This window comes from Schistocerca nitens, chromosome 3, assembly GCF_023898315.1.
Source record: "Schistocerca nitens isolate TAMUIC-IGC-003100 chromosome 3, iqSchNite1.1, whole genome shotgun sequence".
NCBI lineage: Eukaryota > Metazoa > Arthropoda > Insecta > Orthoptera > Acrididae > Schistocerca > Schistocerca nitens.
In genome coordinates, this window is record NC_064616.1 from 467,796,404 (window position 1) to 468,084,761 (window position 288,358).

The following is a 288,358-nucleotide window of genomic DNA, read 5'->3' on the forward strand; positions in this document are numbered from 1 at the left end:
ATACTTGAAGTGTATATCAATATAACACCAAAACTTTGGCGCATTCATGATCATATTCTACATGTACCATTAGTGTTGCCCTGTTTGTACTTTGGGTAACTCCCTTTATTACTATGTCTCTCAAATAGACCATCAAACACTAGTTGAAGACAATGTAAAGTCCAGGATCGATTAATAATAATATTATGAAAAGGACAGATTGCTACTCACCAAATAGAGATGGTGCTGAGTTGCAGACAGACACAATGAAAATGCTGCTAAATATTTAAGTTTCTGTAAAAAAAATGCTTCTTCAGAAATATTATAAAAATATTATGAAAAGGATAGATTCCTATTCACCACATAGAGGAGGTGTGAGTTGTAGACAGACTGCAAAACATTTTAGCTTTCAAGCAAGAAATTGCTTCTTCAGAAATAGACAAAACACACACACACACACACACACAGAGAGAGAGAGAGAGAGAGAGAGAGAGAGAGAGAGAGAGTCACACAATCACAAGTCACACACACATGACCTTGTCTCTCGCTGCTGTGGCTTGACTGTGGAAATCAACTCTGGCTGCTGCAAGCAGCCATATGGGGTTCGTTGAGGTAAGGAGGAAGAATGGGGTGGGGGGAGGGATAGCAAGGTAAGGGTGTGGGAAGATGATGTGCTGCCTGTGACACTGTGCTGGGATGTGGTGGGGACAGTATAGAGGTGCAGGTTACTAGGTGCTGAGTTGGAAGCCTGTGGTAGGTGGAAAATGGGAGATGGGAGAGGAGAGAAACAGGGGTGGAGAATAGACTGTAAGTGTGCTGGTGGAATAAAAAGCATATGTAGTGCTGGAGTGGGAGCATAGAAGGACAAGGATTAGTGAAGACTGGGGCCAAGGGGGTTACAGGAATGAAGGATTTGTTATAGGGAGAGTTTGAACCTGCATAATTCAAAAAAGTTTGTGTTGGTAGGAAAATTCTAGATTGCACAGACTGAAGCAGTCATTAAAGTGAAGCACATCGTGTTGGGTGGCGTGCTCAGCAGCAACATGGTCCAGCTGTCTCTTGGCCACAGATTGGTGGTGACCATTAGTGGGGTCAGACAGGTTGTTGGTTGTCATGCCTACCTTGAAAGCATCACAGTGGTTGCAGCTTACTTTGTAGATCACATAGCTGTCCTTTGACAGGATAGGAGATGCCTGTGACAGGACTTGAGTAGGTGGTAGTGGGAAGATGTATGGGACAGGTCCTGCATTTAGGTCTATTGCAGGATGTGAGCCTTGAGGCAGAGGGTTGGGAGTAGGGGTGGAATAGGGATGCACAAGAGTATTACATAGGTTTGGTGGGTGGTAGAACACTGTGGCATATTTGGAGAGAGATAGCTGATTTCTCATTTCACATGATGACAAGAGATGGCTGAAACCCTAATGGAGAATGTGATTCAGTTGGTCTACTCCTTGGTGGTACTGAGTCATAAGAGAAGTCATCCTTTGTGGCCAGACAGTGGGTATGTGGGAGGTGTTAGATGACTGGAGAGAGAAGGCATGGGAGATCTGTTTCTGAACAAGGCTGGTAGGGTAATTTCAGTTTGTGGAGGCCTCAGTGAGACCATTGTCATATTTAGAATTGGAGATGTGACAACCACAGATGGCTAAGCTGTATGGAAGGGACTTCTTGGTATGGAGTGAGTGACAGCTGTGGCAGTATTGTTAGGTAGGTCTGATGTGGACAGAGGTACCAATATAGCCAGCCTTGAGGTGGAGGTCAACAACAAGGAAAATGGCTTGTTGGGTTGAAGAGGACCAGGTGGAGTGAATGGGGCAGAATGTGGATGGGGTGCCCTCACCCTCAATCCAGATCATGAAAATGCCATCAGTGATTTTTTTGTAACTTATGCCTTCAAGGAGAAGTAATTGTGGGTGATGATTTATTTGGTCAGTGTAACCAAGAAGGAGGTTGGAGTCAGTTGGATGTTGGGAGAGGCAGTGTTCAGTAGTAGCAAGGCCATGGGCATTGTGGATATTAGTGTATAGGGGGCTGACAATGATGATGAGCATGGAGCCAGGTAGTAAAGGAACAGGAACTGTGGAGATTCGGTAGAGGAAATGGTTGGTGTTTTCTGTATAGGAGAATAAGAAGGTTGAAGGTACATTGACACCACTGTCTTCAGACTTCGACACTCCACATTGCCTGAATTATGCGTTTCTGGGCAGAGCAGTTTGCTGTCCCACACAACATACAATCAGTGTTTTCTTGACACAATATGTAATACTTTTCAGAAAAGTGATCCCTGGGATTTAACTTGTCTTCACAATTGTCTCACAAACTAATGGTCATAATCCCATCCACACATCTTTCCCATTTAAAAATATTAGAAATTTTGATTGCTTCATCATCATTTAATAAATGGAAATAACAGTTGAAAAAGTTATTTCTGATGAAGATCTTTAAGATTCAGGGTTTATAACAGTAGTCATGATACATCTCTTACATAATTTGGGGTACACATTTACATCTCACAGGCCTAAATTTTTTCAAGTATTTTCCACAGCTACACATATTTTACACTATTCTACTTACAATAACAGCTGTTGGCAGCATTGAAATATCCTGAAGCAACATACACTGCTATTGGATTACCTTTAGTAGACTTTTAATCACAAGAGAGTTTGTCCCAAATACTGGGAAGAATAAAGTAGATGTTGATTTATTTCCTATTATTTGTAATGTAAAACTATTTTCTGTAGCTCCAGTGACAAGAAAACTACTGCCAAAATTATTAAATTTGTTTGTATTTTAATGACTTTTCCAGTAAATGAAAAAATAAGCAAGGTAAGTTGCATACTGAAGAGTGATTATTATAGTTCTTTTATTTGCAGTTAATATTTATGAAGTCACATAACTGTTAAGTCTATAATATGCTCTTTCATTAGACTGGACATGCACATAATCAACTTCTTGACGTTAAGTGCTGATAATAAACCAATCTCACCAGATTCCCCATATTCACTAATATTTTATACTATGTGCAACGTTGTTATAACATGATACCTTAAAAAGACATCTGTATCCGTTAACATTCTTGGTACATTAACAGATTTCATCTGCTTTCATAAAATTTAGTTTAAAATCAGCCATTGCCATTCATTGTCCTAATACCACACTCTAAATTCTTCTGCAGCCTGTTGTGCTTATACACAAACATCGTTCTTCATAACATATGAATTGTGGAAGAAAGGAGAAGTGTCAGGGATAACGCTTTCTCGCTGGTGCTTGCAGAGTCTAAGTCCGTTATCAGTGCGTGACGTAACAAAGGTCACTCGTTCCCTATATAAGCGGGCAGTGCAGGCCAGCAGAATCATTCTGCTGTGAGCTCTATCTGCAACAGCATTGAAGCAGTATGCCTCATCGATGTGTGTATCGTCAACGCCGCCACCGCATGCCTGTCTACAAGCATATAATTAGCCTCGAAAATAAACTTTGTACAAATGGAACAGCACAAACTATTATATTGAATGGACCCATATTTTTCTGAGGATGTTGAGGCAAGAACAACAAATATTTCATCTGAACAGCAGTTCTGTGTATTTCAAGAATGAATCATTCACATTTTCTTGATCTCAAAACTGACACTACAGCTGTGTGTTTGCTGAGTGTATTTTTGTGATCAGAAATCAGATTAGTGTAAAATTACTACTCTTTGGCATGAACAGTTCCAAGTGTTTTCTTACATGTGTATTTCAGTTGCTTGTTATTGATTGTTGTTAGTGAAGAAGAGCAATATTTTCTAATGCATTCATTTCTGTGCCTACATTTATCCTACTTTGTGCTATACCTTCAAATAATTCAGAATTGTAAGGATTGTATCTGCAGTGACAAAATAAAATTTTATACTGGTGAGCAACTGAATAAGAGACACTCACCTGGCAGCATTTAGCAGCTCCTTTCATCCTAATGTCAGCAACGGCTCATCATATTTTGGACTCCACAAGACACAGGAACCATAGGGCACCTAAGTGCATTCATCAGCCATGCTTCTTCAAGACTGGTCCGAGTAGAATCCAAGCCTTTTTTGGCAGTTTATTGGATGTGACAAATAGGGCTGTGGCAGGGTAGCAACCACATAAAAACTTTGATGTAAAAACTATTACATGTGTGGATGATTCATTGAACTAAACTAACACAATGCAGAAAAAATGCCATGATGCTGTGCATTGCCGAATGAACATGTATGATGGAATGCCAATTGAAAATTAATGTGTAGTCCTGCTTGGTTTCTGATACTAGTCCCCTGTATCATTCACTCTGGAGGTAGGCAAACTCCCTATGGGGAGTCTACAATTAGCTTCAACTGTGTTATTTTGATAAGGTAGATACAGTTCCTTATCAGCCTCATTAGGTATTTATACCTTACTGTTGGTACATACCAGCATGTACTATAGTCTTTTAGCTGCTCCAAGCATTGGGTGGCATTGTTCCTGCAGCCAAAAGCACCCATACAATAGTTCCTAATGAAGGGAGAAGGGGGAGGGGGAAAGAGTTTGAATTTTGGAAGACAAATGGCATCTTGTAAATACCCATAAAAAGTTCCAATTCTGATCCTGTTAAAAACCTGCATGATGCTGACATTTAAATCCTTTTCTTGAAAGAAAAACACCTATCTCCATTATATTTTTTTCCTTGCCCTGAGAGCTTGGGAGGGGATGGAGGAGGGGGGTGTGCTCCCCACTTGCCCCTGGGTATGGGTGCCCTTGCCTGCAGGCATCCACCTCTAGTGATAAGCAGTCAGCATACATACTAATGTGAAATTATGATTCTGTACCCAAGACAATGAACTAGTTTCAAATGGCATGTTTGCTGTTTGTTATTCAAAAACGGTTCAAATGGCTCTGAGCACTATGGGATTCAACATCTGAGGTCATCAGTCCCCTAGAACTTTGAACTACTTAAACCTAACTAACCTAAGGACATCACACACATCCATGCCCGAGGCAGGATTCGAACCTGCGACTGTAGCAGCTGCGTGGTTCCGGACTGAAGCACCTAGAACTTCTTGGCCACCGCGGCCGGCGCTGTTTGTTATTGTGCAGCAATTAATTGGTAGGTAATGTGTAATACTATGCCCCATCTGTCAGCTGTTGTAAACTGGACAAACCAGCGGTAATCCCTCAATTGTACACAGTACTGATCATGACAGATGTCATTAGTGTTAGTGGTCTTGTTTGTTATACAGATCAGTGAATCATGGCAGACATTTGAAATGGTGGTCTTCTAAAAGTCCATTTGTTACAGTACTCCTAAAAGAGACTTCTCATGCAGCTTACTTCAGTGATGTGGCCACAATCAAATTCAGTGCAAGTGTCACTGAATTCGCATATGGGAGAACAGCAGTTGAAATCCCTGTCCAGTCAACAAGATATTGATTTTCTGTGTTCTCCCTACAGCATTTGAGGGGCATGCCAGAATGGTTCCTTTTAAAAGTAATTTGACCAATATCTTCCCCATATTATGCTTCATGTGTGTTAACTTAATCATAGATAGGACTTTAAACTCTAATCTTCCTTCCTCCTTCAAGACAGCCAGTACAGGAACACATGTAGAGGCGAATTACTCAGAAATTAAAATGTACTTTGTTGTGTAAACTATGTATAATACATAACTATCTTTCCAGATTGAACTTCCACTCTGTGGTGAAGTGCACACTAATTTGAAATTTTCAGAAGATCAAAACTGTGTGTCAGAATGGGACTTCATCTCAGACCTTTGTCTTTCACAGACATGTGGTCTACAAACTGAGCTATCCAAGCAAAATTCATGACCTGCCCTCACAGCTCAATTTATGCCTGTAACTCTTCACCTACTTTCCAGACTTTACAGGAATTCTCACGCATCCCTTGTTAGACTAGAACCTTTGGAAGAAAGGATAATGTAGAGAAATGGCTTAGCTGTGAAGTTGGGTCATGAGTCATGGTAGTATAGCTTGGGCAATAGAGTAATTGCAAAGCTCCCACCTTTGAGTCCCAATTTGGCACACAGTTGTAATCTGCCATGAAGTTTCTAAAAGATCTTATTTCTAAGTAACAGCGTAAACGCAAAAATTCTCTTAAGGAAACTATAACATTATGAAATAGAATTGCTTGCAAGTACTCACCTTCAAGAGAAATGTCAGCACTGCTGACAGATAGGTATAAAGGTGCATAAAATTCTATATTTCAGATCTAATACTTTCTTGTTTGGGGAAGGGAGAGGAGTAGATTTGGGGAGGTTGAAAATGAAGGGTAGATCACTCACACTCCAGGATGAGAGGGGGACACATTTAGTGAGAATGAAGGGAGACAAAGATGAAGAAAGGGGAGGTAGGTTGCATTAGATACAGGAAGAGGTCAAAGATTGTCCTCTACCAGCTTCAGTACAAAGCACATTTTCTAACAATTGAAAATCTGTTTCAGACTGGGAATTGAATCCAGATTTCCTGCTTTTTGTGAGCAGTGATTTTAATCTTTAAGCTGTCTGAGCACACCCCCAGGCCTAACTCAGTTTTTCATTCTCACTGATATTTACACCTATCGTTTCTATATAATACAACATTCATTAAAATGAATGTTTCAGTTGAATATTCTTGATGGCCTAATGGTTAAGGTCATATCTAGTGTAAGGCAGCAAATCCAAATTTGGGTATCAGTCTGGCAGACAGAAAAGGGCAGTGTGTGTTCATGGTTCTGATAAAAGTACTTAGTTGTGGCGATGGTGAAGTTCAGAAATTATTTGTCGGGGGAGTGAAAGTTATTGCAAATGCAAATGCTACAGAATGTGCGCAAGCAATTATGAGCGTAATACAGAAACTTGAAATTCGGTACAGAAATGTAGTTTCTATAACTTCAGATTCAGCCCATTATATGGGCAAGTGTATAAATGCAGTTAGGGTTTTAGTTTCATAAGGGTTAGTACACACAAAATGCTGGGCTCATAAATTAAATTTGGTTGGCAATGTGTGGGCTGTGGAACTTTGTGATTTGAACCATTGTGTTTTGCAGACGAAACACATCTTCCTTAGTACCCGAAAGAGAAAGCATGCATACATTCAGTTCTTAGCTCATAAATATATAGGTGTACCCACAAAAGCTAAACTTTTCCCTATTCCTGTCATCACCAGGTGGAACTCGTGGTTTGAAAGTGTCGAATACCTTGGAGAATATCTCTTCTTTCCCTGAAAGCAGAGTATGGACTTTTTGTGGAAGCTGCAGTGAAGGCTTTGTGGATCCCAGTCAGTAATGTTGATAGTGGGAGATCATTTTCTAGATATTGCAATATAATGTCTGACAGGAGAACAGATCTGACTCCCCGTAATATGAAAGTCATTGTATCCTTGTCTTTCTTGGACTGACTTGTGTGTTGTGTACATAGACTAGGACAGGATAAATGTTTTCCAAACTTTCATAATTCGGTATTTGTGTTTTAATAAGATTTATAATTTTTATGCTTTTTCAATTTATGTAAAAGATTTTTCGCTGCAAATGTGCCATAAATGTATTTCCTTTACCTTTTACTGCTGAAAAGTGGAAATAAAATTTAGTGAAAGTATTGGCAAAATGGAAAAAAAACTAGCGAAAAATATACCAAAATAACTTTTTAAAAATGACAAAATCGGCAAAAATGTTCACCACAAACAGGGTGCCTCTATGCATAAGACTAGGATGCTTACAAGCAGTTGCTTCATGCCAACATTTTGTGGTGCTCTCGATGGTCCACACAGAGGTATGTAAGGCCCTTTTCTTTTCATAGATACCCCCTCATACGTTCTTGCTCGGAGGAGTTGCTCACAAAGTTTGCTGTGGGTCAATTCCTCTCAAAAATCAACTTGGCCAAAGTACACCCTCAGATTCCTCTTGGTGAGGCATCAGAACAATTTTTGTGGTTAATATGCCTTTCCACCCCTATCAGTATTAATGGCTAATGTTTGGGGTCACTAGTGCACCTGCTATTTTTCAGCACTTATTAAAACAACTGATGACAGTTGTCCCTCACTCCATTAACTATCTTGATAATAGTGTGACAGATGCTACCATGGAGGATCACCTATGTAACCTCCTTTGTTTGTTTACTATTCTACAGGCCATGGGTCTTAAATGTAATCATGCTAAGTCTCAATTTTTCCAGTCTTCCATTGTTTATTTGGGTAATGAAATTTCCTAGCAGGGCATGCATGCGATGGAACAACATGTTGCCACCATTATGGCTTTGCCTAACGCAACCAGATTAAGATAGAGCTGGATCATTTAACTTCATTGGGAGTGATGAGACCTATTTTCGCAAATGAATGTTGCTTGGAAAAGTGGAGTACTATCACAAGTTTATTCCCAGAGTGGCTACTATTGCCTGCCCATTGAATCTGTTGCTTCAGAAAAGTGCTCCTTTTGTTTGGTCTGCAGCCTGTGAGCATGCCTTCATGCAGCTTAAGGCCAGTCTCTGCCCCCCACACCGTGTTTTGCAATGTTTCAAACTGGCAGTTATCTGGCCATGGCCACAATCATGTCCCAGACTGAGGTGGGGCTGGTCCTGGCCCATTGCCATTCAGATGGCTCTGAACAGCACATTTCCTTTGCATCAAAAACACTAAACTCAGCTCATCAGTATTACTCTCATGTGGAAGAAGAAGCTCTTGCTACTGTCTATGCCTTTAAAAAAATGTGTGTGTTCTCATATGGTGTAAAATTCACTTAATTGCCAAACATAAACCCTTGGTTTCTTTCTTTAGCTTGTCGGCATCTTTACTGGACAAACCCACATATTGTCTTCAGTGTTTGGTGCTGTTCTTATCCCAGTACGATTATGAGATCCATTTTTGTCCCACATTGCAACATGTAAATTTGGATGCTCTGTCTTTACTAGCCATGGGCCCTGACCCCACACTCGATCAGGAGGAACTGCTTTATTTTCAACTGGATGCAGAGGAAATGCATGCAATTCATGGCTTCCCATTACCAGTTGCCATACAGCCTCTGCTGTGGTGATGGATCCAGTGCTCTGGCAGTTCATACACATGACACAACATGGATGGCGGAAACATCAGACCCTCTTTGTGATTTTCATGTGTTCTACATCTACATCCACCTACATCCATACTCCACAAGCCACCTGATGGTGTGTGGTGGAGGGTACTTTGAGGACCTCTATTGGTTCTCCCTTCTATTCCCGTCTCGTATTGTTCGTGGAAAGAAAGATTGTTGGTATGCCTCTGTGTGGGCTCTAATCTCTCTGATTTTATCCTCATGGTCTCTTCGCGAGATATATGTAGGAGGGAGCAATATACTGTTTGACTCCTCGGTGAAGGTATGTTCTCGAAACTTCAACAAAAGCCTGTACCGAGCTACTGAGCATCTCTCCTGCAGAGTCTTCCACTGGAGTTTATCTATCATCTCTGTAACACTTTTGCGATTACTAAATGATCCTGTAATGAAGTGCACTGCTCTCTGTTGGATCTTCTCTATCTCTTCTATCAACCCTTTCTGGTGCGGATCCCACACTGGTGAGCAATATTCAAGCAGTGGGCGAACAAGTGTACTGTAACCTACTTGCTTTGTTTTCGGATTGCATTTCCTTAGGATTCTTCCAATGAATCTCAGTCTGGCATCCGCTTTACCAACGATCAACTTTATATGATCATTCCATTTTAAATCACTCCTAATACCTACTCCCAGATAATTCACAGAATTAACTGCTTCCAGTTGCTGACCTGCTATATTGTAGCTAAGTGATAAAGGATCTTTCTTTCTATGTATTCACAGCACATTACACTTGTCTACATTGAGATTCAATTGCCATTCCCTGCACCATGCGTCAATTCGTTGCGGATCCTCCTGCATTTCCGTACAATTTTCCATTGTTACAACCTCTCGATATACCACAGCATCATCTGCAAAAAGCCTCAGTGAACTTCTGATGTTATTCACAAGGTCGTTTATGTATATTGTGAATACCAACGGTTCTAGACACTCCCCTGTGGCACACCTGAAATCACTCTTACTTCAGAAGACTTCTCTCCATTGACAATGACATGCTGCATTCTGTTATCTAGGAACTCTTCAATCCAATCACACAATTGGTCTGATAGTCCATATGCTCTTACTTTGTTCATTAAAAAACTGTGGGGAACTGTATCGAACGCCTTGCGGAAGTCAAGAAACATGGCATCTACCTGGGAACCTGTGTCTATGGCCCTCTGAGTCTCGTGGACGAATAGCGCAAGCTGGGTTTTCACATGATCGTCAAAAAAGATTGTTGATCATCATCTTTCCCTCTTTGATGGCATTATTCTCCTGTTGATAGAAGTGTTTACTCCCCATGATATGGTTCCAATGGCTTTGCAGTGGGAGGTCCTCTGCTTATTACTTCAGTACCACTGGGGTATCTCTCTCCAAAACTGTTGGCGTACAGCCATGTCTTTTGGCTGAGCATCAATCAGGAGATGAAACACCTCGTCATGGTTTACCAAAATTGTTTGTGTTAGCAGACAGTGCCATGCACTGGTTCTACACCATGGCCAGCTCCTTGGGAAAGAGTCCACACTGATTTTACTGGTTCTTGATCCTTGCTGGCAGCTGATGCTTATTCTCATTTTTGGTATGTTGTTCATTGTCCATCTGTGATAGCAGACATGCCTGTCAAGTATCTGTTGAAGATATTCTCCATAGAAAGCTTACCTTACATCCTGGTTTCAAACAATGGTCTTCAGTTCATGGTGCAGTCTTTCAAGGGCTCTTTTTTTTTTAAACACAATGGCATTCACCACATCAAGGTGCCTGCCATCCATCCATAGTTGAACAGTGAGGCAGAACACCTTGTTTGAACATTTAACATGTAGATGCACAAGTATGTAGAAGATTTGTCAGGCAAGGAGGCTCTCACATATTTATAAAGGTCTTACAGAATGACGTCAAGAGACTGACAAGCTTCTGCACAACTGTCAGCCATGGATATTGTTCAGCCTCTTGTGTCTGGGCAGCTGTCCCCTGGGATCACCGGTTTTATCAATTTTCATGGCTGGCACATCAGTCTGGGCCACAGTATTTGGATGGCATCCTCATTGGATTCTGGCCATCATCCACAGAACCACAGTGGCTGCATCTTCATGGTTCACACTGAAGATTGACTTATGGCACACCATCAGAATTGATTATGTCCCAAGATGAGAGCAGTTCCCCATCCCCAGGCTGTGGGCCGAATGCCTCTGCTCAGAGCTTCATCATCAGCAATGGTGGGTTTGCTTCCTGTGACCCATGCCGGAACCTTGCACTCTGCTGAGCAGGTACCACTGTCAGCAGGGATGGAAGCCAGGTCTCCACTACCAGAGTCTCTCCTCTCCAGTCTACCATCATTGCTGCCCATGCCAATGCCCTGCATTATAGATCCAGACAACCAGATTTCTCCTGCCCTCCTGTTGCTGGTCATGTCCAGCAGTCACCCCGAGGTCAGTAGGCAGCAGGGGTACCCTCATTCCACTCACATTTATCTATATTTGCCAATACAGGTAGGTAGGGAACTTCTCGTAGCTGCCATGGACGTCTCTTCAGTTACACCATCATGTGCAGAGATGCCGTGTCATTCCCCATGTTAGGAAGAAGGTGTATAGAAACCTGTCAATTACTGCATAAACAGCCCACAGCAGATGTAAGTTGGGCCACAAGGTAACCATAGGATGCAGTGTCATTTAAACGGCATGCCCACAACAAACCAAGAAGGCTGACAGGATCACCAACCACCATCACCAGGTCTGCCATGCATGCACAGTGCTACACCTGATGTGGAGAGGACAAATTATTCAGACTGTAGAGATGGTATAGGTGTTGAAATATGTTTCACCTGAATGTCGTAGTCAGATTTATTTTGAAAATTTTGTACCTTGTCTTCTGAATTTCAGCAGTCATCTTCTTTAATCTTGTAGACAAATTTCTGCTCTTGTAGAGTAACTAATTTTCATGTCATGATTCAATAATCAAAACAGACTTGGTAGTATTAAACTATACAGAAAAATATAAGTAGTAAGATCACTATCTCATCATATTATTAATTCTTAGCCACTGCAGAATGCCAGAATTTAAATAAAATTTCAATATAATGATACCTATGGCCAGTAATGAAATATCCTCATAATGCTCTCCAACACAAGATGCTTGGGGAGCTATGGACAAATGCAACCAGATGGACCTAGAGACCCTAAGCTTATGAAAAACAGTTGGTTCAGTAGTATAGCTGATTGTTTACTGCAGAAAAATATTTTCTGTTGAAATATGAAGCTGTTAATGATTTAATATAATGCTGCAATACAAACAGAAGCCTCCTTTATATAATTCAAAGTAATTTGTAGAATATGTGTGTGATCACATTCAAGTAAACCATTAATAAAAACCTGAGATAATGAAACTGCAAGTGAGGAAATAATATATGTTGACAAATTAAATGCCACCAGAGAATGGCTATATTACATGTAACACAAGGAACAAGAGAAATGAAAATGCAAGGAAGCAGAGGTAGGAATATGCCATGAAAAATGAAAATTTGTGTCAGATTGGGATCATAACCTGTTTCCAGGAGTTGTTTTTGATGGGGTATTCTTGCACCCTCTTATGCTCTAAATTAAAAGAAAGTTAGATCCTCCATGCTAATATTTCTCTGTATCAGAACTCCCTATGCTCTTCCCTCACTACTTAAGACACCACAAAGTACTAGCCATTTAGAATGTCTCCATACGATGCACCAATCACCTCAGCACCCACATACATTTCTCACATGAACATCAAAGATACTTAAGAACTAACCACCACCCATCTTCAGCCAACACTTCCATCGCCATATTATTTACATCGAGCATCCCTGCATCTAATTATCCACCTGCAGCACTGAACTGGTAAGCTATCTATGAGTATATCAGCAGTTGCATCATTGATGTCAGAACATGGACCTACATAAACCTCAACACTCGAACAGATCATCGTTGCATTATTAACCCATATATTTGTGTAAATAACACAGTTACACCTATATCTAACATGTGTGTTTAATTGCATTTTAACCATTTCATTGTTCAATCTGTTTCTGAGATCTAGTTACTCCAGTTGTCAGCTTGATGGGAAACATTAATCAGTAGCTGGCTGTTCAGTGCACAACTGTCTCTTGAAACAGTTATAAATATGTGTGTAGAGGTATATGTAGGATGTGTAAGGTTGTGTGTTTTGTTTGTCACCATTGGCCTCATTTTACTTGAAAGAAAGAGTTTTTGCCTGGGCTAAATATTTGAATTTTAAATGAAGCTCATCCAATAGATTTCAGTTTGTTGAAAAAAAAAATTGTTTATCGACCAAGTAAAGTACTTTTGATCAAATTGGAAAAGTATAATATTATTTCAGCATATAGACTGGAAGCATTACTGATAAGTGTACAGTAGTAACACTATTGAAAGTTCAGGAATTTTCTTAACTATTTAGATTTCTTTTTCTAAACAACACTCTGTGGTATCCCTTGAAATATCACACTTGGCTGACTGGATGAGTGCTTTTCATTTCTGTCTAGTGAAATCATATTAATCTTTAAATTATTCATTGTGCATTAAAAGAAATTCTGCAGCCCACCATTGATTTTGTCTTTCTGGTTATGCTGCCCAACTTCCTCTATCACTGGTAACTAAATTCTGTTTAGGAAGAGAATCACATACACATTCTATTACTTTCCTATGGCCTGTTAGGATCTCAATGAGGTTGTGCAGTGGTTAAGGTATATGACTAATTCAGATGAATGGCAGGACAATTCCTAGCATGAGACATTGAACTCTAGTTAGTTTATTTCATATTCTGTGGATAATTTGCATGATTAATCATAACAATATATAATGAATCCTGTGACATTCACTTTACACGTTCATATGCAAATATGGCTACATGTTGATCATCTACTTTTTTAAGTACTGAAGTGAGTGAATAATTCCTATCCATCATCTTTTTACACACTGCAAAATTAGAAATTGATCTGTGAAATAGGAGGAGCTGCAAAAGAGAGAGTTTTTCAGTTTGTTTTCAAATTCAGCCTTGCTGTCTGTCAGATATTTTGTTTCACTGAGTAAGTGATCAAACATTTTGGTGTCAGCATTGTGCAACACTTTTTGTGCTTAAGCCAACCTCAGTGAGGAGTAATGAATGTCATTTTTCCTGTGGTGTTGTAATTATGTACATTATTGTTCCTTCTGGACTGCAGTGGATTATTCACAACAAACTTCAAGAGGGAATAAATGTAGTTAGAAGCAGTTAGTCAAAATGCCTAACTCGTTAAACAGATGTCTAGAAGATGATCACAAGTGAGTGCCACATATTATTCCTACAGTACATTTTTGAGAAATGCACACTTTTTTTCTTAAAGTAGTGTTACCACAAGACAATATTCCATGTGACATTATTGAATGAAAATACCCAAAATATGTCAGTTTGCTGATTTCCCCCTCTGCAAGATTTGCAATGGTTCGAAGTGCAAATGTGGTTGAACTAAGCGGTCTGAGGAGTTCAAAAATGTTTTTCCCAGTTTAAATTCTCATCAGTATGGACACCCAAAATTTTTATGTTACCACCATAGTTATTATTTCCTCACCATGTGTTAACACTTATCATTAGCGTAGCACCTATGCATGTACAGAACTCAATATGTTGTGTCATTTTGAAATTGAGAGTGAGATGATTCATGGAAAACCACTAAATAATACTTTTAAGAACATTATTTACCATTTCTTCTGTTGCTGTTACTGTTTGCTACTCTTTCATCCTTCCATTTGTTACTATTGACTTCAATGTTTACTTTTGTTGTTGTGAAGGACAATATAAGAATCTGCTTCGATTTGGTTATAATACTTTCACTCAATTACTTCTTGTGGGCAATTGGCAAATTCTTTTCTTTGTTTCTGGAAGAAAATTTTTCAACTTCTTAAACCTTCTCCAGAACATCTGTTGTCAATGATATTTTATGACTTAATGATGAATATTATATCGAATGTTCAGTTTAATATGTATTAATCGCAAGGAGGTACAAAGTCAGAATGACAGTCTTGTGTGATTTATATTCAGCCAAGCAAGGAGGCAGAAGATGAGAATAATAATCTGTGTGATTCCTATTTGTTTAGCTATGCAAACGGCTACTTACTAGCTGTCTACTGTATTGAGAGCTGTCCTTCACTTTGTTGTACACATAATAACTGGAATCAAACTCCACATAACACACATTATCCATGTTGGTGTTGATGTCCCTTTCTGTTAAAGTGGTGATATTTGTGGCACGTTTTTCTAGTTTAAGAATAATCTGACTATAAGTGTGCCACATGAGTAGGCATAAAAGCTAAAACACATTTTGTATTGTATGTGCAGCATGGCCGAGAGGAAAAGAAAGGTTGTTGAGAAAATTGTCAAAGATCATTGTTTGTAGACAAGGCACATAGTTATATCTTGGATGAACCTAATTTGTGTCAGAGTATTTGGGCTGGACAAAGAAGTTTCCCCGATAGCAAATCACTTGTACAGAAAGATGTGTGAGTGCAATGGGCAGATGACAGATAATCATTTCACTAGTGAGTACCTGCAGGTGAATTTGAGTGCTTATGTGGTTTTCATTAAAAGCCTAGAAATTGTGCTTCTCATTCTTCCTATGAAAGATTATATGCTTGGAAGATAACTGCTGCTGCTACTTGACATGTTGTGTTTGCATTATGCCATCCATAATGAACACTACAATTTCTAAATATTCTCATTACACTGAAACTAATTTGAAAATCAACACTAGTACTTCTATGCACATCCCGAAGTGCATACTGCAGACAGACACAAGAGACTGTCACTATTGGCAGTTATACTGAATGGTATTTCCTGAGGCAGTGAAATGGAAGACATAGTTTGTGACTAAATGACTTGCTCGATTATTAAATACACAGTCAACCACTTCGAAATATTTTCTAGTTTCTAACTATAATTCCTAACTCTAATGTTCTTCATGAAGAACATTCTTTCCATCTAAACAGTCATATTTGTACAACCTCTGAAATTGCTCTGACAGTAGTATTTTGTTTAAAAATTCCATATTTTCTCCAATCTTGTGGAAACTGTGCCAGAAACTTCCATTGAAATGCATGTAATTTGATGCTTATTTGTGTGGTGATGGTGACATGAGCTGTAGATCATTAAAGAGGAGATCTACAGAATTTTTAGATTTATAAATGAATGAGATAAGGCTCATTCCGTATGCTCAATGTGAGAAATGCTCCTTCAGCTAATGAGCTCTCATTTATTTTCTGAAGGCGCTGTTTTGAAGCTCTGTGAAGGAAGGGAAGGAAGATTGGGGTTTAACATTGATGATGAGGTCATTAGAGACAGAATCCAAGCTAGGATTGAGTGAAGGAAAAGGAGGGAACTAGATCAACTCTTCTTCAAAGGCATCACTCAGTATTATCATTAAGTGATTTAGGGAAACCACAAGAACATATATCTAGATGGCCAGATGGAGGTTTGAATGGCCATACATCTGAATGCAAGTCTAGTGTGCCATCTCACCTAGTCTGAAAATCTTTGTCAGTCCGAGCATTAAACATGATTATAATATCTATCTATTCTCCACAAAGGCTTTGCATTTTATTTTGAGAAGTCATGGCTTCTGTTCACGGTAAGCAGAAAACACTTTTCCACAAATAATTGTCAAATTTCAGGAATCCACTGCATTAGCTCTATGCTATGAGGCTGTTGCTATTTTGAACTGAAAACCTTGCCATTACTAACCCTTACTCTCTGTGAGGCCCATCTTCATGTGTAAATATGATTTTAACATTCCACTAACTACAAGACCATTGAAGGAAACTAGAAAACTGGCTGAGATGTGAACCATGTGCCTACCAATGACTATTTCAGAATCTCTTCGACATTGTACCACATTGATTGCTATGTAGTGCAGAAATGGCTTGGGTTTGTCCATAGTCACACTATTACATGTCAGGATGTTCATAAATTTGCAGTTTCTAACAGCCGTCAGGTGAACTATGATTCTTAGTTATCAGTGCAGCTGAGAAAATTCGTTTCACAAAAAGATGTGTTATATGACTCCCATTCTGAGTTGCCACCATTAAGTTTTCATTCACTTCGTATAAATGTTTATATCTAATTATAGTACAGGAAGGATTCTGATGAAAAAATACATAAAAATATCAAATGGAATGTTTCTTTGAAACAATAAATATTTGCCCAACTAATCAGAATAGTTTATTTACAAAATAATTACTTACAATAACAACAGGTCCCAGTCAACTTTAATATCAAGTTGTTTGATTATAAGAAAATCTGATCACAGGAACTGTCCTTTATTCAGTTTGAGAAATATGTTAGATATTGCCTTCTGTAGTGATAAACTTCTGTGAACCAACATTTTAAAATAAGCTCGACATTTAAATACAAATGATATCATGATATTTGCATAAATGGAGGCACTGATCATATATTTCAGATCACCATATCAGCTTAAAATTATAGTGGTAGATACAGAAATGATTAATGAATTGTAATTAACCATTATAAATAATTCCTCACTTACTAAACAAATTTCTTGATCCAAGTTGAACTTTAGAAGCTTCATGGGAAAAGGCCAATTGTTTCTTATTATCAAGCTGGCACAGCTGAGGTGATTTGCAAAAAATAAATTTCAAAGCAACTTCATGGGTTACTGTATTTTAGGGTAACACTTTCATTTTTGTGAGCTGTATCACATCAGTTAAAACAGTTTAAATTATATCTTCATTCAGAAAGAATTTGGTCATGTTGGAAATACAGTTTTGAAGCATATTTCAATGTGATCAACAGAAGTTTGGTCCATGAATTTAAAGTGCATTCACATAAAAAAAAAATTAATTTGTGTTACTCTAATATAAAGTCTTCTATATATACTTTCTGGCAAGAGCATGTCTCTTGCAGCAAAAACTGATGGCAATATTGTACAAAAATTTTTTTCTTCATAATATACATTTAATTTTGCCTACAAAATCATTTGCTTTCTTTTAATCTGGAAGACGTTACAGTATTTATCACAATTCTACAGAACATAGGAGTTCTGAAATATATTTCCATTATTACCTTCCACAGAAGCTGTTAACCAATTTTAGTACTATGGTATACAAGTATTTTCCACTTTTATTATAGTTTCATGTTACATATTTTTAACTGAAACTTCCTGCTATAGGTATCATCAGTTTTATCAATAACTAACCACATAAAGTCTAACATTCTTTGGTCTTGACGAGCATAATTTTATGAAAAACATAAATATGTACATGTAGTATTGTATGCACTCCAAAATGAATTTACACTGTATTTTAAACCGGTTATGATGATTTTGAATAACATTCTCATCTATTTATCTTTTTATTACATAGCTGTTTATTTACATGGATGCACTCTACAATCTGTACAGTTTTGAACAATGATGAATACAGGTATTCTTTGGGACTAGTACAGCCATTACTCATACCTTAATTACTTTCCTTATGATATAAAACTATTCACTGTTATTTGATACAATATGAAAAAATATTTAAACTTCCTTTTACACAAATGCCGTATCTGATAATTTTTTGTTGTTGTTGCAAGAACTAATTGAAACTTTTGCATTTTGTTGCATCTCAACTATAAAATGGGAAACCTGTTTTTATGTTAACAAGCATTTGTTAGAAACAACAATAAATTGTTTCAGATTTTCCTAGCATACTGTGTATGTCAATTGACTAATTGCATGTGAAGTTGACCTATATTTGGCTAAAATGAAAAACAATTACACTTTGACATTAATCATACTTAGTTTCACATGGAGGCCAATGACAAGTGATTTCTGTTTAACATAATGCCTACACAAAATGAATGTTTGACAACTGTGATCAGTACTTACACACCTTTCCAAGTGGCTGGAAGATCTGTATATGATTTCAGTATTTCTCTTCTGTTGAGACGTGCATGAAAGTAGCATACAATTCAGCAGTAATTATGTTTGAAATAATAATGAGAAAACCACACGTAAGAGTTTCATGATCCTATAGACATTATGTTCACTTCAATGTATCATTCTTTTTTATTTAGGTTCATATTGGCATCTTTAACATCAGTGGTAATGGAATATAAAATATACATAACAAAATATGAAATAACAATCACTCACTTTGTAATGGAGATGCTGAACAGGAGATAGGCACACAAGAATGATACGTAGAAGTGTACAAGTTCAATGGCTGATATATAAATTTCAGTTTCTTTTCCATGCTATCACTCTCTGCTCAACATATCCATCATACGATTGCTTCAGACTCATTTCATTAGTTTTATTCCATCAACAACTTTTAGTTACTGTAGAAAACACAAATATAATTTGAAAATAACAGAGAAATTTGAAATATGAGTACTAAACTGTGATAGATGCATTGAATGTGTTCTTTAAAATTATAGGGCTAAAACACTGAATGCTGAACTTTCAGAAGCAAATGTTTCTTTCATGTGAATCAGGCCAACAACACAGAAAAGTGATGAAAGAAATTGTACACTCAAGCCTAAGTTGCCAGATATTATGTCAAGAGGTTGAAATTAATATAAGAGAGTAATTAAGTATGTAACACGTGAAATTCAAAAGAAAAAGTACACATTCACAGGATGTTAGTACATCACAATGTAAGAATAAGCTAAAAACTGCAAATTAAGATCTTGTCTCTGGAACTCTACTGAACTGGGCTCCATTCAAGGTACCTCTTTTGACAAAGAGGTTTCTATTCTTTCTTTTTACATCTGTACCATTTTCCCCCTATTTTCACAGCCTCCTTTTAGCCATAGCTAAAAAATAACTTTCAGTTCTGAAAGCCCATTAATCAGTGTCAAGTTTCCACAGTGATGCTTGCACTATAATTCCTTCACATTTTAATGATGACTACTTCATATACTTCAAATATAAAGGCCAAAACAACTTCCAGAAAGGTGTGAAGATGTGATCCTGATAGACAGGCTTTTAAGTAATTTTCTAACAATATAATAATTTCATTAAATCTGAGATCTGTGTCTGAATACTTCACTGTAATTCCACAGTTTCTGGGAAAGTAAACAACTTATGACTGAGACATACAATATAGTTTATCTTCACAATAACTCACTACAACAGATTTCCAAGATACAGTCAACTAATTATTTTAATTGGCACACACACTTTCTTATCATTACAAAAATACATTTGAAGAAAATTTCATCTTTTGGGCCACTCAGTTGTAACCATTTTAAAAATGCTGATTACAGTGGAACACAGCATTGGATTTGAAGGTTCACACTTTGTTATTTTATAAGTAACAGTCATTGTAACTGAAAAGAGTTGCTCGTGTCCTCTAACAACCTTTCTGCCTCTTTAAGAAGAAACCTGCAGAGCTATTGATCACAGGCATGTTACCAAAGTTTTATCCGTAGTTTATCACACAATTTTCCAACGGCAAACGACAATATACACTACGCACACATCGGTTAGCCAGTATTAGGCAGCACTATTAAAAGTTTTGACTGCTTTGACCGTTTCTGCACAATTTCCACTATAAAATATCCCACCTCAGTCGAGGACCTCCGCTAATATCACAACCACAAGTTGACAGTTTGCAGAGAGATTGTGGTTTCGACACACTGAAATAGTTCCATTTCTTAGCTCAGACCAAACAGGTGTTTTTAAATTTCTTTTCTAAAGTATAAAAGAATTGAAAGTTATTCCAATGATACCTGTATTAACAGTCAGTTTCTTATACACCACCTTTTCACATTCTGAGGTACACTACCACAGTGCATAAGAATATTACTTCAAAGTTTCATTTAGTGAAGCGAATATTAGCACCGATATTTCAACAGGTGGCAAGACGTCTGCTACAATGGCGTCACACGACATATCTAGTAGTTCTGCAGGATCTGGCCAGTATTACGGATAGCTACCCGTACCTAGGCCGGAAGTATCTAGCGATAGATTCTTCCAGGGCCGTACCGGGGAGAAAAAATCTCGGCCAGTGCCGAGGATTCGGGCAGAGTGGGGTGACAGAAGACTGTCGTAAAAATAAGGAGCAAACAAGTTTCTCAGGATTAAGCATTAGATTGGTATCATTTGCTGAGCAAATAAGAGTCGAGGATGTGTACTTTTGCAGCCAGTTAATTAATTATGAGGGTTGCCCGTTGCTGTGTTTATGGATGATTAGTGATGCAGTGTACTATAGCGGCGGTAGTGGTGGAGGTGGTTGGAGGGGGGGGGTGTTGTAGGCAGGATGAGGTTCCTCTGAGCTGGCGACCCTGTATTGCAAAAAAAGTAATTTTTCAGGAGAATCATAAAGGAGACAAGAAGTGTGAGAGTGTGGGGAGCAGGCGTTTATACGGGGGGGGGGGGGGGGGAGTGGTGCAATCCGGCCATGGCATACCAGCCAGGCCCACGAGATCTCATCAGTACAGTCCTGCACTTTCCAAAATGTTACTCACATACAAAAATAGTGACAGTCTAAATGATAATTTCTTTTCCTTTTATAGGTGGTAAACAGCTTCAGTTACCGTAACCATCTTCTGTCCACAATTACGAAAATACAAACACGGATGACGGTTATGATAACCGAAACTGGTCACCAGGAAAGAGAAGTAAAAGAAATTGCGCTTTAGAATGTTACTATTCGTTCTCGCACAAATCAAAACTCACAGAAGCCGAAGCTTCTTATCGACGTACATTCGAGACGTAACGGAGAACCTCCGACGCCACACTCCGACGCTTTCCGCACGTCCACACCTGACGACAAAAATAAGATACTCCATTTAGCAGACGAAGGTGCACTGTGACGGTCACAGTTGGCAGTTGTGAGGAAACACGTCATCAGAGAGCAGTAGGGTACAGTGAGGATGGAAAATCGCACTCTCACTCGTCGGAAACCTGAAGTGTCGAATGGCGTGGCTCCTTCCTTCGCGCGGAGCGGTTCTGCGTTCCGTCTGGCGCACTAGCGAGATCTGGCCGCAAGTCGTCCCGTTCCCGACCGTCTGGGGCCGGAGGTGCGTCTCGGAAGAGGTGCGGCGCGTGAGAGGCGCCACCGTCAGCCGCGGAGTCGAGGCGCGCCGACGCCGGCGACGGGGCGGCCTCTCGCGGAGCGGCAGGGTCCTCACTGCCATTCCCGGGCAGCGTCAGTGCGACCGCCGGCGGCGGCTTCCGCGTCGCGCGCCAGTCAGCGGACGTACTCGTTGGCCAGCTGGTACTGCTGCGTGTCGACGATGACGCTGGTATAGCCGGGCTGTGCCAGCGCCGCCTGCTGCTGGTGGTGGTGGTGGTGGTGATGGTGGTGGTGGTGGTAGGGCTGGCCGGCGCCCTGCTGGCCGTCGCCGAAGCTGCAGGCGAGGCCGAACTGCGGCTGCTGGGGCGCGGCGGGCCCGTGCAGCGGCATGCAGAAGGCCGGCGGCTGCACGTCGCTCTCCGAGCTGCTGCAGCTGCTGGACGACGAGCTGAACGGCCGCTGCTGCGGCTGCACCAAGCCCAGCTGCGGGGGCGTGCCGGCCGCGGGGACGGAGGCGGGCGCCGCCGCCGGCTCGGCGTACGGGTAGAACAGCTCGGAGTAGAAGGCGGGCTCCTCGTAGCCGCCGGCCGCGGGGTACTGCGGGGGCGGCCCCACGTAATCGGCCGCGTAGCCGGCGAGCGCGCCGCTCGACGAGTCGCTGTAGTCGTCGTCGGGCGTGGGCGCAGCGGCCGGCGCCGCCAGCGGCCGGAACTTGGCCTGCCGCACGGGCGAGCGCGCCTTGGCCGGCGGGCCCTCCGACCCCAGCTCCTCGCGGCCCGCGATCTGCTCCACGTTCAGCACCAACTCCTTCGCCTCCTGCTCGCTGCAAACGACAACACACTGCAAGCTCTCCAAAGCGGGAGGCGCTCTTCTAACCGGGCGCAGCAATCTGAGTAGAAAGTTTCGAGAAACAACTTAACGCGACGGATCTAGCAATACACACTATCTGTTCAGAAGTAGCCGAGCGTCCTTATGTAACGCGGAATTGACCGAATGATGTTCAAATGGTTCAAATGGCTATGAGCACTATGGGACTTAACTTCTGAGGTCATCAGTCCCCTAGAATTTAGAGCTACTTAAACCTAACTAACCTAAGAACGTCACACACATCCATGCCCGAGGCAGGATTCGAACCTGCGACCGTAGCGGCCGGCGACCACATGATGTCAAGAGGGGCGGACTCTCTGCTATAAAAGTAGGCGGACAGTACTATTAATAGAGAAGCACTAGCAGCAGAAGACCCTACTGACTTCGAAGATGGACTAGTCATGGAAAGTCATCTGAGTAACAAACCCATCAAAGAAATTTCGACCCTTCTAAAGTTGCCTTAGTCGACTGTTAGTGATGTCATTGTGAAGTGGAAACGCGAAGGAACACCCACAACCGAACACAGACGAGGCAGACCTCGTGTACTGACGGAAAGGGACTGTCGAGCATTGCGAATGTGGCTCTAAAAAACTGCTCGAATCCAGAGGAAGGAATCACTCCCGAATTCCAAAGCTACCACGAGTCGAGCTACCACAATGGATGCGCGTGGGGAGTTAAAAAAAGGGATATAATGGTCGAGCAGCTTCTCACAAGTCGCACATTTGGGTAGTCAGTGTTAAGCGATGCTTGAGCTGGTGTAGACAGCAATGCCACTTAACAAAATGTTCAAATGTGTGTGAAATCTTATGGGACTTAACTGCTAAGGTCATCAGTCCCTAAGCTTACACACTACTTAATGTACATTATCCTAAGGACAAACACACACACCCATGCCCGAGGGAGGACTCGAACCTCCGCCGGGACCAGCCGCACAGTCCATGACTGCAGCGCCTCAGACCGCTCGGCTAATCCCGCGCGGCAATGCCACTTAACAGTGGATCACTGGAAACGACTGACTTGGAGTCATGAATTACACCATTCCCTGTGGCAATCCGATGGAACGATTTGGGTTTGACGAATGCCTGAAGAACGTTACATGCCATCAAGTAAATGCGGAACGATATACAGGGTGACAAATATTTAAACCGACAAACTCTTGCAGGTTGTTGGGGCATCAAAACAAATATTTTTCCCTAATGTCATTTTTTTCCTATGAGGATTATTTAAACCGGTGATGGCCGTATTACGCTCTTCAGTTGTTAGAGGCCGTATTACGATCTCCAGTTGTAGGCAACTGCTGTCCACCAGTGTAGTAGTGCATTGTCTCTGTTTACTAATCGAGCGATACACTGGAGTGAGTACACTGATATGGTTGGTGCGTACTACGTAGCGCACCACAACGGACGAGCTGCACAGCGGGTTTATCAACAACATTATCCTAATCGCCGTATCCCGCATCATACGACCTTTGCTGCTGTGTACCAACGTCTGCGTGAGACCGGGTCATTTAGCAGATTACCTGGACAGGGACGCCGTCGCACGGTAAGAACGCTGCAATTTGATGAAGCTGTCTTGCAACATGTGGAGCGGGATCCTTCAATCAGCACTCGTGCAATTGCACGTAACATTGGGACGAATCAGACGAATGTAAGAACAGTCCTTCGAGAGCAATTGTTACATCTATTTCACTTACAGTGTGTCCACAACCTGGAAGCAGTTGATTATCCACCCAGAGCACAGTTTTCGCAGTGGTACCTGGAACAGTGTGATATGCATACTACGATTCCATCCTCTGTGTTGTTTGGCGATGAAGCAAAGTTCGGGCGTGATGGAGTCTTCAAAATGCACAATTCGCATTTTTGGAGTGAGGATAACCCACATGCCACAGTTACTAGCGCTCATCAAGTGCGGATCTTCGTTAATGTGTGTGTCGGTGTTGGTGGGGACTGTTTAATTGAGCCGTATCTGCTACTTAGGCCATTAAATGGCAGGCACTATTACAATTTTCTCGCCAGAGCATTGCCAGAATTGCTGGAAGACGTCCCTCTCCCTACAAAACAACGCATGTGGTTCTAACATGACGGGGCGCCGGCACTTTTCAGTCGTCGTGTGCGTCGATTCCTGGACCGACGGTTCCCAGAAACGTGGATTGGTCCTGTACCATGGCCTGCTCGATCCCCAGATATGTCCCCTCTGGACTTTTTGTGTGGGGAGAGATGCGCAACCTTGTTTACGCAACTCCTGTTGCATCAGAAGAGGATCTGGTTGCCCGGATAGTAGCAGCAGCAGGAACAATTCAGGATACTCCTGGGGTTTTTGCCCGTGTCAGACAGAACATGATCCGACGGTGTAACCTTTGTTTACGTGTCAATGGAGGCATTTTTGAAAACCTACTGTAATTGAAATTGGGTTGTGTTAATGTGTTGTCTCTTGGTAATAAAAAATGGAAAAGTGTTTGTTGGTTTAATTAAGTTGCCGCCAGAGAAATCTTCCTCTACCGGTTTAAATACTCCTCATAGGAAAAAATGACATTAGGGAAAAATATTTGTTTTGATGTCCCCTACAACCTCCCAGAGTTTGTCGGTTTAAATACTTTTCATCCTGTATAAACACGTTTTACAGCATTGTGTTTTGCTTACACTAGGACAGTTCAGAGACGATGACTATTTGTATTAGCATGAAATGGCTCTGAGCACTATGGGACTAACAGCTATGGTCATCAGTCCCCTAGAACTTAGAACTACTTAAACCTAACTAACCTAAGGACAGCACACAACACCCAGCCATCACGAGGCAGAGTATTAGCATGACAATGCTGCATCTGTTAGGTAATGATCTGCAAGCAATAACATTCCTAAAATGGACTGGCCTGTGTGGGGTCCCAACCCGAACCTAATCGAACGCCTTTGGGATGAGTTCAAATGGTTCAAATGGCTCTGAGCACTATGGGACTTAACATCTGTGGTCATCAGTCCCCTAGAACTTAGAACTACTTAAACCTAACTAACCTAAGGACATCACACACATCCATGCCCGAGGCAGGATTCGAATCTGCGACCGTAGCAGTCTTGGGATGAGTTACAACGTCTATTTCGCTTCAGATTCCAGCGCCCAACATCACTAGCTTTCTGGTTTCGGCTCTTAAGAAAGAATGGGCTGCCATTCCTCCACAGATATTGCCTGAAAGTGTTCCCGACGGAGTTCAAGCCGTCATAATGGCGAAGAGTGGAAACACCTCACATTAATGTCCTCTAATAGGTGTCCGGATACTTTTGATGGGATTGTGTACTAAATACCTGTATGTGTCACTCCCATAAGGATCGCGCAGACAAGATTAGATTAATTACAGTGTGCTAAGAGGCATTTAGGCAATAAAATTCCACGCTTTCCTTACGTGACTAAAATAGGAATAAGCTGCAATAACTACTACGATGAGAAGTACTCTAGGCCATATGAACACCAGATGGGCTCAAATAACCTTTTAGGACTAACTGGAGGTACTTAAAAAATTCCGTTCCACCCTTACTTTCATTTAAGGACTCAACCATATTTGTATAAATAGCATCATAATTAATTATATTATCCTTAATTAATCCTTATCTTCTGGGAGATCAGGATGAGTTGGCACCAGCAAATCCTCTTATCACACTACTTCATATTCAGACTTTTATATTTTTACATATACCAGTTTCCAAATTTCCCAGCTAACTTTCCAAGAATAAAAATTATTATTACTGCCAATTATTACTTTTATTAATAATGGAAATAATTATTACTGAGCTTTATAGGTAATTACTAATCACTATAATTCTCGTTGCCTCCATTATTTTATCATCATCATTAGTATTACTGTCATTATAATTGCCAATAATTATTTTTTATTAATAGTACAAATTATTATTAATCTGATTGTTATGAAATATGTTTATGTGTTATTCCTGGTCAGATGTAAGAGACGGCATTAAGGTCCGAATCTGATGAGGCTAAATGAGGAATAAATAAAGTAGTGGGAAAACTAAGAGTCTCGAAAATGACAAGTAAGTCCAGAAATCGCAAGCTATGGTTAAATGTTTCTCAGATTTCTTGCCGCGTGAAATTTGTTCATTAACTCAAGCTTTCAGCGACTTCCACTCTCGTGTTTGTCAGGAGTTAATTGTCGTACCAATGGGCCACGAGGAACTTTAATGTCTGTCCATGACATACACTGAAGCGCCAAAGAAATTGGTACACGCATGCGTATTCAAATACGGAGATATGTAAGCAGGCAGAATATGGCGCTGCGATCAGCAACGCCCATATACGACAAGTGTCTGGCGCAGTTGTTAGAACGGTTACTGCTGCTGCAATGCAGGTTATCAAGATTTAATTGAGTTTGAACGTGGTGTATAGTCCGCGCTCGAGCAACGGGACACAGCATCTCCGAGCTAGCGATGAAGTGGGGATTTTCCCGTGCGACCATTTGACGAGTGTACCATGAATATCAGGAATTAGGTAAAACATAAAATTGCCGACATCGCTGCGGCCGCAAAAAGACCCTGTAAGAACCGGACCAACGACGACTCAAGAGAATCGTTTAACCTTTCCGCAAACTGCTGCAGATTTCGATGCTGAGCCATCAAGTGTCATCGTGCGAACCATTCAACGAAACATCATCGACGTGGGCTTTCGGAGCTCAAGGCCCACTCGTGTACCCTTGATGTGGTCCTTCGAAACATTTTCTTAGCTTAGGGAATGAAAGATGCTCAGAAAACTTCAAATTCGATATTCTCCAGCATTTTTTGAGTTGGATGAAATTTCTTTGTTGGACTAATGTTTGAGCTGTGATAGTCACGTATCATAAATATAAGAAATTACAAAACTCCGACTGTCGTGTGGTCTCCATGTTAGCCAAGCAATCAGTCTGGGCTTACATATCCATTTTCGAATTTCGAGCTACAGTCAAAACGGGTGTCAAAAATTACATGTACTAGTTATGCTCGGCTGCCACAGTACATAGGTATTATTGAACAGTACCTAACAGCGGTGGCCTTGTTAGTATAGTGGGCTATCAGACACGGGCGAGCACCGTCTCAGATGTGGCGCGGAAGAAGACGTATGGCACTTGGTGCTACAAGTTTTGTTTCTACGGGTCAACCCGAAACATATCGCACGCAGGTTTCTTCTTTTTCCGGATGAACTGTATTTCCCGCGCACCAGAACCAGCGCAGTCACGTTGGTCCGTGGGCACGCGGTGAAATATTTATTTCACCATGGTCCTAAAGATGTATTGGGCTTTTGGAACTACCAACAAGAACGTCATTGTAAGATTGTACGGAACCCGAAGTAAAGCCAATATTTTTCTAATTACTTAGGGAGTGCCCTACGCGACCCTCCACGCAGCTGGATCAACAGGTAGGAGGAGATACCCACTGACTGAGCTGACGACAACACGACCGGATACCGCTGGAATAACCTACGACATGCCTGAAGACATACCTTGATAATCAAGCGTAAGGAGAGTAGTGGCGCAACATGTACGAAGCACATTTTTCGTTTCCCCATATACATTACCTCGGCGCAGGAAAGTTCCGAGATTATTTGGCTGGCTCTGAGCACTATGGGACGTAACATCTGAGGTCATCAGACCCCTAGATCTTAGAACTACTTTAACCTAACTAACCTAAGGACATCACACACATCCATGCCCGAGGCAGGATTCGAACCTACGACCGTAGCGGTTTCGCTGTTCCAGACTGAAGCGCCTAGAACCGCTCGGCCACACAGGCCGGTTGAGATTATTTGTTACGTTTACTTACTTCACGATGCGGTGTCAGTTACAGCCATTTTAGGTGTGGTATAAAGGAAATAAAAATAAAAAATATAAAAAAATTATAAAAAGAATGTTCCCACTGTTTATTTCGCTCGCCTCACCACTCCTAATACACTGACTGCGTGGTTAGGCCTCGGATTACAACACCTCACACTCTGCGCTCCCCGTTCTCACTTCCATGCCCTCCTTCCTTGAATAAAAAAAAGAAAAAAGTGGGTACAGGAACAGACTCTGGCTCTGGAGGTCTCGGGTTCAGTCCCAGTTAAGGGCGGGTGTTTTTCCTCGTTCCAGTTCCTCCTGGTCAACTCATCTTGCTATCAAATGAGTACCGAGGATCTTTCCCAGGCGTGCAGGCCTCGATACCCAAGCGGTTCTAGGCGCTGCAGTCCGGAACCGCGCGACTGCTACGGTCGCAGGTTCGAATCCTGCCTCGGGTATGGATTTGTCTGATGGCCTTCGGTTACTTAGGTTTAAGTAGTTCTAAGTTCTAGGGGACTGATGACCTCCGATGTTAAGTCCCATAGTGCTGAACTCTCCCGGGCGTAAAAGGCGGCTTTGGTGATTGGTCCCCCACCCTCCCCATTCTAGTGTCGAAGCGAAGAAAAGCCGCACTCTACCTACCATCAGTCGAACAGCCATGTCACTGACTTGCGACACAGACGTAGCAGCGAGCAGGTGTCACAGAGATGAAAACAGTAACAATGTACTGCAGCTGCGCGTAGCTATTATTCATTATTATTTACGCTCATATTGATAGTAGCGCATGTCAACTCTCGAAAATGCTTATATAAAACGAAACTAGTTCTGTAACAAAAGAAGGGGCCTCAATAAATATTAGTCTGTGTGGAATAACTCACCTTCATTGAGTAAATTTACGGCTGTGGTTTAACTATAACGAAGAGGTCTCTATTGCCTAAAAATGAACTTTTGAACTGAAGTAAATGTCCTGAAATGAAATGAATATATCGACGAGGAAAAGATTAATATAGATGCAGTGACATGAAATGTTTAAACAGGAAAGGGGGAAATGGGGAAATATAGTAGTGCACCAAGTACTCTTTAGTACACCGTAAGGTGGCTTGCAGAGGGCCTCAAAGCGTTCAGTCACGAAAAATGAAGTAAAAACAGAATATAAACTGAGTGGTCAAAATTCAGAGGAAGGATTGCCCCATTTGAAGAAATGCTGTGTACGACGCACGAATATTACGGCTGCGTGCGGCATAAGACACGAGTGTAGAGACGCTGTCTGAGCAGTTACCGACAGATGCGTTGTGAACAAGGCAGCACATCGCGAGTTAACCAAATTTGGTCGTGGGACGATAAGTGGTGAAAGACCCTTAGGTCATAGGAAATTGGATATTACACAAGAATTCGGATTTCCGACTTCAACGGCGTCTAAGGTGGACTTTCAGTCTCGCAGAGACAATGTTTCCACAAGCGGAAACCGCTACTTAGGACGACCACAAGTGTTTGACGAACAGACTTGATGTCTCCTCTGCAGAGTTATATGGGAGATCGACGATCAACTCCGAGTCACGTAGCCGTCGATTTGAATATGGGGCGTCAGCAAACTATATGTACCAGGACTGCACGGAGACAAAAGCACCGCATAGACTTCAGAAGGCGACGACCGACATCAGATCCGGTTCTTTCCCACGAATTTTGGTAACGCAGTGTATGAAAGCTCCACCGGTCTGGGCTCAGGTTGGCCAGTCGGGACCGACCGACCGTCCTGTCATCCTCAGCCTATAGCGGTATGGCGGGGCGTGGGATCAGCACATTGTTCTCCCGGCGGTTTATAAGCTGAAGTCTGAAACAGGTGCAGCGTCAATGGCCGTAATCCACGCCTATATCTACGTATAAACTGCACACCACTGTGAAGTGCATGTTAGAGGGCGCTTCCCATAGAACCACGCATTAGGGTTACTTCCCATTGCATTGACGTATGGAGGGCGGGAAGAATGACTGTTTACATGCCTCTTTGCGCGCGGTAATTAGTTCAGTCTTGTCTTCCCAGTCTGTACGGCAACAACAGTTTTAGTGGGTTAGTTGGAGCTTGTAGTGGCGGGTACTTACCTGAGCACGTAGTTGACGCTAACGACGCAATGAGGCCGCGAGGATCGGCTATTGTGGACGATCGTGGCGTAGCTCTGCATCCACACCCAGCCACCATCCTTCGTCAGAAACCGGTAGTATTTCGTCGTTACTTGGCCCTTGAACAGAACTGTCAGAAAACACATTATTCGAATGCTAGTCGGTACCCACAAGGGATTACATATTTTAGTAATAAAAGGGCACGACTAAATTGGCAGTCATAAAATACAGTAGCGGTACGACTTCAGTCAATATTTCTGCTTCGTGGAAAGCTGCAGAACATCACTAAACAACGTTTTGCAACATAGCTGTACTCTGCAAAATGCTATTCATTCTTGAATATACAGGGTGTCCCAGAAATGTTGCGACAAACTGCAAGGGGTTGTAAAGGTTGTCTTGAGGAATAAATTGAGGATAGGAATCCGTGTCCGGAAACGTCATCCAACAACGCTACTGAGCGTCGAAGTTATAGGTGTCGGCGCTTGCCACTAGGCCATCCCCTTCGGCAGCTCAAATCAAATGTGTGTGAAATCTTATGGGACGTAACTGTTAAGGTCATCAGCCCGAGGGAGGACTCGAACCTCTGCCGGGACCAGCCGCACGGTCCATGACTGCAGCGCCTTAGATCTCTCGGCTAATCCCTCGCGACCCTTCGGCAGCAGACGTGACTTAGTACCCTGACAGACCGTAGACGGGACGTCTAGGAATCGCAACTGACCGGCACAATTGCCAGTCTAGAAGATAGAGCAAACTACCACGTAGACAAGCCTTGTCTCCTATGAATGCGATGTTCTGTTCTCTTGCTGGATGACGGTTTCCATCTGCAGTTTATTTTTCTCCCGGAAACCTCCAAAATCTCCACCGTTTTTCGGTATACTGAGGTAGAGTGAAATGCAGATGGAAGCCTGTGTCCGAAACCGTTATCAGACAAGTCAAATGTTTCCGGAAACGGGTTCTGTCCTCGATTTGTTCCTCAAGACACCCTCTACAACCTCTCGAAGTTCATAAGAGACTAGACCTTCCTACGCAGCAGCTAGCTCCATCTTATCCAGTGGCGATCGTGGGAATCAGTCGCAATCAGTGAATAACAAACAACATTGTGAGACGTTCTGCCTGCGGTCCGTCAACGTAGAAAATCGGGTTTGCTGCCGAAGGGATTATCTAGTGGCGGGTGCCGGCGTATTTAACTTCGACGCTCTGTAGCGTCGTTGGATAATGTTTCCGGGAACGGGTTCTGTCCTCGATTTATTCCTCAAGACACTCTCTACAGCCTCTCGAAGTTCGTCAAAACATTTCTGGGAATAACTGTATAGATAAATGTGAAGTAATACACATAACAGGCACAAGAAGCAAACAATCATCATGGATCCCAGGCAGTAAGTTCTCTCGTGCTTGAAAAATGAAAAATTAATAGTTAGTGGGAGCCTTTCTTCCAGCAGCCCAACAGTAGACTACAAAGCGAGATGTCGCAATGATTTAGAGCTGGATGGGCTACCGGTATTTACGTTCCTCCAAACCTCTTTGCTACGACTGGCTAGATAAGTACGTAAATGTCAAAACAGGCAGTAGGCAAACGGTTTCATCTTTTGTCGGATGTGATCAGTTTGTAAGTTGCCTCCTTTCGAAAGATTTGATTGCTTTCAAGTTATATGGTAGTATTTCGAGAAAGGAAGGGGGGTTTACTCTTTCTAGAAGGAGACAGGTGTCTACGAGGTGTATCACACCATTCAACGCAAAAGACGGTAGAGAGTACCACAGATATGATACACTAATTGAGGTGGCAGTCATTAAAACAAAAGGGTTTCCGCTACGGCAGGATCTTCTCATGACATTTCAGTCACTAGCTTTCTCCTCAGAGTGTGAAAACATTTTGTTGGCGCCCACCTACATAGGGAGAAAGGATCATCATAATAAAATAAGAGAAATCAGAGCTCGCACGGAAAGATTCAAGTGTTTGTTTTTCCCTCGCGCTATTCGAGTGTGGAATGGTAGAGAAGTAGCTTAAAGGTGGTTCGATAAATCCTCTGTCAAGCGCTTAATTGTGAATTACAGAGTAACCATGCAACTGTACAAGTCCTAAACTTCTACTGTGCAGACACATCTTTTCTGAGAAGCTTCCCCAGTTCTCTGTTGCTCGAAAGACCCAGTTTTTCGTAAGTTTTTATCCCTGGCTGTGCATTTCCAGTTGGCCTGTTTGTATAGTTTAATACGCAGCGTGCTAGCTTGCGCGACAAGGAGGTATGCCAGATCCGGATCGAAGGGGAAACTGTTACGGCGACCAGCCACAGATGGCTCTAGGCGTTCCGCTTCTAACGACCTATATGTCGACGGGACGTTTAATTCTGACGAGCCCTCCTTCCTTCGAACAGACAGCACGGCAAATTCGGCGCAATAATGGATGCGACTGCGTGCAAGTTCTTGCGAGTGGACAGGCGGCAGTATTAAATCATTAGCAGGATTCATTAAAGTTGCGCCTGGCCGCTATCGGGCGCGTGTTTGCTCAGGCGGCGGCGCCGTATTATGTCATTATCTGATTCACCGGAGGAGACATCCATAAATAGCTTAGTTACACATCCTTGCGCGTGCGCCGCGCCCCCGCCCCCATCCTCCCCTACTAGGGGCACTCTGCCTCTGGATTAACTACTCGTGCTACGACCGGGCTGTAAAAAGAAAATTAAATCACGAGCGCTGTTGGCTTAGGACTACCGTTGGGCCAGCAGCTAATATGGACGCCTGCGGAAGGGGCGACTCGTACCCCTGCCGACGAGACCCTGCCCTTACGAGCTGCCTTACTGTGTTGTATGGCGGAGGTGTGTGCTGTGGCATACCTGAGCAGGTCGGTACCAGCATTACGTAAATCACGTATTTCAAAGCTAACGTTTCCATGTAACCCGGGCAGAAATCGATAACGCTGCAACTAGAACCTCCAACAAGTTACTTAGTGAACACCAGGCGATTCGTAGAAGACGTGTGAGTGATGGTGAAGAAGAGTGAACTGGAGTATTCAATGAAAACAGCGGGAACAGTGACCTATTACGTACGCTTCACCTTACCAGAATACGACTAATGGTACTGAAAATACGTAAACTGTATGTCTCAATCATTAATGGTGTGCTTCCGGGTAATCAATCGAGCTGTCGTTCCATATTATACACAGTACTTCGACAGCCGACCCAGACGTTTTCTTCAGGTGCTGCTAGTTGTACTGTGCTCTTTCGTGTATTCGTTGCTTAGGCTTCAACTTGAATGCGAAGTATTAATTATCACGGACCGTTATTTACAGCCGAGTTCGACTCTTGATGCCCACAACGCTTTTTGATGCATTTTTCAGTCTGCAACTGAGACTCTAAGGGTATTTAAATTGAGACTATTTTTTGGTGTCATTTCTCTGATTCAGCACTGAACTAAGACGCTAAGTAGAATTTAAACAAAGTACATTAATGTTATTAATTTCCAAATACAATTTTCAATTTAGAAGAAATTTTTCTGTCTGATATCTGTATTTATATAGGTTTGGTGTAAGCAATGAACATGTTAAAATGCATTTTTTATAAAAACTAAACGAATTTTGTGACATAACTTGCGTGTATATCAGGAATGACGGCCCACTAATTGAACAGCGTGCGAGGTGACACAGTGGGAAGACGGCAGCTCAGATATCCGTCCAACCATCCAGATTGAGCTACTCCGTGATTTCCTAAAAGCGCTAAGGGCAAATGCCTGGTTGGTTCTTTAGAAAGGGCACGGACCATTTTCTTCCCAAGTCTGAGATTATGGCCCGTCTCCGTGACCTCGTCGTCAACGGGCGGTTAAACTAGAACGATCCTTCCTTCTAATAGAACAAATTTAAATATTAACCGTTTCTTGCTTCAAAACTAAAAATTTTTTAAAGTTAAACTCACTCTCTTCGATATGTTGGAAATCCGAGACGTAGAAAATACCGACAGTTTATATTCGATACAACATCAGCATCGATCGCACTCAGGTATTTCTCCAAAAGTCGATATATCGATACTTATGATAATTTTGCCAACTTTTCATTGGACCTCAGAATTAACTTTCCCAGCCTATTACCAGGGCTATTTTTTTCTCAGCCTCCTATCGGCCATGAAATGGAAACCACAGAGAAAATTAAAAATGTTTTACTTGCAACTACTTCTTTACACAGTTGCCGCACCGACTTAGACATTTGTCCTAGCGTGATAACAATTTTCCAATACTCTGATTTGAGCTCCGCAGTGCATGGCTAGGCTTGGTCCTGTTGAAGGTGGTATGCTGAGACCTTCGAACTAACTCACACAGCCAGGTGAACGTTTGGATTGATGATATGCGCCGCGCTGGATTAGCCGAGCGTGCTATTGCGCTGCAGTCATGGACTGTGCGGCTGGTCCCGGCGGAGGTTCGAGTCCTCCCTCGGGCGCGTGTGTGTGTGTGTGTGTGTGTGTGTGTGTGTGTGTGTGTGTGTGTGTGTGTGTTTGTCCTTAGGATAATTTAGGGACTGATGACCTTAGCTGTTAAGTCCCATAAGATTTCACACACATTTGAACATTTTTTTGATTGATGATATGCTTTCCCCCTGAACCATGGACCTTGACGAGGCAGGGAGGCTTGCTTGAGTCAACGATAGAGATAGTCGTACCGTAGGTGCCACTGCAACGGAGGGGTATCTGTAGAGAGGTCAGACTAACCAGTCGTTCCTGAAGAGCGGCATCAGCCTTTTCTGTATTTGCAGGGTCGATATACTGGATGATTGGCTGATTTGGCCTTGTAATTTTTCCTGAGGACATGCAGCTCCACTGTAGGAGAGCTGGATCAAACCAGTCTTCTGACTGAATACAACAGTAACAATAACATTACGCTTAACCAGCCGCTTTTTTTTTTATTTTTATTTCGGCCTCCAGATCTCCTCCTCTGGCTCTTAATTGGAGTCCTCCACTAGCTCCATGTACTGTACTGGTAAGTGGAAAAACATGTCTCTTACTTCTGGGACTAAAGAAACATCGGATGAATTCAAAGATGCGCTGCTTGGTTCGTTATGTAGATTCAGCTGATAGGGGAGCATAACAGTCACGCAAAGTACAGTAATCTTTGTGAGAATGGCATCGTTCTCACTTAACATTGTTTGGCTATCAAATTTTATTAGTCTTTTCCGTTTTAGGTGTGCTGTAATATAAGAATGTTTTATACCAAATGCGTTTCACTTTTATTTAAAAAACATTATTATTGGTCATTCTGCAAATATAGTATCCATAATACGATTCTACATTTTGGTACTTATGGAGTGAAAACAGCTTTTCCTTTACAGATTTGGTGTACGATTTACTTACGGTGTTTATTCCTCTTTTTTTACATGATTCAAAGTCGATAGCTTTTTCTCTCGTGTTAGCGGGGACTGAAGTGGGAAAAACCTTGGTTACAATTTCATCCTTCTCGATTTTTCGTCTCTTGTACAATCTGTTTTTTGAACTTCGATTTTTTTCAAAATTTCATAAAAGTTGTCTTCAAAGAAATATCACTGTGTTTCTTTTTTGCACTCATATTTACACCCATACACATTCTGCCTTTGTCTCTGTGTCTCTTTCTTTCTCTCTCTCTCTCTCTCTTTTTCACCGTCACTCACTCACTATCTACGTAAAACAATGCATTCACAAGACTGGCAGAACTCACAACCTACAGGATAAACAAACGAACACACAAAAACATAGTCCTGACTGTGTAACAGGTGAAACCACATTAATATAAGATAAATTTTGTGAAGTTTTGCAAACCTGATCTGCATAAACGTAAATACGGCAAAAGAAAAGGTAGTTTCTTAAAAGTTGAAAAATCGACAAGGGTGAAAGGGCAACAAAGGTTTTCTCGGGCTTCAACCTCCGCCAACAATGAGGAAAAACTTGCAACCCCAGAACATGCAAAAAAGAAGAATAAACGTCGTAGTTAAATTGTACGCCAAGTTTATTAAGGAAAATTGTTTTTATCTATGACTGGCTAAATGTAGAAGCATATTATGCGTACTATATTTACAGAATGACAACTGCGGATGCTTCGTAAAGAGAAGCGTGGTGCCAAACACTGCGGAAGATGGCCGTGCAAACAAACATATTATTGTTGGTAAATTTAGGAAACAGGTGTTCGAGGAAGATTTTGCGGCAGTTCTACTGCGTCCATCATATAAATTTTCACGTAGAGGCCATAAGAATAACATGAGGGATACAGGGTGACAATTCTTGAACTATATGAAATAAAATCGTCACGACTTCTGAACGGTGTGCGTTAGGACGTTCAAACTGCACGGTTGGCCGCGGGGCATTATGGGAATATGATTTCATCCTCATTATCCAAAGCGGCCCTGATTTGGACAAGATATGGTTCATGCAAGACGGGGCTCGGCCCCATCGAAGCAGGAGAGTGTTTGATGTCCTGGAAGAACACTTAGGAGACCGCATTCTGGCTCTGGGGTACCCAGAGGGCACTGGCGTGAACCTCGATTGGCCACCGTATTCTCCGGATCTGAACGCATGACACTTCTTTTTATGGGGCTATCTTAAAGAGACAGCAATAACTCCAAAACCATTGCTGAGCTGAAAACAGTCATTCAGGCGGTCATCAGCAGCATCAATTTTCTGACACTTCAGCCGGTCATGCAGAATTTCGCTCTTCGTCTGTGGCACATCAACGCCAATGGTGGCAGGCATATAGAACATGTCATAAACTAAATCCGAATATCTGTAGTGACGTTTACATGTTGAATAAAGTGTGTGCATGCAGTAGTTTGTAACTAATTTACTTTTTTTCATATAGTTCAATAATTGTCACCCTGTATCATAGTGCGTCACTGAGCATATAGTCACTCATTTCTGACTCGCTCCGTACACGAATCGAATAGGACAAATAACTGATAATATTGATACGAAATACGCTTCACTAGGTACTGTACAGTGGTTTGTGGAGTATACACACTGCTCTGTAAAACTTATGGAAAAGATGGATAAAGTAACGGATCCGTCCCACGGCTTATGGAGTAGGGCTGGTGTGCCGGCCAGAACCATGGTTCAAATGGTTCAAACGGCTCTGAGCACTATGGGACTTAACATCTGTGGTCATCAGTCCCCTAGAACTTAGAACTAATTAAACCTAACTAACCTAAGGACAGCACACACATCCATGCCCGAGGCAGGATTCGAACCTGCGACCGTAGCGGTCACGCGGTTCCAGACTGAAGTGCCTAGAATCGCACTGCCACACCGGCCGGCGCCAGAACCATGTCCTGCCTTTTGTAATATGCAGGGAAACGTCATAAATGGTGGTGACTTCAGTGTAATTATTACGTTTGATAAAAGTGTCATTTCTGTTCGTCCCACTGCGTATTTCCTTCAGTTTCCTTCTGTACTCTACTATAGAAGTTCTTTCTGTGTACAGTCCAAGTTTCATCGAGCTATATTACTTGGCAGTGGAAAAAGAAGGAAAACTAGATTTTAACTTCCCGTCGACGATGACGTTATGGCAACTGGAACACAAGCTCGGATGAGAGTAAGAAAGGAAGAGCTCAGTAGTGTTATTTTCAGAGGAACCGTTCTGGAATTAATTTCAAGCGATTTACGGGAATGGAATATCTAAATCACAATGGTTAGCCACGGATTTGGACCGCAGCCCTCCCGAATGCGAGTCAGGTGTCTTTATTACTGCAGTATCGTGCTCTTAGTGGTGTTCAACTGTTTAATAGCCATCTTTCTGCCATTTATAGGTTGTGGTAATAATTTATAACCACAGATTCGGCTGCCAGAAAATTCATCCGAGGACGACCAATCGCTGTGACGCCTACCGATGATACTGTTGCGCAATACCGCCACAACCCCACCTATTGTGTTCCAGTGGAAGACAGAAGCAGCCTCACAGATAAGAAATTCAGAAATGTTTAGTCAGCCACTACTAATTATACGTACTTACTGACTGACAGCATTAAACATCCCCTGTAAATCAGATCAATCAGTTCATGGGCACAGTTCCCATAGAAGTAAGGAGAGGAATGGCTCCAGAAGTTGAAAAACAAAAGCAAGAGACAGATTCCAGACACTCTATGTATGGACATATTTCTCAGCTGCTGAGACTGAAATCAAGAACGAGCTTTTTACTATCAACCAAATCTATTTTTTTATCACATAATAAAAGCCGAGTAGAACTACGACGAAACTCGTCTCCAATAGCCCATGGAAAACTCGAAAGAGGAGTTTTCTGGGGGGTTTCGAATTCACTTGTACGACTTGGAAAGCCCTTAATCGCGTAAGGACGGGTGTAAAGAAAATTTGAACAAATGGGGCTACATAGTACTTACGAACGGTGTAGATATGGTGAATTACAAGATCCATCGAACTTGCTAATCTGCAGAGCAATGCTTGAACTGTGCACCTTAGAAATCATGGTTACAGCAAAAAACAAGGTTATTCAGACTGATATTTTCTGGACTAATTTTGGAACTTGGACAACTGAAAACCTTGTTGGAGACGATTTTCATCACGGCATGACATGTTGTAGTATTATTTAACATATTTTAATGTGATGACTCGGTGATCTTAATTAAATTTGTTTTAATACTGTAAATTATAATTTTTCTCAAAAATTGTATTGTTCCTATTTCGTGATGTCTTGGACCAGAATGAAGTCAAAAATATCAGCATACAATAGAAGGAACCACGGAACGACGAACAGGACTTTTGAAATGCGAGATGCAAAGCGAGAGGCATGGAAGCGCTAGGTGCTGCGCACCGCTGCCGTTGACCCGCGCTCGTAGTCTGCTACCACACTTCAACTATCCGCGTCTCAGCAGCGTACCGACACGGAAAATCTCGTGCTTCGTCACGATATACTAGGGCTATTCGGAAAGCAAGGTCCGATCGGTCGCGAAATGGAAACGACATTGAAAATCAAAAATGTTTTATTTGCTACACTTTCCAGCTACTTCTCTACATAGTCGTCGCTCCGACTTACACATTTGTCGTAGCGGTGTACCAACTTTCCAATTCTCTCATCATAGAGGGCAGCCGCCTGTGCTTTCGGCCACTTGTCGACACCGGTCTGCAGTTCGTCGTGTCAAAAAAATGGTTCAAATGGCTCTGAGCACTATGGGACTCAACTGCTGAGGTCATTAGTCCCCTAGAACTTAGAACTAGTTAAACCTAACTAACCTAAGGACATCACAAACATCCATGCCCGAGGCAGGATTCGAACCTGCGACCGTAGCGGTCTTGCGGTTCCAGACTGCAGCGCCTTTAACCGCACGGCCACTTTCGGCCGGCTCGTCGTGTCAAAATGTTGTCTTCATAGTCAGCGGTTCGTGTGAGCAGAGATGAACATCAGAGGAAGCCAAGTCTGGGCTATATGGTGGTTGATCAAACACTTCCCATCGGAAACACTGCAAGTGTGCGACCGAGAATAGTCATGAAGAAGGAAATTCATAATAGTTACTTCGTGTGGGATGCATGAAATCAGGCGAAATCTCTCACAGGCGTTCATGCTTGGCGGGAGACACTATTTTCTAGGCAACTTTACGTGCTCACTGTACGTTCGGAACCGAAAAGAGGGATGTGACGCGATCGACAGGCATACTAGAGGCACTGCGCAACACACCTGTGCAAATCTTCATCGGATTTTCACTGTCGTTTTCACTTCGCGGCCTATCGGTCCTTACTTTTCGAATAGCCCTCGTAGTCCGTTGAAGTAACGTGCGGAACGAAGCTCTTTCTGAAATGGATCGTCCAGAAATGAAAATAAATAAGTGATTGTTATTAGATACAGGCGAGTACTTACGCGTATGGTGTGCGTATCGCATGTGCATCATGTCGCAGCCGTGGATATACTGGTACAGCGTCTTCTCGATCAGGTCCTGCGGTTCGTAGCCTGTCAGCTGCGCCACCCTGCAAAATGCACCAGGGTCCTCACTCAAATCCTTCTCCAAACAAATTCTTGCATATTTCTGCAATTGTTAGCTATCAATGCAAAACCTAAGGATGTTCTATATATGTCAATCTCCTAATGGTAACTAGCTTATTAATAGAGTAACGGAAAAAGAGGAAGTTCTGGGAGAAACTGGAACGTGGTTGGCGTGGCAAAAAATGGTTCAAATGGCTCTGAGCACTATGGGACTTAACAGCTGCGGTCATCAGTCCCCTACAACTTAGAACTAGTTAAACCTAACTAACCTAAGGACATCACACACATCCATGCCCGAGGCAGGATTCGAACCTGCGACCGTAGCAGTCTCGCGGTTCCGGACTAAGCGCCTAGAACCGCGAGACCACCGCGGCCGGCATAAGTGGTTGGCGTGAATGCGAGTTTAGTGATGTTATACATTCGCTATGCATAGCTTTCTACATTATATTTTTGGGTAGATTCGTAACGTCAAATACTGTCTAGCAAATTTAGAGAAACTGTGTACGAAGAACACTGCGACTTCTATGCTGCCACCAACGTATATCTTGCGTAGGGATAGTGACAAAAAGATAAGACCGATTAGGGCGCGTATAGAGGCATTTCGACACGTATTTTTCACTCACTCAATAGGCGAAAGGAAGAGGACAGAAAATTGGCAATATAGGTACGACGTACTGCAGACTATGTATGTAGATGTAGATGCAGAAGTACGCCACAGAGACCCCCAGCTAAAATTAGAAATTTCAAGCAGTACGTAAAACTCCGATCCAGCTGCGTGTCTTTTATTCCGCCGCAACCGGTCTCAGATCTAGAAATGTCCTTTCAAGTGGTGAGTAAAGAAAATAGAGAAGCGAAATGTCGCAGAAATAAGGTTATTATAACATCCAATTATCTAAAAACATCAGCGTACTTAGTTAAAATGAACTTTTTCACTACGTCGCGTCTTGCAGCTCCCAAACATTGCACAAAAAACTTTTAAAATGTTTAATGTCACAGCTGCTATTTATTTACTGGGTGATTAGTTTCGAGCCTTGCCCATTTTCACAAGCTACCTATTGGTTCAAATGTCTCTGAGCACTATGGGACTTAATTTCTGAGGTCATCAGTCCCGTAGAACTTAGAACTACTTAAACCTAACTAACCTAAGGACATCACACAATTCCATGCCCGAGACAGGATTCGAACCTGCGACCGTAGCGGTCGCGCTGTTCCAGACTGTAGCGGCTAGAACCGCTCGGCCACTCAGGCCGGCGGCACATCATCGCCAATAATAGCAGGCATATCGAACATGTCATAACCTAAATCCGAATATCTGAAGTGATACATGTTGAATAAAGCGTGTGCACACCGTAGTTTGTAACTAACTAACGTTTTTTTTTCTTCATATAGTTCAATAATTGTCACCCTGTATTAAAAGGCGCTGGCACCCGGAAACAGCTGCGAACATTATTTGTGCATATATGCAAACACCATGTCATTCTCATGATGATACATTCATGCCGCGCGACTGTGTGCTGCTGTTTCTAGGAAAAATGGACGCTATAATAACCTTATTTCTAATGCGTTTGGCTTGCGTATTCTCTTTAGGCACCGCTCGAAAATGTTCTTCATGGCCTGAGACCGATTGTGGTACGACAAAAGATGAGGAACTGAGGCGTTGTTTCACACATTGCTTTTACATTACGTGCCCGGGTTCCCGGGTTCGATTCCCGGCGGGGTCAGGGATTTTCTCTGCCTCGGGATGACTGGGTGTTGTGTGATGTCCTTAGGTTAGTTAGGTTTAAGTAGTTCTAAGGGACTGATGACCATAGATGTTAAGTCCCATAGTGCTCAGAGCCATTTGCTTTTACATTAGCGGTTGCGACTATCCAAAACGACGCACAAAACTGTAGATTCATAAAGTCGGCGACCCACCTCTGCATCTTCCAGGTGATATCCAGCGTTGCGGAACTATCATCTCATACATTGATCTGGCACTAAATATATTTGTATTAATTAACACAGCTCTTGTCCTAGCTAAGGTACTGTCGACAACAAATAGTGTATCTGACGTTGCACATGTTCGCTCCGTAACGTCTCCTTGTGCCACTTCTCTACGTTCAAACACGTAAGATTGTGGTGGTCTTTCTATATGATGTCATCACTTCGAACGTTGGACGAAATACCGCTGTACTTTACTAGCCATGCCTTTGTTGGAGGCGGCATGTCCTTGCCTTCCTCTGAAATAAGAAGTGTGTTACCAGTCACTCATACGGTGACCTAGAGTTTAATGTGGACTCCGAACCACGATTTAGCTTGCCTTTTCTCACATTCACAAATCATCACCAGAGCAATAAGTAACAGAAAACATACTGAAGGTGATTGAAGTGTAAGACCGAGAGCACTGGGTTTGCAAGTGACACTTACACACTAAGCGACCAAGCCACGTCATCATATGCGTATGGTGTCCTATTTCACATCTTAGCTGGCTATTTTATGATATTTAAATCTATGAAACGTAACTCAGCGTCGCAGTTTAGTGTCACAGTTCTATATGTTTGTACAGGATATTTCACGAGCAGCGGTAAATATTTTGTGAAATGGTAGTAGAGACTACTCCTATTCCGTCTGAACAGGACGCGAAAGGCCCAACGGTACCGACCGATCGCCGTGTCATCATCAGCCAAAAGCGCACTGAATGCGGATATGGAGGGGCATGTGGTCAGCACACCGCCCTCCTGGCCGTTGTGTGCTTTCGTGAAAGGAGCCGTTACTTATTAATCAAGCAGATCGTCAATTGGCCTCACAAGTGCTGATTGCAGCCCGCTTGCCAACAGCGCTCGGCAGACCTGAACGGTCTCCCATCCAATTGCTAGCCAAGCCCGACAGCGTTTAACTTCGGTCATCTGACGGCAGTCGGTGTTACTTCCCAACGCGGAAAGGCCTTAGGCTGGTATTACAGACTAATTTGAGTATAACATTCCATATAATATGTGTCCAATTTTTATTGGTTACAGAGGTACGGCTAATTACAGTTTTTATTTCACGTCTTGGTACTCCAGTTTTTATGGGTTTGTTTATCGACTATCAGTTTGTTTAAGGTCAGTTTGTAAAGTTGTTCTTGAATGTACATAACTGAATTTTTCAACCGTGGTTGTATTTTGTTGGTTAAGTAGATTGTATCGTTTAAACATCATATAACAGGGCCTCTTTATGTAGACGTTCTTGAAAAGGAGGTTCTGGCATTTTTGGAAATGTTTCCTTTGGCTACAAGGATGGGTAACTGCTTCCATCACGACAAGTCCCTTACACATTCTAGTCGTAATGTTACACAACATGTAAACCCAACAATCCGCGGAAGATGGATCCGCAGAAAAGGTCACATTTCTCGGCAACCATGGTCCTGGGACCTTTATCCTTTACAGTTTTATCTGTGGGGCTGATTTAAAGGTAAAGTCTACAAAGCAAAAGTAAACACAAGAGACGAAATGATCGTTGGAATTGTGAATACTGCCGCTCTTATGAAAGACCACCAAGACGACCTGGTGCTGTTAAGAGAATTCGAAAGTGCATCGAAAAGTCAGAGGTGGAATTTATGAAAATCAACTTTGCGGTTAATCATTTGCCTTTGCTCAACACCGTCTGTAAGTATTTGTTTGGGTTACATTCTAACAGCTGTATCTCTGTAACCAATAAAACTTTGACACATGTTATATGGAATGTTTTATTCGAATCAGCCTATACTGCCGCCTCCTAAAATAGTTAACATTGCTCCTGAAACACCCTGTACATGTTTACACTGATCTTCAGAGAAAACAATGACAAATTCAATATGTATGTCAGCTTCAAATTTGTCGAGTATTTACCTTCTGAATAACGAAGTGGTCGATATTCATTTCTAGTTTTTGTTATTTTCAAAAATTACTTATATTGTAGGGCGCCACCTTAGAGAAGGTATAATAAATAATTAGAGATTATTTTTCGTGCTTTATGGTAAGACCCAGGACTCTTATTGGAGAGGACGGCGGTTCAAATACCTGTTCGGCCATACAGATTGAGGTCTTCCGTGGCTTCCGTCAGATGGATTTCGTGATGGTTCCATTGAGAAGGACAGTGAAGGCTCCATTTCTCGTCCTTCCTCACTCCGAGCTTTAGCTCCGTCTCTAATGACCTAACCGTCGACAAGAGGTCAAACCCTCGTCTTCCTTTTATCATGTGTTAAGCGAATCTACACGAGGAAATTTTCCGTTCAACTTCGCGCATGCGCTTAGAATGGCACAAGGAAGCATAATGCATTTCGTCTACGTGTATTTAAATTTTAAAAATCAGTTATTTACAGCTTTATAGTGACTGAAAATGTCTCCAGCACTAGGACACAAAACTGTGTTGAATATTTCTGGAATTTTCAGAATAGGAGAAAGTGATTATCAGCAGAAAATCAAATGTAAAAGTATAAACATTTTAAAAACTTTCTGTGAAACTTCTTAAAACTTTCGAAAATTTTCTTTTTTGTCTCAATCGCATTTAAAATTAATTTTTTTATGAAGTAATGACCAGTTTCGGTAGCTTAACTAGCTACCAATTGCAGAGCTGAGCAAAGACAAACCAACAGAAAAGTGTCTTAATTAAGAAGTTATGTAAAAATTGCTATTGGACTATTTGAAAAATTTACAGGAAATTAACATACCACATTTAGTATTGTAAGTGCACTAGCAGTATACAACACCGTTGCATCGTCCATAAAATTCTTATTTTAAATCTTTGGATAAAAATCTATTATGTACAGCCTAAAACGAACGTAAGGGCAAATATATTACGTGCTGTCAAATCAATAAGAAGAAGAAATAATTATTTAGAAGAAAGACTACTTCATTGAACGTGCCACGCTGTCTGTGACAGCAACTGAAACAAAAAGCCTGTACAACGTCGTAAAATTTTTCTGTAAACAGAGATTTGCCTACAAAAAAGAAGAAGCAAGTAACAAATGTTTGCTTTTTGTTAACAGCGCATAAAAGTAATATAATGAATTAGCTTTTCTTCTAAATAATTATTTCTTATTCTTTTTTGTTACCCAGTGAATAACTGAGTATTAACAGAGTGTAACAGAGTACGTAAAGCAATTTTTCTTTTGATTTGCCTGTTCTCAGACCTGAAGATGGTAGTTAGCTACCGAAAGTGATCATCACTTGTAAAAAAAAAATTCTAATATTAAATGCGATTGAGGTAGTATGTAGACAATTCTTGAAAATTTTAAAAGTATTACAGACCCTTTTTTAAAATTTTATAATTTTACAGTTGACAAAACGTCATGTACAGAAACATGACACGGATCACAGTCTAATGCTCATAAGACGTAAATAACGTCCGTGGAAACTTTCACTGTATGTGTAAACTTTCTTCCGCGCGTTTTCTCATTTTAACGGCTTATGTGCATTATCCATGATGAACTACCACAAATCCAAGTGACTGCGATAAACCACCTAAGATCCAGCCGGGCCAGCTAGTGCAGCAGCAGCGGCCTCAGTCGGACTCGCCGCGCTGCCTCCTAAGCTAACGTTACCTAATCAGCACGTGCTTTTCAGAAATAGAGAAAACCAGGCAACGTGTTTATTGCGGCACGTGTGTACGGAGCGGTGCCACAGAGGCGGCAGGGAGCGCTGGTTGAACGACGTAAATCACACCGGAGGCTGAGCTACTTGTGGCGAGAGGGCTATTTGCGGGCTGTAGAATATCGAGTATCTTCCCAGGCGGGCCGAGCCCCCATGCGTAACCCAATCTTTATGTGCGCGCGAGATGACGCGGCTCCCGTTTCATGGAGGTGGGTGGCGGACCACCGCAAGTTCTCACACGACCCTCCGCCGCCCCATCACGGATTTCCGTTGTCTCTTCCACTGCCAATTCCCTCGATCAAAATCATTTCTAACCGATAATGACCGAGATCTCCTTTTTGAGACTACACTATCGTTGGAGGTCTGCGAGACATGCTACCCGCAAACGCAGGATCATTATGCTTCACCGCATCCAAGGACATTAAAATTTTCTCAACCAGTGAACCCGTCCTGTAGCCGAAGCTCTGATGGTAGCCTACATATTCGTCTGTTGATGGAAGAAACTGGTAATCTGAAATTCATTGAGTAAGAAAATTGAGGCCTATCGCGACCACATTTTAATATAACACAGCCTGACACATTCTTGATACTATTGGTAAGTTACAGCTTCCTGCCATAAGTACGTATATGGATTTTGTGAATTTTTCTGGGTAATATTTGCGCAACATTGAGAAATCAAATGAAGTATTTAAAGTTGTCATAAGTTGTTTCATACTGTAAAAAACTTCTATATTCTTCGTTTATCAAACATACATCAGTTCACCAGAAACTTAAACCACGTTAACGTGCTACACTTCTCAATGTAATAAGCATTGCGCTGAAATACATTGATTTTCTACTGAACGTTATTTATGTCGTATGTGACATACAGACATGAGTCAGTCCATGGAACGAAGATTCCAGTGGATCGAGTATCATAGAACAGCATGTCGTTTTGTGGCAACTTTCGGTTATGCCCTAACCTATCTCTGTTACTGTAAATGAAATTGGAGGTATGCAAGTCTGGTTTGATGGAAGCAGGACGTACGCGTAAGTGCGCGAAAACTAGTAAGAAGGGCGTAACCCCATCTTTCGCCCTTACATCATCTGCCCTTATCAGAACACGGTATTCGAAATAATACAGTGGCCCTCCGACTCGAATGATTAAGAATAGTGACTTAAAACAGTAATTACTGTAGTCGATCATATTTAATACAAATAGATGAAAATCGTAACACCCACACTGTCTTTTAAATTTTACTTGCAAAGTAATTACAACTGCGGATATCCGCAAATATATTGGCGGATATCTATCGGTGCAGGTTCTTATCTGCCAAAGAGTTATTCGATATCCGCGCGCAAGAGACTGGGAAGGGGGGGAGATGCTTGCGAAAGGGGTGAGAGTGGGTTGTAGTCTCTCCCGAACATTACCAAATGCTTACACTGAGCAAGCAATAAGAAAAGCCTAGGAGAAATTTGGAAAGCTAAAAGTTCAGGGAGAAGAAGGAAAACTTTTAAGGCTTGCTAAAGACATCGTAATTCTGTCAGAGATGGCAAAAGACTTGAAAGTGCAGGTGAACGGAATGTATAGTGTCTTGGAAAGAGAGCGTGTGATGAACATCGACAAAAGTAAAACAAGCGTAATGGCATGTAGTCAAATTAAACAAAATAATACTGAGGAAATTACCTTAAGAAAAGAGATACCAAAGGTAATCAATGATATCTGCTGTATGGGCAGCAAAATAACTGACAATGGTCGAAGCAGAGTGAACAAAACATGGAGACTGCAATAGTGAGAAAAGCGTTTCTGAAAAAAAGAATTTTGTTAACAAAAGTGAAAATTTAACAATTAAAAAGTCTTTTCTGAAGATATTTGTTTGGGGTGTAGCCTTGTACGGAACTGAAACGTGGACGATAAACAGTTCAGAAAAGAAGAGAATTGTAATGCCGTGTTAAAAAAGAATGTTGAAGATTAGAAGAGTGGATCGAATAATTAATGAGGTGGTACTAAATAGAACTAGTGGGGGAAAGAAATTAATGGCACAGCTTGAATAAATGGGTGTATTGGTTGGTAAGACGCGCCCGAAGACATCAAGGTGTCGTCAGTTTGGTAATGGAGGGAATTGTGGCGGGATTAAATGGTAGAGGGAGACATAGGCTTAACTATAGCAAGCAGGTTAAAATGGACGGCGGCTGCAGGAGTTACGCAGAAATGAAGAGTCTTCGTTGTTGTTATTTTTTCTTTATTTATGAAATATCCTCAGTAGTGATTTTTTTTTTTAAATCTGGGTATCACTTATGTATTCCCTGGAATTATGCCTTGTTCTTCTGCATACACCAGGATATCCGTTTTTCGGCGTTTTCAAGCATCTAAACACATCACGTTCGCTATGTGTTTTTTAGAAACGTGTAAAGTGTTTAGATGAGTTGTGTTCGCAAACCCCGAAAATCGTACCTCCTGATGTACGCAGAACAACGAGTCACAATTCCAGGTGGCACTTAGATGCGATAACAAGATTCCAAAAATTGCCACGGAGGACGCTTTTTAAATAAAAGCAAGCAAAACGCATGCTGCATAAAAGAAACAGCATTTTTTTTAGTTGCATGGACAGAGTACATTTCAAAGAAGATAAATACGATAATAATAATATGAAGAGGTTCTCTCAGAATAGAGGTGCATCAAAACAGCCTTGGGACTGAAAACAACAACAACAGCAAAATCCGCATCCGCGCAGAGCTCTAACCGTCCTAGGCGGTCGATAATATTTGCACCTGACGATATGAAGCGAAGGAATTGTTTTTCAAACTTGCCAGCAGATAAGTATTGATGATACTGGCCTAAACTAATACAATTTTCGTCATAATGGATTATGGAACACATTGATCGGACGCACGTTACTGGGTAGTTTGTTTCGTAGACGAATGACTCACATTTAGAGGAGATTCAGGAAGATTTAGAATTATGCACTGCTACAGCCAAAATTCTGCACACTTCAGATCTTGTACTACAGTTACGGAATGATTATAAGTAAGTGATACACGACCACAGGTAGTCAAGGCTTTAGTGACTAAGGAACCAATGAATAGAAAAACAAGTCAACTTAAAATCACATTACTTAAATGTTTACGTCCACAGTAAATGAGAATAAGATTCACTAAGACGTTGATGGAACAGCCGCATGTTACAAGACATATATTTTTCACGCTTTCACGGCTACCCACATGCGTCTAAAGTTTTCACTGTGTATTCTGTGTTGAACTACATCACTTCACAGAGATTCAGCAATGATACTGACTGCACTATTTTCTGTTTTATTGTGGGAGGAACTATGTTTATTTCTGCACAATGCATCCCTTTATTACTCACAAACAGCTTTGTGAAGATTAACTACAATTTTTTCAGTATTATCTTTGTAAACATTACTATTATTTAAAAAGATGATTGATAATTTAGGACAGGTTTAATTACCGAATGTATTATTGCGAAATATGGGAGAGAGTGTCACAGAAATGATACAGGCTTTGGGATGGACATCATTAAAAGAAAGGCGTTTTTCGTTACGACGGAATCTTCTTACGAAATTTCAATCAACAACTTTCTCCTCCGAATGCGAAAATATTGTGTTGATACCGACTTACATAGGGAGGAACGATCACAAAGATAAAATAAGGGAAATCAGAGCTCGTACGGAAAGCTATAGGTGTTCATTCTTCCCGCGCGGTATACGAGATTGGAATAATAGAGAATTGTGAAGGTGGTTCGATGAACCCACTGCCAGGCACTTAAATGTGATTTGCAGAGTATCCATGTAGATGTAGATGTAGAATGTACGTTTTCAACGGTATCGTTGAAACGTGCTTACTATTCATTGATGCCTCAGGATGTGCCATATCAACCGAATAATTTTTTTCAAAAATCTGTGCCATAAACTTCTTTTCTCTCCGATTCGATTTAGCACCTCTTCAGTATTTATCCGATTCACTCATCTATTTTTCGGAAAAGGTTTTCTTGATGTTCCAAGTCTGCATTTTAATCCACAATAATTCTGCCTTCCTCACTTATTTTGCTGCCCAAATAGAAAAACTCGTCTACTACTTTTTACTTCCAGACATAATTAGACTTAATTTCAATACCCTTGTTTTATTTTTACTGATGTAAATTTTATAACCTCTTTTCAAGAAACTATCCATTCCGTTCAAATGATCCTTCAAGTACTTTGCAGTTTCTGGCAAAATTACAATGTCGTCCGGAAAATCTTAAATGTTTTGTTTCTTCTCCCTGAAATTTATTTTTCTTTCCAAATTTCTCCTTTGTTTCCTTTACTGCTTCCTCAGAAAAGAAACTGAATAACGAACATATGCGAATCATGTGTATGTATGGGATCTGAGTAGTGTATCAACTAATCATTCGCACATTAAGCGCTAAACTGTGAAAGTGCTCTAAATAAGCATTTTGTATATCGCAATGCGAGAAATTACATTGTACAGTGTTGATGACTGTACCGGACTTTGCCGAAAATCGGTCGTGATTTAATGTCTACACTTTTCTTGAAAATCTAATCGTGGGTTATTGCAGACTTAATAATTATTTAGCTGAAAACGGCGTCAGAACTCATTACTAACCTAAATGGACAAATTTATTATATTTTTCTCTTCATGAGCTTAAAATAAAAAAAGGATTGAACGTGTTTCTTTCGTCTTTAAAGCAATTAACTACATTCACGAACATGAGAGATAGGACGCATAATGCAGGATGGCCAGAATGAAAATTACTGCAAAAGAGTTCCCTAGAAGTCGCGGCAACGTAATGTGAACAGCAAACAGGTGAGCAAGAATTAGCAAGATGGAGCAACCTTGCCACGAGCTCAAAAGGCGTTGGATGACGAAAGGACAGACAACATGGGCAGCAAACTATCCTGGCACCCAAAATTCCAAGATCGCATGATCTCTCGCCCTATATTTTTTTTTTTGGGGGGGGGGGGGAGAATCACGAGTTGTGAAATCATTCTTTATTCTTTCACATTGGATGAGATGCAGCGGAATACTGAAAATTCTGTTACTGCCATTTCCCAATCACAGCTGCTACGGTGTCTGATAGATTGACAAAACACGCACAGCACTGCATCGACATCAAGGGAGGCCATTACCAGCATATTCTGAAGAAAAGTGGTTCTCCTGTTCATTAGTCAGTGTAATTTATTTCATGTCAGGCTTGTAAACATTTTTCGGGCGAGTTTTATTTTGGCCAGCCTGTATTAAGTGCCTTGAGAATAAAATGGGGAATTAGGACAAATTCTAACCATTGCCATATTTAGAAATTTACGCTTAACCGTCGACTGGATATGACTGCTAACAGCCACGGAAAATACAACGAGGTAAAGTATAGATAATCACTTATCAATGTAACTGCACTTTCCTTTTATTATGTTAAATTCACAATTCCGTTGAGATAAACAATGGAAACAATAGAAAATCACTTTGATATGTTACGTTTATTAAGGAAAGAACTAAATTCCTTTCGACGCTGGGTTGAAACATTGCTGAGCAAAACCGCAACTTCAACCGCTATATATAGCTTCGCCAGAGAAACGTGAATACATTCCAAGCCAAAAATAGACTTCGCAGTCGTTTTCAGTAGGAATTCCGTTAGCTTTCATGAGGTTGCATTTTCGGTTTCTCACCATTTGTTACCGATAAGTTTTCAGAAACGAGTTACATTGCAACTTTTCCGGTTACTAAGAACTAACTTTAATGGGGCATTATTGTCTCACGGCGAAGCACTATAGAATCAGTGTTAAATCGAGTCATCACATCGATTTTCATGTGTTGTATTATTTCCCAGTTTTGGCTGTCTGTCACGTTCAGGAAACAATCAATTGCGTAAATAATGTTGCCAACCCACCTGTAAAAAGTTGATGAACTTATTTCTGGACAACAAAAATTCGATTCCTGGATCAGTCATGCTCACCGAGAAATTCAGAATGCAAAAGAAGATGTAAGATTAGGGTTTAACGTCCCGTCGACAACTAAGAGATTAGAGGCGGAGCAAAATCTCGTATTGATGAAGGACATCTGCCGTCTACTCTTCAAAATAATCACCTCGGCGTTTTTCTTCAGCAGTTCTAGGAAATGTACCGGTATATCTAGATGGGCAGACGGAACTTGAATCGATGTCCTCCCGAATCCCATTTCTTACCGCCGCATCACCTCCCCCGGTAATTCAGAGTAAATGAAGAAAGTATTTACATCTGATAAAAGAAATGCGAATTGTCTTTGAACTAAAATAAACACAGAGAAAGAATTTGATAGCATCCGAATACAACGTCAGAGGTGAATATCTGGAGCACGTCATAACGTTTAAATACTTAGTGGCAATACTAACAAGAGATATGAAACACGTAAAATCTGTGGTAGGGATGGCGCGTGGAAGACTTGAATTTGTTTTAATAGTTGTCAGTAAGTGCTACGAAATGACGAATTATTTTACAGGTACTGTGACCGATTTCAGTCATAATACTGCTCTCTCTCTCTCTCTCTCTCTCTCTGTGTGTGTGTGTGTGTGTGTGTGCGTGTGTGTGTGTGTGTGTGTGCCGGCCGGTGTGGCCGTGCGGTTCTAGGCGCTTCAGTCTGGAACCGCGTGACCGCTACGGCCGCAGGTTCGAATCCTGCCTCGGGCATGGATGTGTGTGTTGTCCTTAGGTTAGTTAGGTTTAAGTAGTTCTAAGTTCTAGGGGACTGATGACCACAGATGTTAAGTCCCATAGTGCTCAGAGCCATTTGAACCATTTCTCTCTCTCTCTCTCTCGCTCTCTCTCTCTCGCTCTCTCTCTGTGTGTGTGTGTGTGTGTGTGTGTGTGTGTGTCTGTGTGTGTGTGTGTGTGTGTGTGTGTGTGTGTGCGCGTGTGTGTGTGTGTGTGGTAGAATGGAGGGGACAGACAAGCATGTGTTCGAATACGTTTATTTTTATAAGTATCACATCTAAAAACAAAATATTATTAGTCCAGGGAAAAATCCACAGAACATGAAAGGGGAAACGCATCTGGAGCCACCATCGTGTTGCTCGCGTAGGGAGAATGAAAATCGATAAGCGATGTTAGAATGCATGCAGATGCATACAGACAACCATTTTCCCCTCGTTCCATACGCGAATGGAATAAGATGGAATATCGCTGAGGTTGGTACGAAATTCGCTCCACCACGGGTACACAGATACACTGCTGGCCAATAAAATTGTAACTCCAGGAAGAGTAGCATTAATGCAGTTTCACTTATTGCACGGATATAATACTGTAGGAAGAAAGTGATATGGGAGTGTATAGGGAGCGAAATTTTGTTCATAGAGCTGTCAGCTTTGGCGCAATGTCTCTAAAATTGGTGGAAATCGTGACGAACTGAACTTGCATGACAGACGTGGATACATCATTCAGTGCTGCTTCAGCTTTGTACAAAACTTCATCATCAGTCGTAATGTCTGGTGAGTGGGCGCGTGCCAGTCTCTTGGTTATCCTTGACCACACGTTTTCAGTGGGTGAGTGATCTGGAAACGTGGCTACCAGGGCAACGGCGGAGCAGCCTCTGTATCCAGGAACGTCAGGACAGCAAGGGCAACGCATGAACTTGCATTATCTTGTTAAAAGATAGCCGCGCGGGATTAGCCGAGCGGTCTGAGGCGCTGCAGTCATAGACAGTGCGGCTAGTCCCGGCGGAGGTTGGAGTCCTCCCTCGGGCATGGATGTGTGTGTTTGTCCTTAGGATAATTTAGGTTAAGTAGTGTGTAAGCTTAGGGACTGATGACCTTAGCAGTTAAGTCCCGTAAGATTTTACACACATTTGAACATTTTGTTAAAAGATAACTTTACGAGGCAGGGTACAGCCACCGGCCATAACATATAAATGTAGCGCTTGCTGTCCACAGTTGCTACCCCACTGTCTAGTGTTGTCGATCGCATCACTGCAGTGTATTCTACCGCTTCAGGAGAAGCGGGCTATTTCTTGACTCAAAGTACGCGACGTGGCTGTACGACTGGAAGGCTGAATGAACAATATGCCTTTCCTTTCGTGCGCTAGTCGTGTGGAACTAATGAGATTCTGCATAGTTTCGAGTACGAACCTCCTGAACCCATCACCCATCGATTCCGTATTCTCATGACAGTCTTGGGAACCTGGACAGCGCGTGTAGCAACATTGTGGAACTATAAGCCGCATTTTCCATAGGCTACGATCCTGCACTGTCGCATTCCGATACGTTCACGAGATCTCCTCAACCGACTATGCAATCTCCCCTTATACACTAGATGTAGACAGTGTGGTTGTGCTGGAAAGTTTATCATTTGATTTGCACAACAACAATGTAATACGAATCGTGCCAATTTGACGTCTATTGCATGCCGCCTTCACGGTGGCCAGCGATGTAGGTATAGATATACCTTAAACAAACAGTCGTCAGAAGAAAGCAGGGGAGGAAGCGCAGGAGCAGGGCGGCACGAACCTGGCGTCGAGGAAGATGAGCTTGAGGTCGAGGCTGGCGCGGAACATGAACATGTTGCAGTGCAGCTTGATCTCGGTGATGGCGCTGGGGGGCAGCGAGTGGCCCACCGCGACGAGCCCCACGTTCTGGTAGCAGCTGTCGTACGGGGAAGACTCCAGAGTGAACTGCTTCACCTTCAGGTAGCCCGAGCAGTGGATCACCTGCCACACACAACAAGTGGCTACATATAATAAATACTACTGGTACTAATGTTCATATGAGGAAAAGTAATCATAATAAAGGCAATGCCAGCAACAACCGTATTTTTTTTTCATTTCAACTTCATTCTTCTTCTTTTCTTTCATTTCTATATTTTTCTCTTAATATAGCTGTACAATGCAAAAAAGAAAATAATCTTAGGAAAAACTATCCGAGCTTTCCTTCCCCGAAAGCTTTATCTCGCAGTCTACAAACATCCAATCACAGTAAAATAAAACACTGTAATACACGGCGGTTATAATTAAACTTCCGTGCTTGAGAGGGCCCCCGTGAAAACCAGTGATCGTAGGACAATGAAACTTCGTGGAAACATTTGTAAGGATACGAGGAATAGAAATAACTGATAAAATATTAAAAGAAAAACATTTTAATTTACATATAAGAGGGGAACATTTGTTAATAGCGTACCATATTTACGTTCCACGATACTAACGTTGGTCAATGCGGCGACCGTCTGCATCCATAACAACCTGGAACCGCACTAGAGAGGGACATACTGCTACCCGAAACATCTCAGGTGGGATGTTGGCTACCTTCCTCGCTATGCTCCTCCTCAGCCTTCAACGTCTGTTACGGTCCCGTTGATAAATACTGTCCTTCAGGTAATCTCACAGCCAGAAATCATACGGGTTCAAATCTGGTGATCTTGTTGGGCAAGCAGTTTGGAACGATCGGCCGATGAACTTCGGAACCATATTCCTCAACGCCAGTGCGGAAAGAGGACCTCTCATATCCCTTTATTTCATCGACGCTCGGGAAGAGCAGCAGTACTACTGCCGTTTCTTTGATAAAACAGCTTCACGAGCAAAGCCCTGTTCAACTTGGCCAGACCGATGTTGACTGTCTGCAACTGTAGCGAAGGTTTAATTACAACCTCCCACTATCTTGGACTAACATTCGATCAGAAACTAACCTCGAGTCTCCACGAACTAGCCGTCCAAAAGAAAGCCTACAATAAATTGGAACTATTAAAATTGCTAAAAGGCCAAATCATTTTCCATATCTACAAGACCTCATCTGTCTCATGCTAACCTACGTCGCATAGACTACCGTTCTTCCAAAATTGTACGACTTCCTAAAAATCCTAGAGCGCTATGCACTCGACCTTTCCTTCCGTATCCATCTACCCTACGCCACCGATTTCCTTTAGCATTTAATACAATTTCCACATCACCTCCAACACTTTTAACTCCTAGGTCTCTCCCACATCTCCCATGAACACCCAATAGTCTCCCTCATCCTTAACAACTCTGGTTAGTTGCCTCGCCTCTATCAAGACGCCACCCAATTTCCCTCTCCATGCACTTCATATCCTCACCCAACGGAATTTCACTTGCCTTTCCGTACCAGACTGTCAACTCATACCCGAGATCTACCCCTCTTTCCAAGTATAACCTACCCTACCCATCTCACCACAAATTAACGCACCAACCCACTCTTTTCATGTGCAACTGACATGCTACTCCTATCTTAACACCTGCAACCCAGCTATTAGATCATTTTTACAAAGACATGGCTCATCTTTTTCCTAACAACATTCTCTCCAAGGCCTCCCACAACCCAGTCCCCAAGCAGAATTATCATGAGGACGTACCGCATCGCCCTATTTGAGACTTAGAATACATTAGATCACCATCATAATTTTCATAAACAACAGCACCCGTATTTTAACCTCAATAACTGTTTTATTTTACTCTGAACTATTTTTAAAAATCAATGGCTGAAGCGTGGATACAGGACCGTTGCCAACCCGCCCCATCTCATCGGGGAAATAGTTTTCCTAAGTGCTTTCTGAAATTCTAGAATTTAGCATACAGTTCCATTTACAACATTGGCTGTTGACCCTGGGCCGGTGTTGTATAAAATAGCACCAAGCGGAAATAGCTTTTATCTTGCTAGCGCAGGTCTTTCTTGTTGCTGCACATTACGACGAAACCTGGCACGGGAACTCCACTTGAAGGAGTTTACATAACAACAGCCGAGTCTGGCAGCTTTGCTTTCAGTTTTAGCACATTTCTCGGATACTTTTGAAAGAAGCTTCACCGCCAACATTAACAAGAGTTATATCACTTTACTTGTTATGCCTTAAAATGACGTAAACATCTTGAAAAAGTATGTATATTGTTCAATTAAAAAACCATACTTCCTTCAATATCTCGATCGATACAGCAGTTTAAAGTATTACCCATGTAACAAATTACGTACCCCTTTGCCAAATATCATTATCGTAATCATCGTTTCAGTATCTTCGACTATTCACGAATTAAAAGGGGTGCTAGTTTCAGATAATTCACCTTGTGTGGCTAAAGTGTTACATATTTATACAGGGTGAGTCACTAACTATTGCCACCTAGAATAACTCCGAAAGTATAACAGTAGCTGAAAAGTTTGTGGGACAAATTTTGCATGGGACAACGGGGGCCATGATATGACGTTGGTTTTTTGTTGCTAGCTGGGGTCGCGTCAGAGATATTTTTAATATATAGGCCCCTGTTTCATCGAAGGAAATCTTAATGGTAGGAAGTACACCACATTCCTGCAAGAAACATTAGGTCTGTTATTGGAAGAAATACCTGTAGGAACAAGGAACAGAATGTGGTATCGACACGATGGGTGTCAGGCACATTTTTCGCTGATGGCTAGAAATGAGTTGCAGATACAATCCCCAAATCGTTGGATTGGACGCGGAGGAGATGAGTCGTGGCCGGCTCGTTCGCCACACTTGACGCCTCTGGATTTTTTCTAGTGGGGATTCGCAAAAGACATTGTTTATAAAGACGTTCCAACTACACCTGAAAATATGCGAGAGAGAATTGTCGGAGCATGTGCTTCGGTAAGTGCTGAAGTGATAAGGAATACTACTCAATCCATGATAAGAAGATTGCAGCACTGCATTGATACTAATGGGCCGGCCGAAGTGGCCGTGCGGTTCTAGGCGCTACAGTCTGGAGCCGCGTGACCGCTACGGTCACAGGTTCGAATGCTGCCTCGGGCATGGATGTGTGTGATGTCCTTAGGTTAGTTAGGTTTAAGTAGTTCTAAGTTCTAGGGGACTGATGACCACAGTAGTTAACTCCCATAGTGCTCAGAGCCATTTGAACCATTTGATACTAATGGTCATCACTTCGGACACCTTCTGTAAATGGACGTTCATGCCACCTTTTTTACCTTCGTTGACCTTCAAAGATCTTAGTGTTACACATCATTGGATTCGTCTCGATAGCTACTATCAGAAAATAAGTTCCAAACTATAGCATCCCATTTAAAAAAGTTGACCTTCATATCTCTGAAGCTACCCCACCTAGCAATAAAGAACCAAAGACATATCATGTCCCCCGTTGTCCCATGCAACTTTTGTCCCACAAACTTTTCAGCTCCTATCATAGTTTTGAAGTTATTCTTAGCGGCAGTAGTTAGTGACTCGTCCTATATATATATATACACTCCTGGAAATTGAAATAAGAACACCGTGAATTCATTGTCCCAGGAAGGGGAAACTTTATTGACACATTCCTGGGGTCAGATACATCACATGATCACACTGACAGAACCACAGGCACATAGACACAGGCAACAGAGCATGCACTATGTCGGCACTAGTACAGTGTATATCCACCTTTCGCAGCAATGCAGGCTGCTATTCTCCCATGGAGACGATCGTAGAGATGCTGGATGTAGTCCTGTGGAACGGCTTGCCATGCCATTTCCACCTGGCGCCTCAGTTGGACCAGCGTTCGTGCTGGACGTGCAGACCGCGTGAGACGACGCTTCATCCAGTCCCAAACATGCTCAATGGGGGACAGATCCGGAGATCTTGCTGGCCAGGGTAGTTGACTTACACCTTCTAGAGCACGTTGGGTGGCACGGGATACATGCGGACGTGCATTGTCCTGTTGGAACAGCAAGTTCCCTTGCCGGTCTAGGAATGGTAGAACGATGGGTTCGATGACGGTTTGGATGTACCGTGCACTATTCAGTGTCCCCTCGACGATCACCAGTGGTGTACGGCCAGTGTAGGAGATCGCTCCCCACACCATGATGCCGGGTGTTGGCCCTGTGTGCCTCGGTCGTATGGAGTCCTGATTGTGGCGCTCACCTGCACGGCGCCAAACACGCATACGACCATCATTGGCACCAAGGCAGAAGCGACTCTCATCGCTGAAGACGACACGTCTCCATTCGTCCCTCCATTCACGCCTGTCGCGACACCACTGGAGGCGGGCTGCACGATGTTGGGGCGTGAGCGGAAGACGGCCTAACGGTGTGCGGGACCGTAGCCCAGCTGCATGGAGACGGTTGCGAATGGTCCTCGCCGATACCCCAGGAGCAACAGTGTCCCTAATTTTCTGGGAAGTGGCGGGGCGGTCCCCTACGGCACTGCGTAGGATCCTACGGTCTTGGCGTGCATCCGTGCGTCGCTGCGGTCCGGTCCCAGGTCGACGGGCACGTGCACCTTCCGCCGACCACTGGCGACAACATCGATGTACGGTGGAGACCTCACGCCCCACGTGTTGAGCAATTCGGCGGTACGTCCACCCGGCCTCCCGCATGCCCACTATACGCCCTCGCTCAAAGTCCGTCAACTGCACATACGGTTCACATCCACGCTGTCGCGGCATGCTACCAGTGTTAAAGACTGCGATGGAGCTCCGTATGCCACGGCAAACTGGCTGACACTGACGGCGGCGGTGCACAAATGCTGCGCAGCTAGCGCCATTCGACGGCCAACACCGCGGTTCCTGGTGTGTCCGCTGTGCCGTGCGTGTGATCATTGCTTGTACAGCCCTCTCGCAGTGTCCGGAGCAAGTATGGTGGGTCTGACACACCGGTGTCAATGTGTTCTTTTTTCCATTTCCAGGAGTATATATATATATATATATATATATATATATATATATATATATATATATATATATATATTACAGTCCCCCGCCGCGGTGTTCTGTTTGCATGTGAAAGGTAATCTCAGGAAATACTATACGGATTTTGATACAGTTTTCATTAATAGATTGACTGATTCACAAGGAAGGTTTGTATACATAATTTATTGCTACAAAGCGACACAAGTCTTCCGACTGTACAGAAGATGCTATCCATGCGAAGCCAGGGCTGGTCGCTCGTACATGTCAATTTGGTGTCTAGGAAATAGAACAGAGAAGGAACGTAGACATAGCAGCAAAGATGGCAGAAGGCAAAAGGCTTTCGACCAGAAGATACAGCTGCTAACATCCAAACATACCTTGAGACAAGAATATCACGGAGGACTATGCTTGCAGCAGAGCTCTGTAGGGGTGTGAAACATGGACAGTGCCAGCAAATAAGTGAAACGAAGCCTTTGAAATGTGATGTTACAGAAAACTGTTCAAGATCGGATGGGTTGACCAATTAAGGAATAAAAACTTCCTGTAGCGAGTCAACAAAGGAAAAATGCGTGATAAACAGCATAAAGTATCGAAAAGACAGAAATGTTAAGTGCAAATTACGAAATGAATCTTTACTGAAAACCTATGGTGGAAGGAAAGAGTAGCAGGAACACGTCTAGACAACAGTCTACAGGACAGATCGTTGATGAAGTAAAATGCAGCAGTTGTACTAAAACGGAGAGGATAGGAGGTCAGTGAAATGAAATGGAGAACTGCATCAAACCAGCTTTAGAACTGATGAGCGAAACAAAATCGTTCCTCATTCGTAAACGTTTACTTTAATTCCTATCTTAAAACACATCCCTTTCATGTTATAAGTCGCAAACTCCCATTAACTTACTACTAATTACCAGTAAATCCCCACCCCTATTCTTTAAACAGCCGAAATCCCTTGTACAAAACGTCATATATCCCGATGTGTCGTACAGTGATATAATTTTGCAGGTACATTCAGTGTTATATTCTGTCTGTGCGAACAGAGTTAATAGTAAGGAAACAAGAAATTAAAACGTCATAACTGATTCTGTAGCTTTACTGTATGAACAGCGAAAATGTAGTAAGCAACAAACTTTTATCCTTCCATCGTTTTGTGCGGGGTGTCAGTGAGGAAAAGTTTCGTGGAGGTTTGCAATGATGTGTCAAGTTCGTTGGAAGTCGCTAAGCGTGCTAGAAGAATATAATCTGTATAATTTGCGCGCCCTGAGCTACGCTGCGTCAACGCAGATACACAGTTTCTAACTGTAATGCTTGACTTATTGTGTTAAATCGTTAACATAAGATTATAGCTCTTAAGGAGCAAGTTACGACAGAGTTTTATATTTTTAAATTCTTTCAGTAACTGTATGAAATATTGAAAATGAAATCTTTGTTGCTCCTGGAAGCCGTTACATTGGCACACTACAACTGGGACTATGCGGCGCATTAGCCTCTTAGTTATGCAGATATGACTGCTGAAACGTCCTGACGTATTACATTTGTGTGCCAGGCCGGAACTCGAACCCAGAACCTTGCCATCCGTGGGAAATTCTGTTACGCAGTGAGCTACGTAGGCGCGATCGGAAAAGTAGTGACGTGGAAGTAAGTGTGTAGGAGTGCTGCCGCGGCAGGGGGTGGGGAGGCGGGGCAGTTTAAATGTCGGTTGGTGGGAAAGCAGTGCGGGGGCGTGTGGAGCCCTGCGCGCACCTGGGCCGTGCCGGCGAATGCCGCGGCGCGCTCAGCAGCCGCCATTGTGGCCGCGCGGATCTGAGCACGCATACATTGAGCCGCATTCCTGCCGCGCTCAATGAAATAGTACAAACACGCCGCTGCCGTGCCACGGTTACGATACGTCTCACCTGCCCACGGCTGGGGCACCGGGCCGCGGGGGTCCCCCTGTCTTCTCTCCTCCTCCGTTTGTCTTGTCACACTTACCGCAGTCCTCTTCTAATGCAGTACCGAACCTTCGACAATAGTACCGCTGAAGCGAAGATCCAGATACCTCGACTTCCGCGTTGTCTGTGGCATAGCGTTATGCAGAGTCCACCCGACCCTCTCAGACCCGATATTCGCCTTTGTAACACTGCAGTCAGCTGGTAAAGACAAAGCGTGGCAGCTATTTCCGATACTGTATCAGACAAGAGTGAAGCACTTGGGTTTAACTTTGGATAAGAACCTTCAGTAGGCATAAAATGCTGTCACCACGTGCAGGAAGACTTCCGCTTACCTGCGTGCCCTCCAGAAGTCTTGGAACATATTTTCACAGCACGTGAAACGTAAAGTTTGTCATCAGTCGTTATACCGCACCTTCATTATTGCCACGTAATCCAGCAAGGCACGACTAGTGAGGAATCAAAATGGCTCTGAGCACTATGGGACTTAACATCTGAGGTCATCAGCCCCCTAGAACTTAGAACTACTTAAACCTAACTAACCTAATGATATCACACACACCCATGCCCGAGGCAGGATTCGAACCTGCGACCGTAGCGGTCTCGCGGTTCCAGACTGACGCGCCTAGAACCGCCACACCGGCCGGCAGTGAGGAATCACCGGAAATACTTGTGTCTGATACATCTGCAACGTCAGACCATTTTTCTGGTTTTCATAAACCCGTAATGTTGGTTGCGGCCGGACAGCTTACTTGACTATAATACCCTACGTCTACCTCATCGGCTCCTCAGTACGCATGCACCGCACTACTTCGCATCAGATACTAAATGCCTGTTATCTCATCATAATCGAAACACAACGACTCATTTATTCTAGCAGTGCCCATCCACGAAACAAAAGTCCACAGCTAGTGGTCTAGTGGCTAGCGTTGCTGCCTCTGGATCACGGGGTCTCGGGTTCGATTCCCGGCCCGGTTGGGGATTTTCTCTGCCTGTGGACTTGGTGTTTGTGTTGTCCTCATCATATCATCAGCTTCATCATCATTCGTGCTGTAGCTAGATTGGACTGTGTACAAATTTGGACTGTGTAAACATTGGGACTTTGTACGGGCGCTGATGACCGCGCAGTTGAGCGCCCCACAAACCAAACATCATTATCCACAAAAGAAAAACATTGGCAAACTACTCTCTTGCTGCTGTCTTTGGAGCAAGCTACCCTGCAGTCTGCGCAAAATTCAGTTCCGCGTTGCTTTTAACAAGAAGGTGAAAGTAGTCCCTCTGTCAGCCTCATAACATTCTATGCTAATGTTACTTGTAACATGGTTGTTCTAACGATTGTAATACAATATGTAGAATGCCTGGTTAGATGTAAGATAGCCCTAATCATGATTTGTTAAATAAATCAACAAACTAAATAAAAAATACACTTCGCTCACCTTGTAGCCTCCCGTCGTGAGGCCGGCATTCCTCTTGGCCAGGACGCACTTCATTCGCAAAAAGAACGCTCGTTCGAGTTCGAATTCTGAAATAAGAGGAAAGGAAACATCTGTATATTGCTATGAGTTCCATGTAAATTGGAAATAACTACTGCGACGAGCATATACACTACAATAACAACTCGATTAAAATACATTTCAAGCAAGCCAGCGCCACGCAGACACAAAAAAGACTAACTGAAAAGGACCCGATTGGCATGGTCTATTTTTCCATTTGTTTTCTGTATTTGGAAACAAGTGCAGTTCAAAAAATGTTCAAATGTGTGTGAAATCTTATGGGACTTAACTGCTAAGGTCATCAGCCCCTAAGCTTACACACTACTTAACCTAAATTATCCTAAGGACAAACACACACACCTATGCCCGAGGGAGGACTCTAACCTCCGCCGGGACCAGCCCAAGTGCAGTTAATCATCTCATTTGCTTAGTATCTAACTTATTTAAAGTATATTCTCATAAGCTAAGTTTGGTGTTTTGCTTTCGGGTGAACACGATTTTTTTAAATTCACTGCGCAACATTCCAATATTTGCGCTTGTGCTTTACTGATGGTCATACTGTACGCTAGTTTTACCGGAAATGAGAGCCTTTTAAAGCCGAAGGGTAACCTAGTTGAAATGAGTGGAATTCGTAGTTTGAATACTGATTTGCCTTTTTCTTTTTCTGTTAATATTTTATCTTGTGTGAGTTTCTTCGTGCTTTTTTGCGAAGGCATGATTGAGAAAATGTAGAAATTCTGTTGAGAAGCTCAGGCGTTCGTCTTGAGTAATCGCTGATTTGTTTGTTGAACTAGGACGTCTTTATTTTTTGCAAAAATAGTCGCTCACACAACCGTTCGTTGTTATGTTTACATAGTTCCTCTATCTAAGCAGATACACTTTTTCGGTGAATTGTTCCACTGACTTTAGTCAGTCGTACAACTCATCGGTTAAGATACATAATTTTGCCAGAGTGCGGATCAATGCGATATGTGCCATTTAAAATTGTATTCTAGAATATTTGAGAATATAGAAAAAGCTTGAAAACATTACAGAGCAATTTCTAATTTTTCCCCTGAAAAATACACCAACGCAAAAGAGACAGAAGATGTCCTGGCGACCACCAAGAAGTGACGGCGACGGCTTAAAACACTCATATCTTTACAACCACAATAGTTATCATTGCACAACCAGTGCAATGGGAGATTATTTTGTCTTTCTTTTTTTTACGTTTTGATGGAAGTCGCCAGAACTCTTTTACAATCCTTTTACAACGCTGGTCTTCCCGGCGACGTACGCGTCTCTGAGCTTTCCGCGTTTTGTATGTGCATAGAACAATGTCCTTTGCAATGCGACCACAACTGTTGCTTGATTTACACGGACGAATACGTTTTTCTGTCAGTGTAGAGGACCGTTTCCGCAACAAACATTCTTGATTTTGGTGTATTAAATGGATCTGAGATTCCATCACCAGTAATGTGTGGACTCCTTTACAGTATTACATTTTTAAATACTTTAACCTGCGAGGAAGGTAACGAATTTTCTGTCGTTGCTTGGAAGAACGTGATAACAATATTAAGGAGGAAACACTTCCTAACGTTCTGCAACGTTTCTCAGAACGTTAGGACTTTACTAAGATTTATTTATTAGCGATATTATTGAGTTTTGTATATGACGGAAATTGGGAAGGGAGCACGGAAACGCCGAGGAATAAAGTCCATAAAACAGTAACAAACACCAAACAAGAAACAGAAAATATGCTTGGGCTTCCCAGTCATTTAGAAAGATATGGTCTCACGCACAGATCGCGTTTGAATTTATTGATCGTCGTTTAGCGATGACGTCCATTTCAGTATATGAATGCCGAAATCAAATAAAACAGTCCTTAACTCACTGAACATCTTTTGCCTAGACCCTGTAGAGCACTCTGGTTCAACACAGATTAATTTTTAGTTTAGAATCCGTACATTTTTTAAAATAAGAGACCATGGTAGTCACTGTGGTATTGGATTAATAATTAATCTGGCATGATATAGAAATTTGTACGGCCTTAATCTGAAGCGGATACGTGGTTCCAAAATGACTGTGCTGAAATCTGCGCTTCTTCTCGTCACTAGTCCTCTAATCTCTGTATTTGGCGGCGGTGATTCAGCCGTCATCTTTCTGATTCAACTCTTTTTTTTTTTTCTTGGAGAAAGGGAGCAAGAAAGATGACTACAAAATTTTATTAGGCAATGCTGACGCAAATACAGTTTATTGGCTAAACCGGTTTCGACTCTTCAGTCATTTTCAATAGCCCAATGAAACAGGAAACAATATACAAATCCAAACACGACAACTTTACATTAACAAAGCAAATAAACACACAACTACACTAAATAAATAAAAATCGATACCAGACTAAGTCTTTGGCGATGACCGCGTCAGACCGCAGCAGTAGTGAGTATCTCCTCAGGCCTCCTGAGTACAGCTAGCCAGTGGATGCCCTTATATAGCTAAACCTGTCTGTATAAGCTAACACAATCTGATTTTAGCGCATAATTAAAATTAAGTTAGCGCAAAGTAATACATGAGAGTTAAAAACTGTTATAAAACATACTTGTGGTGATGCTATTTAATAATGTTTATTTGCTACGGTACTTAATAACTTTTTAAAACAATTTTTAATACGTCACGACAGCTCCTTAATATTGTGAAACACTCTTATGCATTGTTTTACGCCAACTTAATTTTAATAACACACACGATTAAATTGTACTTCCACTGGCTAGCCCCACTGAATCCTCTAGTCGGAGATCTGAGGAGATGGTCACTCCTACTGCGTTCTGACACGGACACTGGCTATGAAGTAATATGGTACCACTTTTAATTTATATAGTGTAGTTTGGAGGTTATTTGATTTGTTAATGTAATGCTGACAAGTGTGTTTCTTGTATATTGCTTCTTTCTTAAACCATTTTAGCTAATAAACAATATTCATGTGCACGTTGACTAGTAACCTTTTTAGTTAAATTTCGTAAGCTCACGGACGTTCTAAGCCAACAACAAAGCAAATATGAACGAAGGAAGGAAGACTTGTGCATCACATCCGTTGACGAGAAGCTCATAGAGATGGGTCACCAGCTCTGAAGTAACGCAAAAAGGGAGGAAATCGGAGTCTCCTTTTTCCAAGGTTCCATTCCGGCATTTGCCTAAAGGGCTTTAGGGAAACCACGGAAAATGTAAATTTAGATGACCGAAAGAGGAAATGTGCCCCCTATCGTCCAGAATTCGAATCCTCTATTCTAGCCAGTTCACCATCTCATACTATTTAAGTCAGCATGCAACTATATGAGAATTAAAGCGAGGAGTACGGTAAGAAGGCACCATTATTTCACCCACGGTGGTTGGCAAACCCGTGGACAAGTTGTGTGAACGACTTTGACAGAGTCTCTTCAGTAAAAGGCACTACTTCAGCAATAATACCTTTAAACACTGTTTTAAAAGTTTGCGTATGTACTTTTTTTACAAAACATAGTTTTGTGTTTCTCTTATAGTTTGAGTTTTATTGCTCTACAGAATGTCGGAGTTGTATGTGCTGCACCGAACGTGAAAAAACGCCTTTACCCTGAAAGCGAAAGCACATCAGTACATGCAAATCAATTTGGAAGATTGTGAAGTGCAATGAGGGTCTTCTCAAGTAGTATAGCGAGCAGGTAGTAACTTATAAGTCAGGATGGGATGCAAGGTGATGAAAAGCTGAAGAGCTGAAGTTCCATCGACATTGACGTCATTAGATTCCGATCAGGACAAGGATGAAACAGGAAATGGAATGTGATAGTTTTGAAGGAACTGTGTCAGAATTTTCCTGGAGTGATTGTGAGGAAATTAAGGAAAATTAAAATTGAGACAACAAGATGTGGGTCTGAACTCCACTCTCGCTGAATAAGTTTTACAACTGCGTCACCTGGCACAATTACTGTGAATCTCATCAGAAAAATGCTGCGGAATTCCTCTAGCGACGATACAGCACATTTCATGTACGGCCCCTGTTCGGCAGATGTAATACATTGTTGCAGTCACCGCACTGTCAATGGAAAGTTAACATAAAAGGAAGTAGAAACAATATTAATTTGAGTGGGTGGTGATCCAGGGGCGTTAGTTTATACCGAATGGATGTAAGCTGCTCAAGAAATTTATGCGGCCTCCAGATGATCTTACAAGGAAACCTAACGGCCTGGCACTCTTCGATTTCCTCCATACTTGAAGGCGCCTGAAAATCAATTTTCAATTATCTAAAGCAGTACGACGCAAAAACTCAAAATTCGCCTTCGGAGGCTTGAATTTATCCACATGCTATTAAGTATAAAACGTGTTGAGGATTTTAATGGAGTTGCCGGTAGCTGAGTACGTGGTGTGTCATTCGTATGTTTGTGAATGTCCCTTGTTTAATTCGCGATCGTAGGAACTGCTATACATTCATTTTAATTCTATATTTATTACCAAATGTGGTCTCGTAAGCTGACATCGGCCAGAGGAGCGGTGTGCTGGGCAGATGGCCCTCAACATCCACAGCTAGTGACGCCAGTGGGCCTAGGATAATACGGCGGTCGGACGGTACCGCTGGGCCTTCGAGGCCTGTTCGAACGGAGTTCTATTTATTATCAAATCAAAATGTTAATTAATAAATATTGATAAAAATCTTTTATTTTTAGTCAATAATCTCATAAATAATACTAGTATTCACAATAAATTAAAATTTGGTTCTAAAATCATGCAACATCATCAGATAATAAAACACGTTTTTATTTCGAAAGGTTACATATTTATTTTTACATTTCGCGTACATACATCAAATTTTAATTTAATTTATTACTTAAAAATGTTATGATTTAATATTTGTTAATTAACAGCCCATTTAGTAATAAATATATAATTTAAATGAAAGTAAAGAAATGTTACAAACGAGAATCTAACTAGGGTCAATGAAAGACTCTACTCACTCAGCAGCCAGCGACTCTGTTGAATATGAGTTAATATTTTGTACCTATCAATCTTCTAACATTGAAAGGCAATTTTTCAATTTTTTTTTTAATTGCGTCGTACTGCTTTATAAAACCGATGTCCGAGCACTGACCTTAAATTTTTGTAAATATGAAGAAAACCGAAGACGACCAGTCCGAAATGCCAACTTGTTAGACATGCAATTACTTACGGCGTACTGAAAATCATCTTCCGTCTTTTGTTTTCTCTTTTTTTCCCCATGGTCTGCACAGCCACTGAATGAGCTCCATGGCTGTGCAGCCTGCAAGACGGGGAAGCCGTCCTCAGCAGTTCACGAACAATGGTCAGCTGAGCAAGTAATGCCTCCCGGCGCGATCTATACATTTGTAACGTGGTGGTAGGCTGCTCTAATCGCCACTGCTTTGTAATCGCTGTGGTTATCCAATTTTTTCCTGGAAGTTTTGAATTGAGTTTTTTTTTTTTTTTTTTTTTTTTTTTTCAGAGTTGGAAAGACGCACCAGAACTCGCTTCAGACTGCAGTCTTCTGGCTGACTGCGCATTAGGGTAACAACCAGAGTATTGTTCTCACACAGTTTTCGTTATTCATCAAATTCAACGATGAGTGTATCTTCAAGTTATTACGTTATCTACAAGTTATTATGAATTGAAGTTGTTGTGTTACGTACAAGGTGTGTCATACGTTGGGTACAAAATTATACACTTAGTAGCGGATCTTGAACCGACTACTTGGAGATAAGGAACGACTGGTCGAAAGTGATTATTTCAGGCTGTACGACGTTTTTTGAGCTTGAAAACTGGTTCTGTGCCTACATCTACGTTTGTGGTGATACGTTAAAAGAGAACCCACAATCGTCTGTGATGTCTTGACGGTGGATTTTTCTCCTTCGCGTTTACAGGAAGTGATTGGTGCACGGAAGCCCATTAGGAACTTCATAGGAACTGACTATTGGAGTATTAGCTACGTGTCTCATAGTACGACAGACAACAGGAATATCTGAGAGGGCGTGGAAAATTATTACGCGCCGGTGTAAACCATACACTGAAACAGTCATCACTTGGAATAGCATATATGAGCTCCAGTTGCTGTTACAAGGCTTTAGTTGTTCGTGTTAATAAAAACGTAAACATTCATATCCACCAGTTATGTCCTTATCTTAAAGTACTCGGTCCTCAACCACCTTATTTAATATTTACCCTAATTTTCGTTACCCTGCATAAGAAAGTAGCCAGAATTTTTTTACTTCTCAGTGGCTTTTTCGTTTCCAGTAGATATCGTGACATACATTTACGACCCACAATATTATGACCATCCCCCAAATAGCGTGTTGGTCCACCTTTGTAGCACGATATCATTCTGCGTGGCGGGGAATCCTACAGTCCTCGATGAGTTTCTAGACGTACGTGGCATCTACGCGCCGGTCACAAAATTACCCGTAAATTACGAGACGGTGGCTTTGGGCGCGAACATGAGCCCCAATAACGTCCATAATGTGTTACGTCGGATTCGGACCGGGCCAACTTGATGACTAGGATATCAACGTCGTTTCACTGTCATGCTGCTCCAGTCGCTCTAGCACGAGTGTGACAGCAATTGTTATTTTGCTGTAAGACGCTATCAGCGTCGGAGAAGGCATCAAGCGTGCGGGGATGCTGGAATGCCGCAGTAATGTTCACGTAGTTCATAGCTGTCATGGTACCTTTACTTACTGCCACATGTCCCGTAGAAGCCCAAGTGAAATGTGCCTCATAACATAATAGTACCTCCCCCGCCTGCGTTCGTGGCGCGGTGCATATTTCGAGCAGCAGTTCGCCTGGATGACGGCGTATCCGGACACCACCATCGAGCAGTCGTAACAAGAAACGCGTTTCATCCAACCAGGCGACACGTTTCCACCGATTCACGTCCAATCTCGATGATCCTATGACCACAACTATCGTAACTGACGATAGGGGTCGTCTGCTGTGGGGCCCCATGTGCAACAATGTGCGCTGAACGGTGTGATCCAAAACACATGTGCCTGCACAGGCGTTGTACTCTGTTGTCAGATCTGCCACATATCGCCGCCTATCCTGCACCAGAGAACGGGGAAGCCTCTGACCTCCACGTTCTGTGACGAGACGTGGCCGTCCAACACTTTGTGGCCGTCTCGTTCGTGGTTTTGCCGTCGTTCAACAACTTTCCTTGGATGCTGACGACAGTAGCACGTGAACAGCCGACCAGCTTCCCCGTTACCGACATGCTCGTTCACTTGCGCCGTGCCACAAAGATCTGCCCTGTGTCAAAATCGTGTATGTCAGGAAATTTCCCCATTTGCTGCCCATGTAGTCACGAGAATGATTCCCTATTCGTCTCAGCTACCGTTATATACTTTCCTTATCGCGTCAAATGCCCCGCAACGCCACCAGGTAGCTTTCTGTCTCGCAGTTCGCAATGCTCACAATGTTCAAATGTGTCTGAATTCCTAAGAGACCAAACTGCTGAGGTCGTCGGTCCCTAGCCATACACACTGCTTAAACTAACTTATGCTAAGAACAACACACACACACACACACACACACACACACACACACACACACACACACACACACACACACACACACACATGCCCGAGGGAGGACTCGAACCTCCGCCGGGAGGGGCTGCGCAATCCGTGACATGGTGCCTCTAGCCGCGCGGCAGCGGGCACAATGTTTTGGCCCTTCAGTGTATATGACTGCCAGTCCTTAACCGGCTAAGCTGTTTAGCTTGCGCAAGGGACGAGAAGGGAATCTGACCCACACCGATTCAGAACGCCATACTGAAGTCTGTTCGCGTTTTACATCTGTGATATCGTTGGTTGTACACACATATGTTGGCACTTGCCAGGATGGTTGAAAGACGTGGTACGCATCAATCTAGGCAAATGATACACTGTTTCGTATTTCCAGCTTACATACACTATTAATGAATACTGAGATACGAAAGCATACTGAACAGAGATTGTATAATTAGAAGTACATTCTTCCCTGATTAAGATTAATGTAACATTAGGGCTGTGGGAACAACTTTGCTCACAAAAGAAAATCTGAACGTAAAATCTTCTCGGTAAATTTAGAGGAGCGGTAAAAAGAGAGATTAGGGCGCTCACAGAGGCATATAAACAGTCATGTTGCCTCGCTCCATACGCAGATGGAACAGGTTAGAAAGTGAGTAACGCTCGTACGTTACACCCTCCTTCCTTCACCATCCTTTGGCTTGCAGAGTGCGTATTTATATTCTGAAGTTGTTCTGTAGGGTATTTTAGTCGCTGGAGGTTCAGTTATTATGTACTGTCCTGATCCGGTATGCGTTTTGCTGGCACGCTACGAGAGCGAGTAAATTGAAAGTGATTGATTCGTTCTGATCGGTCGCCGCTCAAAAGCAGCAACAACAACAAGCAGAGTGTGTGGAGGCTGCGACTTGAGCACGAGTGGTGCGCGTGTAGTAGTTAAACACCGCCAGCACATATAGCTCCTCGTTGAAACAACAAGCGCTAATGGCCTTTGTTCTTTATGCTTGTTTAGTTAATAATCACGCGACCAAAAATCTGTTAACCACTTTGTCCGATGTTGGAAAGGTAAACCTCCTGTTGTTAGTACGAGATCTGGACGAACTACCACACGCTCTCAGCCCCACCTAAGAACAGAAGCATGTCGTACAACCGACAGTTAAGAGAAATGAAGCTGCGCATCAACTTTTATACCGTACTTTCGCAGAATGTCAGTACTGCAGCTGGCTATTGCAGTCTGTGCAAGGTGACAGGATAGGATAGGATACAATATTATAGGGTAAGGATAGAATAAGGTAGGATAAGATAGGATAGTGCTAACCTGTGCCGGCCGCGGTGGTCTAGCGGTTCTAGGCACTCAGCCCGGAGCCGCGCGACTGCTACGGTCGCAGGTTCGAATCCTGCCTCGGGCATGGATGTGTGTGATGTCCTTAGGTAAGTTAGGTTTAAGTAGTTCTACGTTCTAGGGGACTGATGACCACAGATGTTAAGTCCCATAGTGCTCAGAGCCATTTGAACCATTTTTCTAACCTGTCATCATAAACACCAAGTGATACTGTCATAGGAGCATTGGCGGAGTGTTCTCTTGTATTGATCTGAGGGGAATACCGTACCCAGTTCATCTTATTAGCTCTCTGTAAGAATGATGCAGCACACTCTGCATATACCTATCAGAAGTTACGGTTTAGTGAAAAAATATTGGTCCAGCAAATCGTGTTGCACTAACTGTACATCACACTTATGTTTTCACATCATACAGAGACTCTTAGTGTTACTGATGAGAATATTCAGTACTCCAATATCGAATGTTCTGCGGGTTCGTGTCCTTAGATAAATACAGCAATGCTTCACCAGAAATAAAGTCACTTTGTCCGCATCTCGTGGTCGTGCGGTAGCGTTCTCGCTTCCCACGCCCGGGTTCCCGGGTTCGATTCCCGGCGGGGTCAGGGATTTTCTCTGCCTCGTGATGACTGGGTGTTGTGTGATGTCCTTAGGTTAGTTAGGTTTAAGTAGTTCTAAGTTCTAGGGGACTGATGACCATAGATGTTAAGTCCCATAGCGCTCAGAGCCATTTGAACCAATAAAGTCACTTTAGGAACAACCTCTCCATCATGCACTGACGTCGAACAAAACATCTGAATTGGTCAGTAGATGCATTACCATCGCTTTCTAGGGACACAGTTTGAATTAGAGCACAGATCTGTGAACATATACTGAAGTGCTAAATGGCGCGACGAGTTTCTCGGACTTCATTCCAGGGCCGCTAGTAATTCACCAAGTTTCTTCTTCTTCTTCTTCTATGCTAAAGCCCATACGCCAACTGCCACACAGACCGAGCAACCGGCTGGCGCGTCATGTAATAATCACGGTCGTCCTATGGAGGTACAGGTTCCTGCGACAGACCTTGCATCGTACGTGAAACAACTGTGTTATTACTCAGGGTAAATACAGAAAACACCGTCTCCGCTGTACTAAAGTACACTGTCTGCCAAAAAGAGTGAACCGCCCAGGAGACATGGTTGGATATCAATGTCGCTTTTTACACCGACACACAATCGGCTCGGCGAGTATTTAAATGATTAGAGATGCAATCCTCTGTGACAGGCAGTACGGCCAACAGGTGCATTAGCACTGTTCCTGTTTACTGTCGGTAACAGTCCTGGTTGGGTATGTAAGGGGCGTGAACGGCGTCAGATATTGAATGATGCCGGCCGGTGTGGTCGTGCGGTTCTAGGCGCTTCAGTCTGGAACCGCGTGGCCGCTACGGTCGCAGGTTCGAATCCTGCCACGGGCATGGATGTGTGTGATGTCCTTAGGTTAGCTAGGTTTAAGTAGTTCTAAGTTCTAGGAGACTGATGACTACGGCTGTTAAGTCCCATAGTGCTCAGAGCCATTTGAACCATTTTCGTTGAATGATCACTATGAAGGGCAAGGAGCCGGCCAGAGTGGACGAGCGGTTCTAGGCGCTTCAGTCTGGACCCGCGCGGCCGCTACGGTCGCAGGTTCGAATCCTGCCTCGGGCATGGATGTGTGTGATGTCCTTAGGCTAGTTAGGTTTAAGTAGTTCTAAGTTCTAGGGGACTGATGACCGCAGATGTTAAGTCCCATAGTGTTCAGAGCCATTTGAACCATTTAAGGGCAAGGAGATACCGCGTATCCTTATGGGACGTCAGTATCAGCACCTCACAGAGTTCGGAATGGGCCTTATTGTGGCTCCACATTAGGCCAGCTGGTTGAATCGTGCAATATCGATATTTATGGGGCATTAGGATGCGGCACTACCCAATGTTGGACAGCATGGGAATGTTAGGGCAAGCATACTCGTCGTCAGGGTTCCAATCAATCATGTCTGATCACCAGGAGCGCTGTATTGTGTAGTAAGAGCTTCATAAGCCACTTACATCTGCGTCTGCTATCCGAGAATATGAAATAGTCTGTCATCCCGCACCACTGATCAGAGTCTAGCACCAGCCGGATTACGGAATTACCGTCCCATACATAGGCTGCCGCTGACGCTACAATACAAATAAATGCGTTTGGAATGGTGTCGTACCTGGGAAGCATGGACTGCTGATCAACGTCGCCGCATTGCGTTCGTCGACGAATCACTGTTCTGAACTATCCCAGATGACTATAGTCGGAAAGTATGACGGTGGCCTGGGGAGGGGATCTCATTCTTCCATGGTTTTCAGTTGCATAGCGGTGTTTGTCCTGGCTTCATTGAGTGAGGACGCGTTGGATATGACTTTAGGTCACAGCTGGTAGTAACGTCACGAACATCCCGCTCCTAGTGAGTTACCTCTCATGCGACAGTATCGTGCCGGCCGAAGTGGCCGTGCGGTTAAAGGCGCTGCAGTCTGGAACCGCAAGACCGCTACGGTCGCAGGTTCGAATCCTGCCTCGGGCATGGATGTTTGTGATGTCCTTAGGTTAGTTAGGTTTAACTAGTTCTAAGTTCTAGGGGACTAATGACCTCAGCAGTTGAGTCCCATAGTGCTCAGAGCCATTTTTGACAGTATCGTGGCGCCATTTTTCAACAGGACAAGACTCGTATAAGCATGGAACGTGTATCTATGAAATGTCTGCATGATACTGAGGTACTCCAGTGGTCAGCATGATATCCAGATCTGTCCCCTATAGAACATGTGTGGGACCAACTCCGTATTCAACTGCGTCACAGTGTTAGTATCCAGGATTTAAAAATATAGTTACACCAGTTGTGGATAAGCTTGCCTCGGGAGAGGCTACAGCTGCTTTGTGACACCCTTCCCAATCGTTCAGTGCATGCATCCAGCCCACAGGCGTTCCAACACCATACTGATAGATGGTTTCATACTGCCAAGTTCTTTGTAAATTTGACTCGAATTTGTAATCACAGAAATAACATCGCATACTCTCTTTACCTGTGAAGTTTCATTTAGTTTCTTCCTCCCGTTCTGGATGTTTCTTTTCTTGTTGTCAGCTATTGTATTTAACAGTTTTTGCTTGAAACTTTTATCGCAATATGTCCATAGCACCGCAGCCGGTATGGTAGTACTGCTAGCTCCATGGACACAGCAGAGAGCTCTGTGAAGGAATCTGGTACTTCAGTGTACGCTCTTACGCTCGGTGCCTCTCTGCAGTTGAAGCTTCCGACATGATCGATGCATTAAAACTGTTTAGTGACGTTTCGTTTCCGCCAACGGGAAACATCCTCAGAGATAAATCAGCAACTGCAGTTCTGCAGTACAGCCCCATGCGTACCTATGTCCTATCGCAGTTCCAGATTTATCTCTGAAAATACCTCCCGTAGATGGGGACGAAACGTCAGTGAGTAGTTTTACATATGAACCACGGTTTCTCAGCCCCGAAGTTTAATCTGAAATCTGATTCTTCGTCACTTTCCGTGTGGATAACAGTGTTTGTCAGTACTTTTTTCTCCTGTGCTCCCTGTCTGCAGAGGCTGAGCCTCTGGTCAAAGCGTGAGTTGCCATATTCGTCATGGACCACTGCGTCATGACGAACCTCGTTTGCTGAGCCAATCTGAACCGTAGAAATTGCAGACCACTGCCCAGACAGGTTTTAGTCCAAACACTGTTATTATTTAAACAAATGTATATGTATATACAGGATCGTAGAGAGAAAATATGATCTACTGTATAACATTAAAGGACAGACCATGGTGCAGTACACATAAAAAAAAATTAATGTGTCGGGTCCATGACAAGATGCAACACAACTGTTATGAATGCTGCAGCAAGCTACTAGGTATGTGTACAACAAAAGGAAGGTTGTACATTTTATTCGTTATATCCACTGTGAGTGACGAACTGAAACTTTGATTTAATACGATTTATTATAATATTCACTAGGTTTTGAGCCTCTGCTTGCTCATGATCAGATAGCGGTAGTGAATGAACATTATTATTGCCTGGACCATGTGAGTTAGATTACAAGGCATTTTGGTGTCCACGAGAAATTAATTTCGATAATTTACATTTTAGTCAACTCACACACACACACACACACAATATTTAAGTATTCACTGCGTTTTACAGTAAACACACAAGGAATGAAAATATTTTACTACTGAACTAAGTACTCCTAAGTAATGTGTGTGTGTGTGTGTGTGTGTGTGTGTGTGTGTGTGTGTGTGTGTCAGCTGGCTAAAATGTACATTATCGGAACGAATTTTTCATTGACACCAAGATGTCACGTCATCAGTACATTGCATTACCATAGTCGTATTCCATGGATCCCTCGAAGTGTGATGTCTGGAAGTAAAAGAAAGTCAATGATGCATATTCAGTTTAATTTAAGTTCAATACAGTGAAATGAATTTACATTACTGCTAATTGTAATTATAAAACAACATAGAACATTAAGTGTTTCCCTGAAGCTATTCTTTGTACAGGATGTTCTGTAACTAACACCAGAAATAGTTCTTATAACACAAGTACGTATTCTGAAAATACTATCTTTTTAATCTGATTGTCCCAAGTGAACGTAAATACTCAGGCTGAACTACCTTCTTCATTTTTAAAACGCGTATACGAAAAAACGTATGCATCGCGGACATAACTGAACCGAAGACCCAGCATTAACTCTATAAAACGAATTTCCCAATTCTGATTTCATTTCTCCGAAATGCCAAAAACTTAATATCTTCTGCTTCTTGTATTTCCTTGTTTGAGAAATATATTTTTGTAGTTTGTGGAGTTGTATAAGAAGTACTGAATCACGACGACCATAGCATCTAGTTGTGCGTGCTACGGAAAGGAATGTTTCCTGTGCCGGCCGCTGTGGCCGAGCGGTTCTAGGCGCTTCAGTCCGGAACCGCGCTACTGTTACGGTCGTAGGTTCGAATCCTGCCTCGGGCATGGATGTGTGTGATGTCCTTCGGTTAGTTAGGTTTAAGTAGTTCTAAGTCTAGTGAACTGATGACCTTAGATGTTAAGTCCCATAGCACTAATAGCACTAAAAAAATAAAAAATAAAAAAAGAGGAGGTCCTGTAATACCTGCGTCTGATGACGAGTCTGCATTGGTCCAATAAAACGTATTGATTCAAAAAGCGACTAGCGCCTATCACACGTACAAAAACCGCCAGCTGTACTTTCTAGTGAGTGAGAAGGTGTGCTCACCGTGCACCAGCGGGTTATGCGTGAAGACGGGCTGCGCGCTGCTGAGGACGGAGGTCATCTCCTCGTGGTCTCCCGGGTGTATGTACTCGTAGATGCTGTTGCCCGTCAGCTCCACCTGCAGCATCGCGCACGCACACCATATATACTCCGATGTATATTGCGCTGCCAGATTATAATCAATGTCACTCGCGTAACACTTGTAACTACAACTAGAACTACAGCTACCAGTATTAGCTTTACTTCAATACCTAGATAAAAGCTTATCTCATCGGCAGTGATATCATATTTGCCTTGCAGGCACCAAATATTTATTCAAAAACACGATCCATGCGCCTACGCTGCAACTTACCCGTTTATTTCAAGCGCAGGACGTGTTTAGAACTTTGTGTGCATTTGAAATTTTTGCCTACATAAAAAAGTGAAGCACACATCAAAAAGGACCACAACATTGTTACAGGTGCAACCAAGGTGAACGAAGATGCGTCTGCATAAGCAAATATATGAATCACGTTACTTCAATTACATCAGTGTGCTATTTCATATACTTACGCGCCCTGCAATATAAAGCGGTGGGAATGTACGCCATCTGATTAAAAGTATCCAGACAGCCATTAGTGGACACTAAAATGGGGTGTGTCCACCATTCCCCTTCCTGACGGCTTGAACCCTGCAGGTAACACCTTCAGTGAGGCGCCTCAGTGTCTGTGTACGGATACCATCCCATTGTTACTTAAGAGCCGAAACCAGGGAAGGTAGTAATGTCAGACGCTGGGGTCTGAAGCGCAGTCGACGTTCCTACACAAAGTTGCTTCTCTGGCTTCACATCGGGACTCTCGGCAAGCCATTCCATTTCGGAAATGTTATTGTACACAGACCACTTATGACAGGGTGCAATGTCATACTGATACAAACATCGTCTACGAACTATTCCTGTACTATACGCTCTACACAATGCCGTAAAATGTGTTCATATTCTCCTTCATTTAGCGTTTACTTCCCGCAAAAGGAGACCATACACTAACTACGAAGAACACCCCTATACCATAACATCACCTCCTCCACACTTCACTGTTGGCACTACACATGACGGCAGGTTACTTTCCACGGGCATTCGTAAATCCCTTGAAGATCATACACGACCTGTACGTATCTATTCCGCGGCGTCAAGAAACTGTTTTGAATGTCAACGGGCTTCCTACATCGTATTATCCATGGTAATGTGTTTTCGTTGCTTCCATATTTTTGTTCAACCCTGTATTTGGCGGATGAAGGAAGTGGTTCCTGGTGTCAGCGTCCTTTGTGGCATCATACCTAGCTATTGGCGGGTGGATCGACAGTTTGTATGTCGTCCGGCGGAAGTGTAATGTGGTTCCTGTTACGAGCGCCGTCTATGTGGCGACTGATCGTAACTACATGGCACCACACTGGAGACTGCCTAGGTGTGCGCCTTCTCTGGGTATAACTGTGTACCGTATCTGACGGTGGGCACTGCAGCAGTAAGTCATCAAAATACTGCTTCATACTTTACATGCTTGTACCAGTGAAATTTAACGCAGCAAAACAACTGTAAATAGTGGGTTCTCTCTACAGTACATAACTACATGCTAAATGTGGTGTCTGTTCTTTCTGACCTGTCGCAAAGAACATTTCCATTTTCTTCCTGGAGCCACTACGAATCAAGACACAAAGGAATTAATGACTTTAGCTGCCAGTGGGCATTGATTTAAATCAATGAGGAAAGTTGAAAACTTTTTTGGATCGGGATTCGAACACGGGTCTCCTGCTTACTAGACAAATGCGCTGACCACTGAGACAAAGGACACAGTGGTCATCGCCGCTGCACACATTACCCTAACTCACCTCCTGTCAGACTCAAAGCCTCAATTTATCCAAAAACTACTGATGTAGCGCCCCTTGTCCATTATACGCATTACTCGTGGCATTTCGCTAATTCCTGGCACAAATTTTCAACTTTACACATTTATTTAAATCAAAACCCACTGACAGCTAATGTCATTTATTCCTTTGTATCTTGACGTAACAACTTGTGTAGATTGACGACAAACACTGCTACAGGCCATGAAGCTGACAAAGCTTTTTCAGTTCCTGAATCTAGGAATTCAGATAATTTGTAGAAAGACGAGCTAATGAGGTATGTTCATTTTCACGTTCGTCTCCTGGGTCGTTGAGTGTGATGAAATTAGTCTCCTTGCATCGATTTTCCACAGGGTATCGTCGTTTTTTACATGGCCTCAAGCGTCGCTTAGCATTGACTACAGAAATATGTGGCTTACCAGGAGCTAATCGACTATTGTACCCCATTCTTTTTAACTCCCCAGGCACAGTCACTGTGCTAGCTGGACTATTGTATTGGTAACCCTTTGGAACTCAAGAGTGATTCCTTCCACTGAGTGCCTGCAATAGTTTTATAGCCGCCCCCCCCCCCCCCCCAATAATGCTCGACAGTCCCTGTTCATCAGCACATGAGGTCTGCCTGCTCTTAGTTTAGCTGTGGTTATTCCTCCACATTTACACTTCACAATCACACCATGAACAGTCGACGAGAGCAGTTTTACAAGGGTTGAAATGTCCCTGATGAATTTGTTTCTCAGGTGACATTCACGTTCGCAGTCAATGAGCCCTCCTGACCTACCCATTGTGTTGTTACTGTTTCTCTCCTGGCAACAAAATGCGCTCCGCCTCCTTATATACTAGCGTGTCCACCTCTAGTGACGTCTAGTTGCCAGTTTCGCATTACAGATAGGAGTCCGAATACTTTTGATCTGTAGTGTGTAACGAGGGTTTCAATAGATGACTTCCCGTCATTTGCTAATCACTGTGGCCTTTCTGACAACAAATCTCGAATCACTTCTCACAATTGAGTCGGTACTCTACAGAGTGTTACAAAAAGGTACGGCCAAACTTTCAGGAAACATTCCTCACACACTTTCCATGTTAGAGCTCATTTTATTACTTCTCTTCAAATCACATTAATCATGGAATGGAAACACACAGCAACAGAACGTACCAGCGTGACTACAAAGACTTTGTTACAGGAAATGTTCAAAATGTCCTCCGTTAGCGAGGATACATGCATCCACCCTCCGTCGCATGGAATCCCTGATGCGCTGATGCAGCCCTGGAGAATGGCGTATTGTATCACAGCCGTCCACAATACGAGCACGAAGAGTCTCTACATTTGGTACCGGGGTTGCGTAGACAAGAGCTTTCAAATGCCCCCATAAATGAAAGTCAAGATGGTTGAGGTCAGGAGAGCGTGGAGGCCATGGAATTGGTCCGCCTCTACCAATCCATCGGTCACAGAATCTGTTGTTGAGAAGCGTACGAACACTTCGACTGAAATGTGCAGGAGCTCCATCGTGCATGAACCACATGTTGTGTCGTACTTGTAAAGGCACATGTTCTAGCAGCACAGGTAGAGTATCCCGTATGAAATCATGATAACGTGCTCCATTGAGCATAGGTGGAAGAACATACTGACGAAACTAAAATGAGCTCTAACATGGAAATTAAGCGTTTCCGGACACATGTCCACATAACATCTTTTCTTTATTTGTGTGTGAGGAATGTTTCCTGAAAGTTTGGCCGTACCTTTTTGTAACACCCTGTATAGGCACGCAATTTGATTAGAAGTTCCTTGTGTGGACAGCTGTCGAAAGGTTTATGGGAATCTAGAAATATGAATTCAAGTTGAGATTCCTTATCGATAGCATTTCTTCAGACGAAATGAAATTACTCTGTAACGAACCACTGGAGACACGAGTGTCTTGTAGCAAAATACTCAGAAAATATTGCAGAACAAGCTCCGAAATTTTATGAACTGTGTTCGGGTTCGCCCTATATATCGTGCAATGAAAAGTACCCCCCACCACGCACTTTAGAATACAGACGTTGGTGTAGAACACGGGAAGGCCGCAACGTGTCTTCCTTCAGGGAGTGCAGGTGGTAGATAAAGCCGGCCTGTGGCGCGCCCAGCCGAACACAGGAGCGCGTAATGAGCGGCTCATTAGTGCAGCTTTTACTCCAACCCTCAAGGCTGCCTTCCTCCTAGCCCCATGTGACTACAGCTCCATCTCTGGCTTGCTGCTCGACTTTAAGCTGACTTACCGAAGTATCTCACCTTTCATCCCAGAAAACGCATGTCCTTCTTTTCTTTTTCTTTTCTCGTCAGTTTTCCCAACTTAATGCGTATCTTACTTTGTCATTCCTTGCCACGTCGCACCGCTAGCAGGCCGTCACTGACGCATATGCAGATTGAAAATTATTTAAACCGACGTACACTGGGATGTTGCTCTGGAACCAAAGCAAACATTTTTCTCTCATAATTACCTGTGAGCATTTTTTAATCTGGTAGAGCGTGTAATCTCTCACAGCGCTCGTGCAATTTTGCAGAACAAGGGGACGAATCAGACGAATGTCAGACACGTCCTTCGTGAGCAATTGTTAATCCATTTCAGCTACAGCGCGTGCTCAACGTAGAGCCAGATGTACCTGGAACAGTGGCAAATGCATCCTACATTTCCGTCCTCTGTACTGTTTACATATGAAGCCACGTTCGGGGTGATGGTGTCCTCAACATCCACAAGTCGCATGTTTTGAGTGAGGTTAATTCACATGCTACATCTGCTCGCGGTCATCAATTGCCGTTCTACCTGAATATGTGGACAGATTTGTTGGTGACTGTTAATTGGGCCATATCTCCTGCCTAGGTCATTAAATGACAGCCATTATTACAATTTCTTCGCCAGAACTGCTGGATGACGTGCCACTCGCTACAAGACTACATATGGCTCCAGCATGACGGGGCACCGGCGCATTTCAGACGTCCTGTGCGTCGATTCTTGAACCGATTATTTCCAGAAAAGTGGATTGGCCGTAGTGGTCGTGTACCATGGCCTACTCGATTCCCTGCTTGACACCCCGGAATTTTTTTCTTTTTGGTATGACAGGAGATGGTACAGTCTTGTTCAAAAAACCTCTGTTGAATCAGAAGAGGATCTGGTTGCCCGGATAGTAGCAGTAGATGTAGAAATTACGGACACTCCTGCATGTCTGACCGCGTTAGACAGAAGATGACTCCCCGGTGTAACCTCTGTTTACAAGTAAATGTAGGCGTTTTTGAACCTCTACTGCAATTGAATTTATTGTGCTGTGTCATTGTTGTTGTCTCTTGGTAATGAAGGATTAAAACTTGTTTGTATTACTTTTTGTCTTCGCAGGAAAACACATCAGAAGAATTGTTTTCGTTGACCTATGCAACCTCCCAGTATCTGTTAGTTTAATTAATTTTCATCGGAAGAAAACTCCCTCTACTTGTTTAAAAAAAGCCCTGACAGAAAAATATGACATTCGAGAAAAATATTTAATTCGGTATCCTGTGCAACCTCTCAGGGTTCGTCGGGTAAATAATTTTCACTCTGTAGGTGTGCAATGCGGAATGTAATCAAGAACCATACTCACAGAACACCTCTTCATACAACAAGCTATCTTCCGTTTCGAGTATTATTCCGCATTATGCCTTTTTGAAGCCAGCTTCGTCAAATATTATTTAGCGGTTCTATACAAAACTGAGATAACGTAATTAAATAAACGTACACTTGGAAGGAAACGTTAGCTGACAACGAAGTCGTACTGTTGCTTATAAACAAATTGTTGCTTATAAACTAGTCGAAATAGGCGTAGATAGCACAGTCCGAGAAGCGCTCAGTGAATTCTAAAGCAACATCTTTCCTGCTGAGTTGCCAAAAACTCTAAAAAAGTTTTGGTCCTACATAAAAATCAGTCACCGGAACAAAGTCGTCTGTCCAACTGCTCGTTGCCCACGATGGCTCCATGACGTAAGATGCTAAAATGAAAGCCGAAATTCAAAACTTCGTGCCGGCCGGTTTGGCCGTGCGGTTCTAGGCGCTACAGTCTGGAACCACGCGATCGCTCCGGTCGCAGGTTCGAATCCTGCCTCGGGCATGGATGTGTGTGATGTCCTTAGATTAGTTAGGTTTAAGTAGTTCTAAGTTCTAGGGGACTGATGACCTCAGAAGTTAAGTCCCATAGTGCTCAGAGCCATTTGAACCATTTTCTAAACTTCGTCTTCCCAAGAAAATCACAGAACATATCTTACGTTCTGTTGTCGAAATGTTGGGAAAATGACGTGGAACTGAAAAACAGCTCAAATATCTGGATAGAGTAAAGATAACTGGGAATGACGGATGCCCTTTACATTTCTATATTGAATTTGTGGAAGAACTGTTCGCCCTCTTCCGTCTCTTGTATTAGTTTGCGTAGGTCGCTGGATGATCGCACTGGAAAATAGGTCGTTACAATTTAAATGAAGGGTGTTACGACTGACGCGCAGAACCGTAGACCTATTACACTGACGTCAATTTCTTGCAGAAGTGAATTCAGATATGACGACTTTTCTCGACACTGAACACCTACTAAGTGGCAATAAACCACCGCACTGGCACCTGCATATAAGGGCATTTTTAACAGTGAGCTGCCTATACGATGGATCAACTATGAGGGACGTACGAATATCGCGTTGCATCATTGGCCTCCAGGGCCGCCAGATCTCAAGGTATGTGATTTTTATTTTGTGGAGGTTTGTCAAAGACTTCGTCTACCTCCTTATCCTACATCTATGGCTGAACTGCGACGCTGCGTAACAACAGGAGTGATTGCAGTAACTGCAGACATGCTCGCGGAAGTATGGGACAAGTGTGACTAACGTCTGCATGTTTATCGTGTTTTATGGAGGGCACGCGGAACGACCGAAAGCTGTTGGACTTTATATTTATTCACAGAAAATCAGTTTAGATCAAGTTTCCGCCCCCGGTAGCTGAGTTGTCAGCGCGACAGAATGTCAATCCTAAAGGTCCGGGTTCAAAAATGGTTCAAATGGATCTGAGCACTACGGGACTTAACTACTGAGGTCATCAGTCCCCTAGAACTTAGAACTACTTAAACCTAACTAACCTAAGGACATCACACACATCCATGCCCGAGGCGGGATTCGAACCTGCGACCGTAGCGGTCGCGCGGTTCCAGACTGTAGCGCGTAGAACCGCTCGGCCACCCCGGCCGGCGGTCCGGGTTCGTTTCCCGGCTGGGTCGGAGATTTTCTGCGTTCAGGGACTGGATGTTGTGTTGTCCTAATCATCAGCATTTCATCCCCATCGACGTGCAAGTCACCGAAGTGGCGTCACATCGAAAGACTTGCACCCGGCTAACGGTCTACCCGACGGGAGGCCCTATTCACGCGGCATTTACATTTATTTATTTAGTTTATATCAAGTGACCATCCGCAAGCCACGAACTGACACTACGTTAAAGGAAGTTCCCTAGCTATCAAACGCATAATTGTTTTTAGGTGCAGCGTCTGTGACACACAGTTAATACACCGTTCAATTACTACGGCCTACGTTCGACGTCAACGTCACAGGCGGCACGTGATAACAATTGCGGTGGAGGGTATGTAAAGCGTGTCGGGGGGACGCCGAAGCGATTTATCTGCCGTCCGAAAAGGGCATGATCGTTGGCTTTCAGGCCGAGGGTGTAAGCATTTCAGAAATGGATAGTCTGTAAACTTTTCGTGTGCGCCCGTGGTTGAAGTATACCGTGCATGGCAAAATGGCGCCGAGGCAACAGTCGTGCGTCAGGCACCATAGATGACAGGGGCGAATGATGGCTGTGGAGATGTGTACGACAAATAAACGTGCAACTGTTGAGCAACTGACCACCTAGATGAACCGAGGCCCACCAACAGCGTCTGCTCAACGACCGTTTATCGAACGTTGCTGCGTATGAGTCTCTGGGGAACGCGCCTAGTTGACGCGCCCATGCTGACTGCTGTTCAGCGGCGACGATGGCTAGAACTTGCGAGCTAGAAACGCAGCCGGACGTCCCGTGAGCGGCGACGGTGGCGTTTTCAGATGAATCATGTTTTATGCTGCATCAGACAGATGGCCGTTGGCGTGTAACATCTGACAGCAAACAAGGAGGATGCGTTATGGTCTGGGGAATGTTTTCGTGGCATTCCCTGGCTGGTCTCGTCAATCTGAAAGGCTCACTGGATTAACACAAGTATGCATCTATCATTGGGGATCATGTCCACCCCTACATGCGGTTTGTTTTTCCTGGGCAAAATGACATCTACCAGCAGGACAATGTAACGTGTCGCAAAGCTGTCAGTGTACTTGCGTGGTTCGAAGAACACTACTATGAGTTTACCGTACTCCCCAGGCCACTAAACATCCCGGATTTAATATCAGTCGAAAATCTACGGGACCATCTCGATCGGGCTGTGTACGTCATGGATCCTCAACCTAGAAACAGAGCGGCGCAGGCCACAGCACTGGAGTCAGCATGGCTCCACATCCCTGTCGATGCCTTCGAGAGCCCCATGGGCTCTCTTCCTGTACGTCTCGCAGCGGTCAGAGTTGCTAAAGGTGGTTATTCGGGCTTTTGGCAGATCACATTAATGTGACTGGATAGATGCACGTGTGACAGGTGTTGTAACTAAAAACAGTCATGAATCTGACGCCAAGGAACTTTCCTTTAACTTGATGTAGTGTTAAACAGGAACTTGAAGACGGTCACTTGACCAACACCGGTTGCCTCTGAATGGATCCTTTATTGTACGATTATATGACAGCGGAACAAACACTGGTGGCAGTTACTTCTGTAAAATATCTGGGAGTATGCGTGGGAACGGTTTGAAGTGGAATGATCATATAAAATTAATTGTTGGTAAGGCGGGTGCCAGGTTGAGATTCATTGGGAGAGTCCTTAGAAAATGTAGTCCATCAACAAAGGAGGTGGCTTACAAAACACTCGTTCGACCTATACTTGAGTATTGCTCATCAGTGTGGGATCCGTACCAGGTCGGGTTGAGAGAGGAGATAGAGAAGATCCAAAGAAGAGCGGCGCGTTTCGTCACAGGGTTATTTGGTAAGCGTGATAGCGTTACGGAGATGTTTAGCAAACTCAAGTGGCAGACTCTGCAAGAGAGGCGCTCTGCATCGCGGTGTAACTTGCTGTCCAGGTTTCGAGAGGGTGCGTTTCTGGATGAGGTATCGAATATATTGCTTCCCTCTACTTATACCTCCCGAGGAGATCACGAATGTAAAATTAGAGAGATTCGAGCGTGCACGGAGGCTTTCCGGCAGTCGTTCTTCCCACGAACCATACGCGACTGGAACAGGAAAGGGAGGTAATGACAGTGGCACGTAAAGTGCCCTCCGCCACACACCGTTGGGTGGCTTATATAAATGTAAATGTAGATGTAAATGAATAAATACACGTGGTGTTTCAATGATTTGTTATTTAAATGCATTGAAGCTGTGCAGCGCTGTGTATAGAAATTTACGATTAGGATCAAAGGTTTCATTTCCTTTTCACAAATGTTCAATGTACCCTCCAAGGGACGGACGATAAACTTCCAGAAGTTAGCCACACTCCTTCCATACTTCTGCGAGCGTTCCTGCAATCACTGGCGTTGGTATACGTGTCCCGTTTCACCAATTGAATTTGAAAGAGGAGGCACATAGGTGCACTATTTCACAAATCCACACAAAAAAAATCACATACCGTGAGATTAGGCGGCCTTGGAGGCCGATGGATAATTTTGCGGTTTTGAATTTTACAAGATGATGTAGTGTTGTGGAGTGGGATGGCTCTTTTTGAAACAGCCCGTATTTGGGAGACTATTGGTTGAAGGGACAGCGTTACGAGAGAGCTGCTGTATCTGTGCAAACACAATGATGCCGAAGGCGGGCGCGCCACGGCGGCGGTGTCGGCGGGCGTTGACTTGGCGCGAGTCAGCAGCGGCGCTCTTGCTGTATCGACCGGCCCGCCGGCAAGATGGCCACTGGCGCGGATCTTCGCCGACGCGCTCAATACACTGTAGGCAGCACAGCAATTCCCTTCAAAAAGCGGCAAGCGGCAGGGAGAAACAGGAAACTGGCCTCGCAGCAAACGCTCTTATTCCGAACGAATCCTACGTCGATGGGCATCTCGCAGCGCGGCAGATACCCTGCAGCGTGGCTCGGAAGGCTTCCAACTTTGCGGATCTCTGTGTACGGAAATGGCAGACTAGCAAGAACTGTATCCAATTGTTAAAAGGATCTTTCAAGTTGTGGCAGTTGGTCCTTAACGTAAGTAAATGTAACGTAGTAGTAGGCAACAGATATTGGCACCCAAGTTGATACAGCACTCCTTGACTTTACAAATGAGTACAGTAGAGTTCTGCACTGTTGCCTAATGAACAAAATACATGCGCACAGGATATTAGCCAAGGTTTGTGACTGGATCGGGGAGTTCCTAGCAAACAGAACAGAGTATGTAATTCTTAACGCAGATAAATCTCCAGACGTAAAGGTAACTTCGGACGTGCCTCAACGGAATGTTACAGAACCACAACTACTCACTATATGTATATTGGGCGATCAAAAAGTCTCTGTTCGGGTACTGTGCAGTCCAGAATCGGTATTACAATCAGGCAAAATCAACGTGAGCATTGAGGCAATTATTGCACGGACGCACCAGGTTGAAGATACCCGTTTCGTGAAACACCGTGTCCTGCTGCGTGAAGAAGGACGTAACTGCCTGCTGAATAGCCTCACCCGACAGGAATCTTCGACCCTCCAAGGCCTTTTTTAAGCGACCAAAGGCGTGATAACAGTATGGAAAGAGATCAAGACTACAGGGCGGGTGCTCGAGTGTCTCCCACTTCATTTGGTGCAACTTCTGCTTAACAAGCTTTACAATATGGGGACGTGCGTTACCATTAAGCAGCAGCATCCCTTGGCGCAATATTCACAAACATTGGTTTTCGACAGACATTCTGCCCCAGACACATTCTTCATTCCACGATGGGTGTCTATCGGTGTTTGTCCTGAGCAGCCAATTAAATAATAACAGCACGTTGGCCCAGTTTGAACGCAATTGGTAATTACTTCGCCATAGTTCACGTCTCCACATTTACCGCAAGCACGTCGGAAAGACACGAATACTAAACTAATCCCTCGCCTACATGTCCGTGCTTATACAGGGTGATGTTTTCCACAGTGTACACACTAGGGATTGAGCGATGCCCATGAAAAAAATGTTCAAATGTGTGCGAAATCTTATGAGACTTAACTGCTAAGGTCATCAGTCCCTAAGCTTACATACTTAACCTAAATTATCCTAAGGACAAACACACACACCCATGCCCGAGGGAGGACTCGTACCTCCGCCGGGACCAGCCGCACAGTCCATGCCTGCAGCGCCCTAGACCGCTCGCCTAATCCTGCGCGGCATGCCTTTGAACTTGTGTCCGGAAATACGTGGTTTTTATCACAGAGACTATTTATTCAATTATACGTTGTTACAGAGACTTCTAACACTTGGTTTAAGAATCATGATAGAAGGTTGTATACATGGAAGAACCCTGGAGATACTAAAAGGTATCAGATAGATTATGTAATGGTAAGACAGAGATTTAGGAACCAGGTTTTAAATTGTAAGACATTTCCAGGGGCAGATGTGGACTCTGACCACAATCTATTGGTTATGACCTGTAGATTAAAACTGAAGAAACTGCAAAAAGGTGGGAATTTAAGGAGATGGGACCTGGATAAACTGAAAGAACCAGAGGCTGTGCAGAGTTTCAGGGAGAACATAAGGGAACAATTGACAGGAATGGGGGAAAGAAATACAGTAGAAGAAGAATGGGTAGCTTTGAGGGATGAAGTAGTGAAGGCAGCAGAGGATCAAGTAGGTAAAAAGACGAGGGCTAGTAGAAATCCTTGGGTAACAGAACAATATTGAATTTAATTGATGAAAGGAGAAAATATAAAAATGCAGTAAATGAAGCAGGCAAAAAGGAATACAAACGTCTCAAAAATGAGATCGACAGGAAGTGCAAAATGGCTAAGCAGGGATGGCTAGAGGACAAATGTAAGGATGTAGAAGCTTATCTCACTAGGGGTAAGATAGATACCGCCTACAGGAAAATTAAAGAGACCTTTGGTGATAAGAGAACCACTTGTATGAACATCAAGAGCTCAGATGGCAACCCAGTTCTAAGCAAAGAAGGGAAGTCAGAAAGGTGGAAGGAGTATATAGAGGGTCTATACAAGGGCGATGTACTTGAGGACAATATTATGGAAATGGAAGAGGATGTGGATGAAGATGAAATGGGAGATACGATACTGCGTGAAGAGTTTGACAGAGCACTGAAAGACCTGAGTCGAAACAAGGCCCCCGGAGTAGACAACATTCCATTGGAACTACTGACGGCCTTGGGAGAGCCAGTCCTGACAAAACTCTACCATCTGGTGAGCAAGATGTATGAAACAGGCGAAATACCCTCAGACTTCAAGAAGAATATAATAATTCCAATCCCAAAGAAAGCAGGTGTTGACAGATGTGAGGATTACCGAACAATCAGTTTAATAAAGAATTACCGAACAATCAGTTTAATAAAGAATTATCGAACAATCAGTTTAATAAGCCACAGCTGCAAAATACTAACACGAATTCTTTACAGACGAATGGAAAAGCTAGTAGAAGCCGACCTCGGGGAAGATCAGTTTGGATTCCATAGAAATACTGGTACACGTGAGGCAATACTGACCTTACGACTTATCTTAGAAGAAAGATTAAGGAAAGGCAAACCTACGTTTCTAGCATTTGTAGACTTAGAGAAAGCTTTTGACAATGTTGACTGGAATACTCTCTTTCAAATTCTAAAGGTGGCAGGGGTAAAATACAGGGAGCGAAAGGCTATTTGCAATTTGTACAGAAACCAGATGGCAGTTATAAGAGTCGAGGGACATGAAAGGGAAGCAGTGGTTGGGAAGGGAGTAAGACAGCGTTGTAGCCTCTCCCCGATGTTATTCAATCTGTATATTGAGCAAGCAGTAAAGGAAACAAAAGAAAAATTCGGAGTAGGTATTAAAATCCATGGAGAAGAAATAAAAACTTTGAGGTTCGCCGATGACATTGTAATTCTGTCAGAGACAGCAAAGGACTTGGAAGAGCAGTTGAACGGAATGGATGGTGTCTTGAAGGGAGGATATAAGATGAACATCAACAAAAGCAAAACGAGGATAATGGAATGTAGTCGAATTAAGTCGGGTGATGTTGAGGGTATTAGATTAGAAAATGAGACACTTAAAGTAGTAAAGGAGTTTTGCTATTTGGGGAGCAAAATAACTGATGATGGTCGAAGTAGAGAGGATATAAAATGTAGACTGGCAATGGCAAGGAAATCGTTTCTGAAGAAGAGAAATTTGTTAACATCGAGTATAGATTTAAGTGTCAGGAAGTCTTTTCTGAAAGTATTTGTATGGAGTGTAGCCATGTATGGAAGTGAAACATGGACGGTAAATAGTTTGGACAAGAAGAGAACAGAAGCTTTCGAAATGTGGTGCTACAGAAGAATGCTGAAGATTAGGTGGGTAGATCACATAACTAATGAGGAGGTACTGAGTAGGATTGGGGAGAAGAGGAGTTTGTGGCACAACTTGACCAGAAGAAGGGATCGGTTGGTAGGGCATGTTCTGAGGCATCAAGGGATCACCAATTTAGTATTGGAGGGCAGCGTGGAGGGTAAAAATCGTAGGGGGAGACCAAGAGATGAATACACTAAGCAGATTCAGAAGGATGTAGGTTGCAGTAGGTACAGGGAGATGAAGAAGCTTGCACAGGATAGAGTAGCATGGAGAGCTGCATCAAACCAGTCTCAGGACTGAAGACCACAACAACAACAACAGAGACTTCTGTCTAATGCTCGCTGTACCATCCAGCCATAGTTACAGTATGCATTGTTTCCTCCCAGAGGGTGGTACTGTTCCTCATACGTCATGACCTGGCGCCCCCTCCTGTCATTGTCATTGGTAATCTTGTGTCCGATTTACTTCTCCTGCTGATTCACCTTGTAGTGGATGTGATACAGCGTTGTACACAATGGTTCCGTATTCGAATCGAGAGCTCGCCGACATAGTGTTTACTTACGGAAAGGCAAATAGCAACGAGCGACGGGCATCAACATTGTATCAGGAGACCTATCCGCGCCGACAACAACTACAGCATTCAACGTCTGCAACAGTGTTGCGCCGTTTGTCTGAGAAAGGGTCGTTTCAGGAAGCAGGAAATCATTAAGGCCGTACCCCAAATGTTCGGACACCAGACTTGGAGGAAAATGTGATTAACACTGTAGAAGGCGACCGCCGTGTCAATACCAGGCAGTTGGCTCGCCAGTACAGGGTAATCCAGACGACCGTTTGGAACATTCTCCATGACAATTGTTACTACCCTTGTCACTTACAGAGTGTGCAGGTCTTACTAGCGACAGTCTTTTCAAATCGGGAGCAGTTTTGTCACTGGTTTTTTCACCAGGCAACCACGATTCCGGGATTTGTGTCATCCATCCTATTCACAGATGAAGCCACCTTTACGCGGAGTGGTATCTTCAACTTTCGTAACAGTCGTCTGTGGGATAGTATGCAGAACCCACATGGTGTGGTGACAACGAATCATCAGCATCGGTGCAGCAGAAATGTGTGGGCCGAGATAATTGCGGTTGTATTTTGAGACCAGTCTTCCTTCCACGTCGCCTAACAGGCCGGAACTATCGGCGTTTCTTGCCCGTGACTTTGCCTCCCCTGCTGGAAGAAGTGCCACTGATGATTCGAAAGGTTATGTGGCTGTTACAAGATGGTGCTCCGGTCCATTTCGCAGTTAACACCCGGACGTATCTCAATCATGTCTTCCCTGGTCAATGTTTCGGACGAGGGATCCAGTTGCATGGCCTGCTCGTTCACTGGATCTCAACCTGTGCTATTTCTGGTTATGGGACCATCTCAAAAGTATCGTGTATGCAGAGCCTATTCCAGATGTGGAGACACTGGAGCAACGTATTCATGCTACCATGAACACTGTTCTGATGCAGCCTGGCCGATGTGAACGTGTGAGACAGAACACGTTACGGTGCGTACACGCGTGGGTTGAGGCGTATGGAAACCATTTTCAGACCATACTGTACCTGTGGCTGCATGGTACAGCGCCTTTAGACTGCAGTCCTGTGTCAATAAACGGTCTTGGAAACCATGCAATTCCGGACATAACTTCATTAGACCTTTTTTGTTCCGAATCCTCTCATCGATCAATCCCTGGAGTTCACACACGGTGGAAAAAACCACACTGTGTTCCCGCATCGGAGTCGTGTTACGTTACATATACGCGCAGCAACGCCTTCAAACGGAGACCCTCCATGATGCTATTCGCGGATGACGCTGTAGTAAAATGGTTCAAATGGCTCTGAGCACTATGGGACTCAACATCTTAGGTCATAAGTCCCCTAGAACTTAGAACTACTTAAACCTAACTAACCTAAGGACATCACACACACCCATGCCCGAGGCAGGATTCGAACCTGCGACCGTAGCAGTCCCGCGGTTCCGGACTGCAGCGCCAGAACCGCAAGACCACCGCGGCCGGCGACGCTGTAGTATACAGTCACGTCTCAAGGGCAGAAAATGGACGAAGATATGGAAAGGATCTATGCTTGGTGCAAGAACTGGCAGTTGACCCTCAGCATAAACAAATGTAATGTACTGCTCATAAATAGGATCACTCGATTGTTGGAAAATCACAGGGAGCAGTCATATCCATGGAATATCTGGGCGTTAGGGCACGCAGCGATTTAAAGAGCGACGATCACAAAAAACTAACGGTAGGAGATGTAGTGTCAGACTTAGATTCATTAGAAGAGTCCTCAGGTTATTATAGCACACCCACTAACGCGGTAGCTCATAAAACCCATCTTCGGGCGATACTTGAGTACTGGTCGTCAATCTGCGACCGTTGCCGGATAGAATCGATTGAAGAAGTAATGAAGATCCAAAGAGCACGACGTTTCGGCACAGGCTCGTTTAGTACGCGCGAAAGCGCCAGTCAACTCCAATGGCAGATGTTACAAGAGGGATACTGGGCATCGCGGAGAGATTTACTATTAAAATCCTGTGAATGTACTTTCCTTGAACAGTCAACCAATATATTGCTTTCCTCTAAACATTCCTCATCAAAAGATAGTGAAGGCAAATTTAGATAAATGCAAGCTCACATGGAGGCTTACCACCAATCATCCACCCTCGTGCTATTCGTGACTGGAACAGGAGAATGGGGTAGTGGCAGTGGTGCACAAAGGACACAGTGCCAGACGCCGTAGTGTGGCTTTCGGATTATAGACGTCGATGTAGCAGTGGCTTACAAAACACATATTCAAGAAATTCTCGAGTATTATTCATCAGTGTGGGACCCTTAGCAATACAAAACACATATTCAAGAAATTCTCGAGTATTGTTCATCAGTGTGGGACCCTTAGCAATTTGGCTTAATCGAAGGGATGGAGAAGATCCAACTGAGAGTGGGGCGTTTCGTAGCGGGGTCGTTTAGTCGGCGAGAGAACGTTATGGAGGCGCTCAACAAACTCCAGGGCCAGACACAACAAGAGAGGCGTTGTGTATCACGGATATTTGGTATTGACGTTCCGAGAGCGTATCTTCCAAGAATATTTGACCAACATATTACCTCAGCCCACATACGTTTCGCGAATTGACCACGACGAGAAAATCGGAGAAATTAGAGCTCGTACGGAAATTTATCGACAGTCATTCTTTCCACACGGAATTCGCGAATGGAACACGAAAGAGAAAAAAATGACATTTGAGATGTAAACGTAGATTTAGTGTGACCACATTAAACAAATGACCAGACACGTAGCACAGTTTCAGCCAAGCGGATCACTGTGTGCTGGGAGTTTCGCTTTGATGACTTTTATGCGATGTCACACATCCAACGAAGGGCACCTGAATTGCCGCTCGGAGTGGCCGCGCGGTTTGAGGCGCCATGTCACGGACTGCATGGCCCCTCCCGCCAGACGTTCGAGCCATCCCTCGGGCATGGATGTGTGTGTGTGTTGTTCTTAGCATACGTTGTTTAAGTTAGATTAAGTAGTGTGTAAGTCTAGGAACCGATGATCTCAGCAGTTTGGTCCCTTAGGAATTCACACACATTTGAACATTTTTGAGCACCTGAATTATATCCTTAGTGACAATGGTTTTATGGGCATTAGGCCGTGAACTACGGCTTATTTTCGATCCTAACGTTTCGTCTCGTTTTGCTGGAGACTACCTCAAAGGCTACAAACACCCAGATTGCAAACTTTTAAAACGTAAACGTACAAAGCTAGCTGCAGCTACCGAGTTGTTTATTGGTGCGTAACGGGAATTGCGACGTCATCCTACACCTGTCAAAAATGGACCATTAAACCCACGTAACACAATAACCGGACTAGTGAACAATAGTCTCGACTATCTTCTGGTAAACCTTCCGGGATGTAAGGTCGTGGTACATGAAACTCTACAGCTCCTAAAGTTTCGTCCAGAGCTGCGCTGGACATCTTCAGAGGGGTGTTTCTCCACCGGTGAGTCTTGCCGATTGACGGGTCGGACGTCTGAGAGCGACTTATATATCGTAGAAAGTGGGCGTGACCAGAGTTACACGTGATATGCAGAGATAATCTTTGTCAGAGATAAAACTTAACTATCGATCGTAATCTCGTCACGGATAAAACTGTCTAGCAATTCTGTAGTGCTACTGTCCAAATATCACTAAGTTTCATGGTCTCTTCTTTCCGATTAAAATTATCCCTATGTTTATATATTTCAATTGCTTCTCTACAAAGCCGTGGGTCATAGTTCGTCGTCGTAGATAAAATTTTTGTTTCGGAAAACCTCACTTGATGATTTCCTGACTGAAAAGCGTGTTCTGCTACAGCCGATTTATCTGTTTTTCCTAATCGGCAAAGACTTCTGTGTTCTTTTAACCGTGTATTTACGCTTCTTTTTGTTGTTCCAATATAAACTTTTCCCCATGTACACGGAATTTTATATACGCCACTGGCTGATAGAGGAGCGCGTTTATATTTTACAGACCGGAGAACATGACAAATTTTCTTCGTTGGTCTAAAAACAGGTCTAATATCATGTTTACTTAAAATCTTTCCAATCTGATCCGTTACTTTCTTTATGAAAGGGAGAGAGACTGTATTCTTCCATCGTTTTTCGGTCTTGTCCTTAGGCTTTTTGTTGTTTGGGTGCAGAATTCTGCTTACTTCTTTCTTTGAGTAGCCATTTTTCTCAAAAGCGTGCTTCAGATGTTTTAATTCGACGTCTAGATACTCCGGCGTGCAAATCCGTCTGGCTCTGTCAACGAGACTCTTAGTCACACCTCTCTTTTGTTGTGGATGGTGGTTAGAGTTTTTATGTAAGTATCTGTCTGTGTGCGTTATTTTTCTAAAAATCTGTTGTTTCAATCTTCCATCTGTCTGTCTCATAACTAAAACATCCAAAAACGGTATTTTGTTATCATTTTCTCTCTCCATGGTAAACTGGATTCTTGGATTTATACTATTAAGGTAATCAAAAAATTTGTCTAAGGCTTCTCTACCATGTGGCCAGACCTCAAATGTATCGTCTACATACCGATACCAGCGAGATGGTTTCTTATCTGCTTTTTCCAAGGCTGACTGTTCGAATTTCTCCATGTAGAAATTAGCTACTGCAGGACCCAATGGGTTACCCATTGCTACGCCATTAAGTTGCTCATAAAATTCATTATTCCACTGGAACTGACTGGAAGTAAGACAATGTCTGAAAAGAGCAGTCAGATCTTCTGGAAAAATATGTGTTATAAAATCCATAACTTCGTTAACTGGAATCATAGTAAATAAAGACACTACATCAAAACTTACTAAAATATCTTCAGGAGTCAGAATTAAACCTTCAATTTTCTCTATAAAATGACGTGAGTCCTTTATATATGAGTCAGTTTTTCCAATATATGGATGTAAACGAGTTGCTAGATATCTTGCTATTTCATATGTAGGAGAATTGATAACACTAACAATCGGTCTTAGAGGAAGGTCCCTCTTATGTACCTTGTTTAGGCCATAGAGTCTAGGACACATAGCTTCAGTCTTCAATAAAGCTCTTTTTTCTTCTTTTTGAATAGAAGTGGCCGATTTTATCAGATTATTTGTTTTCCGTAGTACGCTGGCTGTAGGATCTTTCTTAAGTTTTTTGTATTGTCCTGACGTTAAAAGATTCAAAATTTTGCTTTGATAATCTTCTGTATTTAAAACGACAATAGCATTCCCTTTATCAGCAGGAACAATCACTATGTCTTCATCTGCATTTAAATCTCTCAGAGCCTTTCTTTCGCCATTGGTTACGGGGAGCAATTCTCAAAATCAGTCAGACGCCTGGAAATTTTACGTAAGAAGAGAGCGCATTTAATTTGTACTTTAACTTTCTTGTTGCGTTGTAGGGATTCGTCTACCATACCGAATTTTCTAAAGTTGAAGAGGATGTTCGAGACAGCCCGTGTTCATCGGATATTTGATTATACAGAAGTAGCACTACTTCGAGAGGGGATACATTATACAAGACGAGAGATGGATTCTGTTGACCGCAAGTTACTGCAGCTACATTTATTCCTTGCTAGTAAGATACAGATAGACCTATGGAATAAAATAGATTGCCTTACATTTCGATCTATGGAAACCATGATGGAAACGACTACTAGAAGGCATAAGAAGAAGTTCGAAAAGTTACAAACTTATGCAGAATCTACAAATAATACAGTGATGTCCGAAACTGTTATTAACAAGTCAGACAGAGTTTTATCTCAAGATGAAATTTCAGTTCTTGCAAAAGGAGTAAACTAGGCTATAACACCTCCAAAAGTTCCTGTTGAGGATATTATTGCAAATGTAGAAGCAGGTATACGTACTCTCCCCAAAGAAACTGCAAATGCAATCCGGATCGAAACCACCAGAGTATTATGCCGCAGTAAACCTCTGGAAAGTAATTTAACCAATGGCGAAAGAAAGGCTCTGAGAGATTTAAATGCAGATGAAGACATAGTGATTGTTCCTGCTGATAAAGGGAATTCTACTGTCGTTTTAAATACAGAAGATTATCAAAGCAAAATTTTGAATCTTTTAACGTCAGGACAATACAAAAAACTTAAGAAAGATCCTACAGCCAGCGTACTACGGAAAACAAATAATCTGATAAAATCTGCCACTTCTATTCAAAAAGAAGAAAAAAGAGCTTTATTGAAGACTGAAGCTATGTGTCCTAGACTCTATGGCCTACCCAAGGTGGCCGTGCCGTTCTAGGCGCTCCAGTCCGGAGCCGCGCTGCTGCTACGGTCGCAGGTTCGAATCCTGCCTCGGGCATGGGTGTGTGTGATGTCCTTAGGTTAGTTAGGTTTAAGTAGTTCTAAGTTCTAGGGGACTGATGACCACAGCAGTTGAGTCCCATAGTGCTCAGAGCCATTTGAACCATTTTTTTGAACCTACCCAAGGTACATAAGAGGGACCTTCCTCTAAGACCGATTGTTAGTGCTATCAATTCTCCTACGTATAAAATAGTAAGATATCTAGCAACTCGTTTACATCCATATATTGGAAAAACTGACTCATATATAAAGGACTCACGTCATTTTATAGAGAAAATTGAAGGTTTAATTCTGACTCCTGAAGATATTTTAGTAAGTTTTGATGTAGTGTCTTTATTTACTATGATTCCAGTTAACGAAGTTATGGATTTTATAACACATATTTTTCCAGAAGATCTGACTGCTCTTTTCAGACATTGTCTTACTTCCAGTCAGTTCCAGTGGAATAATGAATTTTATGAGCAACTTAATGGCGTAGCAATGGGTAACCCATTGGGTCCTGCAGTAGCTAATTTCTACATGGAGAAATTCGAACAGTCAGCCTTGGAAAAAGCAGATAAGAAACCATCTCGCTGGTATCGGTATGTAGACGATACATTTGAGGTCTGGCCACATGGTAGAGAAGCCTTAGACAAATTTTTTGATTACCTTAATAATATAAATCCAAGAATCCAGTTTACCATGGAGAGAGAAAATGATAACAAAATACCGTTTTTGGATGTTTTAGTTATGAGACAGACAGATGGAAGATTGAAACAACAGATTTTTAGAAAAATAACGCACACAGACAGATACTTACATAAAAACTCTAACCACCATCCACAACAAAAGAGAGGTGTGACTAAGAGTCTCGTTGACAGAGCCAGACGGATTTGCACGCCGGAGTATCTAGACGTCGAATTAAAACATCTGAAGCACGCTTTTGAGAAAAATGGCTACTCAAAGAAAGAAGTAAGCAGAATTCTGCACCCAAACAACAAAAAGCCTAAGGACAAGAACGAAAAACGATGGAAGAATACAGTCTCTCTCCCTTTCATAAAGAAAGTAACGGATCAGATTGGAAAGATTTTAAGTAAACATGATATTAGACCTGTTTTTAGACCAACGAAGAAAATTTGTCATGTTCTCCGGTCTGTAAAAGATAAGCGCGCTCCTCTATCAGCCAGTGGCGTATATGAAATTCCGTGTACATGGAGCAAAGTTTATATTGGAACAACAAAAAGAAGCGTACACACACGGTTAAAAGAACACAGAAGTCTTTGCCGATTAGGAAAAACAGATAAATCGGCTGTAGCAGAACACGCTTTTCAGTCAGGAAATCATCAAGTGAGGTTTTCCGAAACAAAAATTTTGTCTACGACGACGATCTATTACCCACGGCTTTGTAGAGAAGCAATTGAAATATATAAACATAGGGATAATTTTAATCGGAAAGAAGAGACCATGAAACTTAGTGATATTTGGACAGTAGCACTACAGAATTGCTAGACAGTTTTATCCGTGACGAGATTACGATCGATAGTTAAGTTTTATCTCTGACAAAGATTATCTCTGCATATCACGTGTAACTCTGGTCACGCCCACTTTCTACGATATATAAGTCGCTCTCAGACGTCCGACCCACACAGATCTCCGGCGGTAATCCGGAAGGATACCGCCCTTCGATTGGCCTTTCGGTTCTAATCCAAGCGTTAGGTGTATTGCAGGTGCCAGGCACCCTGCAGCGGTTCAGCCAGCAGCCAGCAGTCAGCAGCCAGAGGCGGTTCCTGCCAGCAGCCAGCAGCGGTTCCTGCCAGCAGCCTGCAGCCAGCGTCCTAGCAGCCAGCAGCGGTCCCTGCCAGCAGCCTGCGGCCAGCGTCTGGCGGCCAGCCGCGGTTCCTGCCAGCAGCCAGCGTCCAGCAGCGGTTCCTGCCAGCAGCCAGCAGCGGTTCTTCCCAGCAGCCAGCGTCCAGCTGCGGTCCCAGCCAGCGTTCAGCAGCAGCAGCAGCAGCAGCAGCACTAGCGTCCCCACCGGCCGGCCAGCCAGGTCGCCTCCCCCGCCAGCAGCAGCAGAGTGGGGCTTTGGCCCCAGTCTCCTACATAGTTTCTCCGTCCCTTCTACTCTGTGTTTCTCGTCGCCTTCTTTATCCTGTCCTGTGCTTTTCCCCTTCTCGTAATGTCGACCCCCACCACCGCCACTACTGCCACCACCACTGCCATCATATACACAGCCCCCTCCGCCGCCGCCACCACTATCACAAGGTGTGCCACATCACTCCCCCCTCAGTCCATCCCCCCACTCCTCACTCTCCCATCTCCTGCACTATTTGTCGCCCCATCCCCGGTTCCTCCCTCCCGTGCCTCCTCTGATCCCTTCCCTCCACTCCCTCCCTTTGCTCCTTCCGTTTCTGCGGCCCACGCTAGGGTGGTCGCCTGGAGGGTATGGCCCACGCTCCACTCTCCCCTTCGCTGTCATGGTCATCGTCATCGTCTTCACCGTCGCCTTCGCCATCGCCCTCATCATCTCTGGCGCCGCCTCCGGCACCGGGACCTGCCACTCCCCGCCACCTTCCAGTTGCTCCCATCCCCCACACCTCCTCCGTCGCCGTCAAGCGCCTCAGTGGCACCCCTGCCTCCTCTATTCCCAAAAAGGCTCAGCCTCGTCCCCCTTCCCCCACCCATGATGCCATGGATGTCTCCCCGCCTATCTCTGCCCCTTCCTCCTCCTCCTGTACCCCCTCCTCCTACCGCTACCTCATCTCCCGTCCTGATCCCTCCCTTCTTGAAGCCCGGAACCACACCCTCTTCCTTCGCCAGAATTTTCCTGGTGCCCCCATCTCCCCCCTCACTCCTCGCCGTGATTCGGTTCTCATCTCCTCCCCCAGCCCTACCCTCCACAAAGACCTCCTTTCCCGCATCCCTGTCACCCGCTTTGGCCCTAATGCCTCCCTCTCCCCTGCTCCTTCCCCACTTCTCTCCCGCCAACCCCAACCCCCGCGTCGCCCGCCGACCCTCTCCGCCGTGATCACTCGGCTTAGTCTGACGATCACGGAGGTGGAGGTGTTGGCGGAGCTTCAAGCACATCCCCATCTGGAGGTGTGTGCAGTTCGTCGCATACACAACGCTGCCGGCCCTACCCGCCTTATGCGGGTCTTTTCCGAGCACGCCCCCTCCACAGACTGTCTCTTGAAGGAGAGTGCCCTCCTTTTTAACCAACGTTATAAAGTTGACCCCTCCCGTTCCCCTCCTCAATCCCTCCGCTGCCAGCGGTGCTTGCGGTATAATGCACACCCGACATCTGAGTGCCGCGAGGCCCCCACCTGCCCGCACTGTAGGCAAGCCCACTTTTTACGGCAGTGCCCCAATCTCCAGTCCCCCCCTCCTGTAATACCTGTAACTTCCCTCATCCTACCTACTCCCAGAAATGTAAGGCCCGACCCGCTCCTACCACTCCTGAACTCACCGTTCCTGTCCGCCCTCTGGACGCCCCCACCCCTCCCGGCAATTCCCTTCGCCCACCCCCTATCGCTGAGGACATCATGTTTCCTCACCATCGTCCTTCAGAATGTTCATCCTTTTCAGCACCCGCACACCCTCCAACAGATCTCCCTCGCCGCCCGTTCCGTTTTCAAACTCAAAATGTACGCCACCTACTCCAACAACCAGGCCCATTTCACCTTCTCCCGTCTTGACACCCTCGTTTAAATCCCTGTCATGGCGCGACAGCACCGTATCCTTTTCAACAACATCCGCTCCCTTCCCGCCAACAAGAACCTCTTCCTGCACACCCTTGCCACCCACCACGTGGATGCCTTCCTCCTCAATGAAACCTTCCTCCAACCCCACCACACCGTCCACACATCGCCCTACCTCCTCCACCGCTCCGATAATCCCCTCCCGATTGCGTGTGACGGAGTTGCCATTGGTCACCACCGCCAGATCCCCGTTCGGCTCCAACCTCTCCTTCCCGACCCCACCGAACACCTGATCCTTATTCTCTTCTTCCCCGGCCTTACCATTACCTGCGCCACCATCTATGTCCGCCCTAACGCCCCTATTCCCTTCGAATTCCTCTCCCACATTGACCGTACCTTCTCCTCCTACGTGATCGCCGCCGACCTCAACATCCATAGTCGTTCTGCTGCCCAGTTACGGCGGTGGCATCGGTTCCTCTCCTCCCTTCAAGGCGACCTCATCCCCATCCCCCAGCACACCCGTCCCGAATCCACCTCCACTCCTGATGTTATCCTTTCCTCCCCCAACCTCCTTGGCCGCATAACGGTGGATGTCCTGGAGCCTATTGGTAGCGACCATCTCCCTGTCCTCCTTACCGTTTCAGACGGTCGTCGCCCCCGCCCTGACCCTCGTAATGACCCCCCCTGAGTACATCGATGACTATTCCCGTGCCAACTGGAATGCCTACCGGGATACCCTTTCCACCCAGGTCGATCGTCATCCCTTCACCTACCACCACCCTGACGATGTAACACATGCCGCCTCCTTTCTCCAGCAGACCTTGTCTGAGGCCGTGGAGGCCCACGTCCCTACTGTCGCCGTCCACCCCCACCGTCCTACCTTACCCCCACAGGCCGTCCTCCTCCTCTGTGAATCCCGCCGTCTCTACCGTGCCTTCCTCCACACGCGTGACCCGGACACACTACGACGCCACCGGCAACTCCAGCGACACATTCGTAATTTGCTCGCGGCTAAGAAACGCCGGGACTGGCGACAGACATGCACCTGTTTAAATGCTACCCTACCTATCAACTCGTCCAAGTTCTGGTCAGCCTTCCGTCGCCTTACCAGAACTAAACCCTCCCCCTACTATCCTCTTCTCTATGATGATCCCCCCTTCCCTGACTCACTTAGTAAGGCCAATCACTTTGCCTCTTACCTCTCCGATGTCTTTTCCATCCCCGATGATCCCCAGTTCGATTAATCCCTCTTCCCGGATGTCCGCGATTGAACTGACACCTCTGTCCCTCCCCTCGCTCCTGGTTTCCAGTACTTGGACAACATTGCACACACGGAACTCAATGCCCCTATCACTACACAGGATCTCATTGCCACACTCCGCACGAAACGCAACACTGCTCCTGGTCACGATCGTGTCACCTACTGTCACCTTCGTGAAGCTCCTGTCTCTTTCCTCTCCATCCTGGCCAGGCTCTACAATGTAGTCCTGTCCACCGTTTACTACCCTGACCTGTGGAAAACCTCTCGTATCCTGATGCTCCTTAAACCTGGCAGACCGCCGTCCGCCGTCTCCTCCTACCGTCCCATCAGCCTTACCTTGGTCTTCAGCAAGGTCCTGGAATCTATCCTCACCCGCCGTATCCACCAGCATCTCCGCCAGCACCGCCTCCTTCCCGTTACCCAGTGTGGCTTTCGGCCGTCCTTCTCTTCCGACGATCTTCTCCTTCACCTCACTCATCTCCTTTCCGACCTTTCCGACCAGCTTAATTCCCGTCGCTCCGCAATTTTCCCCTCCCTGGACCTCGAACGAGCTTATGACCGCGTATGGCATTCCGGTCTCCTCTTCAAGCTCCAAACCTTCGCCCTTCCCATTAACTACGTCCGTCGGATCGGCTCCTTTCTCTCCCACCGTCCTTCCTACGTCACCATCCGTAACACCGACCCCTACACCTTTTTCCCCTCCGCCGGTGTGCCCCAAGGCTCCGTCCTCTCCCCCCTTCTGTACCTTTTGTATACGGCGGACATGCCGCCGCCGTCACCCCCCGTCCACCTCCTCCAGTTTGCCGATGACACCGCCTTCCTTGCCCTTGCCCCCACCCTGCAGCGCTCCCAACACCTTCTCCAATCCCATCTTGACCGGTTCACCGCTTGGTGCAACCAGTGGTTGCTCAAGGTCAATCCCTCCAAAACCCAGGCTATCATTGTAGGCAAAACCATCCCTTCCTTCCGCCTCCTTGATTTCTATCTCACCATCTATGGCCGTCCTATCGCCCTCACTCCCACCCTTAAGTACCCTGGCGTCACCCTCGACCGTCGCCTCTCCTGGACTCCCCATCTCCGGAGAATCCAAGCCAAGGCACACTCCCGACTCCGTCTCCTCAAGCTCCTTTCCGGCCGTACGTGGGGTCTGGACCCCTCCACCATCCTCCACACCTATAAATCCCTCATCCGCCCTATCCTTTGTTACGCCCATCTGGCCTGGATCTCCGCCCCCCCCTACCTTTTATACATCCCTACAAATCCTTGAACGCCATGCTCTCCGCCTCGCCTATCGCATCCGTCTCCCCTCCCCCACGCGGATCCTGTGTGATCTCATCCCCTTCCCCCACCTCCTCCTCTTCCTTGAAACGATATGGATCCTGTACACCTCCCGCAAACTCGATCCTCCTCATCCGCTTGTCTCACCCATCCTCTCCCACCTCCGCCCGCTGCCGCACCTGTATTCCCACGTCCCACCCGGTCTCCATCTCTCCACCCTCCTCACCCTCTCCCAAGGTGGCTTCCGCCAGCTCCCCCTCCCTGATGATGTCCTCCTCCCCTCCATCTACCCCTCCTATCAACTTTGATCCTCCCCCCCCCCACTTCCTGTGTCCTTTCCTTTAGGCACCCTCCCTCCCTTCTCTTTCCTTTTCCGCAATCCCCTCCCTCCTTCCCTCTTCCCCCGGGCTTCCCCTCCACCTTCCTCCCTTCCCCCTATCTCCCCTGCCCGTGGCATCTGCTCTCCCCTCTCCCTATCCCACCCCCCCCTCCTCCTCACTTGGCAGGTCCCCGGACTCGTACACGGTTAGTGAACATTCGCGCGCCGGAGATCAACGCCTCGTGTTCTGTGTGTGCCGTCGTTTTGTGCTTAAGTGCTTCAGTGTTATTCGTTTTGTGCACCTACGTTCACGTGTGACAATTTTCGTCTCTGTCTGTGTCCAAGTGTATGAACAATTTTATCTTGGACTCTACGCCCGTGAACGGCACCTTGTATTTTAAAAAGAGTTTGTCTCCGTTCATTTGTCCACCATGTTTTTTCTCTAAATGTCTTCATTTGTATCTTTGTGTTTCTCTGCGGCCAAAGAGCGGCGTAGTATGCTGCTGCAGGCCTGCCTGTAATACAGGTTTCAAAATAACAGTAAAGAAAAAAAAATACGTCGGACCCGTCAGTCGGCAAGACTCACCGGAGGAGAAACACCCCTCTGAAGATGTCCAGCGCAGCTCTGGACGAAACGTTAGGGGCTGAAGAGTTTCATGGACCACGACCTTACATCCCGGAAGGTTTACCAGAAGATATGTCATCCGGTCGTGAAAGCCTTCATACTATGAATAGTCTCGACTCTAGACCATGTCTTTGTCCTCACTTGTGAGCTGAGCAATGGGAGCGCAAACTGTCAGGACGGTCTTCGCGTGTGTTGTTCATCTGAAACGCCAGATGTAGTAGCAAAACACTATCTACACGATAGTTCACTCACTAGTTCGTCCTGTAATGCTGTCTGTGTTCTCTCGTACCACTATGATGACGCGCTGTTCGAAGTGTTTAGGTTCCTATAAGGCAATCCAAAAAGAAGGCATAAATCAAGAGATCCTTATTACCTGAAAGTTGTTGGACGCTAACTTGGTGTGAATAAACTGATTAACAGAGAAGGGGCAATAGGTTTCTACGGACGTGTCAACAAACAGTTTATGCTTCCCGTTGCGGCGGGAAGTCGTGCATATTACATACTTCACAGGCGAACGCTACCTACATTCCGCCCGCCCAACAGAAGCGGATGCCGAGCATAGAGTGCCGCGTTGCATACGGGGGAAATTGAACTAGATATTCTTATACGCGTCCTAAATAGCGAAGAATATTAATATGCACCTCTTAAAGCCTGTATTATTCTCCTCTTCGAAAAAGAAGTAAAAATAGAAAAAGAAGCAATGATGGTATGAACGCACTGCACCTTAAGTGACTGTCCATTTCCTGATTGAAATAATGAGCTTGATTTCACTCTGTTAACACAAGGGGAGTCTTCTTCACATAGTTCCTAAACATTACTTAGAAGTAAAAGACTAATACAGGAAGTAATCGTATGGCGGCGGGCCAGTTACTTTGATTAATGTGCTCTTTCTGTATTAAAAAAAGTAACTGAGATTTCGTTAAAAATATAGTAAACAGGGATAATACACTTGACGAGTGTAATTTACCTCTGTGGCGTGTACAGGTAATAGAAATTCCGTACCTTTTACAGAAAACTGCCGTAAACCGAAATGACTGTCCTGCAAAACGCTGTATCTGTATCAACTGACGTTGCTACCACTCTGCAAGTTTCGAGTAGTGCACATTCTGCTGCTTCTGTATTTGCAGCAATCCATATTTATGAGGTGCGATGTCGATATGCAGGATAATTAGACGTAAGCGCTGTGATTCGTTTATCAATCCGTCAACAAACAGATTTGAATTCGTCATTTCATATGCGATTATCTGTTAGCACGCGTCATATTCGAACACGCACTTCATTAGCAATTACCTCGTTCTCGACCAATTGTAAAACTGCAACATCAATACTCCCACCTGCAGTTATTGGAGAAATAAGGAACGTTGAAATTTCTGTTAATGTAAATAACTAGTTACTCTAACATTCATCCAAAAGGAATTTCCTCTAACAGTATTCGACACATGTTTCCATTTCACTGAAAATTAAGTACTTTGAAACTTAAATTTGCATTTTATTGACTCCTTTGGGGCCTGCTCAAATAGCAGTCAAAGACCAGATTGATAAACTGATAGTGATCAGAGCATTTAATTTTATATTAGTGCAATCAGTTGGTTTCCCTACTACAAATAATCCATGGATAGAACACGAAGGGAGACAAGTAGCCCGAGTTGATACAACGAATTGTGAAGCATTGTTATAAGTATAGACCATCTACACATGCATGAAGAAAGATACAATTAAAGAGGTAGTCGACAAACTATTGACAGCTTTCATCAAGCTACTTTCCTTTTCCTCAGTTGCTACTGCATAGTTCGACTGTCAGCATTGCAGCAACCCATTCCGGCACAAAATTAGTTACGTCAGCTATTCGCCAGAAAGAAGTTCGTGTATGTCAATATAACAAAGTGCTGTGTGCGACTGGCAGATGCTACGTATTTTTGTCTTCATCTACACTGCGCGAGTCACCTTACATTGGGTCGAACCACAGTGGCTGTTCTCTTTGCTGATCTGTTCATGACTGGCGCGTAGAAAGAATGATTGACGGTAAAACTACGCATGAGATCGAGATCCAATGACTTTCTCGTCGTGATCATTTCGCAAGATGTATTTGCAAGAATGTAGTATGTTGCCCGATTCTTTTTGGGTCGTACGATCTCTATATTTCAACAGAAAACCGCTCCGTGACACCGCGCTTTTTATAGCATCTGATACTATAGCTCTCTAGCATCTCCGTAACATCCTCGGGCTGTGTAAACGATCCTGTAACGCAATGCACTGCTCTTCGTTGGGTCTTCTTTGTGTCTTCTACTAATCCTACTTAATAAGGGTCCCAGACTAATGAACAATACTCAGTAATCGGTCGAACGAATGTTTCATAAGCCACTTATTTCGAGGGTGAATTACATTTCCTTGAGATTCTCCCAACGAATCTCAGCTTGTCACGTGATTTTCCAGAAATTAGTTTCATGTGGGGTCTTCTCACTTCAGTTCGCTCCGGATGGTTACTCCTACGTATGTTACGGTAGTTACCGTTTCCAGTGATTTGGTTGCCAATAGTGTAATAGAGCAGTAGTTGATCTCACCGCCTATTTGCAACACATTACATTGATTTATATTCAAAGTCGCTTACAAATCCCTGCATTTATCGTCGATCTTATGCAAGTCTTCCTACATTTCCCTGTAGTCTTCTAACGTTGCAGCGTTCCTATAGATAACAGCATCGTCCACGGAAAGTCTCACGGGAACTAAACCATTATCCACTACATCATTAATACAAATTGTATACAGCGACGGTCCTATAACACTGCCTTAGCATACTCTAGAAATTACTTTCACGTTTGTCGATTCTGCAGCGTTAAGAGCGACGTGTTGAGTCCTATGCGCAAGGATATCCTGAATCCAATAGAAAATCTGATCCGATATTCGGTAAGATCGTACTTTGTTCACTAAGTGACACTGCGTATCTCTATCGAATGCCTTCCGGAAGTCGAGGAACACAGCATCACCCTTTGCGTCTACTACGGCACTCTGAATCGCATGCTAATATGATATTTGCTTCAACGCTATTTATTTAGCCTCACAGGGCTCAATGGTCCCTTTTCAGATCTGTCCCCTGAGCTACTCACAGGGAATCGAACCCGGGAGCTTGGCATCAGCAGCCAACAGCGCTAATCACCACACCACTCAGGCGACCTTTATTAGCTTATGTTCTCAGTATATACAAGGACACCTAGAGTTTAGCACTCCACTTCCATTGAGTTCATATCAGATGGCTAAGCTGATGCAGTACCTCGATTGAAGAAGGTTGTGAGAATCACTCGGGCATGGTTTTTATGGAGTTCGAAAAACCACAAAAAACCTGATACATCGTTAAAAGGTGCACTAACCCATGGAGAAAACGTAATGCACCCACCGAAACCCGTCTCACATCAGGATTCCTTACTCCTTCCCGATGCTGTCCCTCCTAATCTCCATCCTAGTCACACCTGTACCAGGCCGCATGGCTCTCCTCAGCCACTCAGCCACATCAAACATCACCACACACCACACACCATTACAGTGCCACTAACCGCCCTCATTCCCAAATTATGCTCTCCCAGTGGAGGTTCTGCGCTTTTAGTGGACTGCTGTGAAGTGCTTCACTTTGATTACCAAAAAATCCATCAACGCTTTTTTAAAATAAAACAGACCATTCATAACTTCATCAATGTGCAGCCGTCTGTTTCAAAAATTTTGCAAAATTTTATCTTTGAAATGTTTTAAAACGATCTTTATATTTTAAAATCTTTTCGCTGAAGTGCTCCAACTGTACCGCTGCCATTTCGCCCCCGCCCCTCAAGATGAGGGCATCAAACTATAAAAACGAAAACAAAATCTCCGATGACTAAGTCATTATGTCTTAATACAGTGACTGCTCTAGTTATATGCGGAGGAACCTGTTCGACCAACACAGAAAGCAGGGTTTAAATTAAACACAAGTAAGTCTAATTATATGACAGTGGGCAGAGATAACAGGATGATTCAGATCCTGGGAATTTTGGTATTAAATTTCGTTCTTCTTCTAAATATCTAGGTATAACTACACCTGAGACTGGATGGAGTGTGGAAGATACTAAAAATAAGGAAAACACGTTGTTCCAGAGTAAAACTCAGTCATTTAGAGTAATAAGATCACAATTATAACTAAAAGATTATACACAAAACAATAGTAGAAAGCATGCGTATATATGGGACAGAAGTTTGGGAAATAAGGAAGACGAAAATAGATCAATTTCTATCCATGAATTACTGGAGGCGAAGAGCTGGAATCTGAAGGTTATACACCGGAAAGGGGAAAAAATCAGGAAAAGTATGGAAATTAAAGGATACCCCTTTGAAGCTATTGAAAGCAAGAGGTTATTACGGTACTGCCATTTAGAACGAATGGGTGATATAAGATGGCCAAAGAAGTTGTGGATTTGTATTCCAGATGGGAGAAAGAAAAGAGGTAGGCCAGATACAAAGAGGGATTTGGGAAGATCATGGGCTAAGCACATTAAGAAATAAAGTCATTCCTTCCACAACGGTTACCAAATTGCATGTTTCAGGTAAATAATTCCCCTACATTTCGATTTAGGCGCACCATAACTATTTAAGAAATAGTTGATTAAACAGAAAGCAATACAAAATGTCTTAAAATAAACAGATTCTTGTTTGAATTGTTAACATCAACGAAATTCCTAGGTTCATAACTCTAACTTAAATGCATTTCCTCCTATCGAGGTGAGAAAATTGCTGCTGTATTTATGGTACATTAGAGTGCGGATAGTCGCATACACTCCTACCTGGGAGAGGCCGAGGTGCACGGACGCCGTCTCGGAGATGTACATGATCTTGCCGTCGGGCGCCACCACGAAGATGAAGCCATCCAGGGTCTGGGAACAGGGATGGCCAGCTAGGAACATGCCAACACACCACACCTCGCGCCTCCACTGCAGCACGTCGGCTCCGAGCAGTGCGCGCCAGCTCTACTTCTACAAGCGATCAGCGCTACACTTACTTCTACACCTACTCGCATTAAATAATATTCTTTTCTGTTATCAATTATTTACATTTCCCCAGTCGGGGAGGGCTGGCAGGCGCAATGTTACCGCTCTTCAGCCTTTGGATAAATACAACTTAAAATGCATTAAATACTTTACAATAACAAAAAAGGTTATTTAGAGCTTGAGAACACGTTGGTAATGTACTAAGTTTCGAACTCTGTGAGGATGATGGTGCCGTGAGTTCCTGGTAACATTTTCTTGGTAAGGAATTCTGATACAAATGGGACAGAAGAGGAAGTAGTATGAAAAAACGATGTGGCATGAAGACAAAAATATGTTTGTTAAAGGTCTTGTAACACTCTTATTATTTCTCAATGTTTGTATGTAAAACGGTCGACATGATTAATTGTTTAGTTTAAACAGTATGTCAGTTCATTTAGGTGGTATTGTATTGCATTGTATGTTAACCGGGGACCTAGAGACGACGGAGTGGCTCCGTCCCCGCTGCAGCCTCAGTGGTCCACAATCCCACGACAACTACCGCAGTCCACTTCACCTCTCCGCCGCCCACACCGAACCCACGGTTACTGTGCAGTTCGGCCCCCGGTGGACCCTCCAGGGAACGTCTCACACCAGATGAGTGTAACCTCTATGTTTGCGTTGTAGAGTAATGGTGGTGTACGCGCACGTGGAGAACTTGTTTGCGCAGCAATCGCCGACATAGTGCAACTGAGGCGGGATAAGAGGAACCAGCCCGCATTCGCCGAGGCAGACGGAAAACCGCCTAAAAACCATCCACAGACTGGTCGGTTCACCGGACCTCGACACAGATCCGCCGGGCGGATTCGTGTCGGGGACCAGGCGCTCCTTCCCGACCGGAAAGCCGTGCGTTAGACCGCACGGCCAACCGGGCGGTCAATCATTTAGGTGGTACTCAACAGGCAATTATGTTGAAGTAAAAAGATGCTGAACAGGTTAAATAAGGTCGTGATGTTTAGTCATAATTGGCATCTGACACATGAGCATTTTTTATTTACGCAGGAACAAAAAAGCCGTACATAGAGCGGAAAAAAATGGACAACAATTTTTCTACTTGATGTACACTACAGAAAAAGTGGGAAATTCAAATATGGAAATTATTAAAATAATTGGTAACTGAAGCAAGGTTACTGGTATGCTCAATTCAATCTTATGGAATAGAAATGTGACGAACAGAACAAAAAGACTCATATTCAAGTCAATACTAGAGAGTATAGTCCTGAATTGACCAGAGACCTAGACAACTAATCAGAGACATATAAAGAAGCTGAAAATACAAGAGACGAATTTCTGGAGAAAATCAGCAAGAATTTCAAGGAAAGACCTCGCAAGGAACGCTTAAGTGATAAAGATAATGGAAGTGGAAGAAGGAATATGTGATGCTATGGATCGAAAGAGATTACAATGCTACGGATATGTAAGAACGATGGAGGAAACAAGAATACCAAAACCGATTCTGGGGTGAGAAATTGAGAAGAGAAGGAGTAGAAGAAGAAGAAGAAGAAGAAGAAGAAGAAGAAGAAGAGGAAGAGGGCGAGCAATGACTGCCTGGCTTCAAAATGTACGGAAGACAATGAAAACATCTGGTGCAGAAAAGCAGGATGCGTAAGAACGATGTACTTGGAGGAACATCTTGAGAAGGTAGTACTGAATATGTATGTGATACTCATCTAACAAATTTCGAGTGTATTGTTACGTTGGAGAGAAATTTCTGTATTAAGGAAAGTCTCAATAAATAAATAAGTAATAAGAACTGATTTATACTTAGGGGAGACAAACATAGTTTAACAAATGTAACGTAACATAAGATCGGCCACGATGAGCATCGCATCTTATGGAGTTTTGTTTGAAACACAATGCACTACACTGTAAGTGCACCATATAGCTCTTGTTAATTGCGTTATTTGTCAACAATCGCAATTTATGAAGTTTCCCAATACCAAGAGTGACTGTTCAATCTGAATAAATAGGGAAAGGTTTTCGACATTTTCAAATAGGAACAAGAACGTCGCAGACAAGTGTTCAGCAATAAATGCATCTACTATTACGAAATACAGTTTCCATGTCTGTAAATACGTACTTCAAGACAGAGTTTGTGTAAAAGTAACCAATAAGCAAGCACTAGTTATGGGATTTGCCTTACTTTAGCAAAACCAGTTTCAAAAAGGGAAATAACTGGATAGGTTTAATTGGCATGCCTGTAATTTAATGGTGAAGCATAATTGTCAAAATCAAACACACTTTTACCTTTGTCTTAGATCTTTTTATTTCGCACGGCTGAAGTTTGGAGCTCCTAACCATTATCCATCGTTACGCTATTTCATGCCTTCTTGTCACTGATCTCTATACTACTCGCATGTAATACTCTGATTTTGGGGTTTAGAGCTTAGCGTGCCTGCATTATCCTATTGTTCACCATGTTGAAATTAGACAAATATTTAACTATTTCTCTCCTGGTTTTGTAACTGCAGATGGTACCAGGAAATTACTGTTCCAAAAGTATTTCGTGCACCTTGTACCTTTACTGTGAATACCCTGCTGAAAATTGATAAGCCAGAAAACACATTGTCTATCACTTTGTACACGTATCTCTGTTGCTAAAACAGGCTAAATGTAGCCCCAAGAAGGGTAGATAATCTTCCTGAAAACTCAAAATTTAATGTCTTACTGGCTGCATTTGCAGCATGTATCTCATTAACAATACGTGACAACACAAATGTTGATAGGCAACGGATCACTTCACATATCAAACATACAAACATATATTTCGCTTTAAGTTGAGTTGAGTAGTGGATGCTCTTGCACATATTAATGTCACTTTCTGCTTAAAGAGAACTTGTATAGCTTATTCGTAATTTTTGCAATCAGTACTGGCACGTTTGAACAAACGATATCAAATGTAGTTTTGTCCGTATTTTGCAGTTGTGGACGTGGCTGTATTCAACGAACAGAAAGTATAAATAATAACATTTTCAGTGCACAATTTTCGTGTTTTATTACGTCACGCGATGTATGTCGGATGCCGTACGATGATCATCAGGTGTGTTCGTTTTAAAAAATCAGTTACTTCTGCTCTTAAGTGAGGTTATACGAAATGTACGCTCCGAAGGATCCACGAAGAACATTTTTAATGATTTAATGTCAGCAAACGTGGATTTATCCAATCTGTAGCTGCACGTCACGTGACTCAAGGCGCTCATTTGTTTGTACGTTTCAAAACATACTCAAACAAGCGTGTGCCTTGAGTGAAGTGATGCGCAATTGCAGAATGTACGAGGGCTATTCGGGAACTAAGGAACGATAGGTCTCGATATGGAAACCACAGTGAAAATCAAAACTCTTTTATTTGCAACAGTTAGCTACAACTTACAGCTACTTATCTCCATAGTCGCCGATCCGACTTAGACATTTGTCGTAGAGTTGTACCAACTTTCCAATACCCTCGTCTCGTAGAAGGCAGCCGCCAGTGCTTTCTGCCAATTCTGTACGCTGGCCTACAGCTCGTTGTCTGTGCCAAAATGTTGTCTTCATAGCCAGCGGTTCATGTGTGCAGTGATGAAACTCAGAGGGAGACTGTATTGTGGATAATCAAACACTGAAAACGATGCGGGAGAATCTTCATTGCCCCTGCAGAATGCGGCTGAGAATTGTCTTGGAGAAGAAAACGCACCACAGTTACGCAATGTTGGCTGCCTAGCTTCAGGTGAAAGTTCTCACCAGGCTCTCGTAGTTGGCGGGAGACACTATTGTTCTAGGTATCTTTATGTGCTTCCTGTGTGCTCAGAACTAAAAAGAACGACATAATGCGATCGACGGGCATACTAGAGATACTGCCCAACACACCTGTGCAAAAATTCATCGGATTTTCACTGTGGTTTCCATCTCGTGACCGATCGTTCCTTACTTTCCGAATAACCCTCGTATAAATCAGTGTCTCCTGACATTAGAGCGTTACAAATGTTCTTTATGGATCTTACAGAACATACATTTCGCAACACCTTCCTGAACAGCAAAAATAAATAAAGTCTGAAAACGAATTACACCAAACGTACAAGCTCCAAATGCATGTGTGATATAATAACAACCGAAAATTTGTGACTACTGATGTCAACTTTGTTGACGAAGCGTCTTCTAGTTTACGGCGCTTGATTTTACGCACTAAACGCATTTACAGGTTTGGGTAATGTAGTAGAAATTTCATCAATTGCTGTTGCATCTTCTGCTATTCGGATAATGGAATCTATGAGTAAAACAAATAGGAAATAAATGAGAACCTATTTTCTGATCAGCCTATCAGTGTCCGGATCACGCCTGAGTTTGAAATGATTCTGTCTTCTTTTTTTTTTCACTAATTCTGAAACGGTACATTTTGGTTCAAATGGCTCTGAGCACTATGGGACTTAACTTCTGAGGTCATCAGTCCCCTAGAACTTAGAACTACTTAAAACTGACCAACCTAAGGACATTACACACATCCATGCCCGAGGCAGGATTCGAACCTGAGACTGTAGCGCCTAGAACCGCTCGGCCACACCGGGCGGGCGGTACATTTTGTTCTTCGCCGTAAAACTGGAACATCCGATCCAATAGGCTTGCTTATTTGCATAATCTGAAAAAATTTTCCTTTGCTTTCTCGCGGCACTTCCTGGCCGAGATATTGTACTTACGCAAAGAACGAAAAAGATCTACGGCCGATATGCCCAGACCACTGCACTTGGACATCCACGTGATAAGAGACCACTACTTCTGGTGGACTACAAAGCATATAATTCACCAGCAGCAAAGAAACTAAGTGAGATCTGACGGTAAACATCAAAGAAGTTTAATGCATATAGGTGCCAGTGATGCTGAAATATCTAGCGTAGATTAGGGGCTAAATCTGTAGTTTATCTCTGTATATATCCGCACCATATTTACTGTGGAGTGCTATTAAATCTACGATCGGTTGTTACGGTTTTGCAGAGATTCTGACAGTATACAACGACGGCGTTATGGTACAACGTATGAAACTCCTTCACTGGGCGGCGTTGTGCGGGGGGGGGGGGGGGGGTGAGGCAATAGAGGCAGATAGAAAAAGAGCAAGAGAGAGAGAGAGGGGGGGGGGGAAGGGGGGAGAGAGAGAGAGAGATCGGCCGTGCGGTTCTGGCGCTGCAGTCCGGAACCGCGGGACTGCTACGGTCGCAGGTTCGAATCCTGCCTCGAGCATGGGTATGTGTGATGTCCTTAGGTTAGTTAAGTTTAAGTAGTTCTAAGTTCTAGGGAACTTATGACCTAAGATGTTGAGTCCCATAGTGCTCAGAGCCATTTGAACCATTTTAGAGAGAGAGATCAACTAGGGTCTCCTTTAATTTCTTTGAAGTATATGTTCCCTCTTTCCTTAATGCCAGATTTCGACATCAGTGGAATATCTATAGTTTCCGAATAACGATGCGCAAAATTGGAGTCCGCTTTCAGGAGTTTCCAGGATATAAACTATTTCTTCAGTCTGATGCAGACAGATCTTCCCGGCCTTCTCACACAACATGAGCCACGCTTATTACACGTAAACTTAGTCATTCCACTTTTAGTCATAGAGGACTGCATGTATTTGTAGTTGAACAGATTCTAGTTCAAAATGTTCAAATGAGTGTGAAATCTAATGGGACTTAACTGCTAAGGTCATCAGTCCCTAAGCTTACACACTACTTAACCTAAATTATCCTAAGGACAAACACACACACCCATGCCCGAGGGAGGACTCGAACCTCCGCTGGGACCAACCGCACAGTCCATGCCTGCAGCGCCCCTGACCGCTCGGCGAATCTCGCGCGGCCAGATTCTAGTCTACTGTCTCTGTGGTGCAGTGAGTCACTAAACAACATTATTACACGTAACAATATCAGACATTACACCACAAATGTCTCGTATCATCACTTTACTTATTCGTTGTACATTCTAATATCTCGATGTGTACAGAATTACCACAACATTACTTTAGTAGTATTAAATTCTTCCATCCGTAGTGCACGACAATACATTATTTACATATACAGAAAGTTGTAAGACTAGAAAATGAACTTGGAAGCAGAAATCTAGGTCATGCGAAATAAAAAGTTGTGAAATGTCGTCAAAAGCGCGTTTTCTTGAAAGTTAGTTTCTTTCTTTTTGAGTGCATACTGGCGTTAAGTATTTACAATAATGATGTCAAGCTCTCCTGCGTACGAAGAACGAAGGCCAAGATGGCAGCAGGAGCCGCTGCGCCCTCTCTTAGGATAAGGTGCTGAGTAGAGGAAGTCATTGTGCACCTCTCACGCAAGCGGACAATGGTACTCTCCATCAGCGAGATTTAATCACCGTCTCATTTATCCGCAAAATCGCGTCCATCAACGCTTCGTTTCTATCTATGCAGAACATGCGTGCGATTTAAGAGCACCGATCGCGCTTAAAGCAAATGTAGAGGGTAATAAACGGTACACGAAATTGTGGTTTTTGTTGCTCATTGTAAATTTCGATGAGCGCATAACAGCCAAAAGAATTGGAGAAAATTTCCCCTTTATGCATAACGTAATTCATTTATTTCTAATTTCATTGAAGTGTAACGTCTTTCTGCAGAATCTTTCAACTGTATCGATAATGATCAGATTAATAGATGCTACAACAATTACATTTTTTCATGCATAGCATGATACGTTTCAGGAATTTAATCCCAGTTTCCTGTGCCGTCGCCGGCCGCGATGGCCGAGCAGTTCTAGGCGCTTCAGTCCGGAACCGCGCGACTGTTACGGTCGCAGGTTCTAATCCTGCCTCGGGCATGGGTGTGTGTGATGTCCTTAGGTTAGTTAAGTTTAAGTAGTTCTAAGTTCTAGGGGACTGATGACCACAGATGTTAAGTCCCATACTGCTCAGAGCCATTTGAACCTGTGCCGTCGGAATTTACATAAGTACTGTGTGTTGTTCTGCTTCTCTTACTTGAAGGCGCCTCCTTCATTGCCCAGACATTTAAGCTGCCCAGATATTCACGTACACGCAAACCTTTAACTTACATTATTTGCCTTACGTAAAATCGCTACAAGGTACAAAACTGAAATTATAATTTGTTTTTGTTACCCCCTTACATGGTTAAGCATTTTATGTATTTTCGTAAGTATTTTTAATTATTTTGTCTCAGATAACTTTCATTTTCTTGTGCTTTTGTTCCGCATCGACAAAGGCTCGGCATGATTATTTACGGGTTCGGCGTGGTTAATTTTCAGCGCTGACCGGACGCCCTTCCTGTCACCACTCCCCCCCTCCCCCTCCCAACCCCCTCCTCCGCCGCGACCGAATATGTGCACCCCCAGCTATCTGCGTATCATGTGAAAGCAAGCAAAAATTTTCGATCTGTTTATGAATCGTGTAACTGAGGCGGGAATTGGGTACCAGCCCAATAATCACCTAGTCGGATGTGGGAAGCCGTCAAAAAATCACATGCCAGTTGACCTGCGTACCGCTCTCGGTGTTAATCCGCCGCGCCGCTTCGATCCGAGGCCGGCACATATCCCCGACCCGCAAGCGGCACTTTAACACGCTCTGCTTTTCTGTCTCCGATAACACTATTAGTATCTTATGAAGTAGTGTAAAATTCAAAATACTTTAAACAACTGCAAAAAGACAATTGTTTTCAGGTGCTATGGTTGTAAGACGTGTATATTTCTATTGTCTATTGTCAAATCACAATTTATGAAAGATGTTTATATTTTATTAATAGGATTAAGTAAGAATAATTAATATTTGTCATGTTGGAAATAATTGTGGTAGCACGGATTGTCTGCACCAGAAAGCACTGTTGGCGGGAGAGACCGCACTTTAGCGTTCGTAGGAAGTCAGTAGTAAGCGAGATGTGAAGCGAGTCGGTAGCAGGTCTGAAGCGAGAGGTTGAGAGGAGCGGTGTGCCTGACAGCCACCAGCTATGATTTACAAGAGATTATAAAAGGATGTACGGAGACATCAACTAACTATTATCATAAGAGGAACTAATATTATTAAATTATTTTCTTTGCGAAACTCAAGACTACTGAAGGTATGTTTGCGCAATGCTAGCTGTAAGATTATTGTAAAAAGTAAGTCCCATCTGAAGGTTTGTAAAATCATTTCATTACCAACAGTAAATATTTGAAGCGTTTTCAGAATATAATTAATTTTTGCCAGCAATGTTGCATTACTGATTATAATCCATCCCAAAACCATCAACATAAAACTTTGCAAAAATTTTATTGCTGTCAAGAAAAAGTGTAACTATGAATTACGTAACTTCAGTCAAATTAATTAAAGAAAAACGTCAGCTTTGCTAATAAAGAATAACGTCAGCTTTGGTTATAAATACAGCCACTTATTATGACAGCCCACCAGCAGTTAATAGAGTATAGTAAACCAGAGTAAGTATATTCATGTCGTAGTTCTATGTAGCAGTCAGATGGCGATCCAGTAACAATAAAAAAAAGGTAAGGAACAGTTTTGGGTTATTGCAGATAACGACTGAGGGCCGCCACGACGACGACACATTCTATGTTTCGTCGAAATAATCAGAAAATCACTTTTAATAAGCAGCAATTAAATTTGTATGCGATGATTGAGAAAGAGAATAAATTTCAAAGGGAAGATTTCATTTGTTATTATTAAGCAAGCGATAGAAATCCTAAGGGAAGGTTACATAGGTAATTGTAAAAGGGAAGGTTATCATTAACAAAAGAAGTATAGAAGAGACAGGAAGGTTTCATGGTGTTTTTGCCGTTGTTCTAGACATACTATAAAAACTTATTTTTTTCACTATTGCTGTTTTCACTGTGGCACGCGCATGCTGATACTTGCTTTATTTTGGTTCATTACGAAGCCACAAAGCTGACCGCAGAAACTTAGTGATTTCGTTGTGAAATAATATCAGAACATTAGCATGTATGTGTCAGAGTTAAAAGAACTGTAGCAAACAAAATGAATTTCTATAGCACGTCTAGTAAAAGATTATTTATAAAGAAGACGACTCCAGAAGCCAAACATTTATTTTGTTGCAGGTAACAAGCTGTTTAAAGTATGTTACGTATGACATTACCAGTACAAAATAACAGATAGTGTTATCTGAGGTCGAATGATGGTAAAAAAATACTGAAAATGGCACATAGCGTACTGAAACATGAGTGGGAAGAAGAAAAATAAATAAATAATGAACTGTATAAGGCGTAAATGCCCTCCATTTTTTCCGTGCAAACAGAGAAATTAAGAAAGGTTACAATACACAAAAGATGAACCAAATCAACACTAGGCATAGTTGACATGGTGGGATGCATCAACGAATTTCGTTTTTCTCCACTTGGCACGATGACTAGCGACTGCTGTACTTTACTTTTTTTAGCGTTATTAACTCGGGAAGGCTGACAGTGGTGTTTCTAATGCTGTGCTGGAACATGTGTCCTGGGGGAGGCGCACTTGTGGAGGGCTCTTGGAATCTTGCGAGGGGAGAGTGTACAGTGCAAGGGCGAGAGAGTCAACTGGCGCACTTCCATGCTCGCCTTAACGCTGCGTGGGTCGAGTAGCTTACGCTACGCCTGCTTGCACACGCGACAATGGAGAAAAAACGTCTGGTTTTTGCTGTAGCAGAGTCACACATCTCACAAGCTGACGAATGGAGAAGTCTTGATAATGGCACCATTATGCAAGACAGTTTCTAAATGCTGAAACCATTTTAAAAGCCACTGTAGGCTCTCAGTTTTATTATGCAAAGTGCCTTTCTTGCACCATACACATATTTGACATTAATGCGTAGAAATACGAAATATACCAGATGAATCACCTAAAAGTGCACCGCAAATATTGCGGAATGGAAGAAGCTATTGACGTGCGGTTTTCACAGAATGAATTGGTAGTCAGGGACTCGTATTGGTAGCCAATGAACAGATAATAGTAATACTTAGAAAGTGAATTTTTCGTGCAAACATATACTTTATTGAATGAGACAATGCCTACTGACACTAACAGACTAGAAGTGGGGTTAATTAGAATGTCAGTGGTGTTTATTGCACGATTCTAATGCGAGTCATTTACGAGATATCGTATTTTGATAAGTTCCCTCCATCTTGTACAATACCTGTGGTCATACACACTAAAGAACAACGAGTGCATACACTAGTTATGGGGTTTCTAACCAGTAACGAGACAATTACCATCACAGGTTGTGTTCAAAATGACCATCGGCGCCGGCCGCGGTGGTCTAGCGGTTCTGGCGCTGCAGTCCGGAACCGCGGGACTGCTACGGTCGCAGGTTCGAATCCTGCCTCGGGCATGGGTGTGTGTGATGTCCTTAGGTTAGTTAGGTTTAAGTAGTTCTAAGTTCTAGGGGACTTATGACCTGAGATGTTGAGTCCCATAGTGCTCAGAGCCATTTGAACCATTTGACCATCGGCAGGGGCACACACGCTTCTAGGCTTGTACGTAAAGACTGTTGCATGCGTGATAGCATTTCAGCGGAAATGTCCGAGCAGGCTGCAGTAATACGTCGTTGCGTATCATCGTGTGTAGTTGATATGTCCTTGAATACAGCATCTTTCAGCTTTCCCCTTAGAAAAAAGTCTACAGGCGTCAGATCCGGGGAACGGGCTTGTAAGGTACACGTCCTCTGCGTCCAGTGCAACGATTGGAAACGACCCTTGAAGACATGTTGCAGTACTTCATGCACTAAGGGCTGGGCGGGAGTCATGTTGGTACCACAGGCTCCTCCTAGTCTGGAGAGGGAAGTCTTCTAACATCCATGGAAGACGAACTGCTAGGAAAAACGGGCATAGGAGCTGATGGTTTACTATCCCACACCGCACGTTTACAAAAATGGTTCAAATGGCTCTGAGCACTATGGGACTCAACTGCTGTGGTCATAAGTCCCCTAGAACTTAGAACTACTTAAACCTAACTAACCTAAGGACATCACACACATCCATGCCCGAGGCAGGATTCGAACCTGCAACCGTAGCAGTCGCACGGTCCCGGACCGCACGTTTACACTCCATGGACGCTGACGTTCCTCCTGACGAAGCCAACGAGGATTTTCAACAGACCAACAGTCCATGTTTCGGCGGTTAACCAGGCCACGATTGGAAAATGTGGCTTCATTGCTAAACAAGATACATGATACATCCGGAGTATCCTGTCTCGATGCCCGCGTACAGAACTTAGCACGATTCTGATAATCGTTCCCAAGCAGCTATAGATGCAGAGAGATGTGATAGGGGTGGAACCTCAGTCAATGTAGAATGCGTAGGACACTTGTCTGACTCATGCTACTTCCTCGTGCAGTAGCGCGGGAGCTAAATGCAACAGAAGCAAGAACGTTAGTTTCCCCCTCTTTACTCGTCACTTGTTTCCTTCTGTTACTTTGTTTGGTTGTTACGCTATCACTTTCACGTAACTTGTTGAAGAGGTTGATAAATAATTGCCGAGATGCCTGACGTTTATTAGGATAGCTTTCCGTATACACCGTAGAAGAACTGCGTTCTTCATACACTCTCCATACACGATGAGCACGTCGTCTTTTTTCTGCATTGGTAAATCCCATGGTCCACTCACGACCTGTTGCCTGGACTGTCACACAGTAACTGACTAGCAAGTCGCAGTGCACGTAAGGAACACATAAACACACTGTGAGCAAACATAACAACTCGTACGTAGCAACTACGCACGTTAAATGGCACAAACAAGTGTCGATGTGGTAAGTTTTCAGAATACGATATCTCATAAACGACTCGCACTAGAATCCTCCAACAAATACCACTGACATTCTAGTGTAGCCTAATTTCAGTTTGTTGATGTCATCAGGCATTGTACCGTTTAAAAAAGTGTATGTTTGCACAAAAATACACGTTCTAAGTATTATTACAGTCTGTTTATTGCCTAACAATACAAGCCTCTGACTATCAATCCATACTGTGAAAACCGCACATCAATAGCACTTTCCATTTCCACAATATTTGCGGTGCAAGTTTTAGGCGATTCACCCTGTATACGTGATGAAATAACGGCACGTTGCATAATAAAACTGACAGCCTACTGTGGTTTTTAAAAATAGTTTCATCGTTTAGAAGCTACACTGAGGTTTTAGACCCAAACATGAATAAACTAACGCATGGCAAAAGTGGGTTCTTCATATTTTACTAGAGGCTGTTTTCGGATTAATACAATCCGTTTCTTCCAGGTAATGTTCTCCGTGACGCTTTTTACACATTCTATTTATAAGGACATACCGAAAAATAATGTTACACAGAGAGAATGTATTATCGCAATATTAAAAAAGGCAGATGCTGAAAGATGTACGTATTACACGACTATCGGATTACAAGTCGTGATTATAAAATACTAACACGACTTATATGCAAATGGATGGCACTACTAGTAGAGGCCAAATAGGGGAAAATCAGTTTGAATTCCTGAGAAATGTAGGAACACGAGAGACACCATTAATCCCAAGTCTTATTTTAGAAGATAGGGTGTTGAAAGGAGAAACCAGTATTTTTATATTTACAAAGAAGCTTCTGACAACGTTGATTCGAACGAACTATTTGGAATTCTGAAGTTATCGGAAATAAAATACACCTAGGTAAAGAAGAGGGGTTCATTTCTAAGAGTCGAAGGACATGAAACATAGACAGTAATTGAGAACGGAATCAAACGACATTGTAAGTTACCCCTCGTGTTATTCAGTAAGTGCACTGAGCAAGCAGTAAAGGAAACTAAGGAAGTTAAAATCCAGAAGGAAAAAAGAATTTTTAAAGTTTGTGATGGCATTTCATTTCTCTCGGAGACGGCAAAGAAATTGGAATGTCAGCAGAAGGAACCTATTGGTAAATTGGAAATTTGTGGGAAGGTCTTATGGGACCAAACTGCTGAGGTCATCGGCCCTTAAGCTTACGCACTACTTAATCTAGCTTAAACTAACTTACACTAAGGACAACACACACACCCATGCCCAAGGGAGGACTCGAACCTCCGACGGGGGAGCCGCACGGACCGTGATAAGGCGCCCTAGACCGCGCGGCTACCCCGAGCGGCGAACTTGTTAGTGACTTGAAAAATGGTTATAAATAAATGCTTACAAATAAATGTAAAACGAGAGTAATGCAATGTAATTTAATTAACTCAGATGATGCACGCAGGATGAAATTAAGAACAGGAACGCTAAAAGTAGTAGATGAGTTTTGCTGTTTGGGCAGCAGAAGTAAAGACAATATAAAAAATATCGACTGGTAAAAGCAAGAAAACTTCCCTGAAAAAGAGAAATAAAATAGTACATATAAATTTAAGTGTTGTGAAGTCTTTCCTGAAATTATCTGTCTTGAGTATCACCTTATGTGTAAGTGAAAAATGTACGATGTATAGTACCGGATACGAAGAGAATAGAAGCTTTTGAAATGTCGTGCAGAGGAATGGTAAACACTAGGTGAGTATACAGAGAAACTAATCAAGAGGTAAATATTAGAATTGGGGAGAAAAGAGCTTTATGGTTCAAATTGATTAAAAGAAGTGATAAAATGATAGAACACATACTAGGATATGAAGGAATAATTAATTTAGTAAGGGAGTGAAATAGTGGGAGGAGGAACATATGAGGATAAAAACTGTAGAGGGAGATCAATGGCTGAATGCAGTAAGTAGGGCGCAATAAATATTCCGATGCTGTAAATTCTCCCCCTATCTACTTTTCTGAATGTTCAACCACGAACACACTCAAATACTCCTCCTTATTACTGTCTTCATTAGCGTCGTACTTCATCGCGTTTTCTACGTGTTCCCTTCCTTAGGAAATTTGTCCGCCCTTTTGGACCGCAGCCCGATCGTTATTCCTGCCCATTAACCACTGAGTGGCTCACTCCAATGTGAACAGTCTACCTGCGATTCCTCCGTCGTTTCAGAAGCTTCTAGCACGTCAGAGGTGTTGCAGTCACAGAAAATGAACTGATCGATCTTTAGTAAGGGTACCAGATGGTACCCTAACAAGATGAAAAGCCTATCACAGGAAAGACTGCCTTGGAGAGTGCTATAAAACAGTAACAGTCGAGCTTTCTTCAGTGCTACCCAGGCATTGTGTCGTCTATGAACTCAAGGCCTCAATTTTCAGTCCCGTAAGATCTGTATACGGTTTCGTGACGTGACTCTGCCAACTACAAACGAAGTACCATATGGCTTATTAGTGCGACAGTTAGAAGATGACAGAGGAAGTCGTTGAAAGTTTAAATATACCGAGAAGCATTAATCCAACATTAAGAAGAGTTTCCGGCTCCAGAATTGGTTTATGTATCCACCAGAGAAGACGAAACTAATAAGTTTCTGAGGCCCAAATAGACACCTCACTCGTTTGCGACAAATACTCTATGGCGATGCTGTAAAGCTTTAAGCAGCTAAGAATGAGATAACCATAAAGTGTTGGAACGCGTCGTGTTCAGTATAATAAACTATAAGAGAGTGGTAACAGAAATGTATGTCCTCGGTGGAAAATCGAACTACACGATGTGCCGGCAGGACGTCAGGAGGTGAAGGACACAAAAGGACGGAATTGCAGATTCCGGCAGGCGTTATCCGCCATCGGCGGGAGGTGACGGCGACAGCGGCTGTCTTTGTGAGACCGTCCCTCGTTGACAGCCCGCAGATAACGCCACATATGCCCTCACCTCTGATCGCAGCCACGATTCTTGTCATTCAAGTCCGATGCTGACATTAACAGCACAGCCTGCAGTAGGAGATAAACAACTTCAAACCGTGTAGTAGATGGCCCTTATCAAGTATTCCAACTCGCTAAACTTAAACTTCTTTCTTCGTTCACACATGACGCCCTTCCAAGCGTGGATGCAGGGCAACAGACAGATATAAATTTCTTAATGGAAGTAATTCTCCTGCGTAGGCTGTTCTTGTATTTCGAACTAAACACTTTTTTTTTTTTATAATGGCCATCATCGGCAGTAGGTAGACGTTAAATACGAGTGAAAAAAGTAATACATTTCGTTCCCCGCTAAAACTACTCAGTGATAAGAGTGGCACATTGTCAGAAGAGAGTACGTGTTCTGTGATTCCTGCAGGCACAGTTCTGGTGCGGTACGGATAACAGGTGCACCATTAAGTGTGAATAAAATGGCACGGCAACAAGAAACGTAGGCAACAGGAAACGTACTCCAAAGTTGAACTACGTGGGACAGTACGATTCTTGTGGGCAAAACGTCTAAATTGCACACAGATGCATCGGGAAATTGTGGCGGTGTATGGAGCAAATGCAGTGCCGCGTCCAGCCGTAGTCAAATGGGGCCAACGATTTGACCGAGGCCGCACAGACGTGGTTGATGTTGATCAGGAAGTGAGGCCATCGACATCGGCCAAAGACGACAAAGCCTAGGTAGCTGAGGCACTAATTTGCAGCAGTCGCAGATTTTCCGACGGTGAAAACGTTCGCACAACGGTTCTCGAATGAGTCTGTCACCAAAGAGCGGTTTTCTGCGGTTGAGGACTTTAAGAGTTACCAGAACGTTTCGACAGTCGTTTACAACGACCGACTTAATGACTACGTTGAAAAACAATGTCACGTATCTGTGTTACTTTAAAGCGTGTGGCGGCATTCAATAAAAGTTATTTGGCCTCCCATAATAATATGTAACTTACTTTTCCAAATCCCGTCGTATATATGATTTTTTTTTGTTTTTTGTCTTTAGTGTACTGCAGCTTAAGAGCGTTCTACATCAGATGCGTTTTGTTTTTATTGACAAAGCACCATCAGTGGTCGCTGGTATTTAATGATCTTTTTTACATGCTCTGAAGTGGAAAGGCTTGTCGCTCGTTTTAGCAAATACTGATGATAAAAATTAATTGGCTTTTAACCTTTCGCGATTTTTCGGCTTTTAGGAATCCACTTTTGCTTCCGCTGCATTTCATTTTTTTGCACTTCACTTCACTTTCGTAACTATTCACAAAAAGTTGTCTTCATTGAAATTTTACTGTAGTAGAATCAGTTTTGCATCCAGCAAAATCACAAAGGAGGAAAGTGCAACCAAGCTTTCTCGACTTCACCCTCTCCTAACAAAGAGGAAAAAACGTTTCTGCTTCAGAACACGTAAAAAAGAATATTAAAAACCAAAGACCACTGATGATGTTTCTTAAACAAAATCAGAACGTGTCTGATACATAACACTCTTAACCTGCAGTATGCTTAAGATGGAGAAAACAAATAACAACTGAGTTTATTTCATTATCAAGTATTTAGCTAATTCGCCCACTGGGCATTATCAGCTTTCATTATGATAAACATAGTTATTCCAGCAGCATACCGGTGTGAAAGAAAAAAAAGCAACATGTGATAGCATCCCTAATAAGATTGTCGCACAGCTATAATAAGTACAGGCACAACTATCACGGGTATTAAGCATGTACGCAAAATGAAAAAAGGTGCAGCCCTTATACATGCTTTGTCACCGTACCAGCATACATAGCACATAAAAAGTCGTGGTCAACGTCTTCAAATTAAACACTATGTATATCAAAGAAATTAGTAGGTACACTTTATCCTCTTCCCGCCCCACCCACCTTTGACCGCGCCATGCGGAATAGTTGCACCCGCACCTACTATAGTTGTGCACAACTATTATTACAGACGCTATCACATGCCTTTTTCTTCTTCACGCAATGTATAGATTATAGCCTGCTGCAAGCATAACAGTTTACATTGTCATGAAATTTGATAATGCCCAAGGAAGGCGAAATTAGCAAATTCCTAAATAACGAAACAAACTGTTCATTTATGAATAAAAGAACAGCCTGTGCAGGAAAAAGACTTCCATTAAGAAATTTACATCGGCTATGTACCCATACATAAAAAGAACTATTGAAGTTAATTTTCTGTTCCAAGATTTCGGGGAAGTGTTGGACGCTGTACCACACTGTAAAGGTGTAAAGTGTTAACAAATGTTCGAGAATACGGAATACGTTTTCAAATAAATGACAGACTTAAAAGACTTTTTGAATAACAGAACCCAATTTGATGTCCTGGACGACGAGTGTTCATCAGGAGAAAGGCAACGTCAGGTGTGCCCTGGAAAAGTGATACGACCACTCCTGTTCTTCCCCCAGATAAAAGATCATTCGGATAGGGTGGGCAGCAATCTGAAACCGTTTTCTGATGGCGCTGTTGCGTACAGGGAAGACATCCTTGATTGAGTGTAGGAGATTCAGGATGCTGTAAATTTGGGTAAATGTAAGTTAGTATGGATGGGTAAGAGAAACATTCCCGCAATGTTCGATACAGTTTCTCAAGAATTTACATTGTGTTGGCCGAAATGGTGATGGAAGTGCTGATTCGAAGATGTAACAGTGAATAGTGGAATTGCTTGTTATAGTGGAATGCTGCTGACGTGTTGTCCGATGCCAAAGGAATAAAGTAGATAATGGCTGTTACTCAGAGTAATATTGAGGAAGATCCAGTAGCAGTTTAGATACACACTAATAATGAACATAAGCAAAAGAGAATCTGTAGAACCAGTAGTACTATTAGTAGTTGGGAAATGGCTTAAGGGGTTTATAGTAGTCTTGTAGTGATAAACTGTAGTTGTAGTACCAGAATGTTTCGTAATTTTTATAAGTACTATTTCAGTACTTGTAATACTGTCGGCACAAACTAACCTGACACTCGGCGCGGTGGCTGATGGCAGAGACCGTAAAGGCATTCCCCATTTACGGTCGCTTTTCAGTACTTGTAATACTGTCGGCACAAACTAACCTGACACTCGGCGCGGTGGCTGATGGCAGAGACCGTAAAGGCATTCCCCATTTACGGTCGCTCCCATCAGTCGCCGCTCCTAGTATCAACTTAGCTCGTGCGGACGGTGTATTATATATATATATATATATATATATATATATATACAGCATATTAGGGGTATAAGGGTAGATATATATATATATATATATATATATATATATATATATATATATATATACAGCATATTAGGGGTATAAGGGTATATATATATATATATATATATATATATATATATATATATATATATATATATATATATATATATACAGCATATTAGGGGTATAAGGGTAGATATTTTTCTTGATGTCTGAGGACAGTGCACTGAACAACATTACGTCAGTATGTACTTCATTTGCAGACTAATAATATTACAGCCATTAAGATTAGTATTTTTTTAGGCTGGTTACATCTTCCAAGTACATGTGGCAAGAGCAAGCGATTAATGCTTATTTTCCTCTGCACAGCAGGTCAGGTGTTGAAGTGTGGACGTGTGGAAGCAAAATGTTTAGTCTATACTGACAGGTGTAATACACTTAATGGTGCAGTTACGATCCTGTATAAAATATCAGGTAGTAAATTACACTGATGAGGCAAAACATTATGACCAATTGCTTAATAGCTTGTCTGTTCATCTTTGGAACGAAATACATCACTGATTCTGCGTATCAGGGATCCGACAGCTTGTTGGTAGGTCTGTGAAGATATGTGGCACTGGATGTCTACACAGAGGTCATGTAATTTGCGTAAATAACCGGCCGCTGATTTGGGTACGGGGTGATGACGCCCGAAAGCGACACAGATGGGTTCCATAGAATTTACATCAGGCGAATTTGTCGCCGAGACGTCAACGTGAGTTCATATTATCCTCCTCAAACCGCTGTAGCACTGTTTTGGCACCGAGACACGGGCAGTTATACTGCTGAACGGTAACTTAGCCGTCGGCGAAGACATCAAATATGAAGGAATGCAGGTGGTTCGCATCTGCCAGCGTGTATTCGATTACTACCACACGACCCATGCAAGCGTAGGAGAATGTCTCCCACTGCATTACATTGCTCCCACTAGCCTGCGTCCGCTGCACGCTGCACGTTTCGAGCCACTGTTCATGTCGATGACGGCGTTTGTCGAGACGACCACCGACCTCGTGTAGCAAAAATGTGATTCACCCGAAGAGCCGACACGTTTCCATTGATAGACAGTCGAATCCCTATGGTCCGCAGCCCACTGCAATCGTAATTGACAGTGTCGTTGGGCCAACATGTGAACACGTAGAGGTGGTCTGATGCGGGGCTTCATGTTCAACAGTGTACGATGAACGGTCTGCTCCGAAACACTTCTGCTTGTACCAGCATTGTACTCTTTCTGTAGAGATGCCACAGATCACTATCTACTTTCCTACAAGAGCAGACAAGTCTCCGAGCCCCATGTTCTGTGAAGAGTCGTGGACCTCCAATCATTTAGCGCCAAGTGGTAGTTTCACTGCCCTCCTACCTCTTTCCGTAGATGCTCACGAGAGTAGCACGTGAACATTCGACCAGCTTCGCCATTTTAGAGACACTCGTTTACAGGCTTTCCGTAATAATAATCTGCCCTTTGTCAAAGTTGCTTATCTCAATGTATTTTGCCATTTGCAGGCCATATCTTCGCTCTCTTTCAAATTCTGAAGGTGGTAGGGATAAAATACAGGGAGCGAAAGGCTATTTACAATTTCTATAGAAACCAAATGGCAGTTATAAGAGTTAAGGGGCATGAAAGGGAAGCAGTGGTTGGGAAGGGAGTGAGACAGGGTTGTAGCCTCTCCCCGATGTTATTCAATCTGTATGTTGAGCAAGCAGTGAAGGAAACAAAAGAAAAATTCGGAGTAGGTATTAAAATCCATGGAGCAGAAATAAAAACTTTGAGGTTCGCCGATGACATTGTAATTCTGTCAGAGACAGCAAAGGACTTGGAAGAGCAGTTGAACGGAATTGATAGTGTCTTGAAAGGAGGATATAAGTTGAACATCAACAAAAGCAAAACGAGGATAATGGAATGTAGTCAAATTAAGTCGGGTGATGCTGAGGGTATTAGATTAGGAAATGAGACACTTAAGCCGGCCGCGGTGGCCGTGCGGTTCTGGCGCTGCAGTCCGGAACCGCGGGACTGCTACGGTCGCAGGTTCGAATCCTGCCTCGGGCATGGGTGTGTGTGATGTCCTTAGGTTAGTTGGGTTTAAGTAGTTCTAAGTTCTAGGGGACTTATGACCTAAGATGTTGAGTCCCATAGTGCTCAGAGCCATTTGAACCATTTGGAGACACTTAAAGTGGTAAAGGAGTTTTGCTATTTGGGGAGCAAAATAACTGATGATGATCGAAGTAGAGAGGATATAAAATGTAGACTGGCAATGGGAAGGAAAGCGTTTCTGAAGAAGAAAAATTTGTTAACATCGAGTATAGATGTAAGTGTCAGGAAGTTGTTTCTGAAAGTATTTGTATGGAGTGTAGCCATGTATGGAAGTGAAACATGGACGATAAATAGTTTAGACAAGAAGAGAATAGAAGCTTTCGAAATGTGGTGCTGCAGGAGAATGCTGAAGATTAGATGGGTAGATCATATTACTAATGAGGAGGTGTTGAATAGGATTGGGGAGAAGAGAAGTTTGTGGCACAACTTGACTAGAAGAAGGGATCGGTTGATAGGACATGTTCTGAGGCATCAAGGGATCACCAATTTAGTATTGGAGGGCAGCGTAGAGGGTAAAAATCGTAGAGGGAGACCAAGAGATGAATACACCAAGCAGATTCAGAAGGATGTAGGTTGCAGTAGGTACTGGGAGATGAAGAAACTTGCACTGGATAGAGTAGCGTGGAGAGCTGCATCAAACCAGTCTCAGGACTGAAGAACACAACAACAACAACAACATCTTCGCTAGGGTTATCCATCAGTGTCTGCTCCACTTACATCCAGCGTCACGTTGTGCAGTGGTCACAATGTTTTGGCTTATCAGTATATGTGACATGTTTGCGAGAATACTGTCAGTCGCATAGAAAACCATGTAACACATTGAAATGGAAAGTGGGTACATGTTAAGGTACCAGTGATCACAATATCTTTATTTATAGTCCTACCACCCGAAACTTGAGTTGTATGGTTTATGTTATCCTCCCAGATAATAGGCAGTAATTGTGAAGAATAAACAAACATGAAATCGAACGAGATCACAAAGTTCACTGTAGGAAAGGCAGATGGCCGACTACGGTTTATAGGAAGAGTTCAGGCCTCCGGCTTGTGGAGTTGTAGCAAGAGGCGGCGCTGTGTTACCTGCAGCAGGTGCGAACCCAGCTCCTTGATGCAGGACTCACGCGGATTCGCCGGCGGCGGCGCCGCTCCCCACGCGTCGCCCAGACCTGCAAAAACAACAGCACGTACATTCCTCTGCTTCCTTCACATCACTTCAAATTTTATCAGTCGCAGAGTGCTGCCTATTGCGAAAAACAGGGTGATTCAACTAAGCTGTAAACCTCATTTATTTCGGAGCCGTTTAGACATTGTAATTCTGTTTTCATTTACATAAATCGTGTGAAAGTCCTCACTAGACGGCCTATAGTCTCTTTTCATTGATATATTAATTAAAGAGATGTCGGTATCATCTTCACTTGTACAAACTGAATTATACACTGCGTGACAAAAAAGCGTAGCACCCAGGAGACATAGTCGGATTTCATTGTAGCTTCGTGCACGTACACAGCTTCGGTGGGTGTGTAAATGGTAATTCTCTTTGACGGGTAGCACGGCCAACAGAGTGCGCTTATTTTGTTCATATTTGCCAGACCTGGTAGGGTATACTGGTATTAGTGGTACGATCTGCGTTAGACATTGCCTGATCACTGTGAAGGATACGGAGATTCCGCGTACTCGCGTGAGATAGCGTTACCAGAGATTGAAAGGGGCCTCACTGTGAGTCTCCAGTTTGTTGGTTGGTCGAATCATCCGATATTCAGATTTGTAGGATGAGAGAACTCTTGACGGGACAACAGTACGTCACGAAAGACTGCCCCTCATGTGTTACCTCCCATGTGACAGTGTCGTGATGCCATTCTTCAATAGGACAATGCTCGTCCACACATTACATTTGTCTGTATGTCTGCATGATACTGAGGTACACCCGATGGAACAAGTGTGGGACTAACACGGAAGTAACTCCGTCTCATTGTCAGTGCCAGTATGCAGGATTTCAAACACCTGTTACAACAGTTGTGGGGAAGCTTGCCTCAGGAGAGGATACAACCGCTGAATGGCAACCATCCAGATCAAATCAGTTCACGCATTCAAGCCAGGCCATAGGGTGTCCAACCTCATACTGATTGGATAAGTGGATTCACATTGCCTAGCTCTTCGTAAATTTGACTTGATTTTGCAATCACTAAATAACATTACATCCCCTCTGAATCCGTAAAGTTTCGGTAGTGTCCTCCTCCTCTTCTGGGTGCTTCACTTTCTTTTCTCAGACGCTGTTCTGCTGCTAGTATCGTAGTTCTAAAAGAGACCATCTGAACGCCGTTTCACTCTTAAAAACACGATTACAGTACTTATAACTAGGATTTTATCTGTTTTGAATATGAAACCGAGTGCTACATTTTGCGGAAGTTCGTGATTTCATACCCAAACAAGGAAATATGCCACGTCAGATACGGAGGAAACAGTGTTTCACACTGTCGCGATACCAGTAAAAAAGGGACAAAGAGGTAATATAGCCATCATTCTATCTTTGGCGTTCACGAGTGTCGAGTACCGGCTAGTTTGAAAAAATAAATGTGTTTCACAAGAGAAACTACACTGTCGGAAAATAATGAAACACCCTCCAGGACAAGGTCGTTTGTATTGACAAATGATGTGACAGGAAGTTCATTATTTTGTTCATTTTGGTTAGGGAAGAACGCAGCTGTTTTCGAAACTTACATTGTAGGAAATACATTTTTTTAAAATGATTTTATTGTACCATTACTTGCAAAGAAGTCAACGGTACCATTTAACGATGGGCTCAGACTCGAAGCTAGCAATAGTGCAATAAAATAATTTCCAAAAATTTGTGGCTGGTTGCGATATTTCCCACAGTGTAGTTTACAGGTATTTCATTCTCATAGGAGCATATGATAAAAAATTCACACCAAATGAAACGCACATGTCATAGTAAAAAGTGACCAAACGGTGGCAACAATGCATAACGCACCCCCCTCTGACGGCAACGTTGGCATGTATTTTCGCATGAAAAACATCGCAAAGGTGCCGAATGGCATTCTGCGATAGATTGTCCCAAGCACCTTGCACCTTTTATTTCAATTCCGGAATGGTTCTTGCAGGCTCTGGAGAACGAGTAAGTTCCCACTTCACCATGTCTCACACGTGTTCTATTAGTGCGACAGCTGTTGATCTTGCTGCTAGTGGAGCTGTCGTACACAATGAAGAGGACAATGCATCGCAGAATGAGATTTTCACTCTGCAGCGGAGTGTGCGCTTATATTAAACTTCCTGGCAGATTAAAACTGTGTGCCGGACCGAGACTCGAACTCGGGACCTTTGCCTTCGTGGGCAAGTGCTCTACCAACAGAGCTACCCAAGCACGACTCACGCCCCGGCCTCACAGCTTTACTTCTGCCAGTACCTCGTCTCCTGCCTTCCAAACTTTACAGAAGCTCTCCTACGAACCTTGCAGAACTAGCACTCCTGAAAGAAAGGATATTGTGGAGACGACATGGCTTAGCCACAGCCTGGGGGATGTTTCCAGAATGAGTCTCGGCCTGGCACACAGTTTTAATCTCCCAGGAAGTTTCATATAAGCGCACACTCCGCTGCAGAGTGAAAATCTCATTCTGGAAACATCCCCCAGGCTGTGGCTAAGCCATGTCTCCGCAATATCCTTTCTTTCAGGAGTGCTAATTCTGAAAGGTTCGCAGGCGAACTTCTGTAAAGTTTGGAAGGTAGGAGACGAGGTACTGGCAGAAGTAAAGCTGTGAGGACGGGGTGTGAGTCGTGCATGCGTCGCAGTAGCCGTACATAGACGTGAACTGTCTAGCTGAAAAAGTACATCAACTTCCTGTCGAAGAAATGGTAGCAGAGAGAGGATAACAACCTGCAAAATGTAGCTGGCAGTGGTTATTTTATCCTACAGAAACACCAGTTGTAACTGATGTCCGTCCCATACCATGAAGTCTGAATTGGGACCAGTGTGGTGTGGCGAATGTACTCCTGAGCAGGCCGCTCACCATGTCCACGCCGTACACGCGTTCCTCCATCACTCGCATACAGACAAACCCTACTCTGATCGTTGAAGGCAATAGAGTGCCATCCCACTCTCTAGTCTACCCTTTCACGAAACCAGAGTAGCCGTGTTTGGTGGTATCGTGGTGTTAGTGGTAGCCGGGACAGCAGACGGTTTCCAGTGGTTCTTGGTGCCACATCAAGTGCAACATGCGTCCAGATTTCTTCCCTGGATGATGTTCTGTCAGTCACTGCAGCTCTCACAATCCGCTTATACCGCATTGTTTACGGAGTAGTGATTTAAAGACACAAAGTTGCTGATTAGATGTGGATTTACTATGAATAGGGAATTGCGCCCAGCACGTTGTTGGTCATATATTTAAAATTACCTATTTCCGGCCATATCAAAAATTTTCCCACCGAGATTTGCACACACTGAAGTTCTGCACGAAGACGGTCTGCTCCTCAAGGACAAATTCGAAATAATCATTAGCATACTTCTGAGAATGAGAGCGCTTAAAGGGGAAAAGATTCGACACATTTCATTTCTCAGTCTACTGGGAGAGATACGTGTGAAGTTGGACGGTAATTTCATTTAGCTATCGAGTTACTATCGATCGCGTAGTGCAGGTACAATGAAACCTTCCAATAATTAGAGTGGATTCACCGGAAGTGGTTTTTTCCAACTCTACACAGGCAACAGTTACTGGAATGGAATGTGAAGCTCACTTTTATGAGGCTTTCTCGTCTGAAGCATTCACCGTCAATGGCATTAGTTGTTTGCAACTGACCACAAGTGTAACGCGTTTGCTGCCCACGCGACTACCATTACAGGATCGAAAGAAAAAGTAACACGCTACGTAGGAAGAGGAATTAGGCGGTGCGTGGTCCGAATGCTGCGCGGGGAATTATGTAGCATCGCTCTTTTAGCGCTGGCGCCACACGTGGGTAAATACCATCTGTAAATTCCAGCTGTGCCCCCCCTCCCCCACAAAAAAACGCACAGCATTTACAAGCAACGTTTACGGCACAAAACAATAAAAATGAACCTTTCCGTTGCAGGACAACAAAATCTGAAGCACTTGTAACCTCCGACACTACATTAATACACGGATGTCAAGTTCCCAATAGAACATATTAATAATTTTCTATGCGATATGTATTCTGAAATTTATTTTACAAATGAACTTAGCATGTATTTTATAGAGGGCTTCGTAAAGTGTTAAGTGTTTTCAAATTCCTAGTTTAAGTCGAAATTCGTTTCAGCGTACCAATACCAACTTTCACTAACATTGCCAAAACCCGTATGACAATCTCGATACCGTAGAGACACGAGAGAGGGAAAGAAAGAGGAAGAAGATACAGTCTGTTTCAAAAAGAATATACATATTACAAAGTATTACGTTGTCGAAACTATGTATCACTGCGCCACGGCTCGGTTATTTGAGGAAAAAAAATACATTGTTCAGCTTATATTCATTGCCGCTAGATGTCGGACATCACACACATCCATGCCCGAGGCAGGATTCGAACCTGCGACCGCAGCAGTCACGCGGTTCCAGACTGAAGCGCCTATAACCGCACGGCAACAACGGCCGGCGGAACTGGTGATGTCATTTTATTCCAAATCAGTATTACAGTTCGGAATCTCCATTGCCATGGTCCATATGGTGGACAAATAATATAAGTATTGTACCCACAGAGTGATTTTCATTAACTTCTAAAAACCCCCGAAGCGACGTATATTACTCTCAGACAAGTAGTTTAATATAAGACACATGGGGCCGCAAATGTTGGGAAATAGCCGAAGAGTGGATGACAGATGTTGAACATGTGACGTCACCAGATGACGTACCTTATCGCACGTGCAGCGGCTAGGCTTGTTGATCCTACCCTCCCCGGCAGGGAACAGTGCTACACATCGCTCCGCTAGGCTATTCTGTTTTCGTTCTTGCATTATCAGTGCTCGCAAATAGCAACAAAGGAGAAATCATTTCATAAGTTAGATCTTATTCTGATAATTAACCTCGATTTCAGAACACAGCATTTCTGATCACAGTTTTTGCATTCGGTGTTTACTTACGTGCAGGTTCCGTTTCATGCAATCGCCGATCCACGGCAGCAAACGATGAGTGAGAAGGTAAAACATACTATGGGAAACGTTCTGCGCATTAGAATTAGCACCACTACACAGATTCATGTCTGAAAGCTAGTTAAAACGTAGTCTTGTATTGCCACTATTGCGAGCACTACCGTATCACACCGTATAATGAAAGAACGAAAACCGAGCACCCTAGGGGAGCCACGTGTAGCACTGCCCCCTAAAGACGAGGTTAGGCTCGACAAGCCCAATCGCTACACGTGCGACGAGGTACGTCATCTGGTGACGTCACATGTTCAACATTTGTCATCCACTTTTCTGCTATTTCCCAAAATTTGTAGCCCCATGTGTCTTATACTAAATTACTTGTCTCAATGTTATGTACGTCACTTCGGGGGTTTTTAAACGTTAATAAGAATCATTCTGTGTATGGGCATGCTAAAGTTATTCTAAATCAGTGACCGAACTATTTATATTGTGATTTCTCTGTAAATATGATTACATATTTGAACCAATCAGTTGTCAGCATGATACGACAAACCCAAGTCAAAATAACAAAAAATTATACCACGAAAATAGAAAGTCGCCATCATTTCAGGAACAGTAATTGACAGAAACAGAAAGAAAAGGTGCTACAATTCCAGTAATAGAAAACTAAAAACCTTGGCTGCACGACATCACACCCCTGAGCGGCGCTGAATGGATCGGATTTAGCAGACAATAAGCGGACCCGCTTCCGACTGTCACGAACAAACAGTCCGGGCTGCGGCGTGTCCCGGCGGAGGGAGAAAGGGAACATTATTCGACGTCCATTTGCAAAGTCCTCGATTCAGTTTGAGACCGGGGGAGGGTGGAGAGGAGTCCAGTTTGTTAGTGTTTTGTTGGGGCGCGCGCCGAGGGGAGCTGAAAAGCGCAACACAAGAGCGCAACCCGCCGCCTGCCGCATGAATATTCGAGGGCGGCGCCGCGGGCATGCCCACACATATCATTACCACCGACACCGTCACGTCATTATGTCTTCGTCGCAGATATCGCACCGGGGCAATCGTCATCACGGCAGCGGGCCACCGCTCACTCTTACCACGCAGCTGGCCTCTTTCCGGCATAAACGAGTCGCTCAAAAAACGGATTAATCGAGACCTTCCCATAGGAGGGTCGTTATGGATGGGGACATCATAAATCGTGGAGCGAAAGGGATAAAATTCTCTTACGAGCAAAAGATTGTGAATAAAAAAAGAATTCCTAAATTAAAGCATGCCGCCCGGACTGTATCACAGTTGATCCCTAAAACTATTACGGGTGAAGCAAAAACATTCTAGCAAATATGGATCCGACAACAAGCCGTTCCTGTGATAACAGGGCAAGTGTGTTTACCAGCTACCACTGACTTCAGTACGAAATCTTGTCCTAGTTACAATAAATACATTTCATATCTAAACTTTTCAATTAATTGGACCCAAATATCAGAGACCAGTATACTTCCAGTTACATACAGAATCAAACTCCAGTGTGTAAAACAGATTCAAACATCTGATTACTTTACAAGTGAGTTAGTGTGTTCAATAGCTGACGTTAAGCATGCAAGCGAGAGAAAGTTTGGAAAATATTTGAAGGTATGCTTAATGTTTGTTGGAAGTCGCTAAGTCTTTATGAAACACTGGATGAATATAGTCTGGGTAATTTGGGCTCGATTTGAAGCAAAAGCAAATTTTCCGTGTATCTCAATGTTTATGACGTCATATCTCCTAGACTATATGTTGTAGCATTATATTATTTTGCAGGTAAATTCAGTGGTATGTATGGATACTGTGTGCAAACTGTGGGCGCCGTCGGTTACACTGCCTCAAAACAAACGCACAGTTTTAATTGCAATACTTGGTGTATTGTGTTATATGTTTAGCCAAAATTGTACATCGTAATGAGTAGATTACGACAGCATTTTATTTTTTAAAAAAATTCGGTGAATAATAATGCGAAACATTGAAAATCAAATTTTTGGTGACCCTGGGAGCCGTTTGTTAGGCAACCTGGAACTCGTACTGGCTTCCTCGATAGTCGCTTAGTAACCTTGCGGTCTAACGCACGGCTTTCCGAATTGGGAAGCAGCGCCTGGTCCCCGGCACGAATCCGCCCGGCGGACTTGTGTCGAGGTCCGGTGAGCCGGCCAGTCTGTGGATGGTTTTTAGGCGTTTTCCATCTGCCTCGGCAAATGCGGGCTGGCTCCCCTTATTGCCCTTCAGCTACATTATGTCGGCGATTGCTGCGCAAACATGTTCTCCACGTAGCCTACGCGTACATCACCATTACTCTACCACGCAAACATAGGAGCTACACTCGTCTGGTGTGAGACGTTCCCTGGGGGGTCCACCGGGGGCCGAACCGCACAATAACCCTGGGTTCGGTGTGGGGCGGCGGAGGGGTGAAGTGGACTGCGGTAGTCGTCGTGGGGTTGTGAACCACTGCGGCTGCGGCGGGGACGGAGCTTCTCCGTCGTTTTTAGGCCTCCAGTTACCATACCATACAATATACAGGGTGTTTCAAAAATGACCGGTATATTTGAAACGGCAATACAAACTAAACGAGCAGCGATAGAATTACACCGTTTGTTGCAATATGCTTGGGACAACTGTACATTTTCAGGCAGACAAACTTTCGAAATTACAGTAGTTACAATTGTCAACAACAGATGGCGCTGCGGTCTGGGAAACTCTATAGTACGATATTTGCCACATATCCACCATGCGTAGCAATAATATGGCGTAGTCTCTGAATGAAATTACCCGAAACCTTTGACAACGTGTCTGGCGGAATGGCTTCACATGCAGATGAGATGTACTGCTTCAGCTGTTCAATTGTTTCTGGATTCTGGCGGTACACCTGGTCTTTCAAGTTCAAATGGCTCTGAGCACTATGGGACTCCACTGCTGTGGTCATAAGTCCCCTAGAACTTAGAACTACTTAAACCTAACTAACCTAAGGACAGCACACAACACCCAGCCATCACGAGGCACAGAAAATCCCTGACCCCGCCGGGAATCGAACCCAGGAACCCGGGCGTGGGAAGCGAGAACGCTACCGCACGACCACGAGATGCGGGCAGGTCTTTCAAGTGTCCCCACAGAAAGAAGTCACAGGGGTTCATGTCTGGCGAATAGGGAGGCCAATCCACGCCGCCTCCTGTATGTTTCGGATAGCCCAAAGCAATCACACGATCATCGAAATATTCATTCAGGAAATTAAAGACGTCGGCCGTGCGATGTGGCCGGGCACCATCTTGCATAAACCACGAGGTGTTCGCAGTGCCGCCTAAGGCAGTTTGTACCGCCACAAATTCACGAAGAATGTCCTTATAGCGTGATGCAGTAATCATTTCGGATCTGAAAAATGGGCCAATGATTCCTTTGGAAGAAATGGCGGCCCAGACCAGTACTTTTTGAGGATGCAGGGACGATGGGACTGCAACATGGGGCTTTTCGGTTCCCCATATGCGCCAGTTCTGTTTATTGACGAAGCCGTCCAGGTAAAAATAAGCTTCGTCAGTAAACCAAATGCTGCCCACATGCATATCGCCGTCATCAATCCTATGCACTATATCGTTAGCGAATGTCTCTCGTGCAGCAATGGTAGCGGCGCTGAGGGGTTGCCGCGTTTGAATTTTGTATGGATAGAGGTGTAAACTCTGGCGCATGAGACGATACGTGGACGTTGGCGTCATTTGGACCGCAGCTGCAACACGGCGAACGGAAACCCGAGGCCGCTGTTGGATCACCTGCTGCACTAGCTGCGCGTTGCCCTCTGTGGTTGCCGTACGCGGTCGCCCTACCTTTCCAGCACGTTCATCCGTCACGTTCCCAGTCCGTTGAAATTTTGCAAACAGATCCTTTATTGTATCGCTTTTCGGTCCTTTGGTTACATTAAACCTCCGTTGAAAACTTCGTCTTGTTGCAACAACACTGTGTTCTAGGCGGTGGAATTCCAACACCAGAAAAATCCTCTGTTCTAAGGAATAAACCATGTTGTCCACAGCACACTTGCACGTTGTGAACAGCACACGCTTACAGTAGAAAGACGACGTACAGAATGGCGCACCCACAGACTGCGTTGTCTTCTATATCTTTCACATCACTTGCAGCGCCATCTGTTGTTGAAAATTGTAACTACTGTAATTTCGAAAGTTTGTCCGCCTGAAAATGTACTGTTGTCCCAAGCATATTGCAACAAACGGTGTATTTCTATCGCTGCTCGTTTAGTTTTTATTGCCGTTTCAAATATACCGGTCATTTTTGAAACACCCTGTATATGGCGCTTTAGACGTCACCTGATATCAGCAGCAAAATGTTCTGTCCGCCATCAGGCATGAACCAGATTCTCCAACCATGGGCCACGTCTGACATTTGTTTCCAACTGAATACAAACTTATTGTAAAAGTTTATATTTTAAATACATTTGCGCTAACTAGGTCAAAACTTCATGCTTAAAATCAGTGACTGCTCGAAACTACACATTCGCAATTATCTCGCAAACGGCTCGTTTACGGTCCCATGTTAAGTGAAATGCTATTGCTTATTTTATCGAATACGCTGGTTCGATGTAAGAGACGTCCTGAAGGCCCTAATCTGATTACGTTAAATAAATAAATATACTTTTCTCTGTGTCAGAATCTGGAAGAATCCTGGAGATACTAAAAGGTATCGGATAGATTATATAATGGTAAGACAGTGATTTAGGAACCAGGTTTTAAATTGTAAGACATTTCCAGGGGCAGATGTGGACTCTGACCACAATCTATTGGTTATGAACTGCAGATTGAAACTGAAGAAACTGCAAAAAGGTGGGAATTTAAGGAGATGGGACCTGGATAAACTGATAGAACCAGAGGTTGTACAGAGTTTCAGGGAGAGCATAAGGGAACAATTGACAGAAATGGGGGAAACAAATACAGTAGAAAAAGAATGGGTAGCTCTGGGGGATGAAGTAGTGAAGGCAGCAGACGATAAAGTAGGTAAAAAGACGAGGGCTAATAGAAATGCTTGGGTAACAGAAGAAATATTGAATTTAATTGATGAAAGGAGAAAATATAAAAATGCAGTAAATGAAGCAGGCAAAAAGGAATACAAACGTCTCAAAAATGAGATCGACAGGAAGTGCAAAATGGCTAAGCAGGGATGGCTAGAGGACAAATGTAAGGATGTAGAGGCTTGTCTCACTAGGGGTAAGATAGATACCGCCTACAGGAAAATTAATGAGACCTTTGGAGAGAAGAGAACCACTTGTATGAATATCAAGAGCTCAGATGGCAACCCAGTTCTAAGCAAAGAAGGGAAGACAGAAAGGTGGAAGGAGTATATAGAGGGTTTATACAAGGGCGATGTACTTGAGGACAATATTATGGAAATGGGAGAGGATATAGACGAAGACGAAATGGGAGATACGATACTGCGTGAAGAGTTTGACAGAGCACTGAAAGACCTGAGTCGAAACAAAGCCCCGGGAGTAGACAACATTCCATTAGAACTACTGATGGCCTTGGGAGAGCCAGTCATGACAAAACTCTACCAACTGGTGAGCAAGATGTATGAGACAGGCGAAATACCCACAGACTTCAAGAAGAATATAATAATTCCAATCCCAAAGAAAACAGGTGTTGACAGAAGTGAAAATTACCGAACTATCAGTTTAATAAGTCATGGCTGCAAAATACAAACGCGAATTCTTTACAGACGAATGGAAAAACTGGTAGAAGCGGACCTCGGGGAAGATCAGTTTGGATTCCGTAGAAATTTTGGAACACGTGAGGCAATACTAACCTTACGACTTATCTTAGAAGGAAGATTAAGAAAAGGCAAACCTACGTTTCTAGCATTTGTAGACTTAGAGAAAGCTTTTGACAATGTTAACTGGAATACTCTCTTTCAAATTCTGAAGGTGGCAGGGGTAAAATGCAGGGAGCGAAAGGCTATTTACAATTTGTACAGAAACCAGATGGCAGTTATAAGAGTCGAGGGACATGAAAGGGAAGCAGTGGTTGGGAAGGGAGTGAGACAGGGTTGTAGCCTCTACCCGATGTTATTCAATCTGTATATTGAGCAAGCAGTAAAGGAAACAAAAGAAAAATTCGGAGTAGGTATTAAAATTCATGGAGAAGAAGTAAAAACTTTGAGGTTCGCCGATGACATTGTAATTCTGTCAGAGACAGCAAAGGACTTGGAAGAGCAGTTGAACGGAATGGACAGTGTCTTGAAAGGAGGATATAAGATGAACATCAACAAAAGCAAAACGAGGATAATGGAATGTAGTCAAATTAAATCGGGTGATGCTGAGGGAATTAGATTAGGAAATGAGATACTTAAAGTAGTAAATGAGTTTTGCTATTTGGGGAGCAAAATAACTGATGATGGTCGAAGTAGAGAGGATATAAAATGTAGACTGGCAATGGCAAGGAAATCGTTTCTGAATAAGAGAAATTTGTTAACGTCGAGTATAGATTTAAGTGTCAGGAAGTCGTTTCTGAAAGTATTTGTATGGAGTGTAGCCATGTATGGAAGTGAAACATGGACGATAAATAGTTTGGACAAGAAGAGAATAGAAGCTTTCGAAATGTGGTGCTACAGAAGAATGCTGAAGATAAGGTGGGTAGATCACGTAACTAATGAGGAGGTATTGAATAGGATTGGCGAGAAGAGAAGTTTGTGGCACAACTTGACTAGAAGAAGGGATCGGTTGGTAGGACATGTTTTGAGGCATCAAGGGATCACAAATTTAGCATTGGAGGGCAGCGTGGAGGGTAAAAATCGTAGTGGGAGACCAAGAGATGAATACACTAAGCAGATTCAGAAGGATGTAGGTTGCAGTAGGTACTGGGAGATGAAGAAGCTTGCACAGGATAGAGTAGCATGGAGAGCTGCATCAAACCAGTCTCAGGACTGAAGACCACAACAACAACAACAACTGTGTCAGTTTACACTTTAAATTAAGATAATAAAGTATATCGTGCTGGTGGCACCAGAGTTGTTAGATGCTTTTTTACTGGTGTTTCGGCAGATACCGTAATTTCTTTTTGCGGTTTGTAGATGTAATCGTCCTAAACAAACACTGGTCATCTCGTACTTTATGCGACGCCCAACCTCAACAGGAAACGTCGATTTGTTTCCATCACAAACAAAGTATTTTTAAGGTGGAATTTTATGTGCCCATTTGGTGGGGTTGTCCCAATTTAGTCTAGTCTGATGTCCAATTTAACGATACGTATCAAGAACGATAGAGTACGCAAAGAATATCAGCACTCCAGCAACGACTGAGCGGCGCAACTACTTGGCTGTGGCTGACAGCGCGGTGCGGGGCGTAACACGAGACAAGAAAGGGAGAGTCTGGCAACCAAGATACGGTTAACCAATGTTAACCACCACAGTAAGTGCTGCAGAACATATAGCTACGCTAAACATCCGACAAGCATAATTCGGGATACTTTATCGAATTGTCACATACAGTGAGGTGACAAAAGTCACGGGGTACCTCCTAAAACCGTGTCGGACCTCCTTTTGTCCGGCGTTGTGCAGCAACTCGACGTGGCGTGGATTCATCAAGTCGTTGGAAGTCTCCTTCAAAAATGCTGAGCCACGCTGCCCCTATAGCAGTTCATAATTGCGGAAATGTTTCCGGTGAGCTGTGATGTGCACGAAATGATCTCACGATTATATCACATAAATGTTTTCTGGGATTCATGTCGGGCAATGTAGGTGGCCAAATCATTCGCTCTAATTGTCCAGAATGTTCTTCAGACCAATTGTGAACAATTGCGGCTCGCTGACATGATATCCTTATTTGGGAACAGGACGTCCATTAATGGCCTCAAACAATCTCCGTGTAGCTGAACATAACCATTTCCAGTTAGTGACTGGTTCACTTGAACCAAAAGACACCGTCCATTTCATGTAAACACAACACACACGCCGGCCGTGGTTGCCGCGTGGTTCTAGGCGCTTCAGTCCGGAATCGCGCAACTACTACGGTCGCAGGTTCGAATCCTGCCTCGGGCATGGATTTGTGTGATGTCCTTAGGTTAGTTAGGTTTAAGTAGTTCTAAATCTAGGGGACTGATGACCTCACATGTTAAGTCCCATAGTGATCAGAGCCATTTGAACCATTTTGAACAGCACACATCATTATGGTGCCCACCATCAGCTTTCTCTGTTCCTTATTGACAACTTGGGCTCATGGCTTGGGTCTGCGCCGCACTCTAAACATACCATCAGCAATCGGGACTCATCAGACGAGGCCACGGTTTTCCAGTCGTCTAGGGTCCAACTGAAATAGTCACGCGCCCAGGAGAGACGCAGCAGGCGATGTCGTGCTATAGCAAAGGTATTCGCGTCGGTCATCTGCTGCCATAGCCCACAAAAGCCAAATTTCGCCGCACTGTCAAATGGCTCTGACCACTATGCGACTTAACTTCTGAGGTCATCAGTCGCCTAGAACTTAGAACTAATTAAACCTAACTAATCTAAGGACATCACACACATCCATGCGCGAGGCAGGATTCGAACCTGCGACCGTAGCGGTCGCTCGGTTCCAGACTGTAGCGCCTAGAACCGCACGGCCACTCCAGCCGGCGCGCCGCACTCTCCTAACTGATGAGTTCATCGTACGTCCCTCATTGATTTCGGATGTTATTACATGCATTGTTGCTTGTCTGTAGGCACTGACAACTCTACGCAAACGCCGCTGCTCTCGATCGTTAAGTGAAGGCCGTCAGCCACTGCAGTGTTCGTGGTAATGCCTGAAATCTGGTATTCGTGGCACACTCTTGACACTGTTGTTCTCGGAATATTGAATTCCCTAAAGATTTCCGAGATGGAATGTCCCACACATCTAGCTCCAGCTACCATTACGCGTTCAAAGACTCTTAATTCCCGTAGTGCGGCCATAATCACGTAGAAAACATTTTCACACAAATCACCTGAGAACAAATGACAGGTCCGCCAATGCACTGCCCTTCTGTACCTTCTTTACGCGATACTACCGTAATCTGTATATGTACATATCCCTATCCAATGACTTTTATCACCTAGGTATAAATTTCTACTTTAAAAACGTTTTATTTGCAACGAGGAACTAACGGATGTTTTCTGCTGACACTGGGCGTCACACGAAACACGCGATGAGCAGTATTTGTTTGGGCTGGCTACACGTACACAACGCAAAAATAAATTGCAATCATCTTGCAAATCATCAGACAAAATGCACTCGACGGCTGTTGGAAGAGTTACCATATACGGGATGATCTTCACTGAACTTGGGTCTGCAGCTGCGACAAACTGTTTGAATGATTTGATACCGCCTGTAGCTGTCATGTTTTCTTTATTTGTTTCAGTAATGTACTATGTCAATCTCAGACAATTTCCAATTATCCTGATAAATGGAAGCAACAAGAATTTAGTACCTTAACAAATTAAAAGTTATACGCTGTAAAAAATTAAATCATCAAATATGCTACAATTAATAAAAAAACTTACTGAGGAAAAACTCTGCGATGTGCATTATGCCACAATAGTCGCTGCACATGTTATACTAAATGGCGTCTACTGTCATTGTGTTTGTGCGTACAAATGTCGTAGTTAACATAAAACCACTATCACTAGCACCGTCGATACGAGAGAACGTTATAAATTTAAAATTAAATGTATTTCGAAGTATCATCGCACTCGACTTAAATGTTATGATCGAACAATGGTTAACGTGGGCATGACACTGGAAAATGCTGTTACAAAGAGCTTATGGTAAACTCCGTGGTAGACATACAGATATGATGGACACGGTCTCATGACTAAACTCTGTATAGCAACTTCCATCAGATAGATTTAGGAGCCATGAGATAAATTAGATATAGAGGCGAAGGTGTATAATTTATCAGTCGAGTAAAATAGTATCCACTAAATGGTTACTCCTACAACTATATAATGAAACTATCACAACTTATTATTATTACATGGGTACAACGTCCCACTGTACTCCGGTCGCGTAGTGTGTCACCATAGAAACGATGCGCATACAGCGGTCCTGCAACGCCTTGTTGCAGAATAGGCGTAAAAGTATCTAGAAATATTCCATTTCGCAAGGACTTTTGTTCATTAAGAACTATTAGATTGGTCTCTTACTTTACCTTTGTGTACCTTATGCAAAACCTGCAAAAGTTCAATAATAATATGTACTTATTTTTAATTGGCTTTCGGGACGTGCCCATACAGCCATCTCAGCGTTAGAAAGACGATACGACAATGTGTTACGACAATTTAGAATATTCGTTAGGTCAGGCCATACACTTGTACGAAGATACATAGTGTCAGACTTGTCACGTGACACTAAACATGCGATTTTCGTGAGAGTTATTGCGATACGAAGGTAAGGACAACACAACATACAGTCCTCGAGCAGAGAAAATTTCAAAGCCGGCCGGTAATTGTACAAAGTTCTTTGTGCTTGAAGTCCTTGAAAGTAGTCTTAAGACCGAAATTGTACAGCAGTACAACAAATAAAGAAAAAATGACAGTTGCAGAAGCTATCAAGTCATTTAAACCATGCTCGGGGTTTCTACGTAAGATCTTGTTTATTAATCGGTTACAAACCATAGAATGGAAGAAAAGAAGTTAAAGAATTTAGCGTCCCGTCGACAACGACGCCGTTAGAGACGAGGCACAAGCTTTGATTGGTAATGGGTGGAAAAGGAAGTCGGCCGCGTCCTTTCGCAGGAACCATCCCGGCATTTGCTTTAAGCAATTTAGGAAATCACGGAAAACTTAAATCTGGATGTCAAAGTAAACACCTTTCAGTCGTCAATTTTCAACCTTATTTTATTAGGCCACCAGTTTCGGCGCTTTATTACACCATCTTCAGACCCCTGACCGACATGTAGGGATAATCCATCTCACTTGTGAACGAAGCAGGGACCAGCAATACTGTTACTTGCTACAGTGGCCACTTCAAACATCACCCGCCGACTGTTAGATAAACATTCAAACCGCACCAGTCAAAGATGACTGACGTCGGTCAGGGGCCTGAAGATGGCGTAATAAAGCGCCGAAACTGGTTGCCTAGTAAAATAAGGTTGAAAATTGACGGCTGAAAGGTGTTTAGTTGGACATCTTCAATCGAACAGCAGAATCCCGTGACCATCGGTAAAAAGATGGACATACAGAGGCTTAAAACTGGATGGTCGGACGTGAATTTGAAAAGTCGTCCTCTCGAAAGTAAGTCTTGTAAGTTAACTACTGCTCCACCTCATTCTGTACACAAACCACAAGGAAATAAATCTTTGCAGTATGCACTACTGGATAGTGAAAAATCTACGCAGGCTAAGAGAAACTGATACACAACGACTTTGGTCTTTCACGAGTCGCTTCATTGCTGGCTCTCTAAACATCCGCAAGTATTACAATTTCTAGCAGATCTCTATCAGTCATGATGCTCCGCATTTACTCAAGATTATTTGTTGGTAAGTGGTGAAGTATTTTTTCGCAAAAACATTTACACTTCGAATGATCTCCTGAACTAATTGCTCAAAATAATTTACGGAGAAAGCACTTAGTACAATTTCGGACTAAGTTACATGGTCGAGAAATTTATGGCTCGAAAATTAGTTAACAATAAAATAAATCATATTAAATTCAAAAAGAGGCTACTTGCATGTCATACTTGTGAAGGGGTATCAAAAAGTAAGTCACACATTATTGAGCGAGGCCTAGAAACATTTATTGACTGCTGCACTACACTTCAAACTGACACAGATACATGATATTGTTTAACAAAATAGTCACCAAAATCTGTAAACAAACATCGGAACGTCCTTGCAATAGTTTGGTTCCTTGACGACAGAAATCCGCTCCTTGGAGATAAATCAATTTCTGCTGTATCATTGTGGGAGATACAGAGGCGAATGAGTGTGCCGGGACTTTCCCCAGTTCACTACTACTAGCGCCATGTCATCATAAAGCAGTCGTGCTTAGTATACAAAGGATTGCACCATACTCTAAGACTGAAATTAAAAACTAAAATAACTTTTCCAAAATTAGTCAGTGTACGCTTCAGTATATTAATGTTAACAATGTGAAGTCTCAGAGTGATCAAATGAATATGTTTCTCCAAATACCTTATTTTAAGAAAAAAATAAGTAGCGCTAAATAATGAAGCTAGAAAGTAAAAAAACTGTTCGGAATGTCCAAATGTATGTCACAATTGAAAATTACAATTCTCAGTTCGATCAGGGCAATTTTTTGGTCAAAATCCGCGTTCAAACAAAAAATTGAAGGCGCGAAATATTAGACACAGAAAGATGAAAATTCGTATGTAGCCTCATTTTGATCCAACAACCTTATATCTATGACACAAATAAGCTACCTCTTATTTTCCAAGTTATTTACTAAAAACCAAATTCGGAACGAAAATGTCCTTATTCATAACAGATTATGTATCATTTGTATTTGTAATAGAAAGTTCTAATTACAGCACTTGATTACATTCATTAAATAGTACAGCTGTACCAAGTTTCAAGGAATCTTAAAAAGGCAGTTCACAGGTCATGTTCTACTGTAGGTTCCATTCTAAAAATTCTAACTGGCGAATTTTAAATGCAGTCGAGCTAAAACTTTTTTTAGTAACTACAGCAAAATTCACTCTATTTACATAAAAATTAAGAAGACTCTAAATTATTAAAAGACAGAGATATTAATTAATACATTTACAAAAAAGGGGACCGAACAAGGTGGTGCAGTGGTTGGCACACAAGACTCGCAGTCGGGAGGACGACGGTTCAAACCCGCGTCCGGCCATCCTGATTTAGGTTTTCCGCAATTTTCCTAAATCGCTTTAGGCAAATGCAGGGATGGGTCCTTTGACAGGGCATGGCTGACTTCCTTCTCCATCCTTCCCTAACCCGTTGGGACCGATGTCCTTGCTGTTTCGTCCCTTCTCCCAAATCAACCAATCAATCAATCCAAGAAAGGGGCCATTTAGATGATGCTACTGTGCCTAGGGCGGTTGATAGCAGATGTTCCGTTTGGCCATCCGCTGCGCCCAAACATAAATACGGCCAAAGAGATAGTGGAAAGTGACATTGCGCACCGAGATACCAATGTATCCATGCCAGTCAAAAGCCTGCATGAGCTGTGTGTCGGCTGACGTCAGAGCCAGGCAGCTACCAAAAGCGTTTTCGGTGAAAGTAGGAACTGAACTTGCGAGGACTGTACGCCGTCCTGGATCGCTTAGATTTCACTGAATTAACTATTTGTGTGCCGCTCGTAATGTTGACAAAACCGCGTGGCAAGTGGCGAGATTAATTTCCACTTTTAAGGTGAGCAATTAACTTTTGGTGACTAGAAGTCAGGGTGATAGACCATTTACCTGGAACTTTCCGTAGAGGCCGCCTCTGAACTGTTAATAGTGCAAATATGAAATTTAAATTTGTGGTAAGTTCTATAGGACCAAACTGCTGAGGTTATCGGTCCCTAGGCTTACACACTACTTAAAACTTCGACTACCTTACGCTAAGGACAACACACACACCCATGCCAAGGGAGGAGTCGAACGGAACGTCCGACGGAGGAGGGGAGGGGGGGGGGTGGAGTCGCGTGAACAATGGTAAGGCGTCCCAGACCTCACGGCTACCCCGCGCGGCTGTTTATAGTGCTGTTTCCAATAGCGACATTATTATTATTATTATTATTATTATTATTAGAAATTTTATTATATTTTGTGCGTGCGAACTTTTACTGAATATATCAATCAGTTTAAAGTCAAAATTTTATTTATAGTCATTATTACCGATCCCGATGAGTATACAGCAAGTAGGAACATTTTCTGTCAGTGATTATGAAGAGTAATGTGGACTTGCAGACTAGAAATTATGGTCAGTATGTTCTGCATCCTTTCTGGCTGACCGTACAAATAGTTTTCACACTCTTGTTAACGGCAAAGATAGGTGCAAATCACGCACAGGCACTGTAAGTGCCTGTTACAACGACCTAACGAAGTGACGACCAGTTTGATTATTTACTCGCCGCCCCACACATCAAGAACCGCTGTGTCTGCATCATCGTCGTTGGAAAATCTGCGTTGTTGCGAATCGGTTGCTCGATTACCTGGACATTACCGTCTGTGGTCGGTGTCGACAACCTTACTTCCCGATCAACGCCACACAGGTCTGTGCGGCCTTGGTCAAATTGTTAGCACCATTTCACTACAGCTGGACGCAACAGTGCACTTGATCCATGTACCGCCAGAATTTTGCGGTGAATCTGTGTGCAATTTAGACGTTTTTCGTACGAAAATCATGTAGTGTCGTCCAGAGATTGCAGTGCCGCACCGAAGTCACCAACGCGAATCGATATCACAGACATTAGCTACAGTTCGCTGTAATCCGCAATGGCAAATCGGAGGCGTTCCTTAAGTCCACGCCTTCCTCTCAACATAACAGCACCCTCGTGCTGAGCTCAATATTGTGTCGAGCATGCAAGAGGTCTGCCCCAGTTCGAGATCTCAGCTACAGAAGTCAATGTCATCGTGTAGGACAGTGACATTTAGAGTTTTTGGTGATACGTAATTTCTTCAGTGTTGCATATCAAACGATGCTTTGCTAGTCAATGGCAATTGTAAATTATACAACAATCCTGTGCCAGAGAACGGTGACAAAGCAAGTAAATCTTTTATTCATTAACATAATAAAGCGACCTAATATTTCATCTGTTGTAGTTAAAAACGTACCATCTTCTCGAACACTGAAAGAACACACAGTTATGGCCAAACAATTGCAGTTTCGTCACAACAAGTCCTATTGTTCTGCGTACATCAAGTTCGGAGTACACTTACAGTTATTGTTCCATTTCACTCCAATACTGTGTTGTTGTTATTGTCTGGGTCGCAGCAGAACCGTGGCTGCATGAAATCTAAAACCTGTACTCGCTTCTGACAATGCGTCACTGTTGTTGCGCAATGGTCTTAGCGTGGGACGACGCGTGTAACTTACTTTTTGAAATCCCATCGAGCATAGACCGCCAATTTTTAGTTCGTCATCCACAATGGATATAGTGAAGAAAGCAGCATTCGGTTTCTGTACGAGATCCGCGTATATTAATCAGCGGCGGGGCTGGGCAGAGGCGGAGAAGATAACGGGAGAGATTTGTTTGCGTGGCTGCAGCTGCGGCCGGAGCGGAGACAGGCAGCGCTGATGAGCGGTGGCGGTGGCGGCGGCGGCGGCGGCGGCGGCGGGTCAGCCGGTCGGGATATGCGCACGCGCAAGGCGCTGTTTAGGAAACAAAGGCCAGGGCGTGCGTGCGCTAAATGAAGCCAATAGCGGCAGTCACCTTGCCACCCGTAGCGGTAGCCGTAGCGCTAGCCGTTGCGGTAGCGGCCGGACGGTGCTCATTTCCATATGGCCCTAGCCGCAGAGCTACCTGCCCTTGCCACAGCCAGCCATCTCCACCTACATTCCCTAAATTTATCACTATCTGCATTTATAAGATGCGATCAAAAAGTTTCCATTTTAGGGCTCGCTGCAGCGTATACACAACGTAGCGGGACTCCGATGCGGGTATACAGGTTCATTTTTTCCACCGTGTGCGAACTCTAGTGATTGATCGATGAGAGGATACGGAACAAAAAACGTCTAACTTGTCCCCGGAAATGCATGTTTTTTCAGGCTAGAGACCATTTATTCAATCATAGTTTGTTACAGAGACTGCTGTCTGATACGCGCTGTACCGCGCAGCCACAGTTAGAGTATGCACGGTTTCCTCGTAGAGGGTGGTACTGTTCCTCATAATTCATGCTCTAGCGCCCTCTCCTGCCATAGATATTGGTAAAATTGTGTCCGATTCACCTCTCTTGCCGACTCACTTTGTAGTGCATGTGGTACAGCATTGTACACAATGGTTCCGTATTCGAATCGCTTGCCGACATAGTGTTTACTTACGGAAAGGCAACTAGCAACGGCCGGCGGGCAGCAACGTTGTATCAGGAGACCTATCCGCGGCCCGCAACTCGTGGTCGTGCGGTAGCGTTCTCGCTTCCCACGCCCGGGTTCCCGGGTTCGATTCCCGGCGGGGTCAGGGATTTTCTCTGCCTCGTGATGGCTGGGTGTTGTGTGATGTCCTTTGGTTAGTTAGGTTTAAGTAGTTCTAAGTTCTAGGGGACTGATGACCATAGATGTTAAGTCCCATAGTGCTCAGAGCCATTTTTTGAACCTATCCGCGCCGACAACAACCACAACATTCAATGTTTGCAACAGTGTTTCGCCGTTTATCTGACACAGTGTCGTTTCAGGAAGTAGGAAATCATGAAGGACGTAACCGAAATGTTCCGACACCAGGCCTGGAGGAAAGTGTGATTAACAAAATGGTTCAAATGGCTCTGAGCACTATGGGACTTAACAGCTGTGGTTATCAGTCCCCTAGAACTTAAAAATACTTAAACCTAATAAACCTAAAGACATCACACACAGCCACGCCCGAGGCAGGATTCGAACCTGCGACCGTAGAAGTCGCGCGGTTTCGGACTGAGCGCCTAGAACTGCTCGGCCACCACGGCCGGCTGTGATTAGCACTATGGAAGGCGACTGCCGTGTCAGTACCAAGCAGTTGGCCCGCCATTCTAGGGTAAGCCAGACCGTGTGGAACATTCTTCATGACAATTGTTACTGCCTTTATCACTTACAGTATGTGCAGTTCTTGCTAGCGACGGACTTTCTACATGGGAAGCAGTATAGTCACTAGTTTCTTCACCAGGCAACCACAATTCCGGGATCTGTGTAATCCACCCTATTCACACATGAGCCCACATTTACGCAGAGTAGTATCTTCAACTTTCATAACAGTCATCTTTAAGATAGTATGCAGAACCCCCATGGTATGGTGACAGCGAATCATCAGCATCGGCGCAGCCGGAAAGGGTGGGCCGGGATAATTGGCGACCGTATTTTGAGACCAGTCTTCCTTCCACGTCGGCTAACAGTCCGGAACTATCGGCGTTTCTTGCGGGTGACTTTGCCTCCGCTGCTGGAAGAATTGTCATTGATGATTCGAAAGGTTATATGGCTGCTATATGATGGTGCTCCAGCCCACTTCGTCGCTAACATCTGGACGCATCTCAATCGTGTATTTCCCGGTCGATGGATCGGATGAGTGATCCAGTTGCATGGCCTTCTCGTTCACCGGATTTCAATCCGTGCGATTTCTGGTTATGGGGCCATCTAAAAAGTATCATGTATGCAGAGCCCATTCCAGATGTGGAGACACGGGAGCAGCATATTCATGCTGCCTCTGACATTTCTCGGATGCAGCCTGGCCGATGTGAACGTGTGAGACAGAATATGCTATGGCGCGTACACTTAAGGCACGTGGAAAGCATTTTCAACACATACTGTAACTGTGGCTGCATGGAACAGCGCGTATTAGATCACAGTATCTGTAACAATGTATGACTGAATAAATGGTCTCTAGCATGGAAAACGATGCTAGTTCATTAGATCTTTTTTTGTTCCGTACCCTCTTACGATCAATCCCCCTGTATAAGCACAGACTATTAGCAAGGGATTAGTGTCACATTCGTGTCTTCCTGACGTGAGTGCGGTAAGTGCGGAAACGTGAACTATGGCATGTTACTACCAAATGCGTCCAAAGTGGACCAATGTGATGTTATTCTTTACTTGGCTGCCGCTAGACATCCATTGGAGAACGAAGAATGTGTATGGGGCAGTATGTCTGCCGAAAACCACCGTTATGGAATGGTGCTTAAACACAAGTCATCATATCGCAAACGTCGTAACGCAGAAGTTACGCCAACTCAAGTGGGAAACACTCTAGCACCGGCCCTATAGTCCTGATCTCTCTCCATGCGAGAATATCGCCTTCGGTCACTTAAAAACAGCCTTAACGAGTCGGCAACTCGTGTCGGACGAGAATGTGCAGCGGGCAGTTACGTACTTCATCACGCAGCAGGGCTTGGTGTTTTACCAAACGGGTGTCTTCAACCTGGGCAGTCGGTAGGATGATGGCCTCAATGCTCTCGGCAATTTTGCCTGATTCGCATACCGACTGTGGACTGCGTGGCTTTCGAACGGAAACTTTTTGATCGTCCCCTGTATTTTCAACGCGTACAGGAACAAAGTGACTTCAGATTAGATTAGATACACCCTTTCTTCCACATATCTCGGGTCCGTGGCACAGTAGCTACTGAGATATCCTCGCTCACTACAGTGACATTGTAAATGTGCCATGGGCAACTAAAACTTCAATGGCCTTCACCTTTTATAGACCTCAAGAGTACTTACGACTGATCGAACTAGAATACCTTCTGCACGTTTTGTCAAACTTGCCTTTTAACCTCGTTTTTACAAGAATCATTGAACGATGCATTTATGAAACCATAAACGGGACTAAAATCAATGAAACGCTCATGAAACCTATTTCGATCAGCCAAGCTCTCAAGCATGGCTGCAATCTTTCGGTGACTACGCTCTGGCCACTGATCAACTTTCACAAGTACTGCAGCATACTCTTTCAGGTTTTTTCTTTTAAGGATGTGAGCTGGTGGTTCAGGAGTATGCTGACGGTGTCAGAATTTAATGGTAAGATTCACGGGTTTTCAAGAACTCCTAGAAACCTTTCGACAAGATAGTGAGGAGCTCCTAAATATACGTAAGTTCGCTATCTTCCCGATCGGACAGGTTTTTCGCTTCGTTTCCAGACAAAGCACTTACGAGTCTAATGCGAAGGAAGAAAAGGAAACAGATGCCCATTTGTATAGTTAATTGTGTGGTGAAACGTATGTCCAAGCTGCAGCAACGTAATAAGATCCAGAATACACCAATAACTGGGAGAACACGCCATTTTAAATATAAAAACAACAAAAACACATTTAGCACGCAAATAAACATAGTGTACAGACCAGGACAAGTCAGATACAGCAATGATGACATGGTGTATTAAATTAGACTTAGGACTGGTTTCCTTTGGCAGCCATAGGACAAACAAAATGTAAAAAAGAAGGAACAATAAAAGGAAAAACCCACTGAGTTTGACATAACTGTGGTGAAACATGGTTGGGCATTAAACAAAAGAAAACTTGTGTTCTTGCAGAAAGGCACCATCTTTCAATTTATTATTATTTTGTCCAAGTACGGGAACACAGCTTCAAACTGTATTATGGCAGTTCATTGTTCTGTTTAAAAAAATACTTGCCTTTGTTTTTCAGCTCGTACAGGAGTTAAAATGGTTCAAATGGCTCTGAACACTATGGGACTTAACATCTGTGGTCATCAGTCTCCTAGAACTTAGAACTACTTAAACCTAACTAACCTAAGGACATCACACACAACCATGCCCGGGGCAGGATTCGAACCTGCGACCGTAGCGGTCACACGGCTCCAGACTGAAGCGCCTAGAACCGCACGGCCACACCGGTCGGCGCACAGGAGTTAAAGATTCTACACATAAAACAAAATTATATACCCCTCTGCCTACTATCATTTGTCAGGATTTGATTTTTACCTTTCATCTAGAAATTTATTCAGGCATTATGGGGTTGAAGTAAAGATGCCGCATTTTGTGATTGAAAGGGTGTTAAGTTGTATATATTTGTCCTGGTACATTTCAGAATACTCTTGCAATTTTTCGTGAACAATTCCCAAATTCCAGTATTGCTGCACAAATTAGTGTCCAGAAGGTGATAATAAAATGGCGGTCCTGTGGTGATGTCTCTAATTCAAAGCGTAACTGTATGACTTCAGTTTAACTCTGGACGTTGTTGCAAACATTTTGCAGAAAATTACTGTTAGCCCGAAAAAATCTGACGGGCAGCTTTCACAACAGACCGACGTTAAAGTAAATCTAGTCATTCTATTCGAACGTACTTACTCCTGAAATCTTGCCGCATTTCATGTGTTCAGGTAGTGCTTTCAGCTGACAATGGAAAGAGGATTCAATATTGCAAATAGTTATTGAAAAAGATTGTGGATGTGAACTTGAAACGACAACTATTTTATGAGTGATGAGGATTGATTTCACCTTCGAGGGCATGTGAATAGCCAGACTAATCGCTACTGGTCCATTGGGAACCCCCATCCAGTTGTTACTCACGTGGAGCGCGGTTTCTGGTAGTCGAACTATCGGTCCGGTGTTCTTTGAGATTTTATTGTTCCTTTAGTTGAAGGCAGAAACAGTTCTCGAATATTTGAAGATACACGTCTGTACAGACAGATATTTCAAAGAACACCGGACCGATAGTTCGACTACCAGAAACCGCGCTCCACGTGAGTAACAACTGGATGGGGGTTCCCAATGGACCAGTAGCGATTAGTCTGGCTATTCACATGCCCTCGAAGGTGAAATCAATCCTCATCACTCATAAAATAGTTGTGGGACGACTAATAGCAGACTCACCCATCTTCTGTCTGCGTTTTCATTCAGACATGCAGCCTAACGTTCGTTGCCATTCGTATAGCGGTAAATAAGAACCATACCGGTCTGCTCGCGAGATAAATATCTTGCCATTGTTGAAAGGGACACTTACCAGGTAGTTAGCGACTACGACACACGTGAAATGTGCTAGACGGACAGAACTCATAAATGTCGAATGTAAACATGTCTCCACAACTTCTAGCTATCGAGGATACAGTGAATTGAACAGCATGCTGATTGTCAGTAAGAAAATTGGAGTCCCTTTAACTGTCATTTATTGTTCAAATAGAGAGGATTTTCGAAATACGGACTTTTCTTCTTGGTTTGGTGTGTAGAATCTCCCTCAGATTTTGTAAAAGCGTTTCTGATACACCCAGCACTACTGTAGATACACGCACAGTCAGTGAAAAGCAACGAACCGACACTGAGAAAGAAGACAGACCAGGAAAATCATATTTGAAGCCACAGTGAAAAGGTGGTGAGAAACGTGCTTCCCCTGCTGGTGACATCAAGGATGAAACAGAGATTCCCTATGAGTCAGCCAACGATAATAACCAAGAGATTTGCACGTGACATGTTCGCGTTCTCGCAAACCATTATCTCAGAACCACAACTGGAGTCGCGAAATGTACAGTCATTCATGAACAAGAAAGAAAATCATCTGGTGGGACAGAGAGAGAGAGAGAGAGAGAGAGAGAGAGAGAGAGAGACAGACAGACAGAGAGAGAGAGCGAGAGAGAGAGTGGCTGGAGGGAGACGGTGGATGGCATAGTTCAGAAAATTCCTAAAAGATTAGAAATTGGAAAACCGGTATAAGAACGACAGAACGAAGATGTGAATACTCCTCTCCATTTTCGTGAGTTCAGTATTCTAATTACAAGTCCTCCTGGCTCTGTGGGAAAAATTCAAGTATCTTGTAGAAGCAAATACCACTTTACTTTACTAAATGGGCCTAAGTCATTAAAACTGTTTACAATACAATCTAAGAATGCCAAATGTTTCAGATACTATTTGAAAGTTAGATTTGTCAGGACTGCAGTGGTCACTCTAACAAGTTAGTGACGAATTTCACTTGTACGGCGGTTCTCTGTCTTGATTCAACAGTAAGCTAGAAAAAGTCTCTACTGATAAACGAAGGGCTGTGTTTGAGAAAAACATCTCGCTTCTGTGACAAGAAATCACCCGTAACCAGTCCATTTCGAAGAAAGAGAACCTGCGATAAGAAGAGACCGCCGAGAACTTCGCCTAAGAAAACCTAGAGCCTGTGACAAAGGAAGTGGCGTAAAATACTCATCCGTCCCATTAATTCACATGGCAACCCAAATAATACTGTGCCCTGAAATAAACCAATTTTATAGGCAGTTTTTTCTGAGGTGGATACCACTCCAGATTTTTGGTCATTTACATGTGAAGAACAGAATTTTGTGTATAACAAACAACATAAACGCTTGCATCATACGTTCAGGATTAAATTCCTAACTAAAGTGTGGACCAATACTACAGCTTTCCTTCAACACGACAATGCATTATCTGTTGCCCCCGAACTGTATCAAAACATTTTGAGGAACACTGCATGGACATGAGGGTGCTGTGCTGGTTTGCTACTCCCGCCTACCCCCCTCCCCAACCCGTCCCCCAAGTTCAACCGAACACAGTCCCTACTGAAACTATCAGAGTTACCATGGATCGAAATGAGTGCACCTTAGAAACAGCGCTGTGCGGGTTAAATCTGTGATTGTTGCCCAGAAATTTTAGTGTTTGAGAAGATGATGCCATCACTATCATCAAGGCGAAAAGGGACTACGCGTTACTGTAATTTAATTGTTCATGAGTGTACAGTCTCAAAGAGTATTCGGCAGTAATAAGTACGCCAACAGGATATTTCGACAGTATCTTCCTAGCGAATCCCCTTACTTCCATTGTTTTTCTTTGGAATTATTTCAGAATACAACGAACTTACCTGAGCGAGCGAAGTATGCCCTGAGGTTATAAATACTTCGTTAGTTGCTTTTCGAAATTAAACAAGCTCTAAACGCAGCTAACAAAGCCCTCATAGCCTCTAAGGATACCACCAGCTTTAGGAGACATAACGTTACGCACAGAAACATGCCTTAAACCATGGACTGATACCCAAATAACCAAAATCACCAAGAATATAAATGCCCCGTGGAAGTCTACAATGTATGGGTGACTAAACTGGGAAATAAATCTCCTTCAGCCCCAGCCAAGAATGAACTAATAGGCACCCTACTTATTGTTTTCAAATTGCTCTCACTGGTCTCGCACTCGGGAGGACAACGGTTGAATCCCGCGTCCGCCATCCTGATTTATGTTTTCCATGATTTCCCTAAATTGTTTCAGGCCATGATGGTTCCCTCGAAAGGACACGGCCGACTTCCTTCCCTAATCCGATGAGACCGATGACCTCGCAGTTTGCTCTCTTCCCCCAAATAACCCAACCCCCAAATTGCTCTCAAGGAAAATTTAGTTCATGAACGATTATGAAGACATGACACAAAGCAAGAAACTTCTGAGAAGGAACTACATGCACCTAGATTACAAACAGACAAGATGGTAACAAATGTAGATGTTAAAAGCGAAATGGCTTATAGTGTCCATCATGAAATGAAATGTAGAAAATTTCATTGAATGGAGGCATGCTGACTGCCAAACGCGGGGCGAGGCTTACCGTCGGGGAAGACGTGTCGCATTTTGAGGTAGCTGGTGGTGAGGCGGATGATGGAGGCCTTGTCGAGCTGCGAGGTGATGGCGGCGGGCAGCGGCAGCAGCTTGGCCAGCTCCAGGAACTCGGCGTTCTCCTTCTCGCGCCGGCTGCGGGCCGCGTTCTTGCTCTTCTCCTTCATCACGCTCCTGAAACACACACGCCACCGCCTCAGCATCCCTTTCCAGTCAGTGACAGCAGTTTATGGCAGCGATGCCCCTTGCAGCCTGGGGTTAGGAAGATTTGTTCTCTTTTGGCACAATTTGTCATTGTCGAGGATGTCCTGCTTTTGGTTCATATTTCTTACCTTACTGTTTTACCAGTCTACTATTATTTTTTTGCCAGGTGGAATTCCGTACTCCGGCATGTGCCTTGCAACTGAGGGAGATCATATGACTATACACGGTGTAAACGGTATAATCTGCCAAACGATACTGTTGTTAGAAGTGTAGAATATCAAACCGGAATTTCCCTATAGACGGTGCTCGTCTGCAGCGCCATCTGCTTCCTGTAACGGCTGACAACGAATGTCAACACGCATAACCTAATTTCCATAAATCGGCATCTGTTTGAAACCCGTAAACATGTCGAGTTTTGTGCCTACGAACAACGATTTGCGGATAGCATTGGTTTAATGTTATCATGTGAAGAAAACTGCTGCAGTATCGCATCGAATGCTTGTCGAAGCTTTCGGCAAACATGCTCTTGGGAAAACGCAGTGTTTCGAGTGGTTCAAAAAATTCAAAAATGGTGACTTTGACGTGAGAAACGACGAGCGCTAGAAACCACCGAAAAAGTTCCAAGACAACAAATTGCAGGCGTTATTGGATGAAGATGATACTCAAACTCAACAGGAACTCGTGGAACAGTTGAATGTGACGCAGAAAACTGTTTCTCTTCTATTGAAAACTATAGGAAAGGTGAAGAAAATGGGAAAATGGGTTCCGCATGAAATGAATGAAACACAACATGCAAATCGAAAGACCACTTGTGAAATGCTGCTCGCCAGATACAAAAGATGTCGTTTCTCCATAGAATAGTGACAGGTGATGAAAAATGGATATATTTTGAGAATCCTAAGCGTCGTAAATCATGGGCGAATCCAGGCAAACCATCGACATTCACTGCAAGACCAAATCGCTTTGGAAAGAAGACAATGCCCTGTGTTTGGTGGATCAGAAGGGTGTCATCTATTATGAGCTGCTAAAAGATGGTAAAACCGTTAACACTGATCGCTACCAACAGCAGATGATCGATTTAAATCGAGCATTACGTGAAAAACGACCGGAATATGGAAAAATCCAACACAACGTCATATAGCTCCATGATAACGCTCCATCACACACAGCAAAACGGGCCAGGGAAACGACCGAGGCGTTCAGCTGGGAAATACTAGGGCATGCGGCTTATTCTCTAGACCTGGCTCCGTCCGATTATCATCTATTTGCATCACTGGGACACGCTCTCGCTGAACAACGCTTCAATTCGTATGAAAATGTACGAACATGGTTCGCTGACTGGATCGCTTCAAAAGAAGAACTGTTTTTTTGGCGTGGCATTCATAGCCTGCCGAAGAGGTGCGAGAAATGTATAAATAGCGATTGAGATTATTTTGAATAAAATATTTTTTATCAGTTTCCAATAACAGACGTGTAATTACTTACTTTACTTGTGAGTTACTTTACTTGTGACTTACTTTACTTGTGACGCAATATGGTAGGCTTCTGTTGTACTCTACTTCGCAATTAACCAGCAGAGATCGCGAGACCGGAAATACTTGCTGGCCACTTCCCGCCAAGGCACTCACACATTAGCAAATAACGATTTTAGTGGGATGTACATATAGTGATGAAATATTAACATCATTCTTAATCTACTTAATCATTCATTGCAAATAAAATATGATCTAAAACTGAAAATTAGGCCACATATTTCGAACGAATAATTTTATTTCTGCAATGAGTAATCTTTCCAAAATAAGCATCGAAAGTTATATCAGGGTGGTAAACAAAATTGGGCTACATTTCGGCAATATTGAGCTTCAGAGGATTCGAATTTATCATGCTCTACGCGAAAGAATGAAAAGAAATTTGAATATATCACATTTTCATTAGGAGTGCTACAAGTATAGCTAGTAGATACAGCCTGCTACAGTTCAACGCGGAGATTTTCAATCTGATGGTTGCACCTTCGAATCCTTGTGACGGATGAAGGCGACTGCGAGAAATGCGCAACTGATTATTCGTATGCACCATTCTGCAGGCAATTTTTATCTTCAGTAAAATGATGCATCACTCCATCGTTCCTGAGACGACTCATAATGGTTTCAGGAACACTACACCACCACTACTATTATTTGTGTGCTGCCCCCTCCTCTCCACCTAAACTCGGAAGCCATAGTGTGAGATGTATGCGTGACCAATCTCGTGAGTTGTGGTCGGTGGTTGTGTGGTTATGGATCAAGACTCCAGCCCACCGCCTTCGGTGTCGTTGTCTTGTGGAATAAACACTTCGATACATCTTCAGCGTTATTGGGGCGAAATGGGCTACTACAACGCTAATATGTACAGCAAAGCGAAGCTGTACCGTTCTGGCCTCAGACGGACCAATCAGGACCGACCGAAAGCCATGCCATCCTCGTCCAGTTTCGTAATTTGGATGTGACAGGTAGGATCGCGGGGTCAGCACACCGCCCTTCCGGCCGTTGTCGACTTTGAAGACCTTGAGCAGCTACTTCTCATTCAAGTACCTCCACAGTTGACATCACGAGGCTGACTGAACCCCGTTTCAATCCTCCCACCAAGGAAAAATCTTTGACAGCACTGGGAATCGAACCCGTGTCCTTCGCATAACAACCAGATATACTGACCACAGAGCAATGGAGGCGGATAATGCTAACGTGTAATTCAGTTGTTCATGAATGAGTAAACGTGAAGTGAGCGGCAGCGTTGGTTCTTCTTCTTCTTCTTCTTCTTCTTCTTTTTTTTTTTTTTAATGGTACGTAACTAAACAAACTCGCCAAATTCTATAATGCCAGTGTCTGGGTTCAAAGAGTTAGCTCTATTCGGGAGCGATCTGACGATCACGCAGATGACCATCAACCTTACCCGTGACAATCCCAACCTCTCAATCTAAATTTTATCAATGAACATCGCACGCCGAACTGTTTAGTGCATTACTTGAAGAGCCACACAGAACTCCTCTGGAAATAATTATCGGGTTATCTTGCCGAATGACGTATATCAGTCGAAGTCCCTTACTCACGAAGTGAGCGTCGGAGACATTTTAGGAATGCCGAATTGGCGGCTGTGGACGAGTTTCAGATGGAGGTGGTTAGCTTTTGCCTTTCGGAGACTGGGGAATAACCCAGCATTTTCCCAAAAATCGTACTCAGTGTGGTCGATATACCAGACGAACACTCTTTTATCATCCGCCCGGATTCGTTTGGAGTCTGGCTTACCAGTCTTACAGGCCAGCGCGATGCGCGTTTAGCCATACGAGCAGATCTGAAGGGTCAGATGAAGTGCGTACTAACATGTTTCTATTTTCGCACACCAAGAGACCGCGGAGCTGCACAGATTGTCTAAACTCTGCTACCCCAAACCTGTTCCTGTATGTTAAACGGAACCGGAGGCGTGTCTATACGCATCCTACAGAGCACGTCAGATGCTACACCAGTGTTACTCATAGGAGCTGAAGCGTTCACTCAGACCTGTACTTTCAAGCGGGTAGGACAATCAGCATCTGTGCATTTCACAGCTTCCACACTACACAGGTAACATAACTTCGAAGGAAAAAGAAGGCGTAATATGGCAACTTGGCGCAAAAAACACTTGAGTGCTTTAATTAATCAATACGAAATGAACCTGCATCTTTTGTATATCAGAAGTAAATGTTATCACAATAGGATCAAACATGATACAGCACTGCAGAAATATGCTTTGCGTTTAGAATTTAGGCTGCAGGCACCAGCGGAGGAAATTTAAAATAAAATAAAAACTCTGTGTTTACGGCGTTGACGAGGAAGACATGCTGTCAGAGGCTGTTTACGTAGGAAAATTAGAGTATTTGACATACAGTGAAGCCGCGCGGGATTAGCCGAGCGGTCTTAGGCGCTGCAGTCATGGACTGTGCGGCTGGTCCCGGCGGAGGTTCGAGTCCTCCCTCGGGCATGGGTGTGTGTGTTTGTCCTTACGATAATTTAGGTTAAGTAGTGTGTAAGCTTAGGGACTGATGACCTTATCAGTTAAGTCCCATAAGATTTCACCCACACTTGAACGTTTTGAACATACAGTGAATAACCTTAATATTCGGACACTAAGAGATTTTTAATTTGCTGCATCATAACTGTATTCTGAATAAAAGAAAAACACAATATATCCACGTGTTATATGAAAGTAGCTGTCTAGTAAATAATAACACGAACGATGTTTACACAACATATACCACTTGTTAAACAAGACGATTGAAATACAGCACTCTTCGATGAACACTTTACTTTAATATCCGGACAGATGGCAGTGCCGCACTTGTTTTCACCGTTCACGCCAGGGTAAATACTTCGAGTCAGAAGGCAAGTGTGTGTTTACAAGCGCGATCGACTATCCGGACGGTACGATGCCACGATATGCTAATACTAGTTTTGAGATACGACAGGTTGTTATTTTCACAATGCGAATGGTAAATCATATAGACAAATTGCTGCCACGCTCAACATATGTAAGAGTACTGTGGCAGATATCGTCAGACGATTCAAAAATGAGGACCGTATCGACTCTATACCGCAAAAGGGCCAGCCACCGAAGCTGGAGGCACGTGACAAGAGGCAGCTAATACGAAAAATAAAGAAGGATCCTACTCTCAGTGAACCCAGATTAGCACGTGACCTTTTAAACGTGACTGGCAAGAAGGCACATCCTCAAACGATTCGCAGAGCATTGAACGAAAGTGGTAACAATGGAAGAGTGGCTAGGAAGAAACCGTATGTGAATGAACAAAATCGAAAGAAGAGATTGTACTTTGCCAGGGAGTTGATTACGAAGGATGAAATATGGTGGAACAACGTCATTTTTACCGAAGAAAATAAATGGAGTGTCTTTGGCTCGGTTGGACGAAGCATGGTGTGGCGGATGAAGAACGAAAAATTTACAGTCACAAAAACGAGGTGTGGCTAGAAAAAAACCGGACTAGTATTGGTAAAACAATAAAACGAATGCAAAAAGGCTGAAAGTCGTGTGGCCTGTCACGTGACTCTCGCTCCGCCTACTGCTCGAGTTTCATCTGCCTCCTGCACTCAGTCTGCCCGTGGCGTCTGTTTTAAGTAGTTGACGTTTTGTCTGTGCGTCGGAAAATGTTGAGTGTACAGAAAGAACAGCGTGTTAACATCAAATTTTGTTTCAAACTAGGAAAATCTGCAAGTGAAACGTTTGTAATGTTACAACAAGTGTACGGCGATGTTGTTTATCGCGAACACAAGTGTTTGAGTGGTTTAAACGATTTAAAGATGGCCGCGAAGACACCAGTGATGACACTCGCACTGGCAGACCATTGTCAGCAAAAACTGATGCAAACATTGAAAAAATCGGTAAACTTGTTCGACACTTTCCTTGTCAACTCCTGTTAACTCAGAGACTGCTCTGATTGTTAAACGGCGATCTTGTCGAACAAGTTTACCGATTTTTTCAATGTTTGCATCAGTTTTTGCTGACAATGGTCTGCCAGTGCGAGTGTCATCACTGGTGTCTTCGCGGCCATCTTTAAATCGTTTAAACCACTCAAACACTTGTGTTCGCGATAAACAATCATCGCCGTACACTTGTTGTAACATTACAAACGTTTCACTTGCAGATTTTCCTAGTTTGAAACAAAATTTGATGTTAACACGCTGTTCTTTCTGTACACTCAACATTTTCCGACGCACAGACAAAACGTCAACTACTTAAAACAGACGCCACGGGCAGACTGAGTGCAGGAGGCAGATGAAACTCGAGCAGTAGGCGGAGCGAGAGTCACGTGACAGGCCATGCGACTTTCAGCCTTATTGCATTCGTTTTATTGTTTCACCAGTACTAGTCCGGTTTTTTTCTAGCCACACCTCGTATTAAACCGACTGTAAAGCATGGAGGTTGCAGCGTTATTGTCTGGGGCTGTACATCGATATTTGGACCGGGCGAATTGGTGTTCGACTGTATTATGGACAAATATGTCTATCTGAAAATATTAAAGAACGATTTACGGAAAAGTGCTGAAATCAAGGGGATATCAAACACGTTCAGGTTTTACCAGGACAATGACCCGAAACATAGGGCTCGCATTGTGCTGGAATATTTGTTGTGCAGTTGCCCCAAAGTCTTACAACCACCTCCTCAATCACCAGATCTCAACCCCATTGAGACAGTGTGAGGAGAACTGTAGCGACGTATTAGAAAAACACCAGTATCGTCCAAGGAAACTCTGAAGCTTCGATTAAAAGAAGAATGGGACAGTCTACATGCGGATTATTTAAAAAAGATCATTTGCAGTATGTCGCAGCGTTTGAAAGAAGTGATAAAACAGAACGTCTACCCGACAAGATATTGAAACATTTAATGTTCCACAAAATCTTGTCTTGAAATGATTAATTATGCAAAGTGTTCGAATATTAAAGTAACGTGAATATAGGACCGAGTTGATTTAAAAAGTATTATAAAATAACTTACGTACGTTATCTTAATAAAGTTTATGCTATTGTTTACAAGACACATCACGGAATATAATACTTAGTTACATGTTTTGTTTGTTTTGTTACGAATAAAGTTATGATGCTATGAGGTTAACATATCATAATGTCCGAATATTAAAGTGATTCACTGTATTTCGTTTACTGAACGCGTGCTTGGCAGATAGGAGCAGCTGTTTAATACACATGTATTTCCTGGCAAATCAAACTATTAACTTGACTACGGTGGAATCACCGCTATGTTTACGCCCGAGAAGCAGGGAAGGGAGGTAGCAATAGCTTACACTCCAGTACTCGTATGAGAGAACCGCTGTCACACGATGTAAGTCTTTAAGCGCCAGTGAATGAAGTGCCCATTTAGAGGAAGAACAGAAACACAACGTACAGTACTTCTCATATTGAGTGCTCACGTTGCCTCGCTGGCAGCATCCGTAAAACTACCTCCCCGATGATGTGGCTTTTTTCCACAACAGTGATTGTTGATCCGTCAATCGCTGTTTCACTCGAGGACGATTATTCTGACTCTTTGTTCAAATCTATGGTGACTGATTTTACTGGTCAGTCACTGTATCTCTCCTCCACTCATCGCAAACTTTTTCGGCGTGATATGTGGCCTTTCAAGTCTTCTAATGTCGCTCTGCTAAAACCTAATATCACCGCTGCAAAAGGAAATTGACCGCGTGGGCTAGCAATTAACGATTATGGCTGGTACCGCCGAAGTTCAGTCGCTGGCTGGCAGCGGTCGGACGTGTCGCGCGCAGTGCATCGTGGCCGCTTGCGTGGTATTGTAGTGAATATTAACGATTATAGAAATGGTGTCCTTAGTTCGTAAGTCCACTTTGAAATTTTACTTTCGAGATGATGTTTCGTGTCCGAAAGTTTACGATTTCGATGTCTGGTTGCACGATGAGATGCGATTACAAGAAGATGATGTGTACGGTCTGTAATATGATTTCCTCCGAAATGCGTTTCAAGCTATATTTACTAGTGCTTCAAGATTATGGCAGAAACGTAATGAGAAGCTGTTTACAGGGTGCTGTCGGGTGAGGTGAGTCAAACTGCAATGCCTTATGCTGATCTAGGCTTACGGTCTTGGCTTTTGAGGTTGATAGTGGCTTGGCAGAAAATCCTGAGAAATTCTGGTCTTATGTCAAAGCGGTAGGTGGATCAAAACAAAATGTCCAGACACCTGTGACCAAAATGGTACTGAAACAGAGGATGACAGACTAAAGGCCGAAATACTAAATGTCTTTTTCCAAAGCTGTTTCACATAGGAAGACTGCACTGTAGTTCCTTCTCTAGATTGTCGCACAGATGACAAAATGGTAGATATCGAAATAGACGACAGAGGGATAGAGAAACAATTAAAATCGCTCAAAAGAGGAAAGGCCGCTGGACCTGATGGGATACCAGTTCTATTTTACACAGAGTACGCGAAGGAACTTGCCCCCCTTCTTGCAGCGGTGTATCGTAGGTCTCTAGAAGAGCGTAGCGTTCCAAAGGATTGGAAAAGGGCACAGGTCATCCCCGTTTTCAAGACGGGACGTCGAACAGATGTGCAGAACTATAGACCTATATCTCTAACGTCGATCAGTTGTAGAATTTTGGAACACGTATTATGTTCGAGTATAATGACTTTCATGGAGACTAGAAATCTACTCTGTAGGAATCAGCATGGGTTTCGAAAAAGACCGTCGTGTGCAACCCAGCTCGCGCTATTCGTCCACGAGACTCAGAGGGCATAGACACGGGTTCACAGGTAGATGCCGTGTTTCTTGACTTCCGCAAGGCGTTAGATACAGTTCCCCACAGTCGTTTAATGAACAAAGTAAGAGCATATGGACTATCAGGCCAATTGTGTGATTGGATTGAGGAGTTCCTAGATAACAGAACGCAGCATGTCATTCTCAATGGAGAGAAGTCTTCCGAAGTAAGAGTGATTTCAGGTGTGCCACAGGGGAGTGTCATGGGACCGTTGGCTGTTCACTATATACATAAATGACCTGGTGGATGACATCGGAAGTTCACTGAGGCTTCTTGCAGATGATGCTGTGGTATATCGAGAGGTTGTAACAATGGAAAATTGTACTGAAATGCAGGAGGATCTGCAGCGAATTGACGCATGGTGCAGGGAATGGCAATTGAATCTCAATGTAGACAAGTGTAATGCGCTGCGAATACATAGAAAGATAGATACCTCTCAGTCCGGAACCGCGAGACTGCTACGGTCGCAGGTTCGAATCCTGCCTCGGGCATGGATGTGTGTGATGTCCTTAGGTTAGTTAGGTTTAAGTAGTTCTAAGTTCTAGGGGACTGATGACCACAGATGTTAAGTCCCATAGTGCTCAGAGCCATTTGAACCATTTTTTGATAGATCCCTTATCATTTAGCTACAAAATAGCAGGTCAGCAACTGGAAGCAGTTAATTCCATAAATTATCTGGGAGTACGCATTAGGAGAGATTTAAAATGGAATGATAATATAACGTTGCTCGTCGGTAAAGCAGATGCCAGACTGAGATTCATTGGAAGAATCCTAAGGAAATGCAATCAGAAAACAAAGGAAGTAGGTTACAGTACGCTTGTTCACCCACTGCTTGAATACTGCTCAGCGGTGTGGGATCCGTACCAGATAGGGTTGATAGAAGAGATAGAGAAGATCCAACGGAGAGCAGCGCGCTTCGTTACAGGATCATTTAGTAATCGCGAAAGCGTTACGGAGATGATAGATAAACTCCAGTGGAAGACTCTGCAGGAGAGACGCTCAGTAGCTCGGTACGGGCTTTTGTTAAAGTTTCGAGAACATACCTTCATCGAAAGAGTCCAGCAGTATATTGCTCCCTCCTACGTATATCTCGCGAAGAGACCATGAGGATAAAATCAGAGAGATTAGATCCCACACAGAAGCAGACAGACAATCCTTCTTTCCACGAACGATACGAGACTGGTATAGAAGGGAGAACCGATAGAGGTACTCAGGGTACTCTCCGCCACACACCGTCAGGTGGCTTGCAGAGTATGGATGTAGATGTAGATGTAGATAGTGCATGTGTTAAACAGCCAGTTTCTAAGTTTGGAACTGTGTATACTATAACTACAGATCAATGGTCAAATAATAGATACTTTAATGAAGACAATGGTATCAGGATTGCGAGAGTTGACTTAAATGTCACATTCCGTCCTACGTCAACGTTATGAGCTTTAAAGACCTTGTTATCTATGAAGGCCAGCCCCGAACGTGCTGACGTTGTAATGCAACGGACCATCTCCGACCGGAGTGCAAGTGTGTGCCACCGACGCAGGCGCAGCTAGCGTGACCCCAAGTTGTTGTCAGGGTCACGCGTCTGCCTTCCTATGCGGACGTGGCCGGCGATCTGTCAATGCGAGAACAGGACGCGGCTGCGGTTAACCGAAAGGCACGCCGCGCCGGAAACGTAAGTTGTGACTTAACCTGTCGTTGACGCTAGCGACACCGGACGTAGAGATGCGTGAGAATCCTGGTACTGACGAGGCCGAGATCCCGTCCCTTGGCCTTGTATTGACGGGCTACCCTCCCTGCCCGGCCGAGAAATGTTTAAAGAACACGCACTGGACAAGGGTCCCCCCCTGTCCCACAGTGGAGCCAGCAGTTTCGGTCGTCGCAGAAAAGTTCAAGCCTAAAAACAGAGAGATTACAAGTAAATTAAGAGAAGCAGGTTATGCTGCATCTCAGGCAGTCACCGACAGACAGCAGGAAAAATTACAGTATGTACGCAGGTGAAGCCTATCCTCCCACAGCATCAAATGAACCCAAGTGCAAAATTGTTGCTGTCCAAGAAGGTGCAAATCATTCCTATCAAGATAATGAACAGCACGTGGGTATGCAACATTACTAGCTGTAACATATACCAACTACATGGCGCTATACAGATTAGAACAGCACCTGATTTCCTGTCCAGCATTAACGCTGATATTACTATTGTTCGCGACGTGATAAAAGAGCTAACTACTCGTATCACGAGGTAAGCAGCTGCTGTGGACGTCAGTACTAAGGAATCAACCAGAACAGTAATTCCATTAACTCACGACCGATCGGCGCTTAATTTTAGGGAGAGATATCTCGCCACCGCAGCACATAGCAGTAGAGAATAGGCCCAAATACACGCGAAGCACTAGAATTTCTATGCAGGCTTTCAAGTTAGCAGCTACTGCGTTAGTAGTAACAGAATAAAATCCGACGTAAAGACACAACGCCTAAGGGATTAATTATACGCGTCGGATGTTGACATCGCAACGTTACGAGTAGTAGTCTCGACGGTGGTCACAAATACAATTGCTTATAACACAATTATTAGTGTGGGGACTGAGAGTGGAACAGCAATATTATATAAAATATGCATCCCCTGTCAAGGTATCATATTCTGAAAAAAAATCAATATTCGGAATATAAACAGAAAAAGCGATAAACATACTTCACTGTCGAAAAAAGAAATTGGTGTTTCCACATTCTAGGAATTACTTATTAATTTTTTCTTAACTGCAGAGTCTTTATGTTTTTCAACAGTTAATGGTATCAAAGGCAAGCAGTGGTTGGGAAGAGAGTGAGACAGGGTTGTAGCCTCTCCCCGATGTTATTCAATCTGTATATTGAGCAAGCAATAAAGGAAACAAAAGAAAAGTTCGGAGTAGGTATTAAAATCCATGGAGAAGCAATAAAAACTTTGAGGTTCGCCGATGACATTGTAATTTTGTCAGAGACAGCAAAGGACTTGGAAGAGCAGCTGAACGGAATAGACAGTGTCTTGAAAGGAGGGCATAAGATGAACATCAACAAAAGCAAAACGAGGATAATGGAATGTAGTCGAATTAAGTCGGATGATGCTGAGGGAATTAGATTAGGAATTGAGACGCTTAAAGTAGTAAAGGAGTTTTGCTATTTGGGGAGCAAAATAACTGATGATGGTCGAAGTAGAGAGGATATAAAATGTAGACTGGCAATGGGAAGGAAAGCGTTTCTGAAGAAGAAAAATTTGTTAACATCGAGTATAGATGTAAGTGTCAGGAAGTCGTTTCTGAAAGTATTTGTATGGAGTGTAGCCATGTATGGAAGTGAAACATGGACGATAAATAGTTTAGACAAGAAGAGAATAGAAGCTTTCGATATGTGGTGCTACAGAAGAATGCTGAATATTAGATGGGTAGATCACATAACTAATGAGGAGGTGTTGAATAGGATTGGGGAGAAGAGAAGTTTGTGGCACAACTTGACTAGAAGAAGGGATCGGTTGGTAGGACATGTTCTGAGGCATCAAGGGATCACCAATTTAGTATTGGAGGGCAGCGTAGAGGGTAAAAATCGTAGAGGGAGACCAAGAGATGAATACACTAAGCAGATTCAGAAGGATGTAGGCTGCAGTAGGTACTGGGAGATGGAGAAGCTTGCACAGGATAGAGTAGTATGGAGAGCTGCATCAAACCAGTCTCAGGACTGAAGACCACAACAACAACAACAACAACAATGGAAACTTGTGACTCTTCCAGAACAACCAACCAGGGAGAGACGTTTCTGTTTCGGACACCTACTGAAGAAGTAATTACTTTCATCTAAAGCCCTATTTCCTTCCTAACCAAAAGCTTTGAACTTAACGGGTTTCCTTAAAACAGTACAAGATGAGAGAGAGTAATTTCTTGCATGCATGACATATGAAGCCGACGCCGATGAAGGAGATTTTGGTGAGTGAAGGCTGAAGAGGAGGAAGGATGGCCTAAAGTAAAAGAAATAAAATTAAAAAAAATTGTACCTGGCGACCAATTAAATTTTTTTTTCCTGTGGGATGGTCTGGAAGGAGGTCCATTCAGCCTTGTGAGACCAACTGAAAAGTTACTCGAATGTAAAAGTAGAGAAACTGACGTACAAGTCACCGAAGTTGCCTAATATCGAAAGGTTTGCACTAGGTAAGGTGAGACATGATGTTTGTTTAGTAGCAACATAAGCATCAGCTGTTATGTTTCTGGTTACAGAGTGAGATTCTTGACGTATTACGACTAAGGATCATATTCTTTGTTAGATTCCAGACCTATTCTCTAGAAATTAGGTGTAGCCTGTATGGCGGATGTAGGTAGGGAACCATTTTGTTGCAAATTTTTGTCTGTGTAATAAAGACGAGACGTTTGGTGCTCTATAATTTATACCACAAGTTTGGCTCTTTTTGTCTCTGCGTATTTTTAATTTTTCTGTCTATTTCCACATGATAGTTCGAAGTTTTCCTGTTAGCGCCACAATGCAGTGAACACGAAACGAAACTCAATACATTCATAACAATGAAACGCTGTGTGACATTAATGTTTGACAATACCTATCGCACTGCCAGATTTCAACATTCGCTCACTGTGTAGAGAATACGAAGAAAAAAAAAGAATTACTCGTTTATTCAGTCATCTTCTAAAATCAAATCCAATGGATGGAACTGTTTTTTGTCAGAGTTTATTTGCTTGTCTGGAAGTCCATTTTTGTACGACAAAAGCTGCGAAGATCTGCATATACGGTTTACTTTGCATTGATTATAATATCACATAAATGTTTGTCTAATAACGCATTTATCTACGCCAACTTTGACTCCATACGGAACCGTTGTGCACAGCAACTGTATATTATTATAAGGAAGGATAGGAAAACAGCAATCGGTTGCAATCACGTTGATTTTTTTTGTTTTTTTTACTATTCTTGCGTATCCAGATTTCAGCTATAAACAGCCATCTTCAGTGCATTTGCTCAGTCTTCTCCTGAGTGTACACCAATTAAATCGAATGGCGACGGATGCTGCTGGGACGTTGTTGGATTATAATTCAAATTCAGACATGCAAGAATAATAATAAAATCAATTGGACTGCGACTGATTGCTGTATTCCTGTCCTTCCTTATAGCATTTATCTATATATCAATGAATTATTAATTCTGTCCATTATACTTGTTCTGCTTTCGGGGAGATACTTGGATCCTGCTCCACTCGACACCGTATTCCTGCTTTCGTAATTTGCGCACCATTGGCTTACTTAACTTTTGCTTGTCAACATCTGCTTGCACCTTCCATTGCCTTCTCTGTCGGCACTATCACACCTTACTTGTTCTCATTCTCAGTAAAATTAATGTTAACAGCAAGCTAAGAGCACTTGCCGGCGAAAGGCAAAGGTCCCGAGTTCGAGTCTCGGTCCGGCACACAGTTTTAATCTGCCAGGAAGTTTCTTAACAGCAAGCTGTCGTAGCTTCCCTTCAAGGTATTTACCGCGATCGCTTTTCGTGATCTCTTTTTCACACTCACCCAGTCACGTGATCGAGTTAGTTCCTGCTACGAAAGGCTTGACCCTTCGTCTTGCAGAGTAATGATAACAGATTTCTGAATAAAGACGATCGGTTATTTACAGTGACAAAAAACTATTTATTGACAGTAAATCAAATACTGTAATTTTTACAACAGTTCAATTATGTGTCCCTCAAAAGAAGTTATTTTCGAAGAAATGTGAAGCTTCTGCTCTTTCCCCGTCTGTGCATGTATTTTTTCACCCATAATAACCGTTTTCCTTTCGTATTGTACACTATCATAATACAAGGGCGTGCTGGAAATTTAATGCCTCCATATTTTTTATGTGAAAACTCGTAAAGCTTTTAAATTAAAACAAACGTTATTAACATTCTTCATCTTTATTCTTCATGTCTACATATTTGCATCTTCTGCCGCTAGAGGGCTCCGAAATATAGCGTGTAGCATGGCAGTGTGTAACGTAACTATGTCGGTGCGTGAGAAACAGCGTGCTGTAATAGTGTTTCAAATTCGAAGAGTTCGTCGACACGTGAAACACCTTCTCTTTCAGCATTACAATGCCAGATCATGCACGAGCGCTGCAATATCTGCAGCAATCCGACACCTTGGGCTCACTATCATCAAACATCATAAATACAGTCCGGCTTGGCCCCATTTGATTTTTCTCTGTTTCCAAAACTTAAAGCATACCTTCGAGAACTTCACTTTAATAGTGATGAAGCGATGCAAACAGACCTGAGGTTGTGGCGTCGTCTACTAAGTCAGACATTCTAAAGTGACAGTATCAACAGAATGGTGTCTCGCCGGGTGAAATGTGTTCGTCGCCAGGGTGACTATGTTGAAAAATAAATATGTAGACGTGAAAAGTAAAGATGCAGAATGTTAATAAAGTTTTATTTGAAAAGCATTAAGAGTTTTCATATAAAAAAGTCGGAATCATTACTTTTCAGCACGCGCTCATATAATGGTCATAGAGGAAGGAAAAACTTCTCGTTTCCTTTTAGCACTAAACGCCATGATAGCTCGCTCTCTGTGCGTGCACTCCTAATGTACGTTTTCTGGTGCGTCTAGCAACACTTTTCCCGTTCGTTTTATCGCTCTTTAACGAACGTGTAAATGTGGACTCAAGGAAGTTAAATGTTGTATCAGTCATGTTCGTTCCGCTATTTTGATGGTATAAATGAGAAGCAAGTTGTGGTGTGAGCAGTAGCGAGCTGTGAGCAGTGTGCAGGCGCCGCAGCCCCTCGCGTAGGTGGGAGGAGTCCCGCATGAGCAGAAACAGTGGCTGTGTTGCTCATTGCGCCGCTTACTGCCTATTGTTCTCGGAATGCGCGCCGTCCCTGCCCTACACGTATGACTGAAAGCAGCTGACGTGTTGCAGCTTAAGGTTTAACAGCACAGTAAACTTTGTCAAATGCTTATCGTTGCTAAGCAATGTCTGTTTTATGGGTACGGTATTGTATTTTTTTTCTTCTAAAAAGTACTATTTGAGCTGAGGTGACAAAAGTCGTGGGATAGCGATATGCTCATAAACAGATGGCGGTAGTGTCGCGTACACAAGGTATAAAAGGGCAGCGCACTGACGGAGGTAGCCTTTATACTCAGGTGATTCATGTGAAAAGGTTTCCGATGTGATTATGGCTGCATGACGGGTATTAAGAGACCCGGAATGGTAGTTGGAGCTAGATACCTGGGACTTTCAGTTTCGGAAATCGTTAGGGAATTCGGTATTCCTAGGTCCACGCTGTCAAGGGTGTGCCGAGAATACCAAATTTCGGGCATTACCCTTCACCACAGACAATATAGGGGCCGACGGCCTTCACTTAATGACCGAGAACAGCGGCGCTCGCCTGGAGCTGTCAGTGCTAAAAGACAAGAAACACTGCGTAAAAGAACTGACCTTTTTCTTTTTACTCTTGTATCTTTCACTTAAAATGAAATAAAATTATACTTCATCGTAGGATAAGCTGAAAACATCTTCTAAAGCATATGAAAATTTAAGACAAAGAATATATAAAAACAACGGCGTATGAGGTAATTACACGTAAGAGCAGAATTTTTTGTTTGTACTTTTCAGTTGGTTAAATCGTTAGAAAGAATGGATTTCCGGGTTGGGAGAGTGATCCCTTATTCACTTTTCATCAGTATTTTCTTCCTTGGACTGGCGTGTTGCCGGCCGCGGTGGTCTAGCGGTTCTAGGCGCTCAGTCCGGAACCGCGGGACTGCTGCGGTCGCAGGTTCGAATCCTGCCTCGGGCATGGATGTGTGTGATGTCCTTAGGTTAGTTAGGTTTAAGTAGTTCTAAGTTCTAAGGGACTGATGACCACAGATGTTAAGTCCCATAGTGCTCAGAGACATTTGAACTGGCGTGTTGCTTCCATGCATATAAAATATCGGTAATAAACATGTGTTGCCTCCTTCTTCGCATTAAATAAGTTGAAAAATAGAAATTCCCCAGTTATCACCCTAATGAGCATTGGCATTTTGTCTTCGATTAAATAAAGGAAGAGGATTCCCGTAAATAACGGGCCGCTGCCGTACATAACGGGATGCTGATTTGCGTACGAGGTGACGGTGGCCGATAGCGACCTAGATGGGTTTCGTGGGATTGACATCAGGCGAATTTGGTCGCTGAGACATCAACGAGAGTTCACTATAATGCACCTCAAACTACTGTAGCACAGTTCTGGCTCCGAGACACGGACATGTATATTGCTGAAAGATGACATAGCCATAGGGGAAGACATCGAAGATGAAGGCATGCAGGTGGTTCGCAGCTGTCAGCGTGTCTTCGATAACTACCACAGGTCCCATGCAAGTGCAGGAGAATGTGTGCCTTAGCATAATACTGGTCCCCCTAGCTTGTGTCCGTGGCGCGCTGTACGTTTCGAGCCGCTGTTCACGTCGATGACGGCGTTTGTAAAGAGGACCATCGACCTAGCGTAGCAAAAGTGTGATTCACCCTAAGAGCCGACACGTTTCCATTGCTCGCTGCAATCGTAACTGACGATGTCGTTGGGTGAACTTGGGAACACGTAGGGGTGATCTGCTGTGGAACTCCACGGTCAACAATGTACGATGAACGGTGTGCTCCGAAACACTTGTGCGTGCACCAGGATAGTGCTCTTTCGGTAGAGATGCCACAGATCACTATCTATCCTACTTTAGAGAGCAGACAAGCCTCCGAACCTCACGTTCTGTGAAGAGTCGTGGACCTCCAACCATTTAGCGCCTAGTGGTAGTTACACTGTCCTCCTATCTCTTTCCGAAGGTGCTCGCGATAGTAGATAGTGAACATTCGACCAGCTTCGCTGTTTTCGAGATACTCGTTCACAGGCCATCCGTAATAATAATCTGCCCTTTGTCAAGTCGCTTATCTCAATGGATTTCCCCATTTGCAACCCATATCTTCGCTAGGGTGATCCCCCGTCCAAATCTGCCCCGCTTCCAGTCTTTTGTTAACGCGTCACATGCACGCAATGCCACCAGGCGATACCCAACGTCGAGGGGGGCAGTTGTCATAATGTTCCACAGTTCCAAACTTAGAAACTGCCTGTTTAACACATGCACTATCTACATCTACAGCCATACTCCGCAAGCCACCTGACGGTGTGTGGCGGAGAGTACCCTGAGTACCTCTATCGGTTCTCCCTTCTATACCAGTCTCGTATCGTTCGTGGAAAGAAGGATTGTCTGTCTGCTTCTGTGTGGGATCTAATCTCTCTGATTTTATCCTCATGGTCTCTTCGCGAGATATACGTAGGAGGGAGCAATATACTGCTGGACTCTTCGGTGAAGATATGTTCTCGAAACTTTAACAAAAGCCCGTACCGAGCTACTGAGCGTCTCTCCTGCAGAGTCTTCCACTGGAGTTTATCTATCATCTCCGTAACGCTTTCGCGATTACTAAATGATCCTGTAACGAAGCGCGCTGCTCTCCGTTGGATCTTCTCTAGCTCTTCTACCAACCCTATCTGGTACGGATCCCACACCGCTGAGCAGTATTCAAGCAGTGGGCGCGAACAAGCGTACTGTAACCTACTTCCTTTGTTTTCTGATTGCATTTCCTTAGGATTCTTCCAATGAATCTCAGTCTGGCATCTGCTTTACCGACGATCAACTTTATATGATCATTCCATTTTAAATCACTCCTAATGCGTACTCCCAGATAATTTATGGAATTAACTGCTTCCAGTTGCTGACCTGCTATTTTGTAGCTAAATGACAAGGGATCTATCAAAAAATGGTTCAAATGGCTCTGAGCACTATGGGACTTAACATCTGTGGTCATCAGTCCCCTAGAACTTAGAACTACTTAAACCTAACTAACCTAAGGACATCGCACACATCCATGCCCGAGGCAGGATTCGAACCTGCGACCGTAGCAGTTGCGCGGTTCCGGACTGCGCGCCTAGAACCGCTAGACCACCGCGGCCGGCCGTTAAGCTATACGAGTATGTCATGAGGAAATGATCGCTTCTGTACTTTCGCAGATATCTGTGTGCCGCAAAACCGGTGTTTCCCTTACTTAATAGCCTCTGTAACTCGTTAACGATATAGTGTGGAACCATGTACGAGGGAAAAAATCTAAGGCGCCGACGATTCCTAGTCGTGTTGAAGCGTATAACACGGCACAAACGTCAGAAAGGAAGGAAACAGTCTAGAAGGAGCCCGTGCGTTATAAATATTCATCGTGGCAGGCGGAGCGTGGGCGGAGAGGATGTTTCTGGGGACGCAAGTTAGTCACACTGCCATTCAGTGAGATGTGGCCGTGACGGCAAGCCGGCCGATGAGCAATCGTGCGCGAGCCGACTCTTCCACGGATCGTAAAAACGGTTTCCTCACATCGCTTCTCTAGAGGGAGGCGACAATATTGATAGTTTTAAATAAAAGCCTTCGCATGAACATATGCAAAAAAGTTCAGCAGGTGTCGAATGAATCGTGTTTGATTAAAAGTCATTCAATTCCTGTTGCCTTTTTGCTTTTCAGGGCTCTCTTTCGCAGTCGCATTTTTACAAGAGACACAGTAGATATAGCGTCTTTTGAGACTGTAGGAAGTCTAAGATTTTATGCAGCCGCAAAAGACGGCGTAACTCCCATATGACTTGCGTTCAGTTCCGATTAATGCACAGTTCTGCAGACATGGTCATTACTGAGTGATACAAGGACTACTCGAAAAGAAAGGCTCAATAGGTCGCGAACTGTAAACGACGGTAAAAATCGGATGAAACTTTGCACAGATGTGTTGAGCAAGTATATCTACTATGCTTGTCGATCGCGTCACGTCGCTCTTTCCAAATCTGAGCACACAGTGAACATGTTAAGATACCTAGAATAATAGTGTCTCCCGCCATGTGTGGATACGCGTTGCGAGGTTTCGCCTGAGTTCATGCAAACCCCACATTACGTATCAATCATGCACTTCCTTCTTGGCCGCACACTGCTTGGTCAATGAGGACGCCCTTGCAGCGTTTTCGATGGGAAGTGTTTGATCACCCACCATACAGCCCGGACTTAGCTCCTTTTGATGTTCATCTCTGCTCACATGAATCGCTTGCTATGAAGACAACATTTCGACACAAACAAAGAACTGCAGACCACCGTAGAGAAGCAGTGGAAAGCACAGGCGGCTGCCTTTTATGACGAGGGTATTGGAAAATTGGTACAACGCTACGACGAATGTCTATGTTGGAGCGGTGACTATGTACAGAGGTTGCTGGAAGGTCTAGCAAACTGTTACAAATAAAACGTTTTTAATTTGGTTTCCATTTCGCGACCGATCGGACTTTACTTTTCGAATAAGCCTGGTATGTTTACTTACATGAAATTTAGCATGTCACTACTTTGCAATGTGAGTGTATAAAAATGTCGAACTTCGACACGATCAATGAATATTTGAAAAATGGTACTTGTTTATGGTTTCCTGATACAGATGCTACTGGTGCTCATGAAGAAGATCGCGTAGAGCCTACTAAACACTCAGTACCGGCATCATGTTCTCAATTAGCATCGTGGCAGTTTTGCAGTTTCTTCTGAACGTGCATATAACAGGGTAAGGGTGAATTACAGAATAACCACGAGTCTGCAATACGTGTTCCTACGTCAAGCTCACAAAGCAGTTTTCAGATTGAGGTGTTTGTCATACAAAAGAATGGAATGCAACTTTGCCTTAAGGAAGGCGCAGAAAAACTCTTTGGATTTTGCTATTTCGTCGGAAACTGGCACAGTGAGACTGTAGCTGTGTAGAAATACATAGTAATTCTTACGAAAATGTATAAAAAGCAATCATGCACTGTTAATAGCGATATTAATTAAGTACGAATAGCACCCTTACCGGGTTCAGACCGACAGGCTTTACATCTCACGGTTGTTCACGTTTGGAATTACCTTTAATTTATGCTGTTTCGCATTGGGTCGGTAGTGTCCTATAGCAAGAAACAATTTAATGCAAAGGATCACTTTACTACAATTGGATGTAACAATGAACTAAAACACTGTAAACAACTTTCTACCATAGGAAGTAAGCTGTTTTTCTATTATTTCCATCGAAAATTATTTTCTAGGTTCTTCACAAGCTGTCAACAACACCAAAAAGTAACGCATGATTTTCTGTGTGAGTAATACGTCAGTTGTCTTGAAATGAAAGGACAGTTCCTTAGCACAGAATATGGTTTTGGGTAAATAAAACAAAGAATAAGTCGTTGATGATTATGACTTTGGACTAGAGTTGCGCTGTACCAAAACTAAGGTTCGGTACCTTCTGTACAATACTTAGATGACATGATAAATCGTAGGCTATCGGTAGTATTGGTAGCATTGGTAGGGAAAGAAACGTAATTGAATGTGTGAGAGAGAAACTGGGAGCCGACTTCACTTTCTTTTTGTTTGTTTGTTTTTAACATATTTAGAACCGCACGTCGTTCATTGTTAGGCCACAGTGTATTTTATATCCTTACAATACGTAAATTGCATTTTATAAGTAACAAAAATTAGTTGATCACATAAGTTCTGCGCTTTTATGTAACCAAAGCAATTAATTTTGATGCAAACAGTTTACACGCACAAGTAATCTGTGTAATTATTGTTGCTATTATGTAGTCAATACAACGTTCTTCATGATGATCAAAGGCAACAGTTTGTGCTACTGTTGATAAGTGTGAAAGTTGTTTATGAATAACAAAAACAAGTTATATATAAGCTCGACAAAGTATTGAAGCGATGTTAGATATGTTTTTGTTTTGCGTTTTTCTGTTTTTAATTTTACCAGTTTTTCAGGAAATTGCATTTTCTAGAGCCATATGATAAATGCGTATTTTTTTGTTTTTGTTTTTTTGTTTTTTCTTTGCTTTTACTACAACATCCCTCTGTTTCACGTTACAAATGAACAATATTCGAATAAAACCTGATTTAAAGACTGAGAATTTCAATGTTACTATGAACGCTGTTTATTTTTAAGTAATGTTTATATTACTTTCTTTTACATATTGGACAAGGACATTGAGATTATAAACAGTTCTGGCAGTTTTTGATTTTCTATGACGTAATAATAGTTTAAACTTCTATTAAAAATTTCGTACCTGCTGCTCTACAGGTGTTCTTGTTCTATTTTTAGAACTGTTCTTCTTGTGGTTATTGTCATTTGTACAGCACTACGACGTGAATAATGTTATATTTTGGATTTTGTTGCCAACAGTGGAATATTATTGCCAAGTATGTGGTTGTGATATCTATGATTTGAGTTTGTGTTGGAGTGTCTGGACCGAATGAGGTGCCGCGAGGGTTAGAACACTGGACTTGCATCCGGATGGTCAACGGTTCAAATCCACGTCTGACCATCCAGATTTAAATTTTCCTTTATTTCCCAAAATCGCTTAAGCAAAATGCAGGGATGGTTTCTTTAGAAGAGTACGGCTAATTTTATTCGTCATCTTTCCCTAATATGTGGTTTTGCCCCGTCGCTAATGATCTCATTGTCGACGGATCGTTAAACACTAATATTCTTTCGTTCCATATATATGCGTCTGATCGTGTAACACCAGTTTGTTCTCTGCAACGGCTTTCTGGATATTGTAGTTGGTATAAGGCATTCGTTATGGTTACTTATCATGATGATTTTCATATCTTCTTCTAAGTTATAAGTTTTAAAGAGGAAATTGGTGAAGAGTAATAGAAAGGAGAATAACGGCTTGCTTGACATCGGTAATATTAGAGAGGACGGTCGTGGTTGAAGCAAGTAAGACATCTGAAGGGAAGAAAACGTCCTCAGTAAAAGAGCTCTGTTGGTATCAAATATTGTATGAAAATGTGGAAGGAATTTTTGAGTGGTACCTCTGTACCACAATATTGCATCAAAGTGAAAAGTGGACTATTGGCAATCCAGAGAAGAATTAACTGGAAGTATTTTTAATTTGGTGCAATCCAAGTCTGTTAAAAATTAAATGTACAAAGTACGAAATGAAGAAGTACTAAAAAGAACATTTGAGAAAAGAAATCTACGGAAGGCCCTTACTACAGGAAGAGGATGGTTACTGGCACAACTTCCACGGCGTCCACTAATAGTTAACTTTTTTTCCTGTTTCTAAATTTTCTAGCTTATTTGCGCTGACATATGAGGTAATGGTGACTAGTTTCAAAGGTTTTGTTCATTTTCGAACAATTACCTGAGTCGTTCCCATGTGACTAGTAAAATAATTTCATAGTATATCATTTAGCATTTCCGGTTGTTCACAACCGTTCAAGTTTGAACATTCCGTGTCCTTAACGCTGCCAACTACTACACACTGAGTGATTTGTTAACGAAACAGACGACTCAGTTGGAGAAGCAACAGTGGTCCGCAAATTAAGCAACCTGATAGTCCAATGAGCTCGAGTATTTAAACATTATGGGAGAATGAATCATCTCGCATGTCATCTTCATCTCTTCAATTTATTGTCCACTATTTTGCAATAATATTTTTACTGCATGTCGTAGCGCGCTGTATCTGTGATTTGAATTAACTAGATGCCGACATGCTAACTACTATGTGTGTTAAAAAATAAAGTTAACTTTTCTTTTGTGGAAATAAATTTATTTATTCGTCTACATCAAAGTCATCCCTTTCAAAATATTCCTCATTAGACATTTTGCACTAATGCCAGTCCTTATTTCCAATCCCCGAAACACTTCAGGGACTCGATGTTAGGTATACCTCATAGCTCTCTAGGCGACGCCCTTTTAATCTCGTCTGTGGCTTCAAAACGACGGCCGTTTAAGGTTTTCTTTATTTTTGGACTTTTATTTCGCGAATATGTTGCCCTGGTCAGGTAAAAATTGTGAGGAGCATGCGTCCGGAAGAGATGCAGCAAGAGGCGGCTGCACGCACAGCTGGTGGGTTCCTTGGTCGGGTGTGAATAGCGCGCAGCGAACGGAACCTCGCGCATTCCACCATCTCTTCTCTCATCTGCGGCTCGTAAAAGTCCGCGCACAATGCTATCCGGTGCGGTTTGCGGCTGTTTCGCTACGCCGCAGACAGACAGCCCACACTCGCGACCGACGAGCAAAACCGTACTACGAGCCTCTGCAGGATCTTATGTCGTTGCGAGACACCGAGATTGTCTTTTGCTCCCCACGAGATGTCCTTTTTTAAAAAAAAAGAAGAACAAGTTATCAGTGACGTCTCAAAAGTCACTGCCAACTGAGAAACTCCCGTAACCTTCCAGAATGTTTGCGGTCCTCCAGGCAGTAGCGGTACGAGAAGTAGTTTTATTCACCGTGGATCACTTTTTCAATTTAAGACCAAGACAATAACGTAAGTCATGTAGCTCCTCAGTCCTTGTGTAGCGTATATGCCACGTGCAACTTTTATTTTCTTCTGGATCAGATAATAAACTAAATTCGCTCTCAGAATGAGATTTTCACTCTGCAGCGGAGTGTGCGCTGATATGAAACTTCCTGGCAGATTAAAACTGTGTGCCCGACCGAGACTCGAACTCGGGACCTTTGCCTTTCGCGGGCAAGTGCTCTACCAACTGAGCTACCGAAGCACGACTCACGCCCGGTACTCACAGCTTTACTGGCAGAAGTAAAGCTGTGAGTACCGGGCGTGAGTCGTGCTTCGGTAGCTCAGTTGGTAGAGCACTTGCCCGCAAAAGGCAAAGGTCCCGAGTTCGAGTCTCGGTCGGGCACACAGTTTTAATCTGCCAGGAAGTTTCATATCAGCGCACACTCCGCTGCAGAGTGAAAATCTCATTCTGGAAACATCCCCCAGGCTGTGGCTAAGCCATGTCTCCGCAATATCCTTTCTTTCAGGAGTGCTAGTTCTGCATGGTTCGCAGGAGAGCTTCTGTAAAGTTTGGAAGGTAGGAGACGAGGTACTGGCAGAAGTAAAGCTGTGAGTACCGGGCGTGAGTCGTGCTTCGGTAGCTCAGTTGGTAGAGCACTTGCCCGCGAAAGGCAAAGGTCCCGAGTTCGAGTCTCGGTCGGGCACACAGTTTTAATCTGCCAGGAAGTTTAAATTCGCTCTGTCTGTATCTAGCATATAAATTACTTTATGTGGTTTCTCTGTGTGCCCAGTAGTTGGCAGCATGCAGAATATTTTTGAAGAAAGCTGTTAACTGCAGTGTCAGCAAGTCTACGAGGAATATAGATATTTTTTTAGTAATGTTGGACTACAATATGTTTAGAATATGCTGCAGTATGCCGCTATACCCTACAGTATCGAATAATGGATTATTTATTTCATAGCAACAACACGGCGAGATATATACTTTCGATGTAACATTAGGTTTTGCAGTCGGCAACGACCTATACTTTCACTTTCCAGTAACATTGTTTTAATAATTTTAGGTGTGTAACATTTAGTTTTCTAATATTGCATATATTTCACTTATTTTCTAACACAAATATTATTCACCTTGAACTCGTCCTAAAATTTTGGTGAATCACGCAAATCTTTTAAATTTAGTATTTTAATCTTATTTTGGCCTAGACCAATGCTGTAACCGCCAGTATAAACTTTTCATTCATAAAATCTGAGCTCAGGACTGAGGAGGATATACGGGCATCAGAATACTTACAAGCCTATGAGTATTTTGGTAAGTATGAGACAAGTACCTAATCACCTTATGACAACACTTTTTTTTATCAGCATCCTCATCATCCCAAGCGTTAGGCTGAATATTTTGTACCCTTTACCTTGTATTTTTTTGCTCTTAGTCACTCGAGCTTGAGATCGATATCTCCTGTACACACTTAATTTACACATTACAGAATTTATACACAGGCAGAAATGGAATCAATAGCACCACGAACACTTTGAACGACAGCTACCACGAAACTGAAACTTCATTAATACCCATGGCTATTGGATATGTTGATTAAAATGTGTTCCCTTACATATGCGATCTTATTTTCAGTATTATCATTACAGAACAAGCCAATTCTTACACGTGAAGGAAGGTGTGAATACCTTACGGCTATTGGGTGTGTCTAACGTTATTGGAAGTTTTCAGGTGGAGAATGCAACACAGGGGACGTTCATATGCGACCTATCGCCAACTTTTAGACTTCGAGAAACGTCACACCACTGGCTTTGAGTGATATGGATCATACCAATAGATCGCACATACAGTTGACTGTAACGAAATGACTGCAGAACGAGTGGTGACGAGATAGATTCTTTGCAATAATGGGGCAAGAAGAGTAGTTACAGGTCTGTCCAGAAGCATTAAACCACGACGAGGTCGCAGGATTGTTTGACAGGCTCTGACGATTGGACGGATGTCAACAGCTAGAAACAGGACAGAGGTTACAACTGAAGTGTCACCACGAACCTTCGAAAACAGATAACTAGAAGATGGGTTCAGATCTCGACGGGTGGAAATAAGGATGATTAGGGGGTAGCATCCCTTCGATAATGAGATCATTAGAGACGGAGCATGATCTCGCATTGTTTCAAGGATAAGGAACGAAATCGGCCGTGCCATTCCAGAGGAACTATCCTGACATTTGCCTGGAACGATTCAGAGAATATCTCGATGGTCAGACGCGGATTTGAACCGTCGGCCTACCGAATGCGAGACCAGTGTGCTAACCACTATGTCACCACGCTCGATTTGACATCTGGACTTTCTATTTGTCGTTAACCCACAGCACAATTACGACTGGGACAGTTTGTGGCCTTCTGTCCATATTAAGCGACGAGTGGCGATCAAATCTACGCCAGCGTGTCCGTAGACGACTTGGTGTAAGGTCATAGAAGCAGCGACTTTCGAGACCCATAATTCTCCATCACCTGAATCATGGAGTGACGAGTTACGGGATATGATGACATACTTGGTTTGGTAACTACTGAAGGGTGACTGAATGCACGCCAGTATGTGGCAAGAGTGGTAAATCTTGTCGCCATACACTTCAGGACCAGATTATCAAATGGTGTGTGGCGGGGTGTACTTCTGGTACCACTAACTGATCCCTTCTACCCCGTTCCACTCGCGAATGGCGCGAGGAAAGAATGATTGTCGGTAAGTCTCTGTATTAGATCGAATTTCGCGAATTTTCTCATCGTGGTCATTCCGCAAAATGTATGTGGGATGAAGTAATATGTTATCCGAATCTTCTCGGAAAGCACTCTCTCGAAATTACAATTGTAAACCACTCTGTCATGCACAACACCTCTCTTGTAGCGTCTGCCACTGGAGTTTATTGAGCATCCCTCGTGCCGACTAAACGATCCCGTGACGAAACGTGCCGGTCTTCGTTGGATATTCTCAGTCTCTTCTATCGGTCCTACCTCGCAAAGATCCCGTATTAATGAACAATACACAAGAACTAGTCGAACAACCGCCTTGTAAGTCACTTCCTTGACGGATAAATTACATTTCCTGAACATTCTTCCTACGAATCTCAGTCTGACAACTGCTTTTGCTACTGTTTGTTTTATGTGGTCATTCCACTTAAAGTCGCTCTGGATGGCATATTCCAGCAGAATAACACAAGGTCGCACTCTGCGTTTCACACCACGCTCGCCTTGAGGAATGTACGATTGCCCTATCTTGTCCCTTGATCGACACCACATAGCATGACTGGAGTGTGATAGGAAGACGTATACTTACACACCTGCTTCCAGGCACTAAATCTCATGAACTGACACAGCATGTGTTTCATGCATGGCAAGGAATTCCTCGCGACTATATTCTGAGGCTGTCTACTTCCATGCCATAACGAATAAAAGGAAGTTGAAGTTAATGGTTTTAGTCATAACGTAGTAGTCTCCATTCTTCTTAGATATCTGAAGTCCACCACTTGCATCTCTTTTTGCTCCAGTTTATTATTGTTTCACATTCTTATGGGGAAAGAGCAGTAAATGTTTTTCAACAGGCGCAGACCTTACGAGGTATGGAAAAAGGTAAGAGACTACTTGACTCGCCGCGGAAGTACTTATCATGGTATATTCGTATGCTACAGCTTTTAGACTTGGAACTGTATCTTTGCGCTGTGCCAGGTCTCATCAGAATCGATCCATTGAGTGACAGTGAATGAGTAGTTCACAGCTGACGTGTTACTGCGATCCATTGGAATGCAAATGCGGCGGAGCTACAGCGCGTTATCACGAAAAACGACACTCTGAAATGTTTCGAGAGGTATAAGGAACGAACTCACATGTGTGTGAACTGAAATGAGCCTTACTTTGAGAACGACCACTGTTGATGAGTCCATTTGGTACGAACGTAAATTTACAGCACGAATCTTGAATCTTTTGTGTCAGGCGTCGTACACGACTACGTACCGGTGGTGCGCAAAATCAGTTCTACATTGCTCGCTCAGTTTTATGAAACTTGTCACAGCGTAACAATTCAAAGGATGTGATCAGTCATGCTCTAATGATTATAACAATGCGTATGGTTACGCCGGAAGTCCCATCTGGGAGCCCAGTCGCCTAGTGCAAGTCTGTTTTAGTTGATGCCACTTCGGAGATTTGCATGTCGATGAGGATGAAATGATGGATGAAGAGAACACAATGCCCATCCCCGAGCAGAGAAAATCTCCAACCCAGCCGGGAATCGAATCCGGGCCCCTCGCATGGCATTCAGCCGCGCTGACCACTCAGCTATGGAAGCGGGCTTCATGCTCTGATACGCCACAGCAAGTAGTTCCTTGCTAGAACGAACAGTTTTCCTTTTATTTTGATCAATATACACTGACGAGAGAATATATTATGACCCCTGCCACCGAAAGATTGAATACCGCCTGGTGGCGGAGCAGGGGGAGCAGAGACCAATGAGATTAATAGATTCAACAAATCCTTGTTACGTTTCCGGAGGTATGGGACACAGGATGTCTACGGGCAAGAGAAGCGTTTCCCCCACATTACTGCCCAGTGATTCGTGGACGCTCAACAAACCACTATAGCATGATTCTAGTCTTGTGAAACGGGCAGTTACCGTGCTAGAATATGCCATCGACGTGAAAACATCAAGCATGAAGAATGCAGGTGGTCCGCAATAAGGTTCACGTAGTTGCCATGGTCGCAGTCCGGAACCGTGCGACTGCTACGGTCGCAGGTTCGAATCCTGCCTCGGGCGTGGATGTGTGTGATGTCCTTAGGTTAGTTAGGTTTAAGTAGTTCTAAGTTCTAGGGGACTCATGCCCACAGCAGTTGAGTCCCATAGTGCTCAGAGCCATTTGAACCAGTTGCCATGGTGCTTTCGATTACAATACTTACAACAGAATATCAGGTGACTCTCCACCAAAGCATAATACTGCCCCCATCGACACAAGTCGTGGCAGGGTGCATGTTTCGAAGAGCCTTTTGACTGTATGACGATGTATCTAGACACGACCGACGATATGGTGTAATAAGAAATGTGATCGGACCAGGCAACATTTTTCCGTGACCAACGGTCCACTCTCGATGGTCCCATACCAATTGCAGTCGTAAGTGACTATGTCGTTGGGTCAAGGTTGGAAGAGTCGCTAATCGACTGTAAAGGATATAATATGACTTACACTAACTTTCCAGTTGTTGTGATTAATAACAGCGTAGTCTAAATGTAGAAAAGTGTAAGTTAATGCAGAGGAGTAGGAAAAATAAACCCTTAATATTCGAGTACAGCATTAGTAGTGTGCTGCTTGACACAGTCACGCCGATTAAATATCTAAGCGTCACATCGCAAAGCGATATGAAATGGAACGAGCATGTAAGGGGTGTAGTAGGGACGGCGAAAGGCAGACTTCGATTTATTGGGAAAATGTTAGGAAAGTGTGTGTCATCAGTGAAGGGGACCGCATATGAAACACTATTGTGACTCATTCTTGAGTACTGCTCGAGTATTTGGAATCTTTACCAGGTCGGAATGAAGGAAGATATCGAAGCAGTTCAGAGGCGAGCAGCTAGATTTGTTACCAGTATGTTCCATCAATAACCAAGTATTACAGATATGCTTCGTGAACTCAAATGTGAATCCCTCCGAGGAAAACGACGTACTTTTCGCGAAACACTATTGAGAAAATTTAGACAACCGGCATCTGAGGCTGACTGCAGAACGATTCTACTGCCGCCGATGCACATTTCACATTAGGGCCACGAAGATAAGAGAAGTTAAGACTCCTACGGAGGCATGTAGGAAACAGCTTTTCCCTCGCTCTATTCGCCACTGGAGCGGGAAGGGAAATGATCACTACTAGTACGATGGCTTGGGGATTATGTTTGTAGATGTAGGAGTGGAGTTGCCTGCTGCAGAGCCCCTATACTCAGCTATGTGCGCTGAACAATGTTCTCCGAAACACCTGTGTTTGCATCAGCTTTACACTCTGTCCCCAGATCTGACACAGGTTGCTGCCTATCCTCTTTTACACAGCGAGAAAGCCTCCAACCTCCACGTTCCGTGATCAGGCGTGAACGTCCAAAAGCTTTATACCAACTCGTTGTTTCGCCGTCCTTCAACCAATTTTCATAGACGCTCACGACAGTAGCACGCGAACAGGCGACCACATTGTCCGTTCTCAGGCGTCCAGCCATAAAAATCTCCCCTTTGTCAGAGTAGCTTATGTCAGTGGACTTCCCCATTTACGGCCCGTTCCGCAGCTAGAATCATTCCCCACTCGTCTCTTCTTCGCTTACATACTTTGATTGCCACATCAAGTGCACGAAGCGGCACCAGACGCCATTCAATCTCGCAGTGGGCAGTGGTCATATTTTTTTGCCTCATCAGTGTGCATAAAACAGCAAAAAACGGTAGTGTAACTATTGAAGTACATACACGTTGCATGGTCAACGTCTCTGCTTTAAGCAAAGTTTTTAGACTGGTACAGCACAAATTCCCATTATGTGTGTTTTTGTGACTTGCCCTTTCTCTCTCTCTCTCCCTCTCTCTCTCTCTCGTGTGTGTGTGTGTGTGTGTGTGTGTGTGTGTGGTTCAAAAATGGTTCAAATGGCTCTGAGCACTATGGGACTTAACATCTGACGTCATCAGTCCCCTAGAACTTAGAACTACTTAAACCTAACTAACCTAAGGACATCACACACATCCATGCCCGAGGCAGGATTCGAACCTGCGACCGTAGCGGTCGCGCGGTTCCAGACTGAAGCGCCTAGAACCGCTCGGCCACTCCGGCCGGCGTGTGTGTGTGTGTGTGTGTGTGTGTGTGTGTGTGTGTGTGTGTGTGTGTGTGTGTGTGTGTGTATTTCTATCTCTGCATATAAGAACTCTTCCAAAATACTTTTTATTCTAGTACAGATTTATGTAATCTAATACTCATTTTAATCACACTCACATCATCAGATTTCAATATGGGAGCTAAAGATTCGATGCGTGGCGTTCAGTGACCCACATCTGTCCTGGATGTCGAACAGTAACTGTGTGGGAATGCCAGCCAAAGATCCTTGTGCTTTGTTTCTTGCCTAACTACAACATGGCGGCCACAAAGTATCACTAGAACTAAAGGATAACGCTTTACAATTCTCTGCGTGCATGAGGGTATTACATCGGATGTTCTAGATTTCTGGAGAACTACAAAATGAACTAGTGCATAAAATGGTGACAGTCTTGCTGTATCATTCCAAAACTCGAGAGTGGCAGTCGTATTGATGTGCTGATCAGAAAAATTCATCCTGATTTAATACACCTATACTTCGCTGATAGAGTCCACTGTCATGCAAAACAATGCCATTAGATGCAGTAGATTACGTACATGGCATTTTGAGTGGTGTGTTGCCTGTTTGCATTTCCGTTACCACTAAGCGACACATTGTAAACGCGACAAGGTAGTTCTCTCAACATGAGAATAAATATTGGGTTTATGTGAGCTCAGGCCAACGGCCTTGCCGCAGTGGTAACACCGGTTCCCTTCAGATCACCGAAGTTAAGCTCAGTCGGGCTGGGCTAGCACTTGGATGGGTGACCATCCGATCTGCCGACTGCTGTTGGCAGGCGGGGTGCACTCAGCCCTTGTGAGGCCAACTGAGAAGCTACCTGATTGAGAAGTAGCTTCTCCGGTCTAGTAAACTGACATACTGCGCGGAGTGCCGTGTGCTGACCATATGCCCCTCCAAATCCGCATCCGGTGACGCCTGTGGTCTGAGGATGACACGGCGGCCGGTCTGTACCGTTGAGCCTTCCAAGGCCTGTTCAGACTGAGAGTCTTTTTTTTTTTAACCCCACTAAGTATTTCTAGACCACTAATTTCTCTGCTACCACTAACAGGAAGAAAACACAAGTAAGATAATGAAAGATGTAGCTTATGTAGAGGAAAGACCTATTATGGTTAGGTGGATGTCTTTAAGTAATGCAATCTTCTAGTGATATGATAGAACTCTTTTCAGCTATTGTTACAGTCAGGGACGTACGGCTTACGCAAATAATCCTCAGTCGCTTGCAGACCGATCAAAACTCTACGCGTAACTAAAATGGTTCAAATGGCTCTGAGCACTATGGGACGTATCTGCTGAGGTCATCAGTCCCCTAGAACTTAGAACTACTTAAACCTAACTAACCTAAGGACGTCACACACATCCATGCCCCAGGCAGGATTCGAACCTGCGACCGTAGCGGTCACGCGGTTCCAGACTGAAGCGCCGAGAACCGCTCGGACACCCCGGCCGTCCCCTACCCCCACAAAACCCTACACCCGCACAAGAGAAGCACAGAAGTTTTATGTCAGAGACGAGATTTATACATCCACTAGAAGCTCACGCAAAATAATTTTTCTCATGAGCAGAAACAGTTCTCTTCCTGAGCGTTGGTCAAGTGTGATCTTTTGTGCCAAAGGAACGGCTGGCTGAGTTCTTTGTCCTCTGCAGAATTATGTGGTTCGCCCCTTACGAACGGCCACCTCAGTTGCTTATGCGATTAATTTTTTTTTTTTTTCGGTACGTTTGCCAGACACTACTGATTTTGAACGACTGCTTTTGTCAAATTATTAGTCGTGCAGGCATAAGCTGTTGATACGATCTTTTACAGACGCGCTAGCTGCAGCTTAGAATTTCTGCGAGATAAGCGATTGTGCAACGGCTACAACTGTCCGACTGCGCATCCCCCACGCAACGAAACCTCCACCATTACCATTATATCTGCGCAGGTAGGAGTCAAGTTACTTTTTTAGAATAGAGATCACTGGTGGCATTAGACTGAACGCAGGGTCGCCCGGGACGACAGTAACATAGTAGACGAGAAATGGCTTCCCGTGTCTAATAGTACTCAGCCCTTGGGCATTGTGAAGGGAGAACAGCGGAAAACGACAGTTGCCGTCTTGGTGTCGATCGTAATTGCGAGAGGTGCGCTCGGAGATCCTATTCTATTAACTGCCGCGGGCCGTAAGCCGTTCCGAGAAGCGGCGCCGCTTAGCTCGCTGGCACTCACAACTCAGTACTCAGTATTGTACGGTCGCGTAATGAGCTTCCGCCTACACTCATGCATATTTTAGCCGCCCGGAGAAAAATTTGCGGCTATTCACGAGCAGTGACGAGGGGAGCAATAAAAGTCGCCTTCTGCAGGGTGTATCCTTTTAATCGCCACTTCACAAAGGCGCGCGTAGCGTTTCGCGTCGAAGAGATGAGTTTGTCTTTTGTACTCTCGCAATATTAAGTGCAGTTGCCTTGAGCGGCTTGCGGAAAGGTGTCTCTGAAATGGTGTCGTTTACCCACTTCTGCCACTCGTGCGTTTATTTCCCAACTCAATTTCCGTCTACACAACCTGTCCTACTAATAAAAGAAAAATCTAAAAAGATGTTGGACAATATACTGACAGTTGTTTTCCAGAAATATCGAACATGACAACCTATATAAGCAAAGATACGTAAAGTGTATACTTTTAAAGAATTTTGATATTATAATTTTACAAGAGTAATTATATACAGAGTAGTCAGAAACAGTCTAAGAAGTTTGCAAGGTTGTTGCAAGGTAGGTTGTGCTGAAAAGTAATTTCTAAGGAAAAAATTCGATACATTTCACCGTTTCCCACTTAATTAGCATTGGAGTTAGCCAATCAGATCGCTGCGCGCGCGAATTCAACGGCCTATCAGATACAATTACTGTCAGTTGTTCTCTTAGCGTAGATAATGTCGCATGAGACTGCTCAGCGTATGACTGGGATTCGATCTTTACTTTTTTAACAGTCTCTTGCTCCGTTTTAGGAGACTAAAAGAATAACACGTTGGAGGACACCGTCTCTTGCGTGCCGCATGAATTTGCGCGAGTAACGTTCTCATTGGCTAACTTCAATGCTAATTAACTCGGAAATGGTGCAATGTATCGAATTTTTTCTTAATAACTATTTCTCAGTACAATCAACCCTGCAACACCCTTACAAGGTTTTCATACTGTTTTCACCATCCTGTATAGGTGTAACATTACGCATATAAATAGGCGAAGAGATCCGTTACATCGGTTTGTCTATTGAAGAAAGGTTATTTCAAACATAAGGACACCTTTTATGGATTGAGATTCTGTGAAATGCCGGTATCTATATTACGAGTGTGTGTGTGTGTGTGTGTGTGTGTGTGTGTGTGTGTTTGTGTGTGTGTGTCTGTGTGTGTGTGAGTGAGTGAGTGAGAGAGAGAGAGAGAGGAGAGAGAGAGAGAGAGAGAGAGAGAGAGAGAGAGAGGGGGGGGGGAGAGGGGGGGAGGCGGGGGCGGGTTCTCGTACTGAAACCGAACACGGTAGACCGGTACCAGTGCAGCACAGGGGCAATAAAAATTCGATTTTCAATACTTCGCTTGATTACTGATTTAATTTAAAAATTTAAAGTTCTGTTATAATATACTTATTAAGAGATGTAATCTTATATTAAAAGTTTAACACAATAAGACACATATTACACTTAGAAATTGTGTGTTTGTCTCGAGGCAGCATAACTGACAGTGCAACAAATACACGGGCTTTACTCATCCAGTGTTTGATAATGAGAGCACTTAGACACTTCCAACGAAGTTTACACACAATTTCAAACATTTTCAAAACGTTTCTCTCTGACATCTCCCACTAAATGACGACAGGAAAAGCGTCTATCGCTTACTACATTTTCGCTGTGAATGCAATTAAACTTCGGCGTCAGGTATGACGTTTTAATGTATTAATTTTTTACTGGTAACTCTGTTCGCAACACGCTCAGTATCCACATATACCCCTGAATGTGCTTTCAAAATTATATCATGGTAAGACACACAGTTCAGGAAATACGGCATCACAAAGGTTGAGATATGTGAAAAACTAGCTTTTGCTTAAGCTGGAGTGCAATTTACCCAGACTATATTCAACCAGTGTTTTATAACGAGAACACATAGCAACTTCCAAAAAAACTTTAAGCATAATTTCAAACCTCTCGTACAGTTTCCTCTCTTGCATTGTTGGAGTCATTTGATGCTGGTTTATACATGGGAGTTGGACTTCTTATAGAATCCGGGGTTTATTGGAGATACCTAGTACATGTTACCTAAATAATAATCTCTGAAATGATACAGACAAATATCAGTGTTGGTTAACGTTTAGACATGGTTCGGACTTGCCACAGCATTGTGTAGCCCAGCATTCACACGACAGTAGTTGAAGCGTGACTGTGGTGCGTAATGTTAGCCGTAATCCCTGTTTTTAATTCAGATTCGCGTTTTATGATTAGACGACTGGTATACATGACCATATATGTTTGCAATATTTCGTTGACGTCATGGATACGTAATGCATCCACGAAAGTAGTGACTTACAAAACACTTTTTCGATCAGTTCTTGAGTATTGTTCACGGCTCTGGGGCTATTACCAAGTAGGTCTAACAGAAGAGATAGACAAAATTGAACGAAGAAGGCCATGTTTGATTACGGGATTGTTTACTGGGCGCGAGACCGTTGTGGAGATGCTTAACGAACTCCACGGCAGTCGTTACAAGAGAGGAGTTGTGTGTCACGCAGAGGGTTGCTATTGAAATTACGAAAACGTTACGTCGGGCAACATATTCATTCCTCTCACATATATCTCACGAAATGAGCAAGTCGACAAAGTTGGAGAAATTAGAACTCATACGGAAGCTAATCAACAGTCGTTCCTCTTAAGCACCATTCGCAGCAAGAATCAGGGAAGCTAATCAACAGTCGTTCCTCTTAAGCACCATTCGCAGCAAGAATCAGGGAGTGGGGAAAATGATAGTGGTACCAGACACCCTCCACCACACACCTTAAGCTGGCTTGCGGAGTACGCAGGGTGTAAATGACAATGCTTACAACGTACCACAGTTGTGTAGAGGAAGTCGAGATGAACAATTTGATACAGGACACTTGTGATCTATGAAGTCGAGAAGCTACCAAAAATTGGCCTACCAAAACCACCGCGTGCGTCGCTAGATACTTTCACTATTTTCTCGCACTCTTCGCGCAGACTATTAGACTTAGAGAAAAATATTTTTAGAAAATTTAATGTAGTTTAATTTTGTACTTAGATAAGTTTTCGCTATAGACCGCGGTTTTCGAGTAATTTAAGAAAAACGTACAGAAGTGAGCTTCAAACGCACCCTCACCTCCACACTCATTCCCTCCACGCCATCCCCACCCCAGTCAGGATATTTTGTATGTTGTTTGTGATACACCCTCCTACCACTCTACAAAAATTGGTGGCTATCCTTATTATTTCCCGTATTCATCTTTTCTTTGGTATTAGTTGTCTGGGCTACGGTTACATCAACATCCTGTGTCTTCCCGCATCATTGCTCGGAGACTGGCAGCAACCAGACTACGGAATTAGCGACCCTTTGGAGTGGTGCTACGACCAGAAAGCATTTATTGCAGACGAATGGCTTCGGATTTTGTTCTGCTATGAATTGCGGTTCTGCACTACCCCGGACGATCTTCGTCGACCAATGTAGTGACAACCTGGTGGGAGGTCCAGTCCTTCCAATTTTTTGTAGAGGTATGGTGTGGGAAGCCATCGGGTATGACATTAGGTCATATGGCTAGTAGTGACTGAGCGAACACTGAAGGTACAACGGTACATCACGGACGTCCTGTGTCACCTGTCATGCAACACTATTGTGGTGCCATTTTTCAACAGGACAATGTGCGGCCATGGCAAGTTGTTCCCAACAGAACATGTGTGGGACCAGCTCCGACATCATTTCCGTCCCAGTGCCAGTATCCGGGATACCCAGGCCCAGTTAGAACAGTCATGGGGCAGCTTGCCTCAGAGGAGGATACAACAGCTTTGACACCCTTCGCAGCTGAATCAATGCATGCATCCGTGCCAAAGGGAGGTGCAACACCATTCTATTAAGTGAGCTCATAATGCCATGTTCTTTGTAAATCTGAGACGATTTTTTAATCACTGAAACAACGTACTCTCTCAACCCGTGAAGTTTAATTTCGTTTCTTCTTCCCCTTCTTAGTCCCTCATTTTTATCGGGTAGTGTATATATAGATGTATATCTACACATTTTGAACTCGATTGTAGATTATCTTCTTTCTATTCCACTAATATTTTAATGGATTAATAATCCAGGTAGTGAAGAGCTGACGAAGAACGGTGCATTTCGTCACGACCGTTTACTCGAGGCGATACGTTACGGCGGAACTCAACAAACTGCAGAAGTAGGGGCCACAAAAGAGGTGGTGTTCATCGTGCAGAAGTTTACTGTAGAAATTGCGAGAGCGTACGGTCTAAAGCCTCGGCTACGATACCGAGCGGTGTGCGGTGGTCGGTTAAGGGGCAGAGCGGCGCCGCTCGCGTTTGTGTTTACATTGAGTTCGATGGAAACATGGGGCGGCCAGCTAGGGCAAGCGCGAGCGGCAGGGCGAAACATTTTGCCGCTTGATCTCCACTGCTCACCGCTCGCCCTAGGCATTAATTTTCCCTTACCGCTCAGTCTTTTGCAGTTGTTTAGAAGCTCGCGTGCAGTGAAATTAACAGAGACGAGATAAGAGATCAAAGTCCCACACCGGAAGTCCGTCAATTAATTCAATCTATGCCAGGTTTGTGATTTGACAGATAGATTCATTTCAAAAATAGTGTTCTGACCAAAGAACTGTGGGAGGAAATAGGAAGTACAGTTATCTATTCTAACCAGATTCATACATATATTTTCATTCGCCAATGAATTGTGGAGTCGAACGAGGTGCAGTTCAACTAATAACGAGCAAAAATATTACTTTAACATTAAAATATGTCACCAGTAGTTACCAAAAATAATGGCTGTTAACTGAAATAGGTCATAAATGTATTCCTTATTTCTATTACTTCTGCAGTTGGGCTTCATTATTGGTATGGAATGGGCTCCGAAGGACTTCTCAATCCATTCGCAGCCTGCATCGTTAATGCCATCCATGTTTCTGATAATATTTGGCAATACGCGAGGAGTTTGTACAAGCTTGTTTACTTTTGACACGTTCAGTACTTCTAAGCCTGTTCCTAAAAATCGTCATTTAGTCCCTAAAATCCCAAAAGCGCATTTAACGGTTTTTCTATCTTTTGTTAGATTAATATTGAAGTTTGGTTGATACGCCGTTACACGTTTTGCTGGAAATGGATGCAGAAGGTACAGTTTAAATAGCAAGGCTTCATCTCCAATGAGAATGTCTAGGGTTGAAATATTGCTGTTTGGCAAGATTTTTTGGGGACACACAGTAAACAATTCGCTGGCATAAAAGTTTCCCCATCGCTTTGTTTTCCTCTACCGCCTACATCAGTAACCAAAAGCTTTTTATCGGCATTAGAAACACCCACTAGAACTACAGGAAAGTATTTCAGAAAGTTCAAGTAACTCGATCCACTATGCGGTGGACATGACGCCATTTTAGGAACTGATGGACAATACCGCAATTATCGTATCCGGCGCCACTCACCGCTGTACTGCTCTGCCACTTCACTGCCCGCCGCTCACCGCTCGATGGCGTAGCCGTGGCCTAAGAAGAGCTGGGCAACATATTACTTCTTGAATATTATGCGGACTGTGACTTTTGATGAATACAAATAAAGCCGTTTTCTGCCCCAGTCACTTATTATTCATCCCCATCGACGCGCAACTCGCCGAAGTGGCGTCAAATCGAAAGACTTGCACCCGGCGAACGGTCTACCCGACGGGAGGCCCTACACACACGACATTTATTTACTTATTTATTTTGTCGCTAAGCGTTTCGATGCTTCACGCCATTGTCCTCAGGTGGAGAATTGTTTATTTACATAGCTGTCTTTAGTGAAGAGTACAGACACATTTTCACAGTAGTAGACCAAGGGCACTGTAGGTTCAAAAATCGTTCAAATGGCTCTGAGCACGATGGGACTTAACTTCTAAGGTCATCAGTCCCCTAGAACTTAGAACTACTTAAACCTAACTAACCTAAGGACACCACACACATCCATGCCCGAGGCAGGATTCGAACCTGCGACCGTAGCGGCCGCGCGGTTCCAGACTGTAGCGCCTTTAACCGCTTGGCCACCACGGCCGGCCGGCACTGTAGGTTGTGTTGCGTCTTTTGCTAATGATAAGGATTGTGTCGTTGGTGGGGAGGCTTGCGTGCCTCAGCGATACAGATGGCCGTACCGTAGGTGCAACCACAACGGAGGGGTATCTGTTGAGAGGCCAGACAAACATGTGGTTCCTGAAGAGGGGCAGCAGCCTTTTCAGTAGTTGCAGGGGTAACAGTCTGGATGATTGACTGATCTGGCCTTGTAACATTAACCAAAACGGCCTTGCTGTGCTGGTACTGCGAACGGCTGAAAGCAAGGGGAAACTACAGCCGTAATTTTTCCCGAGGACATGCAGCTTTACTGTATGATTAAATGATAATGCCGTCCTCTTGGGTAAAATATTCCGGAGGTAAAATAGTCCCCCATTCGGATCTCCGGGCGGGGACTACTCAAGAGGACGTCGTTATCAGGAGAAAGAAAACTGGCGTTCTACGGATCGGAGGGTGGAATGTCAGATCCCTTAATCGGGCAGGTAGGTTAGAAAATTTAAAAAGGGAAATGGATAGGTTAAAGTTAGATATAGTGGGAATTAGTGAAGTTCGGTGGCAGGAGGAACAAGACTTTTGGTCAGGTGATTACAGATTTATAAATACAAAATCAAATAGGGGTAATGCAGGAGTAGGTTTAATAATGAATAAAAAAATAGGAGTGCGGGTTAGCTACTACAAACAGCATAGTGAACGCATTATTGTGGCCAAGATAGACACAAAGCCCATGCCTACTACAGTAGTACAAGTTTATATGCCAACTAGCTCTGCAGATGATGCAGAAATTGATGAAATGTATGACGAGATAAAAGAAATTATTCAGGTAGTGAAGGGAGACGAAAATTTAATAGTCATGGGTGACTGGAATTCGTCAGTAGGAAAAGGGAGAGAAGGAAACATAGTAGGTGAATGTGGATTGGGGGGAAGAAATGCCGCCTTGTAGAATTTTGCACAGAGCATAACTTAATCATAGCTAACACTTGGTTCAAGAATCATAAAAGAAGGTTGTATACCTGGAAGAATCCTGGAGATACTAAAAGGTATCAGATAGATTATATAATGGTAAGACAGAGATTTAGGAACCAGGTTTTAAATTGTAAGACATTTCCAGGGGCAGATGTGGATTCTGACCACAATCTATTAGTTATGAACTGCAGATTGAAACTGAAGAAACTGCAAAAAGGTGGGAATTTAAGGAGATGAGACCTGGATAAACTGAAAGAACCAGAGGTTGTAGAGAGTTTCAGGGAGAGCATAAGGGAACAATTGACAGGAATGGGGGAAAGAAATACAGTAGAAGAAGAATGGGTAGCTCTGAGGGATGAAGTAGTGAAGGCAGCAGAGGATCAAGTAGGTAAAAAGACGAGGGCTAATAGAAATCCTTGGGTAACAGAAGAAATATTAAATTTAATTGATGAAAGGAGAAAATATAAAAATGCAGTAAATGAAGCAGGCAAAAAGGAATACAAACGTCTCAAAAATGAGATCGACAGGAAGTGCAAAATGGCTAAGCAGGGATGGCTAGAGGACAAATGTAAGGATGTAGAGGCTTATCTCACTAGGGGTAAGATAGAAGATACTGCCTACAGGAAAATTAAAGAGACGTTTGGAGAAAAGAGAGCCACTTGTATGCATATCAAGACCTCAGATGGCAACCCAGTTCTAAGCAAAGAAGGGAAGGCAGAAAGGTGGAAGGAGTATATAGAGGGTTTATACAAGGGCGATGTACTTGAGGACAATATTATGGAAATGGAAGAGGATGTAGATGAAGATGAAATGGGAGATAAGATACTGCGTGAAGAGTTTGACAGAGCACTGAAAGACCTGAGTCGAAACAAGGCTCCGGGAGTAGACAACATTCCATTAGAACTACTGATGGCGTTGGGAGAGCCAGTCATGACAAAACTCTATCATCTGGTGAGCAAGATGTATGAGACAGGCGAAATACCCACAGCCTTCAAGAAGAATATAATAATTCCAATCCCAAAGAAAGCAGGTGTTGACAGATGTGAAAATTACCGTACTATCAGTTTAATAAGTCACAGCTGCAAAATACTAACGCGAATTCTTTACAGACGAATGGAAAAACTGGTAGAAGCCGACCTCGGGGAAGATCAGTTTGGATTCCGTAGAAATGTTGGAACACGTGAGGCAATACTAACCTTACGACTTATCTTAGAAGAAAGATTAAGAAAAGGCAAACCTACGTTTCTAGCATTTGTAGACTTATAGAAAGCTTTTGACAACGTTAACTGAAATACTCTCTTTCAAATTCTGAAGGTGGCAGGGGTAAAATACAAGGAGCTAAAGGTTATTTACAATTTGTACAGAAACCAGATGGCAGTCATAAGAGTCGAGGGGCATGAAAGGGAAGCAGTGGTTGGGAAAGGAGTGAGACAGGGTTGTAGCCTGTCCCCGATGTTATTCAATCTAAATATTGAGCAAGCAGTAAAGGAAACAAAAGAAAAATTCGGAGTAGGTATTAAAATTCATGGAGAAGAAGTAAAAACTTTGAGGTTCGCCGATGACATTGTAATTCTGTCAGAGACAGCAAAGGATTTGGAAGAGCAGTTGAACGGAATGGACAGTGTCTTGAAAGGAGGATATAAGATGAACATCAACAAAAGCAAAATGAGGATAATGGAATGTAGTCAAATTAAATCGGGTGATGCTGAGGGGATTAGATTAGGAAATGAGACACTTAAAGTAGTAAAGGAGTTTTGCTATTTAGGGAGTAAAATAACTGATGATGGTCGAAGTAGAGAGGATATAAAATGTAGACTGGCAATGGCAAGGAAATCGTTTCTGAAGAAGAGAAATTTGTTAACATCGAGTATAGATTTAAGTGTCAGGAAGTCGTTTCTGAAAGTATTTGTATGGAGTGTAGCCATGTATGGAAGTGAAACATGGACGATAAATAGTTTGGACAAGAAGAGAATAGAAACTTTCGAAATGTGGTGCTACAGAAGAATGCTGAAGATAAGGTGGGTAGATCACATAACTAATGAGGAGGTATTGAACAGGATTGGGGAGAAGAGAAGTTTGTGGCACAACTTGACTAGAAGAAGGGATCGGTTGATAGTACATGTTCTGAGGCATCAAGGGATCACAAATTTAGCATTGGAGGGCAGCGTGGAGGGTAAAAATCGTAGAGGGAGACCAAGAGATCAATACACTAAGCAGATTCAGAAGGATGTAGGTTGCAGTAGGTACTGGGAGATGAAGAAGCTTGCACAGGATAGAGTAGCATGGAGAGCTGCATCAAACCAGTCTCAGGACTGAAGACCACAACAACAACAACAAGGATTGTGTACTTCCAAAAGGCACTTTTGAGGCTGAAAAACGTGAGTTTTTGACAGTGAACTCCCTCACCAGATTCAAAGAACGCATCAACGCCTTCAGATACAACACACTACACAAATCTGCAGTAGCCCTCCATGTAAAAGATACAGGACAACGATTTGACGATGTAGAAAACAACCTTAAGATACTACGCACATTGAACAAAGACACAGGATGTCTCTCTATGAAGAACTAGAAATCTATATCCACAGAAGGAAAGTTGGGAAAAATCTACTCAACCACAATGGTGAAACAGGCTCAACCACCTTTTTCAAAAGCTTTTACAAAGTACTTAAAGGATTCCCACAATTTACAATTTCAATGCACAGCAGCAATTAATGTAACCACTCCTATTCATTTCCCAAAAAGTTCAACCAACGATATATAAGTATGATGTGTTGTATTTTCTTACATATAAGAAATTAATATAATAATTGAATTGTAGTGCAAATCATTTATTTTTTTTTTAAAGGAAAACATATCTGTGTTTATAATATTGGATCTTCTATCTTGTATCCAATGCTGCAACCCATTCATACCTTTAAAATACAAGAAAAACATATTTATGTATATACAATTACCTAATATAATAACTGTATAGTGCACATGTCCATTTCCTGGTGCAGCCCATTCACAATTTTAAAATAGAAGAAAAAGATATTTATGTAGAGAACGATTTTTTTATATCGTAGTATACAATGTAAGTTAGCATATGTGTAATATGAACAACGTCTTTGAAGAGACAGTTGAAACATAACACACAGTGGAGAGAGCAGCAGTGTGCAGACGTTTTACGGCTCTACCGCCCCTGTAAGTCAATTGACTGTTAGAAATTCATGTTTGTTTTAACCAAAAAAGTGTCTTTTCTAAATAAACCTTTTTTATCATAAGCAAAAGACACAACATAACATATATTACCCTTGGTCTGTAACTGTGAAAAGGCGTCTGTACACTACGCTAAAAAAAAAAAAAAATGGCTCTGAGCACTATGGGACTTAACTTCTGAGGTCATCAGTCCCCTAGAAGTTACAACTACTTAAACCTAACTAACCTAAGGACATCACACACATCCATGCCTGGGGCAGGATACGAACCTGCGACCGTAGCCGTCTCGCGGTTCCAGACTGCAGCGCCTAGAACCGCTCGGCCACCACGGCCGGCACTACGCTAACACCATCTATGTAAATAAACAATTCTCCACCTGAAGATGATGGTGTGAACCATCGAAACGCGTTGTGGAAGAGACGGGAGATACAGAGAGCTGTTTATTTGTGTTACTTCTTCCATATAAGTCTCGCAAAATTCTCACAATGAAAAAGTCAGAGAAGTAGAGGTCATACGAAAGTTTATCGACATTCATTCTTCTCAACCACCAGTCCTGAACGGAATACGGAAGCGGAGAAATGATACTAGTGCCACAAGTACGTTTCCGCCACACAAGGGAAGGTGGTTGTAGATGTAAAGGTAGGGGAAAGATAGAGGGTGGGGGAAGACGTAGTTGCCGGCCGGTGTGGCCGAGCGGTTCAAGGCGCTACAGCCTGGAACCGCGCGACCGCTACGGTCGCAGGTTCGAATCCTGCCTCGGGCATGGATGTGTGTGCTCTTCTTAGGTTAGTTAGGTTTAAGTAGTTCTAAGTTCTAGGGGACTGATGACCTCAGATGTTGAGACCCATAGTGCTCAGAGCGATTTGAACCATTTTAGAAGACGTAGTTGGTGAAAGAGAGATTGGCTGTCAGTGGCAAAGCGGTAAGGGTCGCCGCGCGCTGTAGACAAGAGCGAAGTATGACCCACATAAAGGCTTGGTATGGCGGTTTAAATGTCCACGCAGGGAGAGCGATTAGGACGCAATGCGCGCACACAGCGGCCGGTATCTGCGGCTTATCAGCTGTGCGCTGGTGCCCCGTGGGCGCTGCCTGTTCTACAACCTCCCGATAACGTCACAGCTTACCGTCACTGCAGTGCAACGCCAATTATTCCAGCTGTGTTTGCCAACCCAGTCACGATAGCTGTCAACAGCTTCGTCATTTTACACGCCTATATTAATGTAAGCTACTGAATGCGGTTTGCAAAGCGAACATGCAAAATGAGCTGTAGCGACAGGGAATGGAAAACTTCGATTTATCCAATGGAATCTAGAAAGCTGACTGTTTAGTAGACTTATGTGAAGTGCGACATACTCTCGAGAAATTATCGAGCTCTTAAGATACAAAGTAGGCCTGACGAAAGACTTCGAAGTGATTCAGTAAGTTACTGCTAGTGATGTGGCCATCCGATTTGGTAGACGTGAGGATGCTGTGGTGGTGATAAATGAACTTAAATGAGAATCTTTGTAAATGTGAAGATGTTCCTCACGCGAATGGCCGCTGAGTGCACACAGGAAATTTGTAGAGACCTGCATCGCGCACTTCGCTTGAGAAAGATGAGAAAAGTTGGTTGGATGTAGAACGCACAGACAATATTTCTAGCTTTGTCAATTCGTGAATGCAACAGTACAGCTAGCGAGTACGACAATGTACAAAGGCTTGGCCGCGCAGGATTAGCCGAGCGGTCTTAGGCGCTGCAGTCATGGACTGTGCGGCTGGTCCCGGCGGAGGTTCGAGTCCTCCCTCGGGCATGGGTATGTGTGTTTGTCCTTAGGATAATTTAGGTTAAGTAGTGTGTAAGCGTATGGACTGATGACCCTGGCAGTTAAGTCCCATAAAATTTCACACACTTTTTTTTTACAAAGGCTTGTTGAAGAATATCGTTTTAAATTATCCACGGGGAAGGCGGCGTGTTTCACAGCTTTATGTGGTGAACGGGTTAATATCAACACTCGTTGTAAGATTGTGTAGGACAACAAAAAATAGTTCTATCGTGGCACATAATATGTGAATAAGTGATCTTTAGCGGGATCAATACATGTAAAAAAATTGGAGTAACATTCCCGCCAAACGTTATTTTATAGCCTGACATTGAGTGCCAAATTCTGTGATAAATAAACCTGTTTAACATTGTGTTCAAAAAAATGGTTCAAATGGCTCTGAGCACTATGGGACTCAACTGCTGAGGTCATTAGTCCCCTAGAACTTAGAACTAGTTAAACCTAACTAACCTAAGGAAATCACACACATCCATGCCCGAGGCAGGATTCGAACCTGCGACCGTAGCGGTCTCGCGGTTCCAGACTGCAGCGCCAGAACCGCGCGGCCACTTCGGCCGGCAACATTGTGTTCCCAAATACCTAATATATACCTGGTGAGTCGTGTACGAAGTAACACCCTTTTATTTCCTGAACGGTTCTAGACATCGAAACGCGTTTTTCACATAATGATAGGGCCGCAGAAGTACAATTAAATCTGTTTCATCGATGGTACCTTTAACTTTTATATCAACAGGAATATCGAAGCAAATATATTATTTAAATGGAACAGTGTACATTTTTATCGGAATTCGAACGCTCTTGTACACTCTTCGCAAAATAATATGAGAAAAGTGGTGAAATTGAAGAGGAAAGCGCGCAGAATCCGCTATTGCGATGTAAACACCGCCGAGAGGTGTGCCGCATGACAGTCTTCGTCAAGAACCTAGGTCGAGGTTGCAAAACTAAAACTTGCTTCCTTTTTTACACTCTTTTATACGTAAAGACCCAGGATCAGCTACAATTTTTGCTATCAAAAGTGTGTGATAACTTTCGGTGTATGACAAGGAACTCTATTACAAATAGGTGTATGTCCCCACGTTTAATACATTTGTCGAGGCAGCTAAGACAGGCCACCCAATACATATCCAAAATGAGTACATAAATCGAGGTATAGTTTTCGTACTGTAGTGGACAATGTGGTTAATTTTCCAACGTACACAAGTGATTTTTAAGGCTTATAGCTACTGAATTACGACATCGCTGTTTTAATGTCAGTTTATACTCCTTCCGGTGACATTGTAAAGATCTTTCGAAGAGTATAACAACAACATAACATAGTTGGCTCAAACAGTAACGAGATAACATCGCCGCACACCTCTGCCTCGCCGTCAGATGAAGACATCCGAGAAACGTCTGCCCTAATGTACCAAATTTATGCAAATACGTAACTCAGGTACGGTTTGGGTGTTTATTACTACCACTGCGACATCAAGTGTTCAAAACTTTGACCATGAGAATTGATACAAGCTGTAAAGCGATTCCGGACTGACAATACAGTACACTGAATTTGATCTGTCTTGCGTCTGACAGATGTCTTCGGGAGTCGTCGGTGCTCACTTATAGATCTATTGTTTTAATTTTCGCTACAGATAACATCCAGAGGTGTTACGTCTGGAGAGCATGCAGGCAACTGACACAAGAAAACAATCCGTGAGAGCAGAAAAAGATTTATGAGAAGCTATGTTCGGAGCACATATCTGTATGGGTGTGGAACAAGGGCAGTAGCGGAGTCAGAAAAGAAACGATTCGAAGCCTTTGAAATATTGTGTTACAGGAGGATGTCAATGCTCGGATGGATTGATCGAATAAGAAATGAAGTCATCCTACAACGAGTGAACGAGGAACGACGTCTAATAATCAATGAAGAGATGGCGTCGTTGGACACATGTTACGATATTGCTGATAACAGTAGTTGAAGGGATGGTAGAGGGAAAGAATAGCAGAGCCACGCCTGACAGACCGTCAGTGATGGAAGACAAGAATCGGGGGGTGCATAAACAGTCTTACGACTAATGATCACACATAGAATAACAACAACTACTGCTACAGCACGCCGTCTCTTTTGTCGCAGAAATATAGCATATTAACGCTGAACAACGGGCTCCATATACAAGAACAATGTGACAATGCAACTTGAAAACGCAGCGTTTTTAAAAATTATACATTATACATGATGTCGAATGTTGTAGATAGCTACATAAAATTTTTGAAATTCTGAATGTAGCATGAATAAGATATAGGCTACGAAAGGTTTTCTACAACTTATCAGAAAGCAGAATGCAGTTACAGGAGTGTAATGACGCCAAAGGTAGCCAAAGTTGGGAAAGGACAGACTGGGTCGTAGCCTATTGCAGATTTCATTCAGTGTGTACATTGAGCGTGCAGTTTAGGAAAGGGAATTTATGGTCGGTTAGAAGGAATGGAAACTTTGAGGATAGATGGTGATATTGCAATTATTGCACAGACTCTGAAGTGCTCGGAAGATCAGTTGAGTGGAATGGATAATAGTTTGATAAGAGGTTTATAAGGTTATTATAAAAATAGTAAAACATGGGCAATGGAGTGGAGTCGAATTTAATTGGGCGATGATGAGGGAATTAGATTAGGACATGAGACGCATAAAGTACTAGATTAGTTTTGGTATCTGGACAGCAAAATAACTGACAATGGCAAAAGTAGAGAAGATACAAAATGCAGCCTGTTAGCAGGAAGAAAACCGCTTCTGGAAAATAGAAATATTTTAACATTTGCTATAAACTTAAGTGTTACGAAGCTTTTGCTGGAAGACCTTTTCTGCCGGCCGGAGTGGCCAAGCGGTTCTAGGCGCTACAGTCTGGAACCGCGAGACCGCTACGGTCGCAGGTTCGAACCTGCCTCGGGCATGGATGTGTGTGATGTCCTTAGGTTAGTTAGGTTTAAGTAGTTCTAAGTTCTAGGGGACTGATGACCACAGCAGTTGAGTCCCATAGTGCTCAGAGCCATTTGAACCTTTTTTTTTTTTTTTAAGAACTTTTCTGGAATGTAGCCTTATATGGAAGCGAAATGTGGACAAGCAGTATAGACACGAAAAGAATAGAAGCCTTTCAAATGTAGTGCTACGGAAGTATGTCGAAGATTAGTTGAATAGATCGAATAACTAATTAGAATGCACTGAGTAGAACTGTGGAGAAAAGAGTGTTATGTCAGAACTTGACTAAAGGAAGGAAAAGCTTGATAGGACACATCCTAAGGCATCAAGTACTCGTTAATTTGGTTATGGGGGGAGGGGGGGGGGGAGTCTGGGAGTTGACAATTGTAGAGGGAGACCGAAGCTTGACTACAGTAAGCAGATTCAAGCCGATGAAGGGTGCAGTAGTTATACAGTAACGAAGAGGCTTGCGCAGGGCAGACTAGCGCGGAGAAATGCATCAGTCTTCGGACTGAAGACGACGACAACAACAACAACAACAACAACAACAACAAGATACATAGCTATTAACGAAAAAAAACTGTACAGAAAGGTGAGGTGACCGTACACAATTTTCCGTTCGTAAGATGAACTGCAGAAACGGACATAGATCGTACTTTGCAGCATGGCAGCCGCGACAGAAGACGTCAGCAAGGGGAGAACAGGACTGTGATGTGTAGCGCCTGGCCGGCGCCTGCAGCGTCAGCTACGAGGCACGCGCACTTCGCGTAGACACCATCGAGAAAATCCTGATTCTCTGTTCCGTGTGGTCGACAGTTCTCGAACATTCAAACACGCATCCCATATTAGATCTGTATCGTCTTGATAATTATCGTTTCGTTCGCCTGTGCCAATACACTTCCCACTGCAGTTCGAATTTTCACTCACGGCTGTTTCTGAGCGCCGGTTTTCAGTTTTAAAAGTGAAAAGCTAAACGATACTCAATAAAACGACTTTTTTTTTCTTTCGAGTAATAAAAAAATAAAGTGCAGTCGTGCTCTGCTTTATATAGTGTATCCATCTTACGGTGTGTGGCGGAGAGTACTGCTGGAAAAATCGTCATTTACCCACTTTCAAATTCAGTTCGAAAATAAGGCGTGCGGAGATCGACTGGCAGTAAACCTCTCTAATTTATCTAATTTTACTCTTGTCATTTTCTAAGACGTACGTGGAAAAGGGAAGAAGGAAGGACGACTAGAATTTAAAGTCCCGTCGGCAACGAGGGAGACGGAGCACACCCTCGGATTAAGGAAGGATGTGGAAGGAAATCGGCTGTGTCCTTTCAAAGAAATCATTTCAGCGTTTGCCTTAAGCTATTTAGGGAAATCAAGGAAAATCGAAATCGGGATGCCCGGATCTGAACCGTCGACGTTCCCGAATGCGAGTCCCGTGTGCTGACCACTGCGCTGCATCGCTCGATGAGACGTGTGTAGGAGAAAGTAATATGTTCCCCCGCTCGTATTAGAATGTACGTAAGCTGTTGCAGACTGAAGAGTAAACCTCTGTGTGCTGCACGACTGCCATCTTGTCGTGTCTGCCACTGGAGTCTGATGAGCATCTCCACGACGCTATAGTGCTTACTAAACGTACGAACGACGCAACGTGGCGCACTTCCTTAAATATGCTTTTATCATTAGCCCTACCTTGTAAGAGTCCCAGTTTGACGAACAATACTCAAGAAGCGATCGAACGAATTGTCACTCCCGTGGGTGATTTCATTTCCTTAGGATTCTTAAAATAAATCTTTAGCAAGATGTTTTCTCTCCCTAAAAACAGTTTATTGGATCATTCAGCTTTAGATCATTCCAGATACATGCTAACAGATATTTTAGGGTTGTGACTGTTCAGTCAATGGTCGCCAGTGGTGAAATCTAACTGTAATGAGTCCCGCAGTTTATTTAGGCGCAATCCGTTACACTTGTTTACATGGGAGGTAAACTACACATGCCTGTACCAAGCGTCCTGTGCAGATCTTCCTGCATTTTGGTACAATCTTCTGGCGCTTTAACGTAATTGTACATAACAACAGTCTGGAAGTTTTTCTGACATGGACCATTAGATGATTTACACTGGGATAGCGATATGCACATATACAGATGGCGGTGGTATCGCGTACTCCGTCATCAGGCCACATGTGGCCCACCGGTACCATCCGACCGCCGTGTCATCCTTAGCTGAGGATGCGGATAGGAGGAGCGTGTGGTCACCACACTGCTCTCCCGGTCGTTATGATGGTTCAAATGGCTCTGAGCACTATGGGGCTTAACTTCTGAGATCATCAGTCCCCTAGAACTTAGAACTAATTAAACCTTACTAACCTAAGGGCATCACACACATCCACGCCCGAGGCAGGATTCGAACCTGCGACCGTAGCGGTCGCGCGGTTCCAGACCGTAGCGCCTAGAACCGCTCGGCCACAAGGGCCGGCCCGTTATGATGGTTTTCTGTGACCAGAGCCGCTACTATTCAGTCGAGTAGCTCCTCAAATGGCATCAGGAGGCTGAGTGCACCCCGAAAAATGGCAACAGTGCATGGCGGCCCGGGTGGTCACCCACCCAAGTGAAGGTCACGCGTGACAGCGCTTAACTTCGGTGATCTGACGGCAACCGGTGTATCCACTGCGGCAAGGCCGTTGCCGGTATCGCGTACACAAGGTATAAAAGGGCAGCGCAGTGGTGGAGATGTCACTTATACTCAGGTGATTCGTGTGAAAAGGTTTACTACATGATAATGGCCGCGCGACGAGAATTAATCGCAGAATAGTTGTTGCAACCAGAAGCATGGGACATTTCATTTTGGGATCGTTAGGGAATTCAATATTCAGAGATCTATAGTCTCAAGAGTGTGCCGAGAATATCAGATTTCATGCATTATCTCTCACCACCGACAACGCACTGGTCGACGGCCTTCACTTTACGGCCGAGAGCAGCGGCGTTTTCGTGTAGTTGTCAGCTCTAAACGACAAGCAACACTGCGTGAAATAACGGCTGAAATCAATGTGAGACGAATGACGAACGTATACATTAGGACAGTACGAAGAAATTTGGCGTTAATGGGCTATGGCAGCAGACGACAAACGCGAGTGCCTTTGCTAACAGCACGAGAGCTCCTGCAGTGCCTCTCCTGGACCCGTGACCATATCGGTTGGACCCTAGACAAGTGGAAAACCGTGGCCCGCTCAGATGAATCCCGGTTTCATTTGGTAAGAGCTGATGGTAGGGTTCGAGAGTGACGCAGCCCCACGAAGCCATGGACCCACATTGTCACCAAGGCATTGTGCAAGCTGGTGGTGGCTTCATAGTAGTGTAGGCTGCGTTTGCTTGGAATGGACTGGGTCATCTGGTCCACATGAACCGATAATTGACTGAAATGGTTATGTTCGGCTACTTGGAGACTATTTGCATCCATTCATGGAGGGAAATTTTATGGATGAGAATGTGCCATGTCACCGGGCCACAATTGTTCGTGACTGGTTTGAAGAACATTCTGGACAGTTCAAGTGAAAGATTTAGCCACCCAGATCGCCCGACATGAATCCCATCAAACATTTATGGGGTATAATCGAGAGGCCAATTCGTGCGCATCATGGTTCAACGGCAACACTTTCACAATAATGGACGGTCATAGAGGTAGCATGGCTCAAAATTTCTGCACGGGAGTAGTTGAGTCCTTGCCACGTTGAGTTGCTGCTCTACGTCGTGTAAAAGGAGGTCCGATACAGTATTATCAGGTATCCAATGACTTTTGTCACGTCGGTGTATATACATTTTATGGAGAGTAACTTTGGATACTGCCAATGTTACCTTTACGTGCGATGATTTCGCCCCATTAAGAATTGGCGTGTTTAGTTCAAAGAGCTAGAAAGTCCTGAATCGAATGACAAAGCTTGTCCCGTACTTCCACACCCTCAGATTTTCTCCATTAGGCGATAGTGCAGTACGGTACCGAATGTCTCTCGGAAGTACAGGAACACGCCATCAGCTGGGAGCCGCAGCTGCGCACCGCATCTCAATGACAAACTGAGCTAGCTGTTGTTCACAAGATAATTATTACGGAATCCGTGTTGATCTCTGCAGAGGAGATTTTCGGTCTCCAGGAAGATAGTAATATACGGGTATAAAACCTGTTCCATAATTCTTCGACAGACTGGCGTAAGCAATTTAGGCTTATAGCTACTTGCATTTGTTTAACGATTCTTCTTGAGAATGGGAACAACCTACCGTAACCGTATGAAATTTTGAATGGTTCAACATCTTTTTGTATCTCGAAATATGATGATGGAGAGTATGTTAAGGTCCAATGGTAAAACGGATATCGTTTAACTAAATGAACTTGGGAGGTATCCACACGACACACATGCTGGAATGGTAGGGTTTGGTAAATGAAGCTAAAATGCTACCAGCTACAATAGAAAATTATGGAGAGCGTGTGTTGTGAGATAACCAGGTCACCCTATTCCGCATTGTCCCGCTTTATTACGATATACGAAGTCCTAACACCATTCCTAAAAGAACGCTAGGAACTCTGTTCGATTGTAAGGATGTCAGACTATCAAGGTCGATTTTGGATATTCTCCTTCTACGTACAGGAACGCGAAAATCGAACCGAACAAAGATTTCGTGCTGCAGACGTGGTCTGTCGACAAGACCGAGGGTAGAACTGGACTAGAGTAAACAAAAGGTTTAATGTTGCAAAGGAAATGAGAACTACGGGTGAAACAACAGAGGGGATATGGATATCAAGGTGGTCTCCTGCGTCGTAGGCCGCGAGCAGCAAATTGGCGAGCTGAGCAGCTTCCGCATGGAGGTAGCAGACAGGAAGCTGGTTCTCACAGCGGGCGCCGGCGAGATTCTCGGAAGGCTTAGCTGCGCGAGAGCTGAGACGCGACGGCGCACCCGGCCCAGCTTACATTACAGCCTCCACATACAGGACGCCTGCCTCTACTTCTACATACATACTCCGCGGGCTACGGACACCCCTTCCTAATAATATTAGCCTCTTCCTGCCCTCTGGAGAGAAGGAAAAATGACTACCTATTTTTCTAGATTCAACCCCTAAATTTTTACACAGTTCCTCATAAGCGGCAGCTAATCAAATTACGTGTCTAGTGAGTATCGTCTCAGTAGTGCGACTAGATTCGTGAGTTCCTGTGAAAAAGTTCACAGTAATAGACGGGAAGTTACTTCTAGAAAATGTCTAAAAGTGTGTCTTCGGTACGATTTAAAGTGGAACAAGCACATAAAACTAATCGTAGGAAAAGCAAATACCAGACTGAGATTCATTGGAGGAATCCTCAGGAAATGTAGTCTGCCAACAAAGCACGTCGCTTACAAAACCGTCATCCGACCAGTACCAGAATACTGCTCATCGGCATGGGATCCGTACCATACAGGACTCATAGAGGAAATAGCGAAGATCCAAAGAAGAGTAGCCCGTTTCGTTCCACTTTCATCTAGTAAGCACGAAAGCGTCACGGTGATGGTCGATCAACTCCAGTGGTACACGCCGTAAGAGAGACGTTTTGCATCACGGTGTGATTTATTGTTGAAGTTCCGAGATAGTTAACTGTTCCTCCGACGTATATCTGTCGAAAAGATGAGGGAGATAAAATCTGAGTGATTCGAGCCTGCACGGAAACTTACCGACAATCGTTCTTCCCGAGAACCATTTGCGACTGGAACAGGAAAAAGGCGAAGTGACAGCCGTACACGAAGTACCCTCCGCGACACAGCGCAAGGTTGATTGCGGAGTATATATGTAGAAGTCATCTAGTGATACAGAAGCTATATGTGAATTTCCCCAAGGAAGTTTTGTGGGTCTTCTGCTGCTCTTTATCTACATAAGGTAGTTCCGCGATGATGTTACAAACTTTCGGGAATGATGGGGAAGGGCAAAAGTATATATTTGAGATGAGACCGAGTGGAAAGCTATAAGCGAAAATCGTAGTGGCCCCGGTACACATGTGCCGGAACTGTTGTTACTAAGACAGTAGAATAGACAACTTTGAGAGGTGGTAGTGTGGACCAAAACAAGGAAAAAATCCAGTAAACCTGGGCTCTAGCATGCACACCTTAAGAGCTGTTAGCACTTGTCCGTCTTCGATACTGTGAAATGCATTTCTTCTACTGCAAGCTCTTTGGTTTCACTACTTTTGGAGGCAATAGTACAGAACGAAACGAAAAAAATACCTGTAAGTATGGTTTCTAAAATGCATACATTAAAAGTTATGGGTGCTTGTTCATTAAAAGAGCTGTGTTACACAGTATGGATGATAGTGCAGGGGGGGGGGGGGGGGGAACGAACGTTGAGGAGGAAGTTGGTGACTGGTATTTCATGAGAACGACCTGCCGCAGCGAAAAAGCCTTTGTTTTAATGACGTCACCCCAATTTGTGTATCATATCCGTGGCACTCCTTCCCCGATTTTGCTATAATGCAGAACGACCTGCCTTTCTTTGATCTTTTTCGATGTCCTCCGCAAATCCTATCTGATGCGGATCGCACACAGCACAGTAATACCTCAGAAGAGGGCGAACAAGCGTATTGTAAGCAGTCTTTTTAATAAACCTGTTACATTTTCAAAGTGTTCTGCCAATAAATCGCAGTCTTTGGTTCGGTCTCCCCACAACATTACCTACGTGAGCGTTCCAATTTACACTACTGGCCATTAAATTGCTACACCACGAAGATGACGTGCTACAGACGCGAAATTTAACCCACAGGAAGAAGATGCTGTGATATGCAAATGATTAGCTTTTCAGAGCATTCACACAAGGTTGGCACCGGTGGCGACACCTACAACGTGCTGACATGAGGAAAGTTTCTAACCGATTTCTCATACACAAACAGCAGTTGACCGGCGTTGCCTTCTGAAACGTTGTTGTGATGCCTCATGTAAGGAGGAGAAATGCGTACCATCACGTTTCCGACTTTGATAAAGGTCGGATTGTAGCCTATCGCGATTGCGGTTTATCGTATCGCGACATTGCTGCTCGCGTTGGTCGAGATCCAATGACTGTTAGCAGAATATGGAATCGGTGGGTTCAGGAGGGTAATACGGAACACTGTGCTAGATCCCAACGGCCTCGTATCACTAGCAGTCGAGATCACAGGCACCTTATCCTCATGGCTGTAACGGATCGTGCAGCCACGTCTCTATCCCTGAGTCAACAGATGGGGACGTTTGCAAGACAACAACCATCTGCACGAACAGTTCGACGACGTTTGCAGCAGCATGGACTATCAGCTCGGAGACCATGGGTGCGGTTACCCTTGACGCTTCATCACAGACAGGAGCGCCTGCGATGGTGTACTCAATGACGAACCTGAGGGCACGAATGGCAAAACGTCATTTTTTTCGATGAATCCAGGTTCTGTTTACAGCATCGTGATGGTCGCATCCGTGTTTGGTGACATCGCGTTGCACGCACATTGGAAGCTTGTATTCGTCATCGCCATACTGGCGTATCACCCGGCGTGATGGTATGGGGTGCCATTGGTTACACGTCTCGGTCACCTCTTGTTCGCATTGACGGCACTTTGAACAGTGGACGTTACATTTCAGATGTGTTACGACCAGTGGCTCTACACTTCATTCGATCCCTGCGAAACTCTACATTTCAGCAGGATAATGCACGACCGCATGTTGAAGGTCCTGTACGGGCCTTTCTGGATACAGAAAATGTTCGACTGCTGCCCTGGCCACCACATTCTCCAGATCTCTCACCAATTGAAAACCTCTGGTCAATGGTAGCCGAGCAACTGGCTCGTCACAATACGCCAGTCACTACTCTTGATGAACTGTGGTATCGTGTTGAAGCTGCATAGGCAGCTGTACCTGTACACGCCATCCAAGCTTTGTTTGACTCAATGCTCAGGCGTATCAAGGGCGTTATTACGGCCAGAGGTTGTTGTTCTGGGTACTGATTTCTCAGGAACTGTGCACCCAAATTGCGTGAAAATGTAATCAGATATCAGTTCCAGTATAACATACTTGTCCAATGAATACCCGTTTATCATCTGCATTTCTTCTTGGTGTAGCAATTTTAATGGCCAGTAGTGTAAGTTATTCGTAATTATAATCCCTAGGTATTTAGTGATTAGAATTCTGGAATATTTACTTCGTCTTCTTTTATGAAGGAATTTCGGAAAACTGTGTTTAGTAACACTGCTTTAGTGGCGCTATCATCAATAACATCACTGTTCTTATCGTGAAGTGAAGGTACTGATTGCGTCTTGCACTGGTGTACTTTACATACTACCAGAATCTTAGGGTTTTCTGCTAGATTTCGAGACAGAGTTTCGTTGTGGAAACTATTAAAACTATTCGCATTGAAATTAGCACTAAATTTAGAGAGACTGTAAAACTTCGAAAATCTTGGGGATTTTGCGTTTTCTATATTTGGAATGCTTTTCTCGTTGCTTCTGCAATGGTGTTCTGGCCTGTTTTGTGTACCTTGGTGGACCAGTACCATCTTTTATTAATTTGTTTGGTATATATCTCACGATTGCCGTCGATACTATTTCTTTGAATTTAAACCACATCTAGCGTACACATATATAGTCAGACTGGAAGAAATGGAGACTGTCTTTTAGGAAGGTGGTAAGCGAATTTTTATCTGCTTTTTGTGTTTACTTTTGGTGAGTTTGGACGTTATGGTATTCGGTCCAGCTACAACAGCATTGTGGTCACTAATCCCTTTATCTGTCGTGATGCTCCTTGTTTGGTCAGGATCATTTCGTTTCAGTTTTATTATATTCAGATGAAGTTATTTTTTTAGCGTCTAGTAACGTCATCAGAAGATGAAAACGAATTATAAAACTATTTAGGTGAGATATGGGCACGTTGAGAAAAGTAGCAGTCTGAGATCGTTCACATGAGTACTAAAAGAATCCGTTAAATCTGCGCTTCATCATAAATCACACGAATTTGAAGACTAACGATTCAACCAATACATAGGGGTTACAAGTACGAACAACTCAAGCTGAAACCATCGCACAGAACATGTTTTGGGGAAGGCTAACCAAAGACTGCGTTTTACTCGCAGAATACTTAGCAAGCACAACAAATTTATTAAAGAGACTGCCTACACTACGCTCAGTCGTCCTCTTCTGGTATACTGCTGTCCGGTATGGGATTCTTACCAGATAAATTTGACGGAGGACATCGAAAAAATTCGAAGAATGTGTATTATCGTGTAATAGGGGAGATAGTATCACGCGTATGATATTCGAGCTCAGACGGCAATCTATAGAACAACAGCGTTTTTGGTTGTAGCGAGATATTTTCACGAAATTTCAATCAGCAGCGTTTTCCTTCTGATGCGTAAATATTTTGCTGATTCCACCTGTATAAGGAGAAATGAGCTTTGCTATAAAATAAGACAAATCAGAGGTTGCACGGAAAGATTTATGTGCATAGTTTTTCCTCGTGCTATTAGAGAATGGAACAGTAGAGAAATAGTCTGTAAACGGTTCTATGAACCCTCTGCGAAACACTTAAGTGTGAATTGCAGAGTAGTAATGCAAATGTAGAGGTAAATATTCCGGTATCGCTCTCAGGTGTAATTATACAGCTGACATGACAAGACAAGGCACGGCCGCATTTTGCTGCATGGCCGAGCGGTTCTAGGCGCTACAGTCTGGAACCGCGCGACAGCTACGGTCGCAGGTTCGAATCCTGCCTCGGGCATGGATGTGTGTGATGTCCTTAGGATAGTTAAGTTTAAATAGTTCTACGTTCTAGGGGACTGATGACCTCAGCAGTTAAGTCCGATAGTGCTCAGAGCCAAGCCCATGTTGCTGCACCAACACGTGTCTTCTTGGTGTCACAGGATGTCAGCCTTTTGCAATAGTCCGCCAGATCACCAGACTTGTGGACAATCGAAAACGTGTGGGACATGATGAAACGACGGGTGCAGCGCTGTGACCCTGTGCCAACCACAACAGATGAACTTTGGAACCAGGTGAATGCAGCATGGATGGTTATACGACAGGACACCATTCGCGCATTATACGCGTCGTGTTACCTAACATGGAACAAATTACCAGGGCCTACTAGGCAACAGGACACATGTTGCATCGAGGTGACTGTAATACTAATCATTTCTTCAGAACATACGAATGTATATGTCCTGCGAATATGAACGCTCTGTCTATAATCTTTTAAGGTGTTCTGTTTTTTGTGAACATGTGCGTATTAACAAATTTCTCCTCCGAATGCGAAAATATTTTGTTGACACCGACCTACACAGGGAAGAACTATCACCACGATAAAATAAGGGAAATCAGAGCTCGTACGGAAAGATATAGGTGTTCATTCTTTCTGCGCGCTATACGAGATTGGAATGATAGAGAATTGTGAAGGTGGTTCGATGAACCCTCTGCCACGCACTTAAATGTGATATGCAGAGTATCCATGTAGATGCAGATGTGGATGTAAGCAAATGTAAACAGGTATATGTGATTTCACTGTGTCGAAATCTTCACTAGATTGAAGCAACGTACGAAATCAGTGCCCTCTCCAGGTTTCAAGGTTCTGTCTTTAGTAGTTCGTTCGGAAATGGTACCTAACACCTTGAAAATTAGCGTTGTCAGCACAGAAGAACTCGCTCGCCAGCGGCTTTTTTTAAGAGGCAATAACGAGAAGCGTAGCTAGTATTATACGAATCTGTTTAGTAACAGTTTTTATCCCGTACAAAGAAAGAACCACGTAACGACACTACAAAGCAACCAAGACGCTCCTATTCCTTGTTTTACGGTGATTTGGATTGGATTGGATTGTTTTGGGGGAAGAGACCAAACAGCAAGATCATCGGTCTCATCGGATTAGGGAAGGAAGTCGGCCGTGCCCTTTCAAAGGAACCATCCCGGCATTTGCCTAGAGCGATTTAGGGAAATCACGGAAAACCTAAATCAGGGTTGCCGGACGCGGGATTGAACCGTCGTCTTCCGCAATGCGAGTCCAGCGTGCTAATCACTGCGCCACCTCGCTCGGTACCGTTATTTGATGGGCACTAGACAGTCTCGAGGATCGTGCATGAACATCTTTACACAAGCCTGCCAGTTTTCACTTCAGGAAGTCTGAGGAGGATAAATAATCTCGTAGATCTATACTAGTTACTGATACTTAAGGAGACGTCCCAAAACGATGAAAGCCTGCTCACATTGGAAAGAAATTACTTTGGCGCCTTATTAGTGAGCTGAATTCTGTCCTTTCTTTGTGAGAAGTAGAGCTATCAGAAGTCAATCATCTCGGTGGTAGTGGGCGACTTACTCGATACAGGTGCGCTATTACAGGGTACGTACAGCCTCTTACAGGCCGCCACTTAGCCTTCCGGCACGTCTGTAACCCACTGCCACTAAGGTGATCGATTTTCTCACAACGTAAGACACAGTTCACGGTTGAAAAACAGTCGCACACGGATATACCATGATAAATAGACTTAGTTTTACTAATTCGGAAAATTATCGTTTACCGCCTCGTCGACGACGGGGTCATTAGAGGCGGAGCACAGGCTCAGACAGGTAAGGATAGTCAAGTAAATTGGCCACGCTCTTTTAAAGCAACCGTTCCAATATTTGCCTTAAGCGATTTAGAGAAATCACGAAAAGCTCAAAGTAGGTTGGGCGAACGTGGGTTCGAAACGCCGACCTTCCAATTGCGAGTCTACTGTCTAACCACTGTCATTCCCTCTTCAGTCTAAACAGCTCTTTAATAATGAGGTCATCCCCTCTGTGAGAGTCGTCTTTCGTGACGTCTCAAGGTATGTCTCCAAAGAAGTAACAGTTCGTTGCGGTAATCTGATGGAGACATTGAGATAGTCGTCCTACTGGAGCCATAATTTCGTACATTGCTATGATTCTACAAGTGAAACTAACATTTACTTTCCAGAAATGGAAGAGATTCATTCAGTTAACTCTTCTGCTCGCAGAGCTACTTTTTAACGAGATGAGGCACATGGGGTGACGAGAAAGTAATCTAGACTAATGTGCATTATACGTGACGCGTTTTACACTTCTTTAAAATACTCATAACGTCTTGCTCTTGTACCATCGAAATGAGAAAAGCGAAAGGAGTGACACATTTTCAAAGCGACTAACATGTGCACGTATTTGCACTATTTGCATAACTACACTCGCTCTCTTCTTGTTTATCCTCTTCGTTCTCTCTCTCTCTCCCCTGTCCCCCCGGGCCTCTCTCTCCTCCCTCCCTCCCTCTCTCTCTCTCTCTCTCTCTCTCTCTCTCTCTCTCTCTCTCTCTCTCTCTCTCTCTCTCTGTATGGCCCACGCTTCAAGTGACGATTGTCACTCGTCCGTAAACATTGTGCAGTTAGCTTCAAAAATGTTCAAATGTGTGTGAAATCTTATGGGACTTAACTGCTAAGGTCATCAGTCCCTAAGCCTACACACTATTTAACCTGAATTATCCTAACGACAAACACACACACACATGCCCGAGGGAGGACTCGAACCTCCGCCGGGACCAGCCGCACAGTCTATGACTGCAGCGCTTTAGACCGCCTGGCTTGTGCAGTTAGCAGTTAACCGGAAAAGTGACGCGCTGTTTGTAACTTAAGGTGATATCTAAGTAACATGACTTTCGAAAATCACCGTACTGAGAAACGCAGTGATAGCCCGATAGATTTCTAATGTGCAGTATCAACAAGAACGAAAAGAAGTGTGTCAGAAACAGTCAACATTACAATACACGAAATGCTGACTCCAGTTCAGTTCACTGAATGAAAATCACAAGCCCCTTCTAGCGAAGCTAGAAGTATGTTTCAATACCGACAGCATGACGTCCTCAAAACCTCTGACACCAAAAAGGCGTCGTACACGGTACTGAGGTCTTATAACATAGCAACGACGTCAGGCAGAAGGCCTCTATCAAGTTTTCAACAAAGTCAAGCTTATGTATGGCGGGCAGCCGAAGAACCTTATGAAACGGACTGCTTCCTTCTAGTAAATATGGAACTGCCTCTATAACGACGTCGAGTTTTTTTTATAGCAGGGATGCACAAACCGCGGCTCGCGGGCCACATGCGGCCCACCATTGATCTGATAGCGCCTGTCTCTCGTCGTTCGCTTTTGTACCTTTTTTTACTCATATTTCATTCAAACCCGGAAAGGAGAACTTTCGTCTTTTGATCCAAAGCAGTCTAGCTAGAAGTGGGGCAAGAGAACCCAAGTCTGGAATGATAACTTGTCTCACGGCACTCCATTTTTGAACTTACGCTCCCGCGCAACGATGCAGTTGAGGCGTGTGAACCTGCAAGGAACGACATGCTTCTGTAAAAACACATTTGTTAAATGAAATTAATATTTGGGAAACAAATTATGTGATACATTTCTTGGGGCCATTTCGTTGTCTCAACGAGCACTGTGCGGCCTGCAGTAGCACCAAGTCCGTACACCCCTGTTTTACAGGAATACAGCGAGGACGAATTACGTGGCACGATAAGTGAACAAAATGCGAGCTACTTGAGTATTGGACCAGATTTGTGACTGGATTCAGGACCTTCTAAGAAAAAAGTAAATTCGTAAGGCACGATCGACTGGGAATCCCTGGAGAAATATGTTCGGTCGCCTTCTTGGAGAGCTTTCATTTGAACGCCACTTCAGCGACTTTCGCGCCCTTAACCTGCCCAGCAGTCACGAACCACGTGTCGTGCTGCCATATCTTCATACTATTGAGTGGTGAAGTCTAGCATAAACGAAGATTGAAAAATTCGGGTATCTGACCGGGATTCGATGCTGTAACTTTACGGTTTGCAGGTTCTCGATTGACCATTAGACCAACAAGCCCGAATCCTTCCTGAGAGAAAGGATTGAACATGTTATTCTTAACGGGACGAAATTGACAAATGTAAAGGTGACTTCTGGAGCACCACAAGGAAGTGTTATAGAAACATTCCTATTTGCAATATACACTGACGGAAAAAATTCACAACTCTAAAAAATAATTAATGTATAGTAAGGAAATTTCGGCAATACATTTATCTAGGTAACATATTTAAGGATTAACATTGCAGCATCACATATTAATGTAAATGCGAGGTAAGGCATTGCAAATGTGAAATTGTGGTACATTAATGAGCGGTGTAACCGGCAGAATGTTGAATGCAAGCACGCAGACTCTCATGCATTAAGTTGTACAGGTGCCGCATGTCGGTTTGTGGGATGGAGTTACATGCCTGTTGCACTTGATTGGTCAATACAGGGACGATTAATGCTGTTTGTGGATGACGCTGGAGTTGTCGTCCGATGATGTCCCATATGTTCTCGACTGGAGACGGAGCTGACGTAGAACATGTTGGGTTACAACAGCGGTACGTGGGCGAGCGTTATCATATTGGAAAATACCCTCTGGAATGCTGTTTCTGAATGGCAGTACAGCAGGTCAAATCACCTTGCAGTCAGGGTGCCTAGGATAAGCAAGAGAGTGCTCCAGCTGTCATGTGAAATTGAATGCCACACTGTAATTCGAGGTGCAGGTCCAGTGTGTCTAGCACGCAGGCAGTTTGGTTGCAGGCCCTCGCCTGGCGTCCTCCTAACAAACACAAGGCCATCGCTAGCACCGAGCCAGAACCACCTTTCATTAGAAAATACTACAGATCTCCTCCATGTCCTCCAATGAGCTCTCGCATGACATCACTAAAGCCGCAAATGGCGGTAGTTTGGGGTCATTGGAATGCACGCTACGTGACTTCTGGCTAGGTGCTGTCCTTGAAGTAACCAATTTGTAACAGTTCGTTGTGTCGCTGTGGTGCCAATTGCTGCTCAGGTTGCTGCTGCAGATGCAGTACGATACCCCAGAGCCATACGCCGAACACGATGGTCTTCCCTCACGGCAGTGCCACATGGCCATCCGGAACCATCTCTTCTTGCGACCGTACATTCTCGTGACCACCGCTGTCAGTAGTAATGTAAAGTGGCTACCTTCCTACCAAGTCTTTCTGCAGTATCGCAGAACGAATATCCAGCTTCTGGTAGCCCAATTACACGATGTCGTTCAAACTCTGTGAGGTGCTGATAATGGTCTTGAAGGCATTCTTGACTAACATCAACTCAAACGTTCAATCTCAAAGGTACCTAACGCATACGAGCGTTTCAGCGTGTATTTAGAGCAAACCTATTTACACCCTCCTAGTGGCGCAACTAGCGCCACTGTTATGCGACTGGCAGGAAATTTGAATATACATCATCTCACAGATGTAGAAACACGCCTACCAACTTTCTTTTACGTCGCACAACTCATTATTGGTGTTGCAATTCTTTTCCGTCAGTATATGTAAATGATTAGTAGATAATTTTGGAATCTCTATTAAGCCTTTTCCATATAATTCCGTTGTCTATAGGAAGACTGCAATGCCAGAAGGTTTTAGAGAAATGCAGCAACATGTGCAGAGGATCGATGATTGGTACAGGGACTGAAATAGATTCTGGACGTAAGTGAAAGTAACATATTAGGCATAAATAGGCGAAGAAATACAGTACTGTTCGATCACGCTATTGATGAAAACTTACCGAAAACAGGAACAACCGTAAAATACCTAGGTGTTACTTTCTAGAGCGACTTGAAATGGACTGAACATAAAAAAATTGCAGGGAAATCAGATAGAGGGCTGCGATTTATTGGGAGAATGTGAAGAAAATCTAAATCATCCACTGTGTAAGTGCATTACAGTACATTTGTTCTACCAGTTCTTGAGTACTCTTCATTAATCTACATCCCTTACCACGTGGGATTAACAGAAGAGACAGAGAAGATCCAAAACAGAGCCCAACGTTTCGTCATAGTATTGTTTAATAAGCGCGAGAGCGTTACAGAGAGGCTCAACTAACTTCAGTGGCAGTCGCTATACGGGAGTCGTCTTGTATCACGGAGAACGTTACTGTTGAAATTCTGAGAGCGTCCGTTCGTAAAGGAGTCACACAACATATTTGTATGTATTGTATTGTATGTTAAGCGGGGACCTAGAAACGACGGAGAGGCTCCGTCCCCGCCGCAGCCGCAGTGGTCCACAACCCCACGACGACTACCGCAGTCCACTTCACCCCTCCGCCGCCCCACACCGAACCCAGGTTTATTGTGCGGTTCGTCCCCGGTGGACCCCTCAGGGAATGTCTCACACCAGACGAGTGTAACCCCTATGTTTGCGTGGTAGAGTAATGGTGGTGTACGCGTATGTAGAGAACTTGTTTGCGCAGCAATCGTCGACATAGTGTAACTGACGCGGAATAAGGAGAACCAGCCCGCATTCGCCGAGACAGATGGAAAACCCCCTAAAAACCATCCACAGACTGGCCGGTTCAACGGACCTCGACACAAATCCGCCGGGCGGATTCGTGCCGGGGACCAGGCGCTCCTTCCCGCCCGGAAAGCTGTGCATCAGACCGCACGGCCAACAGGGCGGGCTCACACAACATATTACTTCCTCCCACTCATGTCTATCGAAATGACCACGAAGAAAAAATCTACGAAATCACAGCTCGTACAGAGTTTCCACTCGCACACGGAACTGAAAAAGGGGAAAAGTGACGGAGTGCACACCGTAAAGTGACTTGCAGATATAAATATAGGATTATATAAACATTTCTTGAGACTAAGTGCAACCTACGATACATTTCTTGGAAGTTAGTTACTTTATGCTTATCTCATTTGATTTACGTACAAACTGTTAAAGCAGAGGTTATTTAGTACCGAATGGCAACCTGAAATAAACTCCTATAGCTCCTAATATAGATATTCACATCGACAACCAAGCGTTGATTCATGACACGAGCATGTTAATATTCAGCGAAAAAGCTTTAATAGCCACATTAAGGACCGCATACACTTGTGTTGCATACAAAAATTAATGAACCCATTGTTGACGGAACAGTGGGACCGAACCTTATGTAGAAATCTGACGAAAAACAGAAGTAACTGATTGTGCTTAGGATGCCGACATAAAATTATTTATAGCAACTGTTGACTCTAAACTGCTAATGACAAGTTGTAGAGTGGTTTGGCGAACATGAACTTCGGTACATTCTCCGAGTCTACCAAACGGAGTGAGGTGTCGCAGTTATGGCTCGGGAACAGCGGGGTTAAAATCCCCGTCCACAAATCCCGGTTTAAATTTTCCGTAGTTTCCGTTAAGCGATCGAAATCCAGGCTGATTTCTTTGAAAAGAACTCAACCTATTTCCTTCCTCATCTTTGTCCCATTCGAGTTTGTGTTTCATATTTATTTCATGTTTATTCCTTCACTTTATCAAAAAATGGTTCAAATGGCTCTGAGCACTATGGGACTTAACTTCTGAGGTCATCAGTCCCCTAAAACTTAGAACTACTTAAACCTAACTAACCTAAGGACATCACACACACCCATGCCTGAGGCAGGATTCGAACATGCGAACGGAGCGGTCGCGCGGTTCCAGACTGAAGCGCCTAGAACCGCTCGGCCACCACGGTCGGCTTCACTTTCTCATGCATCCAAAGATATTATTGAGCATCTGTGGTCAGGTTGAAATACGAAATTCGATAAGAGCTATGTTATGACTCCCTTTTGAATTTTTCTTAGCTGGTTTACGTACGTAACGTTCACCTCGTGTTCACGGTTGCTCTGGAATTCACACTTAAGGGTTTGACAGAGGGTTCATGGAACGTTGCAATCGTTATTTCCCTTTACATAGGTGGGAGTACACAAAATATTTTCGCATTCAGAGCAGAAAACTGGAGACTGAAATTTCGTAAAAGTTTCTCATAGCAAGAAAAACGCCTTTATTTTAATGACTGCCACCTCAATTCTTTTATCATATCCGTGAGACTCTCTCCTTTTTTTCGCTATAATACAAAAGGAGCTGCACTTTTTCTGAACATTTTCAGTGTCCTCTGTTGATCCCACACTGCGCAACAGTACTCACGGAAAGGACGAATAAGCGTAGTGTAGGCAATTTAGTAGATTTGTTGTACCTTCTAAGTGTTCTGCCAATAAAACGCAGTCTTTGGTTCGCATTCCCTACAACATTTTCTCTCTGATGATTCAAATTTAAGTTGTTTGTAAATGTAATCCCTAGTTACCTAATTAAAGCCTTCCGAAAATCTAGAAATATGTAATTAACTTCAGATCCTTTGTCGATAGCACTCCTCATTTCGCGTGAGTAAAGAACCAGTTGTTAAAAAACGATATTTTCTGAATCCATAGTGTGGTATGTCAACAGATCGTTCGCTTCGAGGTATTTCATATGTTGGAATACCGTGTGTGCTCCAAAATCCAACTACAAATCATGTCAAGAGGCTTGTCTCTGTTCTGTAATAAAATGTTTCTCAATATATCTTGCACTTCCGATTATTTATAAAGACAAGAGCATTAAAATGGAGTGAATATGGGGTACCACAGATACTTTCCGAAATTATACGTGGCTGAAGGAATCAAGACGCAGGGTTCACATGCCTTGTATTAATTATGGAACAAGAGCTCAGCCCATACTAGTGATTCATCAGTTTCTAGAACCTTTATTTCATGTTCACTTTAGTTAATTTTGTCAGCCCACACAACATTGTTACCGTCCAGCCTAACCCAGATATCAGGCTGCGTTACAGATCAGTCTGTCGGTGCAATCAAGATTTCTGAGGGTGACTGTCACAGTAGAACCAAGAAATTCCATAGTAGGTTTTCTCCCCAGTATCAATAATGGAAATAAGTCACGCACTACGCGACGAATAGCACGGAAATACTCGTTAAACGATTCATTACATGCATGCATGTATTCCGAGACGAATCGAAGCTGTACGACGAAACCGAGGTATAAACCCCTGATGAACGACTCAAGAACAGATTTGCTTCTATAATTTACCGCGCAGTGGGCTAGTTTCTGAGACGGGAATGTGAGCCAGACCCGGACAGAAACCGCACGGCGGATTAACGAGCGTTGGTTCCAAATGTTCAAATGTGTGTGAAATCTTATGGGACTTAACTGCGAAGGTCATCAGTCCCTAAGCTTACACCCTACTTAGCCTAAATTATCCTACGGACAAACACACACACCCATACCCGAGGGAGGACTCGAACCTCCGCCGGGACCAGCCGCACAGTCCATGACTGCACGAACGTTGGTATCAGCCCGTGTGTGATGTTTACATGGTTTCCTACACTCGTTTAGCCAAATGTTGTGTTGGTCCCCAATTTGCACCTCAATTTGCACTGCTTGCACACGGAATAAAGTTTACACGATTGACAAACAGTCGGGACATACGGCTTCTCTCCCTTAGGTTACCTCACAATTGTCGCGACAGGAAGGGTATCCGGCCGCAAAGATAAAATAAAGTAAACATTGCCAAATCATGAAAACAGAGGACCCGCTTCGACGGGATAAGCGATAGGAAGGAGAGAACGTCACATGAACAAGTAAACGCCACGTGGCGTGTCAGCTGATCAACAGCACGTGGCCTGGTAAGACGCTGTGCGCTTATTGGACAGTTAGTTTACCTTCTGCACTGTATCTCGCGCTGCAATGTAATTGATCGCTCTCTCGTTCCTGCGTCAAGTAATATCGACTTAATTATTGTCAAAGACATGTTCCCGTTATTCCTATAAACACTGGTAATACTCGATACTCGAGCAAAGGTACGACGCACTGCATAAGAATCGGGCAGTTTTTCTGAAAGGTGAGCAAACTTATGCAAACATGACAGACACGTAGTTAGAACTCACCTCACAGATAAAGCAGCAACGGTACAGCTAGGCACAGGCGATGAGACCGACACGCCGTAATCGGTGTCTAAGTGGCACAGATTCGATGTCAGGAACAAGACGACACATTCACTCTCGAGCGTTGCGGAAGAGAATGGTAAGCGACGAGCAAATGCAGAGTAACGATATGAGGACACCATTGGGGAATACCACAGCTGAGGAGGACACGCGGATACTGCAGCACTTCCTGTCACAGCAGCTGACACACCCCTACCTGGCCATCCTGGAAGGGGAAGCTGCGGGGGCGGGGGCGGGGGTTGCCCACTGGAATACCCCGAGGCGAGCGACCGGAGGTGGGGGCAGCGGTGAGGTCACCATCAGCTGGACCGCTTAGCGTTGCAGACGAATGTGCAGGCACCTGCTCCCGCAGACACACACACATTCTCACTGTCTCGCATGCGTAGCCGTAATACTGATAACTTGCACTTAGCGGAGACGGACTTAGAGTAATGAATGGTAGCTCTCCTTAAATCTACACGAACTACCGCTACATCCACACACCGAAAACCACCTAGCGTAGTTTTAGTATAGCTGCCACTTCCCTCCTTCGTATTCCAGTCACGAATAGCTCAGTGGCAGAACGATTGTTGGTAAGCTTCCGTATGAGCTCGAATTTCTGATTTTACCATACCGGCCTTTCCGCGAGACACACGTAGGAGAAGGGAATATATCGGTTGATTGTTCTAGCAACATACTTTCTTAGAATTTTAACAGTAAACCAGACCGTGATGCACAACGCCTTTCTTGTAGTGTCTGGATAGTTTCTGGCGTCCGATCTTCGTGATTCTTTCGCGCTTACTAAATGACCCTACAACGAAACGCGCTGTTCTTGATTGCATCTGCTCCATATAAATGTCAGACAATGTCTTTAAGAAACACGGTTTACGTGTAAGACTGCGAAGCGACACGTAATGAGACAATCACGTAAGGTCAGTTGTTGGGAAGCTGAATGGAAGACTAAAGGCTAGGGCGCCCAATTCTAGATTATTTGGAGTCCTTATCAATTAGGCGTTACAACAGGCATCCAGTGAATTCAGAGACGCACTTCTAGGACATCAGCGTGTTGGTCTATTGTTCTACGCATACGCTCTATTATCCTTTTCGTAAAAAGGAGTGACATGTGATCTCTTCCCATAACATGGGGGGGGGGGTTCGCTGCGCAAGCGTATCTCGGTAAGTACGACGTAGGAAAGGAGCAAATTCTGTTACATATTCAACATAAAATCTATCTAGAATTCCGCCAGGGCCTGGTTTCTTGCCCGCTTTAAGTACTCTTAACTGTTTTTCAGTACTGAAGATTCTAATATCGATACCTCACATTTGTGAATCCATGCAACGGTCAAACACTGGTGCAGTTGTATCACTTCCGTGAATACATTTCTGAAAGAGGTATTTAAAATTTCTGCTTATTTGCAGCTCTCTTAAATGTGGACAACTGTAAGACAATGCGTATAACGAAGAGAAAGAGCCGTATAGTATCTGATTATCCGGTATTAGTGAAGCGGAAAGAAAGAGTTACTACCAGATTTGTTGGAAGCGTTCTGGGAAAGTGTGGTGCATCCCGTAATGCGGGTGGTATACAAAACGCTACTGTGAATAATTGCCGGCACTGTAGCTCAGTATGTTCGGTCGGAGGTTTAGCTGCCCACTGTACTGAAATGACTGAGTGAATAGATTATGGATCAACGATGACCTTGAAGGGGTGCCATGGGACGTCCGTCCTGAACAAAGCGGAACATATACAAGACGCCACTGTGAATACTTATAGAATGGCAAACGCGGTATTGCCAGGGTCCTCATTTTGCCACTTTTCTGTTAGGAACGAAAACAAAATATGAACTTCGTTTGTAGAGTAATATCCTGGATAGCTTCTGTATGCTGAGCGCAGCTGCTACGCGCTCCTGCCAACGTCTCTTCGTAGCTTTATAGACGGCTATTGTCTTCGCCTAATGTCGTTTGCTATTCGCTGTTGAAAGGTGTCAAAAGCGCTACCAGCTGTCAGAGATTTCCTTAAGCGGACTCTATTGCAGGAGTGTCTTAGTAGTAAAGAATAGATGTATTAAAACTTTGTGCATGATGCAGAATTTTTTCACGCATCTCAGTGTTTATGACGTCGTATCTCTTGAACTGTGTATCGTACAATGATATATTTGTGTAGGTGCATTCAGCGGCTATACTGTCTGCAAAATATGTAGCGAACAGAGTTAATAGCAAAGAAGTAATAAATTTAAACGCCATGTATTATGTGGCAGTTTTTCACGCATCTCAATGTTTCTGATGTATGAGTCATACAATGATGCAATTTTGTAGGTACATTGAGCGGCATATGTAGATACTGTCTCCAAAACGTGTTGCGAACAGAGTCGGTAGCAAAGAAGCAATAAATTTAAACATCATGTTCAACGTGGTAGTTTCTCACGCATCTCCGTGTTTATGACGTCATGTCTTCTAAGCTATATGTGGTACCACGATATAATATTTTTGGAGCATTTAGCGGCATATGTGGATCCTGTTTGAGAAATTTATGGCGAATAGAATTAGTATTACAAAAGTAATAAATTTAAAAGTCATGCACAAAGCGACAGTTTCTCACGCATCTCATTGTTTATGACGTCCTATATCCTGAACTATGGTAGTTACGCGATTCTTCGCCCGACAGCGATTGTTGTTTCACTGTAAGGGATATGTGTACCCAGTTTCGCTGAAATCGGTCCAGTGAGAGGAGGGGATATGGAAAAGGTATGACAACAGACATCGTAAGAATTCAGAGACGCGATGCTATAAATGTAAATGGTCGGTATAGCCCATAAAAATGTAATAGAAATGGTCGGGGAACTTTCAAGATGTATCCGTTCGGAGGTCGTAGTCCAGAATAGGTGCGCGGATCAGCCAAAATCGCCGTTAGCACTGAGGCAATCATCCCACCATTGCACCAGGCTCAAGATACACGTTTGGTAAAACGCTGTGTCCTCTTGCATGGAGATGTCCATAAATGCTTGCTGCACATCCTCACATGACAGGAACCGTCGATCTTTCAAGGCTTTTTTAAGGGACTGAAGACGTGATAATCGCACGGGGAGAGATCAGGACTAAGGAGCGGCTGCTAGAGTGTCTCCAACTTGAGTTGGCATAACTTCAGAGTTACGATATTTGCGATAAGGGGACGTGCGTTATCGAGAGGTGGCAGCGCCCATTGTTGCAGTTTCTTGGACTATCTCCTTAATTGCACGCCAAAATTTCTCCACTGTTGCGCAATACCGTTCCCCAGTGATGGAGAAACCAAGTTCCTACACACGAATAAGGTATGTAGGAAGTAAGCAAAGAAGAGGGTGAGCATCACCTCTCCAGGAGTTGGCTCGCTCTTGAGCTTGCTGGGACGAGGAGACGGTGGATGCCACCGCAGCATCGTCGGCGCTTTCGACTCCGCTTCCCAGTGGTGTCACCAGCTTTCGTGGCCAGCAACAATGAGACCGGCCTCCCAGATCGTCAATACCACGGAACTTGGCGTACCATTACACAACGGTAGTGTTCGACAAACGTGCTGCCCTTCTTCATTCTGCAATGAATGTCTACCGGTGTTTCCCCTTCGGCAGCCAAGAAAAGAATAACAGCACGTTGGTCCTATTTGTGCGCATTTGGTAATAACGTCGCCACAGTTCACGTTTCTGCATTTACCGTATGCACGTCGGAAAGACACGAATGCCAAGAATCCCTTGCCTACGTGTATGTGCTCATATACCCGCATCGGAGTCGCGCTACGTTGCACATACGCTGCAGCAGTGTCCTCAAACGGAAACTTCTTGATCACCTCTAATAGGTTCAGACTGTTAACCACGTTTTCTATGATAATTTCGCTGCCTACGTATCGCATAACTCCGAAGAGTGCAACTTTAAGTGTACTATTCACACGAGCCGGGGCTTCCGCTTGTATCAACAGGCAGCAACGTTCAGTGTCGCAAGTCCTGCTTACATTTCGCATAATTCCGTTTTCTTTTATAGAAGAAAGCGCTAGATTCGTATGAAAGACTGCAGCAGGGCCACGGTGAAGATGAAATACCTTATGTTACATTTATTCACGGGGTTCTTGGAACTTGAAGAAGGACGAGTTCAGAGAATTAAACAAGATGGGTTCGCTGTTCCCGCTGTAAGTAGGCTGTTTAGGTTTTTATGTTGGTAACGCCACGTAGTCAAAACCTTTCATTTGCTGACTATGCCTATTAGTAGTTAGTGCCTCCAGTAGTTAGAATCTTTCATTTAGCTGGCAGTATTTGCGTTCGCTGTATTGCAGTAGTTCGAGTAACGAAGATTTTTGTGAGGTAAGTGATTCATGAAAGGTATAGGTTATTGTTAGTTAGGACCATTATTTTGTGGGGATTATTGAAAGTCAGATTGCGATGCGCTAAAAACATTGTGTGTCAGTTTAGTGTTGATCAGAATAAGGAAAGAGAGAAATGTCTGAGTACTTTCAGTTTTGCTCAGCTGTTTGAAAATCAAATGACGTAAGAGGTTTACCAGCACTGTCATTCTTAATTTTTCTAAGGGGATGTTTCACCGCTAACGCTGGTAACGGGGCGTTTTCTCTGGAGGCACAGTTTTTGAGCTATTACAATCGGATTCTCTGACTTCCTCGGGTATATAACGCCACGCTACACAGGTCGCTTCGAAAATCTTCACGAAAACGTTACTTTTTATCTGGCTCTCTAGGGCTGATTTAATGTTAAGTCCTTTGCCACCTTGCAGTTCCAGTTTGAGCGTTAAATCACGATTTTTTAAAAGTATGCTGCTAGTTGGACACAGTTTGAGCGTTAAACCATGATTTATTAAAAGTGTGCTGCCAGTTGGGCAAAGATAAATTACTTTATGCCAGTCATAAAGACTGCAAGCGAATACTGCTCCAACGAGAAACCACCATGCAACGTATTGCTGCCCCCCCCCCCCCCCCCCCGAAACATGCACTGCTTGCCCCACTGTCCCAACACATGCAGTAGTACCCTCCAAACAACAATAATTTTTACAAATTTCACACATTCTGGCATTCTAAAACGAACTGCTGTGGTTTTAAATGCTAACTTTAACTGTTCTTGAACTGACGTGCGCAGCTAATATCTTTGATATCTTCAGAGTCTCTGGAATGCTACCTGTTAGGAGTTGAAGATGTTATTGTAACGTTATAGGTGGAATAAGGAGTGAGGGAATTGCAAAGAGTCCGCTTTCGTCTGCTCCCTATGGCGTCGCTTTCTCGAAACCCATAAATACGGCGAGACTTCTCTTCAACGATAGATACTTTTCGATATTCTATGTATGTCGATAATCTGTTTTCACTTTGATGAACTGTCACAACAAACACATAAAACAACGACGAGCGCGTTTACCCAATCTTATTAATTATCGACACGCAGGTATGGAGTGCATTTCTTTCTAATGGAATTACGCTGTTTTTAAGTTCCTCAGTAGCGGTTCTCGGGGAGTTCTCCTGCTCTTCATGCATTTTGTCAATTCTCTAAACGTTTGTATAACGTAATCCCATGTTTCATTACTAAAAATCCCTGTAGACCTCAAAACCGTTTGCAAATTAATAATGATTCGAAATGAAAAATTTTTGCGACCAATATAAATTTCACTGCCTGTAAAAAAAAAAAAAAAAAAAAAAAAAAAAAAAAAAAAAAAAACACTGAAGCATTCAAAGAACATAGTCGGATGTTAATGTAACTTTGTACATGTGCACCTTCGGTGAATATGTAAACGTTTAGAGTTGCAATTTTCTGTGAGAGGTACAACGGCCACCAGAGTGCATTAGTGTTGTTCGTGTTTAGTGTTGTTAGCAGGCCTGATAGGGTATATGCAGGGCATGAGCGGGATCAGATGTTGAGTCATCACTGTGAAGGACACGGCGATACCGCGTAATTGTCTGAGTCAGCTTTATCAGCACGTTAGAGAGTTTGGAAGTGGCCTCATTGTGGGACTCTGTTTGGCCAGCTAGTCGAATCGTGCAGTGTGGAGACTTGTGGGGGCTTCGATTGGACAGTGACTCGGACTGCATGGGAATGTGAGGGCAGGCATATCCGTCGTCGTAGTTCCACTTCTCATCACCACATCGGTAGATCGCCGTATAATGCACCAAGCATATCGTAGGCTCTTCACCTCTGCCTCTGCCATCGGAGGAAAAGTAGTGGACTCCCTACTACATTCTGTGTCATCCCGAACCGCTGATTGGAGAATAGCAGCAGCCGAAGACCGGACTTACTATTCCGGTGCATTACCTACCTTAGCACTACAGCACAAACGACTGCGTTTGGAGTGATGCCGTGACCCGGAAGCATGGACTGCTGATGAATGGTGTCGCATTTTGTTCAATGATAAATCTCGATTCTGCACTGCTCCGGATTACCATTGTCGGTTCGTATGGCGGCAACCTGCGGAGACGCCCCATTTTTCGAAAGTTTTGCAGAGGCTTAGGAGTTTTACTCCTGGCGTCATGCCATGGGGAGCCATCTTGTATGTCTTCAATTCACGGCTCGTTGTGACCGAGTGAACTGTGACGGCACAACGGTATGTCACAGACATTCTGGGCCCTCGAGTGTTACCTCCTATTGCACAGTGTCGTAGTGCCAATTTCCAACAAGACAACGATCGTCCGCACGTGGCACGTGTCTCTATGAAGTGTCTGCGTGATGCTGCGCTACCCCCGTGGCCAGCAAGATCCTCAGATCTGTTCCCGATAGAACATGTGGGGGACTAGCACGCACATCAACTCCGTCCAGAGCCCTATGCAGGATATCGAGGACCGGTTACATCAGTTGTCGGCCATCTTGCCTCAGGACAGGATACAACGACTTTATGACGTCCTGACTGAATCAGTATCTGCATCCAGGTCAAAAGGGGGTGCAACATCATATTGATAAGTGGTATCGCACTTCAAATTTGACACGATTTTATAAGCACTGAAATGACATCACACACCCTCTCAAATCGTAAAGTTTCCAGTACACCTTAACACAAGTTTCTCTAATAAGACTCCTCAGAATTCGGCAGATAGCATTACATCAACTTCGTCAAAGTATTACGATTTCACACGCAAAATATGACCTCCACAGTCGTGCATCTACATCCATACTCCGTAAAACCACCTTACTATGTATGGCGGAGGGTACTTTGTGTTACCACTGTCACTTCCCCCCTTTCCTGTTGTTGTTGTGAACGGTCCGCGTCCGCGGGAAGAACAACAGATTATTGGTAAGCCTCCGTGTGAGCTTGCGTCTCTCCAATTACATCTTAGTGATCTTTTTGCGAGATATACGTAGGAGGAAGTAATATATCGGTTGACTCTTCTAGGAATGTACACTCTTGAAATTTTAACAGCAAACCACATCGCGTTGCTTTACTCCACTCTTATAGTGTTCGCTGCTGGATTTCGACGAGCATCTCCTTCACAGCTTCGCGGTTGCTAAATGAATCTGTGTCGAAACGTGCTACTCTTTTTTCGGATTTCAGTAATTCCTCTATCAGTCCTATCTAGTATGGGTCACAGACTGACGAGCAGTATTCACGTATAGGCCGAACGAAGGTTTTGTAAGCTACGTACTTCTTGGATGTGGACTACACTTCCAGAGGAGTCTTCCAATGAATGTCAGTCTGATATCTGCCTCGGTTCCGACGAATTTTATATGCTCGTTCAAATTTAAATTGCTCCGCATGCATATTGCCAGATATTTAACTGATGTGACTGCTTCCAGCGATTGTTCTGCGATCGTGTAATCATAAAGTAATTGATCTTTCCGCCTGTTTATGCGCAGTACGTTACGGTTATTTGGGCTGAGGGTCAACTGCCAATCCCTGCAGCAAGCGTCGAACCACAGCAGGCATTCCTGCATTTCACTAAAATTTTGTAGCTTTGCAACTACTTTACATAAACTATAAGAAGGAAAAAAAAAAAAAACCGACGCACTACAGAGGAAACATCCGATGGGACGCAAATCGGTAGATGTGATGTACATGTACAGACATAGAAATGATCACAGTTTCAGGAAAATTGGATAATTTATTAAAGAGAATGAGCTTCACAAACTGAACAAGTCAATAAGGCGTGCCGCGCGGGATTAGCCGAGCGGTCTGGGGCGCTGCAGTCATCGACTATGCGGCTGATCCCGGCGGAGGTTCGCATCCTCCCTCGAGCATGGGTGCGCCAGTATCTCGTCTCCTACCTTCCAAACTTTACAGAAGCTCTCCTGCGAACCTTGCAGAACTAGCACTCCTGACAGATAGGATATTGCGGAGACATGGCTTAGCCACAGCCTGGGGGATGTTTCCAGAATGAGATTTTCACTCTGCAGCGGAGTGTGCGCTGATATGAAACTTCCTGGCAGATTAAAACTGTGTGCCCGACCGAGACTCGAACTCGGGACCTTTGCCTTTCGCGGGCAAGTGCTCTACCAACTGAGCTACCGAAGCACGACTCACGCCCGGTACTCACGCCCGGTACTCACAGCTTTACTTCTGCCAGTATCTCGTCTCCTACCTTCCAAACTTTACAGAAGCTCTCCTGCGAACCTTGCAGAACTAGCACTCCTGACAGAAAGGATATTGCGGAGACATGGCTTAGCCACAGCCTGGGTGATGTTTCCAGAATGAGATTTTCACTCTGCAGCGGAGTGTGAGCTGATATGAAACTTCCTGGCAGATTAAAACTGTGTGCCCGACCGAGACTCGAACTCGGGACCTTTGCCTTTCACGGGCAAGTGCTCTACCAACTGAGCTACCGAAGCACGACTCACGCCCGGTACTCACAGCTTTACTTCTGCCAGTATCTCGTCTCCTACCTTCCAAACTTTACAGAAGCTCTACTGCGAACCTTGCAGAACTAGCACTCCTGACAGAAAGGATATTGCGGAGACATGGCTTAGCCACAGGCTGGGGGATGTTTCCAGAATGAGATTTTCACTCTGCAGCGGAGTGTGCGCTGATATGAAACTTCCTGGCAGATTAAAACTGTGTGCCCGACCGAGACTCGAACTCGGGACCTTTGCCTTTTGCGGGCAAGTGCTCTACCAACTGAGCTACCGAAGCACGACTCACGCCCGGTACTCACAGCTTCTGTAAAGTTTGGAAGGTAGGAGACGAGATACTGGCAGAAGTAAAGCTGTGAGTACCGGGCGTGAGTCGTGCTTCGGTAGCTCAGTTGGTAGATCACTTGCCCGCGAAAGGCAAAGGTCCCGAGTTCGAGTCTCGGTCGGGCACACAGTTTTAATCTGCCAGGAAGTTTCATCAGCGCACACTCCGCTGCAGAGTGAAAATCTCATTCTGGACCTAATATAAAAATAAAAATAGTTTAAGATGAAGTAAAATACAGTAAAGTAAAGCAAACGCCACTCAGGGATGAGGCCTTCATCCTGTTCCGACTGGCCTACAAGGCAGTACGAGGAGCGGCCTGAGATATGGGACTTGTGGTAGGTATGTCGCCAATCCCTCAAGCCGTTAATACCAGTAGATAAATTCTGATGAAGCCGCTGCTTCTTTATTCAAGCACCTCCTCATCAGGCCTCACAATGGCTGAGTGCACCGCGAGCCATACCTTCCTACCTTACAAAAAGTCAGAGGAGTTCCTGCGAATCGAAGCCCGGTTCTTCCATACCGAAGGAAGCGACGCTAACCCTTTTTTTCTCTCTATCACTATCTTCGTTATTAGGTCTTTTTGGATGTCGCATGACACCTTTTCAAGCTCATTACTGAAAATTCACTCAGTTTTTTTCCTGGTCCCTGACTGAACACGCTGAGCTACTGTGCCGGCACCATTCCACTACGGAAGCGGTAATTCATTAAACATATTTTGTCCGATTTATCTTGACCGCCCCAAATAACATTTTGTAGAACCAAAATAAAAAATATATTAAACAATTTTTTGTTTATCTACCAGCGGACATTAATGACCCGGCCTGCCTTTCTTTTAACTTTGTTCCTTGTAATGACATGAAGAGCAACACGCCTTTTCTAAATAGTATTCTAAATTTTCTATTCGGCAATCCACTTCTCCTCAAAATCCTGTAGGTAAACGTATCACAATGTACCAGTCACGTAAACGTGACGTCACCAAAAAAGTAAACAAACCTGACTTTGACTCTCCTGTATTAGCACCTGGCGTAACATAATGTAACTCGTCTACTTGCTAGAGCTGATGGTAGACAAATGGAAACACAATGTAATGGTACGCCGGTCATTCAGTCAACTGTCTTCGGTTGAAGATTTGTGCGAGTACTACGTATATGCGAGTTCTACAAGTACAACGACGGCGTTGTTGGGCTGAAACTTCCAGTTTGTGAAGCGTCACAATAAGAAAAGAAAATACCTTTCGGGATGATGGGTTATTGTCAGGATTCGCTCTCCATAGAATTCCTCTGCTCGAATGGCATTACGTATACGTTCAACAAGAATAAAAGAAAAGCAGTGATGGTGCAGCTTTTACGCAGACATTGCCTTTACTGTGCACAACTTATCGATTAAAGTACTTCATTACTGTACTCCACCTTCTACCTTATGATTTTTGGCGTACGTTGCACTCACACGAACCTTCAACTGCAGGCGGTTAACTGAATGACTGGTGTCCGTTTTCCTTGTATTTTCTTTAGCTTATTGTCAACTCCTTAAAGTAGTAAAGGAGTTTTGCTATTTGGGGAGCAAAATAACCGATGATGGTAGAAGTAGAGAGGACATAAAATGTAGACTGGCAATGGCAAGGAAAGCGTTTCTGAAGAAGAGAAATTTGTTAACATCGAGTATAGATTTAAGTGTCAGGAAGTCATTTCTGAAAGTATTTGTATGGAGTGTAGCCATGTATGGAAGTGAAACATGGACGGTAAATAGTTTGGACAAGAAGAGAATAGAAGCTTTCGAAATGTGGTGCTACAGAAGAATGCTGAAGATTAGATGGGTAGATCACATACCTAATGAGGAAGTATTGAATAGGATTGGGGAGAAGAGAAGTTTGTGGCACAACTTGACCAGAAGAAGGGATCGGTTGGTAGGACATGTTCTGAGGCATCAAGGGATCACCAATTTAGTATTGGAGGGCATCGTGGAGGGTAAAAATCGTAGGGGGCGACCAAGAGATGAATACACTAAGCAGATTCAGAAGGATGTAGGTTGCAGTAGGTACTGGGAGATGAAGAAGCTTGCACAGGATAGAGTAGCATGGAGAGCTGCATCAAACCAGTCTCAGGACTGAAGACCACAACAACAACAACAACAACATTGTCAACTCCGGCAAGTGGACGACATACGGTTCCCCAAATGCCTCCACTGAAAAGGGGACCGCGGCTACTCGTCACCACCGACTTCGTGTAAATTTATAGTCTATGCAGGGTTTGGCCAGAAATAAAAACGACAGAAGTGGCAGCTCCAGATGACCAAGCGTTTAGAAAAAAACAGTGCTTTGGCGCGGATCGGGCGAGGTATGAGCCATTTGTGTTAGTGCAGTTTCCAGGTATCGAAGAGAGTACGGAACGGTAATCGAGGGTCCTGGGGTCGAGTCCCAGGTCGGAAACTTCTTTCACTTTTTTCGTTTTCAATTTTTAACTCACTCACACTGCAAAAAAAGAAATAATGCTCGATGTATTATATTCATTAATATTTCCATAAAAGACATGAAAAGGAAAGGGAAATTCGGGACTGTAAATAAATTTCCAAGAAACGATTGTACCTATAGCATCCACGATGACTCTGCTAATAACTTTCCAAGAAGGGATTGTAATTAACGCCCAAACAGCTTCCTATTCCGTCATTTTCGTTTTTGTCTTTAAGCAGTGTTCGAACCTGCATGCCAACAATGGGACTCCGGTGCAGGCGAAGTCAGCCAATCGGCCATTAGGGAGCTCATTCGTTTGCTAGCTCTCAACCGAGTAACGTGAATTTTTCGAGAATGTTGTGCTCTCGTGTACGGATTCCTTCTTGGAAATTTATTTGCAATCCCAAATTTTCCTCTGCTTTTATTTTTCACGTCTTTTACGAAAATATTAATGAATACAACAATTGACCAATATTTTAATTTATTCGTAGTGTATGTAAGATAAAAACTGGAAAACGGAAAAAAATCCGCATAAGGACTCGACCCAACGACTCCTCGATTACCGTTCTGTACTCTTTCCTCTGCGCCAAACGCTACCTGGAAACTATGCTAACACAAATGGCTCTTGTCTTTTTTTTCTAAATGCTTGGCCATCTGCAGCTTCCACTACTGTCACTTTCATTTCTAGCCAAGCTCCATATACACCATAAATTTGGACGAAATCTGTGATACCCTTGTGAGTACTAGTACATGAGAGTCCTGGTCAGCCTTAAGCTCGTTTTGAGTAACGTCATGTTTATGTGAATGGTACACTGTGATGCTTCAAAACTAGTCTTGACGAGAGAAAGTGGATTACTGAATACAAAATGTAGGGTGATATTTAAAAAAGACGAATTACTGTTCAAATATTCCTAACGATACATTTTTTTTATTTCGTTCCTGGAAAAATAGTTATAGGAAGTAAAGTAAGGTCCCAAAGTAAGTGGGACACCCTGTATACAATATATTTAGTCATCACACTAACAGGTCTCCGCCGGGCAGAGGGGAACAGCTAATAACTTCAGTGGTATCACAAAACTATCTGGGATTAGCGATGTAACAGGATATGATGCGAAATCATCACCCAGGCTAGCTTTTACGTATAGCAAACCACGGGCTTCGGTTTATTCGCGAGGTAGCCCGAACCTGTGGTGTGTTCTTTTCAGAACACTTCTACGGTCTGTAGATGAATACTACTCAAATCTGTCTGGTTTACATGCTATCGGAATAACAGAAGCCATCGACCATAAGAAAAGATCGTCATAGATTGGTTTACACCACGGGAATGTGTACCGGAAGTATCCAATATTTCAACTGACTAGGAGGAAAACGTAGAACAACATGTGAAAACCAGTTTAAAAAGAAAATCGGGTGAATTACAGCTATAGGTATCTGCAAGTATTCATTCTGTAACATACTAATTCATTTGCGATTGTTAGTTTGCGAGTGAGGCATGCAGAGATTTACATAGCTGTTCTTGAATCATCTTGCTGGATTCTGGAGGTTGCTTCACTATGACTTAAGACAGAGAAACACTGAATGTAGCATTTTTTTACCATACATTACAGTCTCAGTCATACAAATGGTATCATTACAGGTTTAGGCGTATTATTAAGTCTATATTAGATGATCTGCATAAAAAAGAAAGCAAAAAGGGTATAGCAAAATAATAGTAAATTACTACAACGCTTCTGTTCTTTCTTTTGGAACCTGACCATCTGATGATGACATGACAGTTAGTCGATACTGGTAATGATACGATTTGCGTGACCTAAGGTTGTAATATAGAATTTAAAAAAGTACAGAACTGTTACTCCGTTTTCCTAAGGCAGTACGACAAGCCTCTGTATATTCATTGAAGCTCTTAGTATGGTAGTTATTGTACAAGTTGAGCTTTATTTAATCAGGATGAGAATGTGAAGGCTCGATAACTAGTTAACGAAAATAAACAAGTACCTCAAAAAGTAACTGTAGCTATAATTCATTTAATATGAAGTACCGGTGTTCAACAACACCCATAACTGATGAGCTATTTTCATGGTAATGCGCCCACTAATTAGAAAAATACGTTCATTTCGGGAAATAATTCTTACCATAAAATTTAACAAAAACTTTCTTTTGAAAGCTTGATCCATAACTATATCATGACTAAAGTAAATAGCCAGAATATGCTTGGGAAAACAACGAAAGCATGGTGTATAAACGTTTGGTTAAAAACTGAAATCAAATGTCAACGTAAGAACTAAAATCTCCTCGGTTCACAGCTGTATGGGATGCACTTCGAATAAAGCCACAACTATACTGTCTACGACTTCATGTAATTTCTAGAAACAAAAAGTAAATATGATTTTTCTCCATAATGGATGAAGAAACACAGTGACTCATGTATTACTGAGGAAAGAACTACATGACCCAGTAACTAAATAAAGAAGGAAATGCGCGTAGTAAGAACAAATAGTAGACCTACTATTTTTTTAACTTTTATCTGGATCAGAATAACAAAGTGACTAACAGCTAAATGTTACAGAACAGCTATCTTAACAACACCCAGTCAGTTCTGTACACCTGTGTTACGTCGTGCTGCTGTCTCAGATGCCAGTTGCCGCAAGACTGTAGGGAAAGTACAGGCATCCTTTTTCCAGCCACCAACCGCCGTCTGCAGTTCATGATTGGCTGAAATCGAGCCACAGTTCAGTTTGACGCTTGTGCTTTTACTTGACAGTGCGAAAGATGCCTGACCTGGCTTCTTTATAAGAAAAGGCTGAGTGCAATGTAGCGGTCAATGCATGAGCAGCTGCGTGTTTGTCCCAATGGCGTCGCCGCCGGTAAGTTGGCTAAACTTTCAATAAGCAGCCACATGCAGTTTCAGGCGAGGTTTGCTGCCGGCAACGTAACAATTGTGGTTTGTTTTCCTCGTTTACATTGTTTCTTTGCACGACTTTTTTACTTTACGCTACAGAGTGTCGTAAACTGGTTGCAAAAGTGAGCAGAAAAGTGATAAGATTGTCGCAACCCTGGTAACTAAACCCAGACATCCAACACGGAAAGCCCAGCTGTTGTTGCAACAGCCACATTGTGTATGCAGACAAAAGTAAACCGAAACGTCGCCCCTTTCCATACTCGACTGTCAATCGCTTTGTTAGCTTCATGGAGGTACAAGTGTTCACCTTCCACAGATGGGTGCGCAAACACCCTAAAACGGCAAAGAATAATGAAATATACTTGGTAACATAAATAGTGACTGGCTGCTGCAGTTTCTTTCTTAGTAAGTAAATAAGATCGAATTACGAAATAATGTGCAGAATGGCCACCACACAGTTCTCTACAATAAACGTTTTTGCATTATTTATCACAATGAATAAAACATGCAGTACTCAGCACGACGATTTAAGAACAAATACTAAAACCTCTGCACGCCGCATAAGAAGATACCTTTGAAATTTACATGTTGGATAAGCTCGATAAAAAACTATTTTCAAGACGAAAGCTGTAAAGAAAGTATCAGAGACTCCGATAAAATTAGATTAATAACGGCACGCACGTAAGCAGTCCCCCCTAGGCTTCAGGGCACGCAAATTACAGTGATTCACAAGGCAAAGAAAGGGAAGACGGGAGCTGCCACATTTGACGCGCGGCTGTCCCACGTGAACGCTTTCCCCAGGCAGCGAGCAGCGGGACTGGCTCCTTGACTCTGGCAGACTGCGCGGCGACAAAAGCGGGTGGGATTAGCGCTGTCCGTGCGCGCGCACCTCCACTCCAATTCACCTGCGCCGCTAGACCTGTCTAAACAACATGCTTTGTGCCCCGCTGGCCGCTGCGGGGCGTCTTCACTCTCCGGAAGAAGCGGAAGTGTTCAGAATGACACTGCTCATGTCCGTAGCGATTTCCCTAATCCACGTTTCCCGTTCCACTTGAACGTCACCCTAAGAAGAGCTACAGCAGTTCCCTTCTAAACGTCGTACCGTTCCAGTGAGCGGATATTGAAATGACGCCCAACAATGGTGATCACCCTTAGCGACTTTAGGTGAAATGAAATGTCGTGTGGCGAGGGCCTCCCGTCGGGTAGACCGGTCGCCTGGTGCAAGACTTTTTAGTTGACGTCACTTTGGCGACTTGATCGTCGCTCGTTTCAAATGGTTCAAATGGCTCTGAGCACTATGGGACTTAACATCTGAAGTCATCAGTCCCCTAGAACTTAAAACTACTTAAACCTAACTAACCTAAGGACATCACACACAGCCATTCCCGAGGCAGGATTCGAACCTGCAACCGTAGCGGTCGCTCGGTTCCAGACTGAAGCGCCTAGAACCGCTCGGCCACACCGGCCAGCCAATCGGTCAATTGGTGCACTGGTGAACTGTCATCAAAGTGCTAGGGCGTCCTGAAAAGTACTGCCTCTGAACTTTTTATGTAAAAACTCTTAAAGCTTTCAAAATAAACCAAACTTTATTAACATTCTAAATCTTTATCCTTCATGTCTACATATTCCTTTCTCAACATAGTCATCCTGGCGACGAACACATTCCTCCCAACGTGTGACCAGTGCGTTGATACCGTCACTGTAGAATGTCTGAATTCGTTGACGGATCCGGGGCCTCACCTCTGCTTGCACTGCTACATCACTACCAAATTGAAGTCCTTGAAGGTGTTCTTTAACTTCTGGAAATAGATGAAACTCGAATGGGGCCAAGGTGTGTAGGATGATCGATGATAGTGAACCCAAGACGTCGGATTGCTGCAGATTTCGCAGCGCTCGTATGTGGTCTGGCATTTTGATGCTGAGGGAGAGGACGCTCCATGCCTGGACGAAGTCTTCGAATTCGTGGAACTCGATTACGTTACACTCCGGCATGTTACAAGCTACAGATCGGAGCCCTTTATTGAACGAAGGTTGCAACTTGCGTCAGCGAAGCGCGGAAGTCGACCGAGTAATATGCATGACATGTAATACCTCAACCGACATTGAGAACACAATAAGAAAGTCGAAGGCATTACTTTTCAGCACACCCTCGTATAATAAGCCTTAGGAAGAATATTAACTGACGAAATATACCAAATGTGCCAGTTTTTTGCACTTCATTTGACTATAACTGTATTCGGGCTATTTGCTACAGCTTAATCCCGCCATTCGTTATTTACATTTGTTATTTACGTGCTTCGGGGTACATACCTCATCTTCAGGCAACAAGGGCAATGGAAAAAAAAACGAACGTAGATACTAAAGTTGTTCTTTACAGTCTTGCAATTGACAATGATATTTAAGTGCTGCATACTTTAGAGAAGCATTGGAAAATGGCCATGCTAGAGGAAATATTTATCCACGACCAAAAGTGGAAATATGAGATGCTAAACGAAAGTAAAGAGTTCAAGAACACACAATTCTTCACAAAATTCAATTCAATACCGTTAAATAGCAAATACGTGATGATCAAGAAATATATAATTTTGTTGTCCAATAGTAATATATTTGTAATTCTTTAAAATAGTTTCATACTGCCGTTATTAACATCAAGTTGTCACTGTCCCTCTTATTGTAATATACAATGGTTGCCCAGAAAGTAACGCACCGCATATTTTTCTCAGCCGAAAACAATACTAATAATGCAGAACGTTACGTATGTATTATTCAAAGTCTCCTGAGTGAGCGCGCCAATTTTCCGTCACTTCACACAGATAGCGTAGCTGCAGGACAGTTTCAAAATGGCGTCTATAGGTGATGTACGTCACAAGCAACGTACCGTCATTGAATTTCTCACCGCAGAGAAAAAAACTGTGGGGAATATTCATAAACGTTTGTGCAAAGTCTATGGAGCATCTGCTGTCGACAACGTACATTTAGTCGCTGGGCACGGAGGGTGAGGTCATCAGAAGGCGGTTCGGCGGAGCTCCACGGTATGCTGCCGTCGGGCAGACAATCCACGGCTGACACACCTGACCTAGACCCCTCGGACTTCCACTTATTTGGGCAATTAAAGGATGCCACTCGTGGAAAACATTTTGAGAACGATGAGGAGGTGATTTCCACACACAAAGTCGGAATGTCTGTGGAGCGAGGACAGAGTACTGCGCTTCTCCTCAACATCTAACTGGAATTGTCACGTGACACAAATATAGTGCTATTCACATTTCGCACTAAGACCAAAAATTTAAACTTATGCTTATTTATCCTATTTTTACTCATTTCTTTATTAGCAACAGCAATGCTCAATTATTGTTGCTGCTACGGGTGCTACTCGAAATCCGTGAAACGAGGGACAGTTGCTTTTAAAAGACACAGTACGTAGAAGATTATTTATGTAAGCGGAAAAAATTCAGCTCTCTCATATGTTTTTCCGGCAATAATTTCGTAAAATTTGTGCAGTCTCACAAAACTATCTTTGAAATTTTTACCTACTGTGTTCGAAAACAGTGGTGCTGAGCTGTGTATGATAGACGGTTGAATAACAACACTTTAAGTCTACTGACTAGCAGCTGACAGACTACCGCTGCTGCCTCTTTCAGACTAACGGTAAGAATAGGACTCGTTCATTGTGTAAAAAGACAATGCGTGTTTCGCGCATTAGGCAGTGAAACCCACCCCAGGTCCGCAACGCTCCATTTATTGACTGCGGGTCGTAAATATCATTCGAATACGCCCTAACATATCTTGCAGTCACAGTAACAATTTAATTTAAAGTTACTTTCACTTTTGTTTCCTGAGTCCATTTGAGTGAGAGTTAGTGGATTATCTAAATATCTTGTCTAGATTTAAGTGACGGTTATTAACCGTCTTTCTCGTCGTAGTGCGCTGCTTCGGTACTTCCTTTGCTTCTTAATGTCTGAATATATTCTGTTTGGTAGCCCTTCATAATATTTCTCAATAAGGAACTGAAAACTATCACTCTTAGCCACGAAATCTAATCTTAGGACGCCACCAACGACTCCGTGTACATCAGAATTATAGCTATGCGGAAACTGAGCCACCTAGTCAAAGGGCTTTAATATATTTACAATTGTAATGTCACAAGCCCCCTGATGCCATCATTTGAGACAATTGATCTTGAATGTATGACATCACTGACACGTGCATGTATTCCTTTGAATACATGATGCTATCAAGGTGATGGATTGCGGGAATTTTAAAAATTAAAGATCGTTGACTGAAGGAATATTGAAAGTTAAGTTAAAGATGGCGATGGCTGTTAAATCTACACACACACACACACACACACACACACAGAGAGAGAGAGAGAGAGAGAGAGAGAGAGAGAGAGAGTAAACACATGCACTGTACCATTTCCTGACCTCTCCTCCAATCAGAGTCTAGTATTTTATCCGCTATAATCTAGGCCGTGCTCAAAAGTATCTGAATGATCTTAATTATTTACAAAAATTACGGCACATACCTCTCTCTCCTCTCCTTCAATCACAGCCTAGTATTTTATCCACCATTCAAATGAAATAGCCAACGTAGCCCCATCTGTACTGTGCGCTAAAGTACACGAAAGATCTGAATTATTTATCAAAAACACATCGCAATCCTCTCTCTCCATTCCACAAGTCACAGCCTAGTATTTTAGCTGTCATTAAAATGAAAGAGCGAAATAAAATGTAATCCCATGTAGGCTGTGCTCAGAAGTATCGGAACGAGATGAATTATTGATCAAAAAATGTGTCACACACTTAAAGAATTATCTGAATCGCATAAAATGAGGAAAATGTTTGACAGCCATGTTCTCATCACTGCTGTCAAAAAATCGTTTATGGACTGTCTCAACAGTCACATCGGTAAATTTCATTGAAAGCTGTGTATCATGCACTATGTAATATTAGAACAAGTATAAACATACTTTCCATAAATAGTTAAAACCAATGTTTGTTTGTACAGCATCATTCTCAAATTAATAATATGTAGCTGTCAAACATGAGTTTTACTTTAAATGTTATTCTGAAAAACTCCAAAAATCCGAAATAAAATCAACTACTGGTTTAGGCTCCTGTACCTTGTCCCCGTCTACAGATGGCAGTACTTGTAAAGCATTCTGTATTCGATTCAAGTACCATGTTTGGTTTAAGGCACAACATAGCCTAAAAAATAATTTCATCGAAGAGTTTACTTTCGAGATGTCGTTTCTGTCTTGTTGCACAATCTTCTTTGGAGATGTTTCATCTCTTCGTAATATGGTATTTGCTCAGTTTGTTTGTCTTTCGGTTGTGGTATGTGTGTGTTTTCACATCTATATTTTTATTAGGTGTTGGTGTCATTCAGTAGCTGATTATAAGCATTGCAGTCTATAAACGTTTAGAGAGCCTCGGTATCATATTTTCATTTGGTAAATATTGGAACCTTCAACGAAATTTGGTATTGTACATAACCTCTAACAGGTCTGAGAGACTTGTAATAAAAGCAGTAACTGTCAGTCGGTATCATCGATTATATACCTCTTTGTCCCTCCTAAAACGATGCACGAGAACAATGTGGGTGTGGAAATATTTAATTGAAGAGTATATTGTATAAGGGGCAGTCAAATGAAAACGAGAGACATGGAAAAAATTAAGTAAACTGTTTATTACTTTGAAAGTAATTGCCATAACTGTTAACACAATTACCCCACTGTGAGACAAGACGGCCAATGCCTTCACGGAAAAGTGTTTGCGTTGCTTACAGAACCATGATTGTACCCAGGCGCGCAGCTCTTCACTGAAGCAAATAAACAACCACGAATGTCTTTCTTCTGGGCTTCAAAAATACGGAAATCGCATGGGAATAGCGTGGGAGTGTATGGAGGATTTGTAAAGGATAAGGGCCCAAGTGAAACTTCTGCACCGTACTCGAAACAACCTTGACGACGTCTCGCTGTGCCCACATCTTCCCAAGTTTGTTTCGACTATGCTGCACAAGTTTCGTCGGGAGGCTCTTACACATCCTCCATACAGTCCCAATCTCTTCTGATGCGATTTCCATATTTTTGGAGACTTGAAGAAAGCCATTCTTGGTCGTTGCTTCGGACGAAGAGGTGCATGCCTGGGTACAATCAACGTTCCGTAGGCAACCACTGACATTTCTCCATATAGGCCCTGACCATCTTGTCTTACAGTTGGATAAATGTATTAATAGTTACGGCGATTACTATTGACGTGATAAACAATTTACTTACTTTTTCCTACCTGTCTCGTTTTCATTTGATTTCTCCTTATACATCAAGAGTAGCCCTAAATAACTGCATTATTCCAGTAAATCCAACTGAATGTTTGTATGTATACTTTCCTCCTAAGCATAGTATTTTAGATAAGATGTATTTTCTGCAGTTGTAAGCCTGGCCAGGTTAGTTCTACGACATCGACCTCTTAGGCCTATTTAAAGTAAGACTCATTCTCGGCTAATAATTAATTAATTACAGTGCATAAGCCAAAGTTGACTTTTAACTATTTATGAAGAGTATGTTGTATACTTGTTCTCATATTCTATAGCGAATGATACATAGCTTTCAATCAAATTTACGGATGGGACTGGTGAACCAGTCCATAAACAGGTTTCTAGTGTCAGTGGTGAAGGCATAATTGACATTTTCACCATTTTACGCAACTCAGATACTTTAAGAATGTGACATATTTTTCGTCTATATTTCATCTCGTTCCGATTCCCTTGAACAGACCCCAGATGGGCCCACATTTTATGTCGCTCCTTAATTTTTATGGCGGGTAAGATAATAGGCTCTGAGTGGAGAAGAATAAAGAGAAGTGTGTGATGTGTTTTTGATAAATAATTCGGATGGTTCGGATAATTTTACGCACTGCGCAGATGGGGCTACATTATAACATGCTCTTTCATTTTAATGGCGTGTAAAATACTAGAATTTGATTTGTGTAGAGGAGAGGGAGGTGATAAATATACAGTGTGTGTGTGTGTGTGTGTGTGTGTGTGTGTGTGTGTGTGTGTGCGTTCGTTCGTGCATATGTGTGTATTTGTTTAAATTAACTGCCCGTCATCATCTTTAGCTTTTAAAGTTCCTGCGAACAACCTTTTTTAATTTTTTAAGATGCTCGCAATCCACCATCTTGACGAAATCACGCATTAGTGACGATGTACATGCACATGTCAAGTTCATTAATGAGTTCATTCATTCAAGGTCAATGAGCCCACATGATGTCATTGCGGGGAGTGGCTTGCGATGAGACATGTAAACAAACCCGGGTTTCCCATAGATGTACTACGTACACCTTTTCACTGTTTCTCTAGTCAAACATTTGAAAACAAATGATGTCACCCATTTAAACGGTCCCTAAACGGTCAACATTATTGTACAACATTTTCGGATGTGCATATGTATTAAACGTGTCAGACTTAGGTTGAGGGTTTCCCAATCGTTCACGTGCTTCGTTCAAGTACAGTTTCCGTGTTTCTTTGAGCTCACAGTTGAGCTTTCTACAAAAATAAGTTCAAAATCAGAAGAAAGGCCATTCACCCTATCATGCATCAAAATGCACAAAACGCAGACGAATATAAAAACAGGAAAGTTATGAATTATCCCACAGCTACTAGGGAAAATCTTTTAAACAATTAATTCTTCCTGGATAAACTTCAGGAAGGGAGCTAAACAAATAAGACACTCAAAGAAAGTGTATTGTATTTTGATCATAGGAGCAACCATTTCCAGTAATGTACCAGTATTAGATCATCAAAACGTAAAGATTTGTGATATTCATTTATTTTCTTAAATCTCTGTTTCCTTAGCAGAGTTTCTGTGTGATGTTACCAATTTTTCAACCCACTTTTTTCTTCTGTTTGCAAACTAAAGCAAATAATACAGCAGCAGCGTCTTGTCGACCAACATTTCGAACTGGACTAAATATTGCTAAAATGATTGTTCATTTACACTGAGCAGTCTACTGAGAACTTCTATAATAATGAACAAAGTTATTGTACAGTAATATTGACCATCCAGGGGTCGCTTTAGTCAGCGGTGTGGAAGGGGGAAAATCAATGGCATACTTAGCGAAGGGAAGAGAGTTCAGCTGATAAACCTTCCCCTCCTCCCCCCCCCCAAAAAAAACAATTCCAACCCCATTCTCTGTCAACCAGAAGTCTTCACCAACCGTATTCGCATTCTCTTCTGCTATTAGACAAATGTATCACGTCGGTACCAGTTTGAAGTGAGCCACAACACGTAATTGTTATTGACAAATAACAAATGTACCCAGACCCATCTCAAAACCATTTCGTCATTCACCGTATAATTGAAATGTGCTGCTTTTCTGTTTTGTATACGACCGACACAGGACCACCGATTTATTCAAGCCACCTTAGTGGAATGCTGAAAAGTACCTAATGTGGCAAAACTTTACGGGAACTGTTATCTTGAGGAATATTACAAAATTAACCGAAAAGGTTTTTCATTCAGTAATTTGTAAAAACAAAACAGAATTTTCTGTCATACTGATAAAAAATTACATGTAAGACAAAAACAACAATAAATAACACAAAACTATAACATCTGTGATCAGTGCATAGTAGGCTACGCTACGTGTGACAGCTTACCCGAGCCACTGTAACAACATCCCCCATTGTGGGGTAAATTGTTACAATGTGTATGACTGGAAATAATATCAAGGCAGCGACATTCCTGATATCCGAGCGTAAGAAAAGAATATGCAGTAGATCTATAACAATAACGCTACATTATAAGGCATTTCACATTAAATTAAGTGTTGTAGAAAACTTATCGAAAAATTTGTAATAATTAGACCCAGTCTCCCCTACCTCCTCATTATCTTCATTAGTTATCCTGTTTACCCAACTAGTCTTCAGAACTCTTCTGTGACGCCAAATTTCCAAAGCTTCTTGTCTGTACTATTTAACGTCAATGTTTCGTTTCCATTTAAGGCTATGAACAAAACAAATACTTTAAGAAAATTCTACACATTTCCATTTGCATTCGACCGTAGCATATTTCTATTTTTAGAAAAATATTTTCTTGATAGTATCATTCTTCTTTTGTATCTTCTTTACTTCTGCCATAGTCAGTTATTTTGTTGACCAAAGAGCAAAATTCCAGAAAGGAACCTCTTGTCAACAGGATATTCAGTGGAGGCAGAATTTGAAAGGGAGAGATGCAGAGAATAAATTTGATTTCTTTATTCGTGGTACTACTGCTTTCATATGTTCAGAAATGGAAGATTTACTCTAATGTCATTGCGTGCAACATTTAAGTTATTTTAAATTATTTGTCTTAATTTTCCTATGACAGCTATGAGAAATGAAACACAATAAATAGTTTTATAAACTTAGTGGAAGTACTGGTATTTCTGTTAGTGCCATTCGAACTAATCGTTTAAGATTTTCCTGTCGCTTTGTGCTAATTAGATGAATATAATGTAAGCTGCAGATCTTACGAAACTAATTTCCTGGGACCGATGACCAAGCAGTTTGGCCCCTTCCCTCCTCCCCCTTCCCCCCCCCCTACCCTCCTCCCTTTAAACCAACGAACCAACCAACCAACCAACCTAATTTCGCACAGTGTAACTATTCCATTTCTTTTCAAATAGCATCATCAACTCATACTGAGATTTATTCAGATGTTGGCATCCCTGTTTTCCCATACACAATTCACGGGGTCGAAACAAGGTTTTCGACATGTCGTAATATGCAAACGGTGGAGTGTTTTGCCGTGTTGTTAATTCTGAAGTTTATATTCAAAGGTATTGCAAAAAGTGTATTTTTAACAGAATTGTGTGCCTTAAATAAATGTATTCGATAGCAGATCATATGACTTTTACTGCAGTTTGCTGCTAACCTATCTGCAAAAACAGATGGGAAATATGCTAAATATGAAGGTCATGATAGCTATTACTGCAATGTTTCGCCAAATTCGTAGAAGCGCGCCAAGTCGACAGACTTGGTTTTGATGTACTACAACTTCCCCGACACTTTTTAGGTAATATTTCCCTGCAAATCATGAGCTACGTCAAATAACTATACAGCGTGATTAAAAAATACTTTTACAAACTGCTGGGCACGTTCCTAACATCAAAACAAGAAAATAGTCCATATGAACCTTTATCTGAAAATACCTCATTTTCGAATGATTGTTAAAGAGATGAAATAACAAATTTCCACAACCAGCACAAGTGGGCCGGTTCAGATCCTCGTGCCACAGTCCATGGTATTAATCAGCGCCAGTTTTATATCAATGTGTAGGCTTGATCTGCAGGTAACTGTCTAGTAGGTGTTGTCTACAGGAACTTCATCAAGAACACACACCAAAGCTCATTAGAGGTGCTCCTTTCAAATGAGAAGAAACATGAAGATTATGCATGACAGGGTCCCAATACATATGAATCTCTTTGTTCGAGATGCACTGGTTGGTATCTACCGTTAGAGATGGCCCGCACACTTCTCCCGACCTCACTCCTTTGGGTTATTACCTCAGACATGGGTTTATGGAGCATACAAACCCGGATTCAGAAACTGTTCATCGACGTGTCTTCCAAGCCTGCAAAATCACTCTGTGTCGTCAGGGAATATTTGAAAGGGTGCGACGGATTTAACGAGTGCGTGAGTGTGTTGGAAGAAGAGTTGTACAGTTTCATGCTAAGAATGTGTAGCTGATGTCCTGAATTTTTTTTCTTCTTAGTCTGTCTTCTGACCGGTTTGATGCGGCCCGCCACGTATTGGCCGGCCGCGGTGGCCGTGCGGTTCTAGACGCTGCAGTCTGGAACCGCGGGACTGCTACGGTCGCAGGTTCGAATCCTGCCTCGGGCATGGATGTGTGTGATGTCCTTAGGTTAGTTAGGTTTAAGTAGTTCTAAGTTCTAGGGGACTGATGACCTAAGATGTTAAGTCCCATAGTGCTCAGAGCCATTTGAACCATTTTGAACCGCCACGTATTCCTAAGGAACCTGTCGCAAACGTTTGTAAAACTATTTTTGAATTACCAAAACCATATACTATACTTCTCTGTAGAGAAATACAAGAGTAGTGTTAAAAACCGATGTTGATTTCTGTTAAAAATACATGGGTGCTACTTTCGTGCCATTACGCACTACCCTTAATAGAAAATCTTGAAAAGTATATTAGAAGTTAGTGGTGTCCACATCATTTGAGGCGTCTTGTAACTGTGCACTTCCTATAGCTGTAATACATTATTTTGCAAGTCGTGACTTAATGCGAGTATAAGAACAGATGCGTCTTCGTATCCTTCGCGCCGTGTTATTTCTGTCAGGAAAGGCCTCTCAGCTGTGTGTGTTGCGGTTGGCGCGCACTGCAGGCGCAGTAGCTGGCCCTGAGTAGGGTTGGTGTGCCCCAGCGAACTCCCCTCGGCACGGCCCATTAACCCGCCTGCTGTTCCTCACGCCCACTTGGCCACATTTACATCTGTTCTCCCCCTGCCTCCTTGTCGCCGCCTCTGCCGTCGTTTGTAATGTTAGGCGGCTAATCTTCCCCAGTAATCGGATTCTCTCGATTTGCCACGGTATGCGCTAAGGGGATACGAGCAGCGCAGGGAGAGTGTAATGTCTCTGTGCCACCGGCCAATCACACAGAGAGGTGCTCTCCCTCCGGAATTTGCGATCTGGCATAAACACCAGCGGCTTTAGGCTCTGGAGATGCGTACTGACGCAGTAATATTGTGCAAAGAAGCTGGTTTTGTCTTTCACTAAACCGCAATCCTGTAATTAATGTGTTCAGAGACAAGAAATCAGCTGAAGGTCAATTCGACATTATCAGACAGATGGATAAATGCATGTCGCGTATTATTGTAACGAATTAACTGCATATCACGTTTCTCGTCTGTAATAGGAATAACAACATTCTACTTAGATATTATCGTAAAAATGAATTCTTAAATCCATTATTCTCGTTTTTGGTGAGAAACGTCATGATACACGTTAGTTTGTCCTCTTTCCCAATTTCATACCTAACTATTTATAATAAACAATACATTTGGTTTGCATTTCGAGCACATTCGAGTCCACTGGTAACACTCCGGCCAGTGACTCTAAGGTACACTGCTGAATAGCTGCTTGGGGACAACAAAGTTTCAGGTTCCATCGATACACAAGACAGCCCGAGCAGTCCGTATAGCACGTCCCCCAGGAGGAAACCAATTAAAATGTGCACGTCCTGTTTCCCTGTTATAGGATAGGTACAAGGCAGTAATCAAGTTGTTATGGGGTCTAACGTGCTATATTAGTCGGTTTGAGGAAAAAATTATCAGTATACAAGTACAATGGGAGTTGTAAAAGGTGGGATTTCATGACTGAAGAAAAGTGTTTTTTTACGACGGTAATAGCTCCTACCATATTTTAAGGAGATCATGGAATGTGTTCAACATCAGATAAGATCGGAGACTAGTCAAACAAGCGAAAAGGAACAGATCCTATGCTCTTTCATTTCGAAAGAATCCTGATTCGGTGTAATAAATGACACTAGTCACTAGTTGGTGTAAAGAGAAAGAGGATCGAAACAAAATGAAACTTGACAATTTCGGTAGAATGGACTTATGGTCTGGACAAGTATCATCAACACCAAAAACACCACATCTTGCTTTGGCAGTAGGATTTGCTCAAATCAAAACAGTATTATAGGGCGGGATATATTTGACTGTTCCATGATTTAGACAATCCTGATTTCGTACTCATTGACAACGCACGTTGCCACACAACTACCCACGTTCCTCAGACAATGGAGAGTGATAATCGGGGCACTTTTCTGTTGTTTTAAGAAACGCTTAGCATACCAGTGAGAATTCATACATACACAGGTCAGGCGTTTTGGGAAACCCTAACAATATTTAAAAGCACATAAAACGACATGTTTTTATTGTTTTCACATAAAATGAAATAGTTTCATGATAAAACATATTTCTTATGTATTTTCCCTTTTTATATAACATAAACAACATAAATTACTTAATTTTCTACCGATTTACCTTCCACCGTACGTGTTACAGACACACAGATCAGTATTTCCCTTATAATGCGGAAATCTCTGGTCTATGGTGCATCGGGTCTCGGGCAACAAAGCGGAATTTACCAGTGTCTGTAATACAGCGAATTCCACAGCACGTGGTTAATTGTAGCTTAACATAATGCTGACAATTTTGGATTTTTTAAGTGTCATATAAACCTTGAAAACAGAGGGCTCTTCTGCGATTGTTATTTTGTGAGATTTGCATTCCAATAAAAAATTTGAAATCCGACTTGTTTTACACAAAATCAAATTTTATATTTCTACTGAAAGTAGAAACTTCTGATCTGCTTTTAACGGCGCAGAATGAGAAGCTGATAGCGACTTTCAGCTATCGGAAAGACAGGAGGATATGAGGCCTATACAAATTGTACAAGAAGTTCGCTTCCCACGTAAGGGAAATCAAGGTTTCGAAATTATGCGTACAGTTAGTGCTACTTTAAACGGTAACACTTCTGCATCCCTTCCTGGCGGTTTCGCAGTCAAACAACTATATTCATTTAAATATGTCAGCGTGCCAGCATGGGATATGGAACACACTTCTTCACGTTACAGTGTCTGGTTTCGGGACAGTCATTACTATTTTACGGTTGCCAACCTGAGGCTGGTTGTTTGGTGGTTGTGTAAGGATGGTGTTCAGCGCCCACTGCAATGCAATCTTGTAAACGTAAGAGTTATTTTCCAGCATTTGTTTCAAAATTTTTGTACCATGTTTTTGTTTTTTATGGGCGTATCTTTAAATATTTGGACGCATCGGTACAAATGCAGGGTGCCAAAATAAAACTGGCTCGGAAAATATTTCTTGCACCTTAAAATATGTAACCCAACTTACATCATCCGCACCCGAAGACTTGTTGAACACGGAGTATCAATACACCGGAACCCTTGCGATCTGTGAATTGCAGTGAGAGAGGGAAACGTTAACACACAGACAGAACTTCCGTAAAACCTCGTGGAGACTGTCCAGTTTCTGTCTGCGATGTGTGTGTATACTTTTGACTTGTCTGTTGGCATCTTTGGTATAACTATAATTCTTGGCATCTTACAGTTCTCCACAGGATGCAATTTTCTGGCTTTTGCTGTCATATATACGTCCATATTGTGGAATTACATCTGTTGCGCATAAATAGAGCTCGTATCATCTCTAGAGGATAGAAGTTCCTTCAGTCTACTGGCGTCGCAGTGTCCCAGTATTCCCAGTAAGGAAACTGCATTGCACTGTGTGATGGTTACATAACAACTGTAAAGCAGAGTAACGAACCTGCGCCGTCTGAATGAATAACAGTCTCTCTGATGACTCTCATTTCACCTTTCGGCCGGCGAAATGGACATATATTTTTTTCTGGGAGATAACAGCACAGTCATTCATGCTTTGGAAAACTATCGTTTACGAGTGGAAAGCTACATAGCAGTAATGTCTTTCAGAGACAAGCAAGCGCAATGTTCGACAGCTCCTTTTCTTCGAAACAATATTTCGGTATGAAGAGTTATTACAAAATCAAAAAAAGTTTAAAGTACTCACATGGTTACATCCGCTGAAACTTCGCAGTTTTCTGTGTAATTCATTACGTATTTTGCTCGCAAGAAAATTCCAAAAGACGTGATATTTCCAAGCAATTGATTGCGAGTAGTGTATAATGAATAAATACAGGACGTATTCTGTGCTAACCACAGTTATTGTTTTGCATCCTACGTTAACTATTTGCTATCCATAAATCGTAAAGGCTGCCAAACTGAAAGTAGACTCATTCGGTCTTCGAACGAGGTCAGTCTGGATCTACAACAGATTTAGGAGATAGGCGCGACTGTCTGTTGGCTGCTTTAACAACGAGTTTGGGTATAGCTTTCTTGCTGTCTTCGGCATTCACTACGTTGATTGCCCAGCTGTTTGCCCATTCGTAACTCTGAAACACAACACACGAAGAGTTAAAGCTAAAACACACTGGGAACGGATTGATGCGCAAGAGCACAGGGAACACGACTTCTTGCCTGATTGCTAGCTACCGATGAAGAAGTGGAGTGTGAGTGTGCATAAGGGAGGAGGGCTGGGGAAGAGAGGGGAGAGGGCGGGGGAATTCGCCAATCCGTTCCACGACGCATATACCCTGACCTTACTGAGCTCGTGGACTGTAAGTGTGGGGTGGGGTGTTGACGCTAGTGAGTCACGAATGACTAGGACAGACAGTTAATGACAATTTCCGCAATGTAGGGTCTGCAGCGTAATATAGTATGACGTAGTATGAATGTCGTCAATTACATTGTATTTTAAGCAGAATGTGTACATATACTTAGGTTAAGTTGTTCATAACTTACGTACATACTACATCTGTGTCTGGTTAATAAGCTGTCAAAATAGAGCCTACTATAAAGTCTTATGGAAAACACTTACGTATTCATGATATGACAGCAACATAATAGCAACCAGACACAGATGCAGTATGTATATACTTTACGAACGACTTAACGTAAGTATACACCTGTACATATTCTATCTAAAATACCATCTAACTGACGACGTCTATACTATGTATAAAGATTATAGGTTGTACTGGAAAATGGCAGTAACGCCGAAATAAGCTTACAGTACGAAAGAACAATAAAGTTTAAGCGGCTAACAGGAAATAACTATTCATTAAAACTTTAATGACAAGTTACTCACGGCTGGGAATTTGGGACATGAACTCGTAATATTCGGTACTGCTATTCACTAGGCACCGAGGTACTACTAACTTATTCAAGCAGTTCAAATAGGCGTCAATGAGGGTGCTTAAGATTCATACTGATTTAGCAGAACTTTGTTCCAACTGCATTACTGTACAACTGCAGACTATGTCGACGCTTCTTTTAGTTTCAATTATCGGATTTCACTCTCCTTCCATCGACACCAGTTACAGAAGTTCTGTAAAAAATTTCGAGTACGTCCCAGGGCGACTTCGTATCTACAGCACCTGCAATTGGCTAACTATGACGTGTCATATGAAACATCAGTATGAGAGAATACACCGAAATTTGAGTATATATCTGTTCGCACATGCACAACAATCGGGCGAGATTTCATCGTACAAGTATTTGAGCGGTGATTATCACTATTCGTTTACAGTATTTGGAAAGGAAGTGAGAGAAGCTTAAGCTATTTTCCCAATATTCAACGAACGTTTCTTCTTTACTGTGTAGAGTGTTTTTGTCACTGAGGTCATTCCAATAGGAGCTCTATCAAGCACCATGGCGAACCTATACAACGTATAAATCGTGACCATCAGTACGTGGGGACGAAATTAGGCTTTCGGTGGTCCTCATGAATCATTCCAAGGGAAGATCTGGATAGTTTCTTTAATAACACCTAGACCGAAATCTTCTCAAATCTATCTCCATTGAATATCGGGGACGCACTAAGACAACAAAAGAAAAAGTTCCTATTCGTGCCCATTGTTGGTTACTTGCTTTCGAAAACAATCTCTCTTCGGAGATTTTGTTACTACACATATTGCATGAGTAAGGGAAATAATGATCGCAGTGCAATATTGACAGCCGTCCTTTCAGGTGAGGAGAGGCAAAAACGGCGCGGTAGGCCGCGGTAAGGCTATTCTGCACCGCCTACCGGCAAACAAAGACGTCTCACAATACTTCATTAACTCTCGCTCACAGGAGTCAGCTTTCTGTTCGATACATTACGGCCACATCTGTTATTCTAATGCGAATAACGGCCGCTGCGGCCTCTGAAATTCGCCAGAGAGACTTACAGATGGTTCAAATGGCTCTGAGCACTATGGGACTTAACATCTATGGTCATCAGTCCCCTAGAACTTAGAACTACTTAAACCTAACTAACCTAAGGACGTCACACAACACCCAGTCATCACGAGGCAGAGAAAATCCCTGACCCCGCCGGGAATCGAACCCGGGAACCCGGGCGTGGGAAGCGAGAACGCTACCGCAACCTACAGATGACAAACACCTGGTGCACAGATGGACAGCTGACCCCAAACAGAAATAAATGTAATGTACTGCAACCTGGGTTCAAAATGGCTCTGAGCACTATGGGACTTAACATCTAAGGTCATCAGTCTCCTAGAACTTAGAACTACTTAAACCTAACTAACCTAAGGACAGCACACACATCCATGCCCGAGGCAGGATTCGAACCTGCGACCATAGCGGTCGGGCGGTTCCAGGCTGAAGCGCCTAGAACCGCTGGGCCACACCGGCCGGCTGCAACCTGGGGTCAAGGCTAACAAAGTTTATTTGCGACATTTCCAATTTACCGGCAAATTTTCTTCGAGTTTCCCAGAAGTGGCAGTAGACTTCAGCTGCCTTCCATAAGGAACGGAACGAAGCAGGTATGCGATCACTTTTGAGATGGTTGTGTGGTAGAGCGGGACCTGTTTTAAGTGTATGGAAACGTCTTATACAGTTCTTTGTGCTATTTAATGATTGCGTTTTATTCATGTTTTACTTTCGCTTTCCAATAAATAACATCGTTATGAAAGTTTCAAGAGCCAAAATAAGGCTCCGTAACCGAGCTCACTGATTGTATCTTACCGACTCTCGCGAGCAACTGGGAGAATATTATTCAGTTATGTCTACAAACAGCACAATGTATCTCATGTTGCACAGTATATTTGGAAGGTCTTTGATCCACCCAGTGATATTACGCAATCCTTCAACAGAACCTACACACATTAAGTTTTGTGGTGCAACTACGGATATCTCCCAGTAAAGTCGCTGTACTGAGGCTGTTTAATACTACCATCCATGGACCGAGTGCAAAACAACGTGAATAGTATAGAGGCTGTGGGAAGCAATATTATTGCTGATAAAAACTGACGTTCTTAGCTACTTCAAGTAGCCAACACTACTGTATGACTTAAACGACCTTGTTGGCACTGGAAATCTCATAATTAACCCTTTCAAAGTTAGCATAATTGTGCAACGCATTACTAACGCTGGAAAAGTGTGTATAGACAGAAAGAATATAGAGGCCACAGCGAAGGTCCTGTTACGTTTTCATTTCGTTGTGTCCTATTTGACAAGGCTATACAGGAAAGTGGGGCACGCTCGGTGTTGCGGGCGCGGGCTGGCTGTGTTTATATGTGGCGCGGACTGCTTGGTCAGGTGCGTGCGTCGGCGCATTGCAGCGGCGGGCACGTGCATTCGCGGCCACCGATAACATTGTGACAAGGCGGCCGGGCGCGCTCTGCTGCCGCCCTTTTCAATACGAGCGCGGCTCCCGTTGCAAGGTCCGCCCCCGCCATTGTTTTCCGTCACGGCCACCGGCCTCGCGGCAGATAAAGACGCGCGTGCCGCTAGGCGTCTGCTCTCTGCAACTCTACACTCCCGGCAGCTCACTCTTCCTGCTTCAACGCTTCTCAGTTCCTCTCCAGCACCCCAACAATCTCGCGGTTATATACTGCTAGGGTGCGGATCAGAACTACCACGGCTTAAGCTTCCCATTCGTTGCTAGGTTACATGTCATCTGCCAAAGAAGTTGCTAGTGAAACTCGTGTTCGGCCTGTAGAACGCAATGAAGGTGACAATGATGGGCCAAAGAGCTGGGTCAGGCATCAAATTAGAAAGATTTTATTAATAAAGGAAATTAATTTCTAAATGAATCTGCGATCATTGTATTGTGGATTTTTGTGAGCAAGCCGTCTATATTTCTGTGTTTAAAACGAAATTTTTCGGCTAATGCCATCATCAGATCAAAATTTAGAACTTGAAGACAGTTTTCAATGTCACTTTCAACTGAATCTAAGGTTGTAAGTTTTGATATAATAACTGCCGAAACATCATTATACAGAAATATAGAAACGTGTTCTTTCTTCGCGTACGTTAGCATCTTTCCTTGTGACGTGCACGGTGCAGTCACTTTAATGCGACCACCGCCTATGTTCGAAGTCAGAGTGCAACAATCAATCACAGACGGCAGGTGGAAGCACTAGCAGTGGAGGACAAACAAAGCGTGTCCGGAGGACGCGGCTAACAGTGAAGTCGTTGACGTAATGCGTAAGCAGAACAATTATGACGTAAAAACGGCACGATCAAAGGCTTTCGGGCCAAAGATGAAACCATTTGCGAAACTGCCAAATTTGTAAACTGTTGACGTGCCGCCGTAGTTAAAGTATACTGTGGCAAAATGGTGATATCCAAAATCGGTGTCAAGGTAACTGTGATGCACCACGACCATAGATGACAGAGGAGAACGACGGCTGCCACTGTAAAGCAATTGACAGCTCCTATGAACCAAGGGCCACGGACAGTGTCTCCTCAACGACCGTTCAGCGTTGATATGGGTGTCCGCAGCAGGTGACTGGTTCATGCACCGATGCTGACTGCTGTTCACTGGCGACGAAGGCTAAAATTTGCATGCCAGTACCACAACTGGACGTCCGCTGAGTAGCTACAGGTGGCCTTTTCAGAGGAATCACGTTTTATGGTACATCGGACAGCTGGCCGTTGTCGTGTACGCGTGAAACACCTGAAAGCAAACACCTTCATGCATTATGGTCTGGAGAAGGGTTTCGTAACATTTTTTGTGTGATCACGCCTACACCTATCTTCAGATGCTCCGCGAGCCACCGTACGGTGCGTGTTGGAGGGTACCCTGTACAACTACTTGTCATTTCCTTTCCTGTTCCACTCGCAAACAGAGCCTCCGTACGAGCCCTAATTTCTCTTAACTTATCTTCCTGGTCCTTACGCGCAATGTATGCTGGTGGCAGTCAGCTGAAAATGCCGGTTCTGTAAATTTTCTCAGTAGTGTTTCTCGAAAGAAATGTCAGGAATGTCAGCTTCCATCCAGGGATTGCCATTTGAGTTCCCGAAGCAACTTCGCAACACTTAAGTGTTGTTCAAACCTATCCAGCAGCCCGCCTCTGAATTGCTTCGATGTCTTCTTTCAATCCGATTTGGTACGGATCCCAAACACTCGAGCAGTACTGAAGAATAGATCGCACCAGCTATATGCGGTCCCCTTTTTCAGGTGAAACATTCTTTCCTAAAATTCTCCTAGTAAACCGAAGGCGACCATTCGCCTTCCCTCCCACAATTCTCACATGCTCGTTCCAGATATTTATGCGACTTAACAGTGTCAAGTAGGTCACTGGTAATACTGTATCCCAACACGACATGTTTGATCTTTATACTCGTACACATTAACTCACATTTTTCCACATTTCGGACTGGCTGCCATTCATCACACAAACAGGAAATTTTGTCTAAGTTGTCTTGTATCTTCCTACAGTCACTCAACTTCGAACCCTACCGCAGGTTGCTGCCCATCATCTCAGCCAAATCATTTACGTATATGCAAAACAACAGCGGTCCTGTGACACTTCCCTGGAGCACTCCTGACGATACCCTTGTCTCTGATGAACACTCGCCGTCGAGGACAACATACTGGGTTCTATTATTTAAGAAGTCCTTGAGCCACTCACATATCTGTGTGCTCGTACCGTCGTTAACAGCCTGCACTTGGGAACCGTGTAAAATGCTTTCCGAAAATCTAGAAATATGGAATCTGTTGCCTTTCATCCATAGTTTGCACTGTATCATGTGAGAAAAGGGCAAGCTGAGTTTCGCACGGGCGATGCTTTCTAAAATCATGCTGATTCGTGCACATAAGCGTCTCACTGTCAATAGTCGAACTAAGGATATGTTCAAGGATTTTGGAGCAAACAGAAGTTAGGGATAGTGGTCTGTAATTTTGCGAGTCCGTTCTTTTACCTTTCTTATATACTGGAGTCACTTGCGCTTTTTTCCAGTCGCTAGGGACTTTGCACTGAGCGAGAGATTTGCGATAAATGCAAGCTAGGCAAGGAGCCAATGCCGTAGAGTAGTCTTTGTAAAATCGAACTGGGATTCCATCCGGACTTGGTGATTTATTTGCTTTCAAATCCTTCAGTTGTTTCTCTACTCCAGGTACGCTTCTTACTGTGTCGTCCATACGGGACAGTCCCATGGGTATGTTTGTACGATTCTTCTGTCTGAACGATTCCTTGAACGTGAAATTTAAAACTTCAGCTTTCGTTTGGCTGTCTTCGGCTGCTACACCAGACTGGCCAATGAGGGACTGAATGGAAGCCTTAGACCCGCTTATCGATTTTACATACGACCAGAATTTTCTCGGGTTCTCTGCCAGATCTTTTGCTAAGGTGTGACGGTGGTAATTGTATGCTTGCTCACAGATCTTTTGACAGATGCACGAATCTCTGTTAACCTTTGCTTGTCGTCATTTATGCGTTCCCTTTTGAACCTAGAGTGCAACAGCCTCTGCTTCCTTAGCATCAGCCGAGCTTCTTTACTAAACCGTGGTGGGTCTCTTCCATCCTTTATCCACTTAAGTAGGCACGTAACTCTCCAGATCACGATTTACAATCTGCTAGAAGGCACAATGGCTCAACACAAGTACGTATCTTTCCACCCCTACATGCGGTTTGTTTTTATTTGCCACGATGACATTTGCCAGCAAGACAGTGCAACGTGTCTCACAGCTTGCAGAGTACGCGTGTGGTTCGAAAAGCACCAAGATGAATTAACTGTACTCCCCTGCCCATCGCACTCTCCAGATTTAAACCTGATCTGTGGGATCACCTCGATTGGGCTGTTTGCGCCGTGGATCCTCAACCGAAAAGCCTAGTGCAGCTGGTCACGGCAATGGGGTCAACACGGCTTCACATCCCTGTCGGTACCTTCCAGAACATCAACGACTTTCTTGCTGCTCGTTTCGCACCGGTCCGCGCTGCAAAAGGTGGTTATTGAGGCTTTTTGCAGGTGATCACATTAATGTGACAGCTCAGCGTATGACCTGTGTGTTAAATATAAATATACTGTTGTAGATGACAGTGGACGGTCCCGTATAGACTTGACATCCAGAGGAGTGGGAGAGACTGAAATCTGGTGTCGGCATATAGTCTAATTCTTCCGCGTTGTATCAGGGGGCCGTCCATCAGACGGATTAAGATCAACTGGATCAGACACCCTCACAGCACGAGACATTGCGGAAAGGTATATTAGTGTGCAGTTCGTTGTTCATGTAATTGCGCCACCTCATATCTTTCCCTTGAACGAGAAACGTATATTAATTAACTCGATGAACCAAGCACAAGTCTTACGCAGGACATGGTCCACAACGGTATTATTGATATAGAATCCAGAGAAAAAGAGCAACCTAACTGTGATTGTGCACCCACCTGTACACCTGACCATGGCCCAGTGGAATGCCCAGTTTGTGAATCCGTGGAGGCAGAAGGGAGACGGCAGCTTCAGTGCTCTCCTGAATACGAGGCATTGCGAAACGAGGAGAAGTTTTGCTTCTCACAGATAGCTAAGGCAGAGGATGCTGACTACCTAATGCCTGTCCAAGGCAGGAGAATATGACGTGCCGTGGAAGAAAGGAACGCCTCGACACAGGAATAGGAATTAACGGAAACAGGTCCAGTTAACCGTCAACTTCACGTCAATATCTTTAATATCTAACAGATGGTGAACTACGAAATACTCCAGTACCCTGTGAACTTGCTTTTGGAACTACGAGGTTACTGAGGCTAGTGCGAAACCGAAAATGTCACCGCCTCCATATATTTTTATAATAATAATTTCTTCTTTAATTTTTCCATTCTATTCTTCTTAGGGTTTCTGTCTCGCCCTTTTATTAGTATTAGTTCTATTTTATTATTATTATTATTTAACATTAAGTGAGGGTAGTTTTAATGAGTAATTTTATGTACACACGAGTAATATGGCTCTGAGCACTATGGGACTCAACTGCTGTGGTCATAAGTCCCCTAGAACTTAGAACTACTTAAACCTAACTAACCTAAGGACAGCACACAACACCCAGCCATCACGAGGCAGAGAAAATCCCTGACCCCGCCGGGAATCGAACCCGGGAACCCGGGCGTGGGAAGCGAGAACGCTACCGCACGACCACGAGATGCGGGCACACACGAGTAATAATTAACCAAATATCATACTCTTTTTTGAGGAAACAAATGAACAGCAACGTTCACTGCCTAAACGGTCTTTCGCAGACAGGAAGCGTGGTCACAAATATATACTAGGTACTTTACATATAAAAATTTGCATTTTTTATAACATATTTCAAAAACGTAATGTAGGAAAAACAGTCCTTACTGTATTAGTTAGCTAGGTGACAGACCATTAAAAATTATAAATCAATAAAGAACTAGTGATAATTAAATGCTTGTCTAGCTCGCAGAACAGATACACAGAAGTATTTAAAAATCTGAATTGGCAAGCATTCGGATAAGTACGTCAATGATCTCATGAAGTCTACAACAGTGAAAAAAAATTGAGGATAAAGGAAAAGGCCGTTCTGCTCACCTACGCAGATCAGCTAGGCACGTGGCTGTCACGAGTGCTTCCACGTAAGGCGAGTGTTTGATCATGGTGTTCACTTCGAGAGCCGGCCGGGGTTGGCCGAGCGGTTGTAGGCGCTACAGTCTGGAACCGCGCGACCGCTACGGTCGCAGGTTCGAATCCTGCCTCGGGCATGGATGTGTGTGATGTCCTTAGGTTAGTTAGGTTTAAGTAGTTCTAAGTTCTAGGGGACTGATGACCTCAGAAGTTAACTCCCATAGTGCTCAGAGCCATTTTAATTTTTCCGAGACGAGTAAGGGGGTTCAATATCGCAGCAACACGACCTACTACAATGTGTTTACTTTTCCTGTTTAGCTACTTATGAAACTGTTTTAAGAAAATGAACAAACGAATTTAGTTTCCTTAGACAAGTAAAGTTCTCATCGCCAGAGCCTTCGAAACCAGGTTTTGTAGCGGTTCTTGAACCGCTGACGTCAACATGTACACGAAGGGCGATCTACGAAGTACATGTTTCACACTGAACAAGAGGACAAAGTCAAATAGGTCAATATTACCAGAGGAAATAGGTCAATATTACCAGAGGCGATAAGTTAGAAAGTCTGTCCTATGATCTTTCAAAGACTAAGAGCCTCCGAAACTGATGTGTCTCATCACATATCCCTAAAAATACCTCGCTGCTCCTACACACCACTAGTTTCTACAGAACACGTTCTCCAACATGTTCCACTTTTTTAAAGCTTTATTCAGATTTTACATTACATCTCAAAAAAAAAAAAAAATGCACAAAATTTCCAGAAACTTCGCTACTTCATTGCAGTCGCAAAAGACCTTAACGAACATGTAGCGAGCAATGCTTAGAGAGATCCTATGAACTCATCATTTAAGTCCTCATTATAACCGCTTTCTGTCAATAATAGAGCTTACTTTCATTCAAGTCACTAATTGTAAGTGTCGTATAACGAAGCCTCTTGAGGAATGTTCTGTCAGTATTTCGGTGTTGAATCGTGACAGTAATGTTTGGGTACAAAAAGCGTTTACCGTAATAGATCCACATTAGAAACACTTCAGCCATGGCCTATGTTAATGATATTCGAGTGCGCTGGATGCGGATAGATGCACCGGTAATGGAAACGGAAATTTTCTGATCATTAAAAGTCTCTTTACTCGGTGAAATTCGTTTCTGTTCCACTTAACCTGGCAACATGCTCAAAAACGGGGCGCTGTACGTGTAGTAAGACCTGTCGTTCTTTTGCCTCAACTGGCACCAAACTGAAACGCAACTTCTGACCTTCATATAGCCAAAACATAAACACAGGCGAGTAAACATCTTACAAAGGGAATGCTGCGTAAGCTATCCTTGTGTAGTGTGCATTGTCAGTTAGAGTTCAAGAGCAATGTATGCTTACATTTCCTGTCCACTAGCAGAACATGCCCACAGTCGTCACGTTGACAACCATGAGGTGGCAGGGACTGCTCAAGGCAACGCAGAGGGAACCGAAGAGATAGCCCTGGTTGTGCAAAATATTTCCTCCTTCTACCCGATGAACCAATTACCCTATGTTATCCCGAAACTGTGTTTCTGGGAGATGAGGAGTGCTAGAAATTAACAACCTGTGGACATTCGTAGCATTAGAAAGTGCGTGTGATTTCAATGGGAATCCGATAGAGAAGAGTGTCGTCTATAATCTCATTCAGAGAAACATTCCGACATTCGCCTACAGCGCGAAGCGGGAGAATAAACGATTGTGAGATGACTGACTCGATCGATTCTTGAATAAATTCGTCTACCTAGTCGCTCAGTGATCCGACTGACAACGAAAGAGAGGCTGATACAAGGAAGGCCAAATTACTGAACACCGACTTCCGGAATTTTTTTTTCCTGTTTAAGATCGTACTACGGATCATCCTTCCAATCGCCACACAGACGAAGAAACGAGAATATATTGAGATAAGTGATAGTAAATTAAAAAATGGAAATTTCGCTCAAAAGAAGAAAGGCGATTGGTACTGATGGGCTGCCTACTCGATTATGAATAGGTCATGCGGAACGAACTGCTTCCTTTCTAGAGTAGTTGGAGTTTACAGTAACGAAGCGTTCCAAGCGACTGGGAAAAGGGGCAGGTCAGTCACGTCTTCAGGAAGGGTCACCGGACATACGTATGTAACCAGAGACGTGTACCGCTGACATTGTGTTGTCGAGCTTTGTGATTGGATTAAGGGCTCACTAACTGACACCGTGTCGTTCATAACGGAGCGAAATCTTCAGCAGTAAAAGTGAATTAGGGTATAATCCGAAGTTTGCAGTGAAAGCGAGGACGGCCAGCAGAGGATCGAAGCTCGGTGTTAGGATTGACAGTTGACTCTCAACATGAACAATGTAACGTACTGCACATAAATAGACGGAGAGAATCATTATTTGATTGCACGATTGGCAGTCAGTTGATAGAAAGAATTACGTCAGTTAAATATCTAGGAGTTCGTGTTCTGCCGGCCGGAGTGGGCGTGCGGTTCTAGGCGCTACAGTCTGGAGCCGAGCGACCGCTACGGTCGCAGGTTCGAATCCTGCCTCGGGCATGGATGTGTGTGATGTCCTTAGGTTAGTTAGGTTTAATTAGTTCTAAGTTCTAGGCGACTGATGACCTCAGAAGTTAAGTCGCATAGTGCTCAGAGCCAGTTCGTGTTCTAAGAGAATTAAAATGGGCATCCACATAAAATTATCTGGAGGAGGAGGAGGAGGAGGAGGAGGAGGAGGAGATTAGTGTCTAATATACTTATATGGATATGGTGTCTGTTAGCCGGCCGAAGTGGCCGTGCGGTTAAAGGCGCTGCAGTCTGGAACCGCAAGACCGCTACGGTCGCAGGTTCGAATCCTGCCTCGGGCATGGATGTTTGTGATGTCCTTAGGTTAGTTAGGTTTAACTAGTTCTCAGTTCTAGGGGACTAATGACCTCAGCAGTTGAGTCCCATAGTGCTCAGAGCCATTTGAACCATTTTTTTTTTTGTGTCTGTTCTTTCGGACATGTCGGAAAGAACAGACACCATATCCATGTAAGCATATAGTTATGGCAATACCGGCCATGACCTTCTTCTTCTGTGCGGATGTACACATATTACCCGAACTCTAACTGGACTTGGTAAGAATGTCTTCCAGGAGTAATTAGTGTGTGGACATATAAGGTGAGAACGAGAGTCTCGCGGGAGGCGTGCGCGAGATAGTACAAATGGTTCAAATGGCTCTGAGCACTATGGGACTTAACACCTGAGGTCATCAGTCCCCTAGGACTTAGAACTACTTAAACCTAACTAACCTAAGGACAGCACACAACACCCAGTCATCACGAGCGCGAGATAGTTCCTGCAGTCGCACTATCCTCTGTGCCCTCGGTGGCTCAGATGGATAGAGCGTCTGCCATGTAAGCAGGAGATCCCGGGTTTGAGTCCTGGGCAGCGCACGCATTTCCATCCGTCCCCGTCGATATATATCAACGCCCGTCAGCAGCTGAAGGTATTAATATATAATTCCAATTAGTGTTTAACGTCCCGTCGGCAGCGAGGTCATTGGAGACGGAGCAAAGCCCGGCTTAGGGAAGGTTGGGGAAGGAAATCGGCAGTGACCTTTAAAAAGAACCATCCTGGCATTTGCCTGAAGCGATTTAGGGAAATCATGGAAAACCTAAATCAGGACGTCCGGACGTAGGTCTGAACCGTCGTCCTCCCGAATGCGAGTCGTGTGTGCTAACTACTGCGCCACAACACTTTGATGCCTGTCTTTCTTGAAGCTAATTTTTACAGACTTCAGCTCATTGGAAGAATCATTAAAAATTTCCTTCACCTACAAAGATCCTTTCTTGAGTATCACTCGACCGGCAGGGACCCTTACCAGGTAAGATTATTGGAGGCGATAGAGAAGATCTGAAGATGAATATCAAGATTACTTACGTGTCGGTTTAGCAACTAGAGAAAACCACAAAAATGTTCATTCAACTCCGGTTGCAAACATTACAAGAGAGGCGCTGTGCATCACGGAGATGTTTACTATTTAAGTTTCGATAATGAGCATTGCAAAGAATAGTCGAGGTAGACAGTACTTCCTCCCACGTAGCCCTCGTGAAATTACTATGACGGTAAAGTCTGAGGAATTCTTGCACTGTCGAAAGTCCACAAAAAGTCATTCTGCCCAAGCACCATTCACGAATGGAACAGAAAAGGGAAAAATGATTGTTCTTTCCCAAGTACCCTCAGCACACCCCGTAAGGAGTTTCACAAAGTACAGATTTAGACGAAGAGTGATAAGAATCAGTGTGCACCCTGAGAAAGTTTCGTTAACTGAAAAGATACAGAAGTCACCTTGGGAGTTAATAACCGCTTTAGCTGTATTTAGTCCTTTATTAGTGGATCACTACCGGTTTCGTGGCACTAAAACCAATATCTTTAGGATGATTAAAACATTAGAGCGGAAAAGTTCAGGATCTTTTTCATCCAACATTCGTTGTCCGTCAAACCAAAACACCGCTAAAAGACGGTATGTCATAGATTAAAAACTGTCAGATTCCAATATAGTGGATGGGTCCAAAATAAATCGTATCATAGTGATCGCTTCTTCGACCTATACGAAACCGCGTACAGGGGACGCGGCCGCGTGCTCTGTCATACTGACAGCAATATGGATTATCTGCAGTACAATACCGATAGCGTCTTAATAAATTTAGCGATTCTATACTGATCAGTGGAAACTTACATGTAGCACATCTCCTTCACCTGACAGACCCAGGACCAAGAGTCGATCCTTCGTAGGTCTTCCTGCGTTTCGCGAAAATTTGTGGCGTTTACAATTCCCTGTGCACAACCACTTCATCCGAGAATAGCCTCACAGACGTTGCTCACCAGATCATTTACTTATTACGTGAACAGTACTGGCCCCATAACACTCCGTTGTGGCACTTTCGAAGTTACATATCGTAACGATTTGACCTCTTTCAGAGCTATGTGCTGAGTATCTGCAAGGAACTCCTCAGTTCAGTCACATAACATGTCCGATATTGTGTAAACCTGAATTCCATTCAATAGGCGTTAGTGCAGATCTACACAGTCTCACAAAAAGTGATGTACCTAGAGGATATGGTCGGATATCAATGCACCTTCTCACTGGTGCACACCATCGGTGGATATGTAAATGATTTAGACTCGCAATTCTCTGTGATAGGAAGAACGGCCACCAAAGTACATTAGTGTTGTTTCCAGGCACGGTAGGGTATATAAGAGGCGTAGACAGCGACAGGTGTTGAGTGATCACTGTAAAGGTCACGTGTGACGGCGTTACGAGTACTGACAGAGTTTCGCCGGCCGGAGTGGCCATGCGGTTCTAGGCGCTACAGTCTGGAGCCGAGCGACCGCTACGGTCGCAGGTTCGAATCCTGCCTCGGGCATGGATGTGTGTGATGTCCTTAGGTTAGTTAGGTTTAATTAGTTCTAAGTTCTAGGCGACTGATGACCTCGGAAGTTAAGTCGCATAGTGCTCAGAGCCATCAGCCTGGTATTTGCTCTTACTGCTTGCCGCCTCCCCGGATGTAACTTACTGTCACCCTTCCACTTTTAATGGGGCATAGATCGTTCAAATGGCTCTGAGCACTATGGGACTTAACTGCTGTGGTCATCAGTCACGTAGAACTACTTAAACCTAACTAACCTAAGGACATCACACACATCCATGCCCGAGGCAGGATTCGAACCTGCGACCGTAGCGGTCGCGCGGTTCCAGACTGTAGCGCCTAGAACCGCTCGGCCACCGCGGCTGGCCTTAACGATTAATTCCTTTTTCCGAACCTTAATTCCCTTTCAAAATATCTCGTAACTTTTTGTCACAGCTTGCTTTGTGTATAGATTGAATAACTTGGAGGATAGCCTAATATCCTATCTGTTTTCTCCTTCCCATTCATCTCCATCGACTCTTATAACAGTGGTTTGTTTCTGTACAAATTGTGAACTACCTTTCGCTTGCAATATCTTACAAAAAAATGGCTCTGAGCACTATGGGACTCAACTGCTGAGGTCATTAGTCCCCTAGAACTTAGAACTAGTTAAACCTAACTAACCTAAGGACATCACAAACATCCATGCCCGAGGCAGGATTCGAACCTGCGACCGTAGCGGTCTTGCGGTTCCAGACTGCAGCGCCTTTAACCGCACGGCCACTTCGGCCGGCTGCAATATCTTACATCTGCATCTATAACCAGCAAGCGACCTTATCTACATCTACATCCATACTCCGCAAGCCACCTGACGGTGTGTGGCGGAGGGTAACTCGAGTACCTTTATCGGTTCTCCCTTCTATTCCAGTCTCGTATTGTTCGTGGAAAGAAGGATTGTCGGTATGCCTCTGTGTGGGCTCTAATCTCTCTGATTTTATCCTCATAGTCCCTTCGCGAGATATACGTAGGAGGGAGCAATATAGTGCTTGACTCCTCGGTGAAGGTATGTTCTCGAAACTTCAACAAAATCCCGTACCGAGCTACTGAGCGTCTCTCCTGCAGAGTCTTCCACTGGAGTTTATCTATCATCTCCGTAACGCTTTCGCGATTACTAAATGATCCTGTAACAAAGCGCGCTGCTCTCCGTTGGATCTTCTCTATCTCTTCTATCAACCCTATCTGGTACGGATCCTACACTGCTGAGCAGTATTCAAGCAGTGGGCGAACAAGCGTACTGTAACCTACTTCCTTTGTTTTCTGATTGCATTTCCTTAAGATTCTTCCAATGAATCTCAGTCTAGCATCTGCTTTACCGACGAGCAACGTTATATTATCATTCCATTTTAAATCTCTCCTAATGCGTACTCCCAGATAATTTATGAAATTAACTGCTTCCAGTTGCTGACCTGCTATATTGTAGTTAAATGATATGGGATCTTTCTTTCTATGTATTCGCAGCACATTACACTTGTCTACATTGAGATTCAATTGCCATTCCCTGCACCATGCGTCAATTCGCTGCAGATCCTCCTGCATTTCAGTACAATTTTCCATTGTTACAACCTCTCGATGTACCACAGCATCATCTGCAAAAAGCCTCAGTGAACTTCCGATGTCATCCACCAGGTCATTTATGTATATAGTGAACAGCCAACGGTCCCATGACACTCCCCTGTGGCACACCTGAAATCACTCTTACTTCGTAAGACTTCTCTCCATTGAGAATGACATGCTGCGTTCTGTTATCTAGGAACTCCTCAATCCAATCACACAATTGGCCTGATAGTCCCTATGCTCTTACTTTGTTCATTAAACGACTGTGGGGAACTGTATCTAACGCCTTGCGGAAGTCAAGAAACACGGCATCTACCTGTGAACCCGTGTCTATGCCCTCTGAGTCTCGTGGACGAATAGCACGAGCTGGGTTTCACACGATCGTCTTTTTCGAAACCCATGCTGATTCCTACAGAGTAGATTTCCAGTTTCCAGAAAAGTCATTATACTCGAACATAATACGTGTTCCAAAATTCTACAACTGATCGACGTTAGAGATATAGGTCTATAGTTCTGCACATCTGTTCGACGTCCCTTCTTGAAAACGGGGATGACCTGTGCCCTTTTCCAATCCTTTGGAACGCTACGCTCTTCTAGAGACCTACGGTACACCGCTGCAAGAAGGGGGGCAAGTTCCTTCGCGTACTCTGTGTAAAATCGAACTGGTATCCCATCAGGTCCAGCGGCCTTTCCTCTCGAGTTTAGCGGAGGGTCCTTCGTGAACGATAGCCACATCCCCCCTTTTCGTGATCCAATCGCGACTAATTCGCGGGAAGAACATTATTGGAAAGCCTCCGTGTGAGCTCGAATCTCTCTAATTCTATTATCTTGAGGTTTCCGCGAGATATTTGGTGGAGGAAGCAATATATCGGTTGACTCATCTGACAGTGCGTTCTCACCAAACCGTGATGCACAACGCCTTTCCTGCAGCGTCTACCACTACAGTCATGTAGGCATCTCCGTGACGCTTTCGCGCTTGCTGAATGAACCTATTACGAAACGCGCTCTTCTTCTGTCAGATACGGATAACAGTCTATCGAGAAATATTGAAGTATTGGTAGAAAGAGGTTATTTCTTTAATTTTTTTAAGCTACTTCCTTCGTGGATTCTCCGTAGTGATCGCTTCCAGTGCTTGTACTCTTATCCTCTAATCATACAATGGTGGCTCATCCGCAAAAGTCGAGTGAAACTTTCGACGTTTTTATCCCTGCTAATCAAAAAATTCGTGAAACCAGGTGCACGGCACCTACCTGGACTACGTCTCGGAATGCGCTGTAGTGTCGGAACCATGCTTGGGGCTGAGGTAAGCCGCAAGACAAAGGTGGTGTACATTGGGGAGGAGAGAAAGGTGGTTTGCGGAGCGCGTAGCGCTGCTGCCCGTGCGAACGCCGCCCCCGCCACCGCCGCGGCGCTCATCCATTATTCATCGCAATCTCAGCACAAGTGCACAGTCGCCGCAGAAAGGGAAAGCTGTGTCGCTGGCGCTAAATCTGCGCCCATTACGTGTTATTGTGTTAGGAGTGGTAATCCCGGGCCCCCGGCATGGCCGAGCCTAATGGCTGCCGGCGGATGGCTTTACGAGCGTCTGCGCTGCCCGCTGGCACGCTCGACAAAGCCCCGCCGCAGGTGTGCGGCCGACCGCGCAGACGAGCCTGCTGCTGGTTTTGCACTTCGATTACTGGCCAATTAACGGTACGCACTGTCTTGCGACTCGCATCGCATCCTCGCTCCACTAGCCCCAACGGACGTCACCCAGGCAATCTCCGAAGCCCGAAGCCCATAAACACTGTCATCAGACTCTTCCAACCCGGAGTTTTCACCAAGAGAGGTGTTTAACGCTGTAACAGTTTCTGACATATGAGAGTACAAGGTAAGTCATGAAGATAGTACATGCTTTGACAGGCGATAGTATCAGTCATTCTAAACAACAAACGTCGTATGAACGTACGTCCTGTTCTTAAAAGTTTTCGAGAAAACTGATGACAACAGTGGGGAACAGGACAAGTGCAGGTGATAGTAAATGATACATTGTCATCTAATGTCTTGTTTAATTGTGTATATTTTCTCATAAAAGATGTTCAAAAGTCCACCGTCAACTGCAGTGTATTTTGCAGCTCTGGTAGACTGCTGCTGTGTTGCTCATCTGTGCTCATTCGTTCGGTCCTTTACTGACCACACGCATGTAAAATACGAGCGAGAAGTTCCTCCTTTACGTCCACTCTGTGCTTGTAGGTTTTGCTCTTAAGCCAAGCCCACAAACAGTAATCTAATGGAGTAAGATCGGGTGACCTCGGTGGCCAGTAAATGACTCCAAGGCGACTGATCCAACGCCCAGGATAATTTTCAGTAAGCTGATGTCTCAGTAGCCGTACGGAACTTGCAAGTAAAAAAATGGTTCAAATCGCTCTAAGCACTATGGGACTTAACATCTCAGGTCGTCAGTCCCCTAGACTTAGAACTACTTAAACCTAACTAACCTAAGGACATCACACACAGCCACGCCCGAGCACGATTCGAAACTGCGACCGTAGCAGCAGCGCGGTTCCGGACTGAAGCGCCTAGAACCGCTCGGCCGAATGTGCAAGTAAAGTGCGCATTGAAATGGTAAGTAAACGGAACACTACGTAGCCTAACGTCGTTTTCGTTGCATTGGCATTTGAGTGCTGGTGAAAAACATGCGACTGACTCCCATGACATTCAAAGAACTGTATGCCGAATAGAGGATTTGAAGTTTTTTCTTTAGAATCACTAATACTATCACCCCTCAAAGTATGGACCTTTCCTCCTGAGTCACCCCGTATGTCCGTTGCGAATTTGCGCACGCCATGTATACAGAGTGTAAACGATGACTGTTTACATCTTACAACAGTGGCTTAGGTGAGGTCGAGTCGAACAAATTGGTATAAAACACTTGACGTCTTTCAAGCCGGGAAACAATCTCAAATTGGCCTGCAAAACCCACCTAGGCGCGCTGCATGATATCTAGAATATCCTCGCGCCTTCTTACGCCACCGACTTCGTCGGTCAGGTTTTTGACCTTTTTTATCTCGTAAACATTAGGCGATTTACAGTTTTCCGTAGGAGTAATGAAAGAAAAGTCTTTTATAAAAATTACACAAAAACTAATTGCATTTACAGTTCAGTCTAACCTTTACCCTCATAAGCACAGTAACTCGTAGTAAGGACAGAGAAACAAAGCAATGTAATTGTAAATTTAACGCTGTCAAAAATCAGAAAACTTAGAGAAAAGTTTAGACAAACGACAGTTTTACAACTGGTATGTAAAATGACAAGTGTGTTTAATATACAAGACCTATTTTAGCGAGACAAAGGCATGAAACGGCTCGGTGTGCATGAGCTGTAGCTTAGGTGGATTTTGCAGGACAGTTCGAGGTTATTCCCTGGCGTACAGCGTTTATTGCAGTTATTTGTCGCACTAATAACTTCATTAATATTGTTCACTGATGCCAGCAGAAACTTTTTTATTTACAAGTCCCCTCTCTTGCTGGGATTACAGTACAGGAGCATGTTACGTAGATGAAATACAAAGTGCTGCGACTTGCAAACACAGAAATAAAAAGTCTCTTACGAACGGTGATAAACAGCATAAACTTAACTTTCCTTCGAAAATGCGAAGTTTTCCTTCATTTTAATGTTTTCTTAATGTCAGTAGAGAAGAAAACAGCCACAGCAGCGACATGATAATTTAGCGTGTCTAGCGACAGAGATGGCCAGCACGGCACAGCCGGGATTGGCGTGAGACGAGCCAGGGCGCACACAGTAAGCCCGACTGCTGAGACCAGCTCGCCAGCGCAACGGTCAACTCATTACTAAACGGCAAGGTCCGACTTGCAGGTTGCCAATTTAACGGCTCCTAAGGGCATCAAAAATTTGATTTTAAATGTTTCATACAGCTATTCACCAAATTTAAAACTTTAAAATGCTGTACTAATCTATTTATTAAGAGCCATGATCTCATGTTACGCGTTCAACACAGTAAGTAAAGTATTGCGGTTAGAAATTCTGTATATGTACTGAAACAGGATAACTCACGGCGCACCAGTTACCTGGACTATATTCATTCAATGTATGAGAATGAGAATACTTACTGACTTCCAACAAACTTTGCACATAATTTCAAATCTTTACGAAGAATTTTCTCGCTGACACCTCGCACAAAATGATGAAAGATACAAAGTTTTTCGCTTGCTACATTTTCGCTATTCGTGGAGTAAAACTGTAGCATCACACTTGTTTTAACTTCAGCACCCACATATACAATTGAAAGAATCGGCAAATTTATATCATTGTACGACACATAGCGCGGGAGAGATGACGTTTTATACATGCGAGTTCGATTCTTTAAAGAATCGGGGGTCGGCTAATGTTTGAAGTTCTTTTGAAACTGTACTAGAACATAATTTTACTTTCACTGTGTGAAGCAGTCTTACTATTTTTTGAGCTTTCATCACGTCCAATCTTTTTCTTTAACTGCGTAAAGCAAGTATACGTGGCACAAAAGAAGGAATCCGATTGCACTGTGGGTGGCGGTGTGAATGAAATAACAAGATTTGGCCGGCCGGGGTGGCTGAACGGTTCTAGGCGCTACAGTCTGGAACCGCGCGACCACTACGGTCTCAGGTTCGAATCCTGCCTCGGGCATGGATGTGTATGATGTCCTTAGGTTAGTTAGGTTTAAGTAGTTCTAAGTTCTAGGGGACTGATGACCTCAGAAGTTAAGTCCCATAGTGCTCAGGGCCATTTGAACCATTTTTAAACGTTGAGGTTTGCCGCTGACACTACAGTTCTGTCGGAGGCGGCAAAGGAATTGGAAGAGCAGCTGAACGAAATAAATAGTCTTGCAAATAAATTATAGGCTGAACATCAACAAAAGTAAAAAAAAAAAAAGAAATCATAATGAAAAGTAATCGAAATAATTTAGACCAAGCTGCGGAAATTAAATTAGGAAATAAGATGCTAACATTAGTAGACGAGTTTTGTTATTTGAACAGCAAAATAACTGAAGATGGCCGAAATAGCGAAGATATAAAATGTAGATTGGCAACAGAAGGGAAATAATTTCTGAAAAAATGAAATTTGTTAATTTCTCAAATAGATTTAAATGTTTCCATATCTTTTCTCACGGTATTTGCATGGATTGTCGCCTTGTACAAAAGTGAAAGGTGGACTATAAACAGCCCAGAGAAGAAGAGGATATAAGTTTTTGAAATTTGGTGCTACTGAAGAATGCTGAAGGTTAGATGGTACATCGAATAACTAATGACGAAGTACTGAATCTAAGTAGGCAGAAGAAAAATTTATGGTGCAACCGAATCACTGACCAGTTAGGCCTGGATGGATTTCGTGAGGATTATATTAATCTACGATAAAAATACACTAATAAAATATACATTATAGTGACACCGAAACTATAACATTACTGTTGTTGCTTGTGGTCTACCAGTGTGTTGTTATACTGCTAGGAAATAATTCATCTCTCGAGAAAATAGATGACCTTCTAGGTCAATCAACATTTTTACTTTAAACAGCTCCACTAGCAGGGTCTGAACATGATTTTGTAGTGCGCTAAACATTTTCATGGGCACCAGTGGCACTGGGAAACTATCTTGTGTTCCCATAAGACTTTGAACGTCATATTCTTCGCCTATTCCTACCACCTGAGCAACCTCCTACCCCCCTTTTTTTTCTCAAATCATTCTGCACGTATCTCTCGTCAAATTTCTAAAACACTTCGGCAGTCGTATACATTCTCTAAACTAGAACAGTAAAATTTCACGAACTGGATCGCTGTCGCGTCTCTACACATTCAACAACCTGTCTTTAGCAACTTTAAGCAACTCCGCCGCCTTCCACATCCAGACATACAATCAGAAATATATCTTTCCTACCAGTTAAGTCACTTCTTTTCCTCTCCTCTCTGCAAATCAAGGCTCTGCTACGTACGCATCCCAATCCATTTTTACTCCTCCAACTAACACTCTGTATATAATACCAGCACACAACTTCCTTTCCAGCCGTCTCACAAAATGTAAATCACGCTCCTGCTACGCATATTACCTCATTTCCCACGTACGAACCCATCCACCTGCTTACAAATACCACGAACAGCTAGCTGCTCATTCAGCTGCAGGGCACGGCTATTAAATTGTGACCGTCATTATATATTCATCAACGCAGGCCATGTATTCCAAACCATCTTTATTTATTGTTGCTAATCATATATATTATTTCTCAAGACAACGTCCCTTTTCTCAATACATCCTCATCGTACAAGGATGAATGAGGTATCGTTAGAAAGGTTTCTCCACCGGCTTCTGACATTGATACCAATTTTGCGCTAAAACTTACTATTTGTGGACAATTTTAACATAAAAGAGACTTCTAACTATATAGGCAAAAGGGAATCACGGATGCACAGCTTCATACCCATATTTTGCGAAGCTAACTTATTCATCACGAATAAGGGACTCCAGTATCATATTATCATACTACAAATACCATTTTATTTGGTTTAAAGTACTTGCTAAACGGATAATTTGTTACAGCACTGTCACAGATAATAAACGTGACCATTGCAGTAGTCCATTACCTCTGCCCGTCGTACAGGTTGACTTTTCTAAACGAATATGCTTTTCGAAACGACAAACATATTTGTCATTGTCGCACTGTGTTGTGGTTTATGTATTGCTACTAAGGCCTAACGAGCTTACGTAAAGTTCGAAGTGCAATTAAAATCTGAAAATACAGTTAGAGGTTTTGTGGCCCTAGTGATATACCAGGTAAGAAGCGAACACTAGGTTCTAACCTGTACCTTTTGCATTTATTTACTCCTTTGTATTTTCTGCTCGTATTTCTCATTAAACTTCCCGTCAACAACAGGTAAATGTAAATATTACGTTCAAAAGTTAGAAATTACAAGCAGTAATGCATGGTAATGTTTATACAAGGATTTATCGTAAATTCATGATTATTATCATTTCACTTTTTCGGTTCATCTGTGTGGTGTGCGTACTGTAAGACCTTCGGTACACACACCATCAGATTATTTGACTTGTCGCTCTAACGAAGTAGGCGAGTGTCAGCAATATGTCTCGTTGTCTTATCGTGGCGTGTTTATCTTCTGCCGTTAGGTCAGACGATAGAAATACCACTCGCACGCTTAGAGTAGCAGATTGACGGTGACCAACTTTAAACAGAACTTGATTAATTTTCAAACACATTTATTAAAATAATAACAAGCATAAAATAATTTAACTTGGTTCTAGATGCTATTTACAATTGACAATCTGAAGTTCCTTTGGTCTTGGTACGTTAATCTTATTCTCACATATCTCTGATACTTGACAAAGTGTCTATTCATTTATCTTCATGGCTATGTACAGGAATATGATAATCTTATTAGGCGCAGACTGAAACTTGACTATAGACTGATGCAGACTAATGCAGACTGGTACAGACTGGTGCAAACAAATGCAGACTGATGCAGATTGACTAATCGGAGGTCTGTACACTCGTTATAATACCTCGCGCGTTCAGGTATCACTGCGAGAGTGTGATCCGCGAGGAGAAAAAGTTCTACGTTGGCAGCAATCTCATTGGCTGCGTGACATAATACGCGGATCGGCGGAAGCAGAATTTGGTCCGTCTTTATGGCAGCGCCATCTCGTCGTGCGGAGACGGACGAGCGCTGCGCCTGCGCTGTTGTGCTTAGCGGGGCGCGCTCTAGTGGGAAAGTTCTGTACGCGCTGACTACGCGGAACTATTTACACAGCAATTTGTAAAGATGTTTCCTCTTCATTCCCACAACTACACCTATTCCAGTGACTACGTTTATTCCAAATACTGTCGTTATTTAAAATTATAAAAGAGCGAAAGCTTTGCACGGGTGCCCTGGTATTAGTATGAATTTTAAAAACTATTTCGGTTGAAGAGCTTCATAGAGACAGTTGACAGCCCGCCAAATGATTGGAGGGGTGGAGGGGGGCGAGGGGGCCTAGGGGATGAAATCATGAGAAAAGAAAGAATAAAAGAGAGAACTCTTGCGGAAACGAATAATATTATACCGATCTGAGATTGGAATTGTTGAATGAAAAAAGTTATTGGAGAAGTAATACGGGACAGATACACCGATCGATTCAAAATGGTTCAAATGGCTCTGAGCACTATGGGACTCAACTGCTGAGGTCATTAGTCCCCTAGAACTTAGAACTAGTTAAACCTAACTAACCTAAGGACATCATACACATCCATGCCCGAGGCAGGATTCGAACCTGCGACCGTAGCGGTCTTGCGGTTCCAGACTGTAGCGCCTTTAACCGCACGGCCACTTCGGCCGGCACACCGATCGGTCCCTCTCGATCTAAAATCGGCATTTGAAAGACGCAAACGGTAAAAGTTTGTTGAAAATACCTTGGAAGAAAACAAGATTACTATAGAAACAGCGGCGCTCGTGTGAGATGAAATTGTCGTTATCCTCCAATTACAACGTGATAACACCAAGTGCGAAGTTTGCCGCAAGTGGTATGTTTCTCACGGATTTGCTCTGGGGTCGGCGACAGAAGGCTCGTATTTGTCTTCGAGCGCATCCAGGCGTTGCGTGTAAGCCGCGGGATTTGCTACACGTGGCGCTACACCAACAGGTACGCGCGCCGCGGCTTTGCGGCCACTCCACCAGCGCTAGGCTAAAACCATGAGCGTGCAGCGTGGGGAGTTTCTGACGTAGGAGCGTGCAAAATGCACGTTGCGGAGTCTTTCCGATCGTGCAGACAAATATTAAGTATGGAAGATATTCTGATCGCGCAATGGAACATGCATCAATGGAGGGGAAGAACATCAACTACGTCACATGGAGATCCTTTCACGTTTCGATACAGCGAGAGCATCGCGGCTGCTCCGACACGGAAAGACTTATCTGTATGTATAGGTACATTTAAAGAAATTGTTCTCAAATGATTGGGAGGGGAGAGGGGGAAAGGAATGAAAATATAGAAAAGAAAGAATAAAAGAGAGAACTCTCGAGGAAATGAGTAGCATTAAGCCGATCTGAGATTGTTGTGCTCTTCAGTCCGAAGACTGGTCTGATGCAACTCTCCACGCTACTCTATCCTGTACTAGTCTTTTCATCTCCGAATAACTACTGCAACCTACACCCTTTAGAACCTGCTTACTGTATTCATCTCTTGGTCTCCCTTTGCAATTTTTACCCCCCACAAGTCCCTCCAACATTAAACTGGTGACCCATTGATGTCTCGGAATGTGTCCTATCAATCGATCACTTCTTTTAGTCAAATTATACCACAAATTTCTTTTTCTCCCCAATACTATTCAGTATCTACTCAATAGTTACATGATCTATCCATCTAATCCTCAGCATTCTTCTGTCGCACCACATTTCGACAGCTTCGATTCTGTTCTATCTGAACTGTTCATCGTCCACGTCTCCTTCCATACAGCGCAACACTCCAGACTAAAGTCAAAAGTGCTCCTTCCCATAAGCTTAGACACGTGGAGGCTTAATCTCCTATCTTTCACAAACTTAAAAGTTGGTTTACGCTTGTTCATTCTGATAACTCGAAAAATACAAGTTGATCTATAGATATGAAACTACCCTACGAAAACAAAAACAGGTTGATGTAAAGAAAATTAAAGTCAAGTAGTGTGAGCTGAGAGAGGAGAAGACCATCTTGAAAGCCCCCTTCTTCGATGCAACGCGCTATTTTTAAATGAAAAATGGATCTTGGGAAATAACAGGAAAGCGATGGCGTCATTCGAAAGGGAGGTTTGGAAGGTAGGAGATGAGGTACTGGTGCAAGTAAAGCTGTGAGGGCAGATCTTGATTCGTGTCTTGGTAGTCCAATCCGTAGAGCACTTGCCCGTGAAAGACATAGGTCTGTGGTTCGAGTCCTCGTCTGGCACACAATTTTAAGCAGCCAGAAAGTTTCAAGTCAGCGGACACTCCGCGGCAGAGTAAAAATTCATTCTGCTAATGGTGTCTTTCGTTTGAGCTCAACCTTACCGAGTCTCGAACTAAGTCGTATTTCGTATGGAAGAAGACAAATGCTGGTAATAACACGCAAAGGTTACAGGAAGCGCTTGGGATATTGTCCAACATGTTACCTGTTTCTCCGTTCTCTCACGGACGTCAACCAGTACATGCACCGGAATGCGAGAACAAGCGTCAACAATTTGCTCCTTGAGGTGTGCAACGTTTCCGATCTTCTCCGCATACACACTTGCCTTCACATGTGCCCACAGAAAGAAATCTAATGGAATTAAATTGGGGGGAACGTGGCGGCCACTGCACAGTTCCCCACACTATTACGAGCTAACTGTCCGGAGATACCTAGATATCCAGTTTCCCAGTGAAAGAATAGGTCGTAGAGGTCCGGTGAAGTGACTGCCATATTCTCTTACGCAACAGTTTCATCAGCATACAGACAGTCTTTTTCCTTCTATCCTCACACGGATGGAATAGAATCGAGGGTAGATAGTATCGGTAGTTCCCGCCATGGTTTGGACACTGGCTTGCGCGGTATACCTAATCATTTCACTTCACATAATTTGCTGTGAAACGTAAAGCTGGGTTATGGAAGTGGTTTTACAACTGTAAATGCTATTCATCTTTGTCTGTGTGAGGCACTTAACGGATTAAACAAAAAGTTGGAACACTAGACGCCTTCTTTGATTTAACTTCGGTGTTTGATTGAGCTGACCACAAAGCATTACTGTAGAAATTGGAACATCCATTTATCTATTCATTTTATAATGCAGAAACTGGAACATCCACTCATATTATAAAAGTGTATGAATGTATATATGTATGTATGTTTCATATCTCCTCCTAAACCACTGGGTCGATTCCAGCCAACTTGGTACACATATTACTAACTCTGGAAGGAAATACTGTAGGGGAGAAAACCAGCAACCTCCTATTGGTCTGCGTGTGATATCGTGGAGAGAGAAGTGGGTAGAAAGAAATGGACAGAAGGGGGAAGGTGGCTGGACACAGAAATGGGACAGGATGGGGTGGATAGAGAGAGAGAGAGGGAAGGAGGAAATGGACAGAGAGAGAGGAGAGGAGGAGGTGGCAGGGAAAGGGGGAGGAGGAGATGGACAGAGAGAGGGATATGAGGAGATGGGGAGAGAGGGACCAGGAGGAGTTGGAGAGAAAGTGGAGGGTGGAGAAGGATTATGTAGAGAAAGGGATAAAGTGATGGAGAGATGGACAGTGAGGTGGGGGGGTCGGAGATGGACAGACAGAAGGGGAAGGAGGAGCTGGAAAGAGAGAGATGAGGAGGAGGAGGAGGAGGAGGAGGAGGAGGAGATGGACAGAGTGAGGGGGAGGGGGAGGTAGCAGAGGGAGGGGAAGGGGAACATGGACTAGGAGCGGGTGAGGACGTTATAGAGAGGGCAGAACAAGGTGGGCAGAGGAGGACAGAAAAGAGGGACTGAGCGATGGAGGGGCAGATGGACAGAGAGAGGGGGGAGGAGCATATGGGTAGAGAGAGAGAGAGAGAGAGAGAGAGAGAGAGAGAGAGAGGCAGGAGGAGATGGACATAGAAAGGAGGAAGGAGGGGATGGATTAATGGAATTGGAAGAAATACGTACCTGGTCAACGACGTGTCCTCAGGTGGTTACGGAATAAGAGGAGTAGCTCACAGTTGGTTCACGTCATACTTTAAGAATAGAGAGAAAAATGTCATTCTCCACTGCAATGAAAAAGACTACAAAGGCACGATTAGGGGGGTGGGGAAGTGTGCGTCAGGGGTCAGTGCTGGGACCACAATTTTTTGTTGTGCTATGCCTTCTAATATGACAGGTGACTCTAAAACATTTCTGTTTGCCAGTGACACTAGCGTGATGGTGATGGATGTTGAGTGCAACATAGGCAATGTATCAAATAGTGCAGTTGATGAAATAAGTTAATGGCTTGTAGAAAATAAATTGATGCTAAATCATAGAAAGATACAGTTTTCATAGTTTCAGACACACAATTCAACTAAAACTGACATTCTGATTACACAGAATGGGCATATGATTAACGAGCTAGAAAAATCCAAATCCGTTGGTTCTGAGGTAAATGGTAAGTTCTCATAGAAAGCACATATTCAAAATCTTGTTCAAACACTGAATGCTTGTATATGTATCATTAGGACAGAATCTGTAATAAGTGATAGTCCATTACGAAAATTAGTCTACTTTCTTTATGTTCATTCGCTTATGACATACGACATTATATTTTGGGTTAACTCTTTCCATTCACAAAGGACGTTTTTGGCTCAGAAACAGGCAGTTCGACCAATATGTGGCGTATGTAAGTTCACGAACCTCTTGACGATTCCTGTTCAGGTGTCTGGGCATTCCGGCATTGGCCTTTCAATAAATATTTTCTTTAATGTCGCTCGTTGTTATGAATATGAGCTTATTCCCAGGAATTAGCAGCCTTCACTCAGTTAATATTAGGCAGAAATCCATTCAGCATTTAGAAAAAAATGGTTCAAATGGCTCTGAGCGCTATGGGACTTAACATCTGTGGTCATCAGTCCCCTAGAACTTAGAACTACTTAAACCTAACTAACCTAAGGACATCACACACATTCATGCCCGAGGCAGGATTCGAACCTGCGACCGTAGCGGTCACGCGGTTCCAGACTGAAGCGCCTAGAACCGCACGGCCACTCCGGCCGGCCAGCATTTAGACTGCACCTCCTTGAGTTCTGTGCAGAAAGGCGTGCAGTATTCCGCTGCTTCCATTTTCAATAAGGTACCACAAAAATTAAAAACTCTTAGCAGTAATGCTCGCACTTTCAAGTCTGAACTGAAGAATTTGCTCATGGTACACTCCCCCTATTCTGTCAGGGAGCTCGTGAAAAAAATTAAACTAATTCCTATGTTATATTGTTGATATAAGAACAGCGTCTCGTCTGCATAGAATTGTTCAAATTTTATTTTATACATTATTAACTACTGTGCCGTTAATTTGACGTACTGTCACGTTGCGTGACCGTGGAGACTTGCTCCTCAATTTGGTCCTGTGGAACTAGAGATGAAAAATAAAATAAAATAAAAGTAGATATTGAATGCCTTTACGACATTTGTTCATAGATATTAGCCGTAATTTCGGCTGCATTGTTGCAACCTTCAGATTTGACTCCAGTCTGGCAACTTGCGTACCACTGTTACTGGTTCTATTTCGAGCAGCTGCTCAGTTGGCCCCACGAAGCAGAGTAGATCTCCGGCCAGACTTTCCCATAAAAGAAGAGACTGACATGGTTACCAGGAAGTGAGCGACGGTAGCCACTAGACCGCGAAGGTAGCCCAAACGGAGACGTTATCGCCCCAGTGGCTCGAGCGTCGGCGAGCCTGCTAGGAACGCGGTAAGAGGCGTGTGAAACAGGCGGGACTATCATTTGTTCTTACTTTGAAGGCGACGGCGTAGCGTGTGTGGCGGCCAGATTTCCGGCAGTTGAGGCGGGTTCCGAGGGAGACAGAGCGAGCGGCGCGCTTTGGCAGCGGCGGGCGCAGGGGGAAGCAGGCGGCAGACAGCGGACAGTAGCGGCGAGCGGCGAAGCGCTGCGCTACCAGCGACGCGTGGCGAGCCGCCCTGAGCTCTGCTGCGAGATACGCAGCACTTCAGTCTCTGCCGCGTCCGGCGTGAGAGCTGCAGACTTGCGCGCACGCTAGGAGGGAGTCGGAGGAGGTGGAGAGGCACAGTCTTTTACCGTCCCCCCACCTCCCACCTCTCCATCCGCCCTCACCAAATATAACTTACTGTCATATCAACATTTAACGTATCACAGTCGCCCATAATTGTATTAATAATAAAAATAAAATATAAATAATCATAATAATTTGCTCGCAACATGAGTTAGCAAAGAGCATTTTGGGGGGGGGGGGGAGGCACGGACCCCACAATCATCCCCCTCCCGCACTCCCCTTCTGGGACACGCGTCTGGCGACGGTTGCGACAGATACCACGCAAAAAGACCGTCAGTGCTACACTGCTGGCCACTCAAATTGCGACATCAGGAAGGACACGAAAACTGAAAATGTTTCTTTTTCTGTTTATACAAAGCAGTTGGAAGACTATTTGGTAACATTTATATAGAACTGAGTACCCGGCGTTACCTTGGCGTGTATTTATCCCAATCTTCTATTAGTCCATTTCCTCTTTCCCCCCTCTCTGTCCATCTCATCCTTCACTCCCTCTCTGTCCATCTCCTCGTCCCTCCTCTCACTGTCGATCTCCGTTTGCCGTCATTTCTCTGTTCATCCTCTCCTCTTCCCTTTCTCTGTCCTTTTCCTCCTCTCCTTCTCTCTTTTTTCTCTTCCTCCCCTGTCTCTCTGCCTATATCTTCCTCCCACTGTCTCCGACCTCTGTCTTTTCTCTGTCCATCTCTTCCTCTCTCTGCCCATTTGTAAATCCGCCTCTCTCTGTCCATCTCCTCCACTCTGTCTCTCCATTTCCTCCTCCCCCCCCTTCTCTCACCACATTTTCACGCTCAACCCCACACCCCACTGAGACTCTGGTGATTCTTACACCCACAGTATTTCTTTTCAGATCGAAACAAATTTGTGTTCCAAATTTTATTGAAATCACTCTAGGCGTTTAGGACGGGATTTTACACGTGCCTTTGTCCACGTGCGACATGTCAAACATATTTCACAGATATGTAACAAATTTCACACGTGTTTGTATACGTATTTCTCCCGTATCCCTAGCGCATTTCTCCCTGCAGTTTCATTTTCACGCAGATTAATATCTATGACGTCGTAATCCTTAAACTATGTGTTGTACAATACATAATTTTGCTGGTAAACCAAGTGGTATATGTGGCTACTGTCTACGAAATGTGTAGTGAATGAAGTTAGTAGTGAGCTGGCCGGAGTGACCAAGAGGTTCTAGGCATTACAGTCTGGAACCGCGCGACCGCTACAGTCGCAGGTTCGAATCGTGCCTCGGGCATGGTTGTGTGTGATGTCCTTAGGTTGGTTAGGTTTAAGTAGTTCTAAGTTCTAGGAGACTAATGACCTCAGAAGATAAGTCCCATAGTGCTCAGAGGCATTTGAACCATTTGAAGTTAGTAGTGAAGAAGTAATAAATTAAAACGTCGTACGCGATGCGGACTTTTTCATAAATCTCAGTATTTGACGTCATATCTCCTGAACTAAGTATCGTAGAACGATGTATTTTTGTCGGTATATTCAGCGGCATATTCGGAAAGTTTCTGTGAAAAGTGATGTGAATGCAGGTAGTAGCAACGAAGTAATAAATTTAATCGTCTTGCATGATGCGGTACTTTTTCACGCATCTCAGTGTTTTTGACGTCATATCTCATGATCTATGATATAATGAAACGTCCCCTTAGAAAAATTTATACAGGACTGCGCTTAAACTGACACACAATAATTTTTTTTTTTTAGCGCAACGCAATCTGACTTTCAAGAATCCCTACAAAAGAATGGCCCTGACTAACATTAACCTATACCTGTCACAAATCACTTACCTCACAAAAATCTTCATTACTCGAACTACTGCAATACAGCGAGCGCCACTACTGCCAGCTAAATAAAAGATTCAAACTACTGAAGGCACTAACTACTGATAGGCGTAGTTAGCAAATGAAAGATTTCGATAGAGAACAAACAATGTATTTACCTTAATAGTCATAATTGACATCCAGTCTTACAAATTTCAAAACTCCGCCATCTCTCTCCCCACATCCGCCACTGCTGGCGGCTCACCTCCAACTGCGCAACGATACGCGCTGTTCACATCCAGCTGCCCAACACTACAATGGCAGACAACAATGCAAACTAGCCACAGACTGCACACAGCACAGCCAGTGATTTTCATACAGAGCGCTACGTAACGTTGCCAATAAGAAAACATAAACAGCCTACTTACAATAATTTTCCTGGTACATTCAGGGGTATATCAATACTTTGTGAAAAATGTGTCGCGCATGCCGTTAGACGTTAAGAAGTAATAAATTAAAACGTCATGTTTCGTGCGGAAGTTTTACAGCACAAACAGCGAAAATGTAGTAAGCCATAAACTTCCTTCCTTTCATTATTTTGTAGGGGCTGTCAGCGCAAAAGAGGTCTGAAATTATGTGTAAAGATTGTTGCAAGACACTTAGTGTTCTCGTTCTCAAATACTGGATGACTAAAGTATGGCTATTCACGCGTCGTGGGAAATACTGCTTTTTCAGTTCCATCCCCACCCCTTTGGTAGGTAGGAGAATAATTTAGAGACAGTAAGTGCTATGGGTACCAAATTCGTTTGAAGTCGGTCCAGTGGTTTAGGAGGAGACGTGGAACATACACATCTACATACATATATACAGGGTGTTTCAAAAATGACCGGTATATTTGAAACGGCAATAAAAACTAAACGAGCAGCGATAGAAATACACCGTTTGTTGCAATATGCTTGGGACAACAGTACATTTTCAGGCGGACAAACTTTCGAAATTACAGTAGTTACAATTTTCAACAACAGATGGCGCTGCAAGTGATGTGAA

General features: G+C 43.4%; 1 protein-coding gene, 3 non-coding genes and 1 pseudogene across 4 annotated transcripts; 2 read left to right on the top strand and 3 right to left on the bottom strand.

The window, feature by feature from the left end:
- Positions 1-22,228: 22,228 nt before the first annotated feature.
- LOC126249281 (single-minded homolog 1-like) lies at positions 22,229-159,422 on the bottom strand. Its single transcript, XM_049950935.1, has 9 exons — positions 159,248-159,422; positions 131,080-131,165; positions 109,752-109,841; positions 77,480-77,594; positions 63,291-63,376; positions 54,807-55,006; positions 40,629-40,735; positions 30,807-30,954; positions 22,229-22,877 (listed from the first exon to the last, which is right to left on the bottom strand). The coding sequence occupies exons 1-9, from the start codon at positions 159,420-159,422 to the stop codon at positions 22,229-22,231; spliced, it is 1,656 nt and encodes a 551-aa protein (XP_049806892.1).
- Positions 159,423-183,385: 23,963 nt separating this feature from the next.
- Positions 183,386-183,460, top strand: Trnal-caa (transfer RNA leucine (anticodon CAA)). Its single transcript has one exon. It is a non-coding gene; the product is annotated as a tRNA-Leu (tRNA).
- A 7,125-nt stretch (positions 183,461-190,585) lies between these two features.
- On the top strand, positions 190,586-190,703 carry LOC126249857 (5S ribosomal RNA; annotated as a pseudogene).
- Positions 190,704-235,600: 44,897 nt separating this feature from the next.
- Trnas-uga (transfer RNA serine (anticodon UGA)) lies at positions 235,601-235,675 on the bottom strand. Its single transcript has one exon. It is a non-coding gene; the product is annotated as a tRNA-Ser (tRNA).
- Positions 235,676-235,901: 226 nt separating this feature from the next.
- On the bottom strand, positions 235,902-235,976 carry Trnal-caa (transfer RNA leucine (anticodon CAA)). Its single transcript has one exon. It is a non-coding gene; the product is annotated as a tRNA-Leu (tRNA).
- Positions 235,977-288,358: the final 52,382 nt, after the last annotated feature.

Coding starts and splice junctions, on each gene's coding strand:
- LOC126249281 (XM_049950935.1), bottom strand. CDS start 159,422: ATGAAGGAGAAGAGCAAGAACGCGGCCCGCAGCCGGCGCGAGAAGGAG. Junction 131,166..159,247: donor GCGACACGTCTTCCCCGACG/GTAAGCCTCGCC, acceptor TTGTTTTTGCAG/GTCTGGGCGACGCGTGGGGA. Junction 22,878..30,806: donor AGCGTCAACTACGTGCTCAG/GTAAGTACCCGC, acceptor TGTCGTTTGCAG/CGAGCAGGAGGCGAAGGAGT.